General features: G+C 40.5%; 1 protein-coding gene across 5 annotated transcripts; it reads left to right on the top strand.

The window, feature by feature from the left end:
- Nucleotides 1-50,079: 50,079 nt before the first annotated feature.
- On the top strand, nt 50,080-259,886 carry SASH1 (SAM and SH3 domain containing 1). 5 transcript variants are annotated; one of them, XM_087718313.1, is made up of 21 exons: nt 50,178-50,963; nt 111,354-111,482; nt 169,075-169,125; nt 169,231-169,280; nt 198,776-198,816; nt 199,507-199,593; nt 200,333-200,464; nt 201,350-201,462; nt 202,352-202,453; nt 212,983-213,115; nt 218,396-218,739; nt 223,629-223,700; nt 229,298-229,444; nt 238,218-238,347; nt 239,363-239,532; nt 240,763-240,972; nt 250,147-250,297; nt 251,054-251,167; nt 252,434-253,518; nt 255,095-255,226; nt 256,453-259,886. In XM_087718313.1, exons 1-21 carry the CDS (start codon nt 50,850-50,852, stop codon nt 256,702-256,704), a joined length of 3,759 nt encoding a protein of 1,252 aa, XP_087574439.1. In that variant the 5' UTR covers nt 50,178-50,849; the 3' UTR covers nt 256,705-259,886. The 5 variants fall into 5 exon arrangements, with proteins under 5 accessions (XP_087574438.1, XP_087574440.1, XP_087574439.1 ...); XM_087718312.1 differs by lacking the exon at nt 200,333-200,464 and having other exon boundaries at nt 50,080-50,963; nt 218,396-219,234; XM_087718314.1 differs by lacking the exon at nt 223,629-223,700 and having other exon boundaries at nt 50,082-50,963.
- Nucleotides 259,887-288,358: the final 28,472 nt, after the last annotated feature.

Here is a 288,358-nt window from a genome sequence, read left to right as displayed (position 1 = left end):
TTAACTAAACTGGAAATAAATCTATGTTTTGCTAGAGTTTTAAAATTAAAAAAACCTTACATTTTGTTGCTATTATTTTAATCAGAGTTTTGCCAAGTGAAATTATATAATGGTTCCTCATGTCTCTGTAATTTTCTAAATTTCATCCAGAAGTACCACAGAATCTGGCATTTTCAGCAGAATGATGCTGATGTTAATAAAACATCCTGATTTTTGGTGAAAGGATGGAAAGAGGAAGGAAGGAGGAAGAGAGATCTAAAGAGCAGAAAGACAGAAGGTAGATAGGCAAGAGGAAGGAAGGAAGGAAGGAGAAAGAATGGAAAGGGAGGAAGGCTAGAAGGAAGAAAGAGGGTGGGAGGGAAGGAAGGAAGGAAGGTGAAAGGAGGAAGGAAGGAAGGGGTACTTCCACTTGTAGCCCTGGGACTGAATGCAGGAGGAGTCTCTCCATAGGATCAGCTGCTCCTCTGATCATGGTCTATGAAAATGTTACTGCCTGCCTGATGCAAATTTAGACAGATGGTGCTTTGGGCTGCCCCTCAAATCCCCCCTTTACTCCTCCCCCTGTAGAATTCAGCCCCCTGAGTTTTGCCTTTGAGGGGCATGTGTGGTTATGGCGGATGGCAGAGTCAGCTGGAGGTTGAGAGGGGATTGGGGGCTTTTGTCCGCCTGTGGAGTTCTCCCCATGGACAGGATGGGATGTTGGCATGAAAGGGATCCGGGCACAATCTCACCTGTTCCAAGTAAAGTTGCCTTTTGCAATTGGCTACCGGTAATCCTCGACTTACGACCAGGATTAATCCCCCAATTTCTGTTGCTAAGGGAGATGTTTGTTAAATGGTTTTTGCCTCCTTTTGCGACCTTTTATTGCCACGTTAAGTGAATCATGGTGGTTGTTAAGTCAGGAACATGGCTGTTTAGTGACCAAAGTTACAATGGCATTGAAAAAAGTGACTGATGACCATTTTTCACACTTAGCGACCATTTTCACACTTAGCGACTGTTGCAGCATCCTCATGGTCACGCGATCAAAATTTTGATGTTTGGCAACAGATTCGTATTTATGATGGTTTCAGTGTCCTGGGGTCATGTAATTGCTTTTTGTGACCTTTTGACAAAGTCAAATGGGGAAACCAGATTCACTTATGTTACTAACTTATCAGCTGCAGTTATTCACTTAAGAACTGTGGCAAGAAAGGTGGTATAATGGGCTTAGTGACCAAAGTTACAATGGCATTGAAAAAAGTGACTGATGACCATTTTTCACACTTAACGACCATTTCCACACTTAGCGACCATTGCAGCATTCTCATGGTCACGTGATCAAAATTTTGATGTTTGCCAATAGTTACAATTTATATTTGTAAATTGTAGTTATGTTGAAATAAAAAAATATTACAATACTATTTTTGTGTTGTATGAAAATTTTTGTTGCTCCGTATAAAATTTTTAATCAAGCCCCCCCCCCCCCCCCCCGGTCAAAGGTGTCCCTCTTTACCAATCTGAAAATCTGGTCACCTTAATGATAGAGGACAGAAAGGCCTGGAAGAACGTTGTCCATGGGGTCGTGATGGGTCGGACACGACTTCACATCTAACAACAACAACAACAACAAACAGCTGGTACTACCTTTTGGTAAAAGGTGAACAAATGAAAGGCAGTATGGAATAGTGGTTAAGGTGCTGGCCTTAAACTGTGAATTTTAGTCCAGCCTTAGCAGGGGTGGGTTTCAACCGGTTCGCGGCGGTCCCTGCGAACCGGTTGGTCGGCGAACCCGGAAGTAAGTAACTTCCGGGAATGGCGAAGGGCCCACCCGCCTGCCTGCGTTCCTTACCCGGTTTTGACGAGTTCTGCACTTCCATGCATGCGCAGGACGCATACAGTGCCTGCACGATCCCCCAGGAGCAGCTGGAGCATCGCACAGACGCTAGTACGCATCCATGCACCGCGCGCGTGCACGAGGACGCCGCCCGCCCCGTTCCAACCGAACCGGTTGGAACGGGGCGAGAAACCCACCCCTGAGCCTTAGGCATGAAAGCTGACTGGGTGACGTTGAGCCAATCATTCTGTCTTAACCCAACCCATTTCACAACACTGTTGTGGGGAGAATAAGAGGACAAAAGATTATTAGGTATATTGGGCACCTTGAGTTATTTAAAAAATAATAAAAGTCAGGATAAAAATTTAAGAAATAACTTAAATGATATGCTTCATTTCAGCATTTTTTACAATAAGTGCTACAAATTTTTGAGACCTATGATCTTTTGAATCATACAATTAAAAATATTCACGTTTAACAAAGAATTGTAGAGCTGGGTCTGAGGAGAATAAGATCATTGTTAATTAGTCATTTGCAATAAATGAAAATTAAATATACTGAAACACGTAATAATATGAATTACATAGTTATGCATGTTCTTTTAAAGAGGCACAGTGTTATTAAGTGTCAGGTGGCATACAAATTAACAATTATAATTACAGTTGGTCACTCAGTCAGCTGATTTTTTAGATTGGATTTGGCATTTTTATCCACCTATTGAGTCCTGGTATAGGTAGATGTTTGATGGTGGTAAAGGTATCATAACAGGATGTAAGCTGTTTCAAGTGAAGCTGCTTTTTGCAATTGACTGGTGGTAATTTTGTCAATACTGATGGTGTTGAAATTGTACTCCAGATGTTTTAGGATTGCACCCAAGGTACCTATTATTATTGGTCCAATGTTTGCTTTCTTTTACCAAATCATTCTATTTGCAGGTCTTTGTAGTGTTTATTATTATTGCGATACTGTTTCTATGTAGGCTGCAAAATGCCTTCAATATGTATGTATATGTACAGGTAAATGTAGGTGATTTTATTGTTTTTATATTGGGTTTTTATCTTTGTAAGGCACCCAGCATCACTGAGAATGAGTTGGAAAGCCATATAAATTTTCCTGCCTGTCTGTCAGTCTGTGTGTATTTTAGAAAACAGTATAATGGACTTTTATGAAAAACTACAAGAGAAGTGAGGAAATGATTTGTCTTCTTAGCCAAAACCTGTTAATTCTCCTTTTTTTTTTCTTTAGTGTTAGTGCCTATTTTGAGGTATTTTTTTCAGAGGAAATTTATTGTCTTTCTTAAAACAAAACTACTATATTAAGATTTGCTAAATGTAAATCAGATTAGGATTTTGTTTTCGTATCCTTGATTACCAACTGTCCTCTAGGAGGCAGTGTAAATCTTGAATTTCCAAAATGCTGAACCTAATGTCCAGAAATCTTCCCTAAAACATGCTTTTAAACATTTATCCATGTTATTTGCAGTTCACAACAAAGAGAAAGAAGGAATATAACAGATTAACAGAGTTGGAAGGGACCTTATAGGTCATCTAGTCCAACCCCCTGCTCAAGCAGTAGGCCCTACACCATTTCTGACAAATGGCAGTCCAATCTCTTCTTGAAAGTCTTAAGTGATGAAGCTGCCACAGCTTCCAAAGGCAAGCTGTTCCATTAATACAAGTTTCAAGTTTAATTTTATTCATAGGCCGCCCAATCCCGGAGGACTCCGGGCGGTTTACAGAGAGGAGAAAGTAAAAATAAAATAAAAATAAAATAAACAAGTTAAAAACAACACAGATACATTCATTTCAGTCGAGGCTGGACCTCAACAATGAGGTCAACAGCCCCAGGCCTGCCGGAATAGCCAGGTCTTGACAGCTTTTCTGAAGGCCATGAGAGTGGGGGAGGTCCGGATTTCTGGGGGTAGTTCGTTCCAAAGGGTCGGGGCAGCCACAGAGAAGGCTCTCCTCCGGGGAGCCGCCAGCCAACATTGTCTGGCTCACGGCATCTGAAGGAGACTCACCCTGTGGGATCTTACCAGCCGTTGGGAGGAGTGTGGCAGTAGGCGGCCTCGCAGGTATGCTGGTCCTAAGCCATGCAGGGCTTTAAGGTAATGACCAACACCTTGAATTGCGTCTGGAGACCAATAGGTAGCCAGTGCAGCTCGCGGAGGATAGGTGTGACTAGTTGCAGTCTCCGAACGCTTTTCAAGGGTAGCCCCATGTAGAGCGCATTGCAGTAATCCAGCCTTGAGGTGACTAGGGCATGAGTGACGGTCTGGAGTGCCTCCCGATCCAAGTAGGGCCACAATTGATGCACCAGGCGAACCTGGTCAAAGGCTCTCCTGGTCACAGCCGACAGATGGTATTCCAGTGTCAGCTGTGAATCCAGGAGGACCCCCAAATTGTGTGCCCTCTCTGAGCGGTGTAAGTTTTTGCCCCCCAGGATCAAGGATGGACTATCTGGGCTGTCCTTCGGGGGAACATCCATAGCCACTCGGTCTTGTCGGGATTGAGTATGAGCTTGTTTACCCCCATCCAGATCCTAACAGCCTCCAGGCATCGGCACATCACGTCCGCCACTACACTGAGCTGGCACGGGGCAGAGAGATATAATTGTGTATCATCAGCATACTGATGATACTTAACCCCGTGCTGTCGAATGATCTTGCCCAGCGGTTTCATGTAGATATTAAATAGGAGGGGGGACAGGACCAAACCCTGTGGCACCCCATATTTAAGGGGCCTAGGGGTTGACCTCTGTCGCCCGACCAACACCAACTGCGACCTGTCAGAGAGGTAAGAGTAGAACCACCGTAGAACGGTGCCTCCCACTCCCACCTCCTCTAACCGTCGCAGAAGGATACCATGGTCGATGGTATCGAAAGCCGCTGAGAGGTCAAGAAGCACCAGGATAGAGGAATGTCCTCTATCCCTGGCTCGCCAGAGATCATTGGTCAGTGCGACCAAAGCGGTTTCTGTGCTGTTTCCAGGTCTGAAGCCAGACTGAAAGGAGTCTAAATAATCTGCTTCATTCAAGGTCCGTCGGAGTTGAAGCGCCACCACCTTCTCAACAACCTTTCCCAGAGAAGGAAGGTTGGAGACAGGCCGATAGTTCTTAAGAATAGCTGGGTCCAGAGAAGGCTTCTTAAGGAGGAGCTTTACCACCGCTTCCTTAAGTGGCTGCAGGAAAGACCCCTCCTGTAAAAATGTGTTCATAATCATCTGGAGCCAGCCTCGTGTTACCTCCCTGCTGGTCGAAACCAGCCAGGAGGGGCACGGGTCCAATAAACAGGTGGAGACACTTATCGCTCCCATGGCCTTGTCCACTTCCTCAGGGGTGACAAACTCAAACTCATCCCAGGAAATCTGACTAAGACCCTCCCTCGGCATCTCAGCTGGTGCTGCCCAAGTAGAGTTCAGGTCCGCCCGAATCTGAGTAATTTTATCCGACAGAAACTGAACAAACTCCTCAGCTCTTTCCTCAAGGGGTTCCCCCGCCTCCTCACCTTTTAGGAGGGAGCAGGTCACCCTAAACAGGGCGGCTGGGCGGGATTCCGCGGATGCAATAAGAGCGGAAAAATATGTACATTTTGCCACCCATATTGCCACTAAATAAGTCCTAATAAAGGCTCTTAATAGTGTTCGGTCAGATTCGGAGTTACTGGCTCTCCAGCGTCACTCTAGGCGTCTTTTTTGGCGCTTCATCTCCCGGAGTTCCTCGGTGAACCAAGGTGCCCTCCTGGATCCATTGTCGTGGAGAGGCTGCAAAGGTACAATACGATCCAGAGCCTCAGCCGCTGCAACGTTCCAGGCCGCGACTAAGGCCTCTGTCGGGTTGTGGGCAAGGGAGTCAGGTATCCCTCCAAGCTCCTTCTGAAATCTTTTTGGATCCATCAAGCGCCTGGGGCGGAACCACTTAATCGGCTCCACCTCCCTGCAATGGGCGAGTAGCATCCCAAAGTCAAGCCTCAGCAGGAAGTGATCTGACCATGACAAGGTCAATACAATACAATAGCAGAGTTGGAAGGGACCTTGGAGGTCTTCTAGTCCAACCCCCTGCCTAGGCAGGAAACCCTAGACCGTTTTAGATGGATGGCTATCCAACATCTTCTTAAAGACTTGCTTCTGGAGGCAAGCTGTTCCACTGATTAATTGTTCTAACTGTCAGGAAATTTCTCCTCAGTTCTAAGTTGCTTCCCTCCTTGATTAGTTTCCACCCATTGCTTCTTGTTCTATCCTCAGGTGCCTTGGAAAATAGTTTGACTCCCTCTTCTTTGTGGCAACCCCTGAGATATTGGAACATTGCTATCATGTCTCCCCTAGTCCTTCTTTCTCTTAAACTAAACACACCCAGTTCCTGCAACCATTCTTCATATGTTTTAGTCTCCAGTCCCCTAATCATCTTTGTTGCTCTTCTCTGCACTCTTTCCAGAGCCTCCACATCTTTTCTACATCATGGCGACCAGAACTGAATGCAGTATTCCAAGTGTGGCCTTACCAAGGCATTATAAAGTGGTATTAACACTTCACGTGATCTTGATTCTATCCCTCTGTTTATGCAGCCTAGAACTGTGTTGGCTTTTTTGGCAGCTGCTGCACACTGCTGTCTCATATTTAAATGGTTGTCCACTAGGACTCCAAGATCCCTTTCACAGTTACTACTACTGACCAAGGTACCATCTATACTGTACCTGTGCATTTCGTTTTTGTTGCCTAAATGTAGAACCTTACTCTTTTCACCATTGAATTTCATTTTATTAGATAGTGCCCAATGTTCAAGTTTGTCAAGATCCTTCTGTATCTTGAGCCTGTCTTCTGGAGTGTTGGCTATTCCTGCCAGCTTGGTGTCATCTGCATATGTGATGAGTTCTCCATTTATTTCCTCATCCAAATCATTGATGAAGATGTTGAAGTGTACTGGGCCTTAGGGGAAACCTGGGAGTTGTAAGACCACAGGCCAACTGTCATTAAATATATATTTATTTCAGATTGATATTATCATGAGAAACTGATGGTTGCAGAGAATTTGAAAAAACGTGGATAAAGATTATCAGTCATTACATGAAATGCCTCTTTTGTTAGCACTTATTTGAGAATTCAGGCATTTGTTCTACAGTGTATGCTGTAATGAGCACTTTATGCATCTTCTGACTAAAGTATCAACTAGAGAGAAAGAAAAACTTAGTATGTGTTGAAGTGAAGTGCACTTAATATGTGCTGAAGCGTACTGCACTTCAAATGTAATTTCATTATATCTTAAGAGAACTGCAGTCCATGAAAGCTTATGTCATAACAACATTCTATGTTTTTAATGTGCTACAAAGGCCTCTGTTTTCATTGCAAAAGACTAGGGCTGTTATTCCTTTGAAAACTGTGACATGTTTACCGATATATCCCAGAGCATATTTGTCTGAAGCAAAGTCCTGCTGGAATTCATGATCCTTCCTTTCATGTAAAGTATTCTTATGAAATACTGGCTTTTTCGTGAATGAAGGGTCTACCAAATACGATACAACCAATTTCTTTTGTTAGTCTGGAATGTCCAGCTCTGTGTTTAGAGCATAGAAATGTGTTTTGCTTAAACTAAGCCAATGACCTCACCACATTGGAGAGGCCTATTGTCTGGCATGATAGTTTGATTGATTGATTAATATGGATTCTTTGGACTAGCATCTGGAAGGCCTTGGGCTGATATTTTGTGTGTCAGCTGAACTCAGTATAAGTCATGTTAGAAAACCACCTTTCAGAAGAATTTGTAAGGAAGTCAGTGGGATTATTTGCCTAGATATTCACACTTGTGAATGGCTGACCTCTTAACATCTTCTGCCTTTAGACTTTTGTAATTTTACTCAACAGTGATTGATTTATGCTAATAACATTAAAAAGCAAGAATGTTATTGAAACTGTTCACACTATAGGAAGCATCTTTCAGAGTTTTTCTTTTAGTTCAAATTACTATAGTGTATTGTTTGTAAGGCAACTATTTGCAGTATGTTTTTGTTTCTATTGATCTCATTGTGCCGCCTTTCATTGATCTTCTATAGGTTTGAGTTCAACAGAAATAGGCTCTAAAATTCCAAAGATGCTTATACAAAAAATGCACAAAACTAAGAGGGGGGAAGAGGGTTGATCACATAAAAATGCAGTTTACTAATAGCTGTTTCACTGGCTTGTCAAAACCATTGTGTTTAATAGATGTGAACCTAACATATTGAAATGTAGATGTTGTATACTATACCTTACTGCTTTTAATATTTTGAATATCCAAATGTTCAGTTTTAAATTCAGAAGGATTTCATTGCATGAGTACTTACTTTGACAATAACAAAGCTGAAAATGAAAAATGGGCATTTCCCCATCACTTCAACTGCAATTTATAATGAGGAACAAAAGTTCATACCTCTACATTATACATTTAATATGAAACCTACATTTCAATGAAGACTGAAGGTAAATCTCACAGCAGATCTTAATAACTATAGACTCTGCTTCATGAAAATAAGGCACAAATTATTTGCTGTGATGTGAATACTTAAGGTACCCCACACTTGCAACCTAGATTGGCTCCAATGACTTGTTGTTGTTTGTTACTTGGATGTACATTATAATCAAACTGGATTTGTATTTATATTACTAGCTTTCCAATAATATTACCCAAGAATGCTTTTTCCAGTAATAGCCCCTGACCTGTAATGTATACAGTAGATAAATCTTTCCACAGAAAGATTGGTTTGGTATCTGCTCTGTTATAATAACTGAACTAGGAAATGCTATTTTGTTAAGTTGCAATTCACTTTTGCTATGGTATTATTTTTTCCTATTGCTGTTTTAAATAACTGTTCTTTTTGTGCGCAGGTTATTTTTTATTTTCTTATATAAAGGTATGCCAGTTTTTACCCCTGGGGTGACAAACATTTTAGAAATATCTAGGGGGGAAATGTGGTAACAAGATACATTAAAAGTAGTTTGATTTCCACATCAGAGGAAGACTGAATAAGACCTTAGCTAAGCTGGAAGTCCTGGTTGGTCATCCTTTATGATATAAAAGTGGGAAGTAAAGCTAAGAGTTATCCACAGTGAGGGTAAGGATGGGTGGGAGCATAAGGGAAACCATCCTATTTTGAAGAAGGAACTCTACAATCAATAAAATAGTGAGAATCCACTTCAGTATTGTCCTAAATAAAAATGTAAGGACATCATTATAGATGGTTTTCTGTCAATTGAGGCAGCCCCTGGGTCTGCACATAATCCTCTGGATATGGAAAAAAATGTTGAATTTTTGTAAGTAGAACTGGTGATGTGATAGCCAGACCAAAATTGTCTAATCACTAATGATTTTAGTATTTTTAAAAATGTTCATTTTATAAGCATATATACAATTACAACATAAACTGAGCACTATATTAGGAAAAGTGGAGGTTGTGAAACCAGAAATGAAGCATACAAAGTTCCAATTTAGGAATGAGTGAGCCTAGGTAGATTGAAATAGCCTATTTTTAAATATGATGATAACATGATATATTATTCAGGACATAAGACCATATGGTGGAATGGAGTAGCAATGACACTCAAAAAGGATATTGCTAAGCATATTCAAAAGATGCTAAATACAACATTAAGAATGAATATAGTACTATTTTTTATGATTTAAAGGCAAAAACTGAAAAAAAAACAGGAACAGGGAATTATAGGAAGATTTAGACTGGGTGAATGCAATAATGAGGAAATAGGTTAATAGAGGTTTGTGAAGATAATTACAGTGGTGATTAAAAGTTTGGGAGCCATTTTGAATTTTTAAATTTTCTGCATAAATATGAACTAAAATGTGATCTATTCTCCACATAAGTGTTCAAAGTAAATAAAAAGAACCCAATTAAACCAATGTATAAAAAACATTATTGTTCATTTATTCATGAAATATTAAAAAGGATATTTGGTGAAATAATAATGTGAAAAGTCTATGTAAGGCAGGAGGGAAGCATTTTCTGGGTGCTCCATGTTTTGCTCACACCATTGCCACATGAGCTGCTGTGGCATCCAGGTTCTTTCCAGATTTTTATTATATCCTGCACATTATGTATTTGAATGAAGCATTAAACAGTTGAGAGCTGAAAATCTATTCTATAAATAGATGCAGCAATGTAGTCCTCCATCTTATCTATTTCCCCTAACTGGCCATTGATTGGAAGCATCCAAAATAAGTGCATTGGAAGTAGATAAAACCTGGTTTTTCAATTCAACTACAGAAAAAAGCTGTACAGACACTGGAGTTGAAGGTACCCATCTATCAGACCTCCCAGGTAAACCAGACAGGAAACACGGCTAGATGAGCTGAGTCTACTTCATTGTAAGGCTACATTAACAGAACCTTGCCAGGTATAAACTTTCCAAAACCAGTTTTAACTGCTTAATCCAGTAAGGTGAACTCTTCCAAGTTTCCTTCTCTGACTTTTAAGCCATTTGGGGCTCCTGCTTGTCTGATTGGTTTCCTTCCCTAGACAGCATCTTACTTGGATGCAGATCAGCTTTAATAACTATTATTGCTGGTCTTAGACCATAATAAAATTATTATATGTTAATTAACTATAAAGAGGTCATCAATCTAATCTACTCTGCAACTATAATTAAAAGGCTTTGATAGTAAACTTCTGGGAAGGATAACACTGATTGCTATCCTCAGATATCTACATAAATCCAGACACATTGTTCCGGGGTGGTAGGAAGATGGTGAAATCATCTACAGACCAGAGATCAGGCCTTTATCATCATTAACAAACAAGTAAAACCTAACTTGTTCTGGACAGAAGGTTCTAGCACCTTTAAGTAAGAATCTTAACCATTCTTGAGAAGCCCAGGAGCTTCAGCAAGACTGAAAAAGGAAAATATAAGCCCAAAACCTGTTGGAGGGTGAATTGAATTCCTTCCCTCTTTTTCACATCTGAGAGGCGACATACCAAATTTCAGTTGTCCAGTAATTATCAAAGGAAGGAATGTCCCAGAATATTTTCTTACATAATTCTGTATTACACAATACATATTATTTTGATTAAATACTATTCCATTCATTTCAGCCCTTGCTCAAAATGTCTAGGGCTTTCTAAACATTCTCTTTCATAGCTTGTAATTTCAGTTAAATCAGCTTTTAATTTTTTTAAAATTAATTTTTATTTACTGTGTTTGCAGTTTATTTCCTTAAAATGAAGACTGATTGCCTACAGCAAAAAATATATTAAAATAAAATAAGATAAAATAAGGATTGCTAGGTTTAGAAAATAGGACTTTAAAAAAACATTAATTGCAGGTATATTTATCTCTTTAGGACTCTTTGGGAAAATACTGATTATCTTTCACTGCTATTTTTTTAAAATCTTTGATTTGATCTCATGCAGGTTGCAACGGTTCCACCACAAAACCGCGATGCCCTTATCCGCGCCGACATAAGTGCGGAGGCAAATCCACGGCGTCCGAAGCGCTAATAAAAAAACGACCCTACCGCCGCGACAACAGCGCGGTGACAGAAGGGCGTTCTACATGCTTCGTTCTTTGCCTCCAAAGGTAGCCCTCCTCCTCCAGCTGACAGCGGCAGCGGGCACGGGGCAAAGCGGGCTGCCCAGCAGCAGCAGCCCGCGGGAAGGGTCCAGCACAGCCGCGGGGGGCATCAGGAAGCGGAGGAGGACGTGGCAGCGGCGGCGGCTGAGGCTCTCCCGGGCCGGCGAAGCGGGCTTGCCCGGCAGAGGCAGGCTGCCCTCTTCTTCCTCAACAACATCTCCTTGGACGGGCGGCCTGCGCCGCCGGCGCCTCCCCCGGAGGAAGAGGCAGGGCGGGCGGGCGGGCGGCAGCGGCTGAGGCTCTCCCGGGGCCGGCGAAGCGGGCTTGCCCGGTGGCGGCGGCCGCCCATCCAAGGAGATGTTGTTGAGGAAGAAGAGGGCAGCCTGCCTCTGCCGGGCAAGCCCGCTTCGCCGGCCCCGGGAGAGCCTCAGCCGCTGCCGCTGCTGCGTCCTCCTCCGCCGCCAGCGTCGGCGGCCCTGCTCGGGCCCCCCGCGGGCTTCCTGCTGCCCTCCGCGGCTGAGCTGGACCCTTCCCGCGGGCTGCTGCTGCTGGGCAGCCCGCTTTGCCCCGTGCCTGCTGCCGCTGTCAGCTGGAGGAGGAGGGCTACCTTTGGAGGCAAAGAACGAAGCATGTAGAACGCCCTTCTGTCACCGCGCTGTTGTCCCCGCGGTGATGACGCGCGATGATGACGTCGCGACTTTAGTGACGCGATTTAATCTCCGCTATTTTGCGTAGCGCGGTTTTGTCGTGCCACGGGTTGCAACTACAATCAATTGCTTCTATAGGTCTGAAATCAGAACACTTACCCAATTGTGCTAGCCTTATTTCTTTATTCAGGAGTTATACAAATAATGTTTAGTAATTATTGTTTCCTGTGAACCTCTTCAACCTTAGGGAATTCTCTGCTATTTTTAAGACCTATGTACAGCTTGTGCCCTTATTCCTGACCCACTTCTATTACTGTCTTCCACCTAGGAGAGGGCAAGGTTGGATGCGAAAAATCTCTTTTAAGATTGCCCAGGCTAGTATTGAATGTGTTAGATTAATTTTAAATATTAATTGAGCATTTCCCCAAATTAATGTCCAAAGACTCAGTTGCAAATTGGGCATCAGGCAATTCAACGCAACTAGTTGTTAACAATCCAGAAACATTCCAACAGGGAGAAGGAGAAAAAAAAATGAAAATTTTGAGGAAGAGAGAGACTTGCTATAAATTGCAAAGAACTGTGCTCTTAGCAGTAATATTAAAAAGTGCATAAATTCTAGCCTAGACAGTCTCTTCTTTTCATAGGCTCAAGCTAGATATTTTTCTTCTAGTTTTCATTCCAACATATTTAATCTATCCCACCTAAGTGCTCTATTTAATTAAAGTTTCCTTTGATTCCTCATAATTGACCTTGAAGATTTGTGTATTTTGTGAGTAAATAGAGTATATGTTGTGAAAGTGTTGGGACTCGATTCTCCAAAAAGTAAAATTGAATCCTTGTGTGTAAATGTAGATGCATTCAGAAAATTACTGGTCATTTATACATTTTATCAGTACAGGTCGTCCTCAACAGTTCCTTTGAAGTTACAACAGCACTGAAAAATATGACTTGTGACCATTTTTCATACTTACAACCTTTGCAGCATCCCCATGATTACATGATAAAAATTCAGATGCTTGGCAACTGACTCATATTTATGATGGTTGCAATGTGACAGGGTCACGTGATCATCTTTTGCGATCTTTTAACAAGCAATGTCAATGGGGAAGCCAGATTCACTTAACAACCATGTTAAGGGAGCTAAGTGTAGCAATAGCAGTAGACTTATATACCGCTTCATAGGCCTTTCAGGCCTCTCTAAGCGGTTTACAGAGAGTCAGCATATTGCCCCCAACAATCTGGGTCCTCATTTTACCCACCTCGGAAGGATGGAAGGCTGAGTCAACCCTGAGCCGGTGAGATTTGAACCGCTGACCTGCTGATCTAGCAGTAGCCTGCAGTGCTGCTTTTTAACCACTGCGCCACCTTGGCTCTTAAGTGTTAAGATTCACTTAACAACTGCAGTGATTCTAATAACAAGTGTTGCAAGAAAGTTCGTAAAATGGGGCAAGTGTTACTTAACAAATGTCTCACTTAGCAACAGAAAAATTGGGGTCCATTGTAGCCGTAAATTGAGGACTACTGGTATTAGAAAAAAGTGTAGCTGAAAATTTCAGATGTGTCTTCTGTCTGTGGTAAGGTTCCAAACAGAGGTGGGTTGCTCCCGGTTCAGCTGAACAGGTAGTGGGGCAGCAGGAGGCTCTGCCCCCACCCACCCGGACGTTTCTGTGCATGCGCAAAAGCTTCTACGCATGCACAGAAGCATTGCACAAGTGCATGAGCGTGCAAGCACGAGCAAACTGGTAGTAAACTGGTTAGCAACCCACCACTGGTCCCAAATATTATTCTATTGTTTTAACATGAAATAAAATTAACGAGGATTGAGAAAAATATCCCTGCACAATTCCTATTCACTGTAATACTATATAGTACAGTTTCCACTTTTGCAATATTAATAAATTTAACTTAAGTGGCCTATGCTTTCTGTTTGTGGGAATTTGCATATTTGATAGGAGTAAATAAGGCACTGTGCTAGCTTTCTTTTATATAGGAAGAGATTGCTGTAGTAGATTCATGCCGTTTGCAGTTTTATAGATCATAAATGTTACAAACTAGTTATAATTATTTGATGGATGTGTTGCAAGAATTTTAACTTTCCTGGTTTATCTTCCCCTTAAGAGTTTGCAAATGTGTCAATGGATTGGATGCTTAAAATCAAATTTATCTTTTCCCCTTAAAAACAGAAACACAATCTGAACAAAGGTCTGAAAAGAGACTCTTCAACATATACTCAGCTTACTTGGCCCAAGATACAGTGAGCCACTGAGAATTAGTGTTTACCACTGTGTACCCTGGCATCATTCTTCTTCCTTTGCAGCTGCTATTTACCAAGCAGTATTTGTACTGAATCTTGCTGGCAGGACACGTGGTCTCCAAATGCTGAGAAGGATTGAAAAATGCTCACACTAGTCCTGCTGCTGGCTATTTAAATGCTTTCAATCTAGAGAAAATTATATAGTGACATTCTCTACCATAAGAAGCTCCAGATAGTTTATTTCAAATTTCGTTTTTATTGTGAAATATAAACCAGGCAGAGTTTTATGTTTTATTAAACTAGCTTGTTTGTTAGTGCTTGTTGCCTTTAGGCATCTACTCTATAGAGCAATTTAAATAGATTTTGACAATCAATGTCCATCCACAAGTCCAGAGGGATTCTTCAGGAGGAAGGGTTAGGGTTAGGGCCATGCCCATCCTGGCCATGTCCACCCTGTGCCCTGAGGTCAAACACAACCCTGATGCGGTCCTCAATGCAATTGACTTTGACACCCCTGATATAATGATTACTTTCAAATGTGTCCAAACTCCCCACTACTTTGTTTTGTGCCATGAGCACGCACATCCCATGACTATGTATTGACATCCTAAAGTACTGAGCAGTGAATACAAATGTAACTATGTGGTTCACATTACATGGGGAAAGAGTTTGTACTTGGATATTATTGGTCACATGAATAAATTGACCGTAGAAATCCTATTTGCTTAATGGTAGTTTCAAAACATCATAAGCAATTATTTTGGTTTAAAGTTAGCAAATTTACAGAGCTATCATATTTATTTTAGCATCCATGTATGTATTTTGAAAATGGATGTGAATCTGCTAGGTAGAGATCTCATATGCAAAATCTGGAATATAAATTTAGCATAGGGGAAATGAACGAATGCGCAAGGAAGATGGCTGCCTGAGCTTGCCGCTCAGGTTCTGAGAGAGAAGAAACGGCCAAAAAATTAACCTGTGCCGAAGCCAGAGTCTGCCAAAAGTGAAGATTGTGTAAGATGAAGGCAAGAGGATTTTGGAAAGCCAACTTACCTAGTGGAACGTTGCTCCGAACAGCTCCCAGACGGTGCTGTTGCTCCTCGCGGACGGCAACTCCAGCTCCGATCGCTGCGGCCTCGGCTTGCTACCGCGGGGCGCCACTGGGCTTGTATTGGGGCGTCAACTTCGGCTTCGCTTGTGCTCCACAGCCTCTACAGCCTCGGGGGGTTGGTGAGTTAGTGTTGGGGTGTCGTGGGACTGGGCAGCTGGTCTTCTTTACTGCCACTGCTGCTGTCCCGGATGCACCCCCCCTCTTTCTCCATCGCAGCCTTTCTGCCTCTTTGCCACCACTGCTGCAGGCATTCGTTTCTTTGCCCTGCACTCCGGCTGCTGCAACCTCAGCTTTTCTTAGACACTATGGCTAGCTTCCTGCTGCTGTTTGCCACTGCCATCCGCCACTGTCTTGGGCATGCCTCTTTGGGTGACGTTGCTCTCCCGCTGCCCTCGCCCTCTGGCTGCCCTCACCCTCAGTGCCGCCATCTTGGGAGGAGCTGGGGCGCCTGAGATCAAGCGACTGTCTTCCTCCGCCACCACCACTCCTGGTTCCTGGCGCGGCTCCTCCCTCCCCCTTCTTCTCCTCCGTTTCGATCTTGGACAACGCTGACACAAGGGATTTTTCTGCCATTCCGGCTGTTACAGCGGCCATGGAGATCTTTGGCCACGCTGACAGCCTCGCGTTTCATTCTGTGATACACAACCTTTGCAGAAGGAGAGGACGGGGGACGAGGAGGACGTGGACAGGGAGCCTGCCCCCCACAACTGGCATCAACCCCCTCAGCCACTTCAGACTTTCAGACTTCTTCTACACTTCTGGACTCCACAGGGGAGAAGAGTGAGAGCGAGGAACCCCCCTCTCTCAAACTGTTACCAATTCCACCCATTTTAAATTTGCGCTAACCGCCTTTGCAGGTTAAGAACTGCGTTTACCTTGTTTGCTGAGTGTATGTATGTATGAATGTGTGAGAGAATGTTCCCACCTTTTAAATTGATTAATTTTTATACTATTATCTTGTATTTTAATGATTATTGTGGGGTGTGTATGAGGAGAGTGTCTGTTTGTTGTGTATGATAGGACTGGGTGTGCGACCTGGTGCCCCCTTCACTGAGTGCAGATGCAGAAGTAGATGGGGGCCCAAATTCGCCCCCCGTCCTGGAATGAATGATGAGTGTGGCCTGACGGGAAGAATGGGGGCCATGGGAGGGGGGTGGAGGTCTACGGGGATGGGGGAGGGTCGGAGCATTTTGATTACGACCAGGAGGGGCAGATATGATGGGAGATGTAGGGCTGGCCATTACAGGGGAAGAAGGACTCGCTACATCACAGCGATTCCTTGATCCGGCCCTACTGGCTCAACTCAAGGGCCTGGTGGCAGAGGTTGCTGCTGCTAAATGCCAGGTCTGTAGTAAATAAAGCTCTCCTCGTCTGGGACTTAATATTAGATGGGGAGGCAGACCTGGCATGTATAACTGAAATCTGGCTGGGCCAAGAGGGAGGAGTCCCCCTCTCAGAAATGTGCCCAGATGGGTTCCAGGTGCTACACCAACCGTGACACCAGAGAAAGGGGTGGGGGAATGGGAGTTATTATCCGAAGGACGTTAGCTCCTCACAGGATTCCTGCCCCAGAGATTGTGGGGTATGAGTCTCTCCTCCTGAAGTTGGACCTAGGGGTTCAATTGGGCTTGTTTCTGATGTACCTACCTCCCAGCTGCGTCACAACAGTCCTGTCTGCGCTCCTAGAGGCAGTAGCCGGGTTGGCGGTGGAGTTCCCCAGACTGATGGTACTGGGGGACTTTAACCTGCCATCCCTAGGTGAACACTCTGTCGGGGCGCAGGAGTTTATGGCTTCCATGACAACCACGGACTTGACCAAAGTAGTTCAGGACCAACTCATAGAGCGGGACACACACTCAACCTTGTATTTCTCTCGGGGCAGTGGAGACGTGATCATGGTCAGATTACTCCTTGCTGAGGCTTGACTTTAGGATGCTACTCCCCCATTGCAGGGAGGTGGAGCTGATTAAGTGGTTCCGCCCCAGGCGCCTGATGGACCCAGAAGGATTTCAGAAGGAGCTTGGAGGGATACCTGACTCCCTTGCCCACAATCCAACAGAGTCCTTAGTCGCAGCCTGGAATGTTGTGGCGGCTGAGGCACTGGCTCGGATTGTGCCTTTGCGGCCTCTCCGTCGCAGTGGATCCAGGAGGGCACCTTGGTTTACCGAGGAACTCCGGGAGATGAAGCGCCAAAAGAGATGCCTAGAGCGATGCTGGAGGGCTAGTAACTCCGAATCTGACGGAACACTATTAAGAGCCTTTATTAGGACTTATTTAGTGGCGATACGGGCGGCAAAATGTACATATTTTTCCGCTCTTATTACATCCGCGGAATCTCACCCAGCTGCCCTGTTTAGGGTGACCTGCTCCCTCCTGAAAGGTGAGGAAGCGGGGGAACCCCTGCAGAGAAGAGCTGAGGAGTTCGTTCAGTTTCTGTCGGATAAAATTACTCAGATTCGGGCAGACCTGGACTCTACTTGGGCAGTACCAGCTGAGATGCCGAGGGAGAGTCTTAGTCAGATTTGCTGGGATGAGTTCGAGTTTGTCACCCCTGAGGAAGTGGACAAGGCCATGGGAGCGATAAGTGCCTCCACCTGTTTATTGGACCCGTGCCTCTCCTGGCTGGTTTCGACCAGCAGGGAGGTAACACGAGGCTGGCTCCAGATGATTACGAACGCATCTTTACAGGAGGGGTCTTTCCCGCAACCATTAAAGGAAGCCGTGGTAAGACCCCTCCTTAAGAAGCCTTCTCTGGACCCAGCTATTCTTAAGAACTACCATCCTGTCTCCAACCTTCCTTTTTTGGGAAAGGTTGTTGAGAAGTTGGTGGCACTTCAACTCCGATGGACCTTGAATGAAGCAGATTATCTAGACTCCTTTCAGTCTGATTTCAGGCCTGGGTACAGCACAGAAACCACTTTGGTCGCACTGACCGATGATCTCTGGTGGGCCAGGGATAGAGGACATTCCTCTATCCTGGTCCTTCTTGACCTCTCAGCGGCCTTTGATACCATCAACCATGGTATCCTTCTGCGACGGTTGGAGGAAGTGGGAGTGAGAGGCACCGTTTTACGGTGGTTCTCCTCTTACCTCATTAACAGGTCACAGTCGGTGTTGGCCAGGGGACAGAGGTCGACCCCTAGGCCCCTTAAATGTGGTGTGCCGCAGGGCTCAGTCTTGTCCACCCTCTTATTTAACATCTACATGAAGCTGCTGGGCGAGATCATTCGACAGCACGGGGTTAAGTACCATCAGTATGCTGATGATACACAATTGTATCTCTCTCCCCCATGCCAGCTCAGTTTAGCAGTGGACGTGATGTGCCGATGCCTGGAAGCTGTTAGGATCTGGATGGGGGTAAACAAACTCATACTCAATCCCGACAAGACTGTGTGGCTGTGGATGTTGCCCCCGAAGGACAGTCGAGACAGTCCATCCTTGACCCTGGGGGGAGGGGTAAAAACTTACACCCCTCAGAGAGGGCCCGCAATTTGGGGGTCCTCTTGGATTCACAGCTGACACTGGAACACCACTTGTCGGCTGTGACCAGGGGGGCCTTTGCCCAGGTTCGCCTGGTGCATCAATTGCGGCCCTACTTAGATCGGGAGGCACTCCAAATGGTCACTAATGCGCTAGTCACTTCAAGGCTGGATTACTGCAACGCGCTTTACATGGGGCTACCCTTGAAAAGTGTTCGGAGACTGCAACTAGTCCAGAAGGCAGCCGCATGAGCGATATTGGGTGTACCTAGCTACACCCACGTTACACCTATCCTCCGCGAGCTGCACTGGCTACCTATTGGTCTCTGGACGCAATTCAAGGTGTTGGTCATTACCTTTAAACCCCTACATGGCTTAGGGCCAGCATACCTGCGAGACCGCCTACTGCCACATTCATCCCAATGGCCTGTAAGATCCCACAGGGTGGGCCTCCTTCAGATGCTATCAGCCAGACAATGTCGGCTGGCGGCTCCCCGGAGGAGAGCCTTCTCTGTGGCTGCTCCGACCCTTTGGAATCAACTTCCCCCAGAAATCCAGACCTTACCCACTCTCATGGCCTTCAGAAAAGTTGTTAAAACCTGACTATTCCGGCAGGCCTGGGGCTGTTGACCTCACTGTTGAGGTCCAGCCCCGATCAAAACGAATGTGTGTTGATTTTAACCTGTTTCATTTCATTTTTTTACTATTTCTTTTTTTTTTCCTCATTGTAAGCCGCCAGGAGTCCTCCGGGATTGGGTGGCCTATAAATCGTATAAATCGTATAAATAAATAAATAAATAAATAAATAAATAAATAAATAAATAAATAAATAAATAAATAAATAAATAATAAATAGGAAGTTGCTTTTGCTATTGCTAATCATTTTTAAAACAGCTATCATTGGCAGTTGAAGATCCATCCATCCCTGAAGATAATTTCTTAAGGATAAAGTATTATTTTGACAAACCCCTAGTTTTTTCCTAATCTAGAAGCCTAAATAAATAGAAATCAGATTTTGTTTGTTATTGTTGTTGAAGCAGATTTTCCCATGTAATCCCATTTACACAAAGGCTGAAGTGAAAAAAACAGACTGGGTCTTCATAATTCGTTAGTATTCCTTAAGAATGTGTGTTTAGCTTGTTGGTAATTTATGATTTTCAGACTAGGCCTAGCACAGCAGAGATAGAGTATTTGGATAAAGAAATTTCACCCCAAGAGGCTTTTATTTATCTCCCACTTCTGTGAAACTAATTGCTCAGAAGGAAAGAGGAAGAAGGGAAACAAGAACAAGGAAAATCTGTCTAGACAGGTAAATAGGTAAATAGCAGGTAAATAGCATATAAAATGAGATCAAGAGAACAATTGGCTACAGAGGGATTGTGAAGGTGAAGATGAATAAAGCATAAGGTGACCAGACGTCCCGATTTTGGCGGGACAGTCACAATTTCTAACAATTTGTCCCATGTCCCGTGGCATTTTAAAAAAGTCCCGATTTTGGCTTCATGTTGAAAGCGCAGTGGATTTGCTTAAGAAATCCTAACCGGGGCAAGACAAAAGACAATCTGTCTAACCTCTCTCTATGTCTCAGTACTTTCATTGAAGATATTAAAACGTTAAAGCAAGAAAACAGAAACACCTCCCCGCCCCTTTTACTTCCTTTTATAAGAAAAGATGATCCAGTACCATAGAGCTCCAGGAAATACTTTGGCTAGAAAAGCCGCGAGTGTTACTTCCTGGATTTCCCGGAGGGGAAGGGCATGGAGGTTGGAGGTCGGCTCGTGTGGGAAAAATGGTGGCAAGGTTTCTTTGAAAAATATTTTCCTGGGACTAATTTCACCATTTTAATTTGCTCAGTTCTTTGTATTAACGTCTACATCATTCTGGATTGACTTGGAGTGCCTGCCTGCTGGTAAGTGAGCTGGGTTTTTTTCTTTTCTTTTTCTTTTTTCTACTGCTAGATCAGCAGGTCAGCGGTTCAAATCTCACCGGCTCAGGGTTGACTCAGCCTTCCATCCTTCCGAGGTGGGTAAAATGAGGACCCAGATTGTTGGGGGCAATATGCTGACTCTCTGTAAACCGCTTAGAGAGGCCTGAAAGGCCTATGAAGCGGTATATAAGTCTACTGCTATTGCTATTGCTATTGCTTTTATTTTTTAATGTATTTTAAAATAATATTTTATTTATTGTGAAAATGTAAGCTAGCATAAGGCATTATAATGCAAGCTAGCCTTAGCTTTTAAACAGTTCATTTAGTGACCAAAGTTACAATGGCATTGAAAAAACTGACTGATGACCATTATTCACACTTAGCGATCATTTTCACACTTAGTGACTATTGCAGCATCCTCATGATCACATGATCAAAATTTTGATGTTTGGCAACAGATTCGTATTTATGATGGTTTCAGTGTCCTGGGGTCATGTAATCACCTTGTGTGACCTTTTGACAAAGTCAAATGGGGAAACCAGATTCACTTACGTTACTAACTTATCAGCTGCAGTTATTCTCTTAAGAACTGTGGCAAGAAAGGTGGTATAATGGGTTTAGTGACCAAAGTTACAATGACATTGAAAAAAGTGACTGATGACCATTTTTCACACTTAGTGACCATTTTCACACTTAGTGACCATTGCAGCATTCTCATGGTCACGTGATCAAATTTTTGATGTTTGCCAACAGTTACAATTTATATTTGTAAATTGTAGTTATGTTGAAATAAAAAAAATTACAATACGGACAAAGTTGCTCGGTTTCGGTCGGACTTGGACTCCACCGCCGTAGATCCAGCCGAGACACAGGGGGATTACTTGGCAAACCATCTCTGGGTTGAGTTCCAGGATGTTGCCTCTGGGGATGTGGACAAGGCCATTCGAGCTGTAAGTGCCTCCACCTGTATTCTGGACCCGTGTCCCTCCTGGCTGGTTGCCAACAGCAGGGAGGTGACACATGGCTGGATCCAGGCAGTCGTGACCGCCTCCCTTCGGGAGGGGCACTTCCCCGCCGCACTTAAGACGGCGGTGGTGAGACCCCTCCTGAAGAAACCATCCTTGGATCCAGCCATTTTAAACAACTATCGTCCTGTCTCCAACCTCCCCTTTATTGGGAAGGTTGTCGAGAAGGTGGTGGCCTTCCAGCTTCAACGGGCCTTGGAGGAAGCTAGCTATCTTGACCCCTTCCAGTCCGGCTTCAGACCTGGTTACAGCACTGAAACCGCTTTGGTCGCATTGACCGATGATCTCTGGAGGGCCAGAGATGGAGGCCATGCGTCCATCCTGGTTCTCCTTGACCTCTCAGCGGCTTTCGATACCATCGACCATGGTATCCTTCTGCGACGACTGCGGGAGGTGGGGGTGGGAGGCACTGTTTTGCAGTGGTTCTCCTCCTACCTCTCGGACAGGTCGCAGTCGGTGTTGGTCGGGGGGCAAAGATCGTCCCTGAGGCCCCTAACATACGGGGTGCCGCAGGGTTCGGTCTTATCCCCCCTACTATTTAACATATACATGAAACCGCTGGGCGAGATCATCCGGAGGCACGGGATAAAATACCATCAATATGCGGACGATACACAACTGTATCTGTCTGCGCCGTGCCAACTCAATGAAGCGGTGGACGTGATGAGCCAGGGCCTTGAGGCCATTAAGAACTGGATGAGCGCTAACAAACTGGTACTCAACCCGGACAAGACCGAGTGGCTGTTGTGTTTCCCTCCCAATAATTTGGCCGATATTCCAACACTCAGGCTGGGGGGTCAAATTTTATACCCCTCAGATAGGGTCCGTAATCTAGGAGTCCTCCTGGATCCACAGCTGACTTTTGACCATCAGTTGTCGGCTGTGACCAGGGGGGCATTTGCCCAGGTTCGCCTGGTCCGTCAGTTACGGCCCTACCTGAACCGGGAGGCTCTCGCAACAGTCACTCGAGCCCTTGTGATCTCTAGGCTGGAATACTGCAATGGGCTCTACATGGGGTTGCCCTTGAAGTGCATCCGGCGACTGCAGTTAGTTCAGAATGCAGCCGCGCGAGTGATAGTGGGCGCACCGCGGTTCACCCACATTACACCCATCCTCTGCGAGCTGCACTGGCTACCTGTTGATCTCCGGGTGCGCTTCAGGGTATTGATGACCACCTTTAAAGCACTCCATGGTAGTGGATCTGGGTACTTGAGAGACCGCCTTCTGCCGATTACCTCCCTTCGACCGATTAGATCGCACAGATTGGGCCTCCTCCAGATCCCATCTGCCAGTCAATGCCGACTGGCGACTACACGGAGGAGAGCCTTTTCTGTTGCAGCTCCGACCCTGTGGAACGATCTCCCCGTTGAGATTCGTACCCTCACCACCATCCAGACCTTCCGCACGGCCCTTAAGACCTGGCTCTCCCAGCAGGCCTGGGGATAAGTTCTTAAATTACCCGCCGGAGTGTTGACTGTTGAATGCAAGTTGTGTTTTATTATTTATTTTATTTACTCACTGTTTGTCTTTATTATTGCACCCCCTTCCCTGTGATTGTAAGCCGCCCTGAGTCCCCTCAGGGAGAAGGGCGGCCTATAAATCTTAATAAATGTCTAAATGTCTAATGTCTAATACTATTTTTGCGTTGTATGAAAATTTTTGTTGCTCCGTATAAAATTTTTAATCAAGCCCCCCCCCCCCCCCCCGGTCAAAGGTGTCCCTCTTTACCAATCTGAAAATCTGGTCACCTTAATATAAGCTCTCTCTCTCTACCATCTTGTCTGCATTTTCTGCCACACAGTTATGTCCAGTTCTCAAAGACTTCTTGAAAAAGTCCCTGCAATTGCTTTGCTAAGGATTTTCAGAAATGGTTTGCCATTGCATATTTCCTAGGGCTGAGTGAAAGTGATTGACCCAAAGTCACCCAGCTGGATTTGTACCTAAGGTGGAACTAGAACTCACAGTCTTTCAGTCTCTAGCCTGATGCCTTTATCACTACACCAAACTGATGCTGCATTTAACATATGTTAATACCCAAGGTCTTATTTAAGGAAGTTTGAAGCTATCCTTTCTCCCAATGTGTTACAGTTCCCCATGAGCTTTTCATAGCATCAGTGCAATATTTTTTTAGCAGTAACTTATTTGGGGAAGTGTAAAGATCACATAAAAGTTCTTGTGCTAGACACTACTGCCCGTATCTGACCATGAGATTCATCTTTTTATTGCCATCATTCTTTAATAAAATAAGATCCAAAACCAAAATCTTGAACTTTTAAGAAAACTTTCTTATAGCTGTAGCAACAAATGGAAAAATTGCCGACATCATATCAATCTTAACAAATATTTAGGCTACAACACAACAGAAATAAGAAAATCAAATATTTTTGTGTAATATGAGCATTCCCAGAATTATTGTCTTGTATTTTAAGCAATATTCTCATGAAACAGCCAAAGCAAAGAGATAAAGAGTACAGTGCAGTACAGACATTTATAATAGCTTCATTCTTCTAAAAATGGAATTCTTATATTTTTCTTCAGTTCTAAATGTTAATTGTTTATTAAAAAGAATACACAAATCAAAGTACTATAAATTCAGGAGAGTGATATCTATCTAAAAGTAAATCTAGTAGGATAAGCAGAACAAAAATATGTTACATATATGTTCTACTTAAGATTTTAGTGGAGAGTGGGACAGCACAAGTTTGCATTGATTATAGAATTAACAGGACAAGGGAAGACAATTGGGTGGGTGGATGGGTCAGTTAATCTTAGGAAGTTCTGCCAATCTTGTTTGTGTTTGTTTATTGGCCATATGCGTTGGAAATAGCTCTTGAAGCACATAAAGGGGCAGCGTGGTATGAGAGGAAGGAAATACCAGAAGCTGAGCTGTCTTCCTTTGAAGTTCAATCCAGAAGGAGCTTGTCAATTCTTCCCTTTTCTAGAGATTTCTGGGATGGCTTTCCAACATTTCTCAAGATACTAATAGTTTTGTTTGCCCCCACACACCTGGATGATAGATATGAGCCCAAGAGATGGCATTTATCTTTGTTATGGAGTTCTTAGAACCAATTACCACAAGTTTAAGGGTTATGCAAATCAGACAGGCACTGATGTGGTGACATGTAAAATCTTTTCAAAATAAGGACCTCTTTGAAAAAGAACTGTTTTTATATTTCCATGCCATGATAAGTAATGGAAGTTTTTAATTCATGATGGGATTGGAGGCTGTGTACATTTGACACTAAGATTCTTGCATGGATGCATTTTCAATTATGGCTGTAAAGTCAGTTGCTACTGAATTTAATACTGATCATATACTAGGAAAGCAATTTTCATATTTTGTTTTTATAGACTGTTATGTAGAATGTTGAAAGAAAATATGAGTAGTTTACAGCTCAGCAGCAGCTGCTACTTTTCAAGGAATTTTAAATTCTAAGATACATCATTATGTGGGTTACATTCGCAACCAAATTAATGTAGGACCTGGATGTAAATTACCTATAATTGTGATATAATTTAACTATCTTTTCTTGTTTTTACAAACACGTTTTCAGGGAAAGGTACATCAGTAGGATCACAAAATTAAAAGAAAGTGAGATAAATCATTGCATCAATGTTTATATGTTTCAAATACTTCTAAAGTATGATATTTTCCATATTATTTTATATAATTTACACCTCTTTTTATAAAACTATAACAATATGGCTTATATTGGAAGTTCTATCAAATCTAATAAAAAATGGAAAAAAATGGGGAAAAAATGGAAAAAAATGGGAAAAAATGGAAAATGGTAGAAGACATAAAAACAAACAACAAATAATTAAGTCAGTTCATTAAAATTAGTAAGAGATATCAAAATAAGGCCCAATAAATTTTTTTAAAAATTTTTGGTTAAACCCCCCCTCCCCAAAAAGCACCCTTCATAATACAAAATAGACTAAGTTCTTTCAAAAGTTTAGTCCGCTGCAGTAAAAAATGAGTGCCACAAATCTGTAGAACAATCGTTCAGGTATTCTGCCAGAAATGTAAAGACTGCATAGGCTTGTACAGAACCATCTAATCATTTAGGCTACATGCAGACCTCATTTGATTGCTCTAGGTTGTTAATCTTAAAATCACTTACTTGGAAGTAAACACCAGTCAACTGTACCTTTCAAATAGTGACTTTAAATGTTTGGAAAGTATCATGCAACGGATTATATATATTTTTTGTATATGATTTTATAGCATGACCTGATTCAAAAAAAAAAAAAAAAGGAAGGGAAAGAGGTAGAGAGAGGGAGATATTCATTCATTGTAGTAATTGTGCCTGCCATGGAATTTCAGCAGATGTAGCTTGCATGATATTGTGCATTCCTTTTCTTCACAGATGCTACATAGAAAAAGTGCCAAGGCCACCTTGATATACTACAGGTTAACATGCATATAAAAGAGTGTGAAGGTTGTTCAAATCATCTTCCAAGAATAAAATTGCATGGGGAAGTATCAGTTAGGCAAAATTCAATTCAAAGAATATGGGAAAGTGCTATTTGTATAAAACTTTGATGAACTCAATGAACTCACAAGAACAGTATTTTAGCATTCTGTTGTACACACTGCCTACATTGATGTATGCTCTTTCAAACCCAAGACAAAGCCACTTCGGGAGAGTTGGCAGCGTGTAAGCTTACTCATGAAGCCCCCTTTTGCTTTCATAAAAGGATAACCAAACAGGGTTGTGATTACTAAACCAGATTACAATTATTATGTCAACATCACCTCTTTTCAGAGGTAATACTGTTCCTTAGGAATATATAAATGATTCAAATGCAAGTAGCTCAGTTGCTGGAGAATAGGAGTGACACAGGAGTTTACTTAGTAGGAGATACTTGTGAGTTTCACATTGATTTCAGATATAGTTCCCCCCCACTGCCTATGTATCTATGCTATCCACCCAGCCTCTTCCAAAAGACCACTATATCTAGGGTTGCAAGATGAAGAATTTTTGACAATTACTCCAGCATAAATGAATATATGAAGAGCTCAAACCATTCAATGGTAAGAAAAATGCAATAGTGTATTTTATATCAATGTTTTCTTCCATCTCCTAATCCATGTAATCATATTCCCATTGTATAAATAATGTTTAAAAAGTCTGTAGAGATTCTCAGTCACCTAGGTCATGGTTGTCTGGTTGTCCCAAAGGTACTTTTATTTCAAACAGAACGATGATCAATGTCACTCCCAGAATCAAATACCTTAGTTCTGTAGTTTATCTCAGCATTCTTTCAAATGCAATGCTAAATACTGCAAAGATTTAGACATTTTTGTTCAAAATTTCATTTTAACCATTTAATTGATTTACCCTCCTTAGAAATAATACTGTACTTTTTTTTTTTACAAAATAGAGTATTGTCCAAGTACATGAGAGAGGAATTTTTCTACAAATGCTATTTTTGAATGCTTATTAATTGAAATGTTTTAGGTACATTAATATTACCATATTTTGTATCTATGTAGCTAACATTTTATCATTTTTTTATTATCATCAGTATTCTTGGATAAGCATTTCACTATGTCTCTCTCTTGACAATGTACTATATTGTACTGCAATTGTAATAGTAAATAGCATGTGATATGAGCAGGAGACAAATAGTTTCTGGGAAATCGGTTGTAAAATCATAATAGAATCTGGAATAAAGGTTTCTGTAGAAACAGAAATAGAAAATCTACTGATGCTAAAAACAATGGAGTTAAAACAAGCTCTCTCTTCTATGAGTGTTATGATGTTTAAACATTTGTGTATCTGCTTCCGTTAAATACCTTGAAACAAATAGTCAAGTTGGGATGCATAGTTGTAATATATCCCCACATTCCACATTTTTTGAATTATCATTGAAAAGGGAGTGGTTCCATATCTTTACAGTACTTCATAAATTCATTCGAAAGTGTATTCCCTTTGTGGATATCATAGCATTATTGCCATCCCCCATAGAAAACAAGGATTTATCATATTTTCTTTAATTATGGCTAATCTATGTGTCACTAATAGACACATTGACATTGACCTGATGGCATGTAATCAAATCAATTGTTTCTAAAAATGGTTACTAAAAACGATGCATCACGAACTTGGCTCTACAAATAGCACACAAATATTACTTAATTAAATTCTACAGTAGTTATATTTGAGAGTGATTGCCAATTTTTACTTTCAACACAATTGTGGATTTTACTGCAGCATAATATGCCAAGGAAAAGAAGTAGGCAGTTGATAGAAACCACCATAAAAGAATAGGGAGGCCTGAAATCCTGTGGAAATGTTGCTTTTTAGGTACACAAAAACATGGCATTTAAGACATGCCCACTTCCTTTATTAATAATTGCACATGTTTGACCAAGCATATAGATATTGTTGCCTTAACTGTTCTTATACAATCAGTATGGCAAACAGCTATTTTCTGGCTACATACATGGAGAGATTCTATCCTTGTTCTATCCTCTGGAGACAATGCCATTTTCCAGTTGAGTTCCTTTTGAGAGTTCATAGTCTAGTTTTTATTTTACTGGAATGAATCCCGTGTAAAGATTGCCAAATCCTTTTATTACCTTCTGGCAATTATCCTCAAATTATGTTTCAGGAAACACTTGGGACTCTTTGGAACTTATTATTGATTCCTCAACATGAATAACAAATTGTGAACCATTGACCAAGGAAAGGTGAGCTTTTTTCTTATTCCATCTGTCCAATAAGCTTGACCAGTTCTGAGGCCAGTACTTGGTACAAGATCTGAGGGTGCACCATGGATCTTAGCAGTCCATTCTTGACAGCCTTATAAGGAAAGAGCTTCATGATACTAGAACACTGGAGAGACACTAATTTGTTCAATTTTTCTAGGGCTTCTCCCAGAAACTTAATTGCACTGAGAAAATTAACAAGAATTCCTTCACTAAGAGGCTTTGTGGCCCAATTATTAGTCAGAACAGTTAAACATTCTTCACTTGCCAAGGCTTCATGAGCCTGTTAGACAGGCAAGCTATAAAATTCATCCACTTCCATAGAGACATTATCTTTGTTCAATTAATATATTGCCAGGAGAAAAAAGAGGCAAAAATTGGGGGAATTTTTCATTATAGAAATATTTTACTGACTAGCTCAGGTGGGCATCCATGACTGGGGAGAGATTTGAACTTGGTGTTTTTCATTTTTTTACTGAATCTATTTAATATCTGAAGGCAGTGTTTATATCTGGGAAACAAAAATTAAATAAGAGCATCATAATCGGAGGTTAGTGTAGAATATTTTGAATGGTTATGGAAGCTGTGAAGGCAGCGAACATAACTTTGCATTAATCTAGATCGTGTTCTATTCTTTAAACATGTCATTTGTTGTTAAAATAGTTGTAGATAAATACTTCTGTTACCATTAAGCTTATTCAGCATCTTTGTGCTTTTCGCTATTTAACTCATAAAATTGATATTATGAGTATAAAATTGGGAGATATAGATAGATGATAGATAGATAGATGATAGATAGATAGATAGATAGATAGATAGATAGATAGATAGATAGATAGATAGATGATAGATGATAGATAGATAGATAGATAGATAGATAGATAGATAGATAGATAGATAGATAGATGATAGATAGATAGATATGGATGGAGAGAAGGAGAGAGAGATCCTAATTTTATACTCATAATGATATAAATATAATTATAGATATATAATTGTTTATTTAAGAGGTTTTTCCAGAATAAAATCAATGCAAACTTAAGTTAAAGAGAAATACACGTAACGGCAAATTGAAAAATAAATAAAAGAAATAGAAAAGAAGGAATGATGATGATGATGATGATGATGATGAAATGACTTCTGATCTTCTTAGCAGAAGTTACAGAAGTTATTTTACCCTCTGTCTAAGATTATGTTGACATTTCCTTCTTTCCATAATCTATTCTTTCTAATCATAAAATCTATAAATCAAGTCATCTTTTTGTTTTTCAGTAAAAAGTTTATAAGTGGTTTCCAGGCACTAATAAATGTAGCAATTGATCTTTCTCTAAGCACACATGTTAATTTTGTCATGCTGTTTTATTAAGGTGACCAGATTTTCAGATTGGTAAAGAGGGATACCTTTGACCGGGGCAGGGGGGGGGGATTAAAAATTTTATACGGAGCAACAAAAAATTTCATATAATGCAAAAATAGTATTGTATTTTTTTTATTTCAACATAACTACAATTTACAAATATAAATTGTAACTCTTGCCAAACATCAACATTTTGATCACGTGACCATGAGGATGTTGCAACGGTCGCTAAGTGTGAAAATGGTCGCTAAGTGTGAAAAATGGTCATCAGTCACTTTTTTCAATGCCATTGTAATTTTGGTCACTATACCACCTTTCTTGCCACAGTTCTTAAGTGAATAACTGCAGCTGATAAGTTAGTAACATAAGTGAATCTGGTTTCCCACATTGCCTTTGTCAAAAGGCAATTAAAATGATCCCAGGACACTGAAACTATCATAAATACGAATCTGTTGCCAAACATCAAAATTTTGATCACGTGACCATGAGGATTCTGCAATGGTCGCTAAGTGTGAAAATGGTCGGTAAGTGTGAATAATGGTCATCAGTCACTTTTTTCAATGCCATTGTAACTTTGGTCACTATACCACCTTTCTTGCCACAGTTCTTAAGTGAATAACTGCAGCAGGCATTTTGTATTTTGGATAGAATCTTTTTTTAAATAGTCTAAGTATTGTGCATAGAATTTTTAAAAATGGTTTCACTTCAATTTATTTTGGATAGAATCTTTTTTTTAAATAGTCTAAGACAATTTAAAAAAAGAATCCACACAGAATAAAACTTTAAAAAAATCCTATGCACAATAAATAAAATATTATTTTAAAATACATTAAAAAATAAAAGAAAAAAACCCAGTTCACTTACCAGCAGGCACAAGTGAGCACTCCAAGTCAATCCAGAATGACATAGATGTTAATACAAAGAACTGAGCAAATTAAAATGATGAAATTAGTCAGGGAAATATTTTTCAAAGAAACTTTGCCACCATTTTTTTCCACACGAGCTGACCTCCAACCTCCGTGCCCCTCCCCTCTGGAAAATCCAGGAAGTAACACTCACGGCTTCTCTAGCCAAGCATTTCCTGGAGCTCTATGGTACTTGGTCATTTTTTCTTATGAAATGAGGTAAAAGGGGCGCGGGGGGTCCGTTTTGTTGCTTTAACGTTTTAATATCTTCAATGAAAGTACTGAGACAGAGAGAGAGAGGTTAGACAGGGTGTCTTTTGTCTTGTCCCGGTTAGGATTTCTTAAGCAAATCCACTGGGCTTTCAACATGAAGCCAGAAAATTGGGACTTTTTTAAAACGCCCCGGGACACGGGACAAATTGTTATAAATCGTGACTGTCCTGCTGAAATCGGGACATCTGGTCACCTTATGCTTTATTCATCTTCACCTTCACAATCCCTCTGTAGCCAATTGTTCTCTTGATCTCATTTTATATGCTATTTACCTGCTGTTTCTTTCCTAGAAAATGTTTTGTGCTAAGGCATATATGGGTCTTTTTATAGCTCATATTCTCAACTTTTGCCCTAATGATTGTAAAAATCTATATTAACCTTAATTATCATATCATAGAAAACCATGCCATCCAAACTCAGGTCATGCTTTTGTAATTCAAAATTTCTTTTATTTCTTAGCAGTACCCATTCTTTATTAAACAGCTGGATGCAAAATACATTTTTAAATCATGCAATCATATCATCCTTGTTCTTTTGCATGCTGGAGAATTTTATATTTAGTCTTTGGCTTTTTTCCCTTGCCATACAAACTAGATATATCTTTCTGTCTTTGCTTAAATGATACACTGATTGTCAAAACAAAAGTATTCTAAACAATATTTTACATTCATTTTTATAATAGAGATTCTCCAAAACAGTGACAGTTGTAGCTTGTCCTTAATTCCATGTCTTAACATAATTATTTTGAAATAACATACAATTCCTATTATTCATGGTAATACTCAACCATTTTATTTTTTCCTCTATGCCAAAACCTGTTTTTTCCAACTGTACAGTATTTGGTTTTCTATTCAATATTTTTGGTAACATTTTCATCTTGTGATTGTTAATTTGAAAACCAACTAATGAATCAATATTCTTTAAGGGTTTTTTTTGCATTAATATTTTTATTCCTTCCAAAAGGTCTTCAAAAATTAGGGGCAACTTTCTAACAAAATAATAGTAAATTCTTTTAAATAATACAGATGTACTTCATGCTTGTTCTAATATAGACTAAACTTTATTAATATTGAAAATCCCTCAAATATCCTTAATGTCAGAACTAGGGTAGGAGAACTATTCTGTTTCACTTGCAAAATTAAACTTGACATAAAATATTTCAAAACTTTCTGAAGCTGCTATTATCCAAACCATTCACAAAACAGTTGCTTTGTATTATAGATATTCCAAAACCTGTGTTCTTTCTTCACCCCAAGCAGGTGTCATGGGGATTTGAACAGTTGCTGAGCAGATGGGATGCCATTTTGGCACATGTGTTTAATAGGACTTTAACACTGGAGATGGTCCATGTTTGAAATCATATGGGCATTGGAATTAATATAACCCTTGCAATGTGTTTTCACTGAAAATAATATCTTGCTAATAAGCCTGCCAGAAAGAGAGAGAATGTGTGTGTTTCCATACTGAATAAATATAGCTCACTTTTTTTCTTTATTTTTTTCCCCTTAAGATTATATAGCAAAGCAAAAAGCAACAACCTCTTTTAACTGCATGGTAAAATACTGTATATTTCTACAAGGATGTTTACCATGAAGGATGGAGTTTAACTGAACAGTATGTCCAATCAGTTAGTTAGCATGTTAAAAGCCACAAGAAATGCTTATTTGTGTTTCTTTTATGGAAAGGGATTTATAATCTTTCTCTGCGGTCACCCTTAATTTCTGTCATGAATTTACTACCTGGCATATACTGAAATGAGATTTAGAAATGAAATGCAACCAAATCTCTAAAATAGATTTCAAACATCTTGCATACAAACTTCCCTGGTGGGTTTTTCCAGGATTTGGAAGCAAGTCTTTTTGACAGAACATTTAGGGAGTGTTAACTTAGTCACTGGCCCTAGTTCTCTTTGTTATATTTAATTTTCTCTTTTATGTTGTACCCTGTTTCCCCGAAAATAAGACCTCCCCAAGTAATAAGCCCAATTGGGCTTTTGAGCGCATGTGCTAAAGTAAGCCCTCCCCCAAAAATAAGCCATACCCAAAAATATTGCAACACAGCAGCAGCCATGAGGTGACCACACTTGCCACCTCCTGCACCTCAAAAATAATAAGACCTCCCCAAAAATAAGGACAAGCGCTTATTTTAGGGGTCAAAAGAAAATAAGACCCTGTCATGTTTTTGGGAAAACACAGTACGTTTTCAGAACTTGCTGAAATGGAGTGAAATAAAAGAACTGGAAATGAGATAATGCTGTAGTTGAGCAGGGTTATGAAAATATGTCAGTGTCTAACAATCTATGGAGAGCCAGTTTGAACTACTTGGTAAGGCATTAGGCTAAAACCCAGGAGACCATGAATTCTAGTCCTGACTTAGGCACAAAGCCAGTTGGGTGACCTTGGGCCAGTCACTTTCTTTTAGTCCTAGAAAGGAGGTAATGGCAAACCACTTCTGAAAAACCTTACCAAGGAAACTGCAAGGAGTTTTCCAGGCAGTTTCCTAGAATCAGACACAATTGAAAAGAAGGAAAAAAACACAAATATACTGTGTAAATATTCATTTCTGCATATGGCAATGCTCAAGTACATTTCAATGTATAAATATGTTTAAGTTACCCAAATTCTGACTATTTTTCCCCAAAGGGTATTTTATATTTTCTCATATTTCAAGGAAACTTTATTTTCATCTGTTGCTTTTGCTATCCCAAATAATGAGGCAGTTCTCCAAAGGGAGATGTTAAATAATACCTTTATATGCATGTATGAACATGATAAATGGATGACATTATAGATCAGTCAATTTGGGGTAACAATGTATGCATCTCAATTAATATATTAGTTGGCAAGGTTCAGAGGAGGAGCCAAAATAAAGCTAGGCAAACAGAGAGTTCTGTGTTGCTGAATACCCATCCATTTGGAAGTTTTAACATGTGACTTGTCAACAATTCCAGTGCCTGAGATCAGAGACTGTGTGGCATGTGAGAGCATGCCTTGGCGTGTTCCCTCATTCTTACAGCTCCCAGAGGGATGCAGTTATGGTGCATATGATTACATGGTGATTTTAATGCCTTTTTGTTTCTTTTGGGAAGGAATGTGAATCGTTTCAGTGCTAGATCTTTAAAAAATGTATTTAACACACTGCTAAAAGCTGTCTGCACAAGACTCAAGAGAGGAAACAGCTTGCATATACATGTCTGTAATCTAATACAAGCAAATTTGCAATTTGTTTCCCTGCTAGAATTTTTCCATTTGAGAAAAATGAAAATATAAAGTCTTTGTGATATTTTCCAAAGCATATATTATCACTTGAAAAGAAACTAAAATTATCCCCATATTTACATAGTGGGAGCCCTTCAGATGGACCCTGTTAGCGAAGGAACAAGAAGGGCTGGGTGATGTCCACTTGTGCCAGGGGACCTGTATACACCAAAGGCCTTACTCTTATCTAGGAATTCAGGAGCAGAACAGGATCTACAGCCTTGATACAGTGCCTGGCCTTAAAGATCCTTCTTGAGACCCCGAAATCCACAAAAGCAGCATCTAGGGTGGCAGAGCATAATACAGATGTATGTGTGCAATTCAAATGTGACATCTATGGATCCATTGATTGCCGGGGATGATTTGTTTTGTTCCTCTCTCATCACTCCATATGCTTCTTATTGAAACTGCACATTCAGTTCTTGGTTGGATTCCTTAGGAACAAAGTGGAGGCAGGAATTTTTCATCAGGAGACCACATTCCATGGAAACAATTGAACCCCTGAAGAATTTAAGATCGCTTCTCTGATGCTATGGCTGCATATATGAGCAACTGCTGAGAATGCCTGTCTGATTTTCCTTCTGCTATTCTCTCGACAGTATGATCCAGTTTATGCTAACAGTTCTTCATCTGTCTCTGGATTATGCTTGTTCCTTATACTTTCTGGTATTTTCCTTGGGACTGAATTGTCTATTCTTTCTGCCTTCTGCAATGTTACTGATACATATGCTTATATATGTTAGACTAAAAACTTGAAAAGACATCCTATGTTATTTTACTGAGCAAAATATATACAGGTGACAATAACAATCCTTAAACTTGAAAGCTGTAAGTGAAGAGAATTTCTGTTTTTATTTTTTGTTTTTGTCTCAGGTGATGTCTTCTTCCAGCTTCAGGCTGTATGTGACAACTGTCAGTTATGTCAGTTGCGTACAATCAAATTTGATTCTTTTTTTCAACTAAAATACACCAGAATAACCAATCTGACTTGTAAGGGACTAGCTTATGCAGAACTACTCTGAAATCCTGATGAAGCAATATTGGTGAGAGTTAAAAGTTTTCCAATCTGCACGACATAAAAGGTTTTACTATTTAAAACAGTGTTAAAGAGCAAGAATTGGGGAAATTAGTAGACGGAAACAATTCAGCAGTGACACAGACTGTAAAGACACTACATTAGGAATAAAGGCGAATATTTGTGACCCAGGATAATGCTTGAGGATCCAATCTGGGTCAGTCATCGAGACCAGAGGTTTTGGCTTGCTTGCTTTCAAACTCGTGCTAGAGCTCATTTTCAGGGAATTCTATCTAGCAGACTGTGTGATGTTCTGTGTGTGGTATTTATATGGTGCCTGTTGTGTGTGGCTTTTTAAATGCTGATTGGGGCATAGTGATGGCTGGCTTTTAAGTCGTTGGCTATCGCTTGTTTGTGCTGCCCAGCCCTCGCCTTCTAAGTACTTGATATGCTGGTGGTAAATCAGAACTTCTGTTGATTGACAACAGGCCTTTTTCCCAGCTTTCAATTCCCTAGCTGTTTTTGCTCCTGCTCATCTAACAATCTTAGTAGCTGCAATGTTGAATGTACGTCCTTGTTCACTGCAGTATGAGGCTACCAGTGAGTTCATGTCTTCTCATCTGACTGCTTGCTTGTGTTCTTGTAATGTGGTGGTTAGTTTTCTGCGTGTCTGTCCTACGTAATCACAGGGACAATTCATGCAGGGGATGCGGTAGATTACATTGGAAGTATCTCCCACCTCCAAGCAATCTTTACAATGCATAATTTGTCCTTGTATGGTAGCCTCTGGGCGATGTGCGATGCCCACTTGCAGATCTCAGAAGCTGCTTTGTACAGCTTTTGAAATGTTTTTGATGTATGGCAGGGTGTGCCATTGGGCTGGTCTTGTACCTTGTTTCTTCTTTTCTCTCCCCACTGTGCTGCACAGACATCTTGTGACAAATTATTGTGGGTACCCATTCTGCTTGAATTGTTCACATATGTACCTGTTCTCCAGCTGTTTGGCTTGCTGGGTACTCCAGTGAGTTCTCATGCTACCATATAGTATTCTGATGCAACTCTTTTTGTGTGACAGTGGATGGTTGTTGTTGAAATTCAAACTGCATGGAGTGTTAGTGGCCTTACCACAGTTTATCACAAGGCCACCAAGACTCCATGGATTCTGAATGTCTGAGCCATCCTTATGGTGAAAAATCCCCCCAAAATAAAGAACAGAGACTATATCGTCATAATCAAGCAAGGTAGTTGGTTAGTTTTTATGTTGCATATAACTATTCCACGCTGTTATTTTGTCACAGATCTCTCTTCTAGCCAATATCAAGTAGAAAGTGTATGCCATAGTGTTGGAAAATAATACCTGTCTCTGCTCAACCAGTTTAGAGATACTGAGGGTTATAACTCTACAAATTATATAGTCCTACAAAAATAATTTTTACAAGTTCCCTCAGAACATTCCAGTTACTAATAATGGGCAATTAAAATGAAAGACTATGAAATGTTTTTCTAGTTTCACATTACTTTGTTACAAGATTATCAAATATATAGTGTTGTTTTAGGAACTACTGCCTAATTCATATGCAGGTATTTCTTTCTCATTGGTTAGACCTCACAATCAGAAGAAATTAATTCTAGGAAAACATCTGTCTTGTATACAGACCTACCAATTTAAATAATATGATAATTATTGGTATTTATGTTTCCCATTTAGTTTGCAGAACTTTAATTCAGTCAATTTTCCTATATTTAAAGAATTCAGATTATGTAGCTTGCCTTGATGATGTAGCCATGATATAGGTATTTATCTATAAGTAAGATTTCTTAAACTCAGTTGGATTTAAGATTGCACAGTTAGCTATTTACTCTGATTCAATTATTGTGACATTACCTTGGATGCATTCCTAAGCCCACTTTCTTAGTATGCTTAGCAAATTGAGGGTTTTAAAAGGAAAAGTTGTAATGATTGAAATATCTCATTACAGTCGTACTGTCAAAGTATTGCATAATTTCAGCAAAAATAAGTTAAGTTTAGAATAGTTTCAATATAACTTCTATTTATATTTTAAAGATATTGTACAGGGCTTGCTACATCAAAATGTAAATGAAGTGGCAGTTTCAAATGCACACTTGTCTGAAACTCTAGATCGGGGTGGGCAATTATGGGCCCTTTATGGCCTATGGATATCAACTCCCAGAATTCCTGAGCCAACCATACTAGTTTAGAAATTCTGGAAGCTGAAATCCACATAAAGGGGCCATAATGGCCAACCTCTGCGCTAAATGCTGTATTGACACTTGAATGCTCTCTGTATTTAGATCTGTGGCACCTTTGCTGATCCTGCAGCTGAAGGAAACAGGAAGGCTTTTTACAGACAGGGATCTCTTTAGCTGAATTGAAGGGAGGTGACTATGTCTCCTTTAACATCTTTGTTGCAATGATATAAACATTGTGTGCTAAATACTGAACGAATATGTAGTTATTTTTAAGTAGAATATCAAATCAGTTTCCATCAATGCACAAAGAATGCATTCTGAATTAAACATGATTTTTCTTGAAACATTATTACTCTAAGTCTTTCAATAGATGCACATTTTTGTATTTTTGACATGTTTTTAAAGCAGCGAATCTCCTTACTTTATTCATGTAACATTCTGGGGTAGGGGGTGGGGGGATGCATTTCAATGCAATCGTAGCCCTGAAAAAGCTATTGTGTTCTCACTGATGCATTTGACTGGCCTTGGAGAGAAAAATTCCTCCCGCTCATCCTCTCCTATTAATAATAATCCTTTTGTTCACTACCTGCTCAAAATACTAATTGAGAAAATAACTGAACTGTTATTAAGTCTATATTCACTCTCTTTCAAAATCTTTTTTCTGTGTTCCTTAAACATAATTTGAAATGTTAAGCTATAGAAAATCCACACAATGTGAAATAAAGTAACTGCTTACTTTGTGTGCTATTTGGTAGAAATATTTACCTTTCAACTGAGTTCTCCTTATAGGAAATGACAGATTTTCTAAATTGTTCTTCATTCAAAATCCTTAGCCTCTTTTCATGACAATTGTTTCATCCTAATGTCCCAGTGTTTTCTGTGGCAAGAACAGAAATCTTCTTCCTGGTTGTTCAAGTCATCAAGAATGAAAAAAAGTTTCTTAAATTTGTAATCTGTTGCCCATTTAGATGAGTTGGAGAACAAACATTTGGAGTCGATCCGTTGAAATTAATTGAGATTTTATTTTGTTGAAACAATCTTTTCAAATTAATGAGGACCATTCCCTCACACTGTAGTACATTATTAATACTAATATATTAAATACCTTTCCTCAAACATTCATCTGTTCAATTGTGTCGCCTTACGATTCCCATCATTCAAAGCTATAATTCCCAATGACCATACTGCTGGGAATCATAGCTCAACACATTTTATGAGTTACTAAATAAATACTACACAATATGTCACACACACACCAAATCCCAAATATATGTAAAAAAATCCTGATGCATGTAACACTGAATTGGATTTTTGTTCTATAATATGTTTTTTCCAACAAGATCAAGCCACAATCATCAATTTAAAAAAAATCCCTTACATAATAGCAATAGTATTTAGACTCATATACTGCTTCACAGTGCTTTACAGCCATCTCTAAGTGGTTAACAGAGTCAGCAAATTGCCCTCAACAATCTGGGTCCTCATTTTACCAACCTCAGAAGAATGGAAGGCTGAGTCAACCTTGAGCCTGGTGAGATTCAAACTGTCAAACTCCTGGCAGTCAACAGAAGTAAAAACAAGAAGCTATCCAAATTCTTAGGAACAAAATGATCATCATAATCGGTGCAGTTATCTTTATGAATAAGAAGGATGTTTCCTAGGAAGCTGAGAAGCAGATCTCCAATGCTCTGTTCTGTCCAACTTCTATTCTCAGATTTCACAGCAGCCTATCAGGAAAAGCTACACAATCTAATGAAAGAGTTTCCTAAGGATATACATGGAGTCATCCCAAGAACCCAACCAGGCATCTTCTACTCTATTTCCCAAAATTCATAAACTAGACAATCCAATCCAACATTATCTGCATCACTCCCAGTTATACCACAACATCACAGCCTGAAGGTTAAAATCCATTGGCAACTTCTCCAACACCACCATTTTAACTAACATGGATGTTGTTAATGCACAGTATTCCAACATCCCTGACAAACATGGACTTCAGACCAAAGATCACGGCTTCTGATCTTGGAGGGGGTGGGGTTACATCCCTGTAACCCTTTGTTTCAGGGTGTGGCAGCTGGATGGAACTGAGTATTTACTGGCTGGATGCCTTTCCTGATACCTACGTGGTGTTCACAGCAGATATTTTCTCTTTGGACCCTGATAGAGAAATATCTGTTGCTACCTATAATTGAATTCTCAACCTTCCAAGTGGGAGGCGAGCGTCTTCACCTCTAGGCCACTGCCCAGCTCATTTGGGAAATATTTACAAGTAAATCAATTCAAGCAGAAGTAACAGGCATTAGGAAGAGATGAGAAAAGATAGCATAATGAAGAATGTCAGTATAGCACACCTTGCCAGCAAATTTTATGACTTTGTATTCACTTATAACTACTTCATCTTTGTCAGTAACATTTCAGGGCTACTGCAATGTGCTCCTCACAGGGCTGCCTTTGTGGAGCATCAGTGGGTACAAAAGACATGGGTTGTAAATAGTGTCAGCTTTTTGAAACATGTAACACCACTCCTATGGGGGGGCTGCATTGGTTACCAGTATGTTTCCGGGTACAATTCAGAGTGCTGATTGTTACCTTTAAAACCTTTCATGGCTTAGGACAGGTTACCCAAGAGACCATCTGCTTCCAGTTATTTCTCCTGCCAGGCAGAATGGTCATGTTCTAAAACCATCAGCCAAGGAATAGCAACTGGTGGGGAACAAGAAGCATGTCTTTTCTTCCATAATACGTGCCCTCTGGAATTCCATCACTCCTGAGATTAGGATGGTCCTGACCCTTCTGGCTTTTCAAAAGGCCTTGAAAATCTGCTCCAGCAGTCTTGAGTGTTGGAAGGGCCCCGTTTCCTAGTTAAGTTGACACTGACAGATGGTAATATGTATCTCTTGACTACTATTTTTATTTAATTTATTTTTGTAAGGAACTTTAACTATTTTTATGATTGTTCACCACCCATTGGTTTGAAATGGATGATTATATAAGTTGGTTGGTTAATTGGATGGATGGATGGATGATAGAAAGACAGATAGATAATGGATGGATGGACAGACAGACAAACAGATGATAGAACAACTGTGAGCACATGAATGTTCCCATATTATGCCAACATCTACTTGACCAATCTAAAACAATACTTTCTCAGTTCTTACCTGCTAGAAACCTTTTCTTCACTTGAAATTCATTGATTATATTTTCATCATCATTGGGGAAAAATGATTGGGGAATCATCATTGGAGAAAAACGGCAGTCAGCAGAAGTAAAAACAAGAAGCTATCCAAATTCTTAGGAGCAAAATGATCATCATAATTGGTGGAATTATCTTTATAAATTGATAGTTCACATTCTGTTGAGCCTTAACAGCTTTTATTCCACATTTAACCTTAGTTTCAACCCAACTATAGAACAAGTTCATTTCCTTTATATTACAGTGATATAACTCAATAGACACATAAACACTATGTTCTTCAGAAAATTAACAGTAGAGCCGAATCAGTTCCTTAAAAAACGGAACATCAAATTAGAGCCATAAAACACCACTGTTTATCCCCTACACCTAACAACTCAAGCTATTCAATCACATTATTTATTAGCTACAAACTATAGTGTATAATGAGTAGCAGGACTACATTTGCACATGGACAACCATCCAATCTAAAGCAGATTTTCACCACCACTAGAGACAACAGAAGAGTGATGCATTGAATCCTAATTTATATTTCAGAGGGCCACTAGACGTAGAAAATAATCCAGATTTATTTGCTCCCACATGTACACGACCAGCACCATCACAGCGCCCATTTAAAAAAGTTAGAGGCACCTTCAGATATTGTTTCACTAAGGTGATATATGGTGTCATCTGACAGCAATGATCTGCTGTAGGATAAGTAGGACAGACTTTGCACAAAAGAATTAATGGGCCCAAGTTTGACATCAGAACTCAAAACAAGGATGAAGCAATATCATTTTAATATAGCATTTTAACTTCCCAGGATGCTCCATTACGGATCTCAAAGAAGCTGCTTTGGAACAAAGAAATTTTATCAGCATAACAGAGAAAGAGACTGCTGAATTTCTGTTAAAAGAATCAAAGTCAGTGATGGTGAACATTTTTGGCATCGAGTACCCAAACCAAAATACACATGCATGTGCATGCACATGCCAGAGCCCAGGAAACTGGCCGGTGCAATTATGCACGCTGGCCAACTGGTCTTTGGGTTTCTGGCACATTCATGTGCGCCAGTCAGCTGGTCTTCACATGCGTCAGAACACTGAAACTCGAAGACCAGCTGGCTGGTGTACTCATGCCTGTTGTTTGGCTGGTTTTGGGCCCTTTTTCAGGCTGTTTTCAGGCCGTTTTGATGGGAATTTTCAGGCCATTTTCCAAAACACGGCCTGGAAAATGGCCTGGTTTTTGGCTCATTTTTAGGTTGTTTTTGGTTTGGAAAATGGCCTGGATTTGGCTGTTTTTGGTGCCATTTTCAAGCTATTTTCCACCTGGCACCTGCGAATACCAGGTAGCTGGCACGCATGTGTGCACTGGAAACCAGAAGAGCAGCTGGTGACTGAACATGCCCACAGAAAGGGCTTTGCATGCCACCTCTGGCACTCATGCCATAGGTTCACCATCACGGTTCTAAGCCATCTCAGAATGATTCAGCACATGATTTTTAACACACTAAATAGTTAATTGATATGGTCCATGTCATCTCTCTCATTTATAACCTGCATCTGTATAAGTACCCTCCATTTTATTTACTCACTTTATCCTATTTTTAATCCTACATCAATGTAAGCAATCCAAGCACCAGATGAAGTGAGCTGTAGCTCAAGAAAGCTTGTACTGTAACTTAACATTTTTACTCTTACTGTGATTTTTACTTCTATATCTACCATTCCATTGTAAATAGTTTTCTTTTTGTCTCCATTATATTTATTTTTAGGCTTAACAAGGCTATGTGTAAATTTCTTATCTTTCACATATTAGCACTGACAGTTCCGGAGATTTGTTAAGTTTAAGCATTTGCTGGATATTATCCTATAAATTATGTGAAAATGTACTGAGAAAGATAGAAAACAGTTTTATATGTGATTAGGAAATATTTTGCAAGATTTTGGCTTATTTTATTTAGAAGGAACAAAATATGCACAAGTGGCAAAGTCATTATAGCTCTGGTCCTCTGAGATTATATTTAATGGCTCTAGATACTGGAAATAAACACTTCAGATATTTGGTTCATAAAATTGCTGAATAATAATAGGAAAATTTTATAAATGCCGCTGCAGCATAGTTAAAGTATTCTCAGAATACCTTACACAGGACATGATCCTATTGCTGGGAACACTGGTGAAAAGTGAAAAGGATATGAGCTTTTCCTTTTCCGTTTGACTCAGAAAAAAATAATACAGGGCTAAAAATCTATGCTTTAAAAAAAGAATACCCCCCTCTCTTAAGTTGGGTTTGACTCCTGGTACCCTAATTCTGTGTAATTTTTCAGGATATAACATAGCCTTCATTTTTACTTCTCAGTCTACCATACAGCCCTGATATTCCATGGAGAAATCCCATTCAAGTATTAACTGGGCTTGACTCTGTCCAACAGTCTGCACAGACAAGGTCAACCAGGTGCCAACAGCTGCTGAATCAGAAATCTAGATTTAAAATTGGCTACAATCACTAAGATGACTACATCCTTCCTCTGTGTGTTCAGATTTGGCACACTTACATTTTCCTTTCTGAAGGGGGTGGGGAGCTGGTTTTTCATCCATGTGAAAAAAAGGTAGTTAATTTCTTTCAGTGCAACTGCATTAATGATTCTTGATAAACCTTTCTATTTCTTTATTGATTTTTCTAGATCAGGGGTGTCACTTGCGGCCCGCAGGCGGATGCGTCATGTGCTGGCCATGCCCATGCCCAGTTTAGTGAAGGGGGGGAATTCTCTCTACATCATGTGATGACGCCGTGATGACATGTGTTTGACACCCCTGTTCTAGATTTTGAGTTGGTGTTGAAGGTTTACCAAAAGAGGCATATTAGAGAATTATAGAGTAAGTAGCTTACCTATATCGATAAAGTCTACGTAGTGGTTTTTTTTAATGGAAACAAAAAGCAGATCCTAGTTTCATAATTGTTTATGTGAATATTAGTTTTATACTGTAGTGTCCACAGAATGGTGGGGCTCCCTGGCGTTGCCTCAAGAAGTAGGCAGATGAAAATGGAATGGGTAATACCAACCTGAAACAGTCATATTTGTCCCTGTTTATCTTGACCTATTGTTAGACGCAAGTGAAATGGGAAATGACTCTGATTGGACTAAGCAGATACAAATTCAATAAAATAAATAAGGGCAGCAAAATACTCTAGAGAACTATGTGTCAATCTTAATCTCTGAGGAGCCTTTCAAATTGGCCAGTTGCAGGTAAAGGGCAGCTGCCTGGCCCCACTTAATCCTGCTGATTGATAGGACTGGAGCCTGAGCACCATTGATATTCTCTCTGCATAGGGTCCTACATCAGCTACATACCATTTGTGTAAGTAACTGTGTTAGTAATTAATATATCCCAAACAGTTAAGAATTTTGTAGCACTTTAAAATATAATGCATTATGGCATAAGCTTTTCTACTACATTCCACTTCAACAAATGCATATGTGTAATCTTGAGGGAACAAGGTCAGGATAAATGAAATGCAGAAAGAGAATGACCACAGAACACACCTTGGATGGTTGAGAGTCTTAACATTACTACTTTGATGATCTGATTAACTCAAATAGTAGGATAAGAATCGTTTGTTTCTATCTAATTCACAAGATATACAGTTCAGCTAATTGGTGAATTCTACCTCAGCTATTCCCTTGTGCTGTGTTTTTTAATGAAATCAGCCTTTGTAATTGTTCTCTTCAATTGGGCACTTTAAACGCATTCACAGGCTTAAGAGTTCTCTTAGTTTGGGGAGAGGTGATACGTCAGATTTGTGGCCATTTGTTCTTTTTCATTGAGGCTTGCCTTAAGAAAAGTAAAATGGGGCATTGCTAAACAAGGAAAAGCAATGGAGTAATAGAATAACAGAGTTGAAAGGGTCTTTAGAGGTCTTCTAGTCCAACTCCCTCAAGCAGGAAATCCTATCCATTTCAGACAAATGGTTGCCCAATCTCTTCTTAAAAAGGGGAGGCATGATAGCATTGTTCCAATATCTCATGGGTTGCCACAAAGAAGAGGGAGTCAAACTCTTTTCCAAGACACCTGAGGGTAGAACAAGAAGCAATGGGTGGAAACCAATCAAGGAGAGAAGCAACTTAGAACTGAGGAGAAATTTCCTGACAGTTAGAACAATTAATCAGTGGAACGGCTTGCCTCCAGAAGTTGTGAATGCCCCAACACTGGAAGTCTTTAAGAAGACGTTGGATAGCCATTTGTCTGAAACCATATAGGGTTTCCTGCCTAGGCACGAGGTTGGACTAGAAGACGTCCAAGGTCCCTTCCAACTCTGCTATTGTATTATTATTATAACCTCCAGTGTTAGAACACCTACAACCTCTGGAGGCAAATCGTTCCACTGATTAATTGTTTTAACTGTCGGGATATTTCTCCTCAATTCTAGGCATGTATGAAGTCTTGCCTACGTTTCAATTTTTTGATTCATCATATAGTTTCTCTTAATTATCAAAATGTCACTTTGCACGCATCTGGGCTCTATGAATTTTGTCTATAAAAATCAAAATAATCTTCCATCAATGAGAACTTCTTATTCTGTGCACCAGTTGCTGTCCTGTCAATGGCCTCCAACCACTGTTTTAGCAGTATCTGAGTGCAAGAGAACTCCCAGATTCCTGCTCGAAATGCAATCCGACAAGAAGTAGAGGTGGAATTATAGTGGATTCCAAAGGTCCCTGAAGCCTCCAGAGCGTAAAAAATTGGGCCTATGGGCAAACAGAAAGTTCAGGAACGGACTTCTAGTTTGCTCAGAGGGTCATTTTAAGCCCTCCGGAGGCTTCAGGGACCTTCAGGAGGCTTCCCTGAAGCCTCCGGAGGACTAAAAAGGACCCTATGAGCAAATTTGTTTTCACCCTCCCCAGGCTCCTATAAAGCCTATGGAGCCTGGGGAGGGCGGAAAAAAGCATGGAAAAATGGGGGGGAAGCTCCTCTCATGCGTGCATATGCACTGGGGGGGGGGGTTGCATCTTGCATTATGGGTGTGGCACACCCACGCACGACCCCCTGCGCTCCCCCTCTAATGGCACGCTAGCCAAAAAAGATTTGCCATCGCTGCCCTAGCTTAATTCATTACAACTCTTTCAACCAGGAAGAAGCAATAATTTTTCCAATAGATTTGGGCAAGATGGGAAACCTTTCTTTTAATGACTATTCGTGATAGTTTACAGTTGTTGGGGATTTTCTTTCTCTACTTTCTTCTGGGCATTATGAACATGGAGAAAATGGGAATATTTTCCTTCAGCTTTAATTAATGTTCCTTAACTAGGAGGTACTGTAAGAGGAAAACCATGATGGGATGAACAGTGTAAAGTTCCTTATGGTGTTTTGTATGGGATTGACATGCTTCTGCATGTGGTTGTAGAGTCTTGTGTGATATTTGTCATGTAAGTTGCCAAGTTTGAATGATGTGTGAACTTCGTTGAATTGGCTTGGAAATTGGCCATGGTCATGACCAGATGTGCTGAATTTCAACTGGAAAAAATCAGATTGGGGAAGGCTGATTAAGAAAGCACTGATAGAATGGAGACCTCGTATGACCCTATACCCTTCTGCCAGTGGTAAATCATGCTGAGTATTGTGTTGTGCAGCTGCATAAGTGCAGCATTACTGCCTCACCAGATTAGAAGTAGTCTGCACTGGGATAAGGTGCAGTGCAAAAATGATTTGACTCATACTAATTACTGCATTATATAATGCTTGTTATTTCTTCTGCTTCTGATCTCTCCTTTTCCGCCTCCTGAGCTCACTTCGACAACAGCTTGATTAGTGTATGTTTTTGTGTATAAAATACTCCTTTCTCAAAGCATTGCATTTAATGAAGTGAACTCTGATCTTGTAAAGACTTTACACGGTATAGTAGTAAAATGTTTAGACTTTAACATGCTCCTCCCTCCCCAGAGTGTTTATTGTTTCAGTAACACACTGCGAACTAAGCCATAATTCTAGAACATGATTATTTGGATATAGTCCTTAGATACTTAGGATTTTTGTGAGAGACATGTAAGATTGGGCTTTTATGCGTCGGCAGTTGGAAATCCTTAATCCTTAAATAGGGATGCTGCCCTTTAATGAAGCAATAGCTAGATTTAATGCTTGTGCTCAGTCAGTGAATAATTGTTGACTTCTCCCTGGTGTCTATAGTATCATTTATGAATGGCACTACCATGAATATTTATTTATTCTTGCCTTCATGATGTATAGCAGTGATTCTCAACCTTCCCAATGCCGTGACCCTTTAATACAGTTCCTCATGTTGTGGTGACCCCCCAACCATAAAATTTGTTTCTCGGTTCCTAGGACCATAGAAAATATGTGCTTTCCAATGGTCTTAGGCGACCCCTTGAAAGGGTTGTTCGACCCCCAAAGGAGTCCCGACCACTGTTCCCTCTAAGGCCACGCACATGGCAAGAAAACACCACGCAGCAGTTTCTAACTGCCGCACAGTGATTTCTGTCACAGGCTCTGGAAGCTGAGGGGCGTCAGAAAATCCAGGGTTAGCACAGGCGCAGGGACAGTGGCAGGAGCTTACACGGCACAGCCGGTCTCCTAGGACCTCCTAGATGCCGTCTGCGCCACTCATTACCATCAGTTGCCCCATGTTCAGCAAAGCAAATGCAGGGAAGTCCTTTGCAGGCGGCTAGAATTGGCCGCCCACAAAGGACCTCCCCAGACTTGTTTTGATGAGCACGGAGTGACTGATGGTAGTTTGTACCGGCCATGGCTGCTCAAACTAGCATCAGTCGCCCCATGTTCAGCCAAGCAAGCCCGGGGAGGTCCTTTGTGGGTGGCCAATCCTAGCTGCTTGTGCCCGGCTCTGCGGCTGAAGTGACCCCCCAAAGCCCCCGCCGCCACCAGAATATCTGCTGCCGCCTCCTCCTCCTCCAACAGCACTGCCGGATTTGGCGCCCAATGCTGCGGCTGAGGTGAAGCCGCCAAAGCTCCCGTCAGCTCCTGTGCCGCTCAAACACTATACTTTTCTGCTCACACTGGAAAAAAATTAGAGGGAACATTGGTCCCCACCCACAGGTTGAGAACCACTGATGTATAGGAATGGATTTCCAAAGCAGCTTCCTTCTAACCAGATGCCTTTCTCAGTTGATATGGCCAATGGGTTATACCTTGATAGGGCATGAATGTGGAAGAAGGTGGTGGAAAAGACAGGTAGTCCTCACCTTCGAATCACAATTGAGCCCAAAATTTATGTTGCAAAGTGAAATTTTTGTTAAGTGAATTTTGCCCCATTTTATAACTTTTCTTGCCACATTTATTAAGTAAGTCACTGCAGTTGTTAAATTAGTAACATGCTTGTTAAGTGAATATGGTGTCACCATTGACTTTGCTTCTCAGAAGGTTGCAAAATGGGATCACATGACCCTGGGACACTGCAATTGTCATAAATATGAGTCAGTTGCCAAGCATCTGAATTTTGATCATGCGACCACCAGTCATACAGTATATAGAAAAATGGTCATAAATTAATTTATTCAGTGCTGTTGTAACTTCAAACGGTCACTAAGTGAATGGTTATAAGTAGAGGACAACCTATACTTCATAACCCAAAATTTTGGCCACAGCAGGACAGCCTTCACAGAAAAGACAGCAGAAGTTCATTGTATTTCTATGCACTTCACTGTATAATTGAAACAGAGCTTTGGATAGCACAACTTTCTAATTCAAGTATGTTTGTTTCAGATTGTTTGTTGATAGCCTAGTAATTTAAATGTAAATGACAGCAGTTTAAATAAACACTCAGATGTTTTGAATTCTCTTAGGTGAGATTTAAGAGGGGAAGAAGGAACTGTTTGCACCATTACAGTTTTTTTCCTAAGACATTTAAACATTTAAACAAATTATAATTTCCCTTTTCAAAATAGTATGAGTATTAGAAAAATAGTTTTCATAAGCACTGGGGGTTTTGTTTCTATTTGAACTTACCCTTTTCTACTAAAAATCAAAACAAAAAAGTTTGCTACTGTACCTTTAGGTTGCAATTTTATAACAAATTCTTGGCAGTGGCAAATAAACATAGCTAGGATGGTGATATACAACGCTTTTGATTCAATCGTGCCATTTCTAAAGAATTTTGTGTGAAGAAGCTATGTTTGGCAAAAGTATTTTTCCCTTCCTTTGAACACTGCGCTGGTGCTTTGTTTATAACTTTTGTCTAGGAAAACAAGGCATTGTTGAATTCTTTAGGCACAATACCCGTGCTGATTATGTTAGGCTGCTCACAAAAGTCCTCTATAAGTTTTTTTAAAATCTTCTTGAGGTTGTGATCGTATGTCAACATGAATTCACCAGCACTTTCTATATTCCCAGGGACAGCCATGGGGAATCTGAATGTGAGGATATCAAACCAGGTAGTAAATACCAGATGGTACAACTAAGATGAGGAAAACTTAGGGAGAAATCCATGAGTGCTGCGTTATGGATTATTTCAGAAGCTAGTTTTAGATTTTTTGGATATGGGGAATGTGTCATGGAGGAAAGGTGTGGAGTCTGGACCATCATCTTGGCTGATTCATCTCCTCAACTTATTGAATGTTGATAAATTGAATGTGCACAGGGATGTCTTCATGTGCCACTATTCACATATGTGGCCCAGCACAAAAATTTCAGGTATCCCGAGTGTGGTTCTGATCAAATGCCATGTATAAAATTGTCAATATACCTGCTGTGTTTTAAGTGTATTAAGATATTCCTGTTGAATCTCTACATAGTTAAGTGCATGAGAATGCAAAAAATAAGAGATCAGGTCTATTCTGCAGTTTGGAAGCAGCTGAGTTTTTTATTTTATTTATTTTGTCAAGCATCTATCAATATATAAGAATAAACATGATTTTGAAATGGATACAAACAAAAAGGAACATTAGGACAGGTTGGTGCGCTTACTCCTTTATTATTTCTTTATTTATTTCCTTATTCCTTTAACACTACAGGAAACTTGCATTTTGTCTGTGCTCGGTGCAAATGGATTCTTTCCAAAGCGTCAAAGGTTTCCTAAGCAGGAGCAAGGCTCTGCTGCCAGCTGTGCTCTGATGCTGAAACGTGAAAGAGCCCAGAGACATCCTGTGCCAGTGCTGAAGAGAGGGGAACATAGACAAAAGTGTCAAGGCTGGAAATTTCTAAAGCTTGCATTCACAGACGAGAAAGCAGCCTAGGCAAACTTAGATAAGAAGCTTCCTGGAAAGCAAAACGAAGGGTGTGTGTGTGTGTGTGTGTGTGTGTGTGTGTGTGCGCGCGGGCGCACGTCTGAAACTTTGGGAGGTTGGCTAGGCTTCCTAACCATTTAGGTCTCTGAGCGGCGATGGATAAGTCAAATTGGCGATAACGCGATTGGAAACTCGGACAATCGGAGCCTTCAGCGGCTCTGCGCTTTCCCCAGGATATTTGTTCGTCTGTCTGGGGCTTATTGCCATGCAAAGGGGCTGACATCAGAGCACCTTTTGTTGCTTAAAAGCTTTCTCCCGGAGAGAGAGAGAGAGCCCTGACTAGGAGTCATGTGGAGTTGGGAGAGTCCATGTCGGGAAAAGGGCAGAGAACCTGAGTTACTTCACCGACAAGTTGAAACCTAACGCCCAGCCGCTTCCCAGATTCAGCTGGCAGATCCTGGCTACGCTTGTTTCGTTCAGGCTTCTTTTGCGCTCGCCGAAAGAAGGGAAGGGACCCCCGGTGGTGGTTTTCTCCTGAACGCTGGAGCAGAGTTTTCACTCGACACCCCCCCCCCTCCACAGAAAGAAGGTGGTTCGCGCCACGCTCTGCTCTGCCATCCTGTTGCTTGGCCACGACAAGTAGGCAAAGTTCGTACGGGACATGGAAGCGCTCTGGCGCGCCCAGAAGAGCTGAGCCCGAGTCCGGCGGCGTTTCCCAAAGGGTCCCGCGGCCTCCCATCTGCCCTTGCCCCTCGCTGAGGGAGAGCCAGGCAAGAGGCGCGGCGGCATGCTGGACAGGCTGGCCAGAAAGATACCGTCTGGGGAGGCTGTAGCAGCGGCCAGGCGCGAAGTTTGAGGCTGCGGGGCGCGCCAGGCTCCCCTCTGCGGGGCTCGCGTGTTGAGCCGCCCTGGCTGAGAGGCAGCAGGCGATGGAGGAGGAAGAGGAGCAAGCCTCGGCTGTCGAGTCCCAGGAGGGCGCCAGCAGCAGCAGCAGCGTCCCCGAAAGTTTCTCCAGGCTTTGGACGGATGTCATGGGGATCTTGGTGAGCGGCTGCTCTACGGAGACGGGAAAGGTGACCGGGATGGTGCGCTGGGGCGGGGGGGGGAGGGTGCGCTTGGGCATCCTCTTTCGAAAGGGGACTTTTGGGAACAAAATGTGCCAGTCCCAAGAGTAGCCTTGCTGGTGGAGGGGGGGTTGTTCTGGATCGGGCGCATTGAGATGGATGGGGGGAGGGAATCGTTTGACCAGAAGCGGCACCTCTTGCTTTGCACGCCGGTGCTGCTTCTTGGCCATCCTAAATCCCGCTTGGCTTGCGCAACCCGCCCAGGAAGGTGTCGGGCGGGATAGGAAGTCCTGGGGGTTTTGTTTTGTTTTATTTTGGGTTCACGAATTTCTCCCTTTTCTTGTGCTGCAGCGGAGGGGACAGTTTTAGGTGGGTTTCCAATGTATGGGCTGAATACGCTCACGTTTCAACTTTGCGCCAGCGTTAAAAGGAAAAGTGTGTGTTGGGATGGGGGGGGCGTTCATAGAGTGATTCATCGGGTCTTCGTAAAGCTCTGGATTACGGAGTACGAGGGAAGCTCAACATGTTGCTTTCATGTTGCCGATCTCTTCCTCCCTCCCCTGAGGTTCAATAATTCAATAGCTGCGGTGGATCTGAAATGTTCAGCTACACTATGCATGCCCTGAATTTAATTAGTTTAAGCATTATAGCCACACCAGTTGCAAAGTAGGGGGAGAGCTGACTGATGAAATACTTAACTCTTCAACTTCTAACCACTGAATGGCAAGCTAAGATCACAGAATGGGGTTGTTGACTTTTGAACACAAATGATACATTTTTGTTCTAAAGCACAGTCAGGTGTTCTTTTCTATGCAATGCCCATTGTTTATTTTTGTGACCTCCTAATGATCGGAAGCAACCAACCCCCAGTTTATTTATTTCAAGATTAACTCAATGCAACCATCAGGAGTCAAGTGATGTGAGAGCATCTGATGTATACGTTTTGAAATAAATTGTTCTAAAGGACCCCAAGCCATTTCTTTTCTTGACCTTTTCTTTTTCTATATTTCTTTGGGGAAATTAAGAGTGAGAAAAAATCAGCAAATTTTAGTATATTAGACTCTGGCAATGTATTTTTTCTTTTAAAATATGTTGTTTGATATGTTTAAATATGCCTATGGCAGGGAAGACAGCAAGAGATGTAATCGCCTATAGGCTTATCACTTAAACTATGTGATGCTTGTCTAGAAATATCAATTAGTTGCACAGTTATTAATAACTTTAAAAGTTAATTTCAAAAAGCAATATGTATTAATTGTGTTTTTCTCTCCCCTATGCTGAGTGTCAGTTTAATAGAACTTTTGTTAACAGGCATATTTCCTTATCATTTGATACTAGGAAAAGTAGAAAGTGAAAGAAGGAAAGCTTTTAATATTAACATCCTTTGGACATTAATTAATATAATGAGCTATGTGCTCTAGATTGGACTTTGCTTACTCCCCCTCCCTTTTTAAAAAAATTGGAGAGAGTTGCTAAGGGCTTCCTTCCAATATCTTTTTGGCACATTTCAATAATGTGCAGGGTGAGTTAAACTGGGTGAGACAAACTTTAAATTAGGTATCGGAAGAAGGTTAATGGATCAAAAGTCTGCCAACTTTGTAGTACAGCTGCTGCAGTGAGATTGCGACCTATAGCTGGGAATTCAGATTGTAGAATCAATGGTGTGGATAGTACTAGGGTCATAATGAAGGAATAACTGAGTATGCAGGCTGAAATGTTTTAAACTTGAGAAACAAATGGATGCAGTAGTCTTTATGATCCACATCTGTAAAAGCTTCTAGGCTGACAAAAAGAATGCAACAGCAGTCACTCAGTTGCTATCCCCACTGATGTTACAGGTGATTACATCTCTGCCTTCAAAGATATGGGAATTGGCGAATAACCATGCAGGGTGGATTACTTCAGAGCCATGATGGCAAACCTATGGCCCACATGCCAGAAGTGGCACACAAAGCTATCTCTTCAGGCATGCGAGCCATCACCCGTTGCTCTTCTAGGTTCTGGTGCGACGGCCAGCTGGTGTTCAGGCATGTGGGAGCACTAGAAAGCGGACGAGCACCACCCATTGCACATGCGTGTGCCAGACGATGATCTTCCAGTTTCTGGTGCACACATGCACACTGACCAGCTGGTCTTCACACGCACATGCATGCCAGAAACAAAAAGATCAGGTGGCCAGTGCGCATGCACACACTGGAAACTGGAATATCATCTTCCCAGCATGCGCACTGGGTGGCTGTGTTTCCAGCATACGCATGCTCATGCTCCCATTTTGGCACTTGGTGCCGAAAAAGTTTGCCAACACTGCCCCAGGGGATAATATGGACTAGCTTGTAGTTGGAAGTGCACACTTTTTCTCAGATTGAGGACTCTGCCAGGTGTTGTATGGCATGGCAAGTCCTATCCTTCAAAATTGGGAGAACCAATGTTCAATTTTGGGAGGAGGCATTAAGGCAGGAATGTCAAACTCAAGGCCCATTGGCTAGATCTGGCCTTCGGGGTGCTTAAATCTGACCTGGGGGCCAGCCTGGAAGGACTGGCCTGGAAGGACTGGCCCGCCATGCCTCTGACAATGAAAATGGGCCACAGAGGGCGAATTCCGCCCTGTGCCCCTTTATGTCCGGCAAAGTCCTGGAGGAGGTGTCCATCCTGTCTCCCCCAACTTCCCCCCGCCAAAGCCTGTCCGCAGAGAACAACAGTGCTGATCCGGCCCTCGAAGAAATTCAGTTTGACTCTCCTGCATTAAGAGATTAAATGAGCCTTCAGCTCTACAAGGTTTAAGGCAATCATTTTGCCACCCAAAGACCCCAAACCCCTGAAAAAGCGAATGAAAAGGATGTTGCTCAGGGTGCTTGTGTGTCACATGTATCCCTGCAGTCATGACATCTAGTCTTATGTACCATTAATATCTAGAAACCAAAATTTTCCTTGTCTTCATATAAACAAGTCAATTGTTGGTGGTAGAATGTTGGCATTATTTGAGCAAATCAGTGTTCCAGACATCAAAAATAATCATTTATTTCATAGGTAGACTGGAACTTTGAAAAACAAAGATAGTTTTCAATAGACTTGTATATATTTAATTATGTTTGAAAAACTTCAGAAACAGCCAAAGCTGGGATAGTGTTAGCATTAAATTGTTGTACTCTTATTGATACTGTTATTTTCTACTTCAGGAATTTTGAGACTGTGTAAATTTATATGTAGATTCTAATTCATATACTACATGAATATGAAAAGGGTTTTTTATTTTGAAGATATAATATTTGAAAATAAAATGTTGGTTTTTTTTTCCAATGACAATTTGGGCTGTTCAGCTTCCTTGCAAGACAGAAGCCAAAGGAAACTGCACATATACTCTGGAGTAATGGAATGAGAATCTTAATTGTATAGCTTGTGATATTAGATAATCAGATTCTTGAAGCCATGTGTTAAAAAATTATCTTATCTCTACAGGAAATCACTGCCAGTAAACAAAAATGGGTTGGGAATATTTCAGAAATCAGAGTTAGAGGAAAAATAAGGTTATACTATTGTTTTTTTCGGAAATGATATCATACTCTCACTCCAATCTGAATAATGTGTTCCTGCCTTGAAGTATTTATTATCAGAATAATTCACTGTCCATATACTTTATTTACTAGTTTCCTTGGAATTTCATAAGAGTAAATTTGTCTCGTGACTTGTTTCACAAGCTTTTTTTATTTAAATAAAATCCTACTAAACTGGATTGTTAGTGGGTCAGAATCTGCCACAACTGGCTTTTCTTCTTTCTAATAATTCTTTTTATTGTGTAATGATAATAATTGGTCAATTATTCCATTGTGCTGATGAAAGGAGAACCATATCCAACTCAGACCATAGTTATGATGTGCACTTATCAGAGCTTGATTGGAAAATTTGCTCTGATGCCACTCCTACCACAACTAAATAATACTTCAGGAAATAATTGTATTTGCTGAACTGAAAATGACTATCCTGCCATGTTACTTGTTCTTTCTAATTAACCTCAGGAAACATTTCTACACTATTCACTGCACTACAATCTTAGCATGTAAGAGTGGCTTTCCCAGTTCTTAATTAACGCAACAGTATTCATTGGGTTCAAAACCCCTTTCTCCATAGTGTTACACTAATTACAGTTTGGAGTTATGTCTGTATATGTCCACATGAGTACAACATAAAGTAGGTAGGTACTTTGTTTTATAATACTGTAATTGTTTAGCACTATTGAAGAAAATTTTATGTTGTCCACAATCTCAGAAGTGTACATTTTAAAGAAGTATTTAGAAGAACACTATTATGTTAAATGAAGTATTCTAAATAATAAATAATTCAGCAAACCTATCAATTATATCTCATACTCATTGTACCAAAATGAGTACACATTCTATTCATTTACTTCAGTCTAATATTATAATTGAAAACCTTCACTTTTTTCAACATTTGCAATTATAAATGAAATGATACATTACAAAAAAAATATAGAAAATAATGTCTGATTTAATTAAAAATGTTAAACATGTAATTTTTAAAAATGAACTATTATGTAATATAACATAATTCAATAAAATGTGGAGGTTCATATACTATTTTGAAACTTGGTTATTTGAAAGAAGTTTAGTAATTTTAGGAGGGAACAATATATTTTATCTTTTTTATTATTTTCTTGGGGGGGAAAAATCCCTTTTCATTAAAAACTGGAACAGGATCAAACCATATAGAAGTACTAGACAAAACAAAAATCCCTTTAGCTGTTAAATATTTATAAGCTTACCCAAAATTTATTATAAAAAGATATTTAAAATAAAATATTTATATTGGAACATCTGGAAATACATAGTTTTAAAATAATCTGCAAATTTTATATTTTTCCAAATTTTATTTTAAAATTTAAATTCTGTATTGGAGAATGAGGTGTTTGGATATATTATTTTTGTTGTGAATATATTAACTAATTAAAAGTATACATGTTGATGATTGCTAACGATATTTAACCACAGTTCATCAGTGTAAATGACAGCCCTTCTTCATTCAAAAATCAGGAAAGAAAACCACAGGACTCCATTTGTTGAAATCAAGTGTACTTTTACTAATTATAAATAAATAGAAGCTAAGCTAAGCTAAGTCTGGTTATTTAGGCGCGAAAGCGAATAATATATTTTATAATTCATTCCCCTCCCCTTGGCATCCCGTGTACAATCCAATCATAATTCTCCCAAATGTCAGGTGTGAGATAACATTGAAAGGCATCACCAGGATGGAATGCTGGACCGTTGGCCTTGGCGGGAAACACTCCTCCTCCACATGCGCAGTAAGGTGGTCAGTCCAAAATCTAGAATCTTCCTCCAGCACAACAATGAGTCCCCTCCCAAATACCATGCCCCCCCTCCCCGTTTCAATGGCAGCCGAAGCAGTAGCAAAGCGGAGGCAAAGCGGAGGCTGACATCTGGCCCTCCTCCAGAAAAAGGCGGTCAGACCTGCAGAATGACAAAACACAAACAAACAGACGTACAACAAAACACAAAAAGGGGAAAAGGGGCGAGGAAGAGAGAGAGAAGAGAGAAAAATTTGTCAGGAAACCAGCCAAATCAGGGCTTGTCAGGATAAGTGGAATAGAACTGGCGGAGCAATTTAGGGGCCTGAACATGGGACTTGTCCACCCATTCGGCATGAGAGGGGGGAAAATGCTTCCAAGCCACCAAGTACTGGACACAATTCCGGCGTTTACGGGAGTCCAAAATGTCACGAGCTTCGAAATGTTTTTCACCAACAGCGGGGCGGGCGGTGGTGGAACAGGTGGACGTAAAGACGAAGTGCGAACAGGCTTTATGAGGTTTACATGAAAAACAGGGTAAACCCGGTTGAGGTGTTTATGCAGTTGCAGCCGAACAGAAACAGGATTGATGATCTTGATAATAGGAAACAGGCCAACATATTTAGGCCCCAACTTCTTTGACTTCTGAGGAGTCTGAAGAAATCTGGTGGACAGATAAACCTGATAAACCTGATCACCAACCTTGTAATCATATGGCTTAGTCCGTTTCTTATCAGCCTGTTTCTTATGTGCGCGATGCGCAGCGTCCAAAGTTTGGAGTGCTAAAGGCCAAACGCGCCAAAGGTGATCACTCCACTCAGACAGAGACGACACTTGGGGCTGCTCACGAGGAGCCTCAGGAATGGGCACAAAATCCTGGCCATACACCACCCGGAAAGGGGTGAAGCCAGTGCTGCTATGCACAGAATTATTACAAGCCACCTCCACGTGCGGCAACAAGTCCACCCAATCATCTTGCTGGTAGTTGATGAAACAATGTAAATACTGTTCCAGAACAGAATTAGTCCTCTCACAAGCCCCATTAGTCTGAGGGTGGTGGGTGGAGCTTAAGCCCTGGGCGGAGCCAATTCGCTTCAGAAACTCCCTCCAGAACACGGAGGTGAACTACACACCCCTATCTGAAATGATGCGGTCGGGCACCCCATGTAAGCGGTAAATGTGGGAGATGAACATCTTAGCGAGAGTCTTAGCAGACGGAATCTTGGAACAAGGGATGAAATGGACTTGCTTGGAGAACAAGTCGGTAACTACCCAGATAACAGTGTGTCCCTGACTCTCAGGGAGTTCGACAATGAAGTCCATAGAGATTTCCTTCCAAGGGGTGACAGGGTGAGCTACAGTTTGGAGCAGTCCTTGTGGTTTCCCCGGTGGGCGTTTAGCAGCGGCACAAACGGGACAACTGGCAACATAACGTTCAATGTCCTTTTTCAAATAAGGCCACTAAAACTGTCTCTTGAAGAGATGGAGCGTTTTCACAAAACCAAAATGCCCCGCCATCCGGGAATCATGAGCTCGCTGAAGAACAAGTAGGCGAAGAGACGTAGGAATGTAAAGTTTTGCCCCAATCCAGGGCAATTCATCCCTTATGGTACACTAGATGTGTTTAAACAAGTGAAAACCCAGAAATTAATATGGTTTCCTTACGAAAAAGTTAGATTTGGCTGTCTAAAGGGTCCCTTCCAATGTAATGATTTCATCACTCATGTGCTGCTGGAACCAATCATCATCAGGGAGGGCTTTCTTGAGATTGGAAAGAAAGTCCTGGGACATCTCCACCTTAGAACGTGCTTGATGTCTAGTAATCACCGGAGCAGCGAGGCTCGTCATGGGAATGACAGGCTGGACCACACTGAGCTTAGAACAGTTGTATTGAGGAAGCCTGGATAAAGCATCAGCTATAAAATTCTTCCCCCCCAGAATGTATTTCAGGGTGAAATTAAAACGATTGAAATGCTGAGCCCAGCGCATCTGTTTAGGAGAAAGTCTCCTGGAAGTTCTCAAAGCTTCCAAATTTTTAAGGTCAGTCCACACCTCAAACGGGTGCTTTGCGCCCTCCAGAAAATGGCGCCAAGTGGCCAAAGCCCAACGAATAGCAATCGCTTCCTTCTCCCAAATAGCCCAACGTCTCTCCGTGTCAGTCAGTTTGCGAGAGGTGTATGCGCAGGGTTGTAACTTATCTTGATCATTGGCCTGAAGCAATACGGCCTCCACAACCACGTCGCTGGCATCAGCCTGAACCACAAAAGGCGCATCCATATCCGGGTGCTTGAGGACCGGTTCCTCGGCAAAAAGCCGTTTCAACTTCTCAAAGTCAGCTTGAGACTCCATGGCCCAATCCAACGGCTTGCTAGGCTTGGGTTTTGGCCCACCTTTGGACTTCAATAGGTTAGTTATGGGAAGAGCTATCTTAGCAAAAGAAGGGATGAATTGGCAATAGAAATTGGCAAATCCCAAAATTTTTTGCAACTGCCTGTGTGTACGAGGGGCCTCCCACTCAGTGACCGCTTTTACCTTAGCGGGGTCCATCTCAACACCTGCGTGGGAGATATGATAGCCTAGGTAATCAATCTTCTCCTGATGGAATTCACATTTGGACAATTTGGTATAAAGCTCCGCGGCCCGCAGCTTCTTCAGCACAGTACGAACCTGCTTTACGTGTTCCTCACATGTTTCCGTGTAAATAAGGATATCATCTAAATATACGATAACGCCTTCATAAAGATGGTCATGTAACACCTCATTAATTAACTGCATGAAGACCGCAGGCGCCCCCTGTAGGCCAAATGGCATCACACGAAATTGGAAACAGCCAAGGGGGCAGTTGAAAGCTGTTTTCCACTTGTCTCCCTCTTTAATACGGACTCTATAGTATGCTTCTCTCAAGTCCAGTTTAGTGAAAATGCGGCCCTTCCCCAGTTGGGCCAGCATGTCCTTCATCAGTGGCAATGGGTACAGGTTCTGGGCAGAGATGCAGTTCAAGTTTTTGAAATTCACACATAATCTGAGAGAGCCATCTTTCTTTTCTCTGAACAGCACAGGAGCCGCTACCTTGGGTCTAGCCGGCTCAATAAAACCCCTTTCCAAATTTTTGTCAATGAATCTTCTCATCTCCTCCATTTCCCTAGGGGACATTGAATATATCTGGGGCTTGGGAAGCTTCACCCCAGGCAAAATATCAATGGTGCAATCAGTGGGTCTGTGAGGGGGGGGAGTTTATCAGAAGATTTCTCACTAAACACTCCCCTTAGATCCCAATATTCTTTCGGAATTTTCTCCTCCCCTTCAATCCTCTCCTGCCCCCTGGCTGCCAATGTGGGGCTAGAATCAGCAGGGTCTGGAGTCTCAACCTCCCTTCCAGGGGGTGCGCTAGTGCAAATGTGTAACCACCCCTTCCTCCAGTTAATGCGAGGGTTCCATTTACGAAGCCAGGGGAGTCCCAAAATAAGGGGCCGGTCCATTCCAGGTGCCACAATAAAAGTGATTAATTCTTGATGGGTCCCCATTTTCATCTCTAAGGGTTCAGTAGAAAAATGAACAGGACCCCCTCCTGCAATAGAACCATCAATCTGGCAAAAAACAATAGGGGTTTTCAAAGTCCTCAATTTTAAGCCAAGTTTTTCCACTATTGCTGGACTTATCTTACAGCGAGAACAACCCGAATCCAGTAGAGCTAAAAGTTTTTCAGTCGCGCCAGAAGGTGGCACTCTTAGTTCAATTGGGATAAACATGGGGCCTCTGTTTGAACTTACCCAACGATGAGACCGTTCCTCATCTGATTCGTCAGAAGAACTGGAACCAACGTCTCCCTCCTCCTCCCACTGGAAATGCTGGGGAACATTTTCAGCGGTGCACGCAGCCTCTCTCTTCTTGCCCGGGGCCTTACTTGCTCTTCCCTCTCTTCAGGGAGGGGGTGGAGCGGTCTGAGCCATTTTTACTCGGCAATTCATGGCGCGATGGCCTTCCTTTCCGCAGCGGAAGCACGTGAAAGGCTTGGTTTTGCTGGTGAAGCTTCCTTTTCCCTCACTTCTGCGGCGGAGGGGGGCTTTTGGAGCAGCTGGGGGGATTTCTCCACTTCTCCCTCTTTCATGCATTGAAGCCTGGCCAAATCCAACTCAACATCTGCTGCATGTTCATACCAAGCAGTCACCCGGTGAGGAATGTGTCTGTTAATGCACTGCTGGTATATTTTTTCATTCAATCCCTCAGCAAACTGATCCAACAAAGCGTCTTCTGACCACTCCCTCATATAGGCTGACAACTGTTGAAATTCCTGGACATAATCTGCTACCAATCTATTTCCCTGTTTCAGGGCCATAAATTTCACCCGCCTGCGTCTCTTGATCAGCAGGTCATGAAACCTCCTCTTCATTGCAGCCATAAAGTCATTAAAATTCCTCAGGAGAGGGGAATTGCATTTGTGTAGGCCCACCATCCATTCGGCTGCTTTTTTCTCCAAGGACATTAAGACCATCCTTACTTTCATATCGAATTGAATTGAATTGAATTGAATTTATTATATTTCTATGCCGCCCTATTCCCAGAAGAGACTCAGGGCAGCTCACAAACCAAGTTGGGGGGGGGATACAAATAGGGGAAAAAAGGACATAGACAAAACAATACCACAGTTTAAAAACAATCAACAGCCACACCATTCAAGCGGGGACAAGAACTCATCAGCCCCAGGCCTGTCGGAACAGCCAGGTTTTAAGGGCTTTGCAGAAAGCTTGGAGGGTGGTGAGGGTCCGAATCTCCACAGGAGATATATCATCAGTTTCTCAATCAGGTCCATAGATTTCCATATAATTCCAGACCTGAATGATAAAAAGGCCTAAAGTTTTAGGGTCACCATCGTATTTTACAGTTAAGGGAGGGACTTTTGCCATTCGGGGTCGTCTGCCCCCCCTACTCTTTGAGTGGCCCTAGCTGGGGGGGAGGCTGGTTCTGGGTTTTCTTGCGCCCAACCCCCCCCTCAGCTTCTTCACCCTCTCTTAACCTATGCATTGAGTACCTTTGCTCAAGATCTTCAGCCTGCTCCCTTTCCACTGCTCTTTCACGGCTTTTGCATTCAGACCAAGCTTCCTTGAGGAGCCTCATGGCATAGGACAGCTTGTAATCCTCTTCCCCAGCGTCACCCCAATCCGCTGATTTTTTCTTGGGTCTCCTTCTCGTGACTCCAGCATCCAACTCCTCCAACTCCTCTTTTTGTCCCACACCCAAAGTCCATCGGGGACGAACAGTAGGCTCTTCTACTCTTAGTCCAGCCAGCCTTTCAGTTAAAGATGGTTCTGCCGTCGCTCCCTCAGTTTCCTCTTGGTCACTCACATGCAAAGACATTTCTTTTCTTCTTGTAAGGACACCCCCCTCGGTAGGTTGTAGCTCCGGGTGGGGTGGAAGTGAGACTTAACTTAATTGTCAGCCCTTCTTTATTCAAAAATCAGGAAAGAAAACCACAGGACTCCATTTGTTGAAATCAAGTGTACTTTTACTAAATAAATGAATAGAAGCGAAGCTAAGCTAAGTCTGGTTATTTAGGCGCGGAAGCGAATAATATATTGTATAATTCATTCCCCTCCCCTTGTCATCCCGTGTACAGTCCAATCATAATTCTCCCAAATGTCAGGTGTGAGATAACGTCGAAAGGCATCACCAGGATGGAATGCTGGACCGTTGACCTTGGCGGGAAACACTCCTCCTCCACATGCGCAGTAAGGTGGTCAGTCCAAAATCTAGAATCTTCCTCCAGCACAACAATGAGTCACCTCCCAAATACCATGCCCCCCCTCCCCGTTTCAATGGCAGCCGAAGCAGTAGCAAAGTGGAGGCAAAGAGGAGGCTGGCAGTAAAGATTAATGTCATCATTTTACTGTTTCATTCAAAAGTTTAGTCTTGCTAATCAATTTGTATGTTTCAATCAACAGAATATTTCAGTAATAGAAAGTTAAACATACAGGTATATCTCAGAGATACTGAGGTTCTGTTCAGACTATTACAATAAAGGAAATATCACAATAAAGCTAGGTATGAATGTTTCGGTTTGCTAATACACATAAAATTTATGTTTATATATATATATTGTAGTCTCTTTAAGTATGAAAAAGTATTATGTCTAAAAAACAATGTATGTACCTCAGTTAAAATACTTTATTGCTAAAAATGCAATTCATCTTCTGAGCATGCAGTGAGTGCTGGTAAAGGATCTTGTAAAAATGCAATAACTGTGAAGTGCAATAAAACACAGTATGCCTGTACATTTTTCTTCACATACTGTATGAATGTGTATTTAGTATTTAAGTGCACTTGTTTACAGAATCAAAATAAGAATCAAGTGAGTACAGCAGGTGCAAACATTTGAATGCTCAGTCAGCACTTTGCAATATTTCCTTTGTCAGAAATAACAGCTCCAACTGGTTCCTAGAGTTGGCCAAGACTTTATTTTATTTGGGGAATTTTCACTGTCTTCCTTGCAAAAACATCTTCAATTTCTGTAGGTTGGAGTTCTCTCCACCAATTTTCAATAATAAACATGTCCGAGAACTGTGAAGGCCATTCCAAAATATTTCCTTTCTGTAGTTCTTCATGCTTGATTTCAAAGTCATGTTGAAAAATATCAGCCATTTTTCAGCATCAGTTTTTTTCTGATGATATTTGCTTGTAGGAGATAGTAATTGAAATCATTCGGTTTGCTTGTAGGGTCATTTTTAGTCCTCTGGAGGCTTCAGGGAAGCCTCCTGAAGGTCCCTGAAGCCTCTGGAGGGCCTCCGGGGGGTGGGGGAGGCTGTTTTCACCCTCCCCATGCTCCTATAAAGCCTCTGGGCCATTTTTGCTCATTTTTCGCCCCACCCCCAGGAGCACGCTACAAGCCTCCTAAAAGCTATTCATGCCCCTCTTTTTTGGGGGGGAAAAAACGGGCCAATTTTTATGAAAAATGGGCCGTTTTGGGGAGGTCTGCAGAGTGCAAAAAAATTTTTTTTTTTAATTTGCCTCTTCAAAATCTTGGTGCATCTTATACTCTGAAAAATACGGTAAGTAATATAGTTAAGTGAATCTAGCTTCCCCGTTGAAGCTTGCCAGAAGGTCACAAAAGGTGATCCCAGGTCACTTCAACTATCATGAATATGACTCAGTTTTGCTAAGTGTCAGCCTATGGGAATGATGCAACAGTTGCAAATGTGAAAAATGGTCATAAGTCACTTTCTTTAGGGTCGTTGTAACTTTGAAGGTCACTAAATGGACCATTGTAAATCAAAGACTACCTTTATTCTTCTAGATATTGACTTGATTTTAGCAGTTTCAGTTTATGTTTCTTTCTTAACAATCTTTCCCAAAGTTGAAAGTACTAGTTGGAAATCTAGTTGGAAGCATTTAGCTTTTTGTAGTTGTCATTTTAAACAACTTTCCCTGGCTTTGCAAAAGTAAATTATCTTTATTTTGTAATGTTCAGATAGCTGCTTAGAGGAGCCAGTGGCTATTGAAAGTATTGTTGAATCATAGCTTGAGAGATTAGAGGAGACAAATTCAACTGTGGGACTGTCTCCTAATTAATTGCAAACCTAATTAGACATTTGTTCTTTTTATGCATTATTAACAATTTTGCAGTTTAAAAAAAGATTAACACTGAACCCATTGAAATTAATATTCTTATTTTGAAATAGTGAAACACCCACATAAAGAGCACATTCAACTTTGTAGAAAGATGTTGTACTTTGTTAACTACTGTTTATTTTGACAATTGACCACAGTTGCCTACATTTTTGCTGGCTACTGTACACATAGGAATTGTAAGCGAGGCAGCATTTAGTTAATTGGAACAGCAAAGAAAATTAAATACTTAAGTATGTGCACAAATATATACCTTTGATATATATGAACAGCATTATTGGTATAAATAAAATGGCACGTATATCTTTTCATGATTTTTAAGAATAAGATTGACTTTTTTAAAATAACGAATTGATGTCAGAATCAACTTCTTTATGGATATTAATGTAAGATCCTGGAAAATATTTGAATGGTGAAGTTTTTAAAAAAAACAATAGCATGACCATATTGGGAGAAGAACTAATATTTGTATCAATTAAGCTACCATTTCTTTACCCTTGAATCCAAGACTGAATGCTTTGGAGTAAAAGACACAAACCTTACAAACCATTACTTTGGTGTACTTGAACAGTAAGTAAAAAATAGGCCACAAGGGAAAGTAATTTGATTGGAAAGCTTTATGTGTGTGAACATTAAAGCTGCCAAGGCCAGAAACAAAAAACAAGAGACCAGATAGGAGTATTCTCAAAATACGATACAGGTGGCCCTCTTATCCAAGTCTGATAAAGGTCTAGCAAGAAGTTGGTAACCACATAAAAGTGGGAGTAAGAAACACAGAGTCCAAACTTTGGGGCTGTTACATTAGAGTAGGCTGGATTGCAAGATTCTTCCGTTGACATTATTTGAGCTCCTTGTATCTGTTACAAAAACAAATTGTCTATCTGAGCCTTCCCTTGACTTACCTGCTGCTAGCTCCTGAGTGCTGGTTGAGTTTGAGTTTTATTGTCTTATATCTTTAAATTCGATTTTAAGTGCAAAATCATCTTTTTTGTAATTAGTCTGTGGTTTTTAGTAGGGAAAATTAACATAAATATTTTGGCATCCAAAGGGTTGTGCTTGGCATTCTATACATACAGATGTAGAGAAGCTTCTTTTATTCCTAAGAGGTCATTCTTGAAGGTCAGGGTTGAGGGCTCTGGATGGGTTTCACCTGCTTTTCCTTCACTTTAGAACAGGGGTGTCAAATTTGTGTCATCACATGGTGATCACATGATGTATCACAACTTTCCCCCCTTCGCTAAAACGGGGGTGGACGTGACGCATCTGGCTTGCGGGCCACAAGTTTGACGCCCCTACTTTAGAGCTTACAGCATTTTCACTTGTGTTTCTTAGAACTGTATACAGATTGTATCTACTTCTGTTCATCCAGCTTTACATTTAGATGCTTGGCTGATCATCTGAGGTGAGCCAAACACCTCAGGTACAGAAGGGAAAGTTTGGTTCCTGGGAGGAGCCTACTGGTGGAAGCAGCAAAAAATCAGCTGCCTCCGAATTCCTGGCTACGTACCTGTTTAGAGGATCTTCCATCTGACGTCTTATCAGGTTTTCTTATCCTTCAGGCAAGAAGGAAAGAAGAAACTGTTTTGCTGGCAAATGCTCTTCGATTTTTGCAGCTTTTGTGCTTGCAAGGAAAGGGGGGCTAGCCCAAGGCAGAACGGCTGTCCGTGCTGGGAACTTCAAACTGCCTTGTGCAGGACAAAGTAGGTCTCTCCCACTCTGATCAAAGTTTTGTTTGATTTATTCTTATCACGAGCTGGATCCGTTCACTGTGGACATTAATTGCTTATCAACATTTTAGCTTCTTTTCTTTTTCTCCTCCGAAAAATTATTTACTCAGAGGCTTCTAAAATGGCGCCGAGCAGCCTGGTTTCTCCGGTAATAACGAACACTTTTTGCTAGACAATGCAAATCCTCAAAAGAATTCAAAACAAAAGAGATTGCTTATCATTTGTTTTGGTTTCACAATAGAAGAATTTTACTCCTTTATTAACCTTGCTTATTTGGAAGTTAAATGGTGATGAATCTGCTGAATGGTCTTGTTACAATGTTTACTCACTGAAAGTTTTGCCAAGCCTTAAACTTCAAAATAAAAGCCTCTTTTTTTAAAGCTGCTTATTTAGGCAATAGAGTTTTATTAACTGCAGGCAGATAAATTTTGAAATGGCCTCAAAACCAAATATTAACTTGAAGTCGTCACCCTCTACTTCCAGGGGCACATCCTCAGTGCCTGGCACAAAGCTGCAGCCTCCGCCTCCTACGCCCCCTGCTGGGGATGTGTTAACGAAAGAATTTTTTCTGAGTAATCTAAGCGAGGCTCTTAATGCACAGACAATTAAAATGGAAGATAAATTTAGAGATAATAGAGAGGAGAGAAAAGAGGAAATAAAAGAAATGAAAGAAGAAATTAAAAATGAAATTAAAAGTGAAATAAAAGGACTTAAACAGGAGTTGTATGAGAAATTTGAGGCTAAGGTTGATAAAATTAGAGACGACATGCTGAGTCTTGTAACTGTATTAACAGAACATATTTCTGGAGTGGAAGATACTTTAGAGGTTCTTAATGATGCCAATGCTAACTTGACATTGAAAACAGAGGTGGTGGAACAAAAAGTGGAAAATGCTGAAAAAGAAATTATTATGATACAGTACCGACAAATGGAGTTCGCATTAAGAGTAAGGGGGCTGCGTGAGGAGAAACAGGAGAACCTGAAACAGATCCTATCGGAAGCTTTTGACCGCCTGATGGGAAGACCAGGGACCAATCAAGGCTGGCAAATTGACAAAGCTTACCGCGTCAACTCCTGGCTGGCAAAGCAGAAGCAGCTTCCTCGAGACATCGTTATATATTTTACTACAAGAGAGTTTAGAAATATGGTACTGCAAGCATCTTATAACACTAAGCTTCAAATTGGCGGTCAAGACCTGGTTGTTTTGAAAGAGATACCACCTCCAATGTTAAGAGCCAGGAGAGACTACGCTTTTTTGGTCGAAGAACTCAGAAATCGTCAGATACAGTATAGATGGGATGCACCATTTGGCATCATATTTACATTTGATAAGCAAAGGTACCGCCTCAACTCTGTATGGAAAGCCCGAGATTTTTATTATAATATATTGAAGGCCGGACACCCTGCACCATCTGGACCCAGAGAAAGACCACAAGAAAGACAGGATAGACAGCAAACTACACAACCATCAGACAAGATGGAGCATCTTTCTTCTCTAGAAGTGCAAGGTGCTATGGAACCAAGACCTAGCCGCATGACTACTAGACGTATGGAGAAACAAGCTAAAAAGCAACAGCATCAACAATCATCGGCCATCGATCAAGGATCTACAACAACAAATCTGGAAGCAATGGGAGGAGCTAGACCTAAGGTTAAACAGGCCGTGCAGGAAGCTCTAAAAATGCTTCAACCAACCAAAAATGACAACTAAGATTTTAACATGGAATGTCAATGGACTGAACTCTCCACAGAAGAGGAAGAAAATATTTCATTATCTCAAACAGTTTAAGAACGATGTAATTTGTTTGCAAGAAACTCATATCAAGTCAACTGATCAAAAATATTTGATCAACTCAAAACTTGGTCAACATTTTGCAGCTTCTGCTATGGAAAAGAAGAATGGTATAGTTGTATACTTAAGAAAAGATATGAAAGCTGAATTAATAGAAGCAGATCCCTTCGGAAGATATATTGCTTTAGACTTAATCTTAGAAGGGAAAAAGACATTACTTTTGGGAATTTATGCTCCCAATCAACAGCAAGATAGATTCTATAGAAATCTTCATGCTAAATTAGTACAGTGGGACTATAGTTCCTGTATACTATTGGGTGACTGGAATGGAGTGATAGACACTAAGAGAGATAAGAAGATTTCCCGCCTAAATACCAAGATGCGAGCAAAGTTACCCAAATCTTTCTTTGACATTATGGATGATTTTGAATTGAGAGATATTTGGCGAGAAAGAAATGCAGAGGAATATGACTTCACTTTCTTCTCGGACAGGCATCAATCCCTTTCAAGGATTGATTTTATCCTAACCACTAACGATTTGCTTTCTAGGGTCAAGAAAACAAAGATTGCAGTTAGGGTCCTTTCTGACCATAATCCAGTTTGGATGGAGTTGGGAAGGGTAGTGCAGGCAAGAAGGTCTTGGAGATTGAATGAAAACTTATTTAGATATGAAAAGTATATTAATGATTGTAAAAAATTATTATCTGAATATTTTGTTTTGAATATGAATAAGGGTACATCTATGGAATTTGTATGGGACGCAAGCAAAGCGTATATGAGAGGAGTTTTGATGAATATAAATAAAACACATAGAAATAAGCAAGGGTTAAAACGAACAGAACTGGAAGAGGAAATTAAGAGAAAAGAGCTGGAGTTAACAATGAACCCAGACGATACAAAGGTTAAGGAAGCTATTAACATATTAAAATCTCAATTTGACATGTTGATCTCTGACCAGGTGGCTACTAATCTATTATATGCAAAACACAATACTTTTTGTAATGCAAACAAACCTGGCAGATGGTTAGCTTATCAGATTAGGAAAAAAAGGAAAACTCGAAATATATCTAAACTGTTTTACAGAGGGAAGGAGGTGTTTCTACAGGAAGAGATTCAAAAGGCTTTCTGGGAATTTTTTACAGAACTGTATAAAGGGGATAAAATTAATGGTTTAGACATAGACAAATATTTAGACAAAGAGAAAATACCTTCAGTTAGAGAAGAACACAGGCAAAAATTGAATCAACCAATAACCTCGGGGGAAATCCTGCAGGTAATTAAGCAATTAAAGTTAGGGAAAGCACCAGGTACAGATGGCTTGACAGCGGTTTACTATAAAAACTTACAGTTAGAAATGGTAGAACCTCTTAGAGAATTATTTAATATGATTCAAACGGAAGGTAAAGTCCCTCCATCTTGGAAGACAGCGTTTATATCTTTGATACCCAAAGAAGAACAAGATACTACTCAACCCAAAAATTATAGACCTATTTCATTACTGAATGTAGATTATAAAATTTTTACTAAAATATTAGCAAATAGGTTAATGTTGGTCATTCAACAATTGATACACACGGACCAAACAGGTTTTATACAAGGGAGACAGATGAAAAGTAATGTTAGATTAATTATTAATGCATTAGAATATTTGGGAAAGAACAACCAGATCCCTGCTGCGTTTATATTTTTGGATGCTGAGAAGGCCTTTGATCGAGTTAACTGGCAATTTCTGTTGAAGATACTGCAAAAAATGCAGATAGGAGATAATTTTCTACAGTCAATTAAAGCAATATACCAACAGCAAACAGCACAAATTATAGTCAATGGAAGTCTAACAGACTCTTTTCAAATTGGAAAAGGTACAAGACAGGGCTGTCCTTTGTCCCCATTATTGTTTATTATAACTTTGGAAGTATTGTTGAATAAAATACGGGGCTTGGATGGTTTAAAAGGGATCAAGATTAGGCAGCAAGAATATAGAGTCCGCGCTTTTGCGGATGATTTGGTCATAATATTGGAACAACCGCAGGAATCTAGTATGGTTTTAATGAATATGATTAATCAATATGGTCAAGTGTCGGGCTTTAAAATAAACTTAGGAAAAACCAAAATATTAGCTATAAATATGAATATTAAACAAAAGGAAGAATTAGGAGTGATGCTAGGATGTGAGGTAGTTAAAAAAGTTAAATATCTTGGAGTTAACATTTTAACTTCAAATGGGAAATTATATAAGCATAATTATGAACCACTTTGGCATAGCATACAGACAGAGATGAAAAAATGGGAGAAATTGCACTTATCTTTGCTGGGTAGGATAGCGGCAGTGAAAATGAACATTTTACCAAAATTTTTATTTCTCTTCCAAATGTTACCTATACTTAAAAAAGATGCGAACCTTTTAGAATGGCAGAAGGGTATCAACAAATTTGTGTGGGCAGGAAAGAAGCCGAGGGTAAAGATGAAAATAATGCAAGATGTACGTGAGAGAGGAGGATTGAAACTACCTAATTTAAAAATATATTATGATGCAGTGGTATTATCTGTAATTAGTGACTGGATTCACTTAACCAATGATAGAATATTGAACATTGAGGGACACGATCTGGTATTTGGTTGGCATGCTTACCTGTTATTCAACAAAAAATTGGATAAGAACTTTAAAAGTCATATTTTAAGAAATGCTTTATTGCGGGTCTGGAAGAAATATCAATATAAATTAAATGACAAGATACCCATGTGGGCAATTCCTAGACACGCAATTGAAAATATGAATACAGCACAAAAACAGGACAGAATTACCTACAGACAGCTTCTTACCTCGGAAAGGGGGGTATTACAATTAAAATCTTTAGAGGTATTAAAAGAGGAGAAGGTAGTTCAAACATGGTTCCAGTATGGGCAATTACAGGCTAGGTGGAAAATAGATCAAAAAATTGGTTTTATTCAAGTTGAGGATAATTTGTTTAAACAAATAAGAGATCAAAGCTTAATGCATATAAAGAGGATATATAATGTATTGATACAGATGGATTCGGAAACAGAATTAGTTAAAGATTGTATGATAAAATGGGCTCAAAATATTGAGGAACCAATAATGCTGGATACATGGGAAAGAATCTGGGTAAGAAATGTGAAATTTACACAAGCTCAAAATCTGAGAGAAAATTTTTACAAGATGTTCTATAGATGGCATTTAGATCCTAAAAAGTTGGCTTCTATGTATCCGAATGTACAGCCTAAATGTTGGAGATGTGGTTCTCTCGATGCTACATATTATCATATATGGTGGACCTGCCAAAAGGTTAAAGCATTTTGGATAAAAATATGGTGGGTCATGCAAAATGTTTTTAAAAGAAGGATAAAGTTTAGTCCTCAGTTATTTTTACTAGGTATATGTACTGACTTTACAGTGGTAGAGACCAATTTGACTCTGCACCTGATAACTGCAGCAAGACTGTTGGTGGCGCAATATTGGAAGAAGGAAGACTTGCCTACAATTCAAGAATGGACATTGAAAGTAACAAACTTAGCTGAAATGGCTAAAATATCGGCATATCTCAAAGATCATTCAAATGAGAGATATAAACGAGACTGGAAAAAATGGATTGACTATATACAAAATAAATACGGGACTAAGAAATTCCAGTTAGCCTATGCTTAAGATCAGAAATGATTTAAATTGTTTAAAGTTAGTTCAGTAAGAAGAAGCTAAGGTCAATCTAGAATGTCATTAATTTCTTTATTTCTTTTTTCTCAATAGATTTTAGACTGTGTTAGTTAAAATTCTATACCGTGTACGGGTTCTGGGAAGTCGGGGGGGGGAAGGAGGAGGGGGGGTGGGGGGGTGGAGGGAGGGAGGGGTACACACACAAAAAAAATTGTACTTCAATGTTTTAATGATTGACAAATGATGACATATTTGTGTTTTTTTTTAAAGAAAATAAAAAAAAAGTTCTGTTAAAAAAAAAAAAAAGAAGGGAAAGTTTGGTCATTTTGGTCAGTGAGCAACAAAAATACATTTTATAAAACAAACAAAATTATCTCCTGACATTATTAACTTTTGGCAACCGCATACAGGTAAGGGATACACACACTGTAGCAAAACTTTGCTGCTTTCAGAGAAATAAATTGCCAACAGTTATTCTGTGGGTCTTGTCATATAGTCATGCCAACCACATGACTACAGAAGCATCTTCAGACAACATTGACTTCCTTGGTTAAGAAACAGAGATGAGCACTGCCCCAGAGGATAATTTATTTTTGTTTGTTTTAAAGAATATATGTTGTATTGGTCAATGATCAAAATGAAATTTCTGTTCTGGTCAGCCTTGCAGGTACTTATATTATTGGCATGTAAACTTTTTTCACTTAAGTTTTCAAAAACTGAAACTAAAAAAGGAGAGAGAGGGAAGCATTTTTATGACCTCTGTAACACTTATTTTTTTACCACTCTACTAATCTCTTTATAGAAGTAGGCAGCAGAATGAGATAACTTTTGTACATAGAGGTTTCCTTTAGAGTCATATTGCATAATAAAAGTGCCTTCATCAAATACCTCTCTTGTCACTTAGGCTTAACAATCTCAATCTTTGATAATAGTCTATTTTATGTTTTCCAATTGCCCCCTTCCCCCAAAAGTTGACTCTGGAATGGGCTATGTACTTAACTGTGGTTTTTTAAAAAAAGAACAAAATAGTTGCTTCAATTGGTTCTAGTTTGGCTGTTAAAAAGAATCACTGTATGGAGAACATAGTTTTATGTACGGCTTAAAATATTTTTCACACATAAATGTTAGAAAAATGATCTGGTTGTTATAAATTTTATGGAAAAAAAATAACATTCCAGGTATTAAAAAGCAACATGAAATATAAAGGTTTATTATTTGATAATTCTACAGAATGGTAAAATTCTGTCAGGGAATGGCCAAAAAATTAGCTTCTTTGTGCAACAGTGCCAACAGAAAGCAAACACATTTGCAAAGGCAAATTACTCTGCTTTTACTTGTGTAAGCTGCTCTAGCATTATCCAGCAACACTGTTGAAACCTTACTAATTTTTCCTCTCTTGTTTCTATGTTGATGATTTTACCTATGTAGAAACCTGCTGCCAGAATAATTAAGCTGCATTGCTACCCACTGTTATCACATCCAGCTATTTTCAAGTTTCTTTTGTACTGAACAGCTTGAAAGCAGAAAGTGCCACTTGAAATTAAGTTGATATCTGGTAGCAACAAATGTCTCCTAAAAAGCAGAATTACATAGTTTCTCTCTGCTAAGCTGTTTCCACTATATCTTCTTTCAACTCAATACATCAAGTACCCATTGCATTCAGACCCCCTTCATTTTGTTATGCTGCAGCCTGATTCTACAGTTGTTGACATTCATTTTTTTTACCAATAATCTACACTCAGTACCCCATAACAGAATTTTAGAAAAGTCTGTAAATTTATTAAAAAGAAAAAAAAATCCGAGATGTTACATTGACGTAAATATTCAGACCCTTTGCAACAACACTTGAAATTTAACTCAGATTATTGCTGTTAGGTTTCCACACCTTGATTGTAGTCCACCTTGGTAAATTAAACTGATTGAGCGATTTGTGATTTGAAAAGGCATACACCTCTCTAAGCCCACACATCTGACAATGCATACTGTATCAGAAAAAAAGCCACGAGGTCACAATAACTCCCTGCTGAGCCCAGAAACAGGATTATTGCAAGGCACAGATCTGGAAAAGGCTACAATAAAATTTCTGCTGGACTGGAATGGAACACAGTGGCCTCCATAATTCTCAAATGGAAGAGGTTTGGCACAGCCAGAATTCTTCCAAGAAGTGGTTGCCCACTCAAACTGACCAATCAGGGATGAAGGGCCTTGGTAAGAGAAGTGACCAAGAACCTGATGGCCACTCTGATTCAGCTCCAGAGATCCTGTATAGAGATGCTACAGAGTTCCAAAAGGACAACTATCACTGCAGCTTTCCACCAATCTGCTCTTTATGGCAGAGTGGCTAGACAGAAACATCTCCTCAGTGCAAAACACATGAAAGCATACTTGGAATTTGCAAAAAAGCACCTGAAGGACTCTCAGACTGTGATCAGCAAGATTCTCTGTACTGATGAAACCAAGATTGAACAATTTGGCCTCAATTCTAAATGTTATGTGTGAAGGAAACAAGGCCCCACTCATCACCTGTCCAATATCATCTCAATAGTGAAGCATGGAGGTGGCAGCATTATGCTGTGAAACTGTTTTTCAGCAGCAGGGACTGGGAGACTGGTCAGGATTGTGGGAAAGCTGAATGAAGCAAAATAGAGGGATATCCTCAAGGAAAACCTGTTCCAAAGCACTCAGGACCTCAGACTGGGCCGAAGGTTCATTTTCCAATATTGCAATAATCCTAAGCACACAGCCAAGAAAATACAGCAGTGGCTTAGGGACAACTCTGTGAATGTCCTAGAATGGCCCAGCCAGAGCCCTGATTCGAATCCTACTGAACATCTCTGAAGGGACCTGAAAATGGCTGCCCACTGATGGTCGCCATCCAACCTGACTGATCTTGAGAGGATTTGTGTTTTCACTTTGCCATTACAGGATACTGAATGTAGATTAAGGAGGGAAAAATGAATTTCAACAAGTGTAGAATCAAGCTGCAGCATAACAAAATTGACAGAAATGAAGAGGGTCTGAATACTTTCTTAATTCATGGTATCTTTTACCAGTAATTATGTTTCATATCCAGTAGTATACAGGTGAAACTCAAAAAATTAGAATATCGTGCAAAAGTTCATTTATTTCAGTAATGCAACTTAAAAGGTAAAACTAATATATGAAATAGACTCATTACATGCAAAGCAAGATAGTTCAAGCCATGATTTGTCATAATTGTGATGATTATGGCTTACAGCTCATGAAAGCCCCAAATCCACCATCTCAGAAAATTAGAATATTACATGCAATCAATAAAACAAGGATTGTATATAGAACAATATCAGACCTCTGAAAAGTATAAGCATGCATATATACTCAGTTCAAGTATTTGGTTTGGGCCTCTTTTGCAGCAATTACTGCCTCAATGCGGTGTGGCATGGCAGCTATCAGCCTGTGGCACTGCTGAGGTGTTATGGAAGACCAGGATGCTTCAATAGCGGCCTTCAGCTCTTCTGCATTGTTCGATCTCATGTTTCTCATCTTTCTCTTGGCAATGCCCCCATAGATTCTCTATGGGGCTCAGGTCAGGCGAGTTTGCTGGCCAATCAAGCACAGTAATCCCACGGTCATTGAACCAGGTTTTGGTGCTTTTGGTAGTGTGGGCAGGTGCCAAGTCCTGCTGGAAAATGAAGTCAGCATCCCCATAAAGCTTGTCTGTGGAAGGAAGCATGAAGTGCTCCAAAATCTCCTGGTAGATGGCTGCATTGACCCTGGACTTAATGAAGCACAGTGGACCAAAACCAGCAGGTGACATGGCTCCCCAAATCAACACAGACTGTGGAAACTTCACACTGGACTTCAAGCTTCTTGCAGTGTGTGCCTCTCCATTCTTCCTCCATACTCTGGGTCCTTGGTTTCCAAATGAAATGCAAAAGTTGCTATCATCAGAAAAGAGGACTTTGAACCACTGAGCAACAGACCAGGTCTGTTTTTCTTTAGCCCAGGTAAGGTGCTTCTGACTTTGTTTGTTGTTCAGGAGCAGCTTGACAAGAGGAATATGGCATTTGAAGCCCATGTCCAGGATCCGTCTGTGTGTGGTGGCTCTTGATGCAATGACTCCAGCCTCAGTCCACTCCTTGGGAAAGTCCCCAACACTTTTGAATGGCTTTTCCTGACAATCTCCAGACTGCGATCATCCCTGCTGCTTGTGCACCTTTTTCTTCCACACTTTCCCCTTCCACATAACTTTCTATTAATTTGATACAGCACTTTGGGAACATCCAAATTCTTTTGCAATTACCTTTTGAGGCTTTCCCTCCTTATGGAGGGTGTCAATGATGGTTTTCTGCACAACTGAACCAGACTGAGAGACCATTTAAAGGCTCAGGAACCCTTTGCAGGTGTTATGGCTTAATTAGCTGATAAGAGTGGGACCCTTTGAGCCTAGAATATTGCATCTTTTCACAATATTCTAATTTTCTGAGATTGTGGATTTGGGGTTTTCATGAGCTGTAAGCCATAATCATCACAATTATGACAAATCACGGCTTGAACTATCTTGCTTTGCATGTAATGAGCCTATCTCATATATTAGTTTCACTTTTTAAGTTGCATTACTGAAATAAATGAACTTTTGCACGATATTCTATTTTTTAGAGTTTCACCTGTATATCTCTGAATAGTAGGAGCTGATAATATTTTCTAGAAGTTACTTGGTGCTTGTGGCAATTGTAAATTATATACAGTAAAGAGCAAAACATGACCAGAATGATTATAGCTTTTTTTTTTAACAATACAGAGTTGGAAGGGACCTTGGAGGTCTTCTAGTCCAACCCTCTGCCTAGGCAGGAAACCCTATACCATTTCAGACAAATAGCTATCCAACATCTTCTTAAAGACTTCCAGTGTTGGGGTATTCACAACCTCTGGAGACAAGCTGTTCCACTGATTAATTGTTCTAACTGATTTAAAGATCAGTTGTCTTAGGGAGAGCCATTTGAGATTCCCTGTATAAGAAGGAGTACTGGCTACTTAAGTCTCCTTCATTATGCCATCTTTCCTCATGTTTCCCTGCCTGTAAATTCTGCTTGAATTGATTTACTTGTAAATATTTCCCAAATGAGCTTTGCAATGGCCTAGAGGTGAAGATGCTCACCTCCCACTTGGGAGGTTGAGAGTTCAATCCTAGGCAATGACAGATATTTCTCGTTCAGAGTCCAAAGAGAAAATATCTACTGTGAGCACAGCAGCCAGTAAATGCTCAGCTCCATCCAGTTGCCCCACCCTGAAGCAAAGCATTACAGGGATGTAAAAAGCCCCCCCCATCAGAACCTGTGATCTTTCCTAGCTCTATTACTGTTCTCAAGTTCCTTTGCTTATTAATTTATATAAGAGTAGAAAGCTAAAAACATTAAAGATGTGAAGCAAAACTTTTGTACTTTTCCAGTTTAAATCTAGAAAAAAATCATTCTAAGAAATGTTGGGGGGAAGAAAGCAAAACCACGTAGTACAATTGAGCACTAAGAATAGTTTTAATTCTATTCTGTGCAGCATAGATTACTATGCCTGGTGCAGATTGGATTTCTTACCATATGTAAATTTATTACTGTAAGGACATGAAATGTATCATACATTCATAATTATATACCATTTATGAAATTTTAATTATACACATATCTTAATTTAAATTAAAACTGCAAATATACTCAGAATTAATCATAGATATTTTACACTACTGTTTCTCAATCTCAGTTCTGGGAGTTGAAGTCCACACATCTTAAAGTTGCTGAGGTTGAAATAGACTAAAGACTAATCAGTTTAGAGACTGAAGTACTTGAGAGTTTTTTGTAAGTAAAACAGGAAAAATGTTTATTCACACTAGTCAACTAATTTTAGGATCTGGGCTAAAGTATAAATCACAGAATTTATTTATTTTTTCCTTAGAAACAAGTTTGGGGAGTGGAGTGGGGTAAACCCATTCCCTGTAGTAAAACTGAAGTTACATTCAGATCTTCAAACTTTAAAGTATTTAATAAGAGTGTCAGCAAATAAGAGCGTATAGGGAAAGCCACTTATGAAAAAGAGCGTGCTTAACTGAAGAACAAAGAATAATGTTTGTTTCTTGTTGGAGAGATGGTATTTAGTATAACAGTGGAGTAAAGAGGCAGAAAGAGGACACAGCTGATTAATTTATTCATGCTAAAGAAAGGATACTAAGAATTGCATGTACAGTGTGTGTGTGTGTGTGTATACATATATACATACATACATACATACATACATACATACATACATACATGGAAAGGGAGAAATGTGAAAAATACAGCAGAAGGTGGAAAAGTATGGCTATACAATTATTAATTAAATTGTGGCAGATATTACTAAGGTTTGTGTAGAATAAAAATGTCTTTAGTGATGTAATGTATTTTATAAATGTTGTAATAAACCTAATTTTCCACTGGACAAATATATCAGTGCATTCTTGTAGACATCAGAACAAGCTCAATAGTTATATGTGATTGCTGTGCTTTCTGATAAAGGAATTGGAAATTCAAGATTTCTTTAGTTCTCCTGGGACATGGAGTTTAATATTTCGTGAGAAGTCAGGAAATATAAAGTTGGTAAAAGGGGCAAATATGTGAATATCAGAGAGAAATGTGGGATGAAGCATGGACATGCTATAATAAAAAAGTGGCTAGAAAGTATGGGCTCTTGTAGCTGTTAAATGTGGTTAATATATCTTAATTAAGAGAAAGAATGCCTAGTGATCCTAAAATGGATTGAGCAGTTTTTGTCCTTCTGAAGGCTCATCAATTCCTGAATAGGGTATCTAGTCTATGAAATTTTTGAGGATGGGATCAATAAGAAGAGACACACACAAAAAAAGGAAATACAGTTTTGGATCTATCACACCATTGCAGAAGGCATGGAGGTATGCCAGAAGACTGATGAAACAAAGATCAAAGCTTTACTTGTCAAAGAATAAACAGATATCAAAGATCCAGGCCAGCATCTAATCTTTATGGCAGGGAGATGGAAAATGTGTCACTAAGTTATTTAAACCCTGTTCTTAAATCTAGATAGGAATAGTTCTAGTATTTAGCAAAAAAAGAAGGGGGTGCACATAAGTTGGGTGCACATGTATGTTAGCTTGATTGGCTAAGATATGTTCAGAACTCACTTGCACTGAGGCTTCAGGTCAGAGAGCAGAAAAATGCTTGCTTGGATCACGCTATCAGGAATGGGAAATGTTCACAAAAGAATGCAAAACAGTAAGACTTGAAGCTGGTAAAGTGATACTGCTTGACTTTCTGACAAAGCTTGGCTGAAATTGTTTCTTGTTGCCTTTTAAGTGAGTTAAAAAGAAAAACTGGAAAACTCTGTGCCTGTTTCAATCAAACCTCATGCATGTACCTCATCACAAACAATCACTGTTGGAAAGAAGAAGATCTGAGGAGGGTTATTGCAGGTCAAAGTGTTTCTGAGATTCATGTGCCTTAATTTAATTGTTTGTCTGAATACTCTAAAAACAGCTGGGTGTAAGATTTTAACAAGCCAGAATGACAGAAGAGGCTGATGAAAGGAAAGAATGATCTTTAAAAAATACATTTCAGATCCTCTCAATAATGAAAAAAAATCAAGAATGTCAAAAATATATTAAAACATATTTCACTTTGAACACATTAGTTTTTAAACACTTGTACTTTAAAGCTAAATATTTTTAGTACAATCAGGAGCATGAACAATATTTCCAGAATATCATACTTGGTCCAAATATGAGTTTATATCTATTTGGGTTAATTTCTTGGATTTGGAGTAGCTATCTTTCTTATGTTCTGATAGGACTGTTGAGTAAACTTGGATATTTGTGGTACGCTTTAATAGATTAAGCATTCTATTTTCATTGCAGGCATACAGTTGCTTTATAAATATCTCAAAACAAATGTTAAGAGTGGGTACCATTAGAAAACAGGACCCTTGAATGTTGCTTTGCTACAAACCTTGAAAGATTAAGTATGTAGAACAATTCTAGGAGTCATATTTAAATGAATGTGCTCATAGTCCAGATTCCAAGCTCTTGAATATAGTTCAAAATGCTGGGTCTGAAATATTATCCCTTTGACATAAATGTTATTGTCCATGTCTGCATTCCAAAAATGAGCCCATATTTGAGATCCTTGCATTTGTGATAATCTCTTCCACAGAGTGAAGAATTAGTTGCGTAAATAAACAATACAGATGTAATTGTAATAAGCATAACAAAAGAATCCACAGTAGGTCCCTCAGCTGTGCTGCAAGTTTCTTTTTTGCCTGCCTTTGCAGTTTGAATGACAGATGTACATACCAGGGCACTAGATTACTGGTTCAGCTGTCAGCCTGACCCTTTTATTGAGGTTCAAAGCAGGCTTCCTGCTTTTACATTGACAATAAAAATCTTTTAACCATCTACAGCCATCTTTCAGAGTATATTCAACTAGGATCACTATGAAATTGTACAGAATTATTTTAGAAGGGGTTTAGAGAAGAATATTAGCTAACACCAGAATCGGCTAACTTTTAAGAATAAAAGTAGTTTGCATTGAACCCAATTAAATACTTCCAAATCAGTATTTTTGGTTTAATTTAATTAAAAAAAACCTTCTGTATTATCCTTGAATATTTTTAGGCTGGTTGATATATAAGAAACAGAATGCAATCAAAATATTAATAGCACTAATTACTAATTACTAATTCCCCAGGCTTATGGTGCTGGGGGATTTTAACCTGCCTTCGCTCGGTGAACACTGTGATGGGGCGCAGGAGTTCATGGCTTCCATGACAGCCATGGACTTGACCCAGGTAATCTGGGGTTCAACTCACTCAGCGGGTCACACACTTGACCTCGTATTCCTCTCGGAGCAGTGGAGACATGATCTAGATTTGAGGGGTATTAAGATCTTGCCCTTGTCATGGTCTGATCACTTCCTACTGAGGCTTGACTTTCGGAAACCAATCCCCCACTGTAGGGAGGAGGAACCAATTAGGTGGTTCTGCCCCAGGTGCCTGATGGACCCTATGGGATTTCAGATGGCGCTTGGAGAAATACCTGACGCTCGCGTCCACAGTCCGGTGGAGTCCTTAGTCGCTGCTTGGAATATAGTGGTGGCAGGGGCTCTAAACCAGATTGCGCCTTTGCGGCCTCTCCGAGGCAGTGGATCCAGGAGGGCTACTTGGTTCACCAAGGAATCTGGGAGATGAAGCGCCAAAAGAAACGCCTAGAGCGCCGCTGGAGGGCCAGTAACTCTGAATCAGACCGAGCACTGATGAGAGCCTATATCAGGACCTATCTCGTGGCAATACGGGTGGCGAAATGTGCGCATTTTGCCACTCTTATTGCATCCGCTGAATCGCGCCCAGCCGCCCTGTTTAGAATAACCTGCTCCCTCTTGAAAGGGAGGGATGTGGATGACCCTTTACAGGGTAGAGCTGAGGAATTTGTTCAGTTTGTAACAGATAAAGTCGCTCGGATTCGGACAGATCTGGACTCCAATTGCATGGTACCAGCCAAGGTACCGGGGGAAGGTCTTGAGCGGAATTTATGGATTGAGTTTCAACTTGTCACTCCTGAGGAAGTGGACAAGGCGGTGAGTGCCTCCACCTGCATACTGGACCCGTGCCCCTCCTGGCTGGTCTCGACCAGCAGGGAGGTGACACGTGGCTGGATCCAGACAATAGTTAACACCTCTCTCCAGGAGGGATCCTTCCCGCTCCTCCTAAAGGATGCGGTGGTGAGACCCCTCCTGAAGAAACCTTCTCTGGATCCAGCCATTTTAAGTAACTATTGTCCAGTCTCCAACCTGGAGCCTGTTGGTCTCCGGACTCGCTTCAAGGTGCTAGTTGTTACTTTTAAAACCCTACATGGTATTGGACCTGGGTACTTGAGACACCGCCTCTTGCCAATTACCTCCCTACGACCAATTAGATCCCACAGATTAGGCCTCCTCCGAATTCCATCTGCTAGTCAGTGTCGACTAGCAGCTCCCCGGGGGAGGGCCTTCTCTGTGGCTGCTCCGGCCCTCTGGAACGATCTCCCCATGGAGATCCGGACCCTCACCATCCTTCCGGCTTTCCGCAAAGCCACTAAGACCTGGCTGTTTCGGCAGGCCTGGGGCTGATGAGTTCCCAGCCCCACTTGAATTATTGCGACTGTTGTTGTGTTTTAATTTGTTTGTCTTTTTGTTTTTCTGTCTGTACTCCCCTTCCCCTCTGTTTGTTAGCCGCCCTGAGTCCCTCGGGAATAGGGCGGCATACAAATTGAATAAACATAAACATAAACCTCCCCTTTGTAGGGAAGGTTGTTGAGAAGGTGGTGGCCTTTCAACTCCGGCGGTCCTTGGATGAAACCGATTATCTGGACTCCTTTCAGTCCGGTTTCAGGCCTGGTTACAGCACGGAAACTGCTTTGGTTGTGCTGATTGATGATCTCTGGCGAGCCAGGGATAGGGGTCACTCCTCTATCCTAGTGCTCCTTGACCTCTCAGCAGCCTTCGATACCATCGACCATGGTATCCTTCTGCGACGGTTGTGGGAGTGGGAGGCACCGTATTCGGTGGTTCTCCTCCTACCTCTCGGACAGGTCGCAGTCGGTGTTGGTCGGAGGGCAGAGGTCGACCCCTAGGCCCTTCAATTATGGGGTGCCGCATGGTTTGGTCCTGTCCCCCCTCATATTTAACATCTACATGAAGCCGCTGGGTGAGATCATACGCCGGCACGGGATTAAATACCATCAATATGCGGACGATATACAATTGTATCTGTCCGCCCCGTGCCAATTCAGTGAAGCAGTAGAAGTGATGTGCCAGTGCCTGGGGGCTGTCAGGGTCTGGATGGGAACGAACAAGCTTGCACTCAATCCCAACAAGACCGAGTGGCTGTTGATGCTCCCTCCCAAGGATGGTCCAGCTATTCCATCGCTTAGCCTGGGGGGTTAAATTATACGCCCCTCAGAGATGGTTCGCAATCTGGGAGTCCTCCTGGATCCACAGCTGACTTTAGAACAACACTTGTCGGCTGTGACCAGGGGGGGCCTTTGCCCAGGTCCACCTGGTGCACCAATTGCGACCCTATCTGGACCGGGAGGCCCTTCGGATAGTTACTCACACCCTCGTCACCTCAAGAATGGATGACTGTGATAGACACTAAGAGAGATAAGAAGATTTCCCGCCTAAATACTAAGATGCGAGCAAAGTTACCCAAACCTTTCTTTGACATTATGGATGATTTTGAATTGAGAGATATTTGGCAAGAAAGAAATGCAGAGGAATATGACTTCACTTTCTTCTCGGACAGGCATCAATCCCTTTCAAGGATTGATTTTATTCTAACCACTAATGATTTGCTTTCTAGGGTCAAGAAAACAAAGATTGCAGCTAGGGTCCTTTCGGACCATAACCCAGTTTGGATGGAGTTGGGAAGGGTAGTGCAGGCAAGAAGGTCTTGGAGATTGAATGAAAACTTATTTAGATATGAAAAGTATATTAATGATTGTAAAAAATTACTATCTGAATATTTTGTTTTGAATATGAATAAGGGTACATCTATGGAATTTGTATGGGATGCAAGCAAAGCGTATATGAGAGGAGTCTTGATGAATATAAATAAAACACATAGAAATAAGCAAGGGTTAAAACGAACAGAACTGGAAGAGGAAATTAAGAGAAAAGAGCTGGAGTTAACAATGAACCCAGACGATACAAAGCTTAAGGAAGCTATTAACATATTAAAATCTCAATTTGACATGTTGATCTCTGACCAGGTAGCTACTAATTTATTATATGCAAAACACAATACTTTTTGTAATGCAAACAAACCTGGCAGATGGTTAGCTTATCAGATTAGGAAAAAAAGAAAAACTCGAAATATATCTAAACTGATTTACAGAGGGAAGGAGGTGTTTCAACAGGAAGAGATTCAAAAGGCTTTCTGGGAATTTTTTACAGAACTGTATAAAGGGGATAAAAATAATGGTTTAGACATAGACAAATATTTAGACAAAGAGAAAATACCTTCAGTTAGAGAAGAGCACAGGCAAAAATTGAATCAACCAATAATTTCGGGGGAAATCCTGCAGGTAATTAAGCAATTAAAGTCAGGGAAAGCACCAGGTACAGATGGCTTGACAGCGGTTTACTATAAAAACTTACAGTTAGAAATGGTAGAACCTCTTAGAGAATTATTTAATATGATTCAAACGGAAGGTAAAGTCCCTCCATCTTGGAAGACAGTGTTTATATCTTTGATACCCAAAGAAGATCAAGATACTACTCAACCCAAAAATTATAGACCTATTTCATTACTGAATGTAGATTATAAAATTTTTACTAAAATATTAGCAAATAGGTTAATGTTGGTTATTCAACAATTGATACATACGGACCAAACAGGTTTTATACAAGGGAGACAGATGAAAAGTAATGTCAGATTAATTATTAATGCATTAGAATATTTGGGAAAGAACAACCAGATCCCTGCTGCGTTTATATTTTTGGATGCTGAGAAGGCCTTTGATCGAGTTAACTGGCAATTTCTGCTGAAGATATTGCAAAAAATGCAGATAGGAGATAATTTTTTACAGTCAATTAAAGCAATATACCAACAGCAAACAGCACAAATCATAGTCAATGGAAGTTTAACAGACTCTTTTCAAATTGGAAAAGGTACAAGACAGGGCTGTCCTTTGTCCCCATTATTGTTTATTATAACTTTGGAAGTATTGTTGAATAAAATACGGGGCTTGGATGGTTTAAAAGGGATCAAGATTAGGCAGCAAGAATATAGAGTCCGCGCTTTTGCGGATGATTTGGTCATAATATTGGAACAACCGCAGGAATCCAGTATGTTTTTAATGAATACGATTAATCAATATGGTCGTGTCTGGCTTTAAAATAAATTTAGGAAAAACCAAAATATTAGCTATAAATATGAATATTAAACAAAAGGAAGAATTAGGAGTGATGCTAGGATGTGAGGTAGTTAAAAAAGTCAAATATCTTGGAGTTAACATTTTAACTTCAAATGGGAAATTATATAAGCATAATTATGAACCACTTTGGCATAGCATACAGACAGAGATGAAAAAATGGGAGAAATTGCACTTATCTTTGCTGGGTAGGATAGCGGCAGTGAAAATGAACATTTTACCAAAATTTTTATTTCTTTTCCAAATGTTACCTATACTTAAAAAAGATGCGAACCTTTTAGAATGGCAGAAGGGTATCAACAAATTTGTGTGGGCAGGAAAGAAGCCGAGGGTAAAGATGAAAATAATGCAAGATGTACGTGAGAGAGGAGGATTGAAACTACCTAATTTAAAACTATATTATGATGCAGTGGCATTATCTGTAATTAGTGATTGGACTCATTTAACCAATGATAGAATATTGAATATTGAGGGACACGATCTGGTATTTGGCTGGCATGCTTACCTGTTATTCAACAAAAAATTGGATAAGAATTTTAAAAGTCATATTTTAAGAAATGCTTTATTGCGGGTTTGGAAGAAATACCAATATAAATTAAATGACAAGATACCCATGTGGGCAATTCCTAGACACGCAATTGAAAATATGAATACAGCACAAAAACAGGACAGAATTACTTACAGACAGCTTCTTACCTCGGAAAGGGGGGTATTACAATTAAAATCTTTAGAGGTATTAAAAGAGGAGAAGGTAGTTCAAACATGGTTCCAGTATGGGCAATTACAGGCTAGGTGGAAAATAGATCAAAAAATTGGTTTTATCCAAGTTGAGGATAATCTGTTTAAACAAATAAGAGATCAAAGCTTAATGCATATAAAGAGGATATATAATGTATTAATACAGATGGATTCAGAAACAGAATTAGTTAAAGATTGTATGATAAAATGGGCTCAAAATATTGAGGAACCAATAATGTTGGATACATGGGAAAGAATCTGGGTAAGAAATGTGAAATTTACACAAGCTCAAAATCTGAGAGAAAATTTTTACAAGATGTTGTATAGGTGGCATTTAGATCCTAAAAAGTTGGCTTCTATGTATCCGAATGTACAGCCTAAATGTTGGAGGTGTGGTTCTCTCGATGCTACATATTATCATATATGGTGGACCTGCCAAAAGGTTAAGGCATTCTGGATAAAAATATGGTGGGTCATGCAAAATATTTTTAAAAGAAGGATAAAGTTTATTCCTCAGTTATTTTTACTAGGTATATGCACTGACTTTACAGTGGTAGAAACTAATTTGATTCTGCACTTAATAACTGCAGCAAGACTGTTGGTGGCGCAATATTGTAAGAAGGAAGACTTGCCTACAATCCAAGAATGGACATTGAAAGTGACAAACTTAGCCGAGATGGCTAAAATATCGGCATATCTTAAAGATCATTCAAATGAGAGATATAAACGAGACTGGAAAAAATGGATTGACTATATACAAAATAAATACGGGACCAAGAAATTCCAGTTAGCCTATGCTTAAGATCAGAAATGATTTAAACTGTTAAAAGTTAGTTCAGTAAGAAGAAGCTAAGGTCAATGTAGAATGTCATTAATTTCTTTATTTCTTTTTTTCTCAATAGATTTTAGACTGTGTTAGTTAAAAATCCATACCATGTACGGGTTCTGGGAAGTCGGGGGGGGAAGGAGGAGGGGGGTTGGGGGGTGGAGAGAGGGAGGGGCACACACACAAAAAAATTGTACTTCAATGTCTTAATGATTGACAAATGATGAAATATTTGTGTTGTTTTTTTTAAAGAAATAAAATAAATATTTGACAGGAAAAAAAAAGAATGGATTACTGTAATGCACTCTACATGGGGCTGCCCTTGAAGAGTGTTCAAAGATCCAGTTAGTCCAGAATGCAGCCACGCGAGCGATTGTGGGTGCACCTAGATACACCCACGTTACACCTATCCTCCGCGAACTGCACTGGCTTCCCATTGGTCTCCAAACACGCTTCAAAGTGCTAGTTGTTACTTTTAAAGCCCTACATGGCATCGGACCTGGCTACCTGAGAGACCGCCTCCTGCCAATTACCTCCCACAGACCGATTAGATCGCACAGACTAGGCCTCCTCCGGATTCCATTGGCCGGTCAATGTAGGCTGGCGACCCCCTGGGGGAGGGCCTTCTCTGTAGCTGCTCCGGCCCTCTGGAACAATCTCCCCATTGAGATCTGGACCCTTACTACCCTTCCGGCCTTCCGTAAAGCGACGAAGACCTGGCTGTTCCGGCAGGCCTGGGGCTGTTGAATTGTCCAGCCCCATTATAGGTTGTGAATGCTGTTGTAATTTTAAACTGTTGTTTTATTTATTTTATATATCCCCCTCCCTTTTTATTGTAAGCCGCTTGGAGTCTTCCGAGAGTGGGCGGCATACAAAACTAATAAATAATAATAATAATGATTTAAGAACAGTGGACGTTTTTGTATATTTTGAATACGTTCTCTGAATCAAATGGAGGTCTTTATAGTTGCACAGTGTGAAGTTGATCTAGTTGATCTAAATATCTGTTTTATCTTTTTATGATGTTTCTTTTAAAAAACCTCTTTAAAATTGAAGATGGGTATGTCCTTACAATACATCCCAAAATATATGAATGAATATCTATTTACAGCTACCCATATACCGTATTCACATCCCCTTTGAAGACCTGTCCGGTGAACAGTAGTCTCACTGCTTTCTCTTTTCACCCCATGTCTAGTGCCAGATACTGCAGGTGTTCTGCTGCCACTGGCTGTGGGAAGTTAGCTTTCTATTATGGTCACAGACCAGAATAAAAATTAAAATATTAAAGTAAAAGAAAGCAGACAGAATAATGATGTGTTACAATTAATGGTGAGATTGTTGATGGGTGTGCAAAGCCTGCCTAATTTTACAGACAGTACAGAGGTGGTATTCAACAGGTTCTGACCAGTTCTGGAGAACCAAAAGCGGAAACTTTGGGTAGTTGAAAGAACCGGTAAATACCACCTCTGACTGGCCCCACCCCCATCTATTCTCTACCTCCAGAATCCCAGCTGTTCAGGAGGGAATGGAAATTTTGCAGTAATCTTCCCCTGCCATGCCTACCCACCCACACCCACCAAGCCATTCCATGCTCAACAAGCCATGCCCACAGAACCGGTAGTAAAAAAAAATTGAATCCCACCACTGACAGTAGCTGTTATTAACAGAATAACAGAGTTGGAAGGGACCTTAGAGGTTTTCTAATTCAACCCCTGCTGTATTGAGCCAGGTTCAAAGAAACCGTATTATACTGATCCAATAGTAACAGCAGTATATAAAAGAAATCAGAATTTCCAAGATATTTTATAAGGTAAGAAATTATAAAACCAGTCAGTGAAATCTTCTAGAGGGTACAATGTTAAAGGACATGAGCTGTGGTTTCAATGGCCCCTTGTCAACATGCTATGGGAAAATCAGTTACTAATAGGTTTGGGAGAGGGCAGGCCTATTTATCAACAAACAAACTCAAGATTGTTGAATTCCCCTTGCTATTTCCAGCAATATATTTATGGTTCATTGCAGATATGTATTTAGCAAAGTTTTCAAAAAGAGCAGCTTGTTAAGTTGAGGGTGACTGATGGCATCCAACAGCCTTTTCAAACCCGGTACTTGCTACATGTATTGAGTATTTCCATTGGCTGCAGATGATGAAACTTTAATAGTCACACACCTCTAGAGCAGTACTAGTTCATTCATGCTCACGCCCATGCACAATGCTTCTGAACATGTGCAGAAGCTTCTGTGCATGTGCAGAAGTGTCTGGGAGGGTGGGCGGAGCCTCCCACCACCGCCACTATCGGTTAAGCCAAACAGGCAGCAACCCACCTCTGATCTAGAAGTTTCTGAAAGTTGTAAGACTGGAATAGAATTTGAGTCGGAAGATTGGGATAAAGACGGCCATGTTGCTGGTTTGGGGGATCACGGAAGATACAGAGCTCTATCATCCAAGGGCTCATAAATGTATTTGTGTGCTTGTCTATCACTTTGTTGACCACAGCAATCCATTTAGGGTCACTGTGTAGAATGTTTTTTAGAACCAGCCATTGTAACATGGCTTTCTGTTGGCAAGTAGAGTGAGATGTTAAATCCTATTTATTTGAGGAAGCAGGCTGTTTTGCTTCATCAAGGAGTATTTTGGCACCAATGAGGCAATATGGACATAAACATAGCGCATCCAATAGTTCAGAGGTTTGTAAAACTGGCAAGAGATAAAGCTTTTAACAGGCTGGTACCCGTAATTGATAAAAACATGAAGCTGTGTGAAGTCCCCAGTACTTAGAAGATGTACATCTATATAATATCTAAATGGGTATGCATAGTTTAAAGCCCACAGTAGTGTGATTGGGCTTGGTTTAATTAAATGAATTTGAATATCCTGGTAACTATTACAGTTCAGAATAAAATAGTTATTGTGTGCCTGGCTGAGACAGTGAAGAGCTAATTCCCAGTACTACGGTGATTACATGTGGGGAGTTTCTTGATTCAAGTTAGTTTGTCTTGCTATGAAATGAATGAATGGATGAATAAAAGAATGAAAGAAAGAAAAAACCAGATTACAAATGTATAAAAACTCTACAGTGTTCTCGAAATAAAACATAATGCAAGATAGTACAATTGATACTAACATAAGGCCCGGGCAGAAACATGCAGTATTGCTTTTCTCTATTTGTGCAGCTTCACATCCTCAATTCACCCACCATCTACCAAAACAGTGGGGTATTTGTTTGCCTGGGCCTTGCCTTTCATTTTGGGATTATATGTATAACCCCATGTTCACCCATGCACTATAGGCATAATTCATGATGTGGCATTTCTGCAAAGGCTTAGTTTGCAGACTTTATATAGTGTGATGCCAGATTATGCAAATTAAGTGTGCATTTGACTGTCATAAGAGCAGTTATACCAATGTGCCTATATATACTTATGAATTGAACATTTGTGGGTAAATGAACATCTGTCAACTTTTTACTGACAGAACTGAAGAAGCTTCTTGTATGAAAAGCAAAACATCTTCAAAGAAAAACCAGAAAGTCCAGTTGCCTCTTGAGAAAGGACCTTTGGGTTGGAGAAAATATCCAATGAAAATATTCATCTTCACTTGTAATAAAGTTGTTGCAAAAATCACTGACCTGAGATTGGGTTCTTGTTGAACCTTGGCCCATAAATTTTACATGTCTGATTATCTTCAAAATCCCTTGGAGAGCCAACTGAAGGTGGCATTTAGTAGGGCCAACTGAAGGTGGCATTTAGTAGGGAAGAAGTCTTTAATTGATTAATTTACCAATCGTAACTAATATTTTGAATAATAATTCATGTGTTTGAGATGGTGGGGATATAAATGTAATAAATAAAAAAAATACTGATTATATTAAAAGTGTTCCTGTTTAGAAACCAGTAATATTTTTTTGTATCATACTTAATTCCATTTCCCATAAATATACATATACGCCTATAGAATCTGACTAGTTCTGACTAGAATTTGACTAGGATTGTAAAGTTGCCAAAATGTCTATTGAATCACAGTATGAATAAATTGCTGTTGCAATGGGATCAAAGAAAAAATATAGAAATGAGTAATTTCCATTCCTAGTCTGATAAGAGTTCTTTCAAACATGGCTTATTTAAAAATGTTTGTAGCGTAGTTTGTGCTGAGTGTATGAAACAACAATGTCCTTTTGTCTAAGCAGCTGCCAATTCATTTGGTATGTAATGAGAACATTCATGCTTCTCTAATTGCTACCATTTTGGCTTGTTTGTTATTTTTTAAGATAGCTTTTCTGACATTATTGACCAGGACTTTGAAAGTGACATTTGAAAGTCTTTGATGCGGTACACAACAGAGAATTAAAAGAAAGAAAATGTGCTTTAGTGCTTATAGACATGGTTAAAATAATAAAATAATCACACTATACCTAAAGCCATACTCAGTCTTGCTTAATATTATAGAGACAATTTTTCCATGTAGTTGAAGGCCAGGTTATTAGCAAAACCAGTGAACCTTGAAACTAGAAAAATAAAAATCAAGAAGTACACTGAAGACATAAAATGAGATATCCTGTAAACATATGAGCATCCTGCACTTTCTGTAATTGGATTTTTATTTTATGACTTTTTTTGTTATTGTTATATGGAAGCTTCACCAAAATCACATACCACAGAATGAAAATGAACTAAAATTCCAGCCGTAATGAAATGGCTAGTTCACTGGCCGCTTTATCACATCCTACAGCAAAGTAAGTAAAGCTTTTTACTTGAGAGTGCATGAGCGTCCAGGCAGACCAGCCATGGAGAAGCCATTGAATCAATATAAATGATACTAAATAAAGTGTAAAAGAAGGAGGAACATTTTTCCAACATTTATACCAGGAAGGGCTGGGTGAAGAGGTTGCCTCGTGGCGAGATGGGTGGCAAACTAATTTAAGAAAACTTATTAAAGTACCAGTAATTTAATAAATAAATAAATAAAAATAAATAAATAAAATTCCTTAACAATTGCATTGATTCACTTAACTGTGACAAGAAATATCGTAAAATGGAGCAAAACTCACTTAACAAATGTCTCGCTTAGCAACTGAAATTTTGGGCTCAATTGTGGCCCTACGTCGAGGGCTACCTGTACTTCTTTTTAGTGATCAAAGGAAGTGACAAAAGTGACAAAATTCTTCATCCTCAACCAGGATTACTCTTTGCCCCTATTGCATGCACCCTTGAGCAGAAATCTTTAAGGGGCAAAAGATTGGAAAGAGGGGTGAAAAAGGCTTATATTCTGAACATCAGATTACTTCAGAAAAATGATGGCAAGTTGGAGGGTTACAGGAATCATTGCCAAGTCAATCTGATTGCTTAGAAAGAACAAGTGAAAAGTGATTACTAAAAAAAAAGGCAGACGTTTTAAATAGGTAATTCCATCCTTTGGCCATTTGGCAAATCTCCCGTGCCAGATGAAAACTGCTTGAATTTTTAGGCAGTCGGCAATATTGGCTGAAAAACCTGGTAGCAGTAATCGCAGTATGACGGGTAAGTGCCAAATTGGAGGAAAAGTAGACCATTATATACCTTTAAGTATATCAGTTATGCTGGACATTATGTTTCTGTTAGGACCTGTGATCAAGGGAAAGTGTTTCTGATGATCAACTAATCTCTGCAGCTCTTTTTTTTTAAGTTTTTTTATTTTTAATTTTCAAAACAAACACATAAAATCTTCCTTTTTAAAATACTGTAGAAAGTGTATCAGTTGGTTACAAAAGACTTTCTTCCATAGTCATCAAGCATAATTCATAATTCATATTAACTCAAGTATTTTAACTCAGATATTTATACATGTTACCGTTATCATGCCTCCATTTTCATTTGACTATAGTTGTTTAAACATCCTTCATCATAAAATATACCAAGATTTAATACATAACCACATACTGGCATTTCACTTACTATTTCTAAAATCCTCCAATGACACTAAATCCTTATATCCTATTTTCCAGAGGAAGTGAGGGAGTGGTCACCTGTGGGTATTCCCAAAGCCTGATTGGTCCAAAGACTGAGAGCAAAGACTTAAACACTGGTGCCTTCCAATCCTGGCCCAGTTTCTCTCAGTCTTTCTTGGTCCAAGTACTGTTTGAGAATATTCCATAGGTAGGCTTTATTATTGTTGCAATCTGGCTTTCTATTTGGCTTAATTGGGCACTTTTAAATGTTTCCTAAATTCTAAATTGTGCAGCTGCGGCCCCAAGGCACAGTCCTCTGCCTCGGACAGTTGGGGAGGGCCCTGTGGGGCATTTTGGCCTCCCCCTGCGCGGGCCCGGAGCCTCAGCCCTATCCCCGGGATTGCGGGGTGCCAGTTCCTGATTTCAGCTGCAGAAGGAGCAGCTTTTCCTTGTTGGAACGGTGGCAGAAGCGCTTCAGCGCCACGTGGAGTGCTCAAGCCGCCTGCGGAGCCGCCAATCGCTCTGGGCGGCTGCCGCTCCACCGCTATTTGACTGGCTGGTGAGGGGGACGAGCGGAGGTGAGGAGAGCATGCCTGGGTGCCGCGCGGCTCTCCCCGATTGTGCTTTGTGCGGCATCAGCCCCTGGAAGCCTGGCTGAGCCGCTTGAGCTTGTTGGCAGCCTCTCGCCCACGCACGGAGTTCCGGTGGCCATTTTGGCTGCCTCCATGTGCGTGGGGCCTCTGCTTCGGTCTGGCAAGGGGAGTTTTGGCCTAGTTCCCCCACAGGCCTTTAGGCCCTGGTCCCGGCAGGGCCTATGGAGGCCCATGTTCCTGCTTCCTTCGTCGGACACGTGAGTAGGCTATGGACGAGGGAGTGGAGATCCCCCAGGGCCAGGTGTTGAGCCCGATTAGGGGTGAGGAAGCCCTGGAGCAGGAGGTAGGACAGGGGTTCCCCCCCCCCTGGGATCCTTGGCTGCCCAGTGCCCATCTAGGTCCTCCACCAGGGAGGAGGCCAGGTGGCATAGGGCGATTGAGAAGACATTTGCCAGGGCAGAGAGACAGGCCAAGTCAGCAGGGCCCTCATCCCGAGACAGGTCCTGGTCTCCTCTCAGGCCTATTTCTATCCGGTCTTCTCCTAGGGGATTTAGCCCTTCTTCTTCATCAAGCTCCCCCGACAGGCCTCAGGCCTATTCCAGGAGGAGGAGTTCCCCCTCTCCTTCAGGTGATCCTTTGGAGGGCCCGTCTAGGGGCCCCTGCACCTCTCGCAGGTTGGCACCTCAGTGGCCTGGTTCTGCTTATGGTGATGTAGAGGATTTGGAGAACCTCCCTGAAGGTATTAAAAGGCTTATTTCTGCAGCCATTTCATGGGGCATTGTCCAGTGGGACAAAGGCTCCCTTTCTTCCAGGCATGGGGAGGCTAGGCAGGACCCAATACCGTGCTTCCTCTCCTTCCAGCAAGGCTTCGTTCTTGGGGGTGGAGAACCTCCAGAACATGGGCTTCTTGGATGATGAGAATGCAGTTCCAGATGAGCCCTCTTCTGCGGGCCTCTTTGTTCCAGCCATGTTCAAAATCCTCTTGGACAAGGCACGGCAGACCACCAAGGTAGGGACGGGGGATCCTTTGGGTGCCCCCTCCTAAGGGATCCTGACATGGCCATGTTTTCTGCCATGGCCACAAACAAGGAGGAGATTCCAGCTCCTCCCCTGTTTCTGGAAGTCTTGACCAACCAGTGAGCTCGCCCCTCCAATTTCTCGGCTCCTGGGAGTAATGACCACCGGCACTATAACGTGGAGCAAACCTTTGCTCAGGCCATTCAGCTGCCAGCCATTGACACCCTGGTGGCTGCCCTGGTTTCCTCCTCTCCGGTGGTGTCAGGCGATGCGGCAGATAAGTTGAAACCAGAGGATAAGCGCACTGAGCTTACCTTGCAGGAGAATTTTAATGCCATGGCGTGGGCTATTAAGTCCGCAGCCTTGGCCTCTTACTTTAACTGTGCCACTTTCATGTAGCTTAAGAAGCTCCAGGAGCGCATTCCCATCTAGGACGAGCGGCTCCACCAGGATCTCTTCAATATCATGGCAACCTGCCAGTTCTCCGCTGATGTGGTCAAGTTTGCGTCCAGTGCCTTAGCCACTTCTGTCACCTCTCGCAGGCTCCTTTGGCTGTGTCACTGGCAGATAGATACCAAGGCAAAGTGGGACTTGGCGGCCGCCCCTTTCAAGGGGCCCAATCTTTTCGGGGAGGCCCTCGTCCCCATTCTAGTCGAGGATAAGGACAAGAAGAAGGTTCTTCCTTCTACGGCTAAGAAGCCTGAGACTAAGTCTCACCCTTACCGTAGGAAAAGGTATAGGGCTGCGGATTATGACTATAACCAGCGTTTTTCTTCTTTCCGCTCTGATAGGCAGTTCCCTAGGTCGTCCTTTCAGGACAGGAATTGTTTCCAGCACCAGTCTAGGCAGCCCTTTCGTGGAGGAGGAGGCCAACCCTACCGCAGGGGGAAGTGACTCGAACCCGAGTCATCCCTTCGGCGGCCGCCTTTCCTTTATGCGGATCAATGGGACAAGATCACATCGGACGCTTGGGTCCGAGCCACGGTTCATCACGGTCTCAGGTTAGAATTTCTCTCCACCCCTCCGAATCTCTTCAGGTCGTTCCCTCCGTCTCGGAGCCTGGAGCGCCGCCGCCTGATGGATCAGGCGATCGCCCACCTTCTCGACATTCGGATGGTGGAGGAGGTTCCTCTAGAGGAACGAGGCCTGGGCCACTACACCAACCTGTCCGTGGTTCCGAAGAGCATGGGAGGCTGGAGGGCGATTCTAGACCTCAAGTGCCTTAACCGTTTCCTGGTGTACAGGCGTTTCAAAATGTCCTCCCTCAAATCTGTTCTTCAGGGCATAAGGAAAGGGGACTTCCTGGCCTCCGTGGACTTCACAGAGGCCTATCTTCACATACCTATTCTGCCCGCTCACCGCAGGTTCCTGAGGTTTTCACATGGGACCAGCCACTACCAGTACAGGGCTCTTCCTTTTGGGCTGGCCTCGGCTCCCTGGACTTTCACGAGGGTTCTGGTGGCCCTGGCAGCTCATCTGCATTCCATTCCAGTGTGACTCCAATGTTATTTGGACGATGTCTTGGTTCAGGCGGGGTCTCTTCCTCAGGCCATCTTGGACCTTCGGCTCACCATTCAGAGCCTTCAGAGCCTGGGCTTTTCGGTGAACTTTGCCAAGAGCCATCTTTCTCCCTCCACGCATATTCTCACCTGGGGACGGTCATAGACTCCGTGTCAGGGGTGGTGTGTCTGTCCCAGGAACGTCAGAACAGCCTTTGTCAACTGGCAGAAAGCGTTCGTGGAAAGCGGTTAGCTTCGATCCTCTCCGTGTCACAGTTATTGGGCAAGATGGTCTCTTGCATCGGGATTGTCCCATGGGCCAGGCTTCACCTTCAGCCTCTCCAGTGGGAGCTCATCCCCTTTCAGAGGGCGATTGAGCAATTCTCTTCGGACCCTCCGCCTCCTGGCGAGGGTCCGGGTCTCTCTGGCATGGTGGCTTTCCCCGGCTATTCAGTGGGGCTGCTGCTTCTGGGAGCTGGACAGGGTGACCATCACCACAGACACGAGTCTGTTTGGGTGGGGGGCCCTGGTGGGTTCTCGGATGGCTCAGGGCAGGTGGATGGCCTCAGACCTCCGCCACAACATAAATTGGCTGGAGCTGAAGGCGGCCCGCCTGGCTCTGAGTCACTTTCAGTCCTCGGTGGAGGGGACCTGCCACATCTCTGGGCTCTCCAATGTCCAGGCGGATTGGCTGAGTCGGGTGACTCTGGAGTGGCAGCTCCACCCGTCGTTGTTTCGGAGGATCTGTCAGAGGTTCGGGACTCCTCTGGTGGATCTGTTCACATCGCCTGCGAACTCCCAACTTCCTCGGTTTTTCACCTGTTTCCAGTCCAGGTCTGTGGAGGGCACGGACGCCTTCAGGAGCCGGTGGCCCTCAGGCCTTCTTTATGCATTCCCTCCCATTCCCCTCATCCTGGGGACCGTCAGGAAGGTGGTGGCGGAGAGGGCCCTGGTCATTGTGGTAGCCCCTTATTGGCTCAGGAGGCCCTGGTTCGCAGACCTGGTCCAGCTGTCGATGACCCCTCCGTGGAGGATTCCTCGGAGGGAGGTGGTCTTGCTGCAGGGGGCTCTGATTCACCCGGAGCCCCAGTGGCACCATCTGACCGCCTGGCTCTTGAACGGTGGCTTCTAAGGGGGGCTAACCTGTCCTCCGGGGTCATTCGTATCATCGAGGCATCTCAGTGTCCATCGACGACCCGCATTTACAATTCCACCTGGGCAGCCTTTGTGCTCTCTTCTTGGCATTTCTCCCGATAGGGCCACTATTCCTAACGTCTTGGACTTCCTCCAGACGGGCCTTGATGGCGGGCTTTCACAGAATACGTTGCGCCGCCAGGTGGCAGCCTTGTCTTCAGTCCTGGGGGGTGGGGTCTTCTTCCCTCTCCCATGTCCCCCTGATCAAGCATTTTGTAAAGGGGGCGGCTAATCTCAGGCCTCCCCCCATCCACAGGTTCCCCACGTGGGATCTTCCCCTGGTGCTCAGGGCTTTGACAGAGGGGCCGTTCGAACCTCTCCGGTCTGTTCATCTGCGGTTCTTGTTGCTGAAAGTGGATTTCCTGGTGGCGGTTACTTCCGCCTGGCATATTTCGGAACTGGGTGCTCTGTCGTCCAGGGACGACCTTTGCCATTTTCACCAGGACAGGGTGGTGCTTCGCCTTGATCCTACCTTCATCCCGAAGGTGAACTCTCCCTTCCATAGGGCTCAGGAGCTTGTCCTGGCCGACTTTTGCCCGGGTCCGTCCAATGATAGGGAGAGGCTATGGCATCGATTGGGCATGCGCCGCGCTCTGCGGATTTACCTCCGGCGGACCGAAGGGATCCCTAGGTCGGAGGCCTTGTTTGTTTCGTTCCAGCTGGGGATGCTAGGTTCTAGGGTGTCCTCAGCCACCATTGGCCAGTGGCTGTGTCAGGCCATTACAGAGGTCTACGGGGCGGCTGGTCATCTGGCCCCGTCAGCCATCACGGCCCATTCTACCTGGAGTGCCGTGACCACGGCAGCGTGGGCCACGAGGGCCCCGTTTGAGGACATTTGTCATGCGGCCATTTGGGCTTCTCCAATGCCTTTCATCTGACATTATCATCTGGATGCCCTCACTTCTGCGGATGCGTCGTTTGGTCAGAGGGACTTGCAGAGGGTGGCGGCTGATGCTCCCCTTGGGTCCTGGTATTTTGCGATTTTTTCATGTTCCTTCTCGGCGACCCTGCTATCACCTGGTATTGCGATGTCTATGATTGTGACCTTATTTTTCTCAACCAGTGTGATGTCTGGTGTATTATGTGCCAATATTTTGTCCGTTTGTATACGGAAATCCCAAAAGATCTTGACCATCTGATTTTCGGTGACTTTTTCAGGCTGATGTTCCCGCCAGTTTGTTGCTGTTTTAATATTATAATTTTTGCACAAATTCCAATGGATCATTTGTGCTACTGAATTGTGCCGCAATTTATAATCAGTCTGCGCGATTTTTTTACAGCAGCTGAGTATGTGATCAACAGTTTCATCAGCTTCTTTGCAAAGTCTGCATTTGGCATCATCAGAGGATTTTTCGATTTTGGCCTTAATGGCATTTGTGCGGATAGCTTGTTCTTGCGCAGCCAGGATTAGTGACTCTGTTTCTTTCTTTAATGTACCTGTTGTTAACCATAACCAAGTTTGTTCACTGTCCACTTTATCTTTTATTTTTTCCAGAAATTGGCCATGCAGTGCTTTGTTCTGCCAACTCTCCATTCTTGATTTTATCACATCTTTTCTGTATTCTTGTTTCGTCTGTTGGGCCTTCAGTAGATTTTTGTTCTTTACTTCGATTAATAGATGTTCTTGACTTTCTTTTAAATAATCAGCCAGTGCATGTTTTTCTTCTTCAACTGTCTGCTTCACTTGTGATAATCCTCTGCCACCTGATTTTCGGGGCAGATATAGTCTATCAGTATCACCACGTGGATGTAAACTGTAGTGCATTGTCATTAGTTTCCTGGTTTTTCGGTCCAAAAGGTCCAAATCAGCTTGTGTCCAGTTAACTATACCAGCTGTGTATCTTATAACTGGTATTGCCCAGGTATTTATGGCCTTGATTGTATTTCCACCATTCAATTTAGATTTCAAAATTTTCCTAACTCTGTTGGTGTACTCTCGCCTGACAATAGTTTTTACTTCTCCATGCTTGATGTTATCCAACTGCAGAATGCCTAAGTATTTGTAGGCTTCATTTTCTTTGCATTTAATTAATTGGCCATTGGGCATTTCAATTCCCTCACATGCAGTGATTTTGCCCCTTTTTATGGATACAGTGGCGCATTTTGCCATGCCAAACTGCATTGAAATATCGGTGCTGAATACTCGGACTGTGTTTGTCAATGATAGCATTTCTATTTCTGACTTTCCATAGAGTTTCAAATCATCCATATATAGTAAATGCGAAATTTTTTCAGCTTCTTTGGCTGTTTGGTAACCTAATTTCATTTTTTTTAAGATTACTGATAGTGGGATCATTGCGATGATGAAGAGAAGAGGTGAAAGTGAATCACCCTGGAAAATTCCTCGCTTGATATTAACCATTCCGTAGATCTCATTCCCTACTGCCAACTCAGTTCTCCATTGTTTCATCGCCTTTTCAGTAAAGGATGTAATATTTTTGCTAATGCCAGTTGTTTCTAAGCATTTTATGATCCAACTATGTGGCAGTGAGTCAAATGCCTTTTTGTAATCAATCCAGACCATATTCAAGTTCGTTTTTCTGTTCTTACAATTTTCTAATATCATTTTATCAATTAGAAGCTGATCTTTTGTGCCCCTGCTCCTTCTTTTGTTGCCTTTTTGCTCTACTGGCAAGATGTTGTTTGTTTCCAAATAATCCATCATGTTATCTGCAATAATGCCTGTGAGTAATTTGAAGGTTGTTGGCAAGCATGTTATTGGTCTGTAGTTTTCAGGTGTTGTTCCTTTAGTTGCATCTTTCTGAATCAAGTATGTTTTTCCAGTTGTCAACCATTCATCAATTTGGCCCTTTTGTAAAATTTCATTCAGTTGCCTGGCCAATATTGCATGTAAACTGGTCAGATATTTGAGCCAGAAACCATGTAATTGGTCCTTTCCAGGTGATGTCCAATTCTTTACCTTTTTAACTCGATTTTTGACCATCTCAGTTGTTATTTCTAATACTTGCATTTGTTTGTTGCCAATGCTTTTTTCAAAGTCATGTATCCACTTTGCTTCCTTGTTGTAGTCCTTTGCGTTTTCCCACAATTCTTTCCAGAATTCAACTGTGGCCTGTTTTTCTGGTTTTTCACTTTTGGTGTCACCATTCACATTAAGACTTTGGTAAAAACGCCGTTGGTCTGATCGAAATTGCTGATTTTGTTTATATTGGATGATTCGTGCCTCAATTCTTTCAATTTTTCTAGCTGTTGCTGTTATCTGCTGTTTTACAATCTCTACAGCTTCATTGATGTTTCTTGTATCCAATCTATATCTTCTGATTAGCCGATCTATGATTTTGTTGTTTTTAAGCCGTTGCTCATGCATGTTCTTTAAGTTACTAGCATCTGCTCTTAATTTTTTTGATTTTTTGTTCTAAACGGATTTTCCACTTTGGCTTTGATGCTTTTTCTGTTGTGTGACTAGGTACTTTAATTTTAATGCCTAGTTCATTAGTGACTATTACAGCTGCGCTGTACATTAACTGGTTTGTTTCCAAGATGGATTCCGGTTCAATTGTTGAAAACACTGCATTAACCATTTTCATGATAGGGGCCAAAATTTTCTTCGGCACAGTTTTTAGTGATGGTAAACGTTGCCTTTCCTCATTAAACAGAAAATGCTCCATGATCTTATCCTTCAATTCTTTTTGTTTGTGAGTTAGTTCATCAGTTGGTTCAGTGATAACTGGTTCTAGTGGTGGTGATGTTATTTCCTCCCCGAGAGCTTCTTCTGGGAGTTCTACTATAATGTCTTTAGTTGTGTCTTGAATATCAGTTATTTCCGCTTGTGATATTGTTTTTTGGGTTTTGCAATTTGCCTGAATTTCCTCATGTTCAACTTCACTAAACACTTTATTCCGTATAATAAATCGCCTTTGATCTGCTAGTCGTTGTTCACTAACATTTGAATCTGGATATTGTTGTTTCCATAATTCATACATTCGCTTTAAATAGCCTCTTTTTTCTGGCTCTGAGTTGTAGTAACAGGCCATTATGGCACGGTTTTCATCTGCACTATATTTTTGTCGTTTTGTTGGCTGGTCCACTTGTAGCCCACTTGTCGACGGATGTCCAGGGACCCCAACATCCGCCGCGGCCCTTGTTAACCCGCGCGACGACCGATGTGGTATGGAATTCTTATTTGTTTTTTTCACCATATTGTATGGGTTGGCGGGTTTTTTTTACGGGACCAGATGCCAACCTGACCCCAACCTTCCTCCTTTCTCATCCGGGCTTGGGACCGGCAACGGCGGACTATTATTATTATTATTATTATTATTATTATTAATTATTAATTATTATTATTATTATACAAAAGGGTTTCTAATCTTTCTTTCATGCGTGCCATTCAATATTCATATCCAGTTATTACTTATCATAACAACTAATCTCTGCAGCTCCCCAGTAACATGAAGTTTGTGTGTATTGCTGAAGCAAACAGCTATGTCCTTTGTCCTGGCCCCGGCACCCAAATAAAATATGTTATATGTGCATTACTGCATAGTTTTTCATGGCTGCCTCTTCTAATTACATTGAAGTTCTGTAGACAAACTGTTGATGCTTGCAATGGCTTTTCACACAGTAACTCTTATGTCTCAATTAGCAATAGAAATGCCTGTCTTTCTATATTTATCTAGAAATAGTCAGAACTAAATATGTGAAATATATCATATAGTCAACAACGTGTCCTTATTTTCTGGGTAGTCTTTTGAAGGCAAGGCTTTTTCAATCTACATTTTATTTTCTTTACCTGCTGTAATTTAGGAGGTTAGTGTTTTTATTCTCTTAGACCAAGCAACAATTGAACTACTGTGGAATTGCTTATAATTAAATTACCTACAGTGTTATTCATCAGATGGTTGGTAAATTAGAAGAACTGAATTCTGATTGCAAATTCAGGTCATGACCATTCAGAAGTCCTGAAGTCAATTCTAGAGAGATCTATTAGAAAAGGAAACATCCAGTTCTATAGACATTGAGTATTTTTTTTATTGTGGCAAGATAGAAATATGTTTAATAAATAAAAGTCCCCAATAATAGTAGAGTGAGTATTTCTAGGTAGGCTTGGGGGGGGGGGGGATAGAGAATTCTATTACCAATTAGAAAAGTAAACATTTATCCTCCCCTATAATAGTGTGCAAGATACAGAATAATGTGTTTAAATTACAGAATAATAATTAAAAAAAAAAACTTCCAGAAAATGAGTGCTATTGGGCAATAAAATTAATTAGCAAGAAATTAATTAGCACTTTAAAGATGCGCATGCCCAAGATGGTGTCCTGTCGTATTTGAGGAGAGCTTCAGGGAGATGATTGTCCTTCTCGGGGGCTTGCAGGGGTACCCTATTCCATCGTTGGTTCCAGGTCTAGCTATGAGAACTTCCTGGGACCTCGGGAATACCGTTGAGCTGCGATTTACAGCTTTGTAGCCGGAACATCGTGAGAGAATGAAGATCGTCAGCGGCTGCCGATGTGGGTGCGGTCAACGGCGGCGGCGGGGCACCTGGCTTTGGATCTCTGCAGCTGGCATGGGGTTGCCCAGCAGCAGCTTCCCGCTACCCCCCCTCTTGAACACTGTCGGCTCCCCCTCCCCCCGCGGACATGTCATCTCCTCGTTCCATCTCCCCATGATGTCATCCCATTTGGTTGATACCACATTCTCCTTTATGCTATACTGCAACAGAACTTTATTCCCTTCGGGAACTCCCCCTTTCCCAGGGATGGCCTTCTTATCTGTCAAGACATTTCCTTAATGATGGATTTTGGGATCCCAAGAGGTGGCATGCCAAGAAGAGACTGCTTAGGGTTTTTTTACAAGGGTTTTTAAATCAAATTTTAAGGGGAGGGTGGGGGGGTATACGGATTGCTCAGACAGGCTTGGGGGGGGAGTCTGCCAGGGCACAGGCCAGAGCTAACTAAGGGGTGCGGGTCGGGAGTGCTGAGAAGGGTTGGGATTCCGGGGGAGACATTAAGCCATTCCATTGGGGGGTCCACCATCTCTACTGTTTGTGGGAGAGGCAGATATGGTGGGAGCCAAGGGCCAAATTATGTTCGGGGGACGCGGGTCCGCTGTTTAAGAGCGATCGCGCATTCCGGCCCTCATCACCCTTCTCACACCCCTGGGTGCTCGGGATTACAGGACCCTGGTCTCCAGCTAGTGTCGCTTAACGCCATGTCCGTGGTACATAAGGCTCCCCTCATTTACGACCTCATACAAGAGGGTAGAGCGGACCTGGCATGCATTACGGAGAACTGGTTGGGCCAAGAGGGGGGTGTTCCCCTTAGTGAATTATGCCCACCATGCTTCCGGGAGTTTCACCAGCCGAGAGCCCAGGGCAGGGGTGGGGAGGTGGCAGTGGTTATTAGGGAAAGTCTCAGTCCTCAGGAGGTCACTGTGCCTCAGATAGGTGTGTGTGAGTCCCTTTTTGTGAAATGGGGCCTTGGAGTTCAGGTAGGCCTTTTTGTTACATACCTGTCTCCCTGCTACATTTCATCGGCCCTGCCGGAGCTGCTGGATATATTAACTGGATTGGCGGTTGATTTCCCCAGGCTTATGATCCTGGGGGATTTCAATCTACCTTCCATTGGCGAGACATCTGAGTCAGCTCGGGAGTTCATGGCTTCCATGACGGCTATGGACCTAACTCAGTTAATTCAAGACCCTACTCATAATGGGGGACACACGCTCGACCTGATTTTTGTCTCTGGGCAGTGGATGAATGATCTAGATTTAGGGGATATTTCTATCCAACCCTTGTCATGATCGGATCATTTCCTCATCAGGCTTGACTTCCATACTGCTACCCCTCACCGCAGGGAGGCGGACCCGACTAGATGGTTCCTCCCCAGGCGCCTGATGGACCCTGAAATGTTCCTGATGGAGCTTGGGACTTTTCCTGAATCCCTTGCTCACAACTCCACCAAAGCCCTAGTGGAAGCCTGGGATAGGGCAGCCACTGGGGCTTTGGATCGTGTTATGCCTTTGCGGCCTCTGACCCGGTGTCGATCCCGGGTAGCTCCCTGGTTTACCGAGGAGCTCCGGGAGATGAAACACCGGAAAAGACGCCTAGAGAGTGGTTGGAGGGCCAGCCGGTCCGAATCTGATCGAACACTAGTAAGGATTCATATTAAATCCTAATTAGTGGCGATAAAAGCAGCAAAATGGCAACATTTTCCCACTCTTATCGCGTCCGAAGGTAACTGTCCAGCTGCCCTGTTTAGGGTGACCCGTTCCTTACTTAACCAAGGAGCTGGGAAAGAACCCTTGCAGGGTAGGGCTGAAGAATTTGTTCAGCATCTGCAGGATAAAATCGCTCAGATCTGGACAGTCTTGGACTCTGACTGGGTAGATTCGGGCGAGTCGACGGGGATGAATCTTGTGGAGACCATCTGGGATGAGTTTGATCCTGTGACCCCCGAGGGCATGGACAGGATTATGGGGAGACTCAGTGCTGCCACTTGTGTGCTGGACCCGTGTCCCTCTTGGTTAGTCTCGGCTTCCTGGGAGGTGACTCGAGGCTGGCTCCAGGCGATTACCAATGCTTCATTGAGAGAGGGGTTCTTTCCCACCGCCTTGAAGGAGGCGGTGGTGAGGCCTCTCCTTAAGAAGCCTTCCCTGGACCCAGCTTCTTTAGCCAACTATCGTCCGGTCTCCAACCTTCGCATTGTAGCGAAGGTTGTTGAGAATGCGATAGCACGTCAGCTTCCCCAGTCCCTGGATGAAGCTTTCTATCTGGATCCATTTCAGTCGGGTTTCAGGCCCGGATACAGCACAGAGACGGCATTGGTCGCGTTGGTCGATGATCTCTGGTGGGCCCGGGATAGGGGCTGTTCCTCTGTCTTGGTCCTATTAGACCTCTCAGCGGCTTTCGATACCATCGACCATGGTATCCTACTGCGATGACTTGAGGGGTTGGGAGTGGGGGGCATTGTTTTACGATGGTTCTCCTCCTACGTGTTGGATCGGTCGCAGTTTGTGTTGACTGGAGGGCAAAGATCGACTCCGAGGCATGTCACTTGTGGGGTGCCCCAGGGGTCTGGTCTCTCACCCCTCCTGTTCAACATATATATGAAACCACTGGGTGAGATCATCCATGGTTTTGGGGTACGGTATCATCAATATGCTGATGATACCCAACTTTTCATCTCTACCCCAAACCACCCAAACGATGCCCTCGACGTGATGTCCTGATGCCTGGAGGCTGTGTGGATCTGGATGGGGAGGAACAGGCTGAAGCTCAATCCCTCCAAGAGTGGCTGTGGTTTCCGTCATCCTGATTTGTGCATCTTGTTTCATCTTTGATGATAGGGGGAGAAATTTTAGGCCCCTCAGAGAGGGCCCGCAATCTGGGCATCCTCCTGGATACGTGGCTTAGTTTAGAAGAACACCTGACGGCCATGACCAGGGGGGCCTTTTACCAGGTTCGCCTGGTACGTCAGATGCGCCCCTTTCTGGATCGGGATGCTCTGAGCACAGTCACTCATGCCCTCGTCCTTTTTTTTTTTCCAGGGGGTTTTACGGAGGATTTCAAAAGAGAAAGTCCGTTTAGAATGTTTGGAATGTGTCTGAATCAACAAAGAGTCTTGAAAGCTTTAAGGGAGTAGCTCTAATTAAATTATAAGAGATTATTTCTTTACTTCTGTAGCAGGAAGCCGGAGATAACAGATGCAGAAGCTGTAAACGCCATTTTGAAGACAATTAAGCAAAAGAGGTTTTTATAACATTGAAGCTGGAATTTCAGATAGAGAGAGGTTTTAAAGTTCACAAGTTGGTCTTTGCTCGTATTGATTTTTAATAGTCTCTTTTCTAAAGATTGTCCTGAGGGGGAGGGGATCCTGTCTCGTGCTGTGAATAACAGCTGCGAAGTTCAGGTCGGAGTTGAATGACTCAGCTATGGGTTGATTCCCCCCCTCCGTCCACAGCTCACAAAGAAACAAACTGTGAACTTCAAAGAAGATTCTTACCAGCTGAGATTCCTCACTGCTTTTTTCTTGTCTGAAAAAAGAGTTATCTTCTTGATATTGAGTAGATAACGATCCTGAATTCTGGGGGCAGCTCTGTTAAGCTGCCGACCGGCGACAGGCCACTCCCCGGAAGCCCTTAATACTTAAAAGAGATGCGAATCTTTTAGAATGGCAGAAGGGTATCAACAAATTTGTGTGGGCAGGAAAGAAGCCGAGGGTAAAGATGAAAATAATGCAAGATGCACGTGAAAGAGGAGGATTGAAATTACCTAACTTAAAATTATACTATGACGCAGTGGCATTATCTACAATTAGTGATTGGATTCATCTAACTAATGACAGAATTTTGAATATCGAGGGATATGATTTGTTATATGGTTGGCATGCTTACCTGTTATTTAACAAAAAAACGGATAAGAAATTTAAAAATCACATCTTAAGAAATGCTTTATTGCGGGTTTGGAAAAAATATCAACATAAACTAAATGATAAAGTGCCCATGTGGGCAATTCCTAGACATGCAATTGAAAATATGAATGTAGAACAAAAACACGATAGAACCACCTATAGACAACTTCTTATCTCAGAAAGAGGGGTGATGGAACTAAAATCTTTAGAGGTACTTAAAGAAGAGAAGGTAGTTCAAACGTGGTTTCAGTATGGTCAACTACAAGCTAGGTGGAAAACAGATCAAAAAACTGGCTTTGTAAAAGTTGAGGATAATTTGTTTAAACAAATAAGAGATCAAAGCTCAATGCATATAAAGAGGATATATAATGTATTAGTACAGATGGATTCTGAAACGGAACTGATTAAGGATTGTATGATAAAATGGGCTCAGAATGTCGAGGAACCAATAATGCTTGAAACATGGGAAAGAATCTGGGTAAGAAATGTGAAATTTACACAAGCACAAAACTTGAGAGAAAATTTTTATAAGATGTTTTATAGATGGCACCTAGATCCTAAAAAGCTTGCCTCTATGTATCCAAATGTTCAACCTAAATGTTGGAGATGTGGTTCTTGTGATGCTACATATTTTCATATATGGTGGACATGTCGTAATGTTAAGGCATTTTGGATAAAAATATGGTGGATCCTGCAAAACATCTTTAAAAGAAGGATAAAATTTACCCCCCAGCTGTTTTTACTGGGTATATGCATTGATTTTACAGTAGCAGAGACTAATTTGATCCTGTATTTAATAACGGCAGCAAGACTCTTGGTGGCGCAGTATTGGAAGAAGAAAGATTTACCCACAATTCAAGAATGGACTTTGAAAGTTATGAACTTAGCCGAAATGGCCAAAATCTCAGCATATCTCAAAGAACATTCAAACGAGAGATACAAAAGAGACTGGAAAAAGTGGATTGATTACATAAAAAGTAAATATGGGACTAAAAAACTCCAGATAGCTTATGCTTAGTATCAGTAATAATTTAAATTGTTTAAAATTTGGGTAACAGTAAGAAGCTGAGTTCAATGTAGAGATATTTCAGACTGTGATTGTTCAAAAATTATACCACGTATGGTCTTTGGGAAGTCGGGGGGAGGGAAGGGAGGTGGGGATTTAGGGGGAGGGGGGAGGGGGGAAATACAATATGTGTTAAATTCCATGATTGTATTTGTATACTGTGGCTTTTCAATGTTAGTGCGAAAATAGTACAAACCGAATATACTGGAAGGTAATAGATACCGAAGGAAAGAGTCGAGTGAAAGAAGAAGGAGGGTGGAGAGGGTGAGAGAGAGGAGGAGGAGAAGGGAGGGAGGGAATGGAGAGGGAGTGATAGGGTTAGAAAGAAGGGGAGGGGAAGTAGGCGTAGAGGGGTGTGTGAGAAGGAAGAATGAAAGTTGGAGGGGGTTGAAAGAGGGTGTATGGCAGGCCAAGGTGGTATACTAGGTTTGTATTGTAGAGGGCATTTTCTATATAAGTGAGGGCCGTGTTTATTATTCAATGTTATATGCCCTGATCAAGCACAGTGAATATGTGATTGTATAGAATGAAAACATAATAAAATATACATTAAATAAAAAAACCTCCAAGAACTATAAAAAAAAACAAAAAAAAAACTGAAAAAATAATAAAAAGAATAGAAATAAAAAAAAAAAACTCATGCCCTCGTCCTTTCTCGCCTGGACTATTGTAACGCTCTCTACATGGGGCTGCCCTTGAAGAGCACCCGGAAGCTTCAACTGGTTCAGAATGCGGCTGTGCAGGTTGTCATGGGGGCACCCAGGTACTAACATGTTACATCCCTTTTAGGCGGCCTGCACTGGTTTGCGGTTGTCTTCCAGGTGCGATTCAAGGTACTAATTATGACCTTTAAAGTGCTCCATGGCTTAGGCCCAGGGTAACTGCGAGACCATCTACTGCCACCAGTAGCCTCTCATCGTCCAGTGCGATCCCACAGAGATGGCTTCCTCAGGGTGCCATTGGCCAGACAGTGTCAGCTAGTGACCCCCAGGGGGAGAGCCTTCTCTGTGGGAGCGCCTTCCCTCTGGAATGAGCTGCCCCCGGAGCTTTGTATAATCCCCGACCTCCGGTCCTTCCGACGCACCCTAAAAAGTTGGCTTTTCCAGCAAGCCAGCCTGGCCTGAACAAAACAAATCAAATTATTGATTACTGTTAATTTTAATTTTAATTCTTTTAAAAAAATGTGTCATTGTCAATTTTAATTGGGTTTGGGATATCCTATTTAATTTCTTTATAACTTTTGTATTATTTGTTTCTTTTAACGTTGTATGCTGCCCTGAGTCCTTGGGAGAAGGGCGGCATATAAATCGAATAAACCTAAACCTAAATGTTGCAAACTGCACTTTACTAAATGTTTTCAAACAAAAGTCGGACAGATATTTGTCAGAAATAATACAATTTGGATTTCCATTCTGCACATAGGATTCAGTAGTGGGATTGACTTATCTTTGCTACCGGTTTGCAAATGTGAGCGCACACGCCACCTTCTGCGCATATGCATTGCTTTCTACGCATGGGCAGAAGGTCATGCATTACATCGGGGTGGGTGGGCAGAGCCTCCATCAGCAGCTGCTACTGTTCGCTGAAAATCACCTCTGATATGAGTGCACTTGATGGCCTTATTACAGTCCCTTCTGTCCCCAATTCTGAATTCTGGAAAGTTTTTTGCGTTTTACCCCCTAAGGTTTTTTATTTTATTTTATTTTATTAGATGCACTTGGGGGGATATCAACAGAGATATTTATATCCATGGAAGAGTAGTATTTTTCTCTTGTTTATTTTAGCTCAATTACCCAAAACCAGGTGTCTTCCAAGTCTGTTGAAAGAATCTTGTTACCATTCTGAATGTAAATTCTGTGTCTGAAATCTCAACACATCTAAAGCACACCAATTTCCTATACGCTGCCATATCTCAGCAAAACAATAACACTAGATTTATAAGTATTACTTCAGGCTGATTGTAACCAAAACATATAATGGAGGCAGACTTATTTTCACAAAATAGGAGAGTTAATCTTTGGATGAACATATTTCAGTGAACACTTCAAGGAGGAAATCTTAACAACATAAATGACCTGTCTTCTATTTAAAAAAAGCTTTCTTATTTCATAAAGCCTTCTCTCTAATTTTACTTTCTTTACCCCATACCTCTTTCTCCCACAAAAATAACCAGCTACCTTACAATATCAATATTATTTTTGGTGTATGTATTGCTTGCTGCTCTCATTCTGTTAAAACCTTTGGAAACAGCTTTGGTTGTCCTGACCGATGATCTCTGGCGGGCCAGGGATAGAGGACATTCCTCTATCCTGGTGCTTCTTGACCTCTCAGCAGCCTTCGATACCATCGACCATGGTATCCTTCTGCGACACCTAGGGGAGGTGGGAGTGAGAGGCACCATTTTACAGTGGTTCTCCTCTTACCTCTCTAACAGGTCGCAGTCGGTGTTGGTCGGGGGAGGCAAAGGTCGACCCCTAGGCCCCTCAAATGTGGTGTGCCACAGGGTTCGGTCTTGTCCCCCCTCCTATTTAACATCTACATGAAGCCGCTGGGTGAGGTCATGCAACAGCACGGGTTAAAGTACCATCAATACGCAGATGATACTCAACTGTATCTTTCTGCCCCGTGCCAGCTCAGTGTAGCAGCGGATGTGATGTGCCGATGCCTGGAGGCTGTTAGGATCTGGATAGGGGTGAACAAACTTGTGCTCAATCCCGATAAGACTGAGTGGCTTTGGATGCTGCCCCCGAAGGACAGCTTAGACAGTCCATCCTTAACCCTGGGGGGTGAAAATTTACGCCCCTCAGAGAGGGTCCGCAATTTGAGGGTCCTCCTGGATTCACAGCTGACACTGGAACACCACTTGTCAGCTGTGACCAGGGGGGCCTTTGCCCAGATTCGTCTGGTGCACCAATTGCGGCCCTATTTGGATCGGGAGGCACTTCAAACGGTTACTCACGCCCTTGTCACCTCAAGTCTGGATTATTGCAACACGCTCTACATGGGGCTACCCTTGAAAAGCGTTCAGAGACTGCAGTTAGTCCAGAATGCGGCCGCGTGAGCGATATTGGGTGCACCGAGGTACACCCACGTTACACCTGTCCTCCGTGAGCTGCACTAGCTACCAATTGGTCTCCGGACGCAATTCAAGGTGTTGGTTATTACCTTTAAAGCCCTACATGGCTTAGGGCCAACGTACCTTCGAGACTGCCTACTGCCACATATCTCCCAGTGGCCAGTAAGATCCCACAGATTGGGCCTCCTTCAGATGCCGTCAGCCAGACAGTGTCGGCTGGCGGGCCCCCAGAGGAGAGCCTTCTCTGTGGCTGCTCTGACTCTTTGGAATCAGCTACCCCCAGAGATCCGGACCATACCCACTCTCATGGCCTTCAGGAAAGCTGTAAAAACATGGCTGTTCTGGCAGGCCTGGGGCTGTTGACCTCACTGTTGAGGTCCAGCCCCGATTAGAATGAATGTATGTGGTGTTGCAATTTTAAACCGTTTTTTTCTTCTCATTATGTGTTCGTTATGTGTCTTTTTTCCCCTCTTTTTTGTAAGCCGCCCGGAGTCCTTCGGGATTGGGCGGCATATAAATTTTATAAATAATAATAATAAATAACCTTATTTACTCCATACTAGAATGACAAAACTTTTTAAAAACATTATCTGATTCAAAAGCCAGACTGACTTTGGATGCTGACATAGTAAAAAAAAAAGTTATGTAAATGAACTTAAAACTACAATATTTTGAGCTGAATACTTTTTTTACATAAGTCTTGCATCATTTATTTAATTCAAAGCATTTAACGAATAGTTGTTCTATGTTATTATTAACATCAGTTAAAAATAATGCAGCATATTCATCATACTAATGTGCAATAACTAATAAATCTAGCATAGTAACTATTAGATTATTATAACTTGTGTTATTCATTTCATTCACATGAATCATGATGGATGTTTCTGATATTTACACATCATCAGACTAATTCTGTAGGAATTTCATACCAATTTATCATTTAGAGCATGTGTAATTATTTCACCAAAATTTCTGATATAATATAATATATTATACTCCATATAAAGGGAGTATTCCAGTGCATGAGCCAAGCTCATGAAAAATATTGTACAAGTATTGTCCTGAAATGTTATAGATAGTTTACTTTTAATAAATGTTCCATTCTCCCCCTCTTAAAATGTTATTTTTTTCTTTATGATTTATTTCCTCTCTGAAGCCAGAAAAAAACATGCTGTGAAAAAGTGTGTAGGAGCTGATAACTTAATGTTAAAGTTTCTTTTATTAGACAATAACTTACTTGGATCAAATGAAATATAACCTATTATTTCTGGAACATGTCTTTCCCAGTGAAATAACATGAGTGGAATTGCAAGGCAGAGTCGTTTGCAACCATTTCCAAATTAGGAATATGAATAATGATAGAAACATATTATTTTGTGAATCCTGTTGACAGTTCCTAAACCACAAACTAAGTCTTATGTATGCTTACAAAGTACAATATTTAATATATTGCATTTTATTCCAATTTAGATTTTTCACTTGGCTGAATCATGTTAGTTTAATTAGAAATAAAATTTGGTACATCAATAAGGAGTGATGTCTTTGGGCTTTTTGTATACATGAGATTTACCCCAAAAGAAATTCTACTGGTCTTTCAAATTGACATTATTTGGAATGTTTAGAATTGTGTAACCCAAGTGAGAAGAAAAAAAGATTACAAAGTGGCAAGAGCATCCTTGATTGTATTAAGTTGCTCCTTGAACAGTTCTGGGAGAGAAGACCAAGCTGCTTTAAGGTGCTGTGTTTATGGCTCCTGTATGCTCCAAAAATGCTTTTGGAGGCTGAATCTAAAGCATTGCACAGCCTCATTATCTAATAATATCTTGATAATATATCTTTTGAAATTTATAGGAATTTCTTGTATCCTCGCTGCTTTTTGAGCACTATAGATATTGAAGTGCTGTCTTCATTCTGTAACTACGTTAATGTCTTTAAATTTGCTGAGAATTATTGAATCCTTACACTCTGTTCCTTCTGTATTTTTCTGCAGGATGGGTCACTGGGCAACATTGATGATCTGGCTCAACAGTATGCAGATTACTATAATACCTGTTTTACCGATGTATGTGAAAGGATGGAAGAACTGCGTAAACGAAGGGTATCTCAAGACCTTGATATGGTAAGATGATGAGGAAGACTACTCATTTGCAAACTAAGAACCATTTTAGGTTTTCAGGAATGTCCCACAACAACAACAACCCTATGAGGTGGGTTGGGTTGAAAGAGAATAACTGGCTCAAAGTCACCCAGCCAGTCATGACTAAGACAAGACCAGAAATTACTGAGTTCCAGTCATCAGTTGCAGAGGTCTCTCCTGTGTCTAGTAATCTCCCTAAAATAGAGAGGTCATCCTCAATCATCCATAGGCATAGAACACATTCGGTTAGAGCAGGGGTGTCAAACTCAAGACCCGTGGGCCAAATCAGCCCATGGGGTGCTTGGATCTGGCCTGCAAGGCCACCCTGGAAACAGCATCTGAGTTAGAAGGTAACATTTCTGCTTGCCAAGATATTATCATAAATAGGCATAGTCTTTGCCCAAAAGAAATTCTACATCATCCAGCCAGATATCGCTGTGCAGCTACTCGCAACCTTCATTGCTAAGGTGAATTTAGTCATTCATCCAGACTAGGAACTAATTCTGCCACCATTCTGCCCCAGGCCCAAATCTGTATTAGAAAAGGATTGATATAATCTGAACAATAAACTACTGGAATTAAACAGAGGCATTCACAATCTTGGACAGTCTCCTAGTTTCTTTTGGCAGCTCACACTGATATCCAGGCAAATCAAGACTTGTATCAAGCTATCCTTTGAAACCATCTACAGGGGATTGAAGGTCAGTACACTAGAAATGCTGCTATCTCAGCTGCCCCCCCCCCAACATTAACATCTTCCTATAAAGCTACCATATAGTCCTCCATGCCCTTCTTATATCTCAGTTAGAGATGTAAGTTAGCTGGAGAAAAGTTATCAATAAATCTAGGTCTTTCTATGTAAGAATTCTACCTCAGGGATAGCTATGAATATGTCCCACTTAAAAAGGGCCTGGCTCAGAAGATTAAAATTAAATGAAGGCTCCTTTTCTACAGTGGAGATAGGACAGGCCTATTGGGCCAGATACAAGCCACACCCACCCCAGCAAAGGCAAAAAACATCCCAATACGAACCACAATACAATCCTGTTTGAACACCTGAGATAGGACATCCAGCCCACCAAGGTATTATCAGAAAAAATAATTGGGAACTATGTCAGTATTTGCAATCTGTAAACCAGGGTGAAATTCAGCAGATTCTGACAGGTTCCGGAGAACTGGTAGCGGAAATTTTGAGTAGTTTGGAGACCCAGCAAATGCCACCTCTGGCTGGCCCTAGAGTGGGATGGGAATGGGGATTTTGCAGTATCCTTCCCCTGCCACACCCACCAAGCCACGCCCACAGAACCGGTAGTAAAAAAATTGAATTTCACCACTGCTATAAACATATCTCTGCTGCCCACCTACATTTTCAAAAGTTGTTGTTTCTTTGAGTGATCTTTCTGACTTGTCATTCTCAACCATGGGGAAGAGTACTTTTCCCTCTCAGGGCAGTCATCATCAGAATATTTTCTATCCTAGCCTCCAGAATGACTACTTCAGAATGTTCAGCACTAATATAGAAAAATGATTTTTGGGATAAGTCCATTCTCTAGTCAAGGTGTGGTAGAAAAAATAATAAATTTTGAAGTTTAATTTCTAATCCATAGACAAGTTGAGTGGTACAATTTCAATGGTGATTGTAAGAGCAGAGCAAAGAAGCATCACTAATCAGTAAAATAGTAGATCAAGATTGTATGTGTGTGCCTCTGTGTTTTCAATTGCTCTCTCAAATAAAGTGCATAGTCTAACTTAATTCTCCATAGTGAGCGGGGAGGAGTATCCAGAATGGGTTGACCTTGTCCTCTCATGATTGGATGAATCAGATAAGCTCTTTGGGCAACGCCCCCTGGCCAGCAGGACTTCCCCATATTTTGACTCATCCACTCAATGGAAAGGTTGCACCACTCTGGACTTCCAGTAATTTACAAAGGATTAAGGAAAATAAACTTGGACCCAGTGAATCCTGCCTCCCTACATCGCACACAGCCTCCTCCTGCAAGGACTGGACTGCCACAAGCCTCCTGGGGCGGCACGCTGCCCTGGCCACTGAGTGAAACGGAGTCACTCAGTGAGGACCTTTGCCGGGCAAGCAGGAGGATGGGGCACATGCTTCCTAGAGGCAGCCCTTGCCGCAGAGGCTTCTCAGGAGCAGAAGCACTCCTCCGCTCCCCTCAGGGGTTGACCCACGAGGGTTGTTAAAACGCCCTGGAAAGCCTGCGCTGGCAGCTATCACCAGTGGACAAGGTGAGAGTCGGAAAGGTTCAGAAAGAGCTGTGGGAGGCAGGGGGAGGCGAGAGCGGCAGCGGCAGCCGCATGGCAAGCCTGCAAAGGCAAAAGCCATTTCCATGTGCTCCAGCAAAGAGGAGCCTTTTGAATTTGGAGCCGGGGGCCATCTTGAAACCACGTGGTCCAAGATGGCGCCCCCCAGCAGCTCAGAGGGGGCCTGCAGGAGCCCAGCTCTCAGCCCTCCAGCAACACCACCACCGGAGGCTCTGAGGAGCCTTTAAAAAGGTGAGAAACCATCACAGAGGCATTAGCCAAGGGCAGGGGAGGCAGCAAAGGGCCAAAAGGAGGTTTATCAAGGAGGTTAAAGAGGCAGGCGGTGGATCAATCCCCCCCCAAGCCTACCTCCTAGATGAATCACAGAGGCAGCTGCCACAAGGCTTGCAGGAAGAACCCCCCCCCCAACCTGAGAACTTCGCCCAGGGGAAGATCCCCTTCGGCTTGTCCTCCGGTGTTACAGCAATCTTGCCTAACGATGTATGCAAGCCCATTTCTGTCCCTTTCTGACTGCCAAGTAAAAGGAGAAGGCTTCCCCCTTAATAACACTCTCCTTTAAGTAGGAGAAAGAGAGGGGGGTGAGAAGGTCCTCAGAAGGAGACCACAGTTAATGGCCAGCAGCTCTTAGTAGCAAAAGCTGTGTTTTTTGTGGCTAATTCTTGAGGGCGGGGCTATGGTATTTGCCCCGCAGAGCCATTTGGGAAGAAGGGGGAGGAGAGGCCCCACGTGGCCCAAGCTGGCAGCCCCCTGCAGCCTGGAAAAACACAAGCAGAGGGGGGAGGAGTAATCAGCCCGGCTGCTAAAGGCTGCAGCTCTCAATGGAGGGACAGAAGAGCCTCCAATCAGGTTAGAGATTACCCCTGAAGGCCTTCCAAGGGTGGGGGTAACTAGGCAAAGAGCAAAATACAATGCAATACAATACTATGCAATACAATAGCAGAGTGGGAAGGGACCTTGCAGGTCTTCTAGCCCAACCCCCTGCCTAGGCAGGAAATCCTATACCATTTCAGACAAATGGCTATCCAACATCTTCTTAAAAACTTACACAGTTGGGGCATTCACAACGTCTGGAGGCAGGTTGTTCCACTGATTAATTGTTCTAACTGTCAGGAAATTTCTCCTCAGTTCTAAGTTGCTTCTCTCCTTGATTAGTTTCCACCCATTGCTTCTTGTTCTGCACTCAAGTGCCTTGGAGAATAGTTTGACTCTCTCTTCTCTGTGGCAACTCCAGAGATATTGGAACACTGCTAACACGTCTCCCCTAGTCCTTCCTTTCAGTAAACTAGACCTACCCAGTTCCTGCAACCATTCTTCATAGGCTTTAGCCTCCAGTCCCCTGATCCCCTCTGGCTCTTCTCTGCACTCTCCCTAGAGTCTCCACATCCTTTCTACATCATGGTGACCAAACTGAATGCAGAATTCCAAGTGTGGCCTTACCAAGGCCTTATAAAGGGGAATTAACACTTCACGGGAGCTTGATTCTATTCCTCTGTTTATGCAGCCGAAAACTGTGTTGGTCTTCCTGGCAGCTGGTGCACACTGCTGGCTCATATTAAAGGGTTGTCCACTAGGACTCCAAGATCCCCTTCACAGTTACTACTGTGGAACAAGGTATTCTGTACCTGTGCACTTTATTTTCGTTGCCTAAAGGTAGAACCTTTCTTCATTGAATCTCATTTTCTTAGGCAGTGCCCAATGTTCAAGTGTATCAAGATCCTTCTGTATCTTTAGCCTGTATTCTGGAGTGTTGGCTATTCCTGCCAGCTTGGGATCATCTGCAAATCTGATGAGTCCCCCCACCGATCAGCATTTAACAAACAGAGAGCTAACAGTCATTCTGGCTCCTTCTCATGACCGCTTGAGATAACAGCAGTACTTAAAGAAACAGTACTACTATCATGGCATATATATTGCTAACCCAACTGTTAGCTTACACACCTAACACCTTCATTCAAATCACTGATGAAGATGTTGAAGAGTACTGGGCCCAACACAGAGCCTTGGGGTACTCCACTGCATTCTTCCCTCCATGAAGAGGCAGTTCCATCGAGGAGTACAGGTGTGTGTGGTTGGTCAGCCAGTTACAAGCCATCTGGTGTGACAATGTCAGAACCCACATTCTTCTACTTTATCTAGTAGTAGGTTATGGTCTACCTTATCAGAAGTCCAAGTTAACTATATCAATGGCATTCCTATGGTCCACTAGTGTTGTCACTGTATCTAAGAAGGCAATATGGCTAGTTTGGCATGATCTGTTTTTGACAAACCCATGTTGGCTTTGGGCCCTTGATCTGTTTTTCTCCCTTTCTGAAGAGGGGAATCACATCAGTAATCCTATAGTAGTTCTCTGGTACTCCAGGATCTCTGATAGATATAGTTCAGTTGTTTGGAGATCTCGTCTGCCAGTTCCTTCAGATCCCTGGGGTGTAACCCATCCGGTCCTGGGAATTGGACTTTGGCTAAGGTAGACAGGTGCTCACCTACCATTTCTTCCCTATCTCATCTTGGGATCCTAATCTGATTTTTGGGGTGCTGTTCTTGATAGGTTGGACTGTTTATCCCTTCGGGTAAAGATAGATGCCAAGCATGAGTTAAATAGTTCTGCTTTACCCCTGCTGCTTGTCACCTTCTGGCCACTTTCTCCCAGCAAGGGACCAATTGTTTCCTTAATCTTTCTTGGTTTTAACAGGCGGGAAGATGCCCCCTTTTGTATTTTATTTTATTTTGTTGTTGTTGTTGTTGTTGTTGTTATTTTGCCTTTGCAACAGGCCTTTCTTTATTGTGAGCCTTAGCTTCCCTCACTTCATCTTTACACGCACTCTAGTGGCTGCTCATTAAACTCTGTCTGTGTTTACATTCAGAATATCTCTGCGCTAATCCTAGCCATAGAATCATAGCACCCTTATGGCCGGGGAAAAAGGGTCAGACAGGCCAGTCCCCATTCCAGAACCCACCACAAATTCAGAATGGGATGTCCAACTATGAGAGATCGCAGAAGCACCTCAGATAGCCTATGAATTTGGACAGCATTCACTGAGGGCAGAACATATAGCAGGGGTGGGGAACATCAGAGCCGACTGGCTCAGCTAGATCGAGGTGGACGATTTGGAGCGGAAGCTGCAGCCAGCAATCTTCAAGGAGCTGGCGGAGTGCTTCGGACGCCCGGAGGTCAACTTATTCACCACGCCCCTCAATGCTCAGCTCCTGAGGTTCTTCTCCAGGTACCAGACACGGGGGGGCAGAATGGGTGGCCGTTCTGTGAAGCCCCTGGCCCAGGGGTCATCAGTGTGCCTTTCCGCCCTTACCCTTGATCCCCAGGGTCATATGGAAAATCCTTATGAGGGGGCGGAAGGGGTTCTGTTGGCGCCTCACTGGCCCCGGAGGCCGTGGTTTGCAGATCTCCAGTCGCTTTCAGCGGAGAGGCCCTGGAGAATCCCCCGGGAGGGGATATCCCTTAACCAGGGGTCGCTGGAGCACCCAGACCTTCAATGGCTCCAGCTGACCGCTTAGCTCTTGAGCGGAGCATCCTGGGGAAAGACCTCTTCCCCCCAGGGTGATGAAGACTATCCAGACTGCCCACACACCCTCCACAGAGCGTATCTATGGCTCCATGTGGCGGGCCTTTGCCTCATGGTGTACTTCCCTGGGGTACAATCCTATCCAGGCCTCAGTGCCTCAGATTCTGGACCTCCTCCAGGCAGGCTGGGACAGAGGGTTAGCTTCTAACACGATTAGGAGACAGGTTTCAGCCATCTCGCCAGTTCTCCTGTGTGGTAGGAACCAGAGCTTGACTCACCATCCTATGGTCAGGCAATTCCTCAAGGGGGCTTCCAACCCCAAACCGCACATGGTGTTCAGGTACCCTTCCTAGGACTTACACAGGGTAGGGGATGCTCCAACAGGCGCTCCGTTTGAGCCTTTACGAACAGTTTCCCTTAAGTTCCTGATTCTTACGGTGGCCTTTCTGGTGGCCATCATCTCTGCCAGGCAGATATACAAACTGCAAGCTCTGTCCACCAGGGAGGATCTCTGCATCTTCCACCAAGACAGGGTGGGGTTACGTCCTTCATCCCCAGGGTGGGCCCCTGCTTCCATTGAGCCCAGGAACTGATTTGCCCAACTTCTGTCCAGACCGTTCCCACCCATTGGAAAAGAAGTGGCACACTCTGGGCGTAAGGAGGGGTCTGAGGATTTACCTCAGGAGAACCAGGCCAAACAGGAAATCCGAAGCTCTGTTTGTCTCCTTCCAACCAGGGTCCTGGGTAACAAGGTGACTTCCACCACAATAGGCAGGTGGTTGCGAACCTGCATTGCCACTGCATACCAATCGCAGGGCTTACAGACACCAATCATATCACAGCTCACTCCACGCGGAGCGCAGCCACGTCCAGGGCCTGGGCCACACAGACAGCCCTGTCCGAAATCTGCAGGGCAGCCACGTGGGCTTTCCCCTCTCCCTTTGCTAGGAACTATAAACTGGACTCTTTTGCCTCGGCAGAAGCTCTTTGCCCGCAGGGTGTTGCAGGCGGTTCACAGGGTGGGGCCCACGCCTCAACTGGCATGAGTGGGGGACATGGGGCCTCACGGGTCTCCCTCCCTAGGGACGTGCATTCTGGATACTCCTCCCCCCTCACTATGGAGAAAGGGCGTTGGTACTTACCTGATACGCCTCTTCTCATAGTGCGGGGAAGAGTATCCAGTCCCTCCCTGACTATGTTTGTACGACTAAGTGTTATGTTCATTGTTTTATGAAGTTATATAAATATTGATGTTGAAGACTATAAAAGCTAAGAACTGAATTAAGAGTCTGGAGTGAATGGTGCAAGGAGTCGGATGGAGCTCTTCGTCAAATATGGGGAAGTCCTGCTGCCTAGGGGGCGTTGCCCAAAGAACTTATCTGACTCATCCAATCATGAGAGGACAAGGTCAACTCATTCTGGATACTCCTCCCCCCACTATGAGAAGAGGCATATCAGGTAAGTACCAACGCCCTTTCTCCTGAATTGAGCATCTTATTTATTTTGCTGCTCTGAAAGAGAGTGCAGCATTGTTGTAAAACACCATCCGTGTGACAGGCCTTTAACTGTTGCTTGAATGATGGCCTTATTTCTTGTTGGCTTGCTTATACAAATTCACTTTTAGAAATGGACGCTATATGAGATGCAAGACCTGAGCAAGCCTGGCTGGCCTTAAGCCATTTTTTTTTTACTTCCAGGGCAAATAACATTCTTTGTCATCTCCCACACAGCTGAGAAATGGTGTCTATTCTTTTAGGAAGTTGCAAAACTAATCTACACATGAAATCTATAGCACGATACGGCTCAGATTTCTAGTGATAAAAAACAAAAAGAATATGAAGGACTAAGCCAGAACCCATTATTAAAACAAGAACTTTGTATATTTGCACACTAAACTAATAAGCTGTTTTAAAAATAGCTCTGAATTAGTTAAAGGGATTTTTCCTCCATAAAGACAATTCATTTACTTTCTCCAAAGGTAGAGAAAGTCCCAAATTCTCTTGGTAGAGCCATAATTTATACCAAAGCCCTCATTTGTTGAGATCAACAAATAAACAAAAGGCTGACTCTTTCCATTAAAAGAATGTAATTAAAAGCCTACTCACTGGCAGGCTGTTATGTTGTCTAAATAACTAGTTGTAGCATGCAGGGAGCCTCTGTCATTATTACAAAATCACTGTAAACCTCACATTAGGGCAACTCCCCTACCCCCAAAGCTTAAGCTCAAAGGTTTATTGATTTTAGTGCAGCAAGCCCCAACTTGGGTGATCCCAGCTATGCCAGGGAAAATTGGTAGACTTTCTAGCCAGAGTGATCAGTTTTGACAGTGGTAGTCCAAACTTTTGAAGAATTCTAGTTTGGGATAAATTGATCTAATTCAGAGATGAAAGACCTCTTTCTGAATCCAGCAGATACAGCAGTTCTATCTTATCTTCCCAACCTGCCATGCAATGGCCACTTTAGATAACACCTCTTACTGATGATGTTATTTGCCTCCTAGGCATGTAAGGCATGTCCTTGCAATTTCTTTGGTGTTAATGTAGCCTATTTTATGGATAGAGAACTCCCTTCAATTTAGCCAGATGGGTTTAATTTGCTTCACATCTTTGTTCAGCTGAGCAAGTGGGAAAAGCCTTGTGAGTTGAATTAGTGGACATCAAAGATGGAAAGCAATTAGATACTTGGACCTTAACAAAGGCAAGCGGGAATGATTGAGAGCTCTTCTTTGCATGGGGAAAGAGTGATTAGAAGAAAAAGATAGCAGGTGCTGGTATACCCACAGTATATTATGTGTCAAGTATTTCAAGCGGTCATTCAACCAGGCTATCATCCCTGTTGGGCTCAGAACAAAATCTGCATAACTCAAAAGTAATATCTTCACTGTTATTTTTATCAGCGTTCCGGAACTTGATTATCTGTGTTTGCTCTACCTAGTCTTGCAGCATGAAGTGGGTGAAACTTTAGCCCCAGTGAAGAAACTTTTCTTCATCATTTCATCTCTCCTGGAGCATGTCCCAGTCTTCTCCCTTACTCTGTATGTATGGATTTAGTACGGAGGTCTCAAACTGGTGTCCCGCAGGCCAGATGTGTCACGTGCAGGCCATGCCCACCCCAGCTCAGCGGAAAAACGTAATATGTCACGTGATGGCAATGTAACGCTGCGAGTTTGACACTCATGGTTTAGTACATTTGCATGTGGCCAATTATATCCATTTAATGAAACCCATTTCTTACCTCGACTATTAGATTATCATTGCACAAGAGACAGCTGGTATGATTCTCCAGTCTGGTCTCTGGGATTTATATCGTGGCTTCTACACCCATGCAGCATCTTGTTCCTAATATCCTAAAGAAAGTTCTTTGGTAATAACTCTGTCTTCCTTCCCCACATACATCGTCTAAACATAAGGCAGCTTCCATTTTTCTCCACTTCTCTTCTGAAGACTGCAGAAGTAGCATTGTTAGGCTTCTTTTGGAGATTATCTTATCGTGACATCTCAGACTTTCTTTGCTTTACAGGCTGATGTGTTGGGTGTGATCATTGAACTGAATGACCCCAAGAGCTGTATTTGAAAACAACATTGCATAAATTTTCTTCTACCGTCAGACAGCAGTCTCTGTGTTTGATTTGTTTGGACAAAGAAGGTGGCACAACTCTGTCCCAGTGCCAATGTTTATTAAGCAAGCCTGTTGTACCAGAGCCACCCATTTTTTTAGCGCTTCTGTAAAAGCAATTTCTCAGTTGACTTGCAGCTAAATGAGTACCACACGTTATTTTATAATGCTCTATTTGTAAATCCCTAGGTTCCAGTCATACATAGCCAAGGTACTCATCCATAGCAAAACTTATTTGCAGAAGGAGCCAAACTAACACTAATCAGGCTAGTGTCAGTGTCAAATTTCAAACAAATGGTATCCTTTTAAGTTTTGTACAACTTGACAATAAAAAGCATTTTTCCTAGTTGCTTTTCTCATCCATTACCTGGCAAGGCTTTAAGAAATTAGACCATCTGAGCACAACAACTTAAGCCTCTTCTGAGAATGAGGGTGTCAGAGGTGGTATTCAACAGGTTCTGACCAGTTCTGGAAAAACAATAGCAGAATTTTTGAGTAGTTCAGAGAACTGGTAAATACCACCTCTGACTGGCCCCACCCCCATCTATTCTCTACCTCCCAAGTCCCAGCTGATTGGGAGGAAATGGAGATTTTACAGGATCCTTCTCCTGCCACGCCCACCAAGCCATGCCCACAGAATCGCTAGAAAAAAAATTGAATCCCACCAGTGGTGGGTGTATTAGCATGGCATCATGGTTAAAATGTGGAGTGCTACTAAAGAGACACTGGTTCTAGTCCAATCTCAACCACTGAGACTGCTTTGTGTTGTTGCTGTTGTGGGAAATAAATAGAAAAAGCATTACCTACACTATTCCTGGAGAAAAGTTGGGGTATGACTCCAGTAAAAAGATAAGTAAGCAATACATTGCTGCTGTTGCTTCTTTGTTATCTTCATGAAATGGGGTTGACTTCTGTGAGACTGACTAGCATAACTACCTGCAGAGTTGGCAAAGATAGAGTAGAGTAGAATAGAATAGGATAGGATAGGATAGGATAGGATAGGATAGGATAGGATAGGATAGGATAGGATAGGATAGGATAGGATATTCTTTATTGGCCAAATGTGATTGAACACACAAGGAATTTGTCTTTGGTGCATAAGCTCTCAATGTACATAAAATATATAATTCATAAATCAGATGGATATGGTATACATTGTGACCCACGGTCTTCAGTGTTAATTGTTTATCCTTGGGCATTAAGGGTTGTATGCTGAGGTTGTGTGTTACAATTTTGTGCTTTTTAAACCCTTATTCACTGCCAGAGCATGTGATGGGCAGCCGTATAAACCAAATAAATCAAGAAAGCAAGTTTGGCATCATGAAGAGTTCTGCTTTATTTTTGTATCACTTTCTAATGTTGCTAAACATCAAGCAATCTTGGCAGCAATTCAACAATATCTCTGTCAAAGCAAGAGGCATATGAGGGATGAGTAGAGGGTAACAGTTTGAAGGGTTAAACATGATGGTTCACATTTTTCCTCCATACCTAGAGCATCTTTGCCTCTTCCCGTTCTTTTCATTGGATGATGAAGAGATATGTGTGAAATATCCTGAGGCTATTCTTTAAATGGCTGATGAACTAAACAGTGAAAAGTAACAAAGATGGAAGGTACCTTGGAGGTCATCTAGTCCAACCCCATGCTCACACAAGAAACTTGAACTAGGGATTCGAACTGCTGAACTGCCAACAACTGATCAACAAGCTTAGTGACTTAGCCACCGAGCCACCTGAAACATTTCAGAACAGTGTACTTAAAACAATGTCAAAGTACTTGCAGCCTCAAAGAGTGCAGGGAGAGGTCAAGAGTTGAAATAGAATGTCAGTACAGGGAGGAAGAAGATAAAAAAGATATGCCAGTTCCTCTTTTTCCTTCGGTAACTCATCTGCATAGGAAGCTGTGCATGAGCAGGTTCATTTCTCAAAGTGAAGGTTTGCTACGTAGAATTGCAGCCCTCTGAATACTGACCAGCCCAATTATTAAACATACACCATCCATGGAGAAACCATGGAGATAGCTAGATGTTATTTATGCTGTTGAATTGATCTCGAAATGTACCCCAAAAGCAGATTGGCAACCAGGGTAGATTAGAAAGAAGACATGTCACATGAACATGCTGAGGTATGCCCCTCAGTGCCTGTTTTGTTGCATTCTGGATTACTTCCAAGTAATTTTCAGGGCATCCACATGTGTGTTGTAGTAGTTGAAATTTTAGATGAATACCATTTAATATTTTATTGTAGCAACAGATAACATAATATGGAACCCAAATTGTGCAGGTTGCAGAATTGATACAGTGCCATAATGTAGGAAATCTGTTACCTGTATCTCCAGATCTACAATTTACTGTGGACCTTACACATTTCTTAAGAGGTCCCTAAGGCATGTGTGAATAAGTGCACCAGCGTGCCTACCGTCTCCGTCCTACTGTCCTATTTACATGTACTCTTTTTATGTGTTTATGGCTATGTTTTGCTTATTTATATCCATTTATTTGTGCCATTTTTTCATGTGTTTTCATACTTGTTTTCTTGTACTTGTTGATAAATAAATAAATAATAAATAAATAAATAAATAAATAAATAAATAAATTTGCTCACTACGTCACTAGAAATTAATCATTTAAGGCAGACCATAAGAATTGGCACTGGAAGATAGTGTCAGAGATATGGCATGATTACAAATCTCATAGGCCAAGTATTCAAGCAAGATCATTTTTTTCCTCTTAAGATTGATATAAATGAATACCGTAGTTCCTCCCTTGCCTTTTTAATTCTGAATTTTAATTGTTTTATTCTTGCTTTAACTTTTTATTATAGATAGATAGATAGATAGATGATAGATAGATATTATATATTATATATTATATATTATATATTATATATTATATATTATATATTATATAATATATATATATATATATATATATATATATATATATATATATATATATATATATATATATATATATATATATATATATATATATATATATATAATTATTGCAACAACAGAATTGTATCACAGCGGCCAGTTGTTCCGCCGGATTTGGCATTGGTCACTAGTCGGGTCCCACCCAGGGGCCTAGGACACCGTAACGTATTTTCGCAATATGCGTGCAGATCCAAGCAGTGCGGCTTTTTGCATTTGACTGATGGTGATTTTGTCAATTTTTAACTGTTTTAAATGTAATTCCAGTGCTTTTGGAATAGCACCCAATGTGCCAATTACCACTGGAATTACCACTGCTGGTTTGTGCCATAGACGTTGAATTTCGATTTTTAAGTCCTGGTATTTTGCGATTTTTTCATGTTCCTTCTCGGCGACCCTGCTATCACCTGGTATTGCGATGTCTATGATTGTGACCTTATTTTTCTCAACCAGTGTGATGTCTGGTGTATTATCCGCCAGTATTTTGTCCGTTTGTATACGGAAATCCCACAAGATCTTGACCATCTGATTTTCGGTGACTTTTTCAGGCTGATGTTCCCACTAGTTTGTTGCTGTTTTAATATTATAATTTTTGCACAAATTCCAATGGATCATTTGTGCTACTGAATTGTGCCGCAATTTATAATCAGTCTGCGCGATTTTTTTACAGCAGCTGAGTATGTGATCAACAGTTTCATCAGCTTCTTTGCAAAGTCTGCATTTGGCATCATCAGAGGATTTTTCGATTTTGGCCTTAATGGCATTTGTGCGGATAGCTTGTTCTTGCGCAGCCAGGATTAGTGACTCTGTTTCTTTCTTTAATGTACCTGTTGTTAACCATAACCAAGTTTGTTCACTGTCCACTTTATCTTTTATTTTTCCCAGAAATTGGCCATGCAGTGCTTTGTTCTGCCAACTCTCCATTCTTGATTTTATCACATCTTTTCTGTATTCTTGTTTCGTCTGTTGGGCCTTCAGTAGATTTATGTTCTTTACTTCGATTAATAGATGTTCTTGACTTTCTTTTAAATAATCAGCCAGTGCATGTTTTTCTTCTTCAACTGTCTGCTTCACTTGTGATAATCCTCTGCCACCTGATTTTCGGGGCAGATATAGTCTATCAGTATCACCACGTGGATGTAAACTGTAGTGCATTGTTATTAGTTTCCTGGTTTTTCGGTCCAAAAGGTCCAAATCAGCTTGTTTCCAGTTAACTATGCCAGCTGTGTATCTTATAACTGGTATTGCCCAGGTATTTATGGCCTTGATTGTATTTCCACCATTCAATTTAGATTTCAAAATTTTCCTAACTCTGTTGGTGTACTCTCGCCTGACAATAGTTTTTACTTCTCCATGCTTGATGTTATCCAACTGCAGAATGCCTAAGTATTTGTAGGCTTCATTTTCTTTGCATTTAATTAATTGGCCATTGGGCATTTCAATTCCCTCACATGCAGTGATTCTGTCCCTTTTTATGGATACAGTGGCGCATTTTCCCATGCCAAACTGCATTGAAATATCGGTGCTGAATACTCGGACTGTGTTTGTCAGTGATTGGATTTCTATTTCTGACTTTCCATAGAGTTTCAAATCATCCATATATAGTAAATGCAAAAAATTTTCAGCTTCTTTGGCTGTTTGGTAGCCTAATTTCATTATTTTTTTTTAAGATTACTGATAGTGGGATCATTACGATGATGAAGAGAAGAGGTGAAAGTGAATCACCCTGGAAAATTCTAATATCATTTTATCAATTAGGAGCTGATCTTTTGTGCCCCTGCTCCTTCTTTTGTTGCCTTTTTGCTCTACTGGCAAGATGTTGTTTGTTTCCAAATAATCCATCATGTTATCTGCAATAATGCCTGTGAGTAATTTGAAGGTTGTTGGCAAGCATGTTATTGGTCTGTAGTTTTCAGGTGTTGTTCCTTTAGTTTCATCTTTCTGAATCAAGTATGTTTTTCCAGTTGTCAACCATTCATCAATTTGGCCTTTTTGTAAAATTTCATTCAGTTGCCTGGCCAATATTGCATGTAAACTGGTCAGATATTTGAGCCAGAAACCATGTAATTGGTCCTTTCCAGGTGATGTCCAATTCTTTACCTTTTTTTACTCGATTTTTGACCATCTCAGTTGTTATTTCTAACACTTGCATTTGTTTGTTGCCAATGTTTTTCTCAAAGTCATGTATCCACTTTGTTTCCTTATTGTAGTCCTTTGCATTTTCCCACAATTCTTTCCAGAATTCAACTGTGGCCTGTTTTTCTGGTTTTTCACTTTTGGTGTCACCATTCACATTAAGACTTTGATAAAAACGCCGTTGGTCTGATCGAAATTGCTGATTTTGTTTATATTGGATGATTCATGCCTCATATCTTTCAATTTTTCTAGCTGTTGCTGTTATCTGCTGTTTTACAATCTCTACAGCTTCATTGATGTTTCTTGTATCCAATCTATATCTTCTGATTAGCCGATCTATGATTTTGTTGTTTTTAAGCCGTTGCTCATGCATGTTCTTTAAGTTACTAGCATCTGCCCTTAATTTTTTGACTTTTTGTTCTAATCGGATTTTCCACTTTGTCTTTGATGCTTTTTCTGTTGTGTGACTAGGTACTTTGATTTTAATGCCTAGTTCATTAGTGACTATTACAGCTGCGCTGTACATTAACTGGTTCGTTTCCAAGATGGATCTCGATTCAATTGTTGAAAACACTGCATTAACCATTTTCATGATAGGGGCCAAAATTTTCTTAGGCACAATCATTATTATTATTATGCAATTGTATCACAGCGGCCAGTTGTTTCACCGGATTTGGCATTGGTTACTAGTCGGGCCCCACCCAGGGGCCTAGGACGTCGTAACGTATTTTCGTAATATGTGTGCAGATCCAAGCAGTGCGGCTTTTTGCATTTGACTGATGGTGATTTTGTCCATTTTTAATTGTTTTAAATGTAATTCCAGTGCTTTTGGAATAGCACCCAGTGTGCCAATTACCACTGGAATTACCACTGCTGGTTTGTGCCATAGTCGTTGAATTTCGATTTTTAAGTCCTGGTATCTTGCGATTTTTTCATGTTCCTTCTCGGCGACCCTGCTATCACCTGGTATTGCGATGTCTATGATTGTGACCTTATTTTTCTCAACCAGTGTGATGTCTGGTGTATTATGCGCCAGTATTTTGTCGGTTTGTATACGGAAATCCCACAAGATCTTGACCATCTGATTTTCGGTGACTTTTTCAGGCTGATGTTCCCACCAGTTTGTTGCTGTTTTAATATTATAATTTTTGCACAAATTCCAATGGATCATTTGTGCTACTGAATTGTGCCGCAATTTATAATCAGTCTGCGCGATTTTTTTACAGCAGCTGAGTATGTGATCAACAGTTTCATCAGCTTCTTTGCAAAGTCTGCATTTGGCATCATCAGAGGATTTTTCAATTTTGGCCTTAATGGCATTTGTGCGGATAGCTTGTTCTTGCGCAGCCAGGATTAGTGACTCTGTTTCTTTCTTTAATGTACCTGTTTTTAACCATAACCAAGTTTGTTCACTGTCCACTTTATCTTTTATTTTTTCCAGAAATTGACCATGCAGTGCTTTGTTCTGCCAACTCTCCATTCTTGATTTTATCACATCTTTTCTGTATTCTTGTTTTGTCTGTTGGGCCTTCAGTAGATTTTTGTTCTTTACTTCGATTAATAGATGTTCTTGACTTTCTTTTAAATAATCAGCCAGTGCATGTTTTTCCTCTTCAACTGTTTGCTTCACTTGTAATAATCCTCTGCCACCTGATTTTCGGGGCAGATATAGTCTATCAGTATCACCACGTGGATGTAAACTGTAGTGCATTGTCATTAGTTTCCTGGTTTTTCGGTCCAAAAGGTCCAAATCAGCTTGTTTCCAGTTAACTATGCCAGCTGTGTATCTTATAACTGGTATTGCCCAGGTATTTATGGCCTTGATTGTATTTCCACCATTCAATTTAGATTTCAAAATTTTCCTAACTCTGTTGGTGTACTCTCGCCTGACAATAGTTTTTACTTCTCCATGCTTGATGTTATCCAACTGCAGAATGCCTAAGTATTTGTAGGCTTCATTTTCTTTGCATTTAATTAGTTGGCCATTGGGCATTTCAATTCCCTCAGATGCAGTGATTTTGCCCCTTTTTATGGATACAGTGGCGCATTTTTCCATGCCAAACTGCATTGAAATATCGGTGCTGAATACTCGGACTGTGTTTGTCAATGATTGGATTTCTATTTCTGACTTTCCATAGAGTTTCAAATCATCCATATATAGTAAATGCGAAATTTTTTCAGCTTTTTTGGCTGTTTGGTAGCCTAATTTCATTTTTTTTAAGATTACTGATAGTGGGATCATTGCGATGATGAAGAGAAGAGGTGAAAGTGAATCACCCTGGAAAATTCCTCGCTTGATATTAACCATTCCGTAGCTCTCATTCCCTACTGCCAACTCAGTTTTCCATTGTTTCATTGCCTTTTCAGTAAAGGATGTAATATTTTTGCTAATGCCAGTTGTTTCTAAGCATTTTATGATCCAACTATGTGGCAGTGAGTCAAATGCCTTTTTTGTAATCAATCCAGACCATATTCAAGTTCGTTTTTCTGTTCTTACAATTTTCTAATATCATTTTATCAATTAGAAGCTGATCTTTTGTGCCCCTGCTCCTTCTTTTGTTGCCTTTTTGCTCTACTGGCAAGATGTTGTTTGTTTCCAAATAATCCATCATGTTATCTGCAATAATGCCTGTGAGTAATTTGAAGGTTGTTGGCAAGCATGTTATTGGTCTATAGTTTTCAGGTGTTGTTCCTTTAGTTGGATCTTTTTGAATCAAGTATGTTTTTCCAGTTGTCAACCATTCATCAATTTGGCCCTTTTGTAAAATTTCATTCAGTTGCCTGGCTAATATTGCATGTAAACTGGTCAGATATTTGAGCCAGAAACCATGTAATTGGTCCTTTCCAGGTGATGTCCAATTCTTTACCTTTTTAACTCGATTTTTGATCATCTCAGTTGTTATTTCTAATACTTGCATTTGTTTGTTGCCAATGCTTTTCTCAAAATCATGTATCCACTTTGCTTCCTTGTTGTAGTCCTTTGCATTTTCCCACAATTCTTTCCAGAATTCAACTGTGGCCTGCTTTTCTGGTTTTTCACTTTTGGTGTCACGATTCACATTAAGACTTTGATAAAAACAACGTTGGTCTGATCGAAATTGCTGATTTTGTTTATATTGGATGATTCGTGCCTCATATCTTTCAATTTTTCTAGCTGTTGCTGTTATCCGCTGTTTTACAATCTCTACAGCTTCATTGATGTTTCTTGTATCCAATCTATATCTTCTGATTAGCCGATCTATGATTTTGTTGTTTTTAAGCCGTTGCTCATGCATGTTCTTTAAGTTACTAGCATCTGCCCTTAATTATTATTATTATTATTATTATTATTATTATTATTATTATTATTATTATTATTTAATGGATTTATAGGCCGCCCAATCCCGGAGGAATCCTGGCAGCTTACAGAACAAAGAAAATAATTAGTAAAAATACAGGAAGATTTAAAACATCACCATGCACCCAATCTAATCGGGGCTGGACCTCAGTAATGAAGTCAACAGCCCCAGGCCTGCCGGAATAGCCAGGTTTTAACGGCTTTTCGGAAGGCCATGAGAGTGGGTAATGTCCGGATCTCTGAGGGTAGTTCATTCCATAGGGTCGGAGCGGCCACAGAGAAGGCCCTCCTCCAGGGAGCCGCCAGCTGACACTGCCTGGTTGACGGCACCTGAAGGAGGCCCACCCTGTGCGATCTCACCGGCCGTTGGGAGGTATGCGGCAGTAGGCGGTCTCGCAGGTATCCTGGTCCTAAGCCATGTAGGGCTTTAAAGGTAATGACCAGCACCTTGAATTGCGATCGGAGACCAATAGGAAGCCAATGCAGCTTGCGGAGGATAGGTGTAACGTTGGTATATCTTGGATTCAGATCTTGATTCCGCACAAGTGGTGCACGCAAGTTCGAATAGCTGGGACTGATAATGGTTTGGGAGGGAGAGATCCTCATTCTCTCTTCCCCTCCTGCGAGGCCCGGGAAAGTGCAAAAAAGGGTCCAAAGTCTAGGGTGGTTGAGGGGGGGCGGAGGGGGGGGAGAGGCGACAGTTCGAAGGGGTGCTGGATCCTTGTCCGCGTCTTCTCCGTCTTCCGTTGTCTCACTCTGTAAGGGGCGTATGACATGAGGCAAAACGCAAAAGCTGCTAACATACCAGAAGGTCTTCATAGTGGTTGCAACGATGGTGTAGTCCGAAAAGTAAAATGGAAGAGGAGAGGAAGTGAGGCTCTGGCCGGAGCCAGGAATGGTGGCAGCTGGGGGGGCGATTGCTTGATTCCCAAGCGCACCGCCTTCCTGAACTGACGGCGCCGAAGACAAGATGGTACAAGAAACAGCGCCGTCGAGGAGGCGTTCCTGGGCTAGCAGCAGACGGCGGCAACCGCAGTAGCAGAGGCCAGACGCAGGGTCCCAAAAGCCGAGGTTGAGACAGTCAAAGCGTCGGGCGGTGAAAAGCCCTGCAGCGGCAGCGGCATGGCAGAAGAGAGGCCGCAGCGGGAAAGGAGGAGAGGGGGCACCCGGGACAGCAACTGCGGCGGCAGACAGAGCCAGCAGCCCAGACCCGAAGCACATCGCCATAACTCACCGTCCCCCTCGAGGCAACGGAGCACAGCCCGTCGCCTCAGCACAGCCTGGCATAAGCCCAATGGTTCCCAGCGGCAATGGGATCGAGATGGTCACTGAGGGCAGCAACACTGTCCGAGGGCCGCCCGAAAGCAGCGTCCTTCCAGGTAGTTGCCTCTCTGGGTCCTCTAGATGTTGACCTCACGCAGGAACCCCTTTTCTGCAATTTCCAGGCTTTAGTTCCATGAAGCTTTTGTTATTTTGTCTTTCTCAAAGCCTGAGCGACAAAGCTTAGGCAGCCATCTTCCTTCTTTCTTTCTTTCTTTCTTTCTTTCTTTCTTTCTTTCTTTCTTTCTTTCTTTTATGTTTTTAAGTCTATTTATATACTCTCAAGTTGCTCTAAGAGAGAGCTGAGCAGTCTCTAAATATAATATAAGAATGAATGAATGAATAAAAATACCCGTATCCACATTTTTAATTCATTACCACTGAAGTCCTACAGATACTTGCTCAAACTAAGTTTCACTCAACTCATTTTTAGTTCAGGGGGTTCATTTCTATCTCTTTCTATACCAGGGGTCGGCAAACTTAAACACTCAAAGAGCTATTTGGACCCGTTTCCCACAGAAAAGAAAACACCGGCAGCCACAAAGGTCCTAACCGGAAGCCCCCTGTTCGATTCTGGAGCTGACCGAAAGTTCATTTCCCCCACCATAGAGTCTCTCCATACTTTTTCCTCTACCTGTCATAACCGAAAGCCCTATCAATTGTGGAGACAACTGGAAAACCCTCCCCATGCCATAGAGTCTTCTCCTGGCACACTGTGCTTCTCTCCCCCACTCCATCGGAAGCTCCTCTCAAAATTGTGGCGCCGACCGGTGACGGAGCAGCAGCAGAGGGAGGAAAGAGCCACATGCGGCTCTAGAGCCGCAGTTTGCTGACCCCTGTTCTAGACTATACATTGGTCATATGAGTAAAATTTTCTTAATCTTATGGCTGTTTACACAGCAGAAATAGACCAAGGGCCTGTGGAGATCGTCAGTGGGGTGTGTCCCACTGGATTGGCCCTGGTCTTGAGAAGCATTTTCAGCGTCTCCAATTTAGTTGATACTCAGAAGTGTTTACCAATAAAGCAGAATATTTGTAGTTCAAGATTGAAATGAATGGTCCTTGCTGCTTTCTGAGCTTGGTTGTTTTCTTGCAGACACTTCATTACCCAAACTAGGTAACATCATCAGTTTGGGTAAGGAAATATCTGCAAGAAAATAACCAAACTCAGAGAGCATCAAGGTTCCCTCAGAAATGTTTACATTTGAAACCATTCATTCATTCATTCATTTAGTTTCAGATTGTCCTGAAATGCTGCCTAGTCTATCTCCCTAGTGTTATCTTCGGTTGATAACTGAAGTTGTTGTGATAAGATTTAAAATAGTTGTATGCAAAAATGGCTTAGCTTCGTCATAGCTTTGTTTAGGTGATTTTTATCTACTCTTACATGCTTGCTCCTCTTTGCTTAATGCAGTATATTATATGTGTTATGTTTTGTAGGAAATTGCAATATTCAGATTTATTTCGCTTCTAAATTTCTAAACAGTCTACATAAATTCCAATTTTAATATTATGCCTGGCCACAAATGCTGAAGATGTGATATAGCAGCATTGGTCTAAATTTGTGAGGCTGTTCCTTTTGAAAGTAGAATCATATCAGCATTGTTTTAAGCGTATGATACCATTCTTTTAAAAATATCTTTAACCTTGTATATCAATGAATGATATCTGTGGTACTGCTGTTTTATGTCTGCTGGTCCATCAATTCAATAGGCCTCATTCCTGAATAGATAAGATTGCTCTTTCAATGTATTGAGCCTCAGATTGTCTTCTAGAGATCAAAGGTTTGGGCTTATTTTCCAGCATAGTGTTACATGGATGTTACCAAATGACACTTCAGCATTTTCTATATGTTAAATCTTTGGAATTAGCTTACTTCACATACATTGTAATAAATGTCTTCTTCCAGATAGAATAGAATAGAATAGAATAGAATAGAATAGAATAGAATAGAATAGAATAGAATAGAATAGAATTCTTTATTGGCCAAGTGCGATTGGACACACAAGCAATTTGTCTTTGGTGCATAGGCTCTCAGTGTACATAAAGAAAAATAAAATAGAATGCATTCATCAAGAATCATAAGATACAACATGAATTGTATTTAAAATTCAAGTCACCCCCTTTCCTCTGGTCTTCCTTTTTTTGAGATGTTTTTTAAATGCAGAGAGGAAATGAATCACATTTATAATTAATATTTTTTATGCTAGAAGTCAGAGTCAAAATGCCATCTACAGCACTACTTAACATGGACAGGACTTGTTTTCCGTTGTAGCTGCATATAATTACATAGATACTTCTGATTTATATTTCCCATTCTTTTAAAATATAGCCAAAACAATAGAAATCCTTTATCTGGTTTGTCCCATTCATGTTGTAATGATATGAATTCTAGAAAAGTGTAATTCACAGTTCTACCTCTCAACAAAAATAAATAGATGCTGCTTAGAATTGTCTTTGTTATACCCTCCTTAAATTAAAAAAAAACATAGAATAAAGCATCTAGATGCATGGTACATGCATTTTTACTTCAGACTGACTTGAGCTGGGAAATTCTTTTTTAAAGATGAAGCATAAATCTACACATTATCAACGTTAGTTTTTGCATAACACACCACAGAAAGTTTGCACTACACTAAGCACAAAGGCAGCACTTCCCCTGAGACCAAGAGTGCATCTGTATGCCAGGAGCAGCTTCCAGACCTTGCAAAAGATGTTGATGCTTTCATTGTTGAAAGAGAGGGCCTCCATTGTGTTCTTGCAAGGTGTGCAGCTCCTTGCTCTGAAATTATCAGGAAAGGGTACATCTGTTTGCAAAACACTGCAGGGTAAGAACAGATGTGCATTCCTGCCATTTCTAGTGAGCAGGGAAAAGCATCCCTCTATATGAAGACAGCGGGTCAGAGAAGGCCTGTCTTAACATACTCACTGCACAATAGGGGGTAAAGAACACATCTCCAGTTTCTATAATGGAATCCCTTTAAATATATACATTTAAAGGAAAACTGAAAATCTAGCTTTCCTGATTGCAAATGCCAGTAGAAGCTTGGCATATCTCTTTGGAAGGCTTTGCATAGACCTAACCTTGGTCATCATAATGTATATGGATAAAAGAATGCATTCTCTGCCAAAATGTGTAAGTAATGTTGTGGTGCGGACTGTTGTTTTTCAAATTTGGCAAGTTTAAGATGGGTGGACTTCAGCGTCCAGCACACTGGCTATTGAATTCTCGTTAAAAAAAAATCTTGAGGTTGAAAAAAAACACTGGTTTAGTCTAATGTACTTGATTCCATTCTTCAGCCTCTATTGAAGATGCATATGAATGAGGAGATAGGAGCAATTGATTAAGAAAAGGCACGAAGATCACTGGAAGATCTATGGAATAACTTGTTTACTTGTACACATCTCCACTTGTCTTTCATAGGCACCTGCACCAAACCAAAATTGCATCAGAGCAGGGACATGCAGTCACTAGACGCAAGGGAGGCGGGGCCTCACCAGTCTCCTCAGGGAAAGGAAAGACTTTTAAAGATTTTTTTTGAAATAATTAAAGCCAGGATAGTTGCTATCAGATTTCAAGTCACAGTGGCTTGGTGTCTGCTCTCAATATTAACTAGGAGGAGGCCAGAGAACTTGGGGCCTCCTTTGCATAAGGAATTTTTTGCCTTTTAAAAGTTAAGAAAGAGTTAAAAAGCAAAAAATTCCATATGCAAAGGAGGCACTGATTCTCCCGCCTCCTGATCTGGGAGCAGCAAATCATGCCTTGCAGTTGGTTGACGACGCTTACATTGGGCGGGAGGAGTCAGTTCTTCAAGCAAACTTCAGCCCGAGCGGAAAGAAAGCGGAGCGCTGGCCGGAGGGAACGGCGTGCTATCTTTTTGGCCCTCAGGTGCGTGTCTGGAGCGATACTGCTGCCACTTGTGGGAATCGCTAGTGTTGAAGACGGAGTTGGGGCCCACGCCGCTCTCGGGGTCGCTCAGGCAGCAGAGAAGGGTGCAGCCGTCGCCCGCCAGCAGGGCCTGTCAGAAGGCCTGCGCCCCTCCCCGCGCCCTGCGCGTCGAGATGGGTTCCATGGCTGCACCTCTTCCCCGGAGGGAGACGGATGATCTCCCCGGCGGCGGGGGACTTTAACCCTGGAACATCTAGCCTGGCGCCTGGGGAAGGGCAACACCTGGGCCGGCAGGAGCGGCATTCAAGTGCACCAAGGGGAGCCAGTGTGGGGGGGGGGGGCTTCCCTGCCTGATCAGAGCGGCTGCCGAGCGAGCGCTTCCTCAGCCAGGGGACCGCAGGAGCCACCGCAGCTGCTCCCCAGGGAGGACCTGAACGCTCGCCCTCTTCTCCCTCACGAAGCGTGCGCGCGCCAGCCGGCAAGATGAGCAGGCCTCCACTTCAGGGCCCCGGCGGGAGGACTTTAAAGTCCCGACGTGGTCCTGCTCTATGGCGGACACCGCCGGGGCCCTGCCGCCACTTTAAAGCCCCGGCGGCAGGGCTTTAAAGTCCTGGCGCCCACGTCCACCATAGAGCGGGTCCTGGTTCCGCTCTATGGCGGATGTGGCACCAGGGCTTTGGCGGGGCTTTTGCTCTTGCCTCACAGGCCATGAGGCTCACCGCACGTCTCTGCATCAGAGTAACATTACACATGCCATGATACCATGATGCAAATTCTGGCTGTGCATCCGTGAATCGTGGCTGGTGACACAGGCTTGTACTTCTTAGGTTCTGCATCATGATATCATGGCATATGGATCACTTGTGCCTTGGCCCTTGCTGGCATGTAGGTCACTTGTCCCCAGCCCTTTGCTGTCCACCTATAGACATCTGTGGTTTCCACATAACTCATCATCTGACAGAGAAAGAAACAATATATTTTCCTGCCAGAACTGTCACATGAGATCTGCTGGTAATATTTCCAATGTGGACATAAGAAAAAAGACTATGGGATACTAGCAGTTATTTAATGTCTCTCTTAATGCTACACTGTAATATAAGAACCAACAAAATAGCTGCGAGGAACTATTTTATTTTCACTCTTCACTGAAGAAAAAATTGGTGTTTTATTTAATTACAATTTATCTATAGGCACAAGCAAAAAAAACAGTTGTCATTGGATTAGATTAAACCAATGCATCTTGCCTTGAAATATTATCCTATTTTGTTTTATCAGTATTTCATTTCTCTATTTTTAAATTTCTGTCTTTATGTGTAAACCATTTCATTCATCCATAATGAATACGGATCCTTTGCTTTTTAAACTTACGATAGAAGGGGAATGCGTGCTACTTTTTACATCAATTTTATTAGAAACATACTTTGCTTCTTAGACTGTTGTTTTGACCTATTTTATTTTACCATGGCTCAGAGGGCAAAGCTGTCAAATTCTGATCTGATTTCTTGGCTTTATTGGCAGCATGAAAGAATTCTAGCCAGTACAACTGGCTGGGAAGATAACTGAGCTTATGACATACAGCCTGCATTTCCTCTTACTTTGCCAGATTAATGGAACCATTTTGAAGCTTATCTGTTGCTACATGGTGGTGTTTTGCTGGCAGCAAGTAAAACTTTGACAGCCTCCTGCTTTACCTACAGATAATTCTGCACTGGGTTTGGGTCTCTCATAGTAAATGTTGCAGTGATATTTTTATATAAATGGTATCTAGTAATATGCATAGAATAGAATAGAATAGAATTGTTGGAAGGGGCCTTGGAGGTCTTCTAGTCCAACCCCCTCCTGAGCAGGAAATCCTATACCATTTCAGACAAATGGTTGTCCAATCTCTTCTTAAGGACTTCCAGTGTTGGAGCATTCACAATTTCTGGAGGCAAATTGTTCCACTGATTAATTGTTCTAACCGTTTTTTATATGTTTTAGCCTCCAGTCCAGAAGTAGGTTCCTACCGATTCTCACTGGTTCAGTTGAACCAGTGGTGGTAATTCTGCCTGGGTCGCAGAACCGGCAGCGATCCAGGCTGGTCACACCCACGAACCGGTTCCCTGGTCGCTGCTGCTGTTTACTTTTTACTTTTTTTACCAGATGTGCCTGCGTGCACAGTTCAATGCAAATTGTTCTGCGCATGTGCAAAGCGTGCACAAAGTGAACCAGTAACAACGCCAGTAGGATCCCACCCCTGCTCCAGTCCCCTAATCATCTATGTTGATGTTCTATGCACTCTTTCTAGAGTCTCAACATCTTTTTTATATTGTGGTGACTAAAACTGGATACGTGTGGCCTTACCAAGGTGTTATAAAGAGTACTAACACTTCATATGATCTTGATTCTATCCTTTTGTTAATGCAGCCTACGATTGTGTTGGCCTTTTTTTTGCAACTGCAGCATACTAATGGTTCATATTTAAGTGATTGTCTATTAGGACTCTAAGATTCTTCTCACAGTTACTACTATTGAGACAGGTACCACCTTCTATTCCTGTGCATTAGTTTTTTCTTGCCAATTTTGTTATAACATATAACAATAAGCCTTCATAAATTAAAAAGACCAGTAATATATAATTATTTTAAATGTCCTCTCCCCCGTCAAACTCCTTCACGCTTTCTTTTCTGTTTGCTGCTATCTCAGACTGAAAGATGTTGAATATATCATAATTATCCTTTTAGACATATTTCACTTCATAAGGCTGCACAAAAAGAAATGTCCAGATATGACTGTTTCTAAGAGAACATGGATATACTGCTTTAATTTTCAATAGTTTGAATCCAGTGTAATTTTCAATGAAATCTATGGGAGAAGAATCAAGTCATGACTAAGTTGCTTTTTAGTTGATTCAAACAACACTAGTTTGATGTCTTGGTTAAGGCACTGGGCTAGAAAGCAGGAAGCTGAATTCTAGTCCTATTTTGGCATGAAGGCAGTTGGGTGCCCTTTGGGCCAGTCACTCTCTCTCTCTCACCTCTTGGAAGTAGGCAAGGGCAAAACACTTCTGGAATTTTGCCAAGAAAACTGCAAGGACTAGTCCAGGCAGTTACCAGGAGTAAACAATGACTTGAAGGCACCAAAAAAGAAAGAAAGAAAAAAAGAAAGAAAGAAAGAAAGGGAAAGGAAAAGAAAAGAAAAGAAAATTACATGTATTATGACACTAAATTATCCAGTCTAAAGGTAACATTTCAGACTAAGAGTCGCACAGTTCAGAATTCAGTTCTGTCAGGCGGAGCTCTCAGGTTGCCCAATCCAGTTCCTCCCAGGTTCAAAACTACGGAGGGAGGAACTGGATTGGGCATCTCTCTCTCTCTCTCTCTCTCTCTCTCTCTCTCTCTCTCTCTCTCTCTCTCTCTCTCTCTCTCTCTCTCTCTCTCTCTCTCTCTCTCCCTCCCTCCCTCCCTCCCTCCCTCCCTCTCTCTCTCTCTCTCTCTCTCTCTCTCACACACACACACACACACACAGATTCGGCTGCGTCTGGCGCTCATTTGCAAAAAGCCCAGAAAAGGAAGTCGGTCGGGGGCGGAGGAGGGGGGGAGACCCGTCGGAGGAACCTCCTGACCAACGCTCCTGGGGCTGGAGGAGGGGGGTTCTTCCCTAGCCTGGGCTCCCCAGGAGAGGGCGAGGTGCCCCTACCCCATCTCCCTACCGTCAATGTCACTCAGGAGGACTGTGTCTATCTCGGAGATCCAAGCCGTCCAGCGAAGGCTCTTCGAAGGCGTGCATCACGGCTGGAGCTGTCCCCAGCACCCCTCGCCCCCTGGCTGAAGGAGCCCCACCTTATGGGGCAGAAGATGGGGGGACTTGGAGGAGGGGGAGGGGAGGGCGGGCAGGTGGAGGAGCCCCCACTGTCCTTGCACCTCAAGCTGCGTTTCTTCCTGCAAAGCCCTTTGGGCGTCAGGCGGAACTCTTGGGTTGCCCGAAGGGCTTTGCAGGAAGAAACGCGGCTTGAGGCGCAAGGACGGTCCTGGCTGTGGGGCGCAGGCCCGGTAAAAGCCTCTCTGGTTCCCTCCTCCTCCTCCTCCTTCCACAGCCTGCGTGACGCTGCCAACGTAGGCCGAGAGCTGCTGAGGGAGGGAGAGCGAAAGCAGAGGCAGGGCGCCAAGCTTTGGTTAAGGCAGGCAAGGGAAACCGCAAGCCAAAAGGAAGTCTTGCTGGGAAGATGCGGCAGCAGAGCTTTAAAGGGCTCCCCCCTCCCCAGCCAGCCAGCCCACCCAGCCCATTCCTCCCCCCGCCACCACTGTGTCCAATAGGCCAGGCATCTCACGTTTATGGCAGACATAAATGCAAGACGCCTGGCCTGTTGGGACACAGCGGTGAGAACGTCCCTGCTGCCTCCGTGCTCCACCGCCTCGCCCCCCGCCTCCTCCGACCCCACCGCTGTGAAGAAAGAAACACACACACACACACTCCTCACAATAAAAAAATTACAAATTAAATTACAATAAATTTGAATCCCCCTCTCCCTCTGTCCGATCCACATACCTTTTCCAGCTGTGGAAACTCAACTCTCCTCTTGTCCGCCCAACGTAAGCGTGCTCAACGTAAGTGTGCTCATAAGGCATGATTCGCTGCTCCCAGATCAGGAGGCGGGAGAATCAGTGCCTCCCTTGCATATGAAAGTTTTTGCTTTTTAACCCTTTCTTAACTTTTAAAAGGCGAAAAATTCCTTATGCAAAGGAGGTCCCGAGTTCTCTGGCCTCCTTCTATAGTTAACACTAAGCAGACACCAAGCCACTGTGATTTGGAATCTGGTAGCAACTACCCTGGCTTTAATTATTTTAAAAAAATTCTTTAAAATTCTTTCCTTTCCCTCAGGAGACTGGTGAGGCCCCGCCTCCCCTGCCTCTAGTGACTGCACGTCCCTGTTACAAAATATAGATGAGGACTGAAATGGTTCCATATGAGAATCTCTTATCCATGGAAAGCTACCACATCAGGAAGAAAGAGAGAACCCTTTTCTCTAAATTGTTTTTCACAAGCTCTAGGGCCGTGATGGCGAACCTATGGCACGTGTGCAGAATTGACATGCAGAGCCAGCTCTCCATGTTCATTATAGGCGCACAAAGACTAACTGGCCGGTGCACACGCGTCAGCACTCCCCCATGCATGCACCAGGAAGTTGCTCTTCGGGTTTCTGGTGCTGCCCCCGTGCATACGTGCTCCCGTTTTGGCACTCAGTGCCGAAAAGGTTCACCAACACTGATCTAGGTTTTTTTTAGGATTAGGTTGTTGTTTTGGTGTTACGCATGGAGAATATCAATGTTCCTTTTCCTCTCAGCATTTTAAGTATTCTGAAGAAGGCTACACAGTGTGATTTTCGTTTGAGCATTAGAACCTAAGGTTTTATTTCTGACAGATATCTGAGGTTCAGGAGTGCTTGTTAAGTGACAACTTCACTCAACTAAGCATATTTTATTTTTTCTATGATAAGCTTGTAGGCTTGAGACTTTGTCTCCACCCCATACAGTATGCACCTGTTGAAGGACCAATCTATGAATCAAGATTTTGCAGTGCAAAACTTTGAGTCAGGTACCACACTATATCCTTTGAAATTTTAAGAAGTAGCAGTATGTCCAGTCATGTTTCTTGGCCGATAGCTCATTTGACTTAAGAAGAGACTTTGTATGTATAAGAGGTCCTGTGCTGCTTCTGAGGTCCCTTCGGTGCTCTGGGGAAGATTTCAAGAAAGATGCAGAGGACTGAAAAGGTTTCCAAATGATTTGTATTATTCTGTAGTTAGAGCTCACTTTATATTTGAGATGCCAATGAATTTAGAAAAAACCACAGAACTTTGGCAATATTGTTAGAGAGTCGCCCTCCACAATAGCTTTGAAAATAGCTATAAAATAAGATTCTCTGTTTTATGTAAGGCATAAAATACATTGAGATATAGCGAGGCCATACATTCAGTTTTTGAAACAGCTGAAAAAAACTTCTGTTTAACACTTTGGGTGCACACACTCTTTTTTCTGTAGTGATAATACTAGACTCTACTGTACAAGGGTTTGGGGTTTAAATGCATAGCTTCTTTTTCAATGGGGAGATTGGAAATAATGATGCCAAACCACTTTGCAACTAGTTATGTAATGTTCTGAGCAGCTGGAATACTCTTATCTTTATTTGGGCTATTGCCATTTCTAAAAGCAGATTTTATGCATTTTATTCTCTTGTGCAGAAAATGGCTTATTTGTTCTGTGACATTGCTGGCTCTAAAGTTGTTCTCTTCCTTTTCTTCCAGCATTCCAGTGTGACTTTTGCATCTGGTTTAGAAGCAGATGGCTTCAAGATAATTTAATTTGTCTTCCTCTCAACTCTCCCCATGCCCTGGGGATAATCAATTAACAGCCACTAAGATAGTAATTTTCAGCCCAACCTTTCAAAGACTGTATCATTAACAAGCTAGCCCAGAATTCTGGAATCATGGCATTTACTTTTTTTTTCTTTTCTGAATTTTGTCCAATAGATGTCAAAGTTCGAAGGCCTCTAACTTAAAAGTATGGTCACTTTTATTAAATAGGCTTGCTTCCAAGCAGATATGCTCTTGACTGTATTTTTATGTCTTTATTCTAAACACTTTTCTCTAAAGTAGGATAATCTTCAACAAAATTAATGGAATCTATGTCCAAATAACTTTTTATGTTCTCTTGGAATCGCAAGCTTTGGAGACTTAGCAGGTTAAGAAAGTTATTTATTAATTTTAGGAAAAATATGTTAAATATTGAAGTAGTACTTTTCCATAAGTAGTAGTATAATTCCATAAGTAGTTTTTTAGGGGTATGTTAAGGCAGAAATGGTATTCGGCCAGTTCTGACAAGTTCTGGAGAACCGGTACTGAAAATTTTGAGTAGTTCGGAGAACCGGCAAATAGGCTGGTCCCGCCCCTGCTGCCTCCCAGCTGATCTTCTTTTGTTGCCCTGAACAGGAGAGCAGAGAATGGAAAGCAGGTTAGTGGGGTGGGGAGGGAATGGGGATTTTGTGGTATCCTTCCCCTGCCACATCCACAGAACCCATAGTAAAAAAAATTGAATCCCACCACTGCGTTAAGCCATTCGTCATTGTTCACAAAAAAGAGTGAAAAGGAATGCAGAACTGATTTTTAACATTAGAACTATCTGTGCACTGTGGTATGTGCTGCATTGTTGAAGAAGAATGCCCATAACAAGCCAAAGGAGTAGAATGCCACCAAAGAAGTAGAAGAAAGAAGGGAAGTAATCAGAGTTGGGAAATAGAGAAGGAAGGAGAATGGAGAAGATATGGAGAGTAGCAAAGCAGAAAAGGACAGCTGAAGTGGTTCATGGGAAAGAAAAAAGTGATCAAGGGACAAATAATCAAAGAGAAAAACAGAGAACTAATGACCCTGATAGAAGAGAATATTTGTAGCTCAGGAATGAACTGTGGGATCTCTCTGAGCACTGATGATGTTACCCACTTTAATAATGAAATGTCTGTAACAAAACCACCAAGCTCAGAGAACACCAAGAACCCCACAAATAATTCCTCTTCCAATGGACCTACTACAACCAGAATACAGGTTCATTGATGATTTGGAAATTTGTACTCAAGTTAAAAGCACCAAGGTGCTTCCGGGTTAAAAGGATTAGCCAGTGACATCGCCATTGTCCTGGGGACTGCACTGTATGTTGTATGTGTATTGGCCTTTGCATAACAACCTATAGAAAATAATTCATTATAAAGCTAAATGTCATGTCCACGAATTGTACATACAATATATCACAGAAGTGAGTACACCCATCACATTTTGTAAATATTTAAGTATATCTTGCCGGCAGTTTAGACATTAATGGCTGTGTGTTGCATTATTTTGAGGGGACAGCATATTTACAGCGTTATACAAGCTGTATACGCACTACTTTATCTTGTAGTCAAGTGTCATTTCTTCAGTGTTGTCACATGAAAAGATATACTTAAATATTTACAAAATGTGAGCGGGTGTATTCAGTTCTATGATATGCTGTATATTTTCAAACACACACATATGTATACAATAGGACACTTCCTTCAACTGTAACGCCAATCATTCCCAGCCATTTTCCAAATCTAACAATGTTTTTTTAAATTGAATTATCTTTTAATTTCTCATGAATTATATTTCCAGAGCTAAGGTGTTCTCTTTAAAAAAAAAACCATTGTTTTATTATATTTTTATAAAACACAAGTTGTACAACATTTTTGGTACAGTGATATTTATAGAACTTTGACTAGAGATAATTAACAGTGATGATTTAGATAACGTAAACCTTTAAAGAAAAAGAAAAAAAGAGTTTTTATCAATATTAATGAAGTTTTTTCTATCACGTTAAATGTTGGTAAGCATAAGTTTACTGAAATTTTGCACACAAGTCTAATATGATAAATGGCACAAAATAAAGCTGGATGGTCAAGGGGGATTTTTTCCTCTTCGTTTTATTACTGATGTCTAGATTAGCATTCATGAAAGCATGCTGACAGTGAGCAAGCTAAGTATATAACAAATGCTTTGTCAGAAGAAAAATGATGGGTTGCTAAAGTACTACTTTAAGGGATTTCTCTGTTTCACTTTTTACTTGCAACACTGGTGTTAATTTGCTCTGAAAATTAAAGACCCCCCACATAAATGTGTGTTTGTAACTGAAACAGAGCAGTGGGGCATCCATTATTCTTACTCAGCAAGGGACAGACAGATTGCCTCTATCTAGTATTTGCTGACTGCTAGTTTTAAAAATTAATTACCATGTGTATATAGCGTTCCTGCTTTCATTATCACCCGATTTACGGTATGGAATATGCATTTGTATTATCTGTCAGTAACCCATGCTATATTTGGGAAAATATGGGTCTTTATTAAAAACTTCTGTCTTTAGTTCAAGTGAGCCTTTTTGACCCTTTCTTTTTCATAAAGGCACCAAGTAGAATGCTTTATATTGTAAGTGGTTTTGATATAGCCCTCAGCCAACTTAATGTGAAGTTGATGATGTAAAAACTCTTTGCTAATTCATCAGGCCTTTCCCTCTGTCAATCCATATTTTATCATGTCTCTGCCTATCTTTAACAGAAGAAGGAGGGAGGAAATTTAGAAGGGTTTGTTGCTATTGCTTTAAAAACACAGCAGCCAGGACAGATGAATATCTATTGTTAGGCATTGGTCTGATCATTTTGGGGATTCAATGGGGTCTTCTTCTCAACATAATGCAGAGATCATTTTCCAAGAGAAAATGACTCATGACTGATCACAATTGTGTCATCTTTGGTCCACTATTTTGGAAGTAGGTGACCGAATATATACACCTTACCTAGGACTGTATTTTATTCTGCTGTAAAATCAGAATGAAATGCAAAGTTTAGTATCATGCTATACAGGCAGTCCTCGACTTATGAGTATAATTGAGCCCGGAATTTATGTTGCTAAGTGAGAAATTTGTTAAGTGAGTTTTGCCTCATTTTACGGCTTTTCTTGCCACATTTGCCAAGTGAATCATTGCAGTGGTTAAGTTAGTAACATGGTTGTTAAGTGAATTTGGCTTCCCCGTTGACTTTAGTTGTCAGAAGGTCGCAACAGGGACATGGTCCCGGGCCACTGCAACCATCCTAAATGTGAGTCAATTGTCAAGTATCCGAATGTAAATCACATTACCATGGGGATGAGACAAAGGCCATAAGTGTGAAAAATGATTACAAGTCACTTTTTCAGTGCTGTTATAACTTCACTAAATGGACGGTCACTAAATGAAGTGTTGTAAATTGAGGACTACCTGTATTTTTCAGCAAGGGAGGAATACTGGTCAGCTTTGGTGACAAGTTTTGTACATAAATATTAACAGGCATGGGGATTCCTATTAATTCTGATGGATTTGACCACAGCCTTCCTTTCTCTACACAAGAGAATGATAAAGGAGGACCATGACTGGATCAGTTGGTGATGATAGCTTAACAAGCACTGTGTCCTTCTACCTTGAATAGATCTACTTCAAAGAATTTAAGCATTGCCTATTGGGCTAAAAAACATTGGGCTAAAAAACTATCAATACAACATTTTATCAATCAGCAAGTAAACTAGATGTCCCCTGCAGGCAAAGTAGATGTCTCCTGGCAGTTCAAAAACTAGATTTGATGTACCTGTCATTTTTCTCTTTATCCATTTTTTCCCAGAGATAGAATGTTGTATTGCTTTAGTATTGATTTAGTACAGAGAGAGGCTCGTGTGGGATTGTGAATTATATGCCACAGTTTTAGTAGTATTACAGAAGCTAATTATATTTCTCTTTTTTTAAAAAAAATATTGAATAAACATTAAAAACATTTCTCAAATTGGCCATGGAAACTGTGCTGGATTATTTTCTCTTGACTCATTAAAGACATAGATTTGAAACAAGATGTGTTAGGACATCTTGAGACTCTATAACTGGAAAGCATTCTTGCCAAGTTGGGAGTTTTCAGAAAAGGTTAAATTAGTTATTTGATCATCTTAATTCCTTGTTATTGATTTATAATTTTTAAAATATATTTGTCATCCTCTGCCTTGCTGCTGCTTCAGCTGCCATTGAAATGGGGAGGGGGGGCATGGTATTTGGGAGGGGAATCATTATGTGCTGGAGGAATATTCTAGAAGCTGTCCTGACCATCTCATTGCGCATGTGGAGGAAGGGAGTTTCTTGCCAAGGTTAACTGTCCAGCATTGCACCCTGATGATGTTTTTTGAGGATATCTCCCACCTGACAGTTGGGTAAATTATAATTGGACTATGGACTGGGGTGCCAAGGGGAGGGGATTGACCTATACATGATAATCATTGCTTTCGCGCCCAATTAACCAGATTCAGCTTAGCTTTGCTACTATTCGTTTGTAATTAGTAAAAGTACACTTAATTTCAAACAATTGGAATTGAGTGGTTTCTTTTCTGATTATTAAATGAAGCAGCATCTGACATTAAGCTGAGTCTCACCTCGCACCCAGCCCGGAGCAAACAACTTCTGAGTGGGGTGCCCTCACAGAAGGAAAAGAAAAATGTCTTTACATGAAAGCGACCAGGAAGAAGAAATGGGTGCAATGGCAGCACCATCTTTAACAGAAATACTGGCTGACCTGAGAGTGGAGGAACCTGCTGTTCGACCCAGGTGGACTTGAGGTGTGGGACAGAAAGAGGAACCTGAGGAATTACTAACTGGAGTCACGAGAAGGAGACCAAAAAAACCAGCTGCTGACTGGAGTGGCTCTAGGGAGGAAGACTACAAAATGTCCCAAGCCATGAGACTCCTCGAAGAGGCAGTGCTGTGGAAGGGGAACCAGCAGAGGAACTAGAAAAAAGGTACCCGTTGCGTAGCTTAAGGGAGACTGGAGGGGCCGAAGGGGGATGTGCGCAAGAAAACTCAGCACCGACCTCTCCCCCTGTGGCTAGAGACATTCCGAGAGCAGGGGGGGCAGGCGACCCCGGATGGCTAAGGTCCCACCCTTAAGCGTAAAGTATGATTGAGAACCCAGTGGTCTGGGGCTGTTTATTATTCAGGTCTGGAATTATATGCAAATATATGGGCCTGATTTGGGCTCTGATGAATCTAAAGTGAGAATAGTGTTAATGGCCCTAGAGAAGAAAGCAGATGACTGGATGGTCGGATTACATAATAGTAACTCCCCTCTCCTGAGGAATTTTGATGACTTTATGGCAGCAATGAGGAGAAGGTTTGACGACCTCCTCACCGAGTGTTGAGCTAGGTTAAAATTTACGACCCTCAGACAGGGGAAAAAAACTGTGCCTGAATATGTGCAGGAATTCCAGGAGTTGTCGGCCTATATGAGGGGATGGTCTGAAGAAGCCTTGTTGGATCGATTTGCAGATGGCTTGCATAAAGATGTTTACCAGCAGTGCATAAACAGACGCATTCCCCGCCGCTTGGGGCCTTGGCATGAGAATGCTGCAGATATCGAGCTTGATTTAACCAGGCTTTGTTGCATGGGAGAGGGAGAAGTTGAGGAATCCCCTCTGCCCCCCCCCCTCTGCCCCCCTCCCAAAGAGTGAAAAAGGGGGTAGGGGAGGTTTTGCAGGCAAGCCCAAGCCCTCCTCTTGTTTCCGCTGTGGGAAGGAGGGGCATCATGCTTTGAATTGCTGAGTCAAGCTGACCCACTCCGCTCCACCCCACCCCCCGGAGGGAGAGGAAACATGAGAAGTCTCCAGGCAAGAGAAAGGAAGCAGCCTTGGCTGAGGAAGAAACTTCTCGATGCTTTGAGCCAGAGGAGGGGGGAAACGGAAGTCCCAGCTCATCTGACGATAGTGACTATGAAGATGCTGATCGCTGGGTAAGTTCCCGCTCTGGCCCCATGCTTATTCCCATTGAGCTTAGGGTGCCCTCTTCTGGCGCAAAAGAAAAACTTATGGCTTTTTTAGATTCTGGTTGCTCCCGTTGCATGATAAGCCCTGAAATGGTTGAGAAACTGGGCTTGAAACAAAAAGCTTTAAAAATCCCTATTGCTTTTTGCCAAATAGATGGCTCTATTGCGGGGGGCGGTCCTGCTCATTTTTCTACTGAACCCATCGAGATGTGGATGGGTACCCACCAAGAAATGATAACTTTTATTGTGGCACCTGGGATGGACTGACCCCTTATTTTAGGACTCCTGTGGCTCCATAAATGGAACCCACTAAATCTCTCGCTAAGATGTTCATCTCACATATATATTGCTTACATGGGGTACCCGACCGCATCATTTTGGACAGGGGTGTTCAGTTCACCTCCCTATTCTGGAAGGAATTCCTGAAGCGGATTGGCTCCACCCAGGGGTTAAGCTCCTCCCACCACCCTCAAACTAATGGGACCTGCGAGAGGACTAATTCTGTGCTGGAGCAATATCTACGTTGTTTCATCAACTACCAACAAGATGATTGGGTGGAATTGTTGCCTCATGCTGAGGTGGCTTACAACAATTCTGTGCACAGCAGTACTGGCTTTACCCCTTTTTGTGTGGTGTACAGGCAGGATTTTGTGCCCATTCCAGAGATTCCTTGTGAGCAGCTGCAAGTGTCTTCGGTGTCCGAGTGGAGTGATTGCCTTCGAGACGTATGGCCTTTGACACTCCGGGCTCTGGATGCTGCACACCACGCTCATAAGAAGCATGCTGATAGAAAACGGACTAAACCCCATGAGTATAAAGTTGGTGATCAGGTTTATTTGTCCACTAAGTTTCTTCAAACGACTCAGAAGTCGAAGAAGTTGGGCCCCAAATATGTTGGCCCATTTCCACTTATCAAGATCATCAACCCTGTCTCTGTCCGTCTCCAGTTACCTAAGCACCTCAACCAAGTTTATCCTGTTTTTCATGTTAATCTCCTGAAACCTGAACTCACTTCTTCCTTGAGAGCTCCTCTTCCTCCTCCACCTGCTCCACATTTGATAGAGGGTGAGCAGCATTTTGAGGTCCATGAGATTTTGAACTCTCGTAAGCGGCGGAACCGTATCTAGTACCTGGTGGCTTGGAAGCATTTTCCCCCGTCTCACACTGAATGGGTTGACAAGTCCCATGTTCGAGCTCCTCGTTTGCTCCGCAAGTTCTACTCTGCCTATCTTGACAAGCCCTGATTCTTGGATGGCCTGCTGATTTTCCTTTTTGTTTTTTTCTCCCTTCCCATTTCTCTCTTTTATGTCTTGTTGTCTGTCTGTTTGTTTGTGTTCTTTTCGTTTCTGCAGGTCTGACTGCCCTTTCCTGGAGGAGGGCTGGATGTCAGCCTCTGCCTTGCTGCTGCTTCAGCTGCCATTGAAACGGGAAGGGGGGGCATGGTATTTGGGAGGGGAATCATTATGTGCTGGAGGAATATTCTAGAAGCTGTCCTGACCATCTCATTGTGCATGTGGAGGAAGGGAGTTTCCCGCCAAGGTTAACTGTCCAGCATTCCACTCTGATGATGTTTTTTGAGGATATCTCCCACCTGACAGTTGGGTGAATTATAATTGGACTATGGACTGGGGTGCCAAGGGGAGGGATTGACCTATACATGATAATCATTGCTTTTGCACCCAATTAACCAGACTCAGCTTAGCTTTGCTACTATTCATTTGTAATTAGTAAAAGTACACTTAATTTCAAACAAATGGAATTGAGTGGTTTCTTTCCTGATTATTAAATGAAGCAGCATCTGACAATATTATCAATAAATATTCACAAGTTTAAATATTTTTGATTTCATTTTTCTAGTTACTTTGGCATGTTGCATTATTCATACTGTGAATATTGCAAATCAGAGGGTATTAAAGAGATTAACGTCTGTTGAAGCTGAGTTTAAGGTAGAGAGTTTATTGATTTTTTTTTCTGGGGGGGCGTTTTCCCCCTTTTATTTTTTAATTATTCTTTTCTTTTTTTCCTTTATTTTTTATTTTTTATTAACTTTTAATCTATCTGGTTTCAATATACTCCAGACTTTGCTTGATAAGGAACGATGTTGGGAATGGGATCTGGGAAGTCGGAAGGGGGTCTGGGAGGGGGGTTCATGGGGGGGAGGGGGGGAGGGTGGAAATGTAGATTCAATTTTTAAAACAATGAATGCACTTGGATACTGTTGCTTTTTTCTTTTTCTTTCTTTTTTTTTCTTTTCCCTAAAAATTTTCTTTTTCCTTATAACTTTAGTGTAAATTACAAAACGAATAGACCAATGAATAGTAAAAATACACCGAAGCGAGGTGTAGAGGGAAAGAAGAGGGAGGAATGAAGAGGGAGTGAGAAGGGAATGTAAGGAAGGTGAGATGGTGGGAAGGGGAGAAAGGAATGGTTGAGGGGGAGGGGAAGTAGAAGAGGGGATTGTTGGAGGGGAGAAATGAAAGTTGGAGGGGTAGAAGAAAGGGTGTATGAAGGATAGAAGTGTTATGAGTTGTATTTATTGCTTTTTTTTCTTTTTAACTGCACAGTATTTAAGTGATTGTATAAAGGAAAATGAAAATGAAAATGAAATAAAGACAGAATTAAATGTAAAAAAAAGAGATTAACGTCTGTTTAAGTTCCTAGACTTGTTGAAGAACTTGAGCAGTGATGGCAAACCTTTTTTGGCTGCCATGCCAAAAGTGCAGGAAGCACGGGGTTGTGCACCAGCGTGCCACACCCATAATGCTATGCGTGCACACTCCCCAGCGCATACACATGCGTGCAATCAGCAAACTTCCCCCGCTTTTGTTGCAGTTTTTTTGCCTTCCCCAGGCTCCAGAGGCTTTCTAGCGACAGGATAACGCCTCGCATGCCCTGACAAATGGCTCCGCGTGCCACCTGTGGCGCACGTGCAATAGGTTCGCCACCATGGAACTTGAGCATCTGCTATTGAAGAAGGTCAAAAATGTTGAGGAAGAACAAAATATGATCAGTTGATACCAACTTCCTTAAATATAAAGTTTTTCATGAGTTTTTTTTTTAATACAAGGCTTAACAAAGACTGGTTGCTTTTCTGTTTTCTTGTAGATGAGTTAAAAAAAACCCTTAATATGAAGGATTTGTGAATGCTGTGACTTTATCAAACAACACAGTACTAAGCTGGATGTAGAATTTATGTGCCCTTTTCACATATCTGCTTTTATCCAGTGGCTAGCTATATTAAGCCTTTGTTGTTTTGCTTAATGCCTTCCGCTGCTAACAGTGTATTCAATAGACCAAGAATAAAATTGAAAAATAGTAGGCTGTATCTGATATCAAAAGATGTGGCTTATCCTGAAATAAAGCACTTCGTTTTATATTAAGTTTTTGAATCAGTACAGTATTTAGAACAGACAAGTAGAACAACCAGCTATCTTTTTGCTTTGTTTTCATTCACCTTGTATAGATAGAGGAAAATAAACATAGCTAATGCTGAATTAAAGATATTGCCATTATTAATTGGTTCAAAATATCAATGGAGCACAAATGTATGTATTAATATGATTATAGAATAGTCCATAATGAAAAATAAAAAGGACATGATATATGTCTGTCATACTTTCATAGTAAAGTACCATCCCATATTTCTACAACCTGATTTGGTTTGCAAATTGAAAATGTCTTTAGAAAAAAATAATTTACTTTTTGCTCCTTCCCATTTATTTATTTGGCTGCCTTGACCTGCTTTAGTTTTAAAAGCACTCTGATTGCAATCAATGCCATTCTTTAGATTCAATTTATCTTCCTTGGAAAGAGTTGCAGAAGTAAAGCCTTTTAAATTATTTTAGTTCTAGTACTTCATTATTCATTAATATGCAAAACAGCTACATGAATGCTTTGCAAGGCCTATTGACATGAGCAAAGCAACCATCCCCAAAGAGCTGAATCAGACAAACCATTCACAAGACTCAGCATAACTAGTTGTCTTCATGGGGCTGCCCATGAAATGAAGGAGCTGCAAATCCCCATGCCAACAGAGATGCTCTGGGAAAGTCCTCCAAGCAGTGGTGCTAAGTTGCCAGAGAACATGCTTGGTTCACCACCTCAAGGAGTGAGGAACTTTGTTTCTGTACACAAGTAGTCCTTCAGATGCTTTGGGCAAACGTATTGACTCATAAGTTAGTAGTAGCTCATCAGCTGATAGAGAGTATTTTTTTGCCTTTAAGGGGTATCATGCTTATATCTGGCCCGCAGGGATGCCCTGGAAACAGTTAAGGGCTGGCCCATGGTTTCTCTACCAACAAAAATAGATCTTTATTTTCAACCATCACAAACTCCTGCAGCCCTCTGGCAGCAAAAATGGAGCTGAGGGGGAGCACACAATGGGCTGCAGGAGGCCGTCATGGTCAAAAATGGAGTTGGGGGGGGGGGCTGTGCACGTTTTCACTGGCAGAGCCTTCTCTCTTCAATGGAGAGAAAAGGTTGCGGGGTGGGGGGAAGGAAAGTGAATTCACTACCAAGTGTGCTTCCTTGTATTTTTATTATTAGAATCATAACCACGGGGCTAACCAAACACTCTAAAGCTGTTAAAATTAGAACTAACACAGCAGAATTATTCCCAGAACTAAAGTGAAATATTCTAAATGCCTGTATCTCACTTGGGCTTTCTGTTTCAATGAAAACCCAATGTTGTACAAGTTCTCATATACGCAATCTGAGATGATAGAAAGCATTAGCCAAAAGAATAAAATGTTAACCACTGCTGGTTAAACTGAATATGTGCAAGAAAAGCAGCTGTGTTAACAACAAGCAGGCAAGGCCATGTAGCTGTTGCAATGCCACCAGAGAGTTTTAGAGAACTAGAGATAACAACACCACATATTTTGGTATCCAGACAACAGCCCCATTGTCTGAACTCTATGTAAAGACTTCAAGGATTTATCCGATAGGCTTGTAGCAAATGAATTACAAGAACTCATTCTCAGAAATTTAAACCCCAGATTATCATGTTTTGCTACAGTGGTTTCACAATCTGGCAGTAACTCAAGTCTGAAGAAAGAATGGGAGGGAGGGAACACTAATAACAGGAAAACAAGGTTTGTTAAGCAAAGACACTTTAATGTTGAATGCATCTTTGGTGACCGTAACATGGTAACAATAAATACATTGGTTCAGAATAATTTCAGATGGGATATGAAATGTAAAGTCATGGCATGAGCTTCTAGACCATCATGGTGAAATCTGAATGTTATAGTGCAGTGATGGCTAACCTTTTTGTCATTGCATGCCAAAAGCGTGCACGCATGCACCTATAATGCAATGCATGTGCCCCTGCATACGTCCTGCCCCGTGCATGCATGCACAACCCCACATATGTGTTGCCACCCCCACGTGCTCCACACGAACATGCATGTGCATCTGTCGCATGTAGCCTGCGCATGTGCCGCAGAGACCTGAAAACCAGCTGGCCAGTGGGAGATGCGTGCGCATGTGCGGTGGAGCTGTGCTGGGGTGACAGCTCGCATGCCCCAGAGCAGGATCTGTGTGCCACTTATGGCACGCGTACCATAGGTTTGCCATCACGGTTATAGTGAGAGAATTGTTGATCAAACTGTTCTGATATTCTCCTTCTGTTCTGAGATTTCCTCTGCATGAGGATTATGTCTTTTATTTTGGCTGTTATTTCTGACATTTCTAATCTGCCCAATGACATAAATTTTAAGACCTCTTTCTGGCTTTCAAGACCTCACCGTTGATTCCAGTGTGGCACGTCATTGAACCAGAAGCAGGGAGATACAAATTCAAATCCATTCACAGCTTTGGGTCATTCTCTTTTTGCCCAACTTTCCACACAGGTTGGTTGTTGTGAGGAAACATTAGAGGGGGGAAGAGTTATATATGTTGCCCTGAACTCTGGGAAGAAATAAAATGAACGAAACAATGAGCATTTCCTTTCAAATATGTTTTATTTTCATTTTCATTTTCATTTCATACAGTCACATGTATACTGTGCATAACCGGGGCCATATAGCATTGAGCAATAAACACAGCCATCCTTGTCAAAAATACTCCCCAAAATACAAACCCAATATACCACTTCAACCCTCCATACACCCTTTCTTTCACCCCCCTCCAACTTTCCTTTCTCCCCTCCAATATTCCCCTCTCCTACTTCCCCTCCCCCTCTATCACTCCTTTCTCCCAATACACTCCCTCACTTCCATCTCACCCTTCTTCCGATCCTCTCTCCCACCCTCTCTACCCCTCTTTCTTCTTTCCCTCTGCTCCTCCCTTCGGTGTATTTCTACTATCTATCAATATATTCAGCTTCTTATTTTTACACTAGAATTAAAAAGGCAACAGTATATAAGTGCAATCATGTTACTTTAAAATCTAGCACATACTATATTTTCCCCCTCCCCCCTATGACCCCACCTCCCTTCCCCCCCCCAACTTCCCAGAGCCCGTACACGGTATATCTTTTTATCAAACACAGTCTAAGATATATTAAAACCAAGGAAATTTTAAAAAAGAAAAAAGAAAGAAAGAAAAGAAAAAAGAAAAAAAAAGTCAGTAAAATCTCTGCATTGAACTCAGCTTCTTGCCATTACACAAACTTTAAGCAGTTTACATTGTTCCTAATCTTAGTTGTTTGATTACCTGCAGGATTTCCCCAGAAGTTATTTGTTGGTTCAACTTTTGCCTGTACTCTTCTCTAACTAGGGGTGTTATCTCTTTATCTAAGTATCTGTCTATATCTAAACCCTTAATTTTGTCCCCTTTGTACCTCCTTCCCTCTATAACACAATTTGGATACATTTCAAATTTTTCTTTTGATTTCCTCTTCCAATTCTTTTCGTTTTTGCCCTTGTTTATGTCTATGTATTTTGTTTATATCCATCACTACTCCTCTCATATATGCTTTACTTACATCCCCTACAAATTCCATGAATATACCCTTATTCGTATTCAGAACAAAGTATTCAAATGGCAATTTTTTACAATCATTAATATACTTTTCATATCTAAATAAACTCTCATTCGACCTCCAAGACCTTCTTGCCTGCACTACCCTTCCCAATTCCGTCCAGACTGGGTTATGATCCAAAAGGACCCGCGCCGCAATCTTTGTCTTCTTTACCCTAGAAAATAAATCATTAGTGATTTGTATAAAGTCAATCCTTGAAAGGGATTGATGTCCATCAGAAAAAGGGGTGAAGTCATATGCCTCTGTGTTTCTTTCTCGCCAAACATTTCTCAATTCGAAGTTGTCCATCAAGTCTTTTTCCCTTCTAGAATTAAGTCTAATGCGATATATCTTCCAAAGGGATCTGCTTCAATTAATTCAGCCTTAGTGTCTTTTCTTAAGTATACAACTATACCATTTTTCTTTTCCGTAGCAGAGGTCACAAAATATTGACCAAGTTCGGGGTTGAACAGATATTTTGGATCAGTTGATTTGATATGAATTTCTTGCAGACAAATTATATCGTTCTTGAACTGTTTGAGATAGTGAAATATTTTCTTTCTCTTCTGTAAAGAGTTCAGACCATAACTCCTTGATCAACGGCCGATGATTATTGAGGTTGTTGCAATATGCCTTGTTTTCCCATTCGTCTGGTAGTCATACGGCTAGATCTTTGTTCCTTGGTCCCTTGCCCTTCCGGAAGGAGGAAATGGTGCTTTTTGTCTGGTAGTTGTGTGATTTGCTGTTTATCTTGTCCTTCTCGTGGTCTTTCTCCAGATCCAGATAATTCAGGGTGTCCCACCTTCAGGGTCTTGTGATAAAAATCTCGGGCTTCCCATACAGAGTTGAGACGATATTTTTGCTTATCAAATATAATTATGATACCAAATGGCACATCCCATCTATACTGTATCTGATGGTTTCTGAGTTCTTCCACTAGAAAAGCATAATCTCTCCTGGCTCTTAGCATTTGGGGTGGTATTTCTTTCAAGACAATCAAGTCCTGTCCGCCAATTTGAAGCCTGGTATTATAAGACTCTTGCAGTATCATGTTTCTAAACTCTCTTGTAGTAAAGTATATAATTACATCTCGGGGGAGTTGCCTCTGTTTTGCCACCCAAGAGTTAGCGCGATAAATTTTTTCGATCTGCCAGTCAAAGTTGGACCCCGGTCTTTCCACCAGACGGTTAAAAGCCTCTGAGAAAATCTGCTTCAAGTTCTCCTGTTCGTTTTCACGCAGCCCCCTGACTCTTAATGCAAGCTCCATCTGTTTGTAGTGTATCATAACAATTTGTTTTTCAGCGTTTTCAACTTTTTGTTGCACCACTTCAATTTTGGATGTCAAGTTAGTGTTGGCTTCATCAAGAACCTCTAGCTTATCTTCCATTCCAGAAACATATTCTGTCAGTACAGTTACAAGTCCCACCATATCGTCCTTTGTTTTGGCAATCCTAGTATCAAGCTTATCATATAAGTCTGCATTAAATTTCTTTATCTCCTCTCTGAATTCTCTGAAAGTTTCTAAATTCTGCTCTCTAAATTCTCTAAGAGTCTCAAAAAAAAGTTCTTTCATTAGCAAATCTCCAGTAGGGGGCATAGAGGGTGGAAGCTGCAACTTTGTGCCAAGTGCGTGAGATGTACTCCTAAAAAGAGGTCTCCCCGAATTTAATTTTGATGCCATTATATCTTTTCTTCAAACAATTATTCAACAATTATTCAAACTCTGCTGGCCCGTTGTGTAGCTTACGAAGGAAGAAAGTATTAAGTCCCCCCTTTATTTATTCTTAGAGGTTTTTCAAAAGGTTTCAGAAAAGAGCATTGTAACAAAGCAGGTTTCAAAAGATTAGCATTGTAACAAAACAGTTCAGCATATCATCTCTGTTTGGAATGTCTCTATTTTAACAAGGAGTCTTTTAAAGCTTTTAAAAGTTGATAAGAAAAAAGTCTTGTAAGCTCTTCAGAGAAACGAAACTAATTGGTAAGAGAATGCTATCTGGCTGTTCCTTTGATCTTTTTCTTTGCCGGACAGTTAGGAATGTGGCACCCGCCATTTTAGGAGCTTATTTTTTTAGAAACCAAGTGCACAAAGAAAGCTCTTTCTTTTAAAAAAAAAAGGCAGATAAGGTTCTTGGGTACGGACTCTGCTTGTATTAATCTCAAATAAATATATCAAAAATTGTCCTAAGCGGGGGTTCCTTACTTTGCGCCGTAATGATTACAGCCGGAATTTCTGGCACGGAGATGTGATTCAGCCTTCGGTTGGCCCCCCTTCCATTCGCAGCAAAAAAAAAAAGCTGCAAACTTCAAAGAAAAGCTCTTACCAGCTGGATCTCTCTCTCACTCTTCTTTGCCTGAAGAATGAGGTATCTACCAGGTATTTAGGCAGATAACGCAGCCAGGAACCCGGGGGCAGCTCGTTAAGCTGCCGCCATCAGCAAGGCCCCGCCCCGGAAGTCCGAAACAATGAGCATTGTAACAATTCACAGCACCACCCAGTTATTTAGATTACACTATCTGGTCCTGTAGCTCCGTGGAGTCTATGATTTCATCCTAGACAAAGCTGTGACTTTAATGACCACAAAGTCCCAACCATGAATATCTTGCTTCTAGAAGGTTCAGCATGAGAAGAATCTACCACAAAGACAGCCTCTGGATTCTCAGGATTTGATAGAAACTCGGTGCAAAACTCAATTTCAAATTTTTCTTTTTTTATGCAAACAAGTTGTAAAAGCAAATATGTTATTTTCAGTTTCCCAGAGAGTTAGTAAAGTTCTGATTAAAGAAACCAAGGTTGGTCTCTCCCATTTTTAATGCTATTCCAAACTGTAGTAAAATTGAACTTTTTCCTCTCTAATAATATTATAGTCTATGTGTTTGACTTAATCTATTGCTCTAGTTCTACCTCCTATCTACCCTACCCTAATTTTGAGTTAAAGCTTACCATTCGGTCAGCAATATTCTTACTGGTAGTTGCCTATTCTCAGGGTGATAAAATCTTTGATTTTTTTCTTCATACTTGATCCTTGGAGGATCAGCTGCTCAGGGTAGATCCTATCCTTTGGTATGTCCATTCCTCAGATTCTGTCCTCAATTCTCTTCTTCAATAATTTTCTCCAGATTTGCCCTGGAAATAATATGCCTTCAGCTATGTAAATAATGTGCAATCCAACTCAAGGACATTGAGTTGAACATAATGAAGAATTGTTCTTTATTAAAACCATAAATCTGTGATGGAGAGCATGGGCTAGGTCTGTGATGGCCAACCTATGGCACACGTGCCAGAGGTGGCACACAGAATCCTCTCTGTGAGCACGCAGCACTGTCACCTCAGTTCAGCTCCGCCATGCATGTGCGTTCACCTCCTGCCAACCAGCTGGTCTTCGGGTCTCTTCCGTGCATGCGTACGGGTCAGGGCACATGTGGGGGGGCATGTGCACAAGTGCAGGGGCGAAGCACGTGCTGGGGGCCCACGCACACATTGCACTTTGGAGGTTTGGACACGTATGCTTATATCCACGTGCACTTTGAGCATCCAGAAAAGGTTAGTCATTACTGGGCTAGGTCCATCTTGCTTGCTAGCCATGTCTACCCGCCATTCTTTCCAGAGTTCCTCTGAAATTTAAGGCTCCCATTTTCAATGCCAGCCCAGCATCTGCATCCCTGCCTTCCCTTTCCTTTAAGAAATTTTCCCTTGAAAAACTAAAATATGCTGTACTATTTATCAACAAAATCAAAAACCTTTATTTGGGTTTTGGTCCACATACGTAGGCAACTAAGCAAAAAGCCCTGACTAAATGCAGACTTTTATCCTGTAAGTAATAACCCCCCTTTTTATAGCAACATTGGTTTTTTCATTAGAGGGATGTTCATTTCTACTTCTTTTTTCACAGCATAGCACCTCAGGAGTGGGACTCTGTAATTGAGGTTTAGGAAACCATAGGTTACTATCATGGCTTCAAAGGCAAATTGAGGACTTCATTGCACTAGGTACATACTTACATTTTTGTCAGCAGCAGATAAATGCAGTACTTTTGCAATGCATCAGAGAGTCTTCAAACCCTTCTTTGCTTTCTTGTTTATCCAAGAAACTAAAAGTCTATTATAATAAGAGCAGATATGTTGACTACACTGGCCAACTCCCCTTGAGAAAGTAAACTTTTCCAGTAACATTCAGGAAACTAGGTATAGTGTTTATAAGTCAACTCTTGTGTGAGATGGAATATCAATCAATGATTACATTTCTTGATTTTTTTAAAAAATGAAAATATTCTGCTTTTAGCTGTAATGTCTTTTGAAGAGGAGTTTTTAATCTCTTGATAATACCAACATACTTGCCATTGGTATTAGTTTGGGAGTGAGGTTACATGTTGTATTTTGTATAGTGTTGCATGAAGTTATGAAGATAGGGAGCTTATAGCCTGGGGGGGTCTCCAAACTTGGCAACTTGTGTACTTTAACTCCCAGAATTCCCCAGCCAACATATTGTCTGTGCCAGGTTCATGAAACAGCTGGATCTTGCAGAGATACCTGCCAGTAGCCATTTGAAATGGAAATGAGCACCTCGCTACACTTTGGATGCTCTTGGTTGCTTTTGCTCTTTGCGATTGTGGTGACGTTGCAGACAACAATACATATGTATACCTGCTCTTTGTGTCCCACTTGAGGATCTCATGGCAGCGCAACAGAATGCAATTAACATTGCTAGTTTCTGGGCCAGATCTGTTTAATCTGTATATATTTTAATCTTGTATTTTATACTTTAAATTTTATAGCAATAGCAATAGCAGTTAGACTTATATACTGCTTCATAGGGCTTTCAGCCCTCTCTAAGCGGTTTACAGAGTCAGCATATTGCCCCCACAGTCTGGGTCCTCATTTCACCCACCTCGGAAGGATGGAAGGTTGAGTCAACCTTGAGCCGGTGAGATTTGAACCGCCGAACTGCAGATGATAGTCAGCTGAAGTGGCCTGCAGTACTGCACTCTAAACACTGCGCCACCTCGGCTCTTATGTCATATCATATGCCTTGTTTTAATTGTGGAGCTTCTGACACGAATAAACAAACGAACAATTTTGAACAGTGTTCTTTACAGTTGTAGAGCCACCTACAAAAGACAACATGATCAATGTAAATTCAGTAGGAAGGTACATCAAGTTATAAATGATGGCTATTCTGGGCCAAATGGAATTCTTGAATCACAATCATGGAATATATTAGCTTTAGTAAAATCCTTTGCAAGAAGCCCTTTTATTTTAAAAGTATGAAAGATTTTTCCTTCTAAGTTTTATTATGGATTGTTGATTTCATTGTTATGCAATCCACTACATGAGTCAAAAAGCAAATCCAAAATTTTCCTCCAAGCCCACATTGTAACAATTGGGCCATATTATATTTCCAGGCATGTCTTTGTTTTTGACAGTACAGTTTATTTTCAAAAAGAGGCCCCACTCCAGCAGCTGGATGGAAAGTTTATCCAGCTGTGAAAATATCTAATTGCATGTTTGGAAAAAAAATTGTTCTTTTCATTTGTACCTGCAGGCATGCTTTAGAAATGAGTTTGTCATTTAGGCACTGCTGTTAGAGCTAAATTTTATAAGCAGTGTTTTTATATCATGCTGCATGTTATCGTATTCTTAAGTCTATTGATATGAATTTATACCGTAAGGTGATATAATTTCTCTTTCTCTTATTTCATACCATAGGGCAGAATGGAGTCTAGTATAGAGAACTCATAAATTTGTGCTCTTCAAAAATCTGGATGTCACAGAGAAGTTAATACTTCTGCTTTATTTATTATTTAGTACGGAATTTATTTTAGCAAAGGTATGAAAGAAAAAGAAAAATATATAATTTTTTTTTAAAAAAGGGGGTTAAATATGTCATCCAAAGCAAAAGAGATCAGTATAAAGTTATGAAATAGAAACAATGCTGAAAGAATAATATTAGAAATATAGCAAAGTACAAATAAAATGCATAACTCAGATTATCATCTCATTTCTGTCTTTCTTTGTTTGGCTTGGGAAGTGTTGGAACTGTCAGATAATGAAAATCAGGATATTTTAATGCCAGAATGTAAGTTAAACAAAACCTTAATATGGTAATTAGAGCTTTGTAGTCCTTAAAATACACCTAAATGACAATTCACTACTTACTGCCCATGGTAGTTAAAAGTATTCCAGTTTTTAGTTTAATAATCTTTGTTAGGATGAAATAAATCTTCATTTAGTATAATTGACTGTGAGGTCAGATTTAACATCAGTTGCAGTTTTTATATTACACAGTATTTTCCTGGCTTATATAGTTACTAGACTTGTCAGCCCACAAAACGCAGTAATGACTGCAGAATCCTAGGGTCCGTGTGCTCTATTGTTCATTTTTATTTCATTTTTTGACATCATTTCAGAGATGAAGTGAAGGGATTCATGTCTTGCTTCATTGTGTAACTGAAATCTGCTGGATTTGTTAGCTTTCTTTAGCTGTATGGTTTTGATAACAGTTTTCATTTCAGTTACACAATGAAGCAAGACTGGCCTATTCCAGTATGTGCTTTTAATTGAATGTCATTGTGAAGCATTACTTACATCATTGATTTCACTGTTTGGCATAATTTGTTTTACCGGATTCAAAAACTTATGTTTCAATCTGCTGTTTGTCAAAAAGTTGGATATATAATTTCTGTACTTCATAAAGTGAGAAAATTATATACCGGTAATTCCTTGACAAATTGATGGAATTTAGATGTTTTATATTAAGAAAAATAAATAGTCGTCCATATGCAAATTGCTTGCATTTTAAAAGTGGGGTTTTGTTTGCTTTTTAAATGAAACATCTATTAGAAAATTCAGCTCTAACTAATTCTCCATAATTCTTCCTCCTTCTCCTCATTTATGCTACATTCAGTGTAAAATGTTTTCATTTAGATACAAATTAATGTGACTAGAAGTCCCGATTTTGGCAGGACAGTCACGATTTCGCACAATTTGTCCCGCGTCCGGCCACGTTCTTAAAAAGTCCCGATATTTTCTAAAATGTTTATTTTTACCAATATAAAAAGGCTGCAAGGCCGTGGCAGATAGGGGCCACCAGCGGGTCTTACTGATTTTCTAGGATACATACAAGTTGCCTACTACGTCCTCCATATTCGGGGAGAAACACTCGCTCCCGCGCAGCATGATCACGCCACAGGTTTTCAAAGCCACACTCTTGATTGGCTCACAAACGTCATGAGAGACAGCTTCCGAAGGAGGACAAAAAGCGCTGTAGCTTTGCCTAAAGAATAGCCGTCTCTGTAGGAACGAGAATGTCACTCATCCCAATCCGTTGAGACAAATATTTAATCTCTCAGTTCGATGCTTTCAGAAAGCCTAGATATTCAAAGGAAGACTTATCCTACTCGCAATAGCATTGGGATTCTGCACTATAGCTCACAACGTTGCTATGCAGTAGTAAACTGAAAAGATATAATATGGAAAAACCAACGTCATTAAGCTGTAAGTCCTGAACTAACATATTAAGGAGTAAGCCTTACTGAATTGCACATGGTTTTCTTTCCGCCTCACTTAGAACTACCCGCCAGAAACGAAGCGGTCTTGTGCCCCCCCCAGCGGTCCCTTTGCTCACGGGGTGCAGTAGCCCACCCTTCGACTCGCTGTTTCCTTCCAGGTGGCTGGAGAGTCGTATGTGACAAGGCTCGCCACCTCGAGCTATCTGCAGCGGCGCTTCCCTCCCTCTGCGCCCCGCCTGCCTGCCTGCCTGCTGGGACCGACACTCCAAGCGTCTTCTTCACCGTGCAAGCCCTCCGCAGAGCAAGGGCGTGTGACTGGGCAAGGTGGAGTCGGGGGGACAGACAAACTCCATGCCCACCTCTTTCTTCCAGCAGCTCCGAGAGTCACTGGTGGCAAAGAGCTTGGCGGCGGCGCCCGGCTGGAGGGGAGGGCGTGGGGTGCGGGAGACCAGCCTCCGGTCTCCTTCTCCCTCCTTCCTTCCTTCCTTTCTCAGGAGGGGATGAGTGGGGGTGGAAAGGGCGACAGGCTGCAGGTGGACAGGGACCCCTCCCCTTCGGAAACAAGACGAGAGACCATGAGGAGAGCCCAGGACGAGGGGAGGGCGAGAGGTTGGCAGAGCCACGAGCGGCGGTGGTTGTCTGAGGCAGGGGTGTGGTGGAGGTCGTGTGGGTAAAAGGGAACCGGCGGGGGCTGCGGGGTCAGCGGGGATCAGGCAATGGAGGTGGCCAAACTCCATGCCCGCCTCTTTCTTCCAGCAGCACTGAGAATCGCTGGTGGCAAAGAGCTTGGCGGTGTCACCCAGCTGGAGGGGAGGGCGTGGGGTGTGGGAGACCAGCCTCCGGGAAGCTCGCCTCTCCAGACGGCCCTGTAAGCCCCACACCCCCCCTCCGGCTTGCTCCATCCCATCTGCCATACAGTATACACAACTCTGCAGAGCATAATTGGATCCTACATAAATACATTCAGTAGTATTAATGCATTTTCCAACCTGGCAGAATGGAGACTACAGTGTCCAGAATTCCTGAACAACAGATTTAAATGCCTGCGTGAGAATTTTGGGAATTGAAGTCTCAGTACAGAGGTGCAGATCTTGAGCGAATTGGCTTGAAGGAGGCTAGAAGACAACAAGAGCCTCACTGAATTTAATAATACTTGTTGCTGAATCAAGCAGACATGCTTCTGCTGATGAAACTATTTCAGTGTTTTCCCTATAATTCCTTTTACAAGATATAATCTTCCTTGAGTCTAGCTCAGTTCCTGGAGAAACCATAAACATATTCAAAAACTGCCAGGTTATTTTTGAAACTGTTATTTTTCCCATTTAGCTTTCAATTTGTATGGATGTAACCTGGCTGTTTTTGCCTGCTCTCAAAAAGATGAGCAGGGTTGAACCTGGCTAATAATTGGAGGGGAACCCACCTGGGAATCTCAGTACTGTATATTTCATAGGAAAATATTAAAAATTGTCCAAAAGCAACAATGACAATTTCCATACTACTGCTAAGAAAATTACGACACATCAATAAAATTATAGCAGCTGAGTTTAACTCAAGAGAAACTTTTCTAAAGGTAGACAGTTATATAACAATTCCACAATTCTGAAAGAACAAGCTTGTTCTATATGAAATTTAATGCTACAGCAGAATGAAGTAATACTGAAGATAAGTGCAGCTAGTCCTCAATGCACGACCACAATTGAGTCCAAAATTTATGTTGTTAAGTGAGAAATTTATTGAGTTTTGCCTCATTTTACAATTTTTCTTGCCACATTTGTGAAGTGAATCATTGCAGTTAAATTAGTATCATGGTTGTTGAGTGAATCTGCTTTCCCCATTCTTTGCTTGTCAGAGGGCTGCGAGCGGGAATCACATGACTCCGGAAAACTGCAACTGTCATAAATCTGTGTCAGTTGCCAAGCATCCAAATGTAAATCTCGTGACCATGGGGATGCTGCAATGGTCATAAGTGTGAAAAACAGTAGAAGTCCTTTTTCTGTGCCGTTGTAACTTTGAACTGTCACTAAATGAACTGTTGTATATTGAGGACTGCCTATATTACATTTATTTTTTAAAAAATAGCCAATAATTTATATCCTTGAATAAGACTGCATTTAATTCATATAATTATATTTTATGACTATTTACAGGAAGGTTCTTGGAATGGGGCTGAAAAGTCCTGATTTTTTTAAAAAAAATTAATCAACACCCCCCCCCCGCCCCGGTCAATGGTGCCCCTCCCATGTCGTACTATGAGGGCTGAAAAGGACAGCTTGGGTTAGTGCAGACAAACGTAAAATACATGCTTTAGTAATTGGAACTATTGGAAAATCTCTGTTTTTGTTTGTAAATTTTATAATATGGATTCAAATTGTATGAATTATAAGCATTGTGCAACATTTCTCATATAAGCTTATGTTCTTTTTAAATAAATGGTTATATGTTGTAAGGATGATTTTTCATAGAGATGTGTCATTGTTTCCAAATTCTAGTTTTTTTTAAATACCTGATTTTAATTGGTTTTTAATTTAAAAACCTGTCATAGTTCCAATTTAATTTTGTAAGTAGTCTAGAAGGATATAGTGATCACCTGGATGGAAGGACAAAGAAAGGTCTAAAAGAAGGGACACATTATCCCTATCTAGATTCTGACAGAGGTAATATGCTAGAACAATCAGTGTTGTCTCTGTCACATACCATAAGCTGAATCATAACTAACAACTAAATTGCCTCTTTCAAAGCACACCATAGCTGCATCCTGACTACTGTCTCAATAAAATTTTCTAAAGGTTACACTGGGCAGTCGTTGTCAAAAAAAAATAACCAGTGCAAGGAGGGCTTCTTGAGAACAATATGCAACATAGCTAGTTTCAGGATTGCTGGCACTGTGTCCTTTGAAACCTAGGCACTAACAATGACTTACTAGCAAACTGCTGTACAAAGTATAGTGGCCAGGTGGGAGATCTACCTGATGTTAAATCTGGAAAAGAGAAGTTTCACTAAAAAAGGCCATTGATACAATAAAGTAGGTGAGGTTAGAGTACTTTATCTCTATTATTATGATGTTGTAGGCCCAAATCTTGAGATGATACTTGTGTTGGCAAATTGTATTTTTGATTTTCCTCCACTGTTTTCTCACGTGTTCCTTATATTTTATTTATTAGTTATTTGAATTTAAAGAATATACAGATGAATTTTAGAAGGTGCTTCTAATTTGTCTGCTAGAGCTCTTTAATAAACCAAGGAACCACCTGAAATGAGCACACATGAGTCTACGTCGTTTGCTATTGACAGTGACTAACCAGGCATGCAACAGAACTGCCTAACAGTTCCCTGAAAACTTCTTAAATACCTCCTGGAATCTATTGGGGTTCCTGAGTTACCTGGGATATCACCTAATAGGCTTTCTCACCCCAGTCTATTTCACCTGGACAGGGAAGTTATCACATCATGACAAAAGGATAAGGGACATCTCCCCTCAGAGATGAAAATGAAATGAGATGCCAAGGCAGTGGTCACTTTAGAGACCATGAACATCTTACTTCTGCCACAACTTTTCACCTGTGTTCTACCAAGATTTAAAAAATTCGACACTAGGATTAGTGATTACAATTAGAAAAAAACTAAAGATTACAATTAAAGAACAAAGAATGGATAAAAATATTTTGCAGATTGGATATATTGAAGGATATTTTTTAACAATGGACCCAGAAGCTAATTTTAATAGCGTCTGACTCTATAGATATTCAATGTGTTATGGAAGAGGAACAAGTTCTGCTTGACAAGATTGAGACTGAGTTGAAAATGGATTAAAAAATGACAGGCTACAAAAATAATGTGGGAAAAGATGTTATGCTGGTCATACAAAAGAAACTGGCTTGTGTCTTAATAATTAAAAGGGGTATTTAAACAACAAAACAAGAGAATAACAAGGATAATTTTTCTATATTGGATTTGCAAAACAGGCATTTTAAAGTTTAAAGAATTTTTTGAGAAGAAAAAATGAAATAAAATTCTGGGACATTATTAAAGTATTAAAGATCAAAACTGTTAAAAGTAAAAGGAATATAAAGTCGGTTTATTTGTTCAAGGTTAAAATAGATAAATTGCTATCTCTAGTAATCCTTATTGGATTTGTTGATATCAGACCTGAAATGATGATGTTTTAGGAAGTTTTGGGATATGGGGAAAATGATCATATTTTAAGAGAAGGTAATAAGTTATTTCAATTATCATATTTACTGTGATGAAGGTGGGAAATTACTTATTTATATATTACTTTTTTTCCTTTTATATATTTTATTTTTTTTATTTTCTATTTCTCTATTTCCCCCATTTTTTACATCTTCTACTTTTTATTCTTTCAGGTTTTTGTATTAGTTTTTATTCTTGTTGTAATGATACATCTTAATAAAATTACTATTTAAAAAACAATTTTGAAGCACTTTTGACAATAGCTTAAATTTCAACATAACATCTGCCATATTCACTGAAGCAAATTCAAAATTAAGGTAACTCTTTAACCCAGAGGAAGAGTGCATTCCATGCTACTTTTATGAAGGTAAATGTTCCCCTTGCATATATGTGCTAGTCGTTCCCAACTCTAGGGGGTGGTGCTCATCTCCGTTTCAAAGCCGAAGAGCCAGCACTGTTCAAAGACGTCTCCATAGTTATGTGGCCAGCATGACCAAATGCTGAAGGCACACAGAACACTGTTACCATCCCACCAAAGTGGTCCCTATTTTTCTACTTGAATTTTTACATGCTTTCAAACTGCTAGGTTGGCAGAAGCTGAGACAAGTAATGGGAGCTCACTCCATTACATAGCGCTAGGGATTCGAACCGCTAAACTGCTGACCTTTCTGATCGACAAGCTCAGCGTCTTAGCCACTGAGCCACCGTGTCTCTTTTATGAAGTTCACACATTGTCTAATACACATAGTCTACCAGAGCTTTTCATTATCATTCAGAAATTACAAATAATGTGCTACATGTAGAGCCATCACTTATTAAGCAAACATTTATTAAGCAAAATAATGTCCCTCTCAGGTATTTGTATTATTTATCAACCAGTGCCCCCTCTCCCTTTCTCCCTCCCTCCCCCCCCCTCTCTCAAATTCCATTGCTTACTTTTTGCAAAGAACACTGTGGCTTTTTACTTGGGAGGACAAGAGAAGTTACTCAGGCTGTAAACAAGAGAAAGAGAGACAGAGCAGAATCTGGATTTTGTTAGTACAGGATGCAGCTGGTCTTTCCCTAAAAGGGTTTGAGGAGGAGGGAAGAATCTGTTCTACCTTCCCTTCACAATAATATCCGCTGTGCATAGTAAATCTTGTTTATAGTCAGTTTAGGTAATCCAAGTATCTCCTTTAAAAAGATAAAAGGTAATGTGAATTAATATAGATCATATCTAAGGTAAAAGCAGCTCTAGCACAACCCTGCCTTTTTAAAGTTCTGATTAAATTCAACAAAGCCAAACATTTGCTACCCAGAAGCCAGCAAGAAAAATTACTCTTCATGCCCAGCAGGATTTGCTTTCTCACGATGTGTGGATTGAGTTGCAATGTCTGGTAAAATGTCCCCTCTCTTTTATTTCCTTGACACTCAGTAGAAACCTAAATGAACTGGATTCTGCAGAATTGCAGAGGTGTCCCGTTCCTTTTCTGCCTGCTTTATGTCATTGGAGGTGGGATGACAGGGGACAAAAGAAGAACCTTAGTAATGTTCCCATTGCTTTTCCAGCTGGATAGTTAGCTTGGTTTAATGAAGAAAGGGGAAGTTGCATACATCTGCTTTCTATGGAATTTTGCTTTGGCGAGAAAAAGAAGACACTCTAACTTAATTGTTGCTAATGTTTTCATTAGCCCTTTTCAACTCAGAAGAAAAACATCACCAAACTTCATATTCATAAGTTGTTTTGTTTCCATCTCTCCAAATCAATGACATTAAAGCTAATTACAAATTTCAGAGGAATGTGAATTTGTTTCCTTCATGGAAGGAAAAGGCACTGCAGAAGCCAATAGGGAAATTATAAACTTATTGGACTGAATTAGGTTTAGGGCTGTGTGTAGGTTGAAAATGTTCTGATGCTACAGGTCATATATAGTTGTCTACCTTCATCTCCTTTCTAATCTCTCCTTGAACTGATTATGGTGTTGCAGTCCATTCACAAATCTTGTTGGTTTTTTTGTTTGAAAAGTACTTAAATGTTTGATCTGGTCAAGGAATACAATAAAATACTACTACTACTACTACTACTACTACTACTACTACTACTACTACTACTACTACTTCTTCTTCTTCTTCTTCTTCTTCTTCTTCTACTTCTACTTCTACTTCTACTTCTACTTCTACTTCTTCTTCTTCCAGGTAATTCTTGACTTACAACCACAATGGAGGCCAGAATTTTGGTCATAATTTTGGTTGTAAGTCAAGACACCACACAAGCATATTCCCAATTTATGACCACTTTACAGTCCCGTGGCTGTTAAGCAAATCCAGCATATACAATGGATATTTTTGCCATTTTCTGCTAATTGTGGTCACAAGACCATGGGACACAGCAACCAGTTCTAAATGATGACTGGTTGCTAAGGTCCAAAATGCAATCATGTGTCTTCAGGCGTCTTTGTGTGCAGCAGTCATAACTTTGAGGATGGATTGTAAGTATCTTTTTTGTCCTTTGTAATTTTGAACAGTTGTTAAGTGCCAGTCAGGTTATAAGTCAGAGTCTTTGTATATGCACTCAGATCAAACCCTCTTCCACTGTTTGTAACCAGTTCTTCATTATCAGTTAATTGGGGCTTTGGTGAGGATGTTCATCCGTTTGTTACTGCTATATTTTGAATTATGTTTTCTTGTCTGCTTCCTATAATTTTATGTATCTTGATCATGTCTCCATTTAGTCACATTTGTTTTTTGAGGTAAAGAATCTTCAGTGTTGTGTCTCAAAGAACATGTGTTCAAGTCCCCAGGTCATTTTGGTTATAGTCTTTAATGTTTTTTCCATTTCTGTTATATTCTTCTTAAGATGTGGCAGCCAGAACTGTACACAGTTTTCCAGATCTGGAGAAGTAGACTTAGAAGGTGATGCAGATGTTAACAGGATTGTTTATTTCTTCACTTCTGCTCATTACTTTTGTTTCCGCAAAACTGTGCAGTATACTGAGCCATCTAGTGTTCCCACCATAGATTGCATAAAAAACAAAAAAGTAAGAGAAATGTTATGACAAGTGTTTGACAGTACTTCCAAAATAACATATCACTGCTAGTGCTTTCTCATCCAATGGAATGACTGCTTTCTGTAATCCAGGATATATGGAGATGTTCTTGTGAGATATGATGGCTAAAATATTGAATCAAAAAGGTTCAAGTTCACTATCAGCCGTGAAAGTTCAGGGACAATTTTGAGCCAATCCCCCTACCTCTCCCCAGCCAACATCACAGGGTGGTTTTTGAACAGATGTTGGAGAAGTTATACTATGCATGTCACTGAGCTCCTAGAGGAAACTTAAATAAATAAAATGAAATTGTGAATTTACTTTCATATCATACCAGGGTATTTTAGCCAGTTTCTGGAAGCATCTGAACTGAGATAGTTTGATGGTCTCTTCATTCCTGTCCTATTTTGTTCTTCTTTTTGCTGTCTTGCTACTTTGCTTGTCAACACTGCCACACTTGTGTGTTTCACTAACTTGACATCTGTTCTGTTTCAGGAGAAATCTGATGCCAGCTCCACATCCCTACAGCTGCAATCCCAGATTGAAGTAAGCACAATGGATTCAATTCTTTATTTTTGTTCCTGCATCAATCAGATAATAAAGCTTTTGGTTGTTCAGCCTCAACTCAAAGCAATGAATCTTCTCTTCCAGGAATCCCTTGGCTTTAGCAGTGTAGCATCCACACCAGAAATAGAAAGAAAGTAAGTAGGCATTTATACTTCTGCTTTACATTCTGCATGAATTACTAATTCATATCAAAGGGTTTTACTTCTACGTGACCACATCACAAGATTCAATAAGCAGCAGCTTTTTCTTTCTCTGCCACCGGTGTGTATTCCCCCAATTTCACACAAGTTATATTTTCTGTTTTTACAATATAGTGTCTGCTCAAATAACAAGACTGATAGAATGAAACGTTATTGATGTTGCACTACACAAAGAATAATGTAACTTCTCCAGTGGGTAATGTAGTGTAGGAAACTAGCAGCTTGGGTCCCTTTGACCTGCGTCAGGGTTTTGTAGATCTAAATTTCATAGTTTCAAAAATAATTGCAAGAAGGTGGGCAGATGGGGATATGATTTCGCCTATTGCCATAGGAAATATGGTACCAGACATCTACACAAGAGCATATCATTTGAGAAAGGGAAGTCATTCCAAAGTCCCCAAGGGTTACAGGCATTTGAAGTCCAAACTGAAATTTAAGTGGGAGGTAAAGGAGGTAAATGAGTAAGCTGATCTTTTCAGAAATGTGTCCTCCATTGTTTCAAACGTGACACCAAATGCAACTCCAGGATGGGGGTGGTGCAATGGCTATCATTATTCCGGAGCCTCTCGTGACTTTTAGGGGTGCTGCCCCAAAGATAGCCAGATATGACATGTTCTTCGTGAAGTTGGGTCTCAAGGATCTTGCTGTTTTTCTACCTTTCTCCCCATGGGGTGTCAGTGGCCCTACCCAAAGTCCTGGACTTCATGGCAGAGTCAACAATGAAGTTCCCAAGCTTATAGTTCTGGAGGACTCCAACCTGGGAGTCCTCTCTGGGCCTGAAATTTTAGGTTGTCCGGGAGTTTATGGAACCATAGTAGCAGCTTATTAATAGTCCAACTTGCAGAAGGGATCATGCATAAGATCTGCTGTTTGGCTTGGGACAGTAGCAAAGTGATGTGGGGTTAGGAGACCTCAGTACCTTGATATGAACAGATCATTCCCTCTTGGTCCTGGAGTTTCCTGTGACTTCCCCCCACTGCAGGGAGTTTGGGCATTTTGAATTAGTCCATGGCAGGTGGATCCCAGTAGAACTTGAGCTTGCTCTGGTGCTTGATTCAGCTTTGTTGCAGCCTGGAATGAGCATGTGACAAGGGCCTTGTATTAGATTGCCTCTTTGTGGATACTTTGGTTGTAGATCCCATAGGGACCCTTGACTTATGGACCAAGCTCTTGGAAATGAAATGACACAAGGCACACAGTGCTGCTGTTGCAAGAAAATCATGCACAGGTACCAGCCTGCAGTAGGATTTACTTTGTGGCACTTAAGAGCAGAAGAACACTCTGACTTATCTGCTTTTATTGTGTATACGGATGGTGGCTGGTAATCCTATTTTGGATAATCAGGCTCTTTCTGGGTATAGCAGGGGATAGGTGAACACTTGTGGGGTTACTGTGAGGATTATTCTAGGTATCCATCAAATAAAGTTGCTCCACTTTGGAATATGAACCTAGCTGGGCAGATCCAGTGAAAGTGACTGAGGCATGTCCTAGCTTGCTTATCTGGGTAGAGTTTGAACTGGTCAATCTTCAAGAAGTGGACCGGGACCTTAATGTTGTGAGCTCTGCCACCTCCCAGTTGATTAAGTCATCCAGGGAATTGGCATGTGGTTGGGTCCAAGCAGCAGTAAATGCCTTCTTGCTAGAGCGAGTGGTTCCACCATTCTTGCCCCTTCCTCAAGAGACCATCCTTGGATCCTATGCTTTTTGATACCTTATGTCCAGTTGCCAAACTTCTTTTTTTCAGGAAAGTTGTTAAAAGATTGGTGAGCTCTCAGCCAACAGATGGCCTTGGATGAAGCAGATTATCTGAACTCTTTTCAATTAGGATTTAGACGAGGGCTATTGATCTAAAGACAGTATTGGTGGATCATTGTGGATGATTTTTGGAGATTTGTAGATTTGTAGATTTATTTATTTATAGGCCGCCCTTTTCCCTGAGGGGACTCAGGGCGGCTTACAATCAAAAAAAGGAAGGGGAGTGTAGGACAATACCAAAAAGAAATGTGCACAAAGTAAATTAGACAATAAAACTCAACATTCACTCAGCATTCGGGAGGGGCGAAAATAAGATTATCCCCAGGCCTGACGGGCTAGCCAGTTCTTGAGGGCTGTGCGGAAGGCCTGGACGGTGGTGAGGGTACGAATCTCCATGGGGAGATTGTTCCATAGTGTCGGAGCCGCAACAGAGAAGGCTCTCCTCCGAGTAGTCGCCAGTCGGCACTGACTGGCAGATGGAATACGGAGGAGGCCAACTCTATGCGATCTGATGGGACGCAGGGAGGTAATTGGCAGAAGGCGGTCTCTCAAATAGCCAGATCCACTACCATGGAGCGCTTTATAGGTGGTGAGTAGGACCTTGAAGTGCACCCGGAGATCAACAGGTAGCCAGTGCAGCTCACGGAGGATCGGTGTTATGTGGGCGAACCGTGGTGCGCCCACGATCACTCGCGCGGCCGCATTCTGGACTAGCTGAAGTCTTCGGATGCTCTTCAAGGGGAGCCCCATGTAGAGCACATTACAGTATTCCAGCCTAGAGATCACAAGGGCTCGAGTGACTGTTGTGAGGGCCTCCCGATTCAGGTAGGGCCGCAACTGGCGCACCAGGCGAACCTGGGCAAATGCCCCCCTGGTCACAGCTGAGAGATGGTGGTCAAAAGTTAGCTGTGAATCCAGGAGGACTCCCAAGTTGCGGGCCCTTTCTCAAGAGCTCAAGATGTGTGTGTCGGTGGGGGAGTGTCCATCCTGGTTGTCTGGGTCTCCGGCTGTCTGATGCCATCAGCTATGTTATATTGCTGGACCTGCTTCTGACGCTGGGGGTGGGAGCAGAGTTTTGTTGTGGTTCACCTCCTTTTTCCATTGGTGGTACCAGTCAGTGCTAGTGGGGGAAGAGAGGTCCAGCCCTAGGCTCCTATAAATGGAATGCCTCAAGGTCTCTCCCCTCCTATTTAACATCTATATGGAAGCACTGAGAGGCCATCTGGGTTTCGGGATCCTCAATTTTCTGATGATAGCCAATTATGCATATGCAAGGCAAATGATGCTGTTCAGGCGATAGATCAGCACCTGATGGCTATAGGGAGAAATCAGCTGTGACTCATCCCTAACAAGATGGACGGCTGATGGGATTTTGGCTCTGAGAGTCAGGAGAGTAGACATCTCTGAGTCTGGATGGGGTTACATCCCCTTCTACAGATTTGGTGTTCAAATTGGGGTCTTCTTAGACTCGTGGCTCTTCCTGGTGGCCAAGGAGGCTTTTGAACAATTCTGCTTTATACCAGTTGCATCCATTCCCGGGTCAAGAGGCCTTCCTTGTGGTCACCCATGCCTTAGTTACCTCCTTCTTTGGATTACTACAATATGCTCTATGTGGGCATTCTCTTGAAGACCATCTGGAACTTGTAACTGGTCCAGAATAGAGTGGCATGCACAGTTCTGGCTACCCTATGGTTCACCCAAGCAACACCACTGCTGTATTACCTGCACTGGCTTCCAATTGTTTTCAAGGTGCAATTCAAGGTGCTGGTAATCATCTTTTAAGCCCTTCATGGCCCAGGGCCAGGTTACCTGTAGGACTGCCTCTCCCTGAGAGTATCTGGCAATAGAAATTCGTATAAGTGCTTATAATAGCAACAGTCCCACAATTCATCTCACTTTTTTTCCTTCTTATATACTGTGTAGGATTCTTTTATGCTTTTCATCTAATATAAGAAATATTCTTTTGATAACCAGGTTCAATACAGCTAGAGAGTTAAGTTCTAAAGAAAACAGGATGCAGAGAGACTTTAGCTTCCAGAGTTTTAAAGCAAGATGAAAGTTAAAATGGCTCAACCATTTCTTTGTGAACGCAGTATCTTAATTTTCCTTAGCATTATTTATTGCCTTATAATTCAATGCACACTCTTCAAGTGGTGCTTTACTTTAATACTGTCTTCAGAGGTTCAGCAGTGATAAAGTTGGCAAGTATTAGAGAGAAGGCCTTCTCACGGATAACTCTATCAATAAAATTTCCTCTTAAGCCAAAAATTACTCATTTGTCACTCAGTGTTGCAAATGGTTATAATCACTCACCAGTGAGATGGCAGAATGTTCTGGTTCCTTTATGAATTTCGACTCTCTGGCTTTCTACTGAGATTTTGTACCGTTTCCTGCTGGTATATTTGAAATTGTACTTTATTTTAACTGATTTCTTTAAAATAGCTTACAATTAACCAGTTTGATAGGGAATTGCACTGTTACCTTTAAAAGTTTACAGTGCAACAAGGATATTTACCCTATTTTTCAGAGTATAAGACACACCTTTTTCTCTCAAAAAAGAGGCTGAAAATCTGGGTGCATCTTATACACTGAATACAACATTTTTTGCCTCCTGAAACCCCGCCCCCTTCACCAAAATGGTTGTGCAGAACTTGTAGGAGGCTTTCAGAGTGTTCCTGGGGGCTGGGGAGGGCAGAAGTGAGCGAAAAACAGGCCGCTTTTTGCTCAATTATGCCTCCCCCCCCCAATCCCCCAGGATCATTCTATAAGCCTCCTAAAGGCTGTGCATGCATTTTTTTTGACAAAAAACAGGCTGTTTTTTGCTCGTTTTTTGGGGGGGCAGCCCCCAGGAACACTCTGCAAGCCTCCTAAAAGCTATTCATGCCTTTTTTTAAAAGGGGGGCCATTTTTTGGATGTTTTCAGAGTGCAAAAACATTTTTTATTTGCCTCTTTAAGATCTCCAGTGTGTCATACTCTGAAAAATACGGTAACTGTTACCCCAAAAATAAAGTAAAGGGTTGCCATAAAAACATTTATGAGGGCATACATGAAAATTAGATGTATCCTTTCTCCTTCATGTGAATGGTTTTCTAGAAGTGGATGCTTTGTTGATAACTAGATTCACCTTCTTATAGGTGAAATTGAATCTGAGCAGTCAGCCATTTACAAGTGCAGGATGTCATCAGTAAAAGCAGGTAAAGTCACCAGCAAATACACTGTCAAAAACTAGCTTTCCCAGTTTCTCTTGTCACAAGTAAAATTTTCTAGGGACTGTTGAGTCACCTGAGAAGAACACAAATACCTTGCCAGGTAACACAGTCAATCTTTAAATCACATTTTAGGTGTCATGCATGCCATTCTTATTTGTATTAAGCAAATCTCAAGTGATAAAGTCCATTAAAATTTTAGTCTTTGACTCAAGATTCAACCTCTGGTTCATTCTCCTAATCTCTTAACTGAAGGCCACATTGTATAAAAATTAATAATTAGTATTCACATTCCTTCCTAAGATGTCATGTCACTAATTAAAACTTAAGAAAATATGGATGAGTTATGTGATCTGTATAAAGAGCCTCGTGACACATACAGGCTGATCAGGTTTAAATATTCCCTGTCACACAGGAAAAGGAAATTGTGATCTGATTTTAGCAATCAAAGAGCACAGGATGAAGTCTAGTAACATTTCTTTGTATCCTTGTTTGCAATAACTCTTCCAAGCATATTTTAGTCAAACAAAGGCATGGCCAGGATTGATTGGTACTCAGTTGGGAAAAAGGTGAGCAGGCAGAAAAATGATGGAGAAATGTGGGGATGGGGGGGAGTTTTTGTATCTCTTTCCTTCTTTGCACTTATGATCACTTAAAACATAAGAAGCATTCACCCTTCATTTGGGTCTTATTACTTTACTAAAAAAAATATTGGGATTATGGAAAGCTCTCATTTAGCTTGAATACACTTAAGCATACCATGTTTAGAACTTTATAACATCTTCACTTTTTACCTTCATGTATTAAGTGGTTTCTGTTATTACAGAGTGTGTATCGCAAGCACAGCATGTATCTAAGCAATAATAAGCATAAGGTATTATATCTTGAAGCAGTACTAATCACAGAACATCAAATAATGTATGAACTATAGGAATCAAGAATTAAGGATGGAGTAAACCCAACAGCCACTGAACTTTTATTTTGGTCCTTACAAGAGAGACTTGCAGTGTGTAGCATTTTGATTTAAAATGCTTTTATTCCCATTGCATTAATAAATTATATGAAATTTGAAAGAGGTGATTTAGCAAAAAATATCAGAGACCTCTGTATGGTATTTTTGTTGGTTAAAAAAAATGTTTCTTTTATATGTTTGATATCATGTTCTGTAGCAGAGAATTTTAACAGCTGTTCTACTAAATTCCTCAAGGTTAGAGTAAATCTAGTGAGAAGGATGAGTTTTCAGACACTGGAAGGGAAAAAGTCTCTTCCAAAGGTTTAAAGTTTTCATCGCAACGTTTAAAAGCATAGCTAATTCTGGATCAACAGTATAATTTTCAGAATATCTTGAAAGCGAAGAGTGTATTGCATGCTGTGGCTTATAACAGGTTAGTGTATTGGGACCTTGGCATTGAATTCAATGTAGAGATTCAGGTACACCCTGTCAGTTTGTTTCACAGACCTTAAATATTTCATCTGCAATGAGATGGTTAAATAGAGTTTGAAGCGCTGGTTATTTGAAACCCATGTGTGTTTGCCCATGGTGGTAGCCAAAATGAAAAAAATATATATAATAAAAATCTCCGCACTTTCCTGTGCACTGAAAATTCGTAATTAATTCATAATTTAATAAACTTATATGCCGCCCAATCCAGTAGGACACTGCCATACCCTGTGGTTACAGGTAGCAACTCTATGCACCCATTTCAAAAATAAGGGCTCTGCCCTGTTTAGAATAGCTGACATCTGTTCAAAGTCTATGAGAATTGAGTTGGTGGTTTGGTCCAATTTCCCTTAGGCAAATACCTCAAAATCTACCATAACATTTGGTGTTAGACTAAAGGAAATCGTAACTGCCAACTGTAAAGTGTTGCTAAAAGGCATACCAACTAAACTGGCTTGGAAAGTGGAACATTCAAAGCTGGAGAAAAGTAGATCACTTGTATGGCATGCAACATATGAATGCACCCCATTCCTATAGCAACTATTTATTTATTTGTTTGTTTGTTTGTTTGTTTATTGGACTTATATACCGCTTCATAGGGCTTTCAGCCCTCTCTAAGCGGTTTACAAATTTTTTAGCAAATTGAGTCAGCAACTTGCCCCCACAGTCTGGGTCCTCATTATCCCTGAACTATCCCTTCAATAAATGAAGTACAGGGCTCTTCCTTGGGGGGGGGGGCTTGCTGGTGGGAGCTGGTTGTTAACAGCTCCGGAATCCTGGTTGCGTTAAACTGTCTGAACAGCAATCCATCAGCCGTTTGACAGCTTGTTTACCTTGTCTTCGGGCTAAGGAGATAAGGTGAGCTAATTGTGCTGGGCAACGTGCCAACTAACTTTCTCAGACCGACTCTTGGAGGGGAGGAAGGGCATCCGAGAGCAGAATTGTCTCCATGCCATGAATTCCTGCTGTTTATTAGCAGCACAAAGCAAACCACCCACCCTCAGAACAAAAATTTGATCTACTGAATTCAAGACGAGCAGAGCCTATACACGTGAACTTTTAATTGTTTGTATTAATCCTTAGCTTCATTTTTACAAGAATTCCTTCTGATATCTTACTTGCTAAAGAGATATTCAAAATGGCGCCGAGCAGCTTCATAACACTGATCGGGCTTTGAATTTCTACGGAGTTTAAAACTTCAAAGAAAAGGAGTGATTTATTACTAAATTAAACAGCAATTGCTGCACAATCAACCAGCATAGACTTAGATAGACAGCAAACTACACAATTATCAACAAGGATGGATCATCTTTCTCTCTCAGAAGCACAAGGAGCCAAGGAACAAAGACAAACCCGTGTGATTACCAGACAAATGGACCAACAATTAAAAAAGCAACAATCACAACAAACACCTGTTACCGGTCAAGATGCTACAGGTACCAGCTTAGAAGCAGTGGGAGGAGCCAGACCAAAGGTTAAATTCCAGGATGTTCAGATGGCTCTAAAAACAGCTTCAGGGAGCCAAAGATGACAACTAAGTTCCTAACATGGAACGTCAATGGATTAAACTCTCCACAGAAAAGAAAGAATATAAATCACTATCTTAAACAGTTCAAGAATGATATAATTTGTTTGCAAGAAACTCACATTAGATCAACTGATCAAAAATATCTGATTAATACAAGATTTGGACAACATTTTATAGCTTCTGCTTCAGAGAACAAAAATGGTATAGTTATATACTTAAGGAAGGATATGAAAGCTGAATTAATCGAAGCAGATCCCCACGGAAGATGTTTCGCAATAGACTTGGTATTAGAAGGGAAAAGGACATTGCTACTAGGAATATATGCTCCCAATCAACAACAAGATGGATTTTATAGAAAGCTTCATGCCAAATTAGTACAGTGGGATTATAGGTCCTATTGGGTGACTGGAACGGTGTTATGGACACTAAGAAAGATAAGAAGGCTTCTTGGCCAAATACTCAAATGCAAGCGAAACTACCTAAGTCCTTTTTCAATATGATGGATGATTTCGAACTGAGAGATATTTGGTGAGAAAGAAATGCAGAAGAATACGATTTTACCTTCTTTTCTGATAGACATCAATCCTTTTCCAGAATTGATTTCATACTAACTACCAATGATTTGCTTTCTAGGGTGAAGAAGACAAAGATATGTGCCAGAGTTTTATCAGATCATAATCCAGTTTGGATGGAGTTGGGAGGGGTGACGCAAGCAAGAAGGTCTTGGAGATTGAATGAAAATTTATTTAGATATGAGAAATATACTAATGAATGTAAAAAATTGTTAACAGAATACTTTGTTTTTAATATGAATAAGGGTACATCTATGGAAATTGTATGGGATGCAAGTAAAGCGTATATGAGAGGAGCTTTGATAAATCTAAATAGATTACATAGACGTAAACAAGGGGAAAAGCGAACAGAACTGGAAGATGAAATTAGGAAGAAAGAGCAAGAGTTAACTTTAAAACCAGGAGATAAAGAAGCAATTACCTTATTAAAAGACCAATTTAATATGCTGATCTCAGACCAGGTAGCCACTAGTCTGTTATATGCAAAACATAACACTTTTTGCAATGCAAATAAATCTGGTAGATGGTTAGCATATCAGATTAGGAAAAAACAAAAATTACGTAACATAGCCAAATTGCACTACAGAGGGAAACAAGTGTATCAATAGCAATAGCAATAGCAATAGCAGTAGACTTATATACCACTTCATAGGCCTTTCAGGCCTCTCTAAGCGGTTTACAGAGAGTCAGCATATTGCCCCCAACAATCTGGGTCCTCATTTTACCCACCTCGGAAGGATGGAAGGCTGAGTCAACCCTGAGCTGGTGAGATTTGAACCGCTGACCTGCTGATCTAGCAGTAGCCTGCAGTGCTGCATTTAACCACTGCGCCACCTTGGCTCAGTGGCTCATCAACAGGGTGAGATTCAAAAGGTCTTCCGTGAATTCTTTACAGCGTTGTACAAGGGTGACAAAATTAAAGGTCTAGATATAGAGAGATACTTGGATAAAGAAAAAATACCCATAGTTAAAAAAGAGCAGAGGGAAAGATTGAATCAACCAATAACTTCGGGGGAAATTCTACAGGTAATTAAGCAGTTAAAGGCAGGGAAGGCACCTGGTACAGATGGCTTGACAGCGGCTTACTATAAAAATCTACAATTAGAAATGGTAGAACCTCTTAAGGAATTATTTAATAAGATTCAAACGGAAGGTAAGGTACCTCCATCTTGGAAGACAGCTTTTGTATCCCTGATACCCAAAGAAGACCAAGACATTACCCAACCAAAAAACTACAGACCTATATCACTACTTAATGTAGATTATAAAATCTTTACTAAAATACTAGTAAATAGGTTAATGTTGGTTATTCAACAATTGATTCATAATGATCAAACAGGTTTTATTCAAGGAAGACAAATGAGAAGTAACGTAAGATTAATTGTTAATGCACTAGAATATTTGGGAAATAATAACCAAATTCCTGCTGCGCTCATATTTCTGGATGCTGAGAAAGCCTTTGATTGAGTTAACTGGCAATTCCTGTTGAAAACACTGCAAAAAATGCAAATAGGAGAATGTTTCTTACAATCAATTAAAGCAATATATAAACAGCAAACAGCTCAAATTATAGTTAATGGAAGTTTAATAGATTCTTTTCAAATTAAAAAAGGTACAAGACAGGGTTGTCCCTTGTCCCCATTATTGTTTATTATAACTTTGGAAATATTGTTGAATAAAATATGGGGCTTGGAGGGCCTAAAGGGAATTAAGATTAGGCAGAAAGAATATAGCGTACGTGCTTTTGCGGATGATCTGGTTATAATATTAACCCAACCGCAGGAATCTAGTAAGATCTTAATGAATATGATTAATCAATATGGTCAAGTGTCAGGATTTAAAATAAATCTAGGGAAAACAAAAATATTACCTACAAATATGAATACTAAACAAAAGGAAGAACTAGAAGAAATGATAGGATGTGAAATAGTTAAAAAGGTCAAATATTTAGGAGTTCATATTTCAACCTCAAATGGGAAGTTATATAAGTATAATTATGAACCACTTTGGCATAGTATACAGACAGAGATGAAAAAATGGGAGAAGTTACAGTTATCCTTGCTGGGAAGAATAGCAGCAGTGAAAATGAATATTTTACCTAAATTTTTATTTCTTTTCCAAATGTTACCTATACTTAAAAAAGATGTGAACCTGTTAGAATGGCAGAAGGGTATTAATAAATTTGTATGGGCAGGGAAGAAGCCGAGAGTAAAACTAAAAATAATGCAAGATGCCCGTGAGAGGGGAGGTTTGAAATTACCCAATTTAAAACTATACTATGACGCAGTAGCTTTATCTGTAATTAGTGATTGGACTAATGTAACAAATGATAGAATACTTAATATCGAGGGGTATGACCTGGTATATGGCTGGCATGCTTACCTGCTATATAAAAAAAAAGTGGACAAGAATTTTAAAAGTCATATTTTAAGGAATGCTTTACTGCGGGTCTGGAAAAAATATCAATACAAATTAAATGATAAGATACCCATGTGGGCAATTCCTAGACATGCAATAGAAAATATGATACAAATAGTACAAAAACAGGATATAATTACTTACAGACAGCTTCTTACCCTAGAAAGGGGTGTATTACAACTAAAATCCTTGGATGAATTAAAAGAGAAAAAGGTAATTCAAACATGGCTCCAGTATGGACAGCTACAGGCCAGGTGGAAAACAGATCAAAAATTGGTTTTATGCAAGTTGAGGATAATTTATTTAAACAAATAAGAGATCAAAGCTTAATGCATATAAAGAGACTATACAATATATTAATACAGATGGACTCCAAAACAGAATTAGTTAAAGACTGTATGATAAAGTGGGCTCAAAATATTGAAGAACCAATAATGTTGGATATATGGGAAAGGATTTGGGTAAGAAATGTAAAATTTACACAAGCCCAAAACTTGAAAGAAAACTTTTACAAGATGTTTTATAGATGGCATTTAGATCCTAAAAAGTTGGTTTCTATGTATCCGAACTTACAACCCAAATGCTGGAGATGTGATTCTCTCGACGCTACATATTTTCATATATGGTGGACTTGCAAAAAGGTTAAGGCATTTTGGATAAAAATATGGTGGATTATGCAAAATGTTTTTTTAAAAAAGGATAAAGTTTACCCCTCAGTTATTTTTGTTAGGTATAATTACTGATTGTACAGCTGTAGAGATTAATTTGCTTTTGCACTTAATAACTGCAGCTAGATTGTTGGTGGCGCAATACTGGAAGAAGGAAGATTTGCCTACAATTCAAGAATGGACATTGAAAGTCACAAATTTAGCCAAGATGGCTAAAATATCTGCATATCTTAAGGACTACTCAAACGAGAGATATAAATGAGACTGGAAAAAATGGATCGATTTTATTCAAAATAATATGGAACTAAGAAATTCCAGATAGCTTATAATTAAGATCAGGAATGATATAAATTGTTTAAAGTTAGCCTAGCAAGGAGGAGCTAAGTTCAATTTAAAGATGTTATCAATTTTCTATTCTTTTTTCAAATATATTTTAGACTGTTTTTGTTAAAGATTTATATCATGTATGGGTTCTGGGAAGTCGGGGGAGGGAAGGCTGGGGGGGTTGGGGGGGAGGGGGGGAGGGAAGGATGTATATTAGGCTTGACGAGTGGGTGTTAGATTTTAAAGTAATATGATTGCACATGTATACTGTCTTCTCTTATTTTAGCTTTAAAACTAAGATATGTTAAGTATATTGATATGGAAGCATAAATACCATCAACATAGAATGGAGTTTGCTCAGAAGCTGAAATACACCAAGTGAATGAGAGGAAGAGTGGGAAGCAGAGGAGAGAAGAAAGATAGGAAGAGAGGGATAGGAGAGAGGGTAAGGGGGGAAGTTGAGGAGAATAAGGAGGAGTGGAATGAAGAGAGAGGAGAAGGAGAAAGGAAGGGGAAGTAGAGTAGAAAAGGATGATGGAGGGAAGAAAGGAGGTAGGAGAGAGGGAGAAGAAAGAGGTGTATGGAGAGCAGAAGAGCTAATAATGGGTTTTTATCTTTCTGGGAGTTGATGGCAAGAGGAACTGATGTAATTACTACTTAATACAATATGATATTGGCTATGTAATAGTATACATGTGATTATATGTTATGAAAATGGAAAATAAAAAAAGTATTTTGAAAAAAATAAAAATAAATGAAGTACAGGTACAACAGTTCTTTTAGTGACCATTCAAAGCTTCAAGGGCACTGAAAAATGTGACTTAAGATCTTTGTAGCATGATCCCCATGATATGTGATCAAAATTCAGATGCTTGGCAACTGGTTCATACTTAACGATTACTGCTGTGTCCCAAGGTCATGTGGTCACCTTTTATAATCTTGACAAACAAAATCAATGGGGAAGCCAGATTCACTTAGCAACCATGTTACTAACTTAACAGCTGCAGTGATTCATTTAACAACTGTGTTAAGAAAGGTTGTAAAATGGGGCAAAGTTCACTTAACAAATGTCTCGCTTAACAATGGAAATTTGGGGCTCAATTGTGGTCGTAAGTCGAGGGTTACCTGAACATACCTTCATCATTTTTGTATGTATATCCTTTTCAAATGGATGCAACAGTTTGATAGGGGTAAGGTGGCTATGTGTTTTGGAAGAAAACTGGAGAACTTTCTCAACGGGGTGTCAGGAATAAATAAATGCTGTTTACGCCTACTAGGTATAAAGTTTCAGATGTTTAGGTTCTCCTTTGACTACTTGGGCTCAGTGGCAGCTGTCCTGAAATTGTTTACTCAGCCATAAAGGGAGAGGTCTAGTAAGCATGTTTGGGCAGGAAAGCAGATCAAAGAAAATCAAGCCTCCTCCTGCATCCTGTGTTTCATCCTGTTTTTAGCAGGACACAGAATTTCTACTTCCAGGGATATGCTACTATTGAAGAGGAAAATACTGCTTATATTATCAGAACCATTGTTTGTTTTAATCTTCCTAAAGCAAGGTAGGATCCCATATTAAAGTTAAAAAGGCAGCTTCATAGTTGACATAGTCTCTCTTTTCTGAATGTAAAGATATATAGTATACAGATTGTCTTCATCCCTTTATTGATCCAATTTTTCATGATGGGTGTGATGTCAAACTAGATGATCTTAAAATTAAAACAAGTCAACGCTAAACCCAAACTTTTCTAGCCACCAAATGCATTCTAAATGAGTAGACACCAATCTTACTTCACAACAGGAAGTTGTCATTTTGGATAAGGATGGCTTATTTTTCAAATGTCAGCATGTAATGTTTTTGACATATTTTTCATTTCAGGCCAAAGGGCTGCCTCTAGTACCTCAGAATTTTGCACAATGAAAAGTTTTAGAAGTGTAAAATCTCTATCTAGACATTTATGGTTGTTTCTGGTGTTATGTTTCTATGATTAATTCAGTAGCCAGTTAAATTCTCATATCACTTCTAAGTTCATTACAGGAGAAGTTGGTATTAATGATAGAGCAGAATCAGCACAGTTGCTAATTTAAATGTACTGAAAACAGGATATACTGTATGTCAGTAACTTAGCATTAATTGAATTTATTGACAGCTGTGCATTTTTAAGATTGTGTTGGGCAGCTATAGAAATTGAATAAATGAATATAAATGTACACACTGGTTGTAATGTATTGTGCCCTTGACCTATCACATTCTTTTGTTCTTCTGTTACAATCACCTTTTCAGTTAAAATAGTGGACCTGCAGCTGGAAAGGAAAATCAGTACCATCACAGTTTACATGAGAGTGAATTATTTTTGGCTTGTAAGCAAAACTCTGTAAGCAACTGTAGATCTCAGTCTATATTTCTATCACATGTTGCTATTTAAAAAGCATTTGTGTCATTCATTTTTTTTAAAAAATTAAATGTAAACATAAAATGTAGTTTATCAGCAATCTGAGTTATATTGCTACCCCAGTAATTTAAATTATTTCAGCCAGTTCTAGGCTTCCGGGTGGTGACGTCACTGTGCCTAGAGCGGGGTAAGGGAGCTCCTCTAACCCCTAACTCTAATTTCTTCGTGTGGGCTCATTTTTGGAGCACTGCTGATCCCGAAGAGACCAGCAGATCAAAGGGAATATTCTGCAGACGCCGGGGTGGTAAGGCAAATCCCCCGGCAGATAGGAGAAACCCCCCTAAACGGACGAAGAAATATCCTACCATCTGGTTAGGACTGAGCAATGGCAGCCGCATAGGAGGAAACAGAAATAGAAGCAGACGAATTCGGGTGCGTGTTATTATTGCTGACAATCCAGAGAGGAAAGCAACGCGAAACTGGCAAAATGGGTGAGCTGAGAGAAGAAGAAGCTGAGAGAGACGCTGTTTTTTACAGTTTAAGTTTGCCGAGAAGAAGCAGTGTAAAGAGGCTGAGTTAGAACAGACAGGAAGGGACAGCCGCAACAACCTTAAGATCAGCCACAGTAAGAACGAAATCCCGACATGGGCTTCAGGGGATAAAATTTGCCGGAAGGATTTGGAAGGTTTAAAGAAGTGACTGCATAATAGTCGGGTTGGCAAACGGAGTTTCCTTTTTTTTCTGCTTACCAGCTCTTCTGCCACTGGGTTGAATTTTTTAAGTATCTGATATCGATTTGACTGGCAGCTTGGAGCTGTGCCAGAGACAAGAAATAGAGGTCTGTCTTTTGCTTCATGGACCTTAACACTGACACCAAGGAGAGAGTGACTTAAAGAGACTAATTACTAGAACTGAATATTGAACAACCGACAAAACTGAGAGATATTTATTGATATAAGAATAGGGTGTGATGTATAAATTTATGATATTTACTAATCAAATTAATCAAATAGAATACTACTGGTATCATTACATAGGACTGTTTAAGTATTGAAAGGTGATACCAAGGAAGGATAATTGTGGAATTGTTTTTGAATATTGCTTTATACAATTATAATAATTATAATATACTATTGATATTACTGATAAGGTATAAATAAGGTAAAAGTTATAACCAATAGTGGGCAAGACCAAAAAAGGGGGTTAAAAATGGCAACCTCATCAAAATTAGGGAAAAAGACCATACACAATGTTTCAGTTTCAGTTTTATTGAGTTTGTATGCCGCCCTATTCCCGAGAGACTCAGGGCGGCTCACAACAAAAAAGGGAAGGGATACAAAAAATAAAATAAAAACAACAATTTAAAATTCTACAACAACCGTAACCTCGAATGGGGCTGGATAGTTCAACAGCCCCAGGCCTGCCAGAACAGCCAGGTCTTAGTTGCTTTGCGGAAGGCCGGAAGGGTAATAAGGGTCCGGATCTCCACGGGGAGCTCGTTCCAGAGGGCCGGAGCAGCCACAGAGAAGGCCCTCCCCCGAGGAGTTGCCAGCCAACATTGGCCAGCAGATGGAATTCGGAGGAGGCCTAATCTGTGGGATCTAATAGGTCTTTGGGAGGTAACTGGCAGGAAGCAGTCTCTCAAGTACCCAGGTCCGATATCATGTAGGGCTTTAAAAGTAACGACTAGCACCTTGAAGCGTGTCTGGAGACCAATGGACAGCCAGTGCAGCTTGCAGAGGATAGGTGTAACGTGGGTGTACCGAGGTGCACCCACAATCGCTCGTGCGGCTGCGTTCTGGACAAGCTGAAGTCTTCAAACACTCTTCAAGGGCAGCCCCATGTAGAGCACAATGTGAGTGCAGCAACGCCCCCCTCCTCAAATCAAAAAACAATGGAGAGTGCGTGGGGGTTGGAGAAAGGGGAAAAGATGGCAGAATCAGCGGGACCAGCACCTACGATGCAAAACATGCAAGCAATGCTCCAGATGATACAGGAGACCTTGGCTATAAGCCAAGCAGAGACAAGGAAAAATCACAAAGAATTAAAAAATGAAATGGGAGAATTGAAAGGAACAATCAAAAATGTAGACGATAAAGTTGAAAGATACAGAATGCCTTAACAATCAACGAACAGAAAATCCAATGTATGGAAGAAAAAAATACAACAATCAGATCAGAAGATGGAAAAAATGGAAATAGAATATAGGGAACTTAATAAAGAACTGGAATTGTCAATAATCCAACTTGAAAACGAAAAAGCGGCATTCTACCTAAGATTTCAAAACATAGCGGAAGAGGAGGAGGAAGATCTGAAAGAAAAAATGATTATTATCCTTACTGAATTTCTGCAAAAAACAGAACAAGAAATGAGAGCAAATATTGATGAGGCTTACAGGGTGAATACTAACTATGCAAGGAGACATACACTCCCGAGAGAAGTACATGTGAGATTCACTAAGAAAACTGCCAGAGATGAAGTGTACAAAAAAACCAGAGAAAAGACGATTATACTACAGGGAAAAGAGCTGACCACGCTTAAACAGATCCCACGGAGAATCCAGGAACAACGCAGGCAATACCAATTTTTAACAAACGAGTTGAATAAAAACAGAATAATGTACAGATGGCTGGTACCAGAAGGGGTTCTGGTATCTTGGCAAGAAAAAAGATATAAGATAGAGAATTTAGAAGAAGCACACAAATTCTATGAAGAACACTGTAACAGGGAAGGAAAACAAGGAAGCAAAGAGGAACTAGAATACAGAGGTCAAATGGAAGAAACATCAGAAGATAGCGGAAGAAGTAGGAGACAAGAACAGAGGCAAGAAAGAGAGAGAGCAGAGAAGGAAGGTGCGAGAGGGAAAAGTCAGATACAAACTAGAAGTAAAAGAAACAATCTCAACTAAAGATGGATCAAGAAATAACAATTATGTCGATAAACTTGAATGGACTGAACTCACTAAAAAAAAAGAGCCCAGATGTTTAATATTCCTAAGAAATTGAAAGTAGACCAGATATGGGTTAATTGGTATAGATGGATGGAGCAAAGAAATAAAAAGCAATGAAAGAATACAACAACTCTCAAAAATAATAATTATGAATAAAACAAGGGGGTCATGATTGGTGAAATCAAATCAGGATGATAGCTGGCATATAGACTGTAGAATGATAGAGAAAAAAGGAAATGATATGAAAAAAAATGGACTTGTGGAAACAACACCTTCAAGAAAACACAAACTGGATTTGAAAGAGACACCTATAACAATAGAAAAAGAAAGGAAGGGAAGAAGGAAGGAAAGGAGGGGAGGAAGGAAGTAGAGAATGGAGGGACGAAGGAAAGGAAAGAAGTGGAGGGTGGGAGAGAGGGAGAGAGAAGGAGTGATAGTAGGAGAGGAAGAAGAAATGTGGAGGAGAGGTAGGGGAAGAAGAAAGAAGTAAGGAGAGGTGGGTGGAAGGGAGAGAAAGAGAAGGAGAGGAGGGAGAAAGAGAGAAAAAGAGAAGGAGAAAGGGTAGGAAGGAGAAGAAAGAGGGTAGAAGTAGGGGAGAAGTAAGGGAAGGAAGAAGGGGAAGGAGAGGAAGAAGGAAGGAAGTAGAGAAGGAAGGGAGGGAGAAAAGAAAAGAAAGAGAAAATAAGGTGAGATGTGGAGGAGAGGTAGGGGAAGAAGAAAGAGGTAAGGAGAGATGGGTGGGAGGGAGAGAAAGAGAAGGAGAGGAGGGAGGAAGAGAGAAAAAGAGAAGGAGAGAGGGTAGGAAGGAGAAGACAGAGGGTAAGAGTAGGGGAGAAGTAAGGGAAGGAAGAAGGGGAAGGAGAGGAAGAAGGAAGGAAGTAGAGAAGGAAGGGAGGGAGAAAAGAAAGAGAAAATAAGGTGGTGTCATAGCAGGTGTGAAGGATGGTAAATAATACATTCCAAATTATACCTCATACCCTTTTAAATGGAAGAATAATAATATAAGAATGGCAAAAAAAAAAGAATAACTATGTGAATGTATACCTATAACTGCATGTAAGAGAATAGATGACAGTAAAAATATAAAGCACAATATAGGTAAATAATACTTGATCATAAGTAGCTAAGTATAAATAAATAAAGAAATGTATATAAAAATGGATAATGAGTAACGAGATTATGAACGCAAGATAGAAATGTATAGAAAGGAAAACACTAACTGCAAAGAAACCGATTCAGAACTGCTGTATGATATACGATGGAATTTATTGTTCCTATGTTGTTTTTAAGTTATGTGGTTATTTTTGTTAATGTGTTTATGTGTTCTGTTGATGTGCTTATGTGTATAATATATATATATATATATATATATATATTATACACATATAATAATACACAACTTGATTTATATATATATATATATATATAAATTATTTCAGCCAGTTCTCAAAGGCACTAAATTAATTGGCATTTTAATACGAGTTGATCTATAAATGGGAAAGCTACTGTGTTGATAACTGCAAAGCAGAAGATGGCAAATATAAATCAAGAAAGAAAGGAAACTATAGATAAAAATGGCCTTTTAATTAACGTAGTTTTGAAAGGTAGAAAGAGAGAGAGAGAGAGAGAGAGCAAAAGCAACAGACTCTTATTAAGCATAAATTTTACTCCACAACAAAGTGATGAGTGAAAGAAGAATTGTGAGGACTGAAAAGAAATAAAGCGTTCTGGTGGTGGAGGCTAGGCTAGATTTTTTTTTCTGGCCAAATTGTTCATGTTGTGTGCAGACAATTTCCTTGATAGAAGTGGGTCAGGAAACTCCCACAATAACATTCACAGGGGAAGTGAAAAGGCAGCCAAAAAGTCCTTGTAACATGTGACAAGCCAGACCAACGTGCCTCTCAGCAGCTGAAGGAATATTTCTTCCTGGCAATTGTTCTCAAAGAAATGAAGGCCTCTTTTCAGAAGAATGTGGAGCTTGTCATAACAACTTGATTCTGTTTGTTGTGCATGGCGATGTGCTGTGAATTTCATACCACATCTTCTAAGCAACATCTTCCTCCCCTTTTTTCTAGGCTTTTAGTATTTTAAGTAGGTTGAAAGATTTATCATTGATTGTGTATTATTGTTGTTGTTTTAAAGAGGGCAAAAAAGAGGTCTATACCATCTTGGATAATCTGTCTAGTTCCAGAGAGGTGTAATAATAATAACAAATAAGGAGACTTGGCTTTCATCAGCATTAAAATTAGTAGGTGTGTAGAAGTGCATGGGATTTACAAGTTATGGTATATTAAAAAGATAGGGATCCAGGAATAAGAGTCTAATGCATTGACAATCCTGTCATCCTCCACTAAGAAATTGTCAGCAGATATACCTTTTATGCTTTTGTAGTTGGGATTATCACATGATACTATTTTTGTGTGAATACTTTTAGATTTACAAGAGATCTGTTAGAAAAATCGGGGACAGCCAAGAGATGGTTCCTGTTTCCATTTATATTTAAAAAAAACAACCCACAACAATTAGCGCTCCGATCTTCAAGCAAAGTTGGGAAGAGATTCCCAAGCATTATTTTAGAACAATAGAGACAGGAACAGAGTGATACCTTTCTCCTAGAGGAAGAGAGTGTCTTCCTGCAATTTACTATGTTTTCTCCAAACTGCTGCTTGTAAGACATGGAAGTCATTGGGTCATAGCTTAAGTTTTGTCCAGAGTTGGAACAAAGACCAAAGCATAAAATAAGAAATAGGCAAGCAAAAACAAACAAACTCCCGTTTAAAACAAAAGAACAGCCAGGTGGCTGTTGTTGTTGTTTTCCCTCTTTCTTTCTTCTGGGTTTTTAGGTAATCTTGATCAAGAATAAACTCAGCAATATCATATTTCATGAAACCAGTCGCATTAGATGAAGAAAATGCTGGAAAACATCACCTGAAGCAGAATGTTTGAACAAGACACGATAGAGCTTAGCATGGAAGGATAGCACGGTACAACACAGAATCTGAAATCCAGTCTTTTCCTGAAACTACTGGAAAATATAATAGGGACAGCTAAATAACGTTGAAGAGGGTCGTAAAGATTCCTGGTAGTAACAAGAAATTCTATGTATTTTATAATAGGTCCTATGCATAGAACCTTAATTTTGGAGGCTCACACCGACATGGGTTCAACTAGTATCTGATGAGAAGAAGGCACAAAGACACTAACTTCTCTCCTGCCCATAATTTTCTGCAGTTAGCAGATATGAGTTAATGTAGAAAAAAAAAATCTTTGGACTATCCTGATGAATGAGCTTGTTCCATATTTCATGCATTAGGTCTTTTTTAAACTGGTCAGATAAGCCTGTTTAATTCCAACCTATCGTTTGTTAGTCCTGAGGCTGAACAGTTGTTGTATGTTTATACTACCATCTCTGGCTTGCGATCTATTGGCTCTACAAGGGGATGTAATTTGTGTTTGTAGATTTTCTGATTGCATCTTTTACAACATACTGTATATCATATCCTACCATCACTTCTTCCTTCATTTTATAATAGATGGATCCATTTACTTTTTTTTATTTAGCCCTGAGAGGTTTTTATAAATAAATGGCATCTCTCACCAGATGCAACTGCCTATAAGGTATAATTTTATTCCTTTGTTTACACAACTGGCTCCTAGTTGTATATTCCCATGCAGATGGGATGTCTAATCATGCAGCTTTTTTTGCTCTTAAAGTGACTTGGCCTCCTGGTCTGTTATGAGATATTTTCCTTTATTCTCTTGCAGGTAATCCAGTTCATGGAACCCATGATAGATAATACCAGATATGTTGCTTTACTGTTGTTACTATAACTTTCTATGGTTCAAGTGCTTGTAGACAACATCTCTCCAGCAAGAATCGGAGTCCATGTAGTTTTCTTAGCCATATGGCAGTTATGGTTTCAGTGATTCTAAATTTTGTGGTCTTTTTTATGGGCCTAGTAGTTCAGTACTTCTGCTTTAGACATAGGCCAGCAACATACATTAAGGCAGAGGGAAGTGCCACAATAAGCAGTGTCTAATCTTTTACACCAGAGGTAAGATAGATGCCTAATCTCCTGGCAATGCCTTCCTTTCTTTCTTGAAAAATAACTCACAGGGTAATAGCTGCTTAATAGTCCTACATGATACAGACATTCATGTTGGGACATGAAAAATCATAATCTGCATTTCATATAGCATCTTGCCATATCAATTTCAGCTCTATGCTTTAAATAAGACTTCTTAAAGAGCCGAGGTGGCGCAGTGGGTAGAGTGCAGTACTGCAGGCCACTTCAGCTGACTGCTAGATCAGCAGTTCAGCGGTTCAAATCTCACCGGCTCAGGGTTGACTCAGCCTTCCATTCTTCCGAGGTGGGTAAAATGAGGACCCAGATTGTGGGGATGATATGCTGACTCTGTAAACCACTTAGAGAGGGCTGAAAGCCCTATGAAGCGGTATATAAGTCTAACTGCTATTGCTATTGCTATTCTTAGCTTACATTTATTTTTCATTTTTTTGTAATTCTATAATGTGGTGAATGAAAGATGGAGATTTTGTCAGTCTTTTGTTCAATCAGAGATTGAAATTTTATTTTTCATTGGTTTTGGAAGCAATTGTGTGGATTCTTTCTAATATTACAGTCTTCAATATTTCCTTTATCTCATTTTTGGCCCATCCTGCGCTATCATTTTTTGAACCACAATTTATTATTCTTTTTCTGTTCGTTTACTGTGAGCTGAAGATTTGTGATTTCCTTTCCCATTTTTCATATGTTGGCTTGAATGAGATTGTTCCTTTTTCTTGGAGGAAATTACCATTCTGTTTCTGCATCCTGTTGCCTCAGTAAAGGAACTTTTCCAGTGCTTGAGTAGAATGGAATTTAAACAAGATCCCATATTATTCTTGGAAAAATGTTGGATGCAATAAAACCAACAGAAGATAACAACTTTTAACCAATGACCAGAGAGTAGTGAAAGAATAGACACTCTGTGAGGGTAGAGTCTAGAATATCAGAATCTAGGAGGTTTTTTTAATGACTACTGTGCTTCCTCCAGTCATCTACATGTAAAATCTTGTTGATAGTTTGCAAGTCACACAGAGGTTCTGGTCTAACTTCTGTGGGACCCTGCTGTAAAGTAGTGCAGTTAACATTGCCATGTCCGTATTGCCTGTAACGGGAGAAATAAGGCAAAACAAGATCAATGGCAGGTTTGTTACTGCTGAGAAGACGTTGACCCCAGAGCCATTGCTATGGAGACATGACAAGATAGTTGAATGGGACTTCTCTCTTTTCCATCTTTCTTACATAGATGCTAGCAGAGACATGCAAATCTCTATAGGAACCTTAAAGACTCATTTTCCACATAATGTCTTTCATCTGTGAGTAAATTATCTTATCTTCACACAGAAGAGTATCATCACAGTAGGTTAGTTGCTGGGCATTGTATAATGAAGGGAGATAAACAAAATGCTGTCAAGGGAAGGGAGCAAGGGGCTTTTGTACCGAGGTGTTTGTGGGGCCCCAGATGTAAGATGCTGAAACAGACCACGCTATTGTTTACAATTGGCTTGCCAGCAGTGAATGGGATGGGAATGCAGAATATAATTAATGATTAATTCTTAATTACTGTAGGTACCTGTGTGTTTCTCTTCAGATATATTTTATACTATGTCTGCATTTGTTATTTATAAATAATTATACATTTATTTTAAAATTAATTTGGATAATCTTTTATGTAATTCTTGTTTTATTGGGTAATTTTTTTTCATATATTGCAGTGTTCTGTATTTTATGTGCATTTGATAGAACAGATCAGAGATGGGTCGCTCCCAGTCGCTCAGGCGAACTGGTAGTGGCCGCAGTGGCAGCGGCTCTGGCTACCTGCCCGGATGCTTCTGCGCATTTGCAGAAACTTCTGCATGTGCACAGAAGCGTTGCGCAAGCAAGCATGAGAAAATCGGTAGTAAACCGGTTAGAAACCCACCACTGGAATAGATATACTATTTCTAGAGATGGGTCTATATCAGGGGTGTCAAACTGATGGCCCACGGGTTGGATGTGTCACGTGCAGGCCATGCCCACCCCAGCTCCGCGAATGGGAAAAAGGTTGGAAAATGTCAAATGACAGCAATGTGACACTGCAAGTTTGACACCCATGATCTATATTATCAGTTGGAAAAAAACAAGAATTTGTGGCACCTTAAGGCTTCATTCTTGATATATAATTTTTGTATGAACTACATACAATCAACTGCTCCAGACACACGTGTTTTCTTCTGCATAAATAGAGTTGTCATGAATACAATTGTCAAAGGTTTTGCTTATTTTTAAGCAACGGTATTAATGTCCTACTATAAGTTTGTGTGTGTGTGTGTGTGTGTATGTATGTATGTATGTATATATGTATATGTGTATGTGTATATGTGTGTGTGTGTGTGTGTGTGTGTGTGTATATATATATATATATACTATATATACTATATATACTATATATACTATATATACTATATATACTATATATATATAGTTTTCTGAGGTTTTCGCGGGTGTTAGTATGTAGGTCTTTGGTTATTCGGGTTTTCTCCCACGTAAAATTGGAAGTGTCTTGGCGACGTTTCGACGAAGTCTCATTCGTCATCTTCAGGCTTCGTGCTTCCAGGAGCAAGGTGGAAGCACGAAGCCTGAAGATGACGAATGAGACTTCGTCAAAACATCGCCAAGACACTTCCAATTTTACGTGGGAGAAAACCCGAATAACCAAAGACCTACGTATGTATGTATGTATGTATGTATGTATGTATGTATGTATGTATGTATAAAGTCACAACCCCTGGTATGCCCAAATATGGGAGGAAGTTCACTGCTTCCATTCTCTGTCCATTGGCTCGTCACAAGAGACCATCCAGACAGAAATCCAATATTTTTACTGTTGCCTTTGTTATATATATATATAAAACTATATAACTATATAACTATATAACTATATAACTATATAACTATATAACTATATAACTATATAACTATATAACTATATAACTATATAACTATATAACTATATAACTATATAACTATATAACTATATAACTATATAACTATATAACTATATAACTATATAACTATATAACTATATAACTATATAACTATATAACTATATAACTATATAACTATATATATATATATATATATATATATATATATATATATATATATATATATATATATATATATATATATATATATATATATATATATATATATATATATATAGTTTGATAGTAAACAGATCTTCTTTCACACAAATCTATATTGACTATCCTTTTTTTTCCTCTCCTGAGGCAAGCCACTGTCTGAAGTCCTTTTACTGTGTGCCTTGGAGGGCATTTCATTTGAAAGCTGGCTAATGAAGCTGTATATAAGAGTACAACAAAGCCAAAGGGCCAAAGCTATGGTGTAATGGCATTTGACTGCTTTTCAGACATAACAGCATCAGAACTACTGCCAAGTGTGACTGCATCAAGTTTCAGAGCGAGTTAGCCTATGAATGGAAGAACACAAATTATGTCCCATATACATTCATGGAGAAGATGCAGGTTCCACACAGAACAGTGTAATTGTCAAATCAAACAAGAAGGCCATTCTTGGGGATCATATTTTTTTCTCTCTCATGCATTTAAGGAATTGAAGTTCCCATCTCAGCTCAGAAACAAGATCCTTACTTTATAGGATGCAGAGTTGAAGTCTGCTTTTTTCCCGTCCTCTTAACACCAAATATTTCCTAATATAATTGTCAAAGTGCTGTGAATAATTTCTTTGGTAGTCCACCAATTAGAACATTGTCATAGAACTATATATTCTCTATGATGATTCAGAATTGCTCTGGAATTCAAGAGAGCAATTCTTCACTAGTCATTAAAGCAGTTGCTTCCAAATGAATCTGAAAATATATATATATATATATATATATATATATATATATATATATATATATATATATATATATATATATATATATATATATATATATATATATATATATATTTTGTAGGTATTTTAAGGAACTGACTCATTTAAAGCAATTCTTAAAATGGCAGCATCGTTTTTTTCAAGCTCATATAGAATGTGGAAAAGAGATATGGCATCTTTAATTTATAGTAGAGTGTGCTGCATATTTCAGGTTGAGAGACATCCTTGGCTTTCAGCTAGCATGCCTGGAGGCTAACCTTGAAAAACTAAACATTTAAAACTAAATTTATGGGTGATAGTAAATTAGATCTAATGTATAATTAAGTAAAATATAATATAATTTATTTTATTCATTAGATTTATATCTTGCTTTTTTTCTCCAGAAGCTCAAGGTGATAGAGACAAATAATATTTTCTCTTCCAATTTTCTCTCACAACAGCAAACCTGTGAGATGACTGGTTCAAAATTACATACCATAGTCAGCTTTCATGACTGAGTCTCTCCCTGGACCTAATCTAATACAATCAATATGCTTATCCTCCATCATGTATTTGATTCTGTCTGCTTTCTCTCATGGTAAAATGATAATTTGGCAGCATTTCTGAGGTTGCTTTCTGAAGACTTTGGGGACTTCTAATTTTATACCCTTGAACTTTGTGCATAACTCCATTGTGAAATAATCCCTTTCTCTCCTGCTTTTCTTTAAAGTTAAAACACCTTCAGAAGTCTATGTGTTGAAATGGAAGGCAGAAAGGAAAAATAACTTGAATACTTGAGACAGGGAGAAAAAGCGTTTATTAAGATTTTGAGTCCAGAAGATTTGGGATTGTCTGTGAACTTTTCCATGCTTCCCCCCCCCCCCCCAGTTCTTAAAAGGACAACTCTCTATTCTTTGAAATGTATTTATGAATAAATTTTGAGATACATGTATTATATTTTTTTTCACTTTTAGTAATACAAACAAACAAGCCAACCAAAACATTATAATTATTGGGAATAGTTCACATATTCTTTTAATAATAGTAAGACATCGCTGCATTTATAAATTGTGCAAATAGTCTTACACTATTCTTTGTGAGTATGTTTTCTATTTGGCATCTTTCTCTTGCCTATGATGCAATTTTTACAGTTGTTTATATAGTCATACCTGCATAACTCAAAAAGCTGGGCATTGTGATTTTTATGTGTTTGAAAAAGACACACCACTTCTAAGAGAAAGAGAAGCAGAGTATTTGTGAGTGACTGAACTCTGTTTCCTTGTCAAGAATAAGAGGAGAAATTCCAATAGATACACTTACATGAAAATGCAAAACAAAGGCAGAGACATATTGACATGAGATAATCTTGCAGATAAATTAAACACTACAAAGACTACAAAAATACATCTCTATATCTTATGTCATTTTCTGTTTTACTAAAGAGTCTATATCAACAACTGGCAAGCTTTTCCAAATGTGTTTAGACATATTTATAAATAAATGAAGAAAGGGCTAATCTTCTTCGCAAACTGCATTGTTGCCAGTCTGCAGTTTAACAGAATAGCAGATTTGGAAGGGACCGTGGAGGTCTTCTAGTCAAACCCCCTCTTCAGGCAGGAAACCCTATACAATTTCTGACAAATGATTGTCCAACCTCTTCTTTAAAACTTCCAGTGTTGAAGCATTCACAACTTCTGGAGGCAAGTCATTCTACTGATTAATTGTTCTAACTGTCAGGTAATTAGTTTTACATTGCTTCTTGTCCTTCATTAGTTTCCATCTATTGCTTCTTGTCCTGCCTTAAGATGTTTTGGAGAATAGGTGGACTCCCATTCTTTGTGGCAACCCCTTAGATATTGGAACATTGCTATCATGTCCCCCTAGTCCTTTTCATTAAACTAGACATACCCAGTTTCTGCAACCGTTTTAGCTTCAAGTCCCCTAACTATCTTTGTTGCTCTTCTCTGCACTCTTTCTAGACTCTCAAAATATCTTTTTGTTGCTTCTGGATCGAATTCAAGGAGTTGGTTTGGACCTTCAAAACTCTTAATAGCTTAGGGTCAGGTTATCTGTGGGATTGCCTCTCCCCAATTACATCTGTCTTGCCTCATCAGGTCAAACAGCGAAGACATGTTGTAGGTCCTGTGCACATTTCATCCCAAGAGATGTGACTTCTCTGCCACAGACCTTGCCTTGTAGAATCTTCTCTTACCCAAAACAAGATTATCTCCATCACTCTCAACATCCCACAAATCTTTCAAGACCTGGCTATGATTGGGCGTTCCAGGATATCATCCTCTCCTATTTTATGTGCCTTTTTAATAGTTTTTAACTCTGGTTGTTTAATGTATTTATTGTTTCACTTTAATTAAGTGCTGTACACTACCCAGAGTCATTTTTGTATGAGATGGGTGGCTAAACAAATAAGATAAATAAATAAAATCTTTCTTGAAGTGTGTGTGTGTGTGTGTATGCACATACACACACATACCACTATCCTTCATACACATATTCAAATTCAAAAGCCAAATGCTTCCATTCACTTCAGCTGCTCATAAAAAGGATCTTGCTTTAAAGCAGCTGAAGAAGCTGGAAGCCAAAGCATTTTGTTCCTAAGCTTTTATCTTTTTTTTTTTGTTAGTCGCTCTAATAAATATATTAAGTGATTAAGTGCATTCTTCTAGGTTCCTGTACAAACGTGACTGAAACACTGCTTGTGGTTTAGAAATTGTTATTAGATCTATGCTTCAAAAGAGAGAGGGGGAGAGAGAAAGAAAAATCTTCTGTATTTCTTGACTCCTTTTGAAAAATCAGATCCTTTGCTGCTGGTACTGTGAATCTAACCAAGCTATCAATTTTCTTTTTGCAAACTGAGTGTAAACTGCATCTGTCAGGAAACTAGCAATGGCCTTCTTCTAGTATGCACCTGGTGCACACCCTGATCTGGAATTGGTGTGTCAATTGGCTGCTGGTGCTGATTAAATTTCTAATCAGGCTAAAGAAAGATGATTTGCCATGTCCAGGCACTGCAGTTACTGCCTCTGCTTGGATGAATTTACTGAATCAGAATTTAACTTCTTGCTATCGTTTTCCCTTTCATGATGTCCCCTACAAATTGATGATTATGTTTTTCATGCTTATAAACAGTTGGCCTCTAATCATTTGGATCATTGACAGGGATTGTGACAGGTCTAAAACAAAGCACAATTTAATTTCTTCTTGGAGCTTTACAGAGGTGATTAAAGACTGCGCACTGCCCTCCACTGCTCATTTTAGAAATTGCATACCAGGATGGTTTGCAAACTCAAAACCATAGGTCAAAGTATAATACAGCTTCTGTGTGTATGTGAGGTGAAATTTCCATCTTGTTTTCCAGAAATATGACAATTGCCATCCAATCTGTTTGCTTTAATCATAAAACGCATAATATGAGACAATAGAACAAATACAGTGCTGCTTTGGAATGAAGACAGGATCCTGTAGTCTGTGTGGAATGTTTTCTGTTTGATTTATGCACATAGCTTTTTCTATACAACAGATCATTACTTGTGGGAAAATTAAGCTTGCTTATGAATTTCAATTTAAATATGGGTAGCCAAATAATGGCAGGGCATCTTTCTGGACTATTAATCACCTATCAAATACTGTATCTATCAGAATATGATATGGGAAAGGTTGTTGTCTCTTTAATAAAGGCAAATTAAGTACAGAAGACAGAGAAACAAACAGAAGAACTTTGTCAGATAGCTAAAAGATTCAGCTGGGGAACCATCTGATTATCTTTTAGGTAACTCCTCACATTGCTCAGTGGATAGCTGGAAATGTAGATGGTCCCACAAGATTTGTGTATTGGAACTACATGTGTACAATGGTGTTTTCCTAAGAAGATTTCTGTCTGTCTCTTGTGGCAGACAGTGGAGGGAGGGGGAAGAGCGGAAGACTTCCTTCAGTCCATTTCCCCTTTTGACCTCACAACTTTAACATTTTTGTCCTCCATAACATATTTTTCTGCATCGGTCACAAGAAGATCATTTCAAAGCATTCTCAGTGGAGCTAAGCTCATGCCATTGTATGAGCATGGAGCTGAGATGCTGCTTCTTCCTCCTGGCTTCATAGAAGGAGAAGAGGGGAAGGGGATATCTATTCCACAAATATTAATTAATTATAAGCCACCCAGCTTTCTTGGAGCAGCTGATGTTTGCCGCAATTTGCACTGTCTCTTTCTCTTTTGTGTTTTAGGTTCTCTCTTCATAAGTCAAGTTCTGAAGAAAGTGCAGTTGGTCAGTATGCTTCTTCTCTTTGTGGGGGGTGGAAGGGGCTTTGTTTTGAAAAAGCCGTAACCAAATGTATGTGAATGCATGATTCTCAAAAAAATAAATTCATTTGTTCTTCTATTTACACTTTTGTTTCTGAAATAACTTTTGCCTCCAAAATCCGCTTTAAACTTTTAAAAGTTACAACGGCACTGAAAAGAGGGACTTACGACCATTTTTCTCACTTAACTGTTGCAGCATCCCCAGGGTCACATGATCACAATTCAGATGCTTAGCACAACTGGTTCATATTTACGATGGTTGCACAGTCCCAGGGACATGTGATCATATTTTATGACCTTCTGACAAGCAAAGTCAGTGGAGAAGCAGAGACTCAGTTAACAACTGTGTTACTAACTTAACAACTGTGGCAAGAAAGATCATAAAATAGGGCACAACTCACTTAGCAATTGTCTCTCTTAGCAACAGAAATTTTGGGCTCAATTGTGGACATAAGACAAGAACTGCCTGAGGTGTTTCCTCATTAAAAAGAAACTCTATATGTTATTTGTTTATTAAAAATATTTTAATAGCTTTCCTTATTCAAATATAATAAATATTTATGACTGCTCATTTAAAACTGATATTGTTTTTGGAACTGAATGATGATAGTGGTTTTCTTTTCTTCTTTAAAATCTTTTAAATTATATATGTTAGGTAAAGTAGATTGGAAAAAGAAGAATAAATACTTCTGGCAAAACTTCCGAAAGAATCAGAAGGGACTAATGAGACAGTCTTCAAAAGGTAAAAAAATTTAATGAAGTTCTTTTTTTTTCATTATTAAATTGGGAAAGGTTTATATAGCTATTGGGCCCTTAAGCAGAATTTATGTACTCAGCTTTAATCTTTAGCAAGGATGATCATAATTATTTTATAATGCTCTGTGTTCAGTGAGTTCCAAAGTATTAGAAAACTGGGTTATGTACTGTACTGTCACTTATTAACCCTGAGCAAAACTTCAGGTGTTTTTTTAATCCCATAGAACAATTATATGCTAAATTATCATGAGATAGAGCTCTTTTTTAATGTCACTATGCTACTATTCACAAGCTGGGTCTCTTGAGGAAGAAAAAATTCTTTAGCACCCTCCCATTGGAAGGGTCAGCTTAATCAGGGAGTATCTGAACTTAGGTCAACCTCACAAAATTCATGGTTAGAATAGAATAGAATAGAATAGAATAGAATAGAATAATAGAGTTGGAAAGGACCTTGGAGGTCTTCTAGTCCAACCCCCTGCTTAGGCAGGAAACCATACACTACTTCAGACAAATGGTTATCCAACATCTTAAAAACTTGCAGTGTTGGAGCATTCACAACTTCTGGAGGCAAGTTGTTCCATTGATTAATTGTTGTAACTGTCAGGAAATTTCTCCTTAGTTCTAAGTTGATTCTCTCCTTGATTAGTTTCCACCCATTGCTTCTTGTCCTGCCTTCAGGTGCTTTGGAGAATAGCTTGACTCCCTCTTCTTTGTGTCTCCCCAAGTCTTTTTTATTAAACTAGACATACCCAGTTCCTGCAACCTTTCTTCTACTTCCATTATGCAGATACTGTCATATAGACCTCCCCAGGGTAGAATCAGGACAACTTACAAAATGTGCATTATGACTTTAAAAAGCAAGTCTTGATTTATATAGTTGCAATCAAATATGAAAAACCAATGTTTTTGTTGTCACATCATAATATTTTGTTATTTTTTGTTCATCATCTCAGTTTATAGTGAGTGGCTTTAGCTTTGATAATTCTGTATTGATTTTATTATTTTAATGAACCAATGGCATCTTAGGTGACTTTGTCTGTATCTCATAGATAAAAACATATTTGCACTTTTAGGAAACATACAATTTTATGATAAAATAAAGTAGTCCATCCTCTCTTCCATATGGCTGCCTTCAAAAATATAAATTGGGTAACCCTTGATCAATTTTATTAAAACATGCTTTGGTTTAGCAGCTATGGATTAAATAGTTCCAATTTTACAAAATTTACATCTTTCATACAAGATGTTAATCACTACATGTTAGAATCTAAGATGCTAAACCTATTAGCGTTGTAAAGTTGATAAAATTGTCATAATGTCAAGCAACCCAGACAATTTGCATAGTTTCCATATTCAGATTCGGCAAAAAAATTGCATAATGAGCAAAGTGATGTCATAACATGACATTAACATAATAGCCTCAACAATTCTCTGAATGTCACGTAAACATCATTATTTTCCCGATTTGTTGCAAATCATATACACATCAAATGAAGCATTCCATACAGAGGAGTTAAAAATAGCAATTTCCTATCTCCAGTGTCATTCTCATTCTGAAATGTTAAGATCATTGCAGTTTTCAAAACTTAAATAAAAATGTTGAAATGTGAATAAGTGGGGAATTAAGTAGCACGATTAAACATAGCAAATTCACTGGGAAAATCATGACTTATTGTGCTTGACTCATATTTCTTTTGTATTGAAATACTATTTATTCTTTCATCTTTCCTATTTATCTCCAGGGGAAGATGTTGGTTATGTAGCAAGTGAAATCACAATGAGTGACGAGGAGCGGATCCAGTTAATGATGATGGTCAAGGAGAAGATGATTACTATTGAGGAAGCTCTTGCAAGGGTATATAATGCAAATACATTATATATGCTAGGGACAAAAGATAGGCCTGATTACATCAGTGAATCACAGAATCTTGTGCCTAGCATCCATAATTATGAGAATCAAACAAATACAGAGAGTTTCTAAATAGCTGGTTTTGTGGATCAGATGGAAATTTCTGTCCTTTTCAAGCAGGAACAGATTCCTGAATGAAAACATTTCTAAGGTAAAGGTCTTAATGTAAAAAAAAAACCAAACCCTGGAAACATTTATTCTATTCTATATATATTATCATCACAATGGATGAAATTTTAGACAAGACTATTTTCAGCTGGGCAATAATATGGTATATATCTACAATTCCTATTCATATAAATTTAATTCTCCTTTGAGGATCAAGTTTCAAAATTGGTTTGTGTGTAGGTGCGTGCGCACGGTGTTTGTGTGTGTGTGTTTGGATTTGTTTTGTTTTTTGTCCAAAATTAGCATTTTTTCAAAATAGTCTAAACAACAAAGATTCCATTGTACAGTAGGTTAAAAATATATACATACTTGAATAATATTTGCATTAGACAAGTATATAAAATTGTAACTATTGTTGTAATGATACATCATATGTCTTTTCTTGTATTTTTCCGTTATTTTATAGAGCACTTGTATGTTTTTCCTTTTTGGCAATATCATTTTTATGTTTTGCTCTTTTTTCTTTTGTAATTAATTAATAATCAATATCAATAGTTAAATAAATACAAATCTAAAGAACAAACGTATTTTCACAATTGCTTTGCACGGTACTAACAGCTTTAATTTCTCTAATAATTATTTGCTTATAAAAATATTAAAATAAATAAATATACTTTTAGCAAGTGAGAAAATTGAGAGATTGCTCTTTGTTTTATTTTCATTTCAGCTTAAGGAATATGAAGCTCAACATCGGCAATCAGGAAACATGGATGCATCTGAATGGTCTGATAATTCTTATCCGACATTTGATGTTTCTTCCAATTGCAATGTAAGTCTGTATCAATCTAAGTCTGTACCAAGTTCATGGTTACTGTAGAACAGTGGTTCCCAAACTTGGCAACTTTAAGACTTGTGGACTTCAACTCCCAGAATTCTCCAGCCAGCAGAGTCCACAAGTCTTAAAGTTGCCAAGTTTGGGAACCACTGCTGTAGAATTTAAAAACCTACAGTAGCTGAATGTCATTAGAGGAACGGAAAATAAAAAGACCTTCAAATTGGAGGTAGTCCTTGACTTACAACTGTCCTTTACTGACCATTTGAAGGTATGAAGACCCCCAAAAAGATACGCCCAAGATTTGAAGGTCCAATGGCCTTTCCCATGCAGTCACACAAATGTATATTGTGCATTTGGCAACTGGCCTATAGAGTCAATTATAGGGGAGATGGCAGCATGAAAATTTAATAAATCAATTTATGATAATTGCAGCATCCCATGGTCATATAACCGGAATTTTGTTTAAGGAACATTTCATTCATTTAATGACTGCTGCATTCACTTAATGACCACCAGAAAAAAAATTGAGTCAGTCATGTGGATGTATTGAATTATGATGTTCATGAATACAATGGAAATTCCAATTGTAAGTCAAGGGCTACTTATAGAAATATAAAAGATAAACACCACTAGGATTGGATGTTGGGGTGGGGTTTTTTTACTTCAGAGAAGTTTAGGGTAGAACTGGACATGAGCAAAAGCTAGTCAGCTCTTATCTTTCTTTCCATAGGAGTTAGGTAATTGTATTTATTTCTAAAGGCTGTCAAATATTTTTTCAGGCTTTTCATTTTAATTCCAAGGAGCCTTTTTTATTTTACTTCTAGCACTTCTTGAAAGGAAGGTCACCATAAAAGTAGTAAAAGTCTTATTTTACCATTTCTAAAATATAATAATGAGAACTATTTCTGCAAAGCGGCTTTGTAGCTGCTGGACATATTCACATATGAGCACTTGAAAAGAAAAGAAAGTTGCTGTCAAAACATACCGAAATGATTTAATTAATATTGAACTTGCTTTTTCCTCTTCACCTTCTGTTATTTACAGTTTTTCTTGCAAATTGAAATGTTTGGTCTCTGACTGATCTTAAAAAGAGCTAGCAAAGGAGAAGCACCCATCATCTTTATATCTGGAGTAAGGCTGGTCTCTGTTACTACTATATTCTTAATTATATGCTCCGTTTAGACCAGTTCATCTCTGATCTTCTAAAATATGCTAAACTGGCAACTGCATTGGATTCAGAGAGATTTATTTCAATATTTTGATAGCTCCGTGTCCAGTTTATAGTTTAGGGAACTTTTCCACAGGTTTCCTGGTATATGTTCTCTAAAAAGTGGTGGTGTGTCAGGGTCTAATTCAGGCTGACTTTTCATAAATATTTTGTTATACTTACTTTGAGTTTACTCCTAGTGTTAATGATTAATTTAGTCATGGTAAGTTCAATAAGCTACAATTGATTGTGTTTGTACAAATTAAGCCATAAGCCATAGTTTGTAATCATAATGATTAGGTTTACTCAACATATCAAGACAAAATAAAGCATATTACCTTATGATTTAGCATAAATCATAAACCCAGTTCTGCTTTTCAAGGATGTACTTTTCAGAACATAATTTGAAGGAATTTAAAAACCATCATTCATCTCTAATGACCTATTGATCTACTTTACTTCCAGAAGTCTGTGAATCTAGTCTACTGCTCCAGAAATCAATGTCCATAACTAAAGATTTAATTCTACATTTCAGAATGGGGCATGAAAAGCAAATTAAAATTGTAGGAGTTTCCCAAATCTCTTAACAATGTGATCTGAAAGCAAAATGTCCAATTCAAAATATGTTGATTCAGCAATAAACCTTTAAATGACTCTTCAGTACAGCAGCCAAACAGACAGCACAAGTACTTTCATTCCACCCAATACCTTGTCACTATCCTGTCAATAGCAGACAGATAAACAAAACAAAAACAAAAAAACCCTCCCAAGTTCATCTATAGGTGAAAGGGATGCCACATTTCAAAGTTCCAAAATCTTTCTTGAACCCAAAGAATGTTATGACAGGAAGTATTCCACTTTATTTCAGAGACTGTCAACCCACCTTATCAGTAAAGGTGGAGCTGGTGTCCTAATTATAATTAATAGTAATATAGCCCTGTCAGTGTGTGGTGACATGTTATGAGTAACAAGAAAACAAGTCTCTCTGAGAAAAGTATCATATTTAACCCAGAAAAAATATTCAAAACAGATGAGATGAGGGGGAGGAGAAACGTAGAAGGAAAGATTACAATGCTAATGTTAATGATGTAATATATTGTCATTTTTACTTTTCAGTGGTTCTCTCTGCTGGTGCCTTGTGAAACTTATAATAAGATCACAAGTTATTAATCAAGTAATATCTGCAAATATAAATATAATTAAATAACAGAGGGAGGGAAAAACATTACTAAAACGTAACATCATCAAAAGCGGTTGGAGTCAACATGTTGTGATAATCCCTCTAAAAGACAATAAATATGTATCTCTCTGGATTCAATTTATCTATATATAGATTTATTTATCACTGTACATAATTTTGTCTTAGTGAAATAGATAGCCTTAAGGCAGTTTAAAAAATTACTACTACTCTTAGCTTCAGCCTTAAAATGTATTTTTTTTAAATCTCATTGTCAGTGCCAAAAAGTAATGTATTATTCCTCCCACTTATTGCCAGCTTTTAAATATATTTTCAGTAAATTAATACAAGATGGTTTTCAGTTATCCTTAACATTTGTTATTTCATTTCTCTTTCTGTCTCTCCCCATGTTACAATTCAATACAATAGCAGAGTTGGAAGGGGCCTTGGAGGCCTTCCAGTCCAACCCTCTGCCTAGGCAGGAAACCTTATACCATTTCAGACAAATGGCTATCCAACATCTTCTTAAAGACTTCCAGTGTCTTCCAGTGTTCAGTACCTACAGAAGAGCATCTTCTAAAATTTCCATCTTGGTTGAGAATTCTAGTAATTATAGTCTCAAAAATCTCTTCATTGGGGAACGTGAGAATAGTAAAGGCAGCGTGGTAGGATTAAGTGGCTAAGAAGTACATAAAATCTAAATGATATAAGAATTAAGTACATACTCAACAAGAAACATATTCTGTTTTTATACTGGGGATGGGTGGAGGGAGAAAATATAATTCTTTGCTCCATTCCTCACTCAAAGAGAAAATTTTACTTGTATAGTATTTGAATACTTTTTCCCGCATCTGTGATTAAAGGAATCAACATAATAGAAGACTTCAAGCCTTCCAGATGTGCTGGATCACAAATCCAATCATTTGCTCAGCCAGGGCAACGGAGAATTAGATTAGAGAAGGCTGAATAATGACAGATACATTCTTCTCCTCAGAAGGGGCTTATGAAAAGCTTTAATATGGTTGAGAGGGCAATTCACTAGATAGCTTGCATTAGGCAGTGCAACTCAGGGAACTCCTTATGACAGAGCAAAGTTATGGCCAATATCCAAAGCAATCCTGCATGAACCAAATGCCCCTCTGTCAGTGCATTTTGCTGTCATGCTGGATTCTGTGCCATCAAATGAAAATAGGATAATAGATCCTTAGGGTGATTTCATTCTGTAACTTAATGAAACTATTTTTTTAAAAAAGAAATGAAAGGATGGCTGTATTATACAACTTGTAAAAGAGTTTTAACTTTATGATTTTAAATATTGATCAGTCAAATATGCATAGAGTATTTGTGTGGTAATCTTACAATGTATTTACCATGTAGCATGTAATTATGAAATGATTAAATCGTTCTGATGAAATTGGTTTAACAGTTAATTCTACAATAGTGTGTTCAAAAAGGGAACTAGATTTCTATGACAGAGTTCTATGAACTCTATAATGTCTCTCTGTGTGTGTAGATGTATGCATACTTTGTATATGTGTGTGTGCATATATACATCCCAAAATCAAGAAGAAACTTATTTGCTAAATGCTTTTAAAAAGTGACTGGAGCCAATCTTTTGAAACATGTTTCAGCAACTACTCCATTATTGAATCAAGCCCTCAATTAAAATTATAATAATTTTCCCGTCATGAATACCTGAAAGAAAATCCCTATTCATTTTATCAGGCATTTGATTACTAGTTAATATTCAGTATGATTCTTGCTAAAGTGACCATTGGAGCATGTTTGTTCATTGGATGGCCCGTAGGCTGGTATTCAGTAGGGAACTGTTGCAAATTGATTGAAGAAACTTGTTGTTACTACTTAAGTGCTAGATGGATACAGGGTTGGATTATGTTGAATTTTCCATGTTCCATTTGATGTGAGTGTTCTTGCATTTCTCCAAGATCCTGGAAAGTTGATGAAATTTAACAAGATAATGTAGTTGGATTTATTTTGTCAATTAGATAATTTCAAGCTCAAATACTGTAAAACTAATAAATACATTCTATTACATTTTGGAAATGCTCCGCCGAGCAGCTGGAGCATCGCAGGCGGTAAGTACACATGCGTGGGCTGTGCATATGTGTGCGCAGGCTGCGCACCTTCATGTGGTGGACACCTGGCCCCATTGCACCGTACCAATTGCAACAGAATCCGGAACCTATCACTGATGCAATACCACAGAGATTTGGGTTATTACAGAGCTAGCTACTTTGTTATAGAACAGTGGTGGCGAACCTTTTCGGCACCAAATACCCAAACCGTAATGTCAACTGGTCTCCGGATTTCCGGCACTCCAGCTCATGCAAAGATCAGCTAGCTAGCATGCATGCATGCCCTGGAAACCAGAAGAGCAGCTGATGACAGTGCGCATGCCCACAGGATGCCATTGGTTCACCATCACGGCTATAGAATGTCCAGCTAACTGAAAAGTGGGCACCTTTAGACTGATGATACTATGGATTAGCTGACCCCACTGTTAGCTAAATGTTTTAGCAAATGGTTTGTGGTAATCTACGGTTTCCAATCTGCTGGTCTGATTAGTTTGGGACCAACATTAGCAGAATTGTTCTTCCAGGTCTTGTCTTGACGTCAACAGTTTTGTGTAACTTTCATTTCTTAACAGTGCTTGCCAGAATCAAAATTGCTAGCTGGAAGTGTATTTGTTTTTCTTTTAAATAACCTCCTCCTCTTTTGTAAGAATGAATTGTATTCATTTTCAAGTCCTTACCCAGCTACTCAGAAGAACCAATGTACATTGAAAGTAGATGGAACTCCAGTACCAGTGTTAGAGGGTCAAAGTGTTTATTGATCTGTAAAATTGTAAGCCTGACAAGTAGGCCACTTTTTGGAATCTGTGAACAACTGTATATGAAGAGCAAGACTCTATTCACATTTGCAGAAATATATAAAGATTAGATAGCTTTTGTTTACTTAGCAATTGAGTGAATTGTGCCATTTAAGTCGGGATGCCAAACATATGCATGAAACTATATCTCTAGATAAATGCATGTGTAATAAAACATGTGCATATTATTACATATATTTTCTTTATTGAAATGCCTATTTCTTGTAACTAATCACATAGTTCTGAAATGATACAGATAGGAAATAAGGTTAAGCTAGCTCAACACCCCTGAGTTAAACAGTAATTTGATAAGTTAATTAGTAATTTCTTGGATGGACTTTTTTATTGGCATATTTAGAAAGCAGATCATAACTGAAGAAGCAATAAATGGAGTCGGATCAAGAAATATAAATCACTTCTTTAAAACGTGAATTTCAGGAGTTGTTTCTTTAGATACAGTAAATACATACTTCCCCAAATCATACTGTGTTTCCTCAAAAATAAGACAAGGTCTTATTTTCTTTTGACCCCCGAAATAAGTGCTTGGTATTATTTGCAGGGAGATCTTATTATTTTTGAGGTGCAAGAGGCAGCGAACATGGTCACCTCATGGCTGCTGCTATGTTCCAATTTTGGGGGGATGACTTTTTTGGGGGGCACATGCACTCAAAAGTTCGATTAGGCTTATTATCCCGGGAGGTCTTATTTTAAGGGAAACAGGGTATGAATAAGCTTGGCTTGAGATAGAGAATTCAATGGGAGTCAGAGCTTGCAGAGAAAACTGAAAACCGACCAACTTTTCTGAAGATCATATTAGCAACGGAGACAGTTTCCTGACTTCTAATTCTACTTTGTTAATGTAGAAACACAGAGAACAAACTTGAACATTGGGCACTATCTAATAAAATGAAATTCAGTGGTGAAAAAAGTAAGGTTATACATTTAGGCAAGAAAAACAAAATGGATAGGTACAGTGTAGCTGGTACCTTGCTCAGTAGTAGTAACTCTGAGAGGGATCTTGGAGTCCTAGTGGACAACCATTTAAATATGAGCCAGCAGTGTGAAGCAGCTGCCAAAAAAGCCAACACAGTTCTAGGCTGCATAAACAGAGGAATAGAATCAAGATCCCGTGAAGTGTTAATACTACTTTATAATGCCTTGGTGCCACACTTGGAATACTGCATTCAGTTTTGGTCGCCATGATGTAGAAAAGTGATGGAGATAATCTTGTTTGGGGTAAGAGAAGATTCTACAAGGCAAGGTCTGTGGCAGAGAAGTCACATCTCTTGGGATGAAATGTACACAGGACCTACAACATGTCTTCGCTGTTTGACCTGATGAGGCAAACAGATTAATTGGGGAGAGGCAATCCCACAGATAACCTGACCCTAAGCTATTAAAGAGTTTTGAAGGTCCAAACCAACTCCTTGAATTGGATCCAGAAGCAACAAAAAGATATTTTTCTAGGTGGTAGCCCCGACCCAATGGAACGATCTCCCCGTGGGGCTTCGTACCCTCACCACCCTCCAGACCTTCCGCACAGCCCTTAGAATCTGGCTATTCCGTCAGGCCTGGGGCTAAAGATTGTAACCCGCCCGAATGGTATGAATGTTGCGTTTTAATCATGTACTGTCTTATATGTAAAAGTCTGTCCCCCCCCCTTCCTTTTGATTGTGAGCCGCCCTGAGTCCCCCCAGGGAAAAGGGCGGCATATAAATAAACAATCCAATCCAATCCAATTTTGAGAGTCTAGAAAGAGTGCAGAGAAGAGCAACAAAGATGATTAGGGAACTGGAGGCTAAAACATGAGGAACGGTTGCAGGAACTGGATATGTCTAGTTTAATGAAAAGAAGGATTAGGGGGACATGATAGCAGTGTTCCAATATCTCAGGGGTTGCCACAAAGAAGAGGGAGTCAAACTATTCTCCAAACCTCCAAATAACCCAGGTTGGGAAGCTTTGGACCACCTGACAAAAGTTTTGTTTCAGTTTATAGTTGGAGAACTTCATAACTGCCAATGCTGTTGATCTGGTTCCTCTGTGCTTTTTCATCCAGCATTGACCCACTTTTTGCTGGTATTAGAACATCACATGCACTTGTTCCAAAAGAAACTGGGAAAAAGAGTCCGCCTTCCTGCTTTTGCCAAAAATGAGCCCTGTTGGCCTTGCACTATTTTGCTGGCGGCTGAATAGCACGCTATCTCTTTAAAGCCAGGATAATTTTCTGAACTAGCTTGGTCAATTTGTTATGGTTTAAAACTGTGGAGCCAGCTGTCTGCAATCTGATGTAATGTTGCCATGGAAACTAGAAATGAAACACTTAAGCATTCACTACAGAATTTCTGCATCCAACATTAGCCAAAATAATTAAGACTTGAGCCATTAGGGGCTTTTGAATGAAATGGGTAGGGGCTTACAGTGTGGTTGAAAACCAAGCTGTTCCTGTTTACAGTATTGCAGTTCCATGTGTTTTCTTCTTTGAAACATGCAAAGAAATTGCTTTGTAGAATGAGGGTTATACATGATGTGGGGCCCTCTTTTTATTTTTTGGCACAGAGTTACTGGCTATGTCAAAACATTTTCAAGCAGAAAGCTGCATGCCTGTAGATGCAAACGACTCAAAGTTGTTGAATTGGAAGTATTCTGACATCTGAGTGGGATAGCCAAAGTGCCACATGCTGTAAAATGTTCCCTTTTGGTATTAACATGCAAATGTCTTTTTGTGTAGGGAATTAACGTAGGGGCAGTTCATACTTTTCCTGAAATGGATTTGTATTCAATGCAACAGCATCTCGAAGAGCATTTTTCTCTGAAAATGCTTACACATATCCAAGGGCAAAAGAGAAAGAGTGCAACTGTTGGGATTTTTAAAATATCCTATTTTATTTTAGAATCCAAGCAGGACAATATGGCTGCATTTATATTTGCACATAAAGCTATATTGTTTGAATAATGGCCCAAAGCACTGTAGAGTGAAACAGAAACATCCAGATCACAAGGAGTAATCATTTGATCTAACTGTGCCCTGGTCAGACTCCACTAGAAATTATGTGTCCAGTTCTGGGCACCACAGTTCAAAAATGACCATGGCAAAAGTCCAAGATCATTGAAGAACTGTGGACCAAGTCCTAGGCACCCTTAGAAGAGGCGGTAGATAGCAATTGATTTGATTTGCCCCAGGTGGGGCAAAAACAAGAGAGAGATGTGGTGGCTCAGTGGCTAAGACCCTGAGCTTTCGATCAGAAAGGTTGGCAGTTCGGCAGTTGGAATCCCTAGCGCTGCATAACATAGTGAGCTCCCATTACTTGTCCCAGCTTCTGCCAACCTAGCAGTTCGAAAGCATGTAAAAAATGCAGGTAGAAAAATAGGAACCACCTTTCGTGGGAAGGTAACAGTGTTCCATGCGCCTTCAGCGTTTAGTCATGCCGGCCACATGATCAAGGAGACGTCTTCTGACAGCGCTGGCTCTTCGGCTTTGAAACTCCCCCTAGAGTCAGGAATGACTAGCACATATGTGCGAGGGGAACCTTTACCTTTACCTTATGTGGCTACTGTGATAGATAGGTAAAGGCAAGGGTTTCATATGTGAAACATACTTTAATGTGTGACTCTAGTGGTGCTCCATTTCTTAGCCAAGGAAGCCAGTGTTACCCGAAGACACTTTCATGGTCATCTGGCTGGCATGATTGTACGACATGGTGCATGGAATACTGTTCCCTTCCCACCAAAGTGGTGCCTATTTTTCTACTCACATTTGTATGCTTTCAAACTGCTCGGTTGGCAGGAGCTGGGATGAATTAATAGAAACTTGCCCCATCGTGCAGTGCTCAGATCTCAAACCTGGGCTGTCAAACTCAGCGTCTTTAACCGCTTAGCCATCACGTCCCCAGCTTGATACATATGGACATGATATACATTTGCTGTTAAATAAAGCTTATTTTGTCTGACTTAAAAACAGATAGACAGCAAGGCCCAATGTCAACCTGGCAACTTAAATGACCCAAAGTTCATCCACAGGAAGTCGCTCTTGGGGTTCTGAGCTGGGAGTCTGGAACGGGGATGAATTGGTCAGGGCTGTGTGTGAAAGCAAAGGCCGAAAGAGAGTCTTTGGAGAGCTCCAGCTGGAATCTTCTCCGCTCCTTGGAATGCAAGGCTTGTACAGTGGCAGTTCTGTACTGTAAAAGCCAAGAGTTAAGTCTCCCTCTCCTTTTTTCCCCTCTTTCTTTCTTTTGGTCTCCCCCTTTCTACTTTTGCACACAGAAATTCTAAATGGGGCCAAACAGAGGAAGTAGCATATTGAGCGCTGGGTCTGGCTTGAAAATGAGAGCTCTGATTTGGTTCACAAGGAATGGATTGTTTCAGCCTGTGGTGTCACTGCTGCTGGAGAGGGAGGATTCTTTATGTCTCTGTAATGCTGGATACTTGAGGGAAAACAGCTGGAACGGAGCAGGCAGCATCAGATGTGAGACCAAATGGGAAGCTGGGGAATATGGGCTAAACTAAGAGCCTTGCAAAGGTCAGAGTTTTTCTTTGGTCAGTTCTTGAGGAATGCTCGGTCTTTATTAATAGCCAATCTTGAGAATCTTTAAAATGAGAAGCCCAGGATGGGGATAAGAGGGGAAAAAATTATAATAAAATACATTGGAGTGGAGACGATGAGCTCTCCTCTTCGTTTCCCTCCCCTTCCCTCTCTCCTTTCCCACCTCCTCGTTTTTTGCTGCTGTTGCTGTTTTTGATTTTCCTTGTTAAGGCTGGGAAAAAAGGAGTCAATGGGAGTGTTTCAGTTCAGGGCAGAAAACCAGGCTTTTCAATGTGGAAGTTTCGCCAGGCCAGGAAGACCACTGCCTGACCCAAACCACAGGAGCTTAACTAACAGGGCTCAGAGAGTGCTAGGGAACTGTCCTGCCTGGGCTGTGTGGGAAAGCAACGTGGAGATTGCTGTTATTACACAATGTGCAGCGGCAGAGAGGACGATGAGGGCTGGAACATGTTTTGGTGCCTGAGAGTTTACTTTGTGCTCATTTAGAAGTAAAAATGGTACGTTCCATTCTTTTTAAAGTACTGTGTGGGGGGGGGGGAGAGGGGGACAGAGAGGGAGGGAGAAGAAATTGTGAATATTCATGGTGACAGAAGAATTGTTTCAAGTTTCAAGGTTTGCCTTGTTTTAGGACTCTGGAAAAAAGAGACGCTTCTCTGCCTTGAGCTGTGCAACAATTCCTGTACTAACATTTTCTTTTGCTTCTTGCTAGTCAAGAGAACCATCAGAGGATGAATCAGAAGAATCAGTGAAGTTCAAGAGACTGCATAAGTTAGTCAACTCTACTCGCAGGGTGAGAAAGAAATTAATTCGAGTGGAAGAAATTAAAAAACCCAGCACTGAAGGTAAGAATTAGCAGCTTTAACAAGATGATGTTGCTGGTAGCGGTTAGAATGGCATGGTGGAGAAGGTGGGTGTGCCATCCCTTTGGAAAAGCGTATGAGAAACTTGCCAGAAGATAAGAAGAAACATTTGGTCGCCCTCTGAATTGATGTTTTTTTAATGCACCCTGCTCAAATTAATCAGCTGGATCAGAATAGCTCTTTGTATTATCGGTCTAAATTTATGGCTATACAGTATTGTCCGCTGTTTTCTAGGTACTGTTACCTACTGTGGGGTTTTTTTTGTGGCTGGGTAGTCTTCTTTTATTGCAACATAATTTATTGGGGATAGTCTCAAGTGAAAAGGCAATAGAGAGGCTGTTGGTGGTGGATGGGTTGTACCATCCATCCTTTCACCACCTTCCCCCCTCCCATCCTAGAAAAATCTGCAGTCCCAAAGTGGCTTTTTGGGGAGTGCATCTGGGGCAGAAAGCTCTATCAGCCAAACAGAATTCCTCCTGAAACTGGCAGACACGGGACAGTCCCAAGAAAAGGGGCTCCCTGATCCATAACCTTGACTACCAAAATTCATTAGAATTCTTAGCTCTGCATTTGTCAGTATAGTAGGAGAATCTGCATACTTAATATACACACTTTAGCAGGAAGTGACTAATGTGACATGAGGTTTTCATTAATGAAATGTAATAGCGAATACTAGATTAAGAGTCTGAGGGGAGCAGAGTACTGGTAGGAGAAAAAGATACATTGCCTTTCTGGTTTAAAAAAGTTTTTTTTTTTTAAATAAAAGCCTCTGTCACTTTGCTTTGTTCTTGCTTTTTCCCCCCCTGCAAATTCTGAAGCCAAGAAATGTGATTTGCAAATGAGCTGTATTATTCAGGGTGAGTGGGTGGGGGATGAAAAACTGTAAGAGAAAATGCAAGTGGGTTTATCCCATAGGGTTAGAAAGCGAGTCAGTTTCCCATGGGATGCCGAAACATCTGCCTGACCAAAACCACACCCTTCAAGTTTGGCAAATGGTTCTTTCAGCAGGAACGATGAGCTTGTCAGAAAATAGACATGTATCACTTGAATAGAAGTCAAAGAATGCCACAATTGATTCCATGGGTGGGAGAGTTTAACCCTTTAAAGTAAAATATAGTGAGTTGTACTTTTATAGCATTTATTTAGATTTGATTTTAAAAATAAAATGACAAATCGACATTAAATATTATTCCACAGCAATAACTAATTAAGGGATGTACACTTAAATTTAGGAGAGGAAAAGAGAGGCCTGATAGAGATGTGATATTTTTTGTGATAATAAAAATATCTAGGGAAAATATCTAAGGACCTTTTCTGAGCTCTTGAAATCAAAGGCAAAGAAAGCTTGTTCCATTCTCAGTTTCTCCAGGGGTAGGCCTCAACATATGACCATAATTGAACCCAAAATTTCTGTTGCAAAGTGAAATCTTTGTTAAGTGAGTTTTACCCCATTTTACCAACTTTTCTTGCCACAGTTGTTAAGTGAATCACTGCAGTTGGTAAGTTAGCAACACAGTTGTTAAGTGAAACTGGTTTCCCCATTGACTTTATCAGAAAGTTGCAAAAAGTGATCCCATCACCCCTGGACATTGTAACCATCATAAATATGAGTCAGTTGCCAAATATCTGAATTTTGGTCATGGGGATGCTGCTATGGTTGTAAGTGTGAAAAATGGTCATAGGTCACTTTTTTCAGTAATGTAACTTTGAACGATCACTAAATTAATACCTATGAACTTTAACTAAAACCGTATTTATTTATGTGTGTGTGTGTGTGTGTGTGTTTTCGTACATTTTTCACGAGTGTAGGTATGCTGGTCTTGTTGTATTCAGGTCTTTTCCCGTATAAGATTGAGAGTATCTTGGCGACATTTCGACGAGGTCCCACTCGTCATCTTCAGGCTGATGCCTTCGGCTTCATGCTTGTGCAAGCAGAGCACAATTGGAACTGCCGTCTTTCTATAAATATTGGTGGGTGGGTGTGAAGTGCTGGCTTTGTTGCTGTAAGTGGGTTGGTTGGCTGTGTTGTTACATCTTGATTAGTTGATGGAGTTGATGTATGCAGATTAGTCAGCTGTTTCATAACATCCTGTGTGGCTGAGGTATTAGCTGTGTGCCCATTAGTCTTTTGTGTTGTAACAACCTAGATAATGGGTTGTGTGATGACATTCTGAGCCCTAGTTTAGTGATATCCTGAGTCCTGTGCTGCAGCATCCTGGGAGATAACCTCCTGAGCCTTTGTGTTGTAACTTCCTGAGTTCTGTGATGTAATCTCCCGAGCAGATGGCTGTGATGTGACACCCCGGGCTTTGGTTTCGCTCCGAGTTTGCGGTCTGGCCATGTGTTCATGGCGTGTGTCAGTTTGCTTTGTGTGCGGGTCGGAGGGGGGTGCAGCAGTTGGTGATGCCGCTGTGGTTTGGCTTCTGGATGGTGGTTGCATTTCGTCTATGGGATGGGTTTGGGTTTGAGTCTGGTGAGGGTGATTGGTGGTGGTGTCCTGTGTTGTTCTGGGTCCGGTGTCGGTTTTCGTGGCTGGGACTCGTTTGTTGACTAGGGCTAGTTTCCAGATGTCTGGTAGGCAGGAGGTATCATCACGTTTATTCATGTTGTGGGGGTGTTTCTCTATTTCAATGGCTTCCGTGTGTGTGTGTGTGTGTGTGTGTGTGTGTGTGTGTGTGTGTGTGTGTGTGTGTGTTGTAAAATTTTAAAATAATAAATTAAGGCTATGCAGGCTTATCCATATTTGGTGTGGGAAGAAAGATCAGCAGAGGATAGGAATTTATATTGACATACATAGGCACACTATATTTGTAGTAAGGGTTGGATGTCACCTCTAACTCAAAACATTTTTTATAGCTGAGACCAATGCCCTTTTGGTCATTTGCTATGGTCATCGCCTTAATAGCTTATTATTTTGATGACTGCATTGCAAGTCAAAAGGGAGCATTTCAGCCTTCATCAGCTTCAAAATCTAAAGTTTTGATTGGAGCCAGTTGTAGGGACCGCATAGCACCTATGTTCAACTCCACCAGTTGCCAGTTTGTCTTCCAGCATAAAGCAGAATGTGTTTGGAACCAGATTACTAGAACACAACATCTGCCATTTTCTCTACTCCCCAAACCTCCAATGCCATAACTGCTCCTACATTCTGGCCTTCCTTTTTTGGAGAAGTCCTCATGTCTCTGACGCAGTGGTGAAATTCAAAATTTTTTACTACCGGTTCTGTGGGCATGGCTTGGTGGGCGTGGGGAAAAATACTGCAAAATCCCATTCCCTCCCCACTCCAGGGGAAGGATACTGCAAAATCTTAATTCCCACCCGACTCTGGGGCCAACCAGAGGTGGTATTTGCCGGTTCTCTGAACTACTCAAAAGTTCCGCTACCAGTTCTCCACAACCTGCTGAATTTCACCACTGCTCTGATGCCATTAGGCAAAGAGGTTTCCATAGTAAATTCTATTCCTTTCAGCTTTTCACTATTGGTTTTTTTTTTATATTGTTAGGATTGGAATTCAATCATTTTAAGTTAGGTTAGGTTAGGTTTTTTTCTGCAGAGTTTTAAGTCTGCGTTGTAATGTGAAAATGTGACTGTTAATTTTTAGTATAGTTAATCTTTTAGTTATCTGCTCTTCCAGCCAATATTTGAAGAATGTTTGTGTTTCTTTTTTTCTCATACAATGAGTTGTAGCTCTTGCTATTCTATAAATATGTAGACATTTCTTGCTGTGACCTTTCTAAGTACAACATTAGCCTTTTTAGAGTTGATGAAACCCAGGGCACACTTTCCTTTCCAGGATTTTACTTGAGAGGAGAATCAAGTTAGTGCACAAAACATTGAGTGAACCTATTGCAAGATTTGTGTTTAATGAAAACATTTGGAACTTTCAAGTTAAAAGTTAAATGTTCAATGTATTTTGTTGGATTCTTTCCCTTCTGTATCTTGTCCCTACTGTCAAAGTAGATAAATATATCATAATATAGTATGGATTTTCCCTCTCTACTAATAAGCAGGAGGAGGAGGAAAGGAATTTTTAAAAATATAGCTCTCCAAATAGAGTATTTCTATTCATACATGACTTTCACTATATTCAGCTTGACTAAAGGTATATATAGAGAGAGGATGGGTTATGATGCCTATCATTTTCCCTAATTCCTCCATGTAATCATAGATACACAAGTTTGCTTCCCTACTTTCACCCTTTCTTACTTAAAATAGCACGCTCTGTTTGAAAACTCCCTCAGACAGAAATTCTGTCCACTGTTTTGCAAAATGATTGCACACAAATGTCACAGGCAATAAATTCACAATTGATGACACTATATTAAGCCCAAACTACCTATTTCTAATTTTAAATTCACTTCTTTGGCATCGTTCACAGTTGTAGAAACAAAACAGGCTCTGTTCAGAGCTGCTGCTACTGCTGGCGGCTCCTTCTGACATTCCTTTAAATATATGAAAACTGACAGACCATTCACTGCATTCCCTTTTCATTCATAAACTCAGTCTTCTATATCTGGTTTTCCTTTGATCTTCCTATCTATTTCTCATTTTACTTTATTAACTACATATAAATAGTTGAATTTGTTCTTGCACAGTACATTCTATTCCTTTCAGCTTTTCACTATCGTTTGGGGTGTTTTTTTGTGGGGGGGGGGTTGAAATTTATTTTAGGTTAGGTTAATTATTTTCAGCAGAGAGTTAGCCTTTTCCAAAAACCATCTAATACTGTTGAGACATACATCAGTGTGCCGGTATTGCTTCTATTGCATCTGTTTTATTCCTTGATGGTGTCCAGATTCTTCTATTCTTCAACTGCAGTTAGTCCTCTACTTACAACAGTTCATTTAGTGACCATTCAAAGTTACAACAGCACTGAAAAATGTGACGGTTATAATGTGCAGGGTCATATGATCACCTTTGGTCAATGGGAAAGCCAGACTCATTTAACAACCCTGTTTTTAGTAACACGGTTACTGCACTTGCAGCGTTTCACTTAACAACTGTGGCAAGAAAGGTTATAAAATGGAGCAGAATTCACTTAACAACTGTCTTGCTTAGCAACATAAATTTTGCACTCACTTGCGGTCGTAAGTCAAGGACTATCTGAATTAGCTTATCCCCACATGTATTTGGTTGAACAAGACTAAGAAGTCGTCTCTTTGGGATATACTTCTCTCCCCTCTCCCTCCCTCCCACCCTTCTCTCTTTTGTCATGACCGGTTTAGCTAGTGAGAACTAATATAGTGGCATATTCCTTTTCAGGTGTGGATGATCACTCCTTTGACACTCCCACAGGACCAGATGGAAGATCAGCACTTTACTCTGGAATTCACAAGAAACAATTCATTTTGGATAATTCCTCTGAAAAACAGCCAGATAACGAAAGTGATTCACTGACCGTATCTCCTTCATCCAGCAGCCTGGACACTTGGGGTACAAACAAGAAATTGCTTAAGACCTTCAATAAATCTGATAGTCGTGGCCTTATAAAACCACCCAAAAAACTTGGGACATTCTTTTCTTATCCAGAAGAGGATAAAATACCCAAAGTTTGCCGTTCTTTAACGGATGGAGAAATGAAGAACCTTGGCTCTCTCAGTCATGGGGTAAGTAAAGAAAGCATTTGCTTTTATGACAGCAGGTGCAAGCATCATGTCCTGGTATCTTTGGAGGAAATCCAGAGTGTCAGGAAGCAGATCCGGTTAAAAAAGGCAGATCCTAATTATTCATGTTCTAGAGCTTTTCTCTGTCAGCGTCCTGCTAGGAAAGGTGTCCCGCCTTCCATCTGTGATATGCAGCTGCTTCATCACAAACCTAAGAGGCTAGGAAGAGGTGGGAGCTGTGGCTTCTCAAACAGAAGGCTTCGAGGGTGCAATTCAGTCAGCGAGTTCAATATCACATATGTGGTGGAAAGAAGCCTGTACAGTCACCTCAACCTATCACATCTGGTGCGGCCCGTGACTGACAGAGCCTTGAGCAAAAGTGAAGAACAGGAGTTGAGGCGGTGCCTGCTGGAGGAAGAGGCGGCGGCAAAGAGGAAGTGGGCTTCCACAGTCGATCGCTGTACAAAAAGGGTTCTTTTGAGAATCCACCAAAAGTCTGTGAGTTTTACACCAAAGGTGGCCACAAGCTTCCATGAGGTTGCAGTCAGCATTGCTGGGGTTTTTTTCCCCCCTCATCATGATGTTTGAAAGGCTTACCATTTCATTGCCTTTCTCTTCTCTTCTCTCCCCTCAACCTTCTCTTAATTATTGGCCAATTAGATATTCTAATAAATATTAAGACATACTATTCTCGCTCCTTGTTCCTAAACTGACAACATTTGAAGGAAAAGCCCTTGCCTTTTAGAATACAAGAAGTACGTTTTCAGATAGAAAGTGGCTTTTATGTTCCATATTTGCTTGAATCAACAATATTAAGAAGAAATAAATAAACATATAACTAAATACATGGAGAGAACCAGTTGGTATAGTGGTTAAGGCACCAGGCTAAAAAGTGGGAGACTGTGAGTTCAAGTCCCATCTTAGCCATGAAAACCAGCCGGGTGACCCTGGATCAATCCCTCTCTTTCAACCCAATTCACCTCACAGGATTGTTGTTCTGGGGAAAATAAGAGGAGGAAATGGAAACTCAGGTTTACCACCCTGAGTTATTCATAAAAATAAGTTTTTTAGGCACTTTCCAAATATTCCATATGTTTGTTTTTTCTGTGTTTACTCCCATATTTCTCCTCTGATCAGAGCAGCCCAACTTAAGCCTCTGCCAATGTCTTTGCTCCTTAACAAATTCTGATTTCCTCCAGCCTATTAGAAAGATTTGCAGCAAGGCAATTCCACCAGAGAAGAAAAGGTGGGAGGGATCATTTCCATTGCTTTTCTTGGCACAGTTGCAAAGCTGCAAGCCCACCAAACAGCTCATTATGCTGCAGATAACAATATCCAGGGAAAGCAATTCCCTGTGCATTGTGATTTCAGCATACTTGTGGGTTTTCCAGCTGCCAAACTAGTAGTGGTGATGAGTGGGTGATGTGGAGAAATCATATTTCTGTGTACTCTGCATCATTAACTCCTTTAAATATTGTGATTCATGCAGGGGTGGAAGAAGTAAAGGGACTCAGATTTTAATCTCATTTTATTCTTTATCTCTGTATGCTGACTAGGAGTGGTGAGGGAGAAATAAGGTGTATGTCAGAGGTGGTATTCAGGTTCTGATCAGTTCTGAAGAACCGGTAGCGGAAATTTTGAGTAGTTCAGAGAACTAGTAAATACCACCTCTGACTGGCCCCACCCCCATCTATTCTCTGCCTCCTGAGTCCCAGCTGATCGGGAGGAAATTGGGATTTTGCAGTATCCTTCCCCTGCTATGCCCACCAAACCACGCCCACAAAACTGGTAGTAAAAAAAATTAATCCCACCACTGGTGTATGTGTGTAAAAGAGAGCAAGGAAAGCACTGAACTGAGGAGAAAATCGATATATAAATGAAAATGATACACATAAAGAAGAAGAGATAGAGGGGGGAAAGAGGATCTTACCTATTTTTTTGAGTGAGGATGCAACCATCAACCCATTGTGTAGCTATTAATAACTTCCTTCTGAGAAAATACAGTTCTCAGTGGTTATTAAAAAAAGAAAAGATTGCCACTCTTAATTTTCATCAGGCAAAGATCTGTACAGTGATTAGGATTTCAGTCCATAATGTAAAGTGAAACATTTAATTCCCAGCTCAGATATAGGAAATTAAGGATGAAAGCCAGGGATCTAAAGCCATCTGGGAAGTTCATAGCTGGATTGTATTTTTGAACCATGGTCTCGGGTTGAGGCAATCATGACTAGCATTCCAAGAAACGTAAGGGAAAAAAATGATTCCGACAGACAAAATCTCATTTTTGCTAACTTGTAAACTATGCTGCGGTTGGCTGGTAGCCACTGTAAGGCTGGTTTTTTTCCCCTAGGATAATTTATCATCCAATGCTTCGTATATTAGTGCAGTCTGCCCTACTTTGTAATATATTTTATTAAAAGAATTTCTTTGACAAAGATGGTATGTAGAGAATATTTCAGATGGTGAAATAACACTTTCACTTGACTACACATGATGTGCTTGTATACGAGGCAATAACATACTTTAAAAAAAATACATTTTGTCCTGCAAATTATTGGATTGTAAGTCTGTTACTGTTATTTCCTGCGTATTGTCGATATTGGTAGCAGGATTTGAACATCCTTATATTATATGACATAGGCTACGTACATTATAGGGAGTCTAGCCTAGGTGTGTTCAACCATGGCTGGCTGGGGAATTCTGGGAGTTGAAGTCCACAGATCTTAAAGTTGCCACATTTAAACACTCCTGCTATAACTTGTGTCCATCAGCTAGGAAGATACTAGACAAACTGTAGATGCCAGGTCTTTTCTGTTGTGGCACCCAGATTGTTGAATCTCCCCCACTACCAGCTACCCTTGTCACTGTTGAGTTTCCGAAAGTCCCTCAAGATCTGGTTATGCCAGCAGGGTTGGGGTCCCCAGGAATGGGTGAACTAGTGAGGTACTCCGTTATTGTTAGCATCCCTTTGTCTATTAGTCTTTGTTTTAATTTGGTTTTTCATACTTTTTAATGGATTTATTAACTCCTTTTAGCTCTTTTGTACAATGCCCAGAACTGCTTGCTTGTGAGAGGGATGGCTATATAAATTGGTCTAATAAATAAAATAAAATAATAACTAGGGTGTGTTGGATTGCATCGTTGGAGAAAAAGCTATATCTCTTCCTTTTTTTATGTGAAAACTTGGATTAAGCCCTTTTACAAAGAGCAGATGCTTTATGCCCTGCTTGTGAATTTTAGGCACTATTCTACACTGTGTTCCTCTGAGATCATAATTCATGTTTACTGCAACCTCAGGAGCTTTGGCATCCCTTGTCAATAGGACTGATTACATGTGTTGCTTTTACATATGTTTTGGGCATTTACATTTATTTTAGTGGCCAAAGGCATGCCTAGAACTTTTAAAGTATGTGCATGATCATTTCATTTAAGAATCTACAGTCTCTTCATCTACAATTTTTATTTAGCATGTTTTTGTGAAGTAATTGGAAGGAATAAACTATATGTCCAATATCAAACATAACAAAAAAGCTGCTTGAAATATAGTGTGTGTTTGTGTGTGTATGTATGTGTGTGTGTAGAGCATATTGCCAACTTTTAACTGTGAGGGATTTTTGTGTGTATTTGTATGATTCCATATACCATCCATGCCAACTCTGAATTCTGCTGTCATACATACTCACTGCCTGCATTCATGTTCATACACAAATACATGAAGACCCCCAAATGTAATCCTTGTTTGATATTAAAAGATGATATAAACTTTCTGAGATAACTTTTTAAAATTGTTACAGCATTCCTTTGCTGTTAACCTTCTTGTTAAATGGATGTTTTCAGGGGAAAAATACAATTACATGTTCACCAGCAAAGGCTTGTTTGATGAGGATAAAAACACACTTCATATGGGTTGCCTACTAGAGCTTATAATTGGCTTTTAGTAATGTATTAATTGGTAGCAGATTTAATAATGAGATATTACATATACAGCATTTATTATTTACAAAGTATATGATGAAGGATAATGATCATGTCCCCATTTGCTGCTGCTGTTTTTCTATAAGATGAAGAAAAACAGAGGGAATAAGGTTGAAGGACAAGATGTAAATGCATAGATCAAAACATAGAAATAAACAGCCAATTTATTTCTGGAAAAGGCAGACATCTGTATTGTAAAACTGAAAGGGGACCAGGCAGTTCTATTGAGCTCCAAAGGCTACTGTCTTTTCAATAACGAACACTTTACATATGAGGATCCTTATTAAGCACCAAGTAAATATGCTTTCACTTGGCTGTGTTTTTCAGCTTTGAAAAGAAAATTAGTGTCATTACGCTGACCTGTTTAGGCAAGCAGAACTATTGTATTCAATGTCAGTTTCTTGCTTGAGATGTTTCTCTAAGAACAACTCTCTTCTCTAATTACTTCTGCAAGATTATGCCACTGCACATATCACCTACTGTATTCTCTCTTGTACTAGTACAAAAACTGCTTTGTTCCAAACAGGCCTTGGTTACAGATATGGAGTCTTTGCAAATGGAAATTGTTGTTTGTTCAGAGATCGAAGATGTCATTATTGACTGAATCAACCAATTGAGAAGATTCTTAAAGTTTTTCGTAAGAAGATTCGTAAAGCTTTTGTCTACGATAAAGTGGAACATTTTGTTGTTAATATTCTCTACCCAAATGACTCACTTAGGAAATAGTTCTCCTTTAGTGAAGATCCTGATCTCAGTATGAAGCAATAAAATAATTAGTAAAAGTCCAGGAAGGGAACATGATGCATGAACATAATCCAGAACATTTTTTCATGCTTGCTGCTGTTATTTGTACAATTGAGACATTGACAGCATGCTGATTTTGTGGTAAAATGTTATAAATTTGCCTTATTTCACAGAGAACCTGCAGCTTTGGTGGTTTTGATTTGGCAAATCGCTCACTGCACATTGGAAACAGTCCAGATCAAATTGTGAGTATGACATTCAGTCATAAGATACATTCATAGATACAGCCAAAATGGTGGTGTTTGTAATGTGTTTCAAAATTAAAATGCAGTGGGATTTGCTATAAAAGTAGCGATGAGGATAGCAACAGTTTTCAATTACAGTAGATTGAGCTGCTTCTTCATACAGTACTTTTAAATTGCATTTCAAAAAACATCATTTTCCAACAATGACAAATACTTTTATGATTGATTGCCGTCAAGTTGGTATTGACTCATAGTGACTCATAGATTTTCTCCATAAAAATCTGTCCCAAACCTGATTCATTCAGGTCTTCCAATGATATACCCATTCCCATTGTAAATGAATTGATCTACCCTGCTGCTGGTCATCTTTTTTTCTTTCTACCTTTCCCAGCAATATAGTTTTTTCCAGAATGATAGGGTTTCCTTAGTATGCCTAAGTAGGTTGATTTGGACATCGTCATTTGTGTCTTGAGTGAGTTGATTTATTTGATGATCTGTTTGTTGTATTGGTTGTCGTTGGTGGGGTCTCCTCCAACTTCAAAGTTCAAAAATGAAAACACACTTTCTATTCTGTTTCTTGAAGTTTTGCTTCCATAGGGTGTCACAGGAAATACCATGGTTTGCACTAGTTTGATCTTTGTAGGGATAGCCACATCATGGCATAATAATTGTGTTGTTATGATGCTCTCTGACTACATCAATAATTTGTTGATACTAGGGGAAATTATTAGCACTAAAATGAATGTCCAAAAGTATCTCTCCAAATATGAAATGCTTATTATTCTGCAAATACTAATGCCAGACAATGCTCTGTGTAATTCTGAACCATATTTTGTACTTTGAAGTCTTTTAAATTGGGTGTGAGCAGCCTGTGGGCCACATGCAGTCCTGGACAACTAGTAATGAAGCCCCACAAGATCATAAACGTTTAACATTATTACATGCATTTATATGCATTAACTATATTTTATATATGGCCCAAAACAATTCCTCTTCACAGTGCGGTTCAGACAAACCCAAAAGTTGGATATAGATGTTTTAAATTATGATTTTTAATTTTTTTATATTCAAAAGGAGAATGTGTAGCACAATGTCATAAAATTATGAGAGTGATAAGTACTGTACTGCTAGAAAGCAGTAGAAGATTACTCAATCTTTGAAATTCCAAAAGAATAAAAATTTAGTTCAGAGGAAGCTTGTCAGTCTGTATGTCAAACAAGAAATCAAGAAATCTTATTTTTCTGAAGGTTCTCATTTGTTAGATATTATTTTCTACATATGATAATTATAACATGAGGACAGGTGAAATGGGTGTTTCCTAGGCAATTAGAAAGCAGATTTATTCCACAAGAACAATTAGATAGCTACTAAAAGCCAACTGTTCTAACCATATTTGCCATGGTTTTATTGGCCAGTCAGAATATTTAGCTAAACTAAGTGTATCAGATGAGTGAAAATCATCCTCCCCATCATTATTCTATCCACTGAATAAAGTATATCAAAATAAGCTGATTAAAACTAAACTGGAGCCAGTTTAGGAAAGGTGTAGTGACTAATGCAGAGTAGTCCACTTTTCACATTCTATTTATTCTACCTTTGCTTTCTCACTGAAGAGGCCTGAAGGGGATCTGTGACCACTTGGACAGCTCTCAGCATAATCTTGGATTCCATGAACATAGTAGGCTGAAGCTCAGGTGTAAGGGAAGGTCCCTTTCTGATATTTCAGCAAATATATAGTTCTTCTTCCCACATTCCAGCTGCAAACAAAGCTGAGAAAGGCAGGGATGAAAGATAAAGAAAATGTGAGGATGTAAGGAGCATAGCTCCATCCTGTATCCATTTTTTGCTGCTTATGTTTAGAATAGAATAGAATAGAATTCTTTATTGGCTAAGTCTTTGGTGCATATGCTTTCAGTGTACATAAAGAAAAATAAAATAGAATACATTCATCAACAATCATAACATACAACACTTAATGATAGTCATAGGTTACTAATAAGCAATCAAATCATACTAGGAAACAAATAAAACAATATAAATTGTAAAGATACAAGCAACATGGTTATAATAAGTGGGAAGAGATAGGTACTAGGAAGAATAAGAAGAATTGTAATACAGTCTTAGTAGATAATTTGACAGTGTTGTGGGAATTAGTTGTTTAACACAGTGATGGTATTCGGGTAAAAACTGTCCTTGTGTCTTGTTCTGGTGTGCAGTGCCCTATAGCGTCGTTTTGAGGGTAGAAGTTGAAATAATTTCGGTCCAGGATGTGAAAGGTCTATAGATATTTTCACAGCATTTAACATATGCTTGGGAAGGATATCACATTGAGAAAGTGTTCAATAGTGAATTGAGATGGTTACAAGTTGTTTGATAGATAATAGATAAGACTGAGCCAAGAATTCTCTTTTGAGAACTTCCAGTTTAAAATGTTGGGTTCTATTTTATTGCCCTAAATCATCTTATAGATCACCCATTTCCTTAGGGTTGCCAATCTGACTACAGGGATCTGGCAGTGGGACTAAGCAGCTAAGATCATCATGTTTAGTCCTTGGAAGGACTATGCATATCACTGGTCCTGTGTGATGAACAGGAATGGACAAAATTAAACATTTCCTGGCTGTTGCCAGTTTTATGTTATTGAGTATTTATCTATTTCAACCCAAAATAATTGCAGTTCACACATAAAAATCAAAGCAGCTTTTTAAAATTCATAGCCATTAATTTGTGTTGCAGAAATTAGAAATGCTCAACCAACAAATAATACGAGAAACTTGCATTTTCAAGAGCATTATTTGCATTTCTTGTAGACTGCCATAATAGAAAGTTATGTCTAAAAACCTTTCTTTTTGATTTTCTGCCAATGAATTGTTTATTCAAATGAACTGTGGACAGGAGAAGAGACAGGATTTAGACAGATGAAAGAGCAGGAAAAAACAAAGGAAGGAATGTTATTTATATAATGCATATATATGTTCTCTCTGCCATGTGACAAATAAATTCACCTGGAAGAGTGCAAGGGAGAATGTAGATCAAGAAAGGAAAATTGTGGAAAGCAATGCTTTTCTGATCTAATTTGGGGGATTCTCTGGGTGCCTTGAATTAAAAAAGAGGGATGGGGAGTTGATCTCATCCTTTCGTCTCTAGGTATTGCTGCCTTTTGTGCTGAATGGCAACTCATCCATGTGACTTTGTGGTGTTCACAGAATCTTATTTTGAGAAATGGTTACCGATGCATAATTTCACTCTGATACGTTAATACAGTATTCCTTTAACATTAGGCAAGTCTTTCTCATGAATGACTGATGTTCTTTTGCTTGTTTTTTTGGAACAAAGTTTTTTCCCCCTTTCATTTCCCCCCTCTTCCCGCCTTTGTGTATCTAGATTGGTTTTCCCTGCTCCAGGAGCCAATTTTGTGTTTTTGTTGAGCGTTTGGGGATTTAGTAGGGCAGGCAAGAGAGGATTGAAATTAATCTGTGATTCCATTACTAAAACACAACCACCTCCTGTCCAAGTGAATTCAAACCATCGAGTTCCTGAATTGCCACAGAGTGATCTCTGTATAGATGGGAAAGGGAAATGTCTCTGAAAACATCTGGACTGAATCCCCGGCCAGATGGAAAGTCTCTGGAGGGTGGGGGTGAAACACAGCTGCAGGAAGATAGATATATAGAACACATGCATACGAAGGAAGACTTGGCAATTCAGCAGGTTCTTGCCAGAGTTTGGAACTCCCATGTCCACTATTTATTCTATCCATCCTTGTTTCTACTTTCATCTCTCTATTTAGGAATCTTTCTCTCTCAATCCATACTGGAACATAAAGCCATTTTATGAAACTGTTCTGAAACGGATTCCAGAAGTGCAAAGTGAAGCATTTCTTCAGACAGCTCATTATTATTATTATTTTGGAAATCCCTATCAGTGATATGAATGGAAAATTCACCAAAAATATATTCCAGGGTGATAGGCCTTTCCATTTTCATGCCATTGTGAACTTCCAAAGGCATCTAAATTTTGACAATATGGGACTGGGTCTGGACCAGTTTGCACCTGATTTTATCATTAATCTAAAACAGTTCTGGTTGCCTTTCACCCTAATTTTTCCCAGCATTCTTGACCATTCTCCTTTTCACTTATTGCTTTTGAGTGTCACGTAATCTTAACTACAGTAGATGTTCTTTTTTCCTATTCAGTACACATAACTTTACTTGATGGGGATATTATCACAAAATAACCCAGAAAGACAGATTATCTTATCCTAAAACCAATATTATGCTTCTCTTGGCAATCTTTGATGTTGTACTTGAGCATCATGTGACTAGATTAACATGGCCATGGGATGAAAATGTGTGTGAGGTTAGGCATGGTCAGTTAAATCTATATAGAATTTAGGCAGCCAGAACACAATTAACCTTATAAACAAGCGTTCATCTCAGCCAAAAACCAAGAGTATTCCAAAAATTGATCTTAATATGCAAGTGACAGATACAGGGTGTGAGATGCATTTCAAATAGCTTTTCATAACTTCCAAAATATTTAAAAAGAAAGGACAAGAAAAAAGGAAAGTTAGCTGAAGAACAATATATACTGAGCAATACTGATGTAAATGAGTTTCATACAAGGAGCTTATGAGTGGGGTACAACTGTAATGTTTCTCTCCAGGAGTTGGCAGAGACATAGCTAATGGAAAATGATTGGATTATACCACTTGTGTTGCTAAATTAAAATGCATGCAAGCAGGAATTATGTTATTTAGCATTCTGCCTATAAGTATAACATTAAAATCGATATAGGTGGCTAAGTTGAATATATTGGCTGTGTGGTGACATTTGTCCCACTTAGTATATGGTGGGTTATTCTGGCTCAATGCCCAGCAGAATTGTTATACTACATGGTTTGAACAATTACTCACAATGACATTTTAAGTGATGGCTTAAGAATTGGAAGACAAGCATCATAGGGTAGTCAACATGTAATAACTAACTCCCCCTTCTTCCGTTATTTATCCCACTAAGAAGAATTTCAAGGAAAACATTGCAAATATTGTCAAAGGGAAATCCACTCAGTCCACCAGGATGGGAAGGCAGAGCATGTTATGACTCCTATTGATTAAAAATGTACATCTGATGGGACCATGAAGAAGGGCCTTCTTGGTGGTAGCTCCTTCTTTATGGAACATCATTCCCCCTGAGCTCCAGTTGGCCTCCCATCCTGTTCCTGTTCTGAAAGACCCTAAAAATGTGACTTTGCCAGCAGGCCTAGGGACCATGAATGGAGATGGAGCTGCTTCAAGTGGCTGATTTGATTATATTGTTGCTGCCATGCAGAACGGGGTGTGTCTGTCGGTGATATTTTTAATGGGTTTTTATTATATGGTGGATTTTTAAAAAAAAAATGTTGTAAGCCGCCTGGAGTGACCTATCTGTGAGTTAGTCAACTATATAAATATTGTTTAATAAATAAGTAAATAAATAATATATTTTGGGAATCTGCAATTTGAACAATCTTTGTAAGGTACGCCAAGTGTGATAATGGCCACAGAAGGATAAAGATGGGAAGCTGCTCTTTGTTTCAACTTCCCTTTCTTTTGACAGGGAAAGGATGGTGATTTTGTCTACAAAGAGGTGATCAAATCTCCTTCGACTTCCCGCATATCCCTGGGTAAGAAGGTGAAATCTGTAAAAGAAACCATGAAGAAAAGAATGTCTAAAAAATACAGCAGCAGCAACTTGTCAGAGCAGGTATGCCCGTTTGTTTGTTCTTGTTTGTTTGAAAATGAAATCACTTCTCGAGACTCTTTTGAGACCTCATGAAAAGGTACAACAGCATTTACTTGAGAAAACTCCCCAGGGGTGTCATGTACTAAACCAATTCCGAGGCATTTCAAAACTAGTTACCGTGAATAGAGCCTCAATAAAATCATAAAAGGAAGGTAAGATTGAGTTAAGCCAGTAAAATGTACAATTTCATTTGATAAGCGGTGGTAGTTCCCATGTTATAAAGAATGACTGAGTTTATATATATCCTGAGCAAGTCTCTAATGTTGTCAAAACACAAGGAACATCTAAATCGAGAGTCTCTAACCTTTTTTGAGTTAGTGGGAACACTTGGATACTTCCAAATAAAGAGCATGAAGGGTATTTTCTCCAAATGATTCCCAAGAGGACTCTGGTCAGTCTCTGGTCAGTTTACCAGAAGCCAAACCCCTCACTGGACTGCACATTATTTTATAAATCCCTTGGGGCCTGCTGGACACCTTCAGTTTGTGCTTTCCTCTATAACATGTTCGTTCTCATTGATTTTTTCCCTAATAAAAGATAGAAACATGGATTACAAAGAACTTCCAATGCCAAGAAATATGGCTGAGGAACATAGGGGGGGTGGGAGAGCTCCAGGATCCAAAACATAGCACCATGCTCTTTACAACAAGCATTCCAAAGGAAAAGCTTGAAAATCCTTAGAAATATAACTTTGCACTTACTTGATTAAATGTATTTTGTCCCTGTGACCAGAAAAAAGTTACTTTCATTTTAAGGAAAGTAGCAGAAACATTGCTCACTAACATACTTTCTCATTATTTATCTCCCTCTTCCATATTAGCATAAGCTTTGTATGAATTTCTTGCACCGCTGCGCAATTTTTAACTTGTATGGGGAGTGCATGTGACATGGGTGTGACTGAATGAATGAGCCCACTTTTTTATTAATCCATTATTGTTGTATTTCTGTGTTTTTAATTGCTACGTGGGGATTGCTTGGGTGAATGGATGTGTATGTCTGAGAGGACTGGGATTACAACCTGGTGCCTCCTTCACTGAGTGCTGTTGCAGAAGTGTTAGGGGGGCCAGGCCCAATCCCAGTCCTAGAATGCTTGAATCAAATGGTGTGCCAGAGAGAGCGGCTGCTACAGGGGGTGGAATGGGGACTACGGACACGGGGGTGGGCCGGAACATTATGGTCATGACGGGGATGGGCAGGTACGGCGGGAACTTCAGGGCTAGCCATTACCAGGGAAGGAGGGTTCACTACGTCACAGCGATCCCCCCTTCCGGCCCTATTAGTTCCACTCCAAGGTCAGATGGCGAGAGTTGTCAGGGCCCTGGTCTCAGGCTGCTGTTGCTAAATGCCAGGTCTGTGGTGCACAAAGCTCCCCTCGTCCGGGACCTAATATTAGATGAGGGGGCAGACCTGGCATGTATTACTGAAACCTGGCAGGGCCCGGAGGGAGGAGTCCCCCTCACTGAAATGTACCCAGAGGGTTTTCAGGTGCTTCATCAGCTGCGACCCCAGAGAAGGGGTGGGGGAGTGGCTATCATCATCTGAGGGTCTTTAGTTCCTCGTAGGATCCCTGCTCCGGAGCTTGTCGGGTCTGAGTCCTTGCTGGTGAATTTGGACCTTGGCGGTCAAGTGGGCCTGTTGCTAACATACCTTCCTCCCAACAGCGTTGCATCAGCCCTCCCCTCGCTCCTCAAGTCCGTAGCCGAGCTGGCGGTTGAGTTCCCCAGGCTTATGATACTGGGGGATTTCAACCTGCCTTTGCTCGGTGATCACTCTGACGGCGTGCAGGAGTTCATGGCTTCCATGACAGCCATGGACTTGACCCAAGTAATTCAGGGCCCGACTCACTCAGCGGGTCACACACTTGACTTCGTATTCCTCTCGGAGCAGTGGAGACGTGATCTGGATATGAGGGATATTGAGATCTTGCCCTTGTCATGGTCTGATCACTTCCTACTGAGGCTTGACTTTCGGAGACCAATCCCCCACTGTAGGGAGGAGCAACCAATTAGGTGGTTCCACCCCAGGCACCTGATGGACCCTAGCGGATTTCAGACGGCGCTTGGTGTAATACCTGATGCTCTCACCCACAGTCCGATGGAGACCTTGGTTGCTGCTTGGAATACTGCAGCATCGGGGGCTCTAAACCGGATTGCATCTTTACGGCCTCTCCGAGGTAGTGGATCCAGGAGGGCTCCTTGGTTCACTGAGGAACTCCGGGAGATGAAGCACCAAAAGAGACGCCTAGAGCGCCGCTGGAGGGCCAGTAACTCTGAGTCAGACTGAGCACTGATGAGAGCCTATGTCAGAGCCTATCTTGTGGCAATATGGGCGGCGAAATGTGCGCATTTTGCCGCTCTTATTGCGTCCGCTGAATCGCGCCCAGCCGCCTGGTTTAGAATAACCCACTCCCTCTTGAAAGGGAGGGAAGCGGATGACCCTTTACAAGGTAGAGCTGAGGAGTTTGTTCAGTTTCTAGTGGATAAAGTCACTCGGATTCGGACAGACCTAGACTCCAATTGCTCAGAGCCAGCCGAGGTATCGGGGGAAGGTCTTGAGCGGAATTTATGGATTGAGTTTCAACTTGTCACGCCTGAGGAAGTGGACAAGGCCATGGGAGCGGTGAGTGCCTCCACTTGTATACTGGACCCGTGCCCCTCCTGGCTGGTCACGAACAGCAGGGAGGTGACACGTGGCTGGATCCGGACGATAGTTAACACCTCTCTCCGGGTGGGATCCTTCCTGCTCCTTTTAAAGGCTGCAGTGGTGAGACCCCTCCTGAAGAAGCCATCCTTAGATCCAGCCATCTTGAGTAACTACCGTCCAGTGTCCAACCTCCCCTTTGTTGGGAAGGTTGTTGAGAAAGTGGTGGCCTTTCAACTCTGGCGGTCCTTGGAGGAAACCGATTATCTGGATTCCTTTCAGTCTGGATTCAGGCCTGGCTACAGCACAGAAACTGCTTTGGTTGCGCTGATCGATGATCTCTGGAGGGCCAGGGATAGGGGCCACACCTCTATCCTAGTGCTCCTTGACCTCTCAGCGGCCTTCGATACCATTGACCATGGTATCCTTCTGCGGTGGTTGCGGGAGGTGGGAGTGGGAGGCACCGTTCTTCGGGGGTTCTCCTCCTACCTCTCGGGCAGGTCGCAGTCGGTGTTGGTCGGAGGACAGAGATCGACCCCTAGGCCCCTTAATTATGGGGTGCCACAGGGTTCGGTCCTGTCCCCCCTCCTATTTAACATCTACATGAAGCCACTGGGTGAGATCATTCGTCAGCACGGGATAAAATACCACCAATATGCGGACGATACAGAGCTGTATCTGTCCGCCCCGTGCCAACTCAGTGAAGTGGTTGAAGTGATGTGTCAGTGCCTGGAGGCTGTCAGGATCTGGATGGGAATGAACAAGCTTGCACTCAATCCTGACAAGACTGAGTGGCTATTGATGCTCCCTCCCAAAGATTGGCTATGTACTCCATCTCTCAGGCTGGAGGGTGAAATTATACGCCCCTCAGAAAGGGTTTGCAATTTGGGAGTCCTCCTGGATCCACAGCTGACTTTAGAACAGCATTTGTCAGCTGTGACCAGGGGAGTATTTGCCCAGGTCCGCCTGGTGCACCAATTGCGACCCTACCTGGACCGGGAGGCCCTTCGAATAGTCACTCACGCCCTTGTGACCTCAAGACTGGACTACTGTAACGCACTCTACATGGGGCTGCCCTTGAAGAGTATTCGGAGACTTCAGCTTGTCCAGAACGCAGCCGCGCGAGCGATTGTGGGTACACCTCGTTACACCCACGTGACACCTATCCTCCGTGAGCTTCACTGGCTGCCTATTGGGCTCCGGACACGCTTCAAGGTGCTAGTTGTTACTTTTAAAGCCCTACATGGTATCGGACCTGGGTACTTGAGAGACCGCCTCCTGCCAATTACCTCCCTAAGACCGATTAGATCCCACAGATTAGGCCTCCTCCGAATTCCATCTTCCAGCCAGTGCCAACTGGCAAACCCCCAGGGGAGGGCCTTCTCTGTGGCTGCTCCGGCCCTCTGGAACGATCTCCCCGTGGAGATCCGGACCCTCACCACCCTCCAGGCTTTCCGTAAAGCCATGAAGACCTGGTTGTTCCGGCAGGCCTGGGGCTGATGGATTTCCAGCCCCACTTGAAAGGTTGTGATTGTTGTTGTTTTTTACTTTGTTTGTCTTTTGTCCTATTTGTACCCCCTTCCCACCTTTGCCGCCCCGAGTCCCTTGGGAGTGGGGCGGCATACAAATTAAATAAACATTCAAACGTTATTTAAATGTGGAATATAATAGCAGTTTAGAACATACGATCTATAGTAACTAAAGATATATTAACATACAAATGTTGTTTAAAAGTACCCATTAAGAAATATAAAACTAATGGATAATACAAGGAACATTAAGCTGGATATATTGTCCAGAAAAATCTTGCATTGTATCTTTTATATGATTTCATCATCTTTTAATTGATTTAAGGAAAATTCCATTCTGTAGTATAAAATATCTGTAACTGCATCATGCTTATTAGTTCTTATTACAAATACTCATTCCATGAATTTTAATTCATTGAAAATGAATAGTACTTTTTTATAGTTCTCTAACATTTTAGGATAGAAAGGCAGTTTATATGAAAAATACATAGGTGTATGCAGCAGTGCGTTTCACATTTTGTTACCATCGGTTTGCCGCGTACCTGCTTTGCGGGTGCACGTGCCCCTTCCACGCACACGCCCGGCTTTCCATGCATGCGCTTTGCTCGCACGCCTTCCGCACATGCACCCGGCCTCAGAAACTATATAGGACAGCAGAGAGCCAAGGCGGGTGGGCGAGCCCACCAACGATTTCCACTAACAGTTCGGGCGAACTGGTCCAAACTGGCTGAATACCACCTCTGATTGGATGTATGAATCAAAATAAGAAACAGGTAGCCATAAACTACGTAAACATTCTGCCCTGTTAGGAATGATATGTCAACTTCTAAATAGAGAGATCATTAAATTTGATCATGGAAAGCAACCTGCAGCTTTGATATCTGTGCAATATGAAGGCCTTCATGAACTTATCTGAGTAGCCCATCGTGTGTCAAAAAGGAATTCAGCAACTTTTTAAATGAGCCTAGTATGCTGAATGAATAAAAACACATTTTTCCTTTACAATACGCTCAATTCTGTTTTACAGAGATCTATGATAATCGTTGATTCCTTTCAAACTCCTCTTTCAATTTTCCCTGTCTGAAATAAAATCGTTTTTCCAAGCTTGTTGCTTTTGGCAAATTTCATTCAATTTAGTTTGGGAGGCTGTCAAAACAGCCAACACTTTTTATTGTTATTTTTTCATTAGTCTTTCCACTTCAACTACAGTATAAACATAACAAGTCATTGGCATCAGCTGGGAAAGTGGTTAATATTGACAAAATATCGCCCTCTAGAGCCCTGTCAAATAATCCAGTTGCTATAGTAGGCCATTATATTTCGCCTGAATATAATGTATATTATATTCAGGAGTAGAAGAATACTGATCTTTGATACCCGAAGCAATCTTAACGTGTTCGTGTTCTCTGAGATACCTTTATATTGCCAAGCTAAATTCAGTCCCTTTGTTTGTAATGATATAGGACAGATTTCAAGGCAGAAAGGCTCCGTGGAGATACAATTCCCAACTTTTATTGGGAATTTGGATCTGCAAGTTGCTGCAACCAAACAAAAAAATCAATAGTTTGTGGCTCTATACAGGAACAAAGCAGTCCTCATATCCATCCTGAAGCCCTTTGTTGTATAGCATAGGACCATCACAGTAATATCAGACTTCCAGCAGAAAACAAAGCCATTCGTTGTCATGTTGGCTGTTGCAGTGCAAATAACAAATGGCCTAGCTGGATTCTGGCATTGACCACTGTCCCATTATAGCAAAATGTTTGCAAAGAAATCTTTCTTCTGTTATAGAAATCCTGATTCCTGGCCATGTTGTTAATTTTAGTTAAAGAAAAACAAATGTGACAACCTCAAATATTATGCAGGTAGTCCTCAATTTATGACCACAATTGAGATCAAAATTTCTAAGCAAGACAGTTGTTAAGGGAGTTTTGCCTCATTTTATGACCTTTGCCACAGTCATTAAGTGAAACACTGCTGTTAAGTTAGCAACAAGGTGGTTAAATTAATCTGGCTTCCCCATTGATTTTGTCTGTCAGAAGATCACACAACTTGATCAAATTTACTCTGGGACACTGCAACCAGCAGAAATACAAGTCAGTTGCTAAGCTTCTGAATTTTGATCACTTGACCATGGGAATGCTGCAACAGTCATAAATTTGAAACAGTCATAAGTCAATTTTTCAGTCATGTTGTAAGTTCAAACAGTCACTAAATGAACTGTTGTAAATTGAGGACTATCTGTATATCAAAAGAAAGTGCGATTGCTAAAAGCGTATTTATGTTATCCATTTTTTTAAATTTCTAAATCTCAGCCTTTCAGAGAAAGTTAATATTTCTTCATATCTTTTAGCAAAGCAGAACCTATTATAAAAATGCATTTAGCTATGTGCGCATACTAAAATAGAATACCTTGTTCTATATCCAAAGCCAGTTTGAAAAATGGAATGCTTTAAAATGTTACTTTGATTTTATTTTAAACATAAGAACATAACCCAAAGTGCTGTGATTAGGAAGGATGATCTTCTCTAAGACTATCATACCAACTGCTCATAATCCCCTCAGATAGATAGTTTGAGATGAAGATGTTTGTTACGTTTAAAAACTCCCCTCAAGACTATACAGTAAGGAAAACAATCATATTTCTAGAGCGTTATTTGGCTGGCAAAAATGATTTTTAATCCCCTCCTTTCCAAGCCTCCCAAATCTGCAGAAAATTGACCTCCTGAAGCAACTTTCAGAAATTTGTGCAAAGATCATGGGTAGCCATAGGAAGGAGAAATTCTGTCAAAAGAGAAAATCATACATGCAGTACGTATATTGGATATAGCCTATAATATAGATAGAAAACAACGAAGTCCCTGTTCTTCCCCAGAGCTTTGGCTTTGTAGACGATCTTACAATTTCAGAATTGGGAAAGAAGCAATACTATAACAACACTGGTTTTATGGCTCAGTCCAACGATTTGACTTCTGTAGGGTTCCAATGACCAATAAGTCTCTAGTAAGAATGTACAAATAGGTCTGCCAAATTAATGGAGCAAAATTATTTAAAATATAAGAAAGATAGATTTTCGGAAAAACAGAAGTCACTTTGTAACTAAAGGTTTGTGGATTTGGTTTTCTCTGGAGAGTTTCTTGATTTGTGGGAAGATATTTCCTGATGACTCTGCAGTACACAAATAATAGGCTTCATCAGATGGTTTGTGATTGCATGTCAGTGGAATAGCCAGCAATTCTTGATATCAGCAGGTTTCTTTAATTCTTTGCTGCGGGTATTCTAGAATAGTTTACAACATTATTGTTAACACCTTCTCCCCCACATCCATCTACTAAGTACTCTTCTAAGTGAAGATTGGTTCAGAAATTACTGTTCACATCCTTTTGGATCTATTTTGGTATCTAAATGAATAAATAAAGATGGAAAATGCACATTATTTTCCATGTAAAGGATTTTTGACTGGTTTAGCATTTTCAAAACCAAATTGCGGTACTAGACTAGTAGATGCATTCATTCCACCAAAATAATACTTTTGGTTATTTACTCCAAATAATTCTTTCTTTACTTCATCAACCATTCAGTTAACATTATATTACCCATTGTATAACATTGTATCATTGTTAGAAAATGTTAAATGAAATGCCTGATTCCAGGGTTTATAAGGCAGGACAGTTCTAGAAAATGTAATGCAACTGCATAACAAAAGAAATAGATGCTAGATTCAGTTAAGTTTAATTAATGGCATGGTTTGATTAGGAATCAGTTAAAAATTGCTTTTGCATTTATATATTTTACCTACATTTGTAAAGAATATATGTAAAGCAATAAGACTTACTTGCAAGTAAATCTGCATAGCATTACATTGGGTAACATAAATAGTATGTAAGGAAAACATACTCCAACTCTTATTAGTTATATCTTAAGAATAGAATTTTAAATGAGTTCAAAATTCTATTATAAAACATTTGTTTCATACTAAAAAAAATCAGAATGTATAAAATACATTAAATGAAATATTCTCCAAAGGACTGAAAATAGTCTTGGACTAGCAAACGCTTCAGATTTGAAAGAAAAATCTAGATTAAATCCTAGATCTCTCTCTATCTTAAAACAATAGATTAGACAACACACATAAGAAATGTGGGAATCTCAAGCGCAAAATAGAACACAATTCTGAATTGTTCACATTGCTGAACACATTGACTTGTTATCACAAGATAACTTTGTGTAGATATGCAAAACCTGTGTGCAAATTAGGAAGAGGTTTCCTTCAGCTATAAGAAAATACCTGGGTTTAGGTTCTCTTCAGTCACTGTTTTCTGTGTGAACCTTATCCTGATATTCTCATGATTCAGGAACACTGCTGTCTTGTCATTTACTGTTTCTTTTTAGCTTACAAGGGGTAAAAAAAGGAAATGATAGATAATTGCTGCTTTTTGCATCATAGTTGACGCCAGATTCATAGCAATGAATTCTACTAGGGTACAGCACAATTTTAAAACCACACAAACCATATTTGAGTACATGGGAAATTTAATATCAATGGTGAGGTTTTTGTCTTTCAGGAACCCAATCTGGATGTAAGGCCAGAGTCTCTTCAGGCACCACAGCCAGATACTTTGGATAAACCAAAGTTGAAAGCTGGTGGTTCAGTAGAAAGTTTGCGGAGTTCCCTCAGTGGCCAAAGCTCCATGAGTAAGTAATGTATATAAAGTCAGCTATGCTCAATTTAGATGTAAAAATCTCAACCTAAGGAAACATTGCCTAGATAAGATGCTAATACTTTATTCATATTCGCTGCCTTCATCCATTCTTCTTTGCCCCATGCTTACCTGCATCTATTGTGGGGATGAATTATTTCAAGTTTTTTTTAAGTAGTTTGCCATTGCCTCCTTCCTAGGGCTGAGGGAAAGTGATTGGCCCAAGGTTACCCAGCTGGCTTTCTGCTTAAGAGGGGATTAGAACTCATTGTCTCCCATCTTTTAGCCTAGTGCCTTTAGCACTGAACCAAATTGACTATCTGTTAATCGTCTTAAGTAGAGAGAAAAGAAGATATCTTTTGCAAGCTGAATCTGAACCTTCAAATCTGAACTGAACTTGAGCCAAGCATCTTAGATAGTAGGGATTATTATCAAAGGAGTTTTTGTGGCTCTTCATATAGGAAGTAGTAGAGGGCTCAGTTGAAGACTAAGTTGCATTAAGGCTTGGGAAGAAGCAAAAGTTGTGCTAATGCAAGAGCAGCATGCCACGTAGATTTGTAAACCACCCAGAGTCACTTAGGTGAGATAGGTGATGTAGAAATTTGATAAATAAATAAATTTAAACAAACAAATACATAAATATCTGGGGAGCTAATCAGATTGGTATCAGATCAGATGATAAAAATGCCATTAAAGAAGCGGAAGGGCTATAGGATCTATTGTAATTGCTGTTCTAATCATACCTAGAATGGTGGTGTTATACTAGTGTCAGAGGAATATTCCTGACATCTTAAGGCAGGGCTGTCAAACTCCCAGCCTGCGGGCTGGATGCGTCACACCCTGGCTACACCATGCCCAGTTTAGCAAGGGGGGGGAAGTCCCAATACATCACATAATGCCAATGTGACGATGTGAGTTTGACACCCCTGTCTTAGGGTATAACACATGTTTGGATCTGCTTGTTGTCTTTTGCAATTCCTTTGCTTTTGCCTTTTTTTCTGTACAAATAGGTGGGCAGACGGTAAGCACAACTGACTCTTCAACCAGCAATAGAGAGAGTGTCAAGTCTGAAGATGGTGATGAGGAGGAGCTTGCGTACCGAGGGCCTTTCTGTGGTCGTGCCAGGGTTCACACTGACTTTACCCCCAGCCCTTATGATACGGATTCTCTTAAACTTAAGGTACTTTTTATGAACTAACCAACAAATTTGAATTAAGGGATATTGCTTACAAAGGTACTGAATGTTTTCCAAATGTTCCATAGTTGGACCTATGATTTCGTAGAAAGGGCTACCTATCCAAACCTCCTTGATGCACTAGTTTCTCATTTTTACAAATGTTGAACAATAGCTTTAAAATCATTAACTGACTATTTTTAAAATGGTTAAGGAACTACTTTGTTGTAATGTAATATTTGTGTATGGATTTCTTTCTTCACATGGTTTTATATGGCTGCCCATCTGCCTAATAAAACCCTTGAGTGGTTAATGAAAATTTTAAAATATAGAATAAATATAATATAACAGTACACATCTAGAACTACAACACAAGGTGGCCACCATACACCAACACTGTGGGTTCAATTACTCTCTTGACTACCACCACCACCCCCAATGTTCAAGAAAATAGCCAGGTCTTCAGTGCTTTCTTAAAGGTGGGCAATGTCAGGTTTAAGCAAGCCTTGGCTGGTATGGTGTTCCAGAGTACAGGTGCAACTACAGAAAAGCCACATATGCTGGATCCGATTAGATGCAATCCCTGACTGATGGGCCCTTGAACATATCCATCCAGCCCTCAAAATCTGGCTATCCCGTCAGGCCTGGGGCTAAAGACTGTAACCCACCCAATGGTATGAATGTTGTGTTTTTAATGATGTACTGTCCTACATGTTAAATGTTTGTTTCCCCCCCCCCTTTTCGAGTTGTAAGCCGCCCTGAGTCCCCTCAGGGAAAAGGGCGGCATATAAATAAACTTCTCAATCTCAATCTCAATCTCACCTGACATAATGGGACATGTTCAAACAATGCGAGTAAGGCAGTCTCTCAAATACATTCATAGTTTCTCCCCACCCACACCTTTTTCTGGATAATTGATTATATGTCATTCATTCAAATTGGAAAAGTCATCCCAAGTAGCCAATAGTGACAGGTGATTTTTTTTTGTTCCATTTATACCTTTGACCAAAAATAATTTTGATACAAATTGGTCCCATGTAAATACCTAGCCATGCCGATGATAATTTTTTAAAAATCTATATACAGGTATGTTTTTTAAAAAAAACAGAGATGTTGTATGATCAGAATTAAAATGCTGCAGAATTAAAAAGTGAAGTCTCTTTATGTAAAGAAAAAAATTGAGTCCTCCTTTTATTTGCCTAGTTTCATATTTGTATTTTCTTTTCTCCACTACAGAAAGGTGATATTATTGATATAATTAGCAAGCCTCCCATGGGTACCTGGATGGGTCTTCTGAACAATAAAGTTGGTACTTTCAAATTCATCTATGTGGATGTGTTAAATGAAGAGGAAGAAAAGCCTAAAAGGCCCACAAGGAGGCGCCGAAAAGGAAGATTACAGCAACCCAAATCTGTTGAGGATCTCCTTGATCGCATCAATTTAAAGGTCAATTTCCATTTTCTTCCTATTTCGGGGGTCTTATAAGAAAGGCTTGTTGGCTCTCTATGTAACCAATGATGCTTATCCAATAGTTATCAGCTTCAGATACATGACAAGGGATTATCCTTTGGAATTGTTGGAATTTTGGCTCAAAATATCCAGAGGAAATTTACTCACTCCTACGTGTGAGCATTGCAGAATCCCATATAACAAGCAGGAAGTTAAAGTTAAACTTAATTCTCTGCAAATCATCTGCATTTCTAAAATTCTTTCTGCTTTCAAAATGTGAGAGAAGTTAAGAAATATTTCATTCAGAGCAACAAAATGTAGAATTTCTACAGTCCCTTGAATAGAAGTTAAGTCTAAAGTTCCTTTATTTATACAAAGGGGGGTAATATATTTGTTTGTTTATCATTTAATGTCAGGCTCCTCTCACCAAAACCACTCTGGGTGGCACACAACAATCATGTTCTAATTTGAATTGCCTTCTCATTGCTGAATGTAATTCACAGAGGAATGTGAAAATAGATTAAAAATCTGAAGTGATAGAAATGGGATCTATGTTTATCTTTAGGCAATGCTTCTTTGTCAACATTTATATTTTTGGGTTTAAAAATAAATTTTCTAATAAAATTAGTATAACATATGTGATTTTAGTCTCCTAGTCTGGTTTACCTTAGTGGGATGTTACACCATGAAATATGGTTGTTTGATTCCTCCCCCCCCCCCCCAAAAAAAAGGAAAATGCTTTCTTGTAAATTAGATCTCAGAATCTGCTTTTATGAAAATTAATATATTGTTCCTAAATCCTGGGATGATTTAAAAAAAAAGGTTTGGACCTTTTTTCTCTGTAACAACCTTTTAGTAATATAACTCCCCCTTTCCCCCCCTTGGTCTAACATTTTGAATGTATTTAATCTTTCACCATTCAGCTTAGATTTCAGGATAGCCTCCTGCTATCCTCACTTGACTTCTCAAACTTGTTCCAGTTAATCTGAATGATTCTTAACATATAATGCTTTCCCATGAATATTTTACTTAAAGTAATGTCTGGTCAACACAATAGAACTATTAGTTTTGCTGCTGCTTCCCCCAAACTGCATTTCCCTTTTTTGGAGTCACATCATATTTCTGACTCAATTTCCCAGTTTGCAGTCAACTACTACTGCCTATTTTGAGCTTCAGTTTCCATTACATAAAATCCTACTTGCTTCTGAGTTCAGTAAAATCTACATGTTGGACTATAAATTATCTAGAAATTCCCTTGAACTCTAGTAAGTTTTCCCCCTTTGTGTTCTACTATTTTCACTTCTACTAAGACTTCTGCATTAGTTAGTATCCAAGATCAAAGACAGATTATCTTCTTATACCCTTCTTTGATATTTATTGATTTATTTAGATTTATTGTCTGCCCATTGAACTCTAACAAAGTTCTTGGGAAAATAAGTCACAAAGATCCTAAAAGAGCTATCTTTGACACAATTTGTCTCCCAACACTTATTAAAGTAGTTTAAACCTCCCAATACTATGACTTCGTGTCTCTTTCAAAGACGGTATCTATCCTCACAGTTAGGAAGGTAATGATATTTTATTTATGTTATATTTTTACTCACATGCTCTCACATGAACATGTTTAACTCCTCTTCTATTGCTTTTGTTCCTTTTGAACAAATTGTATTGTTGTATATGGTACCTGTCATGGAAGTCAACTCACCCAGTCTACATTATACGTATTAAATCAGATTTGCCTTCCTGTACCAAAGGTTCAAACTGATCTTCTTTATTTCCTATCTTCTCATCATTAATTTAGAGTGGTTTAATATCCCATGTGAAAAGTATTCCTCTTTCTTTTCAGAGTGCAGAAAACTTGTTCTGAAGCTTTACTTAAGGGTTTTACTTGTCAACTCCCAGTGGATTTGGTTTAAAGCTCTCCCCAATAAGGTTCAATGTATTTCAGCCAAATTGCAATCCTTTTCTTACCAAACCTTGAGGTGCAACATATTTCATGCCAGCAGTTGATTTTCTAGAGAATGCATTCATAGCCCTAGAAATTATTTGAATAGCTGGTGATCCATTTCCAGTATTCTTGTTTTCCTCCTCAGTCCCCCTCATTACCTAACACTAAAATTATCGATTCCAGATAATTAAGCCTGGATTCAACTCTTATGGATTTTATTTAATAAACATTTTTAAATTTGTTTTGCTTCATGCTTATTATCAGATGGAGTTTACAAACTTATTTCTTTTTATCATTTTCCTGCTCTGCTATTAAAGTGGAGTAACTTTTTAAAAGCAAGCTGATTTTAGATGATTGGATTCTCAATTCCACAGCAGGAATAATGTGCCCAATTTAGTGGATAATACTGCCTGTGGTTAAATCTCTACAGATGTTCTGTGATCACATATTGTGTTTTCTGAGTATATAGTATCCTTGTTATTTTATATTGTCAATAATTCCATTTGTTTTCTCTCCTAAATTGCTTGATAAGCTATTTGTCACAGTTTTGTTTACAGAATTATTTATTGATGCATAGTTTTTAATTTACTTTTCTAGAAAGATTTATTATATCTCCTTTGCTTTTGTTTTGTTTAAGATCTGTTTGACGTTAAGACTCTGAAAGAGCCAGGAATAAATTAAGCTATTCAATGAATAATTCCGTCTGCTCAGCAAGGATGGATAGATGGACTCGGTCTCAGATTTTTTCTATAATCAAGTGTGGCTCTTCCAAACATCATTAAAATGTAATCATAGCTAAAAGTTTGACTGTAAAAAAAGGCAGACAAATCATTAAACAAAACAAAGGTTTACAGGAGAGTGAAAGCAAGAATTCCAAAGATATTAAAACATTATAGCCATTGGGAAGGCTGCAAGGATCAAATGTCTAAGGAAAGAGATGGTAGGCCTTTTGAAAAGAGAATTCCAACATCAATGAGACAATAATCCAACTGTGGAGCAGTGAAGAAAAGCAAACTTTTTGAGAAGCTGTTACCTGTCTCCCCAAAGCCCTCTTACATTTTTTTTTATTGCCAGTAAAGCTTCTTGAATAGAAGAGAGCAATTGCTAACAGCTGGGCTTCTGGCAGGAAAGATTTTTTTTTATTACAGCAGCTGTCTAAAATAAATCCATAGTCTCCATTCTGAGCTATAATATGTGCAACTATCTCACTCTAGAGGTATCTCAGCAATCTTGCCCTAACTAAAACACACTCAGGTGGAACATGCCCAGGCTACCATCATTTTTTCTTCTCCTCATTATCATCCTTGAAAGGTAATTCTTCATAAAAGATAGACTACTCTTCGTATGCAACAAATGTCTCTTCATTTCTTCTTGTAGATTTTATTCAGTCAAAAAACGAGGAGGAAATGCAAAGATTTTTTTTTATATTTCAAATAAATAGGAGCACATTATGCATGATGTTTATATAAAATATATGCTGTATTTCTTTTTGACCTGACTGAATAGGTTTTCAAATTTTCATTGTTTTTTTTAGAAAAATCAAGACTAGTTGCAGCCATCTCTGCCTACAGTATTTGCATGTAACTAAAGCCTGTGTGATGATGCCTGCTTCCAATGAAGAAAGAGTTAATGTATTTGACTGTGTGGTCAAGTTGATGTTGACTCTTAGCAATCACATAAAGGTAGTCCTCAGCCTATGGCCAGTCTCTTAGCAACCATTTATGTCACACTCTGGAAAAGTTACTTATGGCCCAGATTCAATGTTCCAATGGACACCATCCCCGAAGTCACATAAACACATTTTAGTGCTCAATAACTGGCCACCATTTATGGCAATGTTCTGTGGTTGCATGACCATCATTTACTATGTTTTTGCCTGAGACCAGTATTTACTTCTGATTTCTAGCAGGAAAGCTGAATGACCGTTGGCTTACCTGAATGGTCATTCTCTGGGCACTGCAGGAGAGTCCAAGCATGGGTTAAATTCAGTCTATTTGCCCAACGACTGAGTTAATTTTCTTAGCCACGCCTCCTCTCCTCATTGAGGATCAGTTCAAAAACGAAGGCGTTGGTCTGTAACGGACGTCTGCATGATGTGTCTTCCAGTTATGTTCAAGTGTCTTTGCTCCACACTGCTGAAGTGATCCCGAAGAAAGGGAGTAAACCCCGGGCGGGGTTGGACTCTCCCACAGCGCCCAGAGAACGACCGTTCAGGTAAGCCAACGGTCATTCTCCTGTGCACTGCTTGGAGAATCCAAGCATGGGACATACCCAAGCTATGCAGTCCCAGGGAGGGAAACCGAAACCAAGATGCGTGGAGTCGCTACAACCTGTTGTAACACCCTCCTCCCAAAGGTGGCCTCGGCTGCGGCGTAGGAGTCAATGTGATAGTATTTAATGAATAAGGTTGGAGAAGTCCATGTAGCTGCCCAACATATTTTCTCCATGGGACCCTGTGTCGCCCACGCGGCCATGGTGGCAGCACTCCTTGTAGAGTGTGCCGTTACTCTAGGTGGTACTGCTTTGCCCCATTGTAGGTAGGCCAACTTAATACAAGCCCTCAGCCAGCGACCAATAGTAGAAGGAGAAACCTTCCGTCCCATTGAGCCTGGCTGAAAGGAGATGAAAAGTGATTCGGATCAGCGAAAACCCTCCATCCTTTTGCTGTACCTGCAGACCGTCCGCCGAACATCTAGCTTGTGCCAGGTGTGCTCTTTGGGATACAGAGGATGAGGGCAGAAGTTAGGGAGCACTACTTCTTGAGTCCTGTGAAACAGAGAGTTCACTTTCGGCAGAAAGGCCGGATCTAACCGGATAATGATATGGTCAGCATGAAATATACACACGTCCTCACGAACCGAGAGAGCTGCCAGCTCCGACACCCTCCTGGCCGATGTAATGGCTATGAGGAAAACAGTTTTCAAGGTCAGATGCCGAAGACCAATGGACTGGATCGGCTCAAATGGAGTTTGGATGAGAGCTCTGAGAACAAGGGGAAGGTCCCATGTGGGAAACCTATGAACAGTAGGTGGATGTAAGTTGGAAGCCCCTTTTAGGAAGCTTTTCACCTGAGGATGCTGCCCCAAGGACACTGAAGAATGTCTAGTTAAGATGGTGGACAGGCAGCAACTTGACGACGAAGGGTGTTGAGTGCCAAACCCTTGTCCAACCCCTCCTGCAAAAATTCAAGCAGCTGTGGTACTGTAGCTGAAGCTGCGACGATGTCATGGGACCAGCACCAGGAATCGAAGGCGGCCCAGGTGGCATCATAAATGCGAGTTGTGGAAGGACAACACGATGCCTGTATGATACGAATGATTTTGTCAGACAGGTTGTCTTTCCTCAGGAGTTCCCCCTCAAGGACCAGACGGCCAACTAGAGCCAACTGGGATCCAGATGTACTATGGCCCCCTGGCTGAGGGAAAGCATCTCCTGAGGTATCCTCCATGCCCTGCGAGTGGAGAGACTGACAATGTCTGCATACCAGGATCTCCTGGGCCAATGAGGTGCGATGAGAAGAACCGCTGGTCCTTCTGCCAGAATCTTCTGGATCACCTGTAGACTGAGCAGCAGTGGCGGGAAGGCGTACATGAGGCCTCTTGGCCAACAGCAGCACAAAGCATCGGTCTCTTCCGCTTGCGGAGTGGCGTACCTTGAGAAGAACCTCAGGAATTGAGAGTTGGCCGGACTGGAGGACAGATCGATCACCGGAAGCCCAAACCTGAGCGTGATCTGGTGGAAGGTGGTCAGATGAAGATGCCATTCCGTGTTGACAATGGTTGTCCGGCTCAGCCAGTCCGCCCTCAGATTGTCCACTCCCGAGATGTGGTCTTCTCGTAGGGAGGTCAGATGGCCCACCTCCCCAGCATCTGTGCTTCTGCCAAAAGGGTCCTGGACCTGGTGCCCCCCTGGCGGTTTATGTGGGCCATTGCAATGTTGTCTGTAAGTAACAACACATGAATTGAGTAGAACCCCTTCTTTTCTTGCTCTATGGGGACTGTGCGTTTATCTGTAGGAGATGTTGAATCTCTGCCTGCATGCATTCCCTCTTGGGAAGAGATGTGAGGATGGGACACCGGACAAAGGTCCTCAGGGAAAGGGAAACTCCAGGGTTAAGCCCTGCCTGACCGTGTTGAGGACCCACGCGTCCGTGGAGATCAACTCCCAACGGGCAACGTATAGTTGGAGATGGCCGCCTATGGGAGTATCCCATTGGTGGTCACTTGGACCTGCAATAGGAGCGGTTGTTGGAACCACCGCAAAAGGGGTGTTGAAAGTACTGCTGCTGCTGGTGACCCTTGTCCCTGAAATTGGCTCTATCCTGTCCACGGTCATTTTCCTCTGATAAGAGGTGCCCGCATTTGAGGAATCAGACCCTCGAAAGGACTGCCTCCGAAAAAAGGAACCCACCTTCTTGTCTGGCTTCTTAGTGGTGGCAGGAAGAACTTTCCTCTTATCCTTGGTTTCAATTAAGAACTTTTCCAAGGGTTCCCCAAACAATTGTCCATCTTTGAAGGGGGCAGCCAACTTCCATTTTGACTTCATGTCCGCCTGCCAGTGACGGAGCCACAGCAGACGGCGTGAAGTTACGTTAGATGCTAAGGCCCGGGAGGCAAATTTGGCTGCATTGAGTGAAGCGTCAGCCAAATATTCTATAGCCGCAATTATCTTATTAAGATCGTACCTCTACCTGGACCCTGTTGGGGGGGGGGTAGCTCTCAGCTGCCTCGGCCACAGTAGCGAAGCTCTAGTAAAAAATGACACTGAGGAACAAGCCCTTATGGACCAAGCGGTCACTTGGTAGGTTTTGTGGCAGGCTTTCTCTGCCTTTTTGTCTTTGGCTTTGAGGCCCTCAAGGAGGTCAGCGGGAAGGACCAAATTGGAGGTAAGGGAGATAATTGGGGTATCCACCTGTGACAGTCCTGCAGACGGGAGTATGACCCGAGGGCCAAAGCTCTCCCACGCCGTTCGCTGTAGATCTTCTTGGGGGAGGAAGCCTTGCCGGCACCCTGAACTAAGACTAAAAACTCCCCCATGGCTAACTGCTTGCTGAGAGTGAAAGCGCAGTAGCTGCAACAGCCAGAGGTCAAAAGTGCGCCAAAACTGCTTCAAAGTGGCTGCCACGCTTCTTCGGGTGATAAGGGAGCTGCCAGACGCAATCTGGAGCCTCCGCTGAGATCTCCGGGCGATAAACAGTTAAATGATAGCTGTGGGGGGAAGGAAGCCTCCTACTGCCCCCACGCTCGCCAGCCGCCGCCAGACAAGCACCCCAATGAACCTCAGCTCCATTAGCAAACAGAGAGCCAGGAATCTCCCAAGTTCTCTCAGCAGTTTAATAGGAACCTCGTTTTAAAGCGTAATTTTTCTCCTGACTACAATGATGACAAAAATAAGAAAATCTCTAACTAGGAGAGTCCCAGTCTGTTCACCCAAAAACTGAGCAACTCCCCAAAAACACATCCGAACTGGGCTGGACTGAGTTTTTGAACTGGTCCTCAATGAGGAGAGGAGAAAATTAACTCAGATTTGGGCGAATAGACTGAATTTAACTCATGCTTGGACTCTCCAAGCAGCGCACAGGAGAATAATGGGTTCACTTAACAATTTTGTGGCATTTGTTTTACAACTGAGGCATTCAATGAATGACCACAAAAGATAGTAATCAGGTGCAGTTGCATGGTGAGCTGCTTATTAACCATCTTTAATTGCTCAGTTATAGTTCTAAGCTGAGAACTACCTGTAGATAGATTTTTCTCCGTAAGAATTCATCTCCAACTTGATCCTTCAGATATTCCAATAGTGTACACATCACCACTGTAACTCAGTCCATTTATCTTGCTCCTGGATGTCCTTTTCTTCTCTTTTGAAATCTGTTTCTTGACTGCTGGTCTTTCAATTGTTGTTAGTTTATCTTAAAAAGGAGAAGCTATCCACCACTTCAATATTTTTATTGTCAATTCTAATGCTGGTTGCTGTACTAGTTGCCATTAGCTTGGTCTTTATTATTAATCTTAATTCCATTTTGTCACTCTTCTCCTTGATTTTCCCTACTAGACTTTATTTGCATTTTCAGTTATCAGAGTGTCATCAGTATAGCACATCATTGATGGTTTTTTTCTGCAAGTTTAAAACCACATTTATCTTCTTGCCATTTTAAAACCACACTCATCTTCATTCAGTATGAATAAATAATACAGTAAGTCTATCATTAAGTACTATTTTTTAAAATGAAAGGGCTTATGGAATAGTAGGCATTTCCTGGAAAAAGTGTGTGGCAACCTGCAATAGTGCTGGGTAGGCTAGTGCCAGTGATAAACTTGATAACTAAGCAAATTGCATTAATTGAGTCAGAACTTCCAGATAATACTGTGACAAGGGAAATACTAAGACCAACATTCTTTGGTACAAATACTTCTGGTTAAGCTTCAATTCAGGAATTGGAAGTGCTGCCTCAGAGAAAGGCAAAATACATATAAAAGCTTTTTCTTGGTATGCAGCAAGATATATATTTTAAATATTGCAAGCACCAGTGTACAGCACAAAATGGTTATATTTCTGATAAATTTAGAACCAAAGAGGAAGGAGTGGACCAGGACATAAGGGGGGGGGAATAAAGGGTGTAGGCTGCAAGAATATTCACATCAAGGATTCATGATTGAGGGAGGGCACAGATGAAGAAATATTTGTATTCATGATACTAGTTGCCATTGGGTTTTTAAAAAAAAAATTACTTCAGAAAGCCAGTAAAGGCTGTGACCTGAGTTTATTTCAAGTTGGAATCACACAGTCTCCATTATATCTTGAATGAAGGACTCAAGGAGTTAACAGATTAACTTCTTAGTCACTTCACCCCATGTGTATTCTTTCATTAAATGGACTACCTACCAATGTGGCACATCAGTGAGGGAAAATTTCACATTGGCACTGAAGTGTGTGACAGCTGAGTTGCAAAGGAATTTTTATAGGGAATACAGAATATAAAATCCACTGCAGTCAGAAGAAAGTGGAAATCTGTTCTGCTTGAGAAAGAAATAAAGGAAAGACTATGGATATGTTTACCTGTATTACTGCACATTGTTTTTAAAGCATCTAAAATGGTATGACTCAAAATGTTCCTTGTATACTTACAAATCATTTATAATATGGCAGTCATAATATTCCACCAATTAGAAACAACCTTGTGAAATATATAGCATTGAAAGTAGCATCTCTCTTTGACACAGGAGCACATGCCAACCTTTCTGTTCAATGGCTATGAAGACTTAGATACTTTCAAGCTCCTGGAGGAAGAAGATTTGGATGAGCTCAACATTCGCGATCCAGAGCACCGAGCTGTTCTCTTGACAGCAGTGGAGCTCCTGCAAGAATATGACAGTGAGATAGATCTTCTCCTTTTCCAGTGCCCAGCTAAGGATCTGTTACCTACTTTGGAGTTTGAAGAGTCTAACTGTGAACCCCAAAGGTCTTGAAAATCATGGCTTGCAGGGAGCTAGAGAGAATATAGAACAATCATATAAATGTTATAAGAAATAAATGTCACTGTGCATTGGGAAATTTACATGGAATGTAAGGTGCCTCATAACTAGAGAACCTGTAAAGATCACCCAAGAAAAAGCCCTTAGAGATGCTTCTCTGACCTAAATATATTTCTAGGCTGGAAAAGAATTCCCGGTTGTCCCCATTACCACCTGCAAATATGTTGTGCCTAGTTTTTCAATTTAATTTGCGTTGATAGAGTTATGTAGCAGTTGCATGAGCAGAAGCGCCTTATCCATAGGAAGCACAGAGGAGGAGGATTCATTTTCCAGCCTCCTGGATGCTTTGCTTCAGGGTGGAAAGATTGAGGAATTCTCTGAAATATTTTTTTGAAGACCTTGAATGTTAAATTTCCAAACATGCCCAGCCCTTGCTATATTACACAAAACTGATTAACGATGGTAGCTAACATTTCTTAGTCTTCTCTCTCCTTTCTCACTGGCTTCTGAAGTATTTTAAAGCAAGTATCTCTAGCATTTCTTTAAAACTTAAGTTGTTTTGTGGGTTGCTTGTTATAAAAGAGAAACTGAAAAGAGTTTTCAATCAATGTAAATTCCACTTTCTTAGTTTTGCCTTTATTGTTCTTTACTCAAGGTAACAGTGATCAGTCGGGCTCTCAGGAGAAACTCCTCGTAGATGGCCAAGACCTCAGTGGATGTTCTCCCAGGGATTCAGGCTGCTACGAAAGCAGTGAAAACCTGGAGAATGGTAATCTCAACTGTGCTCATTTGAATTGCATGGCTAATTCATTAGCTTCTAAAGGAACACCAGATTCTGTTTCCAGGAACAGCGCTTATAGAATTTCTTTTAGTGGCAATTTGGGCACTTCTTTCATTGTCTAACAAAACAATTGTTGCAGACCTAATTAGTGGAGACACACTAATTCTGGGGCTTGCACACTTTTCCAAGGTTCTCTGAACAGACTATGTCTCTGCAGTGTCTATAGAGCACTCAATTTTTCAGCTTTGTTTTTGGTAGTTGCTTTTTTAATATTCATGTAGCATAAAGGACTCCACCCCTTTCCTGCATGCAAGCTGTGTTGAATGAAGTTGCTTCACTAGTACAAAAGCATAACGAGGAAGTGCTTCAGATCAAGATTTAACTCATCTGCTTACAATAGGTTGAGAAAATTATTCAGAGGCTGGGGGAGAGAGACTGTTTTCTAGCAAATGGTTTCTTTACTTGGTATGCACGTGGCATCCTTCATGGCTCAAAGGGTTGTGTTGCTGAGCTCCTACTGGAGCCTTTTATGTAAACTGCAGCATGTCAAGTAGGATGAAGCACTGACAGCCTGCAAAGTGAGAAGCACCTGCTGTGCACTATCCCAGTGATCACAGCTTCTTTCAGCCTTTGTAAATGGAACGCATCTCTTTCTGAAGAACAGGCTTCAGCACAAGAAGTGGATGGCATAATATAGAGAAGCAAACATTCTAGGTTTACCTAAAATCACGTTGGCGCCTAATATTTGCCAGGGATCTGTTTGAATCAGAACATCACATTATTATAAAGAAAGTGTTAACAGCGCTTACCATTCAAGGTTACAAGGGGCATTTCAGTGATGTATTTCGGGCTATTTTTGCCATTTCCTCCTTTTTTACTGCCAAATAAATATATTTAATGCACCCATTCATGTAGCTTTAGAATAATTGAGCAGAAGCTATATCAAGTGCAGGAGACTTGTTTCACTTGCCTGTGCCTCCAGGTCTCTAACTGTGAGGAACCTAAGGATATCATTTCTGTTGAGAAATGTCAAATGAATTTGGGGAAGAAAGATTAACCTGCCCATTTTCAATTGTTCCAATTGTTATTTAAAACTTAAAACTTAGACAAACTTCATCTGTATGGGTCACATATTCCTCAGAATTTTGTTTCTCTACCTATACAACAAAGATACCCAGGGGCAAGGAGGAAGCAGATGCTGATTTTTTTCAAAGATCTACTTCTTTTTCTAAACTTTATTTCCTTTTGTTTCAGCTAAAATACGACAGCCTTGTCTCCTGCCCACAAAATTAGCCAGTGAATATCATTTTAAGGATTTCCACCGAAACCCACTGGTGAATTTTCCAAATCTACCCTTAAGTAAATCAACGGAAGCTTATCAGAAAGAAAAGAAAACCCAGTTCAGCTGTGTGTATCCAGTCTTCAAAAACCGTCTCAAGCTGCCAGCAGCTATGGATCTCAAGAAGAAAGGTAGAAGTTTGCCAGTTGGTGTCTGCCGAAGTTGGGAAGTTTTAGAAAGAGCACCAAATATGCCAATATGGCCAAGATCCCATTCTCTTGGAGACCTTCATGGAAATATTGACACTGGTAGTATAAAATCAGTAGATAGTTTACCTCTGGATTCATTAAAAAAACCAACTGAGCCTGAAGGCGGTGGGCAGATAATAAAACTATTGATGGCTAATCAAAGAAAAGAGGTTGTTGATCCCCTTAAGGGGAAGAGAAAGGAATTCCACTTGTCAGCAACCATGCCTTCTACAAGAATGTTCCCTCAGCATTTGCCTGAGAACTGTGATGCTCAGACATCTTCTCTGTCCCATGGTATGACCTGGACTCCTTTTGAAAGTTGTAAAAAAAGCACCCATGATCTTGGAAGAGCTAATGCTTCGATCTCCAAAGAAAATGTGGAAACTGATGAGAAGGACATGAGTGAAGCAAAAATGCTACCCAAAACATCTTCACAGCCACCGCCAGTCCCTGCGAAAAAAAACAGAGAACGCGTTTCTAATGGACACTGTCATCTCCCCTCAACTCTATCTTGTTCAGATGTACCGTCTTTGCCAGCAAAAAAAGTTACCCTTCAGGGCTCCTCCAGTTCCCATGAACTGACTGCATGTATAACATTTCCTGATCAGGAACCCAAAACTCCTTCCAGCATAAGGCCTCCTTGGTTGTCCGACCTTCCAGAAACAACTAGTGTCCAGCAACATGTGTTAAAACTCGATCCTTCTTCAGTAAGGAAGATATCCTGTAATAGAGGACTGGATCTTGAAATGTTGATAGAAAATAAGCTGCAGTCTGAAGATATTGATCTTACAGAAGAGCCCTATTCTGATAAGGTGCCCGAAAATTAAAATTTTGCTAATGTTCATTCTTTGGAATACCTTTTTAATTCTTTTCACCTTTAGAATGTCTTATATCATACCCCAAATGCATCCGTGTATTTTAGTACTCATAAGTAGATATACTCTGTTCCAGGAGTGAGTATAGTAAGCCATTTGGCGGATCCATACACTAGACCAGGGGTAGTCAACCTTTTTATACCAACCAACCACTTTTGTATCTCTGTTAATAGTAAAATTTTCTAACTGCCCACCGGTTCCACAGTAATGGTGATTTATAAAGTAGGGAAGTCAATTAAATTTTAAAAAAGAAAGTGCTTCAATATCGGACAAAACCCATACCGGCCACCATGAAAGCTGGAACGCCCACTGGTGGGAAGTAGGGACCAGGTTGACTACCACTGCACTAGACTAAACAATTTTCACTGTTCTGCTAAAAGGTTTTCATTTTGAATATTAGTAATTATCAATGTGGGAACTGCTGTATGTCAAAAATGTAACAAGTTGCAAATCCGAACTCTTATGTAGTTTTCATGTAATGAATATAATCTGTATGGCAGCACATAATGGCCCACCAAGAAAGGCCACTATTTATATATAAATATAAATTTAGCCTTTATCAAAGCAACAAATCATATTCACTTGCCTATTATTCGGAACAGACTCAATGAAGCAAAGTTAATGACATCTCTTTTTTGGTGTCTTCAAATCAGCTTTGACCCCTAGTTACTAAGACAAGTCCCTTTCCTCTGCAAAATTTCATAAGTGTTTTGCCCTCGCCTGCTTCATGAGGCTGAGAAAGAATGATTGTCTGAAGGTCACCCAACTGGTTCTGTGCCTATGGTGGGACTAGAACTCCCCCTGTTTATAATTTGATGCCTTAACTACTACACCAAATTGGCTATACAGGGACATCTTAGATCCATCAATCTTAATAATAAAGTTAAGTGCATACTGAAGTCTCCTTTTTTAAAGTCTGCTTGCTTTGATTTTGTTTGTGGAGGCCCTTTACAGCAATGTTCTCATCAAGACCAGCATCCCACAATATCATGCCTTTCAAATGTTTTGAATGTAACACTCATAAAACCAGTTTGCATGGAAATTATGAGAAGTACACTTGGAGAGTAATAGTTTACGGCAGTGATTTTTAAGGCTTCTTAAGGAATACCCCAAAGGTGCTTTTCAAAAAGCAACTGTGTTTTCTTGGTTTTTCTTTGAAACCATTTTGCTTTACATCCAAGAAGCATCTTCAATTCTGAAAGATCTGAAAAACCAAGTCCAACTGACTTTTGAAAAACATCTTTGGGACAACCATGACCTGGATGATTGAGAATCTCCACAAACATTCTAAGATTAATAGATTTACTACCCGGTAAGTTACAGAAAACATAATTACTGGGGGTGGAAAACAAATCATAAATATAGATGTGCAAATATATGGAAAAGATAGTCACCAAGTTAAACTTCTTATTATTTCTTAAGGAACTATTACTTAATATCAGAAGGAACACTTTTGTCAAATAGAATTTTGCTTATTTCATTATAACTTGAATTTTCATCTGGACATCTGCAGCATGGCCGTTGCGGGATTCCTGAACCTTTGGTGCAAAGATATGCTGAAGATTTAGATCACCCTGAAAAGGATGTTGCTACACACCTGGACCAAGTACGAGTGAAGCAGCTGAGAAAGCAGCACCGCATGGCTGTAAGTCGGCATTAAATCTCATGAAATCATTGTCTCTACCCCTCAGTCTGACTGTGGTGCTCCTCGACAAAATAGCCATCACATTGTGTCCGAATGTCCATCAAGAGCTAACACCAGCCCAATGTCTGATTTTTTTCAATCCTTGAATGGCTGGGTGGACTGGATATTAACACTTGAACTACTGTAAGTCCATGTATTTGCCATAGGCTAAATAAAATAAGCATTAAATCCCCTGTGGCAAGTTCAAGGGCCTGCGATAAAAGCAAAGGAAAATGAAGTCCCTTTGATATTTTGCCACTTTGAATTGCAGATTGGGGAAACCTTGAACAGGTTGAATATTTTAAAAAATGCTGCTTATCTTTTCATTTTTTTAAAAAAACCTGCTCATATAAAATTAGCCGATTTTGGCTTTTTGACAGTGGTGACAACCTTCAACCTCTGCAGTACTAGTGAAGGACTGAGAGAAAGTTACTGGCAGCTGTATCATTTTCCTTGATAGATGGTGGAATCTTTGCTTACATGCTACCTATCAGTCTCCTCTACCAGCACTGTGTAACCAGCACAGAAATTGTTCCCAATGTATCTCTGGCATCCTTGCGTTTAAAGACTTCTTGATGTTTTCTCTTATTTAACTTGCTGCTTCCGCAGGAACTGTTAGAAGCTGATGGCAAGAAGGAGATAACTATTTAGAATTCCAGATGACTCTTTACTAAGAGTCATGGTAGCGCAATGATTAGAATGCACTAATGTAGGTTAATTCTGCTGACTGCCAGCAGTTCAATTCTCACCGGCTCAGGGTTGACTCAGCCTTCCATCCTTCCAAGATCAGTAAAATGAGGACCCAGATTGTTAGGGACAATATACTGACTCTGTAAACTGCTTAGAGAGGGCTGCAAAGCACTATGAAATGGTATATAAGCCTAAGTGTTATTGCTACTATAATTGTACAAGAATTTGGATGCATTATTTAGTTTAAGGAACGCATCACAAAGAACTCTGGAAAAAATATTCAAAGACCAATTAATTTAGTGCTCTCACTATGCCATTTCCCCACAAGAAAAACTGACATATGTTCTCACATTCGCTGACATGAAGATAACATGTATTCAGATTGAATTCAATAATCCCAGCAGCTTCTTTATACATGGAACAGATTGATGTTGCTTTTTCTTCAAATAGAGAAAAGGCCAAACAACAGCTTGAATTGTTTTTTTCTTTTGTTACAGATTCCAAGTGATGGCCTCACTGAAATTTGCCGAAAACCTGTATCACCTGGAAATGTCTCTTCCATAACTGATTGGCTAGTTTCTGTTGGCCTCCCAATGTACTCAGTCTCTCTCAGAGCTGCAGGAATCAATGACTTAAGTAAAGTGCCTTCTCTCTCACAAACGTCACTTCATGAGGCTGGCATCACTGAAGAGAAGCATATAAGCAAGCTTTTAGCAGCAGCGAGACTTCTGAATCCAGAGACCATATAACCCATTCTGGAATATAGTATTTTTTTTCTGTTGGAAAACCTATCATTTCTTTTAAAAGCGATTTTATTATTAATTGCCCCAGAAAAAGCTTTGGAACAGGGAAATCTGGTCCTGGAGAAGGCTGAAGTTTCATCCTCTTCATATAAAACTAGTATCAGCGGTCCACAACAGGGAAGTATTTTTATTCAAAGAAAAGGCACAAGCAATAGTTTTCATTTGCTAAGGACTCTTAGTGTTGCTTTTGGCCATACATTCTTGAAAAGTCAACAACAAACATCTTCAGTTTGGGGGGAAAGGGGATAGCAAATTGTAGATCTCTAGATATTTTGGTTCTATTCAAAGGCTAAAGCATAGCTAACCATTAAGGATTTTTAATTCAAATTTATATATCCTATTTGTTGAAATCACAACAAATGTATTAAAGATTAGTTCTATTTCTATAATAGAGGTTCCTTCCACATCCTTTTCATTTCAGCAATTTATATAAAAAATATATTAATAAAGCTTTCCCAATATAGTTTCCTAGAAGGTCAGAGTTGAGGAACACATAGCTTTTGAATTTCCCCATAAACAGAAGATGAGGCATGGACCAACAGGTGAGGGCCACAGATTTCCATCTGACGGTAGCTAGGCCAGAGTTCTGAATTTTATACCTTTGAGCTGATCTTCATTGCAACGGACCGATTTTTTAAAAGCTCATTTCTTTAGAATAAAAGTTCTATTTAGTAGCCAGTTTTAATTTGCCTTAAAATGCTTTTGAGCAGTTTACTTACCAGCCTTCAGATTTACAAGATCTATCATTGTTGCAGTTTTAATTTACCAAAAGCTTATTTTAAAGATTTCCTATATCTCACAACATCTCCTTGTGTAAAGTTGCTGTTTTTGAAATTGCAGACTTTAGTTCTCAGGCTAACAAGATGTTTATAGCTATTAATGTTTGCTGGCATTACTAAAAGGCTGAAAGATATTTTGCCTTTTGTATGTACATAGATATATATAAATATGATACAATGCTTTTCCATGTTAATTGCAGTTTTGTGTATTGTGATGCATTGTCGTTCGGTTTGCTGCAGCTTTGACTTGGTATCCTGACCATATCAATGGGACATGGGTTGTTCCGTCTGCCCCAAAGAAAACCTAACTGGCTGAATAAGCAAAATATCACTCATCATCCAGAGAATCAGAAAAAGAATTCTACTTCAGTGAGATTTTGGGGGTGAAGGGAACTCTCAAGCTATAGTTCCTGTAAGAGTAGCTAAACATGTCTGTTATTAGATATTGAAATTATTTACTACAATGGGTTGCTGGAGCAAACTGGTTTTGTTTTTTTTCTTTGTGGTACCATGTTCTTGTTTACTAAAACTATTAAACTATACAATGTAAAATCTCTTCCTTGTTTCTGTGAATATAGATAAATTTTATTTTTGTACATGATCGGGCATGTTATATACCAAATAAGTCTGACACTTCGATTGTCCAGTAGTACCTACTAACTACTAATTAGCTATAATAATGAAGGCTTTTCAGGATAAGTAATGCCCCAATAGTTTGAAGATGTAATGGACTCAGTCTAAGCCTGGGAACATGAAGCCTGATTTCAGATAGTTTCTCATCACCTCTTTGTGCCTCCCATTGCATTACCTCTAAAAAAAGAAATTATTTTACAACTTCAAAAAATGCAATATTCAGCTAAGAACATTTCTGCAAAGCATAATTCTGCCTTTCCAAGAACTCTTTCTCACCAGGTATCTTTCTCTTATGGACTTTAATGTATCAGGTATTTGTGGAGTTTTACTAAAAAAAAAAATATCACTCCAACCTTCACTATTTTATTAGATTATTCTGACAAGCACAAGTGATTAAAGATTTCTACTCATTAAAGGAAAAAAAGGTGTGTGGTGAACATTTCTTCTCATGTACAAATTTATTACTTTTTAATTAAATTAATGGATGACTATATATGCAGAGAGATGTCCTCTGCATGTAGATTGTGTGGTTATAAGCTTGTAAGATTAGCTGGAATTCTCATTTATTTGTAATATACTGTAGAAGTTGATTTTTAAAAAAAATTATTACCACAAACGGTTTAGATGCAGTGGAAGATGGAAGACAGTCATGGTAATATGTCAGGGTATAAATAATGCCACTAAGGTTTCACATTTACAGAATTACAGAATGAGGAAAAAAAAATATTTTATACATCTCAAGAAGTATATTCATTAGGAAGGATACAAATTATTAAACTGAGAACAGAAGTGCACAAATCCAATGCTGGTTCTGTTGATATTGCTATATACTTTTTAAAAATAATTTTAATGTGTTGTTTATTTTTTTTTTGTTTCACATACACACAATCATTATGCATAGAGATTACATATTATTTATAGTATAACAACTAACGCAACTGCTGACCATTTCCCCGGTATTCATATTGATTCTGAAAAAGTGTTAAATCATTTAGTATTTCCATGTTGCAGAGAAAGTCTAGGTGATATAGAAGAACCCCCTAGGTTAGAAGCTGTTAACATTAAGCTAGACTCCTGTATTGATATTCTACAGACAGGTAGGACCACGTTAATATAATGGAAGATGGTTTTTAACCAGCAGTTAATCAAAGAGGCAGCAATATATGCTTCACGGTCCTCCTGAGAATTATTCTAATTATAAGTTTGCCTTTGGGTGCAAGTGGTAATGCTGTAAATAAAGATATCAGAGCACAACTCCTCATTAATCTTATTTATGCAAACTGTAGTGCAGCAATAAAGGTCAGTTCACCAAGTCATGGCTGTACATATGCATTATATTATTTTTAAGCAACATATTTTGTCCATACTAAACCCCTAAATGCAATTTATTTGGGAATAAAAAAAATAAGTTATGTAACAACTAACAAAAGTTGCACTTTCTGTATATTTAAATAACTTATTTTTCTCCCATTTACTGTTCTTGAATAATGTAAGTAGATGTAATATACCAGCATCGATATGTTCTTGCAATTTGCTTCCATTGCAGAAAGTTGTGTAAAGAGAAAAAAAACGGGGGGAAAAATCTTACAGGTGTGTAAAGATTACCGTGTTGTTTTACATCAAGAAAAGAAGCAACAAAATGACTTATCTGTCTATGAAAACAATTCTACAATTATGTACTGTTGTTCAAAGGAAAATAAAATTCATGTTGCTATAGTATCATTTTAACGTTCTTTTACACGCTGCAGTAAAAAGGCAAAACAAGACTAGAATGTTGCAGAAGTGTTAAATTTCAAAGAGCTTTCAAATGTTGGAAAAGTGTATTCCTTAGCAATCTGGTACTGCCATACTATACCACTGAAAGGTTCAGCCAACAGATATTCATTGGTATAATATTTCACTGATCACTTAGGAAAGAGAATTCTGAAGATAGATGTGGGGCTATCATTCCTACCCCTTCATTCCTGGATATTGTCCCAGTGAAGATTTTGCCAGCCATGAGACAAAGTGGTTAATGATTATCAAACCTATTTTGCAGCCATCTTTTCAATATTTCGTGTCCTGGGATATCTATTGGTATACTCCATTTTAAGATTATATTTGGTCTTAATCCATTAAAATTAAATCAGTTGGGATCTGGTCCTATTCTCTTGTCATTTTATTTATACCTGTGTTTTTCAAACTTGGCAACTTTTATGATGTGTGGACTTAAACTTCCAAAATTTCCCAGCCAACATCAACTTGCCAAATTGGAAACAAATCCTTCCCAAATTGATACTCTCTCCATAAACAGGCTTAGTTTAGTCAGGTAATGGTTACTAAACTGAAAAGTTATTGCTTCCGGTGACTGACTTAGTTTATATTTTTGCTCTTTTACATAGCATTAAATATAACGGCTAGCAAATATTCTGTATTTAATAAAAAATACAATGAAAAAGTGCATTTTACACCATGTATATGAAGTATAAAAAGTAACAGTAACATTCCATTCCACGAAATTACCCTAATGATATTAGTACCTAGGATAAAAATATATATTTCAATTTTCAGTACTGAAGGCTGTTACAAAAATTTACAAAGATATAATACAATATATAGTGGAAAAACTCGGCTACGATTAACAATTATCTAGCATCGTACTAATTTATACATTTAGCAATAGCAATAGCAGTTAGACTTATATACCGCTTCATAGGGCTTTCAGCCCTCTCTAAGCGGTTTACAAAGTCAGCATATCGCCCCCACAGTCTGGGTCCTCATTTCACCCACATCGGAAGGATGGAAGGCTGAGTCAACCTTGAGCCGGTGAGATTTGAACCACTGAACTGCAGATAGCAGTCAGCTGAAGTGGCCTGCAGTACTGCACTCTAACCACTGCGCCACCTCGGCTCTTCTCAGATGGAACATTATCAACTGCCATTTTTGCTATCAGTTTGAAATTTTCCCTGGGCTGTTTATCTTATTTATAATATACTTACACAGATTGCACATGGTTTCCAATGAAGTAAGACATGACAGTAAAACCGGAATATAAAGATAACATATAGTGAATTTCAAGGAAATATTTTTTAAAAATTAAACTTCAAAGAACTTTATGAAGCAAAGCCTTCACAGGTAGCCCTCCATCGCTAAATGGTTGCCCTGTTCAGTAACCAAAGTTTCAGTGACATTGTAAAAATAACTTTACAACCAGTCCTCAAAATTTTCAGCTGTTGTGGTGTCCCCTCAGTCATGATTGAAATTCAACACTTTGCAACTGGTGAGCATTTACTATCATGACAGCATCCCACAATCACATGATTGACATTTGTCAATCACAACCAGCATCTGATAATTAATGGAGAATCTGCTAATAAAAATGGCAAATTGCAATCACATGCTATCTTAAAGGTGGCTGATTCTCTTAATGATTCTGGAACTGACATCATTAATTCGTTGTGGTTTTGTGGTGTTTTTCTTAATATCAGTCACTTAATGATGACATTTTTGCCAGTCTCAATTGTGGTTATTTAGCAAAGACCACCTGTAGTATGCTGTAAAAGATAAGATGGGGATTACCATCTGGTAGGATGTTCCCTCATTAAAGAACAGGCTCTTAGAAAAGCCCCACTTTCAGTCAAAGAAACCTGTCTTTCAGATTTAGGTAACTGTCAGGCAGCCACTTCTCAACTTTATCAATCATAAAAAAAGGAAGAAATCAGCAGAAATTGTAAGCGCCCTTCCTTTGCAAAGTTAGTTTGCCATCCATCTTCATCACTGACTCAGCAGTTTATTCCTGCAAGAGGGCAACTTTCCAGCAAATGGAAAGAGGGCATTCCCTGCAGGCATTGTTATACTTATGATACAGCCACAGGCTGTATTTAAGCTACTTTTCAGTAACAAAATAGAAATAAAACACAGCATTCTTTCCTATATTCTTTTAACAAGGAAGAGTTATGTCTTCTGAAGAGGCTGCAGTAGAGGTAATTTTGGAGTCTGGTCAAAAATGAAAGTATTTTCTGTTCCTTCTGGGAAGGCATGAGCCTGATAAAATTTAAGCAAAATTACCAATGTGGATTTACAAGAATATATACAGAAGTAAGGAAATTGCTTCCAGAAACCATCTACACATATTCTGGTTGTATGTTATAACACAGTGGTGTCAAACGGGTGGGTCGTGGGCTGGATGCATCATGTGCAGGCCACCCTAACCCCCTGCTCTGCGGAGGCGGGCGGAAAGTCGCAAAATGTCTCATGACAGCAACGTGACACTGCGAGTTTGACACCTGTGTTCTAGCAGAAGTGAGGAAATGCCTTAGTGATCTTGGATCCTTTCCATCAATTTTGATATAAACCAGATAATCATCATGAACATCAGCATTTTTTTTGATAATGTGGAATCTATGCAATAGTTACTTAACCAGAAATTGCTATGAAAAAGTAAATTCAGATTTTTTAGAGATGGCAAAATATTAATACCGTAATCTTCTTGCCAGCTGTTTGGTTTCCAGACTGTCCTATTTCCAATCTATACCAAAGAGTTAAAACAATCCACTGGCTACATAGTGAACCAAGATGTGACAAAGTTGAATGAAATGTGGATTTTCTTTGGAAAAGAATATCCCTAGGGAATAGTTTTTTCAGGCTATTTTTAAAATATTATTGCTTAATAAAATGGCAAATCTTGTTTTGTGGAGATTATAAAATTGCAGTGGATTGAACATGAAACAAATAAGATTGCCATCAGCCTATTCATTACATGAGACAGGCAGGGATATAAGTTCTGTAAATTGAAACAAGATGACTTGTGGGAACTAATAGTCTTACAGAAACATCCCAGGGCACTGACCAGATTTCTGTTCAATTTGATTTTGGCTTAAACATTCTTTTAATTGAAAATAAATTAAAACAAGAAACTGGCTTGCTGCAGTCACAGCCACCAGCATCATCTTGATTTTTAAAAATACTTCTGAACCCCATATATGCCTCACAGGCATTATTTAAAAATAAAATAAAAAAATGAGAAAGCATAAAAATAACTATGCATGTATAAATAAATTAATAAAACAACAAGTACCTAGAGCAAAGCCTTTGAAAATTTGCTCACATATGCGGTACAAATAAATGGGTATATTATGAAAAGTTGGGAAGATGAAAAGATGGCGCCATTAAAGTCTAAAGGGAACAGTGAGGTCTAACATTTTGAGATTGCTTTTGACTGTTTTATGAACACAGTACCATTGCATTTATAGGCCCTGAAACAAGGCCCTTACTTTGGTACCAAGAGAATGTCTATCATACCTTATTTTTCTTCATTATTGAGCAAAAGGTACCTACTTACCCTCTCATTTCTTGATCCAGGCTTACTAGTCATCTATATACTACTTAAACTCTCATTATGACTTTTAACTAGGTTAAACAGTGTGTCATAGGGCAATGGGTTTTGAACCAAGATACCTCAAATGGGCTAACTTACACAATGTGTCCAAAATCAAGCACTCCTGAATAGCCAGGGAATCTGGCTCTTTCAGTGCCACTGGCTGCTGCTGCATATGGTTTTCATGTGATTTTCATTTTTAATATTCCATGATGGGTTTTCCAACTAGTCTCTCAATCTCTCATCCCCTCCCCCAGGCAACAGCAGCCATTTGCCTGAGGGGAGGGGGGAGGGGGGAGGGAAGGAAGGAAGGAAGGAAGGAAGGAAGGAAGGAAGGAAGGAAGGACGGAAGGAAGGAAGGAAATAAAGACTTCCAATGTTCCTTACCATAGTCCCACAAGAAAACTCAATGGTGAAGCCAATAGGAAGTCATTGTTCTTTGCCTACACTTGGTCATTCCGTTTCTCTGTTTAAGTAAGGAAAAATCTCTGAAACTATGACCCAACTGGTAATGGGTTGTCTAATGGTATATAATATCCTGACAGACTGGGATTATTTAAATTCTGTGTTCAGCATGACCTTAGTTGACAATTATGAAAAAGTACCTGCTGATATGGTTTCATCCAATGAAAAGATCACCCAGATAATTCTTAGCTGGATTTAATGAACGTAAAGGGCAAGTAAAATAATTGCACTTAGAGCCAATGAATAATGACATCTAAATGCACCACAAATTAGCTAAGAGCTGGTTCAGAACGAAAATAGTATCTATTTAATTCCTGCAGGAATTAAATTTGACACCAGGACAAATCAGTGAAACCATTCTAGAAAGAGCAAAGAAAGGAGAATAAAAGTGTAACTTGGGAAGAAAGAAATCTTGATTGCTATCAAAATCAGACGCCACGGACAAATATTTAGGTTTGACAGATGAAGTCTTAACAGAGCAAGATGGGTCAAGATCCCAAGAAGAGAAAGCACAACCTCTGGGAGAGCAATCATGAGAAAGGGACATTTAAAACTGAGCTTGTGAACAAGCATAGATAGCTGCTTTACTAGAAATATGACTTAATTCCATTTTTCTTTAGTCAGCGAATTCAGCTGGGAAGAAATTAACAATGTTGTTATACGGGGGAGGAATATGGCAGAAAGTTCCAGACATTCAGGGAGTGAACTCAGAGTAGTTTTTTAAGTTTATACTGCCATTCTGCCAAGCAACTTAAATTAACTAAATTAGCATTCACTGGGAATGTGAACGGTGAAGCTCCAAGGGAATGATGTACGTCCGGCAACCTCTTTCAACTGGACATTTGTGCATGGTCATTTTCTGGTTGGTTATGTACTTTCAACTTCTCTTCTTCACCAGTTCTCTTGGGTTAGTATCACTCTTGTCCTAAAGTCTCAGTTACTATCTGCATTCAAAAGTTAAGCAAGGCCAGACTTGTCTATGGAGATTCTCAGTCATTCAGGTCATGATTGTCCCAAAGGTGCTTTTTCAAGAGGCAACTGGACTTTCTGGTTTTTCTTTGAACACCACGACTTAGCTCTGACTGAAGCTTCTGGGATGAGAAGCAAAACATCTTAAAAAAAAAAAAACAAGAAAGTCCAGTTGCCTCTTGAAAAAGCACCTTTGGGGCAGAGTCATACTTGTTAGCATTTCAATTTTGGCCACTAGACAATTTTAAGAGTGTTGGCTAGAAGGAGAAAGCATTGGCAGAACCACTTCTATTCTGTTGTGGAGGAAACAGCACAGCCACCAAGACTCAAGTTAAAATTGAGAGGATCTTTGCCAGTTTGTCTTTACTTTTCCAAACAGCTTTAAAGTTGCTTGTATGTCTTTTCCAATTAAACTGTCAATTTAATAAGGTTATAATTTTATTCTCTTTGGTGCCAGACAAATAATATTTTACTCTCCCAGACCTCAAAATGTTAACTTTTAATGATCCTGTTTAATTAAACTTGTTTCTGCTGTTTTATGGCTGTTTTTAAATATTTTAATTAGTTTTTGTTTTATTATGTTATGTTGCAGCTTTTAATTTAGTTTATTGTGATTCTAAGCCACGCCGAGAAAATATTTGTTTCCAAGAGCAGCATGTACATGCTCAAAATAAAAAATTCAGCACCCTATTCCAAATAGCTTCCTAAATTAAATAAGTTAAGGTAGGACCTGCAACATAATATCACTTGGCTATATTGCTTACTGCAGCTCCTGTTGCCATTATAACCCAAGGCTATGCAGGAAGAGGCAGCAGTGTCAGATAAGGAGGGCAGTCAGAGACATACCGACACTGTGGGGAGAACCTCAGATGGGCACTAGGGAGAATTAGAGTCAATGGGGGCCACAGATGGGTCAGGGGAGGGAAGAGCAGAGCAGAGCTGCAGGCAGGAAGGCAAAGGGTACTAGGGCATATGGGATTCCTGGCATCTCACATAGTCCTTAGTGCAATGGCCCCAACCTTTTGGACACCAAAGACTGGTTCTGTGAAGAGAGATCTTTCTGTGGACTGAAGGGGTTTTGCTTGCTGACTGCATGTTGTGACCCAGCAACAGCTGGTACTGCGCCCTGATTGGCCGGGCGAGGCGCAGCCCGTGATTGGGTAACACTCTGACAGTTGAAATGACAGTTGGTGCCGAGAGTATAAATTCCCTGACTGTTGCAGGGCTATTTGGAATCGCTGTCACCTTCTTCTACTGTTTAAATAAAGCTGTTGCTGTTCGGAAACCCTGGCTGTCGCGTTCTCCTTCCACCAGAATACAAAACTGGCGACGAGGATGGGATCCGGCGATTCCGCAGAGCCTAGAAAACAGCGCGAAAAGCAAGGAAAGTACAACGGAGAACAGAAGGCCAGCCGGCACTCAGAGACAGCAGAAGCCACCAGAAAGCCTTCCTACCACGCCAACTTGGGGGACGAGCCACGCCAACTCAAGGACGAGCCAGTGCGCCAACTTGGAGGACGAGCCATGCCTACCCCAAGGACGAGCAATCCTGCGAAGGCTAACCTCGGCTGGTAAAACCTGCTTGTCTGAAAACCGCTGCTGCCTTGCCTTCCATCCACGCCAACTTGGGGGACGAGCCACGCCAACTCAAGGACGAGCCAGTGCGCCAACTTGAAGGACGAGCCATGCCAACCCCAAGGACGAGCTGGAGATGGCGAAGGCCAACCTCGGACCTGCCTGTCCGAAACCGCTGCTGCCTTCCGTTCCCTCCTGATTTCCTATCTACCTTTTACAAACCACGCCGAGCTGAAGTCGCCTCGACCGGCTCCAAATTCAAGATGCTGCCTGCGAAGCTCAACCCTCTGACACGGCAGTAGATCGATGTTCCTCAACCTTCTGACACGCGTCGAATTGAGGTCGCTTAAGCGCGTTGCCTGCACGCCTACCCCGCTGCCTTCAAAGCCCTTCAAAGCCTCGCTGCCTGTGCACCGGCAAGAGTTTCCGCGCACCCTGCAGGTTTCCGAAGCCAACGTTGCCGCTGTGTCCCTTCTTGCGAAACCTGCCTCCCAAGAGCCGCCGTCCCGATGCCTGCCAGTCCTCCCAACGCCTCCAGGGCTCACAAATTCCTTCCTGTGAAGCCTGCCGCGAGAGCTCAATGCCTGCCTCCGCTGCCTGCCTTTGCCTCCGCTGCCTGCCTTTGCCTTCAGCGAAGCCTGCCTGCCTCCACTGCGAGGAGCCGCTGCCTTCGAGAAGAAGCTGCCATTCCCTCCTGTCCTGCCTGTCACCCCAGGCCACCAGCGCCGGCTCTTCCCGCTCACAGACCTCCGCGCAAGTCTTGCCTCTGCTCCCCACTCACAGACCTCCGAGCAAAGCCAATCCACAAAGCTGCTAATCTCTTCAACCTGCCTGCATGCCGATCGAGCAAAAGCCAATCCACAAAGCCGCTCGGTCCACCTAGCCTCCGGGCATCTAAGAAGCCATTCGGCTCGCATCAAACACCCCCCCCCCCCCCGCGGACAGAAACCGTTCAAAAGACCTCACCAACAGGTTTTTTTTGGGGGGGACTCCTCCGTGTAGCTCTCCAGCCCAGGATCGGAAGATTTTCAATGGGGTTTTTGTGGGCATGCGTAGAACGGGGGGGGGGGGGGAATGTAAAATGTAAATGAGAAACATGCTAAAAATGAGTTAATGTAAAATGCACTTAACTGGGGGAAATGTAAATGAGAAACATGCTAAAAATGAGTTAATGTAAAATGCAATTAACTGGGGGGAAGGAGAAGTGAAAAATGGAGTTGTCATACAATGTTCTCTGAACTACAGCTCCCAGAATGCTCCTGGGGCATGATCCTTGTGACTTCTTTGTAATAACAGAGCAGAATTGCCTCTGGGTAATATTAGTTCTAAAATGAACCACACCACACACACACACACACGTAAATGTAACACACAGACAAACTGCAAAAATTTGCAAACAACTGGGGGGAAGGGGTGTTGTGACCCAGCAACAGCTGGTACTGCGCCCTGATTGGCCGGGCGAGGTGCAGCCCGTGATTGGGTAACACTCTGACAGTTGAAATGACAGTTGGTGCCGAGAGTATAAATTCCCTGACTGTTGCAGGGCTATTTGGAATCGCTGTCACCTTCTTCTACTGTTTAAATAAAGCTGTTGCTGTTCGGAAACCCTGGCTGTCGCGTTCTCCTTCCACCAGAATACAAAACTGCATCCTGCAGATAGGGCTTTTTACGTGGTCCAATTTCTGGATTTGCCTGGTGCCAATCCACGGACCAGGGGTTGGGAACCCCTTCTGTAGCAGACGTCTCAGGAAAAAAAGCAGTGGAAGCAACTTACTGGGGCAACTTGCAACCTTTCCTGCTGGTTTCCTCATTGACATTGCTTTTGGGAAGTCCACACATATGGTCACAAAGGGTGGTCCCCTGAGGTGGCTCTCTGCAATGCTGTAATCAGAAACCCAGGCACATGAGTGCCTGGATTGTGATCATATGACCACAGGAACAATGCAAAGCCAGAACGTAGAGGACCAATAAGTCCACCATAACTTTGAATCATCACTGAATAAGTGGGGATAAGCAAAGACTACTTGTAGGTAATCTACTTGTAAGCTCATCTGAGACAGTGAGCTGCAGTCCACAAAAGCTTTTAATTAAATTCATTAGTTGGAAAAAATGTTGGCAAATTCTTTTTTTGCCACCAAAAACTAACATGGCTTTCTTCTTACAACCACCTTACTGCCAAAACCTACATGATAGTTAAAGTTTTCAGAAAGAGACTCCCAATTCTCCTTCTTCCAAGTTCTATACCATCTAAGACAGGGGTGTCAAACTGATGGCCCGCAGCCCAGATGCATCATGTGCAGGCCATGGCCACTCCAACTCTGCAAAGTCCCAATACATCATGTGATGCAATCGAGTTTGACACCCATGATCTAAGGAATGCTGTTTACACATCACAGAAAGTTATAGCCAGAAGTAATTGCAGAATCATTTTTCTATTACTAGAGAACTATATACTTCTGTAAGTAAATTCTGATAGCTCAAAGCACTTCAAAATCATTATTTTTATCATCCTTTCAGTAGGCCAATTAAGTTTGCCCAGTTTGGATTAAAGTCCCATTTCTACCCTTGTGACTATCTCAAAACTTACTCAGACTGTTAAAAGACTGGTGCCAAAACTGTGTGTATTATGTTCCTATTTTCTGAAGGTTTTTTAGCACTGTTTTGCAATGTAATTCATAGGAACTTGTGTGAAGCTGTGACATTTATGCAAACGACATTTTAACTTCCTGTCCATTTATACTTCACTGATCTTAACTTTAGAATTTCTATTCATTTACAATAAGACCAATATGAGGACCGTTTTGTGTGGCAAAGCTAGGGAATTGATACCGATGTAACAATTATCCGAAAAGTTTATGATCTTTAAATCTTTAAATCTTTAAATCTTTAAATTAGTATGCTCACAGCATACTAATATACAGACTAAAGGGTTCTAAAAATAATGCTGAGACATACTCCAAGCTTTACACCAACCATTGAGAGTTTTCTTAAATGAACTGTATAACATGAAAATTCCCTTAAGTTAAAGTGAAATTCAAGGACACCCCTGAGTCATTTTTATCTTGCTGCCTGAAAGTAAACAAGCAGCTGTGGTGTAGTATACAGGAAGAAAAGCCATTTTCTAGTTTCCACAGTAAGCTCCTATCCGAGTGTGTACTGCCATCTACTGATCAGAGAAATCCCAATTTGATAAATAACAAAATTTATTTTGCCTTGAACTGAAGGCTACAATATGCCAATACCGTGTTGCAATTAAAGTAATTAAGTAATTAAAATGAAGTGAACTTTTTAAGTTCATTTAAATACTTACAATCAGGCTGGGCAGAGCATTCTGGAAGATGTAGGAGGAGCAGGAATGTAAAGATGAAAAAAAACACAGATTTCTCTTGAAATGTGGAGATAGATTAGACAAATGTTTATCATCAAAATGTTTCATGATATATCAAAAGAAGCATAAAAGTATGAGTTCTTCCAATTGGTAATTATAGCATTATTTGACTCTTTGTCCAGTAATGCACAAGCAGAAGAAAAGCAAAAACATTCAGTTTTGTATTGGCAAAGGTAAAAATTAATTTTAAGATATTTAATAGGAATAGAGTTAAGAAAAAGGAACCAGGATCTAATGCCTCATGGTAGCAAAATCCTTTTTCCTTTGTACCACTACATGTAATCCTCAATTTACTATTGGTTGCTTAGAGACCATTCAATGATTGACCCAAAAAAGGGACTTGCGACCCAAATTTGGAATTCTATCAGTCAAGCTCCTTCTATGGTCACTTGATAACTTCAAGCACCCAGCAGCTCAGACATGTTTACAACCATTTGCAGCATCCTGTGGTGACACTGCTGTGTTTAACGATGTTTTTGCTAAAAACTGGCACTTACTTCAATTTCGGCAAAATTGTGCCCAAAGCAAACCATTGGTGCACTTCTTGACTATGGTGTTTGTTCAATGATTGCCACAAAAAATGACATAAAATCGGGTTAGTCACATGACATGGCATGGATAGTCTCCATTACGATTGCATGTTCAGGACTATGTAGAGACTGTATTTCTTGTTCAGTTAGTTCATTGATTTTTGTTTTCGACAAAGCAGTTGTTACTCTGGACAAACACAGCGTGAGATCCACCTTGCTTAGAATATGAACATAAGGCAAATGTCTTATGTTAGCAGAGATTAAGCAAAAAGCCATATGCAATTTTTAACCTCCATTTGTTTGGAAACTAACACAATAGTTACAAAAAGAGTCATGGTAGAAGACTGAAAGGAAACATATGTCAATTATACAATAATCTGAAATCTGGTTTAGTCTTTCTATATTTGAACAGCATTTGAGGAAACTCATTTGAAGGGTTCTTAGAAATTTTTATTGCTATGCTCAATTTCTTTTCTTTCTATCTTAAAGCCAAAATAATTTATTTAATTTCATCTTGTTACATGAGCATATCTTCAGCACCTACCTTGGCTGATCTTGAAAAAGCTAAATAGGATTGATTCTAATTAATTCTTGGGAAGGGACAGCAGTATGAAATTCCCAGGTTATGTCAGGAATTTTTTTTTTGGTGGGGGGGAAACCTCCGTAGAAGGAACTAGCAAAAAATTGTCATTGTCAAGAAAACTAAATGGATACAACCATGAAATTACCAGGAACGGAGTTTGACTCAAGGAATACTTTACCTTTAAGGTAAAGGTAAAGGTTCCCCTCACACATATGTGCTAGTCATTCCCGACTCTAGGGGGCGGTGCTCATCTCCATTTCAAAGCCAGTGTTGTCCGAAGACGTCTCCATGGTCATGTGGTTGGCATGACTAAATGCCAAAGGCACACGGAACACTGTTACCTTCCCACCAAAGGTGGCCCCTATTTTTCTACTTGCATTTTTACATGCTTTCGAACTGCTAAGTTGGCAGAAGCTGGGACAAGTAATGGGAGCTCACTCCATTATGCGGCGCTAGGGATTCAAACTGCCGAACTGCTGGCCTTTATGATCAACAAGCTCAGTGTTTTAGCCACTGAGCCACTACATCCTTTTAAACTTTAAACTGTAAACTGTTCTTTTACAGGAACACAGGAGGAGGACTAATTTTTTTGCTTAATAAATAAAATAGACTTTGTGGATTTGGGAGAGGGCTGGTTTGGTCCTTCCTGTTCTGAAGATAATAAAAATAAATTATGCATAGAGAAACATCCCCCCTCCCCCGCAACAGCACTACAGTTGTAAGGTTCTAGTTCAGCCTTCTTCCAATTCATGGCCTTCAGACATGTAGGCTTCAACTCCTAGAATGCTGAAATCCATTAATCTGGAAGGCTCTTAAATCAAAAAAAGCTGCTTTAGTTAACACTATTTTTCAACTGCAGTTATCTTTCATAATAGCGTCTTAATCTCCTTCAGCAATTTCATAATGCCTATAGAAAATTTTCTTCAGCTTCCCCCCTTATAAAAGTAACTTGCAGTGGCATCTTCTTCTAGAAACACCAAGTAAAATGACAATATTTGTATAAAGCACCTCAGTGAATAACGAAATCCCTGATGATTTTATTCTGCTAGTTGTTACAAACTATAGGAGGTAGAGTTCATCTCCATTTTGAGGCTATGAGTTAGCACTGTGTGAAGACGTTTCTGCAATCATGTGACCAGCATGACGCCGCAGAGTGGTGTTTCCCCACCATTGAAGTGCTACCTTTTTATCTATTTACGTTTGTGTGAATTCCAACTGCTAGGTGAGCAGGAGTTAGGTGAAGACGGGTACTCACCCCGTATCACAACTTGTGGGTCTCAAACCTGGGCTGTCAGTTTTCCAGCTGACAAGCCTAGCACCTTAACCGCTGAGCCATCACACCCACCTACCTCAATGAAGACCTGCCATAAAATCACCAAAGGCAAAAATGCTTTCCTCTGAAGAAAAATAAGATAAAAAATAGGAGATTCTGTAGTAAGACATAGAGATACATTCCTATTAAGTATTTATTATAAAATCGTCTTTCCTTAAATAAGCACATTTGTTTTAAGGCCAAACTGCTGGTTTACTCCTTTTAAAGTTCCACAATTATTAGCATTTTCCATTTTTCACTTTTAATACAAATTGCTAGCAATACTCCTTGAGATTGTTTCTAATTCTATATGCTCAGTCGCCTCTTGCTCAATCATTTCCCGCACTAACTACCAGACATTACTACTATCAAATTCACAATCTGATTTCCTGTTTTTAAAATCTGATGATTTTGAAGTTTGAAAGCACAGTCCACAAAGCTGATCTTATTGTTCTTAGTTTGCAGTCCCTGTAACCAAGTGATTCAACTCCTGAAGATTTCACAGACACATTCATGACATTTCTTGGCCACAATACAGAAGTGGTTTCCATTGCTCTTCTCCAGAATATTTTGCCTCAACTTCCTACTCTTGGCTACAGTTCTGATATTCCCTGATCATCCCTATCCAAGCTTGCTTTAGTTTTCAAATCCATATAATTTTAGTCAGGCACTGCCAGCTGCTGAGCTGCATTAGACTATCTGAAGGTAGCACCTTTACTGTGAATATTTTATTAAGAGGCACGAGCTTGAAGTGAGCTCCAGCCCACATCAAGTTTATATCTTTTAATAAAAATTGCTAGTTGGAAAAGATACTACCAGAATCCTAAATTTTGCTGTTAACTGATTATAGTATAAATTATGAGTAGAGGTACTGAAAGCAGAAAATTGGGATTATCTTGCAATCTTTATTTCAAGATTTCTGAAGAAATGAGATTAGGGAATTTATCATTATTGAATTGTGGTTCTAAAAAGTGTATATTTTAAGAGTTTCATCCCACGTTACTCTGGCTGCTATATTATTTAAATCCCTTAAATTAAGGTGACCAGATTTTCAGATTGGTAAAGAGGGACACCAATGACAGGGTGGGGGGCTTGATTAAAATTTTTATATTTTGTCAAAAGGTCACAAAAGGCAATTACATGACCCCAGGACACTGAAACCATCATAAATACGAATCTGTTGCCAAACAAAATTTTGATTATGTGACCATTAGGATGCTGCAACCGTCGCTAAGTGTGAAAAATGGTCGCAACGGTCGCTAAGTGTGAAAAATGGTCATCAGTCACTTTTTTCAATGCCATTGTAACTTTGGTCACTAAATGTTTTCCCCCTCCTCAAGACACCTCACTTCTTCCTTCCTTCATTCCTCTTGCTTATCTACCTTCACCTTATCCGTCTTCTGCTCTTTCCCTCTCTTCCTTCCTTTCTCCTTCCATCCTCTCTTCTTTCCTCACTCACTCCCTTCCTCCTTTTCTCTTCCTTCCTCCTTCCATTCTTTCAGCTTCCTTTCTTTTGTCTATCTACCTTCTCTGTCTTTCTGCTCTTTCCATCTCTCTCTTCCCCTTCGCTTCTGTTCCTTCCTCCTTTCACCCTTTCACCTTCCCTCCTCCCTATTTCTTCCTTCTTCCTTCCTTCTGCCTATCTACCTTCACCTTTTCTGTCTTTCTGCTCTTTCCCTGTCTTCCCCTTTCTCCCTCCCTCCCTTCTTTCCTTTCTAGTTCCATCTTTTCTTCTTTCCTCTCTCCCTCCCTTTTCCTTCCTTCCTCCCTTCCTCCTTCCTCTTGCCTATCAACTTCATCCTCTTTGTCTTTCTGCTTTTTCCCTCTCTTCCCCTTCTCTTCCTACCTCTTTCCCTCTTTTCTCCCTCCCATCTTTTTCTTCCTTCCTTTCTTCTTCCATCTTCCTCCTTCTCCTTCCTCCTTCTTCCTTCTATTCTTTCTCCTTCCTTCCATCTTTTCTCCTTCCATCTTCTCCCCCCCTCCCTTCTTCTTTTCCTTCTCCCTCCCTAATTCCTTCCTCTCCTTCCCACTCTCTCCTTGGGAGGGGACAAAACTCAAGGGCTAACGGGGTGGGGGGGCAGCAGAAACCAAATAAAGTCAGAAGATCTTATTAAAACTTTCCTATTTGTTGGATCGCATTGCTGTGAACTCATAAACCAAATCAGGGGAACATTTTGCAACCGAAGGTGCTGCAAGGAAAGGTGGGAGGGAGACAGCCGTGCCATTTCCCCAGTTTTGCAAGGAATGAGAAACAGTGCTTTAATCTGAAGCAAAGGATGACTGCAATCGGAACCGCAAACAGGGAAAGAAAGAAAGAAAGATCCTTGTAGCACAAAACCCACCTTTGCATGGTTGTGAGAACATAGGTAAAACAAAAAAAAAGCACAGCGTCCCTCCGCCCTCTGAATGGGACTCAGCGTGACTCCGATCTGAATACAAGGACACGGACCCAGCGAGGAGATAAGCACCTTCATTTGCATTCTCTGCGACCATGATGCTTTGCAAGGAACAATCCCCAGGGTTCCGTGACTTTTTGCAGATTTTTCCTTTCGTGCTTAAAAAAAAACCGGGACTTTTTAAAAACGCCACAGAATGAGCTGTCAGCCTGACAAAATGCAACCCCTTCCTTCATCCTCCTCCTCCTCCGTCACTAACAGCTGGGGGCTCAGAAATCAGAGCGAAAAGCCAGTCCTCCATCTCTTCCCTCTTCCTGGATTCACTCCGAAGTTTTTAAAATCTCCCTTCTGTGCATAAACACTCCTTCAGCCTCTCTCTCTCTCTCTCTCTCTCTCTCTCTCTCTCTCTCTCTCTCTCTCTCTCTCTCTCTCTCTCTGTATCTGTTTGTCTCTTACTCTCTATCTCCCTCCCTCCCTGTCTCTCTCTCTGTCATTCTCTCTGTGTGTCTGTTTCTCTCTGTCTCTCTCTCTGTCTCTCCTCCCTCCCTCTGTCTGTGTGTGTGTGTGTTTCTCACTCTGTGTGTGTGTGTGTGTGTCTCTGTCTCTGTCTGTAAGCCACTGTTGCGCCTGTTGTCCTGGATCAGGCTGAGCTGCCTGTCCTTCTTCAACACCTCCCGGGGGAGCACATCCATCGTAAAATCCATCGGGTCATCCAAAGTAGCGGGGCTCAGCAGGACCTTGGCTGAATGCATGCAAACACTCAAGTCCGCTGCTCGCCGCTCCTCAACTAGTTGCAAAGTTCTCTCCAGAGATTCTGGCAGGCAGAGGCAGCGCTTGCTTCTCGAGCTTCAGCAAAGGGGATTTTTTCTGCGGGATGGAGCCTGGGCAGCAGGGAATTTCCCCACCGAAATAGATTTACTGAATCCGGCATGGCTTCAGAGAAAGAAGGTGTGCGAGAAGCCCCCTCCCATCCCCGCTGCCTGAACGTTTGAATGAAGGAGGCTGCAGGCTCCTTTGTCCTCGGCTATGCGATTTTTTTTCATTCTCTGCTGCCCGAACGAGTGAATGAGGCAGAGGGAGAATGAAAGGAGATTGCGTCCCTTCTGTCTCCCCGTTGCTCAGAAAAGCAACTCCAGGAAGATCCTTTGGTGGCGGCAGGCATCCTAGAACCTGCCTGCTAGCAAAGGACCTTCCCGAAGTTGCTTTTCTGAGCAACGGGAAGACAGAAGGGACAAAATACCGGCCAGCCAGGACGGGTATACAGGGTTGGGAGCGGGGCAGGCTTACTTCCAGGTCCGATCACAAAAATAGGGACTTTTTAAGAACGCCCCAGGACATGGGACAAATTGTGCAAAATCGTGACTGTCCCGCCAAAATCGGGATGTCTGGTCACCTTATCTTAAATGTACAACTTCTAAAGAAGATAGAAAGCAGTCATAAAACATTTGTATGCCTTTTAAATGGACCTGCTCATGCATGCTGCAAAATGATTTTTTTCTATTCCAAAATCCAGCTAGCAATGCCTTCCCAGGATGCTCCACTCTGTTATACCTTCCCTCTAGTTTTATCCTTCCTCCTGATAAAGAATTATGTAGTCTTTTGTGCCCAATGTGCATGCTTGGCTTTATCTGGGCTGCTTTTGGTGGAGGGAGGATCTTCTTTTTAAATATGCTTTTTTCATATTTCTGTAAAGAGGAAATTGCACAAGACTACAATGACAATCTATGCACATTCAGCTGTAGAGCATAACCTCCTGTTCAGCGCAGGAACTGAAATGAAACCATCCTGAACAGATACCTCTCTAGCCTGCAATGAAGTGGAGTCAATTAATTCCACTGTCAAACTACGGTACTCTCGTTCTTAGAAAAAAAAATTCCTCACTTAGAGCAAAATACATACATTTGGTATGTGGCTACCCTATTAGTATTTCATAAGGAAGATGCTGCTTTTGGTTAAATGAGAATTGGCATATGGAAAACTGAGTATTAATACTGTTATGAGCATATACCAATTTACTAGTATTCCTGTGCTTGATTCCAAAGCGGATAATTGTTAAAAGTCGAAATTCAATGCAGAAAGGAGTAGATTTTCATATGTTTTGCATTTAACCTTATTTTTCACTAGCTATAAAAGCCTTAAGAGAAGAATATATGCAAAGAAGGAAGATGATGTGGTAGCAATCACACGTGAATTAGCTTCAGAGGTGGTATTCTATTGGGACTGGTTTGCCCAAACCAGTAGCAGAAATCATAGGTAGCCCCATCCAACTGCTCTGGCTCTATGGCATGCCATTTAGGCACTTTTTTTTCACCAAAAGCACATGTGCGGAAGGCTGTGCGCATGTGTGGAGGCAAGCACACTCACATTTGCGAACTGGTAGGGAAGGTAAGTGAATACCACCCTGATTAGCTTGTTTAACAAGCAAAAAGCTACAGAAGAGCAATGGTAAACCATTTGTTTTCAGAATATACAGAGCTGAAGTCCTAAACATGCCAAATAATAGAGGAAAATAAAATCAACAAACTGGAAGTTGAAAGCAAAGCAAATCTTATATTGTTGCCTTTCATGCATAGTGTGCTACATTACCAATGAGGTTTAAAGCACCCTCCATTGATGGATAGATTGCAAGGATATATCTTTCTAGGATGGCTGCACTTTTCATGCATAAAATTTGAAGCCCACGGATTTCAAGTTCAACCTTTGAAATGCACAGCTTGGCAGATAACACTAGAATTTATTTCCTCTACCTGTGGAAGCTGCTAACATTTCAATTCTTTATTTCTCAACAGGAAGTTTGTTATAAATCACAGATATAAAATAAATCATCACTATATTATATTTCTAATCCATGTTTTCCATCATCTATTATTTTTGTTGCAAAAGTGATAAATTACTACTATCTCCTTCAGCCAGCCAGGATTATCTCCTTCAGTATAGTTATTTTGTCAGGATTGCACAATTATATAATTGATTCAAATAATTTTGATTAAACTTTCAGCCAAGATTGTGGAGCCACTTCTAGTATAAAGTACAGTAGAATCAATTCCTATCTTTTTCATCTTTATGTCACAAAAGCCAATAATTTGGGAAACATGCTGTGGACATGGGAAGAAACAGATATAACTATTAATGAAGGTAATCAAAGAAAAGTTGATATGCCATAATATATAAACTTTCATAAATGTTAGCTAAAATTATTAATATAATTGTAATTAAAATGACAGAACAAAACTACGAGAAATAATTTACATAATTTAATATGATACAATGTATATTATACATATAGTCACATACATGCAATATTCTTTTAAATTATACATGATATAATCTGAGATACAAAAGCATACTTTCTCCCTACATTTTGCATTTCAAAAAATGCATTTAAACAGAGTGGCTTTGTATGTCATACAGTTTCAATATTAAATAATTTAAAAATGAAATGAAGGGTATGCATCAGTGGTGGGTTTCAAATTTTTTAGACCCTCTTCTGTAGGTGTGGCTGCTTTGTGGGAGTAGTTTGCCGGCCATGTGACTGGGTGGGCGTGGCCAACTTGTAAAATGTGGTGAAACTCACTTAACAACGCTCTTGCTTAGCAACCAAAATGTTGGCTCAGAAACTCTGGCATTTGAATCACGCAAGTCTTAAAGCTGTCAAGTTACAAGACCCTTGCACCCCTAACCCTTTAGAAACCCCCCCCCCCAGAGGTGTTCAAACTTGACAGCTTTAAGACTTGTGGACTTCAACTCCCAGAATTCCTCCTCCAGTCATGTTGGCTCAGGAACTCTGGCATTGAAGTGTGCAAGTCTTAAAGCTGTCAAGTTACAAGATCTTCGCACCCCTAACCTTTTAGAAAAAAAAAACCCAGGGTGTTCAAGCTTGGCAGCTTTAAGACTTGTGGACTTCAATTCCCAGAATTCCTCCTCTCGCTCTTCATCTTGATGATGTGCGGACGGGCGGGGGGAAGGAGCTGGAACCGGTTCTAAACGGCACTGTAGATTTGTGGAACCTCTTCTATAGAAAAGGTTAGAATTGGCAGGAACCCACCCTTGGTACGCATAATTGTGGAAATGATTGATCAAATGTACTGCTTTTGTTGAATAAGCATTTGGTGAAAGTACATTTACATGTGTTCTTTACCTCCATACATTGTACATAATATAGTTTGCTTATAATTTAAATCCATGCTTGGATCTTATTACAGTAATAGGTTACCAGGTTATCAGGTTTCTAGATTTCCTAGCTCAGTTTTTGCTGGCAAAGCACTCGGCCCGCCACAGGTGCCCCCAACACAAGTGACATTGAGCTGGCCATACCCACTCTGGCCACAGCCCTCCAGCCTCCCAAGGTCAAACACAACCCTGATGCGGACCTCAGTGAAATCCAGTTTGACACTCGTGATCTTATTAGCCTCAAATGTAGAGCATAAGAGTTTCAGTTTGGTGTAGCCTAGAAATCAGGAGAATGGGAATAGAATAAGCACCTTGGCTGCAATTCCCAAACTTTTGGAGCCCCATCGGCCAATTGCAAAAGGCAAAACCTTTCTAACCAGGGTGCCTATTTTTATAGACTACCAATTGTTTCTACCAAAAAACATGCAGTTTATCTTCACCTAGTGTTGACCATGTCTTAGTCTTCCTTGCCCTTTACTCCACCATTTCTCCTGTTATTACAAGTCCTTTGATTTCAGCTTTTTTATTTCTTCTCCATCTCCTTTATCCAAGTTCCATTTTATTGTATTTCTTTGTGTTGTGTCATGGAATTACACCCAGAATTCTACTGTTTCTTCTTTGTCAGGTGTTCATTAGTTCACTGCAATCTTTTCACAGATGGATTGATAGAAATATTTCTGGTTTGACTGACATTGGAGATTCTGTCATGTGCAATTAATTTTCTTGCAGCAGCTTACTTCCTATGAACCTTTATGATACCTTTAGCACAGGGGTGGGTTCCTACCGGTGTTGGTACAGTTCGCTTTGCGCACGCGCCAGACACGCATGCACAGTTCACGGTAAATTGTTTTGCGCATGGGTGAAGACCATGAAAAACAAATAAAAAACATGCGGGCAATGGCAGCCGAGACCAGGGAACCAATTCAGGGATGTGGTCAGCCTGGATTGCTGCCAGTTCTGCGACCCAAATTCACACTATTGGTTCGCCCGAACCACTGCAAACCGGTAGAAACCTACTGCTGATTTAGCACCATAGAACAACTGCTTGTCCCTGATCCCTGGGAAAAACCTGTAAGTGGACAAAAATGCCAAATCCAGTCTAAAATATGGCTGCCTGTGCAACCAGCCATAATGATACAATACATTTAGTATTATTAAATAATATTTTCCCAGGTCCATGTGAAGAATTTATATGGATAAAAATACCAAATCCAGGCTAAACATGTAGCTGACTATACAAGCCAATGGTTGCCACTTATCATTCACAGCTCAAGCTAATCAGATACATTCTTAGCAAGCTACAACCCTTACTAGAAGAGGACACCACACATTCTGAAACAGACCCAAATTTGGGTCTCTATTGGATGCTATCATGGGAATCAGACTCTGCAGCAAACCTCAGTGTTTTACTTTGCCCCCACATTTACACCAATAGCACCATCAAAGGCCCCAACAACTTCACACATTTAGATTGATTTCACATGCTCGTCCTTCAATGTAATATATGCAATCATCTGCTAGCAATATTCCTTTGAATTCTGCATTGGACAAACCAGTCAGACTTTGTGCAAAAGAATTAGTGAATACAGATCAGATATCAGGACTCAAAAGAAGAATGAAGTTCTATCAAAGCATTTTAATTTCCCAGCATACTCAATTCCAGATTTCCAAGTTGTCATTTAAAGACAAGGAAATAAAGCAACTGTGTACAGCGAAAAACTATGGAATTCATACATATTAAAATGTTTCAGGCTATTTCCCAAGAATTTAATGATGACAATAGATTTTAAACACATTGCATTTGCTAGTTGATTAGGTATTTTTTCACTTTCAACATTCACTGTAAAACACAATAAGTTTTGTCTTTGCTATTTTAATTTTAGTGTCGTATACTAGGGATGTCAAACTTGTGTTGTCATGGCGGTGTCATGCGATGTATCACAACTTTTTCCCCTTTGCTAAACAATGTGTGGGCGTGGCCAGCACATAACGCATTCGGTTCACAGGCCGCAAGTTTGACAGCCCTGTCGTATACTGTACCTTGTTACCTATTACAGCAAATATTCTGTCAAGGACCTTGGAGTACTCATCTCAAACGATCTAAGTGCCAGAGCTCACTGTAACACCATTGCCAAAAAGGCATTAAGAGTTGTCAACCTAATCTTGCGAAGCTTCTTCTCTGGTAATATTGTATTGCAAACTAGGGCACACAAAACCTTTGCTAGACCAATTCTCGAATACAGCTCGTCTGCCTGGAATCCGCACTGTATATCAGATATTAATACAATTGAGAGAGTCCAGAAGTATTTCACGAGAAAAGTACTGCACTCCTCTACTCACAATAGAATATCCTATGCCACCAGGCTTGAAATTTTGGGCTTGAAAAACCTAGAGCTATGCCAACTACAGTCTGACTTAAACATAGTTCACAAAATTATCCGCTACATCCTACCTCTCAATGACTACTTCTGCTTCAACTACAATCATAAACGAGCAAACAATAGATACAAACTCAAGATAAACTGCTCCAAGCTCGATTGCAGAAAGTATGATTTCAGTAACAGAGCGGTCAAAGCCTGGAATGCACTACCTGACTCTGTTGTTACATCCCCAAACCCCCATAATTTTAGCCTAAGACTGTCTACTGTTGACCGTACCCTATTCCTAAGAGGTCTGTAAGAGGCATGCACAAGGGCACCAGTGCCTAACATCCTTGTCCTACTGTCTCCATTTATTCGTACCTATTTACTGTGCTCATATGTACATTTATACTTATACCTGTTATCTTTTACATGTTTGACAACCTAAGTAAAATAAAATAAAACAATTCAGAATTTTATGGCATCAACTGCATACAAAAGTCCACATACAGTATTGATTCACTTTTAATGTCATCATAAATATTTTTTATCCACTTAAAGAACCAATGGGCCATCACTAATTCTTGTCTTGCTCCATTTAATGTTGACCTTTTCACTAAGCATTTCATCAGGTACTACCCTCAATAACCAACTTCATACAGTATTTACACAAAGCATTCTATAATTCAAGCTAATTCATTTTACCATATGCTCACACTAAATCAACAAAGATATAACATATAAAGGTACTTTCTCATACATTTCTCCCTGAATTGTTCAAGAGTAAAAATCTAATATATGTATCTCTTGTACTTCATAAAGCTGCACTGAAGTTCCTCTGTTTTGTTCAATTTCATTTCTCACACATTTTCAGTCAGAATATGGTGAAATCTCTTCCCAGGTAATTCAACATTGTATTCACCCTACAGATTTTTTGGTTCCCTCTTGCTACTTATCCCTTTGTATATGGAAACAATAATGGCATTTTCCCAACCATCAGGTTTAGATGCAATCTTAATAAGTCATACAGCCCCTCCATAAATAAGGTGACCAGATTTTCAGATTGGTAAAAAGGGACACCTTTGACCGAGGGGGGGTGGGGTTGATTAAAAAATTTATACGGAGCAACAAAAATTTTCATACAACGCAAAAATAGTATTGTAATATTTTTTTTATTTCAACATAAGTACAATTTACAAATATAAATTGTAACTGTTGCCAAACATCAAAATTTTGATCACGTGACCATGAGGATGCTGCAATGGTCGCTAAGTGTGAAAATGGTCGCTAAGTGTGAAAAATGGTCATCAGTCACTTTTTTCAATGCCATTGTAACTTTGGTCACTATACCACCTTTCTGGCCACAGTTCTTAAGTGAATAACTGCAGCTGATAAGTTAGTAACATAAGTGAATCTGGTTTCCCCATTTGACTTTGTCCCCAGGACACTGAAACCATCATAAATACGAATCTGTTGCCAAATATCAAAATTTTGATCGTGTGACCATGAGGATGCTGCAAGTGTGAAAATGGTCGCTAAGTGTGAAAAATGGTCATCAGTCACTTTTTTCAATGCCATTGTAACTTTGGTCACTAAGCCCATTACACCACCTTTCTTGCCACAGTTCTTAAGTGAATAACTGCAGCTGGTATTTTGTATTTTGGATAGAATCTTTTTTTAAATAGCCTAAAACAATTTAAAAAAAGAATCCACACAGAATAAATAGAAGTAAAACATTTCAAACTATTCTTTCTGTGCACAATATATTTCAAAGTATTGTGCATAGAATTTTTAAACAAGGTTTCACTTCAATTTATTTTGGATAGAATCTTTTTTTAAATAGTCTAAGACAATTTAAAAATAGAATCCACACAGAATTTTAAAAAATCCTATGCACAATAAATAAAATATTATTTTAAAATACATTAAAAAATAAAAGGAAAAAACCCAACTCACTTACCAGCAGGCTTGCACTACAAGTCAACCCAGAATGATATAGATGTTAATACAAAGAACTGAGCAAATTGAAATGGTGAAATTAGTCAGGGAAATATTTTTCAAAGAAACTTTGCCACCATTTTGGAGCAGACCTCCAACCTCCGTGCCCCTCCCCTCCGGAAAATCCAGGAAGTAACAGTCGCTTCCCTCTCTAGCCAAGTGTTTCCTGCAGCTCTATGGTACTTGGTCATTTTTTCTTATAAAATGAGGTAAAAGGGGCGCGGGGCGTCCGTTTTGTTGCTTTAACATTTTAATATCTTCAATGAAAGTACTGAGACAGAGAGAGGGATTAGACAGGTTGTCTTTTGTCTTGCCCCGGTTAGGATTTCTTAAGCAAATCCACTGGGCTTTCAACATGAAGCCAGAAAATCGTGACTTTTTTAAAACTGCCTGGGACATGGGACAAATTGTTATAAAGCATGACCATCCCGCTGAAATCGGGATGTCTGGTCACCTTATCCATAAACAACCCTCTCCATATTTTAACATATTCTCCAGTTACATAATTTACAACTGCAACACTACATTTGTCAGTATTTATTGCGAGGACTTCTGCTCCTTCATTTTTCTCCTTAAACAACATTTATGCATTTGCTGAAAACCCAGTCTTTTACATTTCATTATCATTCTCATACAAATCTCTAAAATATCTTTACTAGCACCCCCTCATCGCAGTTTCATCCAAAATATGTGGTCACTTTTATGTTTAATTCTACTTACTTTAACTCTGAACCTACCTCTACATAGTATGGTGTTGTTGAAAATTCATGTTTCCTGGAAAAACTTTTTTTTAGAAGATTGGCTTGTCTTCCTCAAGATTTGTGGGCTTGAAAACTACTCATCCTGCCAGTGAAACTAGCTATTTCCAATCACAAATCAAATTTTTCAGCTATAACATAAGTTAGGCAGAAATATAAGCATTCATACAACTGCCACAGGGAACATAGCTAGCCTTTCAGATTCTGGCTATATCGGCCTATCATGTTAGTCAGCAGGAAATGTTCTTTTGCTATGCTGTAAAATTCTTTGAAGATGCCAGTGACCACAGAAAGATGAAAAACAGCCAAAACTAAACAGCTGAAATTCAAGTTTCTAAAATGGCAATTCATAACCGAAAGGATTGGCTTTCTTCAGGGTTCATTCATAGCTTTCCTTGATGTAAATCATCCTGTCTACTAAACAATGATCTGGAGGCAATGTTATTACTCATACTAACCTGATCGCCCTATTTCCAATATCGGTAAGCTCTTGAAACAAAACTGTTAGAATAAAATAAGAAGATTTCTCATAAATGCTTCAGAATAACAGCCAATGTCTAGCGATGTAATTTATATTGTTGCAGGGACGTGCAGTCAGGGGAGGCAGCAGATGCAGAGCCTCACCACTGTCATCATGAAAAGAAAAAAAATGTAAAAGGAAAAAGGTAAGAGCTGAGGTCAGGCTGAGCAAGTTGCTGCTAGAGTCACCGTGGATGACTCTGCTTAACTGTTTAAAAAAGCCTCTTAAAAAGCGCCCTCTACAGGAGGAGGCAGGAGAACAACATGCCTCATCTAGTCTGACTTGAGGCATTTTATGATCATTCGAGCAGAGTTAAGCAAGGGTTAAAAGCCTAAAAATTCCCTCATAGGGAAATCTCTGCCAAGTGGAGCGGAGATGTGGGCTCCTTCCATACAGCAGCTAATGAATCAACCCACACCCTTGCGGCTGGATTGATGCCTAGAGCAGTCACATCAGCACCCCTCTTTCCTACTGGAGTTCAACCAGACCCCCCTCCAATTAGGGGAGGTCAATCCAGCCGGCAGAAAGAGGCCTGGAACACATGCACCTCCCCACAGCTGCAAAGGGGTGACTCCGAACCCATGAATCAAGCCTCCCCAGGCTTTTGCCCAACCGATGGGTGTGGGTCAACGGAGGGGCTTACCACCCTCAGCAGCAAACCAACAAGCTGCCTCTGTTCAACCACCAGCAGCCCCTCCTCCCACACCCCCACGGTTCCGTGCAACATTTGATGGGTTCCCAGATAAGGTGGCTTATTTCCTGAATCGAGTATGGGCATACGTTGATCAAGTGGGGCCTCAATACCCATCTGATTGAGAGTTGATCCAAGAGATAGCAGAGGAGATAAATGAAAAGGAGGCTGCGCAGTGGATAGTGGAGCTCCATGAGGAAGCGGCTCCTGAGCTGGATGATATAAATGGGTTCATCCAACTGAGGTGCACCAGGTTTAGCGATGTGGCCCAAAATGTGGATGCTGAAGACCAGATCCATGAATTGCGACAGGCCGGTCATCCCGTGAAGGAATTAGTTTGGGAGTTCTGGAGAATAGCTGGGAGATTACGCTATTGGCCAGAAAGACTCTTGGTCTACACATTCAAAAAAGCCTTAGATCCCAAACTTAAAGAACCTTGTGCCGTAAGGGGGATCCTGGAATGTCTCCAAGATTGGTATACCACTGCAATCATACTAGACCACGACATTAACACCTATCGAAAGCCTGGTACCGGAACCCCTGCCAAAAAGCCTTTGGGCCAACATACGCAGAGACAGAGAGAGCTGAGAGGCCTCTACCAACCCCCCGTGGGGCCTTCATAAAGTGCTACAGATGAAGTTAGATGGGCCACAGAGCAACAGAATGCCTGGCTCCAGCTCCTGTTCCACAACAGCGCCAACCACCTGCCAACACAATGAAGACAAAACCAAAAAAGCCACCCAAAAAGAGCCGTTTACTACAGCAGCCAATGGAGATGGAGAACCTTGCTATTGAAGAAGTTTGGGCCGTTACCATCCATGGAGCCTAAAGGCCACCCAGGAACAATTAGAACCAACAGCCCAAACCATCCAGAACGTGCAGCCCCCACAGCAGACACCAAACCTCCGGGGATCCAACGAGTGCCAAAGGTCTACTGGGACTTGGCGGGTGTGTTCAGTGAGGAAGATGGAGACTACCTTCCACCTCACCGCCCCACAGACTGTGTGATAGACTTCAAACCAGGGGTAGCCTTACCAAAACCAAAAATGTACTCTATGACTCCTAAGGAGATGACTGAATTGAGGAAGTACATTGACACCAATTTAAAAAGGGGTTTTATTGAAGCAGCCAAGTTGAAGGTAGTGGCCCCAGTGCTCTTCAGAGAAAAGAAAGATGGCGAAGTTCGCCTCTGTGTAGATCTGTGAGCTTTGAATGCAGTATGCGAAAAGAACACCTAACCTCTCCCCCTCATGAAGGATATGTTGAACCACTTGGCTAAAGGCAAAATCTTCACCAAGCTGGACTTGAGAGAAGCATATTACCACATATGACTCCGAAAAGGGGATGAGTGGAAAACTGCATTTAACACTCCCCTGGGAAGCTTCCAGTACAAAGTCATGCCTTTTGAACTACAAGGAGCACCCGCAGTCTTCATGCAGTACATAAATGAGGTGTTACATGACCACCTGTACCGCGGAGTACTCATTTATTTGGATGACATCTTGATTTTCTCTGAGACCTTAGAAGAACATGTAAAACTGGTGCGTCAAGTTCTGAAAAAACTTCTAGATGCCAAGCTGTACACCAAGTTGTCAAAGTGTGAATTCCACAAGACCTCGCTAGATTACCTGGGGTATCGGATCTCCAACAAAGGAGTAGAAATGGATCCAGGAAAAGTAAAAGCAGTGTTGGATTGGAAACCTCCCAGTACTTGCAAACAACTACAAAGCTTTCTTGGATTTGCGAATTTTTATAGGCAGTTCATCCCAACTTTCGCTAAAATTGCCCTACCGTTAACTGAGTTACTAAAGACAAGTCCTTCCCCAACAAAGCCAAAAGCTAACCAACCACTAAGGTGGACGATGGACTGTCAAAAAGCCTTTGAGAAATTAAAACGGATCTTTGCCCAAGAGCCCATCTTGCAACATCACGACCCAGAATGACCTTTTATAATCCAGATGGATGCCACTGATGTAGCAATAGCCGCAGTACAACTACAAAAAAGTAAAGAAGGCCACCTCTTGCCTTGCGCTTATATCTCCAAGAAACTCACCCCTACTGAAAGAAGGTGGCCCATTTGGGAGAAAGAGGCATTCGCAATCAGGTGGAGCATGCTCACCTGGAGACATCTCCTAGAAGGGGGGGACATACCATTCGAGGTCTGGACCGATCATAAAAACCTCGAAGCACTTTTAGCTTATCGGAGGTTATCCCCTAAGCAAGTTCGCTGGGCACAATACTTCCAAAGGTTCAAATTCGAAATTAAACACATCCCAGCAGTAAAGAATTTGTTAGCAGATGCTCTGTCAAGAAAACCGCAATATGACAGTATGAAGGAAGAAGTCGTCCACCCTATCATATCTCCCTCTCACCAAAAAGCAGCTCTAGTCACCACTCGGATCCAAGATAAGTTGATGACCGAGCTGAAGGCAGCTCTCCAGACAGACCCGTGGTTCAACAACAACAAGGACATCCTAACGGTGAGTGAGGGCTTAGTCTGGAAAGGGTCCAAGCGATACGTTCCTGCAGAGATGAGGCTGCAAGTGCTACAGCAGAGTCATGATGCGAAACTAGGAGGCCACTTCGGATTCCTAAAAACACGCCACCTCACCAGACGTCGATTTTGGTGGCCAAAGATGAAATCGGAAGTGGAAGATTATGTCAAAAGCTGTGCTACTTGTGCCATAATGAAAACCCGGCCAAGAAAACCCCCTGGACTACTACAACAAGTGGCCAGCCCCAGCAGACCGTGGGAAGAGATCGCCATGGATTTCATCGTCGAGCTTCCAAACACCGGTGGTAATAGAGTAATCTGGACAGTTATTGATTTGTTTTCCAAGCAAGCGCATTTCATCGCTTGCTCGGGGTTGCCATCTGCAAAGAAATTATAGAAGATGTTTGTGAAACACATTTATCGCCTGCACGGGGTGTCAAAAAGGGTCATTTCAGATCGCGGAGTTCAGTTCACCGCTAAGTTCTGGAGAGAGTTCCTCAAATCAGTTGGGTCCACGCAGGGGCTCAGTTCAGCATTTCATCCCAGCACCAATGACGCAGCAATGGTGAAACAATACCTCCAGTGTTATGTGGACTATCAGCAAGACAACTGGTCAGACTTAC

Source organism: Thamnophis sirtalis, unplaced genomic scaffold, assembly GCF_051295495.1.
Source record: "Thamnophis sirtalis isolate CommonGarterSnake01/CBP01778 unplaced genomic scaffold, rThaSir2_p1.2 scaffold_6, whole genome shotgun sequence".
Lineage (NCBI taxonomy): Eukaryota > Metazoa > Chordata > Lepidosauria > Squamata > Natricidae > Thamnophis > Thamnophis sirtalis.
This window is presented reverse-complemented; position numbering and strand designations above follow the sequence as displayed.

What these genes read in the sequence shown, in the direction of transcription:
- SASH1 (XM_087718312.1), top strand. Translation starts at nt 50,850, where the DNA reads ATGGAGGAGGAAGAGGAGCAAGCCTCGGCTGTCGAGTCCCAGGAGGGC. An exon ending in TGAGAATCCACCAAAAGTCT is followed by an intron (nt 219,235 to 223,628) that starts GTGAGTTTTACA and finishes CTTATTTCACAG; the next exon opens with AGAACCTGCAGCTTTGGTGG. An exon ending in GAAACAGTCCAGATCAAATT is followed by an intron (nt 223,701 to 229,297) that starts GTGAGTATGACA and finishes TTCTTTTGACAG; the next exon opens with GGAAAGGATGGTGATTTTGT.